Below are 287194 nucleotides of genomic sequence, written 5' to 3' on the forward strand. Positions count from 1 at the left end.
AAAAACAATTGTTTTGTTAAACTATGTGTATATGGCTGCACACAGGGGCGTAGCACCAAATTTTGGGCCCTGGGTACAAACCATCTTGCTGGGCCCCCGTACCAAATACCATGTGATACCAATGGGTGGGATATTTTGAAGAAAGTCAGTAACCAAACGAATGATGGACCCCATTGACTTCCATATTAGGAAAAAAAATACTATGGAAGTCAATGGGGACCAGCAACTGTTTAATTACCAACCTTCTTTAAAATATCTTCTTTTGTGTTTAGCAGAAGAAAGGAAATCATACAGGTTTGGAATAACTTGAGGGAGAGTAAATGATGACAAAATGTTCATTTTTGGGTGAACTATCCCTTTAAAGTTTAAATGGGTACAATAACAATGTACCCATGTTGCTTATTTCCTCTTAACACTTAATTACTAATTACTAAGTGTTAAAACAATTCCGCTAAAAGCTCACCTTGTCTCACTGTCACTGCTTTCACCTGGCCATGATGAGGGGCCTGCTGCTGCAGGGTCTGAAACTGAAATATATGGCTTCAAATGGTTGCTAAAATATCCTTTATTGTCACAATACCTTTTTAAAGTGTAGGCTAAGTACAAGTTAATTGCTGATTATTTGTCTGGTACACTAACCGCCAAACTAGACATTCAGTCTTTGAATTACTTTTAAAATAATTAGTTTTTAATTAGTTTTAAAATAAGTCATTTTCAATCATTAAGATGTGCATTAAACTGAGAACAATCCTGTACTTAATGTAAGAGCGTGCGCGAGCTAATTTGCATAGCAATGATGTAAAATAGGCGCTAACTATCTGTGTTTTCGCGGGTGTTAGATTTTGACAATGGAGGGAAATATACAGTGTTTTCATGTAAACTTCTGACTCTGGGGAGAACTCCTCCTAGAGTAGATATTTATGTTAAAACATATGTCAATGCTCGATGATGCACTTGGAGCTCACCTTTCTTAAAAAAAAAAAAAATAGTGAGCAACTGCTTGCCCTCATTTGCCTTTCTCTCTTTAATATTCTTTACTTTTCGTTTTTGAGCCCCTGATTTTCCTTTCTTAAAGAAAGACATGAGTCGTCCCGTGTCTTCCTAGTTCATATCACTGCTAACTCCAGCTCCTGTCTCATTAACTGATTCACCGCAGGTCCACAGCAGAAGCACCTGAACTGCGGGTCGTTCCATTTACAATGATTCGAGAGGGGTGGTGGGGCCCTGCACAGCATGAAAATGACTTTATTTTTTATACGAAACCAGTGCCTAACTACAAGTTTAGTTTTGCACAGGACCTTTTTTATTTGTACATAAATGATATACAAATGTTAGAGCATGTATATGTATGTATAGAAAACTGACTTCTAAGCCCACCCCCCACCCCTGCCTCGGGCCCTGGGTAATCGGTACCCTTTACCCCCCCCCCCCCCTCAGTTAGACGTCCCTGGCTACACACAAACTTATAAACACATATTTTATATTTTAGTTTGTGATGTTTTAATTTTTTTTAAATAACTTTGTTATGCATATTATGTTCAAAAACACATAAAAAAAGGTGGAATAATGTAAAATAGTACTGGAATTTAACTTTACTATTATTTTAAAATGTAATTTATTCCAGAATTTTTCACCATATATGATAGCAAACCAAAGAGTGAATAAAGGCCTCCTGTATTGAACCCATGCATTTTTGTAAGATAAATATCCATATTTTAAATGTAATAAACAATTTTTTCTCACTTCTGCTGACTGTGGTACGTGGAAGTTTTGCAGGCGGATGACGTAAGACGTATGCATCGCGCGCGTGCCTCTGAGAAATGCCGGAGCAAGGAAACAAAGTTTCCTTACTTTAGCAAAGGAAAACCAGTCTCCTCTTGGCTTATATCGAAATCCTCTGACATTTTTCTTTACAAATCCTCGTTTTTTGCTTCTAATTCATGACCGACATTTTGTTTTGTCTCCTCGTCGTCACTAATCTAATCTTGCAACGTCGACATCTTACGTCATCCGCCAGAACGGCTTCCGCGCATGACAGTCAGCGGAAGTGAGAAAAAAAGTGTTTATTACGTTTGAAATATGGATATTTATCTTACAAAAATGCATGGATTCGCTACAGGAGGCCTTTAATTATCTCCCGGAGCCACGAGGGGGACATTTTATTACTAATGCACACACTTTATTTTACGTCTTTTGAACTGTTGACAACCATCACCCGCTTTACCGCCATTAACAGGCTTGGATGGGCCAGTTCGGAAAAAGGCAGATTTGAACTTGGGCAGATCGTGTCAAAAACTACTACAGCATGGGATTTACCATTTACGCCACTCAAGCTCTTATTAATCCATCTTATTTTGTAGTGTTGCCTAGCCCAATCACACGTTGGTGGGTGGAGTTCATGTAAATAGTACTAGATATTCCAGTGGCTCCCAACCACGTTCCTGGAAGCCCAGGATCAAACACAGCTAAATCAAATCATCAGCTCATTAGTAGAGACTCCAAGACCTGAACTGGGTGTGTCAGACAAAGGAGAGATGCAAAATGTGTAGTGTTGGGGTCCTCCAGGAACAAGGTTGAGAACCACTGAGAAATTCTAATGCATAACATCATATTCATGTAAAGCAGGAATCGGCATGCTTCCGTAACAGTGTTATCAACACCTGTCATGCTCATTAATCCATTATTTATGCATAGTTACACATGGCCCCACTCTGCTGTACTTTTACAGGTTGCGAATACGTTTCGGTCTCTAAAACACAGAGAGCAACATTTTTTTCTCAGTCACCCTGTTTTCCACACTGACATATTTTTTCAGAACTAATTTTCTGTCTACTCTGTTTAATGCTACAATAACATTCAGAAGAGAAATGTCTCAGTCCCTGGCCATATCAAAACTTTCCTTGATGACAAATTGCTTTCCTCCATGTGGAGAGAAGAACACTGCCTTTGTGCGCGGAGGCCTGCTGGGCTCTGACGGATAATATGGATGCATGCTTGAACTGATTTTAACTACAGATCACCTCAAAATACCTTCCTTTCTCTCTACTTTTCTTTGCTCAGCACACAAGCTCTACAGGAATGCAGATCTGATTTTTTTTTTTTTACAATGTAAATTTGCACATGAGAGAATTACAATGTAGATTACAAGAAAAACTGGGTAAAAAAACATGAAAAATACAGAATTTTTTTTGAGTTTATATAATTAAATATATATCCAGAAAAAATAAGAATGATCTATCATAGGTCAGATTGTTTTGCAAGAGAAAGAGTGCATTTGTTCAGATATTACAAATGTCTTAATGTAGAAAATGATTGCAGAATTTGTTAGGGCACTAACCCCGTTTAAGCCTCGGTTTTTAATCAACATTTCATTTCCTAACAAGAATGTAAAATATTTAATGTTAAGCATTTTCATTTTATCAGCATTCAACAATTTTAAGATGTAAAAACACAACTAGTTGAGCCAAATAAGATTTCAAATTATGAACATAAATCATTGTTTCTCTCTATTATTCACACAATCATGTAAAATTGTTTATATAAAGCATTAGCCACTGAGTTTCAAAGTCGGTTGAGCAACATGAATGAGTACAATGACTTCACATACCACGACCAGCAGTCCATCAACTCCACTGGTCCTTAACCCCATTACACTTACACTATAGTGCAACAATCAGATAAACACTCATTCACAAAGAAAACAACTTGTTACATAACTGAGAGTGATTTTATAACCAAGATCATTTACACACATCTACAAACAACTCGGCTACTCTATTCTTTCAATTTGAGCCTGCTTTCTAAAGCACCATTATGAAAATTGAGTATCATCAGCCCGGGAGCAATGCAACTGTAATGACAATTGAGAGAGAAGCAAATGAGGGGGAAAACTGTTTACACTGCCTTGTCACATCCCTGCAGCAAAATCTCCCTAATACTGCAGCACCAAGATGTGACACATATATCAATGGGAACAAATGGGGGGAACTATTCTGGTGAGGTGTGTGTGTGTGTGTGTGTGTGTGTGTGAATGCACTCTCAGCAGTCTCTTGTAGGCTGCATTTGACTGGGGAAAATTAAAGGATTGCAGCAAAAGCCTTAGATATAAAGCAGAAGAGTGAAGTGAGGTTAACCCTGTCATTTTAGGCTCAAATTTAAAGTTTACATGGGCTGATGTGTCAAATAATAGACAATAGACCTCAATGACAGGACAAGAAGTGCCATGTGAATTTCAAATTCTAAGGCCAAACAAAACGATCTACTTTATCACCCAGTCGAGTAAATTGGACTTTGTCAGAAGGTATAGTCTTTACTAGTCAAATTAACTGAATCAACCCAATGCATCTAAGCACATATTTCAAAAATCTTTATATTCTAATGAGTATAGAGTGAACACATTTTATTAATAACTAATGCAACATCAATGTTGAAAACGATTCAACATATCTTTGCTAAATAAATAAATATATATATATTTTTTAATATTGATCCCAAATAAATGTATATGTAGACAAATCCCTCAACATAGCACAAAATCCATGTAAATGGCTCCAATTATTGTGATCTTTAAAAGTGCAAATTTATCAATCAGCTGACTGATCTTTAAACATTGATCAGGCTCAGGCAGTGATTCTGTCAAGGGATCAAGGATGGTTAGTTTAGTGACTACTGAAACTGCATATTCTGTGGAGAAGAATCTGTTTCTTCAATGATGATCACTGAAAAGTGTTATGACAAAACAAATTATAAAAGCAAAAAATAAAGCCTCATGATTTTGTACAAACCTTGTCAAAATAAGCTATTTTCATTGGGGGAGCGAAAATAGAGGAAAATAGAAAAAAAGTAACAAATTAAAAGACAAGCACTGAATTAACCTATGACATAAAATGCCATAATGATAACATCTTCATGTTAAACATATTTTTATAAGACTTTTTTTTCCCTCATAATTCCAGCTTTTTATCTAATAAATATGTCATCATTTCAAATGTTTTTCTGTAATGATGCTTCTTTTTTGTGTGTGGCAGAAATAGGCTTCTGTACATTATATTATTTTGAAGTCTCTTTGTAAATATGAGGGGGAAAATAGCCAAGAATAAAAATGGAGATGTCAATACCGGTGGTTTTAGAGTGCATTTAGCTTGCACATTATTTACACACTGTCTTTTTCACTGCATTTGGTAAATGTATTATCAAAAAATATCTGAACCAGAGCAGAAACACTCTGTTTACTTTTTCCTGCTAAATATAACACATCAAGCTGTGTGCAAGCATGAATGAAGCTCAAACATGGCAACTAACTCCTGAGGGGACGATCACAGGCACACACCTGGATGTTTGTGAATCTGCCAGTGCTTGGTGTCCATGTGTGTGAATGTTTGACTACACAGGAGAGTGTGTATTTGTTTGAACAGCACATGTGTAAAAGTACCTTTTGGAGATGACAGCATCCAAACATAGCCAGCATAAGGAGAGAGTAGATCGAGACGGAGATGGAGAAAACAGCACAAATTGAAGAAGGCAGGTACTTTACTAAAAAATGCAATTATTAGAAAGAAGGGAGGAGAGAAAGAGAACATGACAGATCTAATAAGAAGGAAAATGATCTTGGAATACTTGCCACAAATAATAACAAGTGTACAAAATAATACAATTTTAAGAATCAAAAAAGATTAGTGACATTTTTTGCTTGTCCATCTGGGAGGTTGACAGGACATATCCAGTTTCTACAGCATTCAGAGCATTTTTAGCATATTGCTATGCTGTTGCGGGTGTGGTTTCTCACTGGCTCAAGTCAAGTCTCTAGATAAGGCTTGGATCCCTTCATCAGTGTAAATCGGTGTGTTTTAATGCAGGTTTTATATGGAGCACCAAATGAGTCAGATCTCTTTGAACACCTCTGCATATTAAGTCACATAATTTGAGGCACTATCCATGTCTGTAGCACAAACTATTAAGTATGAATCGCATGTTTAAATACAAAATTTGGGGACATAGGTTCGTTCACATCCCTAACCCAGTCGGTGCACTCTCGCAAGCAGCACTATTGAGAAAGAGAAGGTGAAGAACAGCAAACGGAGATTGAACAGAGCATCCTCAGTGAAGACGGACGCTGCAGTTCTCAGAGCTTTATGAAGATGCTTGTTTCTAGGGAAAGCAGATGATGACAGCCGCTTAATACATGACAGAATCTTAGGCACACCCTCCTCAGGGAGATCCTCCCTCTTATACTTATCTGAAATACAGAAAAATACCATCATTAAAGACCCTTACACAAAATATAGGGTCATGCTGTCAATGAAGAGTGCCTGTTTTGAGAGTGCCTAGCAATTATGTCAGGATGACCCGCACAGACTGGTGCAATCTGCCGGGGTCTGAATGTTCAATCTCTGAGCGAGAGCACTCACTGGCATCCCACATAACACACAGATGGACCATGGTGAAGAACAGATTGCTTCATAACTCACTGTCCTCAAATCCAGCAACACAACACGTATCCCAGAGGACTGGGCATTTACACTTGGTCATTTCATGCATTTTCACTGATCAGACACTGACGGAAGTTTGAATGGAACATGAATGGAAGGAGACAAAGCTATTAATTCCATATGAGGTGACAAAAACATTCTACAGAACATTTTGTTGGTCAGTACTAGCTGCATTATGTAGGGAGCACTCGTATTTGCAGAGAAAATGTGACTGGATTTATATTCATTATGCAGAGACATTTTTGTCGAACATCTAAATGGAATGTCACCAATCAGACAGCAATCTGTTCAGTCAAGTAAATATGATAATAAGTGTAAATAATAGGGATGCATTGGTATAACAATTCTGTCTGATGCAATATGGTGATAACCAATCACTTGACAGTATTACACTACCAATTAAAAGTCCCGAGCAAGACTAAAAACAAAAACAAAGCAAAGATGCATTAAACTGATCAAATGTGACATTTACAGTGTTATAAAAGAGTGCTACTTCAAAATGTTGTTCTTTTGAACTTTCTATTAATCAAATAATCCTAAAAAAAGTATATTTTTAAAGGAGAACAATTGTTTTCAACATTGCACATAAAAATAAAAATTTCCTGAGCAGCATAATAAAGCGGAGACAATTTTACAGTTGCCACATATTAAGTATTGTTCAGATGTTGTATTTCAAGAGTTTTTATCCTCAAAACAATCTTTTAATAAAGCAATAAGGCCCAAGAAGCCATGATTTACATTGAGTTTATAACAGTTAAGGGGCGTTCTGAGGCACAACGCGGAATGCCTAAAACCCCCTTAGCTGTTATGTATATATACGGCTTCACAGAGCTTATTGCTTTTATAAAACGGTTATTCCATATATGTTATTAAGGTTTCTCAGAATAAAACAGAGCGAATAGAGTTTAATGATATAAAAACAGTATTCTTCCACTAAACAATGTAGTTCCTCAGAAACAGCTGTGGTTCCAACAAACTGGTTGCCGAGCAACACACAGAAGTAAACAAAGGTATATGTTTATAGTGTAATTGAAATCAGCTTCGAACGAGGTCAACCAATCAGAATCAAGGACCGGAAGTATCAGTTTTTTATGCATAGGTTGCTAATTCCAAAATGTAATTTTAGATTTCGTAATGTCTGAGCCTTTGATAACAGACTAATGCAATTATTAATTAATGAAGTTATTAGAGAGAGAGAGAGAGAGAGAGAGAGAGAGAGAGAGAGATTAAGCATAACGTTATATGTGAATTAATTTACCTGAGTCTGTGTGTCTCTAAACAATGTTCAGTAGCAGTTTCTCTAGCGAAACTGTAAGTTCATCTTCTTCAAGAACAGCGCTGATATAGAGTATGTGCTTTCCATAAATAATAAAATTACATTTTGTTTAAAAAAATAAATAAATTATAATTTGTATCATTTAATCTTTGCTTTGGTCAGTGTCGTTGTGGCTCTTGGTTCATTTGCTGTTGCTGTTAAGGACACTAAGGACCATTGGCTTTGAAATAACTGAAATTGTTTGGTGAAACAATATGGACATATAATGTAGTCAAGACCTGCCTGGAACTACTTTAACCTTGTGTTTACCTTAGAACGTTAATCAGCCAATCAGATTTAATCATTCAACAGCCCCATAGTATAATAAAAAATACATTTTTAAAAATTATGGTAACTAATAAAGTACCGACATTTATTATGCATATCAGATATAGGCTCAGAGTCAGCTTTAATACGCTCATGACACAGTCAGCAGCACCAGGAGTGTCATTCAGCCACAAATCTCAATTTTTCCACAGGGTTTTCTACCGATTTAGAACTCCAGTTTTTATTTTAACATTTATTTTTTAAACTCAAGTCATTTTCAATTTCCCATCATCTCTGCTTTAGCATTATGGTTCCAGCAGACACTTCTGAGATGCCAAAGAAGGGGATGTTGGGAGAGCTGCCCAGAGATATGCAGCAGGAGACTGAGAGGGATTTGTGGGATACAGATGACAGATTAATACTCCCAAATAAAAGGGAGAGTTAGGAAACATCACAAATATCTCAGGTAAGGCAGCTAAGAGGGAGCAGCGAGGCTCCTTTTCCCCTTAATCTCTTTAATGAAAGTGATTTGTATTCCAATGATGCTCCTTTAAGGGATTTGTCAGTGCACTAGGTACAAAGTCTAGAAAGAAGAGAAGAAGAAAAAGTGGGTCATGATTAGTCAAACTAAGAAAGCAAAAAATAGTTTTTTCTTCACTGGCCAGTCTACGACCTAAAATAATCATGCAAGAAAAATTCCTCCTGTACATTATTCTTAAGAAAAAGTCAAGTGTCCCCTTAATGGTAGCGCATGTCATAACTTTCAGAGATCGCACTGAAGTAACTGGGCCTGGATTCAGTATAGCTTTCCAATGCTTTCCCTTCTCACTGCCATTTATCCTGACATGTTAATAGGGGGTTTTGAATTACGGCCTTATCTCTGGGACGCTGGAGAGGACTGTAGGCGTACACACAACCCTCTCAGCCCTTTCCAATTTATATACCTTTGATTTCATCTAACTGCCCAAAGCTCTTCCATTCATCCAAAGCTCTTTTGAGCCAGTCAGCGGCGTCTACTCAATGTGTCTCCAAGGATTATCTCTTATGTTTTCTTCTCCATTTTAAAATAGTCTGCTGTTTTGTTAGTCATGGTTCTTTTTTAACAGGCAGACATCCTGTAAATGGAAGGCTATGTTCACTCATGCGGCATACGGAAATGTTGCGTTTTAACCTCAGACTTGATGACGACTGTGTGTGGCCCTTTTGCTAAGATTAGCACAAAGAAAAGGTCCACTGTCCATCTATCCATATATTTATCACACTGTGAATGAATTGACTCGTCTTCTGCTTGGTTAGTGAAGAACAAACATCAAAACCTCTGGGTTTCTAAATCTCACTCTGGTTTTGTCTAGTACATACAATCCTCAATCCTTATAAATGTGCACACAGCCAAAATGTTGACAAACATAATTTTAAAGTTTCAAAAGGAAAATAAAACCTTTCAAATTAAAAAAGGAAACTTCCTGGTGCACTGGTTAAGGTGGAAAAATAGATATACATGTTCATGGCCCCGTTACAGAATAAAGAACTGCTTAATCTTGATTAAATACTGCCACCTAGGCAAGTACTGTTGTACTACAACTGATCAGCAGCGTGAGAACAGACACCAGAACACAAGTTAGCTAAAACTATTTAAAAATGTTTCCAGTAATAGAAACCAAGCATAAACAGGATCAAATATAATTAGATGAAAAACAAACAAAAATGTGTATTAAAAATGTAGCCTTTGAATTATTTAAATTCTATAATAGTACATAAAAAAATCTGATTGCACTGCTTCTCACATGAACATTAGGCTTGATTCATGAATACTGACAAAGAACGTGATTACTGTAGATTAATCACTCAATTAAAGCAAGCAGATTTTATATATCGATTGTAGAATCTGTGTTGTAGTCATCATCAAGGTCAGCGTTTTGTGGGTCATGATGACGACTTTAAAATCGGTTTCATTATACCAGAATTTATGGTCAAATAGTTTTATTTCATCTTTTCATTGCCATGTTATAAAGCAAAACAAGAAGAAATTATTTTTATAAATTATTTTTTATTTTTATTCAATGCAAAACATAAAATCTAGCAATAAAAGTAGCAAATAAAGAAAAAGATGACAGAAAAGCTTGAGTGCATGAACACACTCATTTGCCTGAACACTTCTGAGGGACGAGGTCATAAGAGTAAATGGACTTCACAGGAGTAATGAATGGAGACACCTCTTCACAGGGTTTATTATAAGGTGTCCATCTGACAGGATTCTGAAGAAAGAAACAGAAGAGGAAGATGTTGTAAATCATTTTTAAACTCTAATAATTTTAATAAGCAATATCACACTCACACTTGTGTATTTGTACGGAGCAGTAATTTGGCTGAAGCAGCAAAGCTAAAATTTAGTACCACGGCAAGACTGCAAGTGTAATAATGCTCTTATACTACATATAAATAAAATAAAAAAACATTTGAATAAAAAGTTAGATATAAGATATAAAGTAACTTATATTTTAGATATAAAATGCACATTTTAGAGATAAAATGTGTGTTTTTGTGGCTCTGCAAATAAAAGTAGTTCCAAAAAGGCAAAGCAGGATCAGTTGTGTAATGCAACATGGAAACAGTATGTCTGCCACAAACATAGACAAGTGCTATGAAAAGCCCCAGTGCTGTTGGACTATATATATTTTCGAACACTGCTTGTCTAATCAAATAACACTAAAACAAAGTCAACTAATGTACTTTTTGTATAATGTACATCTTTAAAAATACTATTAAAGCATGTGCTTACTGGAAAAATAAAGGCATTGTAAAGATGACATATGGGCATGAAATATGATATGCTGTAAGACCCCCAGGGAATCAGGGGCATGAAAAGCAAAGATGAATCTCACGTGTTTCATTGAAGAGGAAGGAGTCCTGGTACTCTTTCATGTACTGTGAGGATCTGGACTCATCCAGGAAGAGAGAGTAGACCCTCTTAATGTCCTCCACTTGGACTTCAGTGCCCTGTGAGAAATGTACAACCACAGTCAGACCAAAAAGCCTCTTGTTGTAATTTCTAACAGCACTGGCCACGATACGTGTGTGTTGGCATTACCCGGCGTTTGCGGCACACCAGGCCTGCAGTACTGATGAGCTGAATGGCATAACGGAGTGAAGTCTCCTGCCCGATACGTGTTAAAACTGTGTGTGCCTCCTCACTCAGCTCGACATCTTCCTCCTCACAGCTGGAACACAAACACACATGAATGTACGGTGAGAAGTGACAAAAAAACCCTCACAATGCTGCACATTATTTAACGTTAAAAATGCTCTCACCGAATCTTCAGGATCTGTCTGGTCTCTTTCTCAGTGTAGGGAGAGGTTGCAATGATCAGCAGACGGTCAAGCAGGTCTATAGGAATACCATGAGGACTCTGGTAATTAGTGCCTCTAATACTGTAAAAATGAAACAACAGTGGATGAGAAAGGATCCACAGTTAAAAGTAGCTGATGCATTAAAATCCCCCTGTTAAGGATTTTTGAAAATTACCTTTCATGCAGTGTGTAACACAACTGTGAATGAAAACGTTTTAAATCTGAAAGTGCACTGTGTATAAAGTTATTGTCTCTCAAAAGAAAGTTGACTCTTTTAAACAAGTCATTTTTAAAACAAATTCATAAAGTCTTTTTATGTTGATGTCAACATGACACATTAACATATTGCCCTCCCACTTGTTGCATGCACAGACATTGGTAAACTTTAACCCCCTCCCTCAGACACTGTAGCGGATTCTTGAGGACAGCATCGTGTCAAGACGACGCAGTGCTCTGCACTGTGAGGGTAAATCCGTTTTTTTCTTGTGTCCCCGTCATCTTACTGAAGACTGCTACAGCAACAGTGTTTCCCACAGACTTATATTCTATGTACGGTGGGGCTTCCCACGTAAAATATATATAACGGTTCAGATTTGCTGCGTAAAATCATCATTCGTTTTTGGCTTTGGTCTGAATGAAAAAGCAAATTCATCCTTTGCCACTAGGTGCCACTTTTGGAGTGGTAAAAGTAGCCGTTTCCCTGGTTATGGCTGTTCACAAAGTAACACCGAGCTCATAAATGCTGCTTTATCAGGAATTACAGGCATGATAAAATGAGCAAATTGCTTGGGAATCGTTGAGCAAATATGGTAAAAAATAAATGCACATAATAAGACTATCAAATAGTTTTTTTTGACCTTGCATGAATCTCAACCTTTTTTTGTGGAGTCCCAAAACCAAAATATGAACCTTTCATAACCAGTAATGGGGCACTTTAATGTAGGGCTGGGCAATATGGAGCAAAAAATATATCTCGATATATTTTGCTATATCTCGATATACGATATATATCTCGATATCTTTATAGGAAAAATAACCCCCCAAAAACTACTGCAAAAACAAATATGCCAAATATTACATGTTTAGGGCCCTATGAAATGTTTTATTCTTTTCTTCACCATATGTTTTATTGTTACCTAATTCTGTGTTTTAGCATGTGTAATTATTTAAATGCATAAAAAAACAACTTAATTAGTTAAAAAAATCTTAAAATAGCCTTATGTGAAATGTTTTTTTCCCTTCAGAAATTCTGTGTATTTACATTTTTCTGGTTATCAAATGAAGGCATAAAACATTCATTTAATTTATCTTTTAAATATTTAAAATTAAGCAAACTTTATTTTTTGGTAAACAGGGGATTTACTATTAAAAATAAAAACAAGGAAGAAATGTTGTGTGATTATTCCTTAAAAAATTATGTTCGTTTCATTTTAATAGTAGTAGTAGTGGGCATTCTGTACATTCTGCTGAACAATAGTAATAGATTTCTGGCAAATACTTTTATTTTGACGGGTTTACCTTTATAGTTCTGTGTATGTGATACTACAGTCTATGATGTGATATGAGCTAGTTTTAATCAAATCAAACGGTCAGATGCTCATGAAGTGACTCTCAGTGCAGTTCTGGAGATGTTCCTCATGTGTTCACGTCTGTATTAGTGAGAGGAAAGACGCTGAAATCAGCGCGAGCGTCACGCGCGCTTCCGTGTGTTTAATGAATGAAGACGCGCTTCTGCGCCATCCATCAACACAGACACGCAGAACATGCAGGATTCATATTTAAATAGACTCTTCCGGGTTAATATTTGCAGATATTAGTCCATATCGCGATTTGATGTAAGTGCATGACCTACTTTTAATTAATTCATTCAAAATTTGACAAATTCCATGACATTCCACGTTAAACTGTAAATTCTGTTTTTATGACTGGATTCCGCGATTCAGTCCGCGTTTTCTGCATCGCGGAAATCATTGGGGCCTATAGTAGACATCTGCCTGCTGTTCGCTCTACGCCTTAAAACCGAAGTATCTCCATATAATGGAGCCAGTTGTCCTTTTTTTTACTTTTTTTTTAAGACTAGTTCTCTACACGCGATGGGAGGGGGGACAAAAGCAAGGAGGCGGGGGGCGAACGAGCGGGGGCGAGCACAGCACAGAGAAGGCAAACAAGCAAAGTGGTGGAATCAGAATTAAATATAAACAATATATCGATATATACAATATGTCAAAATCCGTATCGTGTTTAAAAAATATCTCGATATATTTTAAATATCGAGATATCGCCCACCCCTACTTTAATGGTAGTTGTTGATGTGGTGTTTGTGTATACCGTGTGATGCCTCGGTTAGTGGCCATGATGAGTACAGGTGATAGATCACTCTCAAGAGCTCGATTCAGAAATGAAAAGCATTCTATGTCCAACATATGGACCTCATCTATGAAGAGAACCTGCAAGAACAAAAAAGCTTAACATTTCCATTGCGGACATAAAATATATTATTTTATGCATTGTTTAATGAAATTGCACAAAAACAAGATTGCTACATAAAAACCTGGAGGCAATTCTACAGTATTATTTTATTGATTTATGTATTAGGTCGTTTACTGCTATTAAAAACATGCAGTAGAGAATTAAATGAAAGTCATTGTACTCTTACTTTTTCTGAAAGAGTCAATAGTTCAAAGGTTTTCAATAGAAAAAAAAAAGAATTGAAGTAAAACTGGTTCCTCTCCATTGAACAATTCAAAGGTCTTATTTGACTGGCCTGCTTACCCCAGGAATGATCTCAGCTTTGCCTTCCTCTCTCCATTCAGACACCTTAGCATTGATCTGCTCTCGAACCTCTGACTTAATCTCTCCAGTGTCACCTGCAGCACAGACAATCAAACATCAACATCAGCAAACACACAAACATCTACAGATGTTAATTTTAATTTTGAAAGACTAATCAAGGATTAGTTTCAGGCATGGAAATTAGCACCCGCCACCAGCCAAATACGGGTGATTTTGTGTTGTGGTGGGTAAAATCGCTTCACCTACCGGCCACCATGCTGGGTAAATAAAAATAGCATACTGTTTCACCTGGCCGGTGGACAAAAAAGTTAATTTCCATCCCTGGTGTGAGTACAACATGCAATAAAGTGTAATATCATTCGAAGCAGCTCTGTGGCGGTGTAAACCGGGCTCGAAACGGCTGGCGTTGTTCCCAGTACAGTGTTTGCAGCTGAAGTTAGTGCCGCCGGCGGAGTGATATATTTGTTGGTTATTTACAGTACATTTTAAAGCACGCGCTCATGATATACAAGATCACGTGAAGAGTTGAATTTGTTATTGCGCACAAATTTCCGCATACTCACGTCTCTGTCAAACCCCGGTAAGTTCATTCTGCGACATATTAGATTATATGGACAGTTTGTGTTTATCTTGTTGTTTTTAACGGCATACTAAGCAAACTAGCAAACAGTATTATCAGTCACGTGTCTAAATAACTGCTGTCCGGGGGGGTACATTTTATTTCCAGTCTTTAAGTACTTTTTCAGAAGTTAGCTCTGTGGCTAGTAAGCTGTCACGCTGTTCATTTTTGTTTGTAGAAACATTGTATCGCTACACATGTTTGACAGCTCTGCCGTGACGAGACGCGTAAAAATGATGTTTTAAAAAACACTGTGCATTCGTTTGTCAACGCTGTAAAAGTTTGCAAGCCGAGATTTCTTTCAGTGATACAGTGTTGAACAGGGGACTTTTCCCAACTTGTTCCCTCTACCACAAAAAAAAAACATAATACTGGTGAATCCTTTCCTTTGGAATTAAATACAACATTATTAATGCGTACAAATACGGTTTAGAATATCACAAAAATGTTTCTGTGCATTAAAAAAGTTCAGTGCAGTGTATCATCCGGTTGGGCTACGGAGTTGAGAGAATGAGCTACTTCAGCAAGAGTCGGCTGTTTCAAAACCTAGTAAGCTGCCTAGATAGGCAGCATTTTTGAGCATCACTGAAAAAGAAAATGTCAGGATTTCATTGAGACTTGAGATTAAATAAACTGCTTAAGTATTGTAGATCTTGTAGTATTAATTGTCACATGTAGTTACACATTGTCGGTTAAAAACAAGAAAGCGGCTGGTAAAAACATTGAGTGGCTGGTAGATTTTGAAACAAAAAAGTTGATTTCCATCCCTGATTAGTTTCACTGAGCATGTTATTATCCAGTTTTAAAAAGTATGAAAAACCTGAAAATAAGGCCAGAAATCCCTGAGTGCGGCTGTTAATGACATCAATTTCGTGAAGAGAGACAGTGTGAACAACCTCCTTCCGTTTCTGCAGTTCTCCCTCCGGACATTGCACAAACTGTGTCTGAAATAAACAAAAAAAAATACTCTCAGGGAAAAGTTGTCATTGACTGATGGATTCATTTCACAGAGGAAGAGAGAATGTGTACCTGTGCGCCCATGGCATCGTAATCTCTTGCTCGAGTAAATGAGCGTCCCAGCTTGCTAATCTTCCCTGTGGCTTTATCGATGGTGATCACGTCTCTGCAGAATATGAAAAATGTGTGTCATCCTTTAAGGATATAAGCAGTGGAAAACATAAATGTGGTTTGCCTTAAGCAGATTTATGACTTATATGCACTCTCATCTCATATAGCCATCTCACTGTATGTATGTGTATATGGACTATATACACACACTACAAACTTACTTATACACTTACAAACAAACTTATAAAGCAAATACATCATTCTTAATGAATAATCTTTTCTCAACATTATATGTTGAAAATTAATCATAACAATAATACAACTCAAGGGCTTATTGCTAGAGTTCATATCTCATCCAAGTTCAAGTAATTCAGTTCAGTTGTTAAAGACACTATTAACACAATTAGTGGGAGAAGCTGGGTGGCAGTCCAATCTGATTAATGCATTTTATACACAAAAGGGCATCACAAATTTCAGCTTTATTATCTACCCACCCAGCTTGTACTCTCTCTTTACTGAGGCTCTCAATCATCTTGGTCCCCAAATCATAGATGGTTTCCATCTCTGTCGTCTTCAGCGTGAGCTTTCCAACTTTTGCACCCTTAATACAAATACAGAAAGGAGAAAAAATGATTCACTTAGGGACATCTCCTAGCTTCAAACTGAGCACTATTTTGGGATCGGAGTCCTACGGTCAACTTATCAACGCAGATGATTTCTCACTTTCATAACAAAAAGTTAATTAAATTCCTACTAAAGAATGATAAATATCTTTAATAACGCCTTCCAGCCAAATAAAAGCATTGAATTAGAGCGCGTTCAGTAAAGTATTCTGTGTGATGAAATTCTCATTTACTTCAGCTTCTGAAGGTACATCAAATGTTAAAATAACAATGAAATCAAAACTGACAATTCTTATTTTTAATGGAATAAAAATATGAATTATGCTTCAACGTATTCTTTAAAGAAAAGGTTTCACATAGTCAACATTAACCTGTAAACTACAGCTACCACTACAGACAACATTATGTTAGTCTTTATTTTTTGGTGTTTAAAAAGATGATGAAAGTTATATTAATTAAAATTAACAGATGATGAGTCTGGTGCCATAAGAACAATGTTATCAAAACAGAGAAGTTAATTCAATAAATCTGGTCTATGAAGAGCAGAGACTTACAGTTCCTGTAGCAGGTCTGTCGATCTGAATCTCTACCACCTCTCCTTCAATGATCTCGGTCTCCTCTCTGCCAAACAACAAACACACAACATGTCATGCTATAATTTCTGAAATATTAAATAAACTACATCCTGGAACTCTTAAAAAAAAAAAAGTAAATGAGTAAACTATTCTTTAAAATCCATAATCAGTAAACTATTTAATATCCATTTGAAGACAGCTTACTATCCCCTTCTTTAATATGTCATACAAGGTTCTTAAACCTTTTCCAAATTCAAATTCAAGAACTATTTTTCAGCACTTTCAAGGTGCATTTTCAAGCATTTCCAGCACTTTACACTGTGGTAAATTACGTTTACACACACACTTGCGTTTTTCACTTTAAATCATATGTTATTGTGTTATTAAAAACACATACACATATACATACAGTCGTGACCAAAAGTTTTGAGAATTACATGAATATTGGAAATTGGAAAAGTTGCTGCTTAAGTTTTTATAATAGCAATTTGCATATACTGCAGAATGTTATGAAGAGTGATCAGATGAATTGCATAGTCCTTAAATTAACTTAATCCCAAAAAAACCTTTCCACTGCATTTCATTGCTGTCATTAAAGGACCTGCTGAGATCATTTCAGTAATCGTCTTATTAACTCTAGAATGTTGACAAGCACAAGGCTGGAGATCATTATGTCAGGCTGATTGGGTTAGAATGGCAGACTTGACATGTTAAAAGGAGGGTGATGCTTGAAATCATTGTTCTTCCATTGTTAACCATGGTGACCTGCAAAGAAACGTGTGCAGCCATCATTGCGTTGCATAAAAATGGCTTCACAGGCAAGGATATTGTGGCTACTAAGATTGCACCTAAATCAACAATTTATAGGATCATCAAGAACTTCAAGGAAAGAGGTTCAATTCTTGTAAAGAAGGCTTCAGAGCGTCCAAGAAAGTCCAGCAAGCGCCAGGATTAGAGCCCGACCGATATATCGGCCGGCCGATATTATCGGCCGATATAAGCTAATTGCATTTAAATCGGCATCGGCATTTATAACGGCCGATGAAACATGAGAAACAGAGTCTCATGCTTCACTCATGTTATGAGTGTTGCATAGTGTGCCCACCAGAGGGAGCTCTGCAGCTCCAGAGTTAACAACAGCGCCAGAAGTCCACTACAGAAGAAAGCGATCAACTGTTTTGACGGTGAGTCTGTCGTTCGTCATGTGAAATGATTGTAGATTTAGTTCATACCCTGTATATAAAAACTGTGTGGTAGTTCTAGCTAACGGTCCTATCATTATTACTTCTAAATATTCTGTAACATCACAGCCGCTAATGCATTGCTATATTAGATTAGCCACAAAGCTAATACCATGTTTATCAGTGGAAGAGCGCGAACGTTAATAGGAGGTCAAACTATAACGTTAGCGTTTAACTTATTCTTATTCTATTGCGGTGTTTCCCACATAATGACCGCGTAATTGGGCCTTTCACACAGTACGCGGTATGCACGGCGCTTGCCGCTGGGCTCAGCGTTGCCCTTCAGATAAAACGCGATTTGCGCTGCGCTATGGCATAGGCGGAGTTTTAAAAACGTTTAGCGGGAGCTCTTTCATAGTCTGTTCCTCCTCCTTTCGGTCAGCAGAAAACATGTATCTGTCCCGTTGTAAGAAGCGAGCGATAGCGCTAGTCCTGCTGATGAGAATTAAGAGAGAAGCAAGGAAGAAGAGGCTACCCTCAGGTCCAGAGAACAATTTGGTGAATTCAGGCTGGTTACGTTACTCTAACGCTAATAGCTTCCTTTTTAGCAGGCCCCTTAAATGCTTGCTATTAACTTGTTTGAAGGTGGTTCTTCTCAAAATTGAAAGCGGTGTGTTCATGACACTAACGTTAACCATTCAACTTCGAATTGATTCCGTAATCTTCCGGTAATAGTAGGCAAGACGATGTTTTGATTCAGACTGCACAAAGAGAAGAGGAGAAGATATACGGGTCTGTTGTGAATGTGTCTGTGAGAGCAAATATAGTGTAGTTACAGTAACTACAGTAGGTGCGTCAGAAATGATTAAACCAGAGGGGACATGTAAATAAATGTGAGCTGAACAAGCGCTTTTTTTTTTTTTTTACATATTGTTTCAAAGCAGCTTTACAGACATAACTGGAAAATGTTGAAATAATATTGTTAAATATAAGTAGGTAATACCTATTGCTTGACAAATAAAAAAATATATATATTTCTCATTTTTGCCTATGTAGGAGATCCCAGTTTATTATTATTATAATTCTAATGATGACATGAGTAATGATACATGGTGATATTATTAATACACATGCTTATTCTTTCTCCGTCTCTCTTTCTGCCTACAGATGGCTGGAAAAGGTGAATGCTGTAGCAGCAAAGTGTGGGACTACTTCTGCAAATACTTTAACTTTAGTATTATAATTTATTTACAGTAAACACACAGACTGTTAAAACCAGCTTCAACTGGAAGAAAGTAAAAGTGTTAAATGTTTAAAACCAGACTGTTTTTTGATCATTAAAAAATATATACTTTTGATGTGCAATTGTTTAGTCATTGAGACTGTAATCTAAGGCTTTTTTTTTTAACAGTCTATTCTGGAAAATGGTTTATACAGCCCACATACATAGAACAGGCAGATATTTTGCTATTGAATGTTGTGTAAATGCAGTTTATAGGAAATGGGTCTAATATCCAGATTATTTTTAAAATCAAAATATCGGCTTATAAATCGGCTCTTTTCGAGTTAATATCGGCATTGGCCCCCAAAAATCCATATCGGTCGGGCTCTAGCCAGGATCGTCTCCTAAAGAGGATTCAGCTGCGGGATCGGAGTGCCACCAGTGCAGAGCTTGCTCAGGAATGGCAGCAGGCAGGTGTGAGCGCATCTGCACGCACAGTGAGGCCAAGACTTTTGGAAGATGGCCTGGTGTCAAGAAGGGCCGCAAAGAAGCCACTTCTCTCCAAAAAAAACATCAGGGACAGATTGATCTTCTGCAGAAAGTATAGTGAATGGACTGCTGAGGACTGGGGCAAAGTCATATTCTCCGATGAAGCCCCTTTCCGATTGTTTGGGGCATCTGGAAAAAGGCTTGTCGGGAGAAGAAAAGATGAGCGCTACCATCAGTCCTGTGTCATGCCAACAGTAAAGCATCCTGACACCATTCATGTGTGGGGTTGCTTCTCATCCAAGGGAGTGGGCTCACTCACAATTCTGCCCAAAAACACAGCCATGAATAAAGAAAGGTACCAAAACACCCTCCAACAGCAACTTCTTCCAACAATCCAACAACAGTTTGGTGAAGAACAATGCATTTTTCAGCACGATGAAGCACCGTGCCATAAGGCAACAGTGATAACCAAGTGGCTCGGGGACCAGAATGTTGAAATTTTGGGTCCATGGCCTGGAAACTCCCCAGATCTTAATCCCATTGAGAACTTGTGGTCAATCCTCAAGAGGCGGGTGGACAAACAAAAACCCACTAATTCTGACAAACTCCAAGAAGTGATTCTGAAAGAATGGGTTGCTATCAGTCAGGATTTGGCCCAGAAGTTGATTGAGAGCATGCCCAGTCGAATTGCAGAGGTCCTGAAAAAGAAGGGCCAACACTGCAAATACTGACTCTTTTCATAAATGTCATGTAATTGTCGATAAAAGCCTTTAAAACGTATGAAGTGCTTGTAATTATATTTCAGTACATCACAGAAACAACTGAAACAAAGATCTAAAAGCAATTTAGCAGCAAACTTTTTGAAAACTAATATTTATGTAATTCTCAAAACTTTTTGCCACGACTGTCTTATATATATATATATATATATATATATATATACATACACACAGTACAGACCAAAAGTTTGGACACACCCTCTCAATCAAAGAGTTTTCTTTATTTTCATGACTATGAAAATTGTAGAGTCACACTGAAGGCATCGTGGGCTATTTGACCAAGAAGGAGAGTGATGGGGTGCTGCGCCAGATGACCTGGCCTCCACAGTCACCGGACCTGAACCCAATCGAGATGGTTTAGGGGTGAGCTGGACCGCAGACAGAAGGCAAAAGGGCCAACAAGTGCTAAGTATCTCTCGGGGAACTCCTTCAAGACGGTTGGAAGACCATTTCAGGTGACTACCTCATGAAGCTCATCAAGAGAAGTGTTCCTGTAGCTCAATTGGTAGAGCATTGCGTTCTCAAGCGCAAGGTTGGGGGTTTGATTCCCCGGGAACACATGATAGGTAAAAATTGATAGCCTGAATGCACTGTAGGTCGCTTTGGATAAAAGCGTCTGCCAAATGCATAAATTTAATTTTAAATTTTTAATTTAAGAGAATGCCAAGAGTGTACAAAGCAGTAATCAAAGCCAAAGGTGGCTACTTTGAAGAACCTAGAATATGACATTTTCAGTTGTTTCACACTTTTTTGTTATGTATATAATTCCACATGTGTTAATTCATAGTTTTGATGCCTTCAGTGTGAATCTACAATTTTCAATATATAGAAAATAAAGAAAACTCTTTGAATGAGAAGGCGTGTCCAAACTTTTGGTCTGTACTATATATATATATATATATATGAACAAAATTTAAAAAAGAATTAAATTGAGTCGTCGTCAGTGGCTCAATTCATAAAGACCTGTTTCTCCATTAGAATCTTTTGAATGAACATTCAATAAATACTTTTTTAAAACGGGCAGTTGTCGCCACCTCGTGGCGGAAGAGGATGTTGCGTTCCAATACATACTCCCGTTAAGCTACTTTGGCTTTGATCGCTACTGTAGAGAGAATAAATGTTTATACCCATACTGTAAACTTTTATCCGAGACAGTACTTCTGTTATCTAAATGTCTGTAACACAGAAATAATGATGTGTGGTGGAAAAGACTGCGTGTGTTGCTTTTTCTGTATCAGCTTGAATGATTCATTAACATGGGCAGTAACAAAACGTGCTTCTCACTCTTCACTGACACTCGCGATGTGAAACAGTCATAATAGACATAGCTGAATCGTTGTCATTCAGGAATAAAATCATGTGGGTATTTGAATAGACATCGCCATCTTTAATCTTGCAGCCCTTATGTAAACACTGCAAATAGTTTTGCAAGGATTATAAAGTGAAGTGAAGTGACATTCAGCCAAGTATGGTGACCCATACTCAGAATTTGTGCTCTGCATTTAACCCATCCGAAGTGCACACACACAGAGCAGTGAACACACACACACTGTGAACACACACCCGGAGCAGTGGGCAGCCATTTATGCTGCGGCGCCCGGGGAGCAGTTGGGGGTTCGGTGCCTTGCTCAAGGGCACCTCAGTCGTGGTATTGAGGGTGGTGAGAGAACTGTACATGCACTCCCCCCACCCACAATTCCTGCCAGCCCGGGACTCGAACCCACAACCCTTCGATTGGGAGTCCGATTCTCTAACCACCAGGCCACGACTTCCCCCGTCACATTCTCGAGAGACCAGTCGGAAAACCATGAACTCTCGGTTGATTAACCCCAAACCTTGCTTACTCTAGGTATGTGGTTCCAAAACGCGTCCGGGAGTAAGTTCATTCAACTCAGAGTATGTTCCTGGTTAAGACGTTCTCAACAGAGCGACGAATCGACGAGTCACTATAGAAACGAACGCTAAGAAAAAGTGCGCCAAGCTGTTTCTTTCTTTTTCTTTTGTTCATTCGTTGTTTACAGGCTTAGTGCATATTGCCATAGAAAGTGAATTATATTGTTTGCTTTAAGATAATTATACATTAAGTCATATCAGATGTTTTTTGATTAAGAATTTAGACATTATAGAAAATGCCACTCCATGTGTGAGATATAACATGTAATAAATAAAATATATAAGTTAAACATTACCTTGTCATAGTGTTTTATAATTTATACATACCTCTTAATACATAATTTATAGATAAATCATATATGAGAAGATGCACAAATAAACGCTGAAAATGAAGTGGATTTGCACATCTTCTCAGTTAACAATGGCTCCGTGTAGTAACAGCTGCTCTATGTGAAATCACACACCTGATGGAATTTACCGCTGATTAGAGAACCGGCTTTACTGATGAGATGCGCATAACGATCGGCCGATCATGATCGGAGCAGCCCTACCTGAAAGTTACCTCCGTTTTTTTGGAACCGAAATTTGAGGTTATCCACTTACTTACTCTTAAACATTCCCAGGTATGTCAGATAACCTGCTTTCTGGAATACCCCCCTGGTCATAATGCCAAAGTGACAACATGCACATTACATGTTTGAAGGTTGTTCTTTTTCTTAATGAAGACTTTAAGCAGCTTCAAACTTCAGTCGGCCTCACTCACTTTATCCTGACTCCTATGGCTTTGCGGAAGGCCTGGCTCAGAGCTTCAGTCTTGCTCATCTCCAGAGAGAAAATCTCACTCCCAGCCAGAGCAGTGAAAGGTGTGTCAGGGCCAAGAGACTGGGCAATACCTGTACAATAAACACAACACACTGGTTATTTTACAACATCTTTGCAATTTTGATACATATATATTTTTGACACATTCCATTTCTGTGCCTCAAGTGCATTTATTAAACCTTGTAAATTAACTCTACGTTTGAAATGTGATTAATCATGATAAATATATGCAAAAACTCACCCATAGCAATAGCAGTCTTGCCCGTCCCAGGTTGGCCAGCGATGAGGACTGCACGACCAGCAATCTGACCATCTTTGATCATTTCAAGGATCAGGCCGGCTGCCCTTCGAGGCGCCAGCTGACCCACCATCCCCTGAGACACCTGGTGAGACAGAGGTTCATCATTCGTTTTGTTGTAAACATGCTGTGAACATTATTTGAGCCAAAGACAAGTGTGTTGTCACTGGTAAATCAATCATAAACATGGAACATTACCTGCCGTGGCTCCAAGGCATCATTCAACCCAAGGCCACGAATGTGAGAGTGTGCACCTATGAGAGAAATCCAGATTTATGTTACTTATCACCATATTTACTTGTTCTTGCACAGTCCGTCTGTGAATAAACAGAACTGGCTTGATCAAAAAGCTATTCTGGTAACAAAACTTTATTAATTCTTGCTTTTTATAGTTATTATGGGTTATTTCGTTTCTCACCAATCCTCTCAATTCGAGTGATGTCTCGCACCTCCGGAACCTTGGTGGTTGCCACCTTTCATAAATTAAAAAGGTACATATAATGCAAGTGCACAATTATGTACAATGTAAGTGTGAAAATATAATATTAAGCTGCGTTTTAATGTCATCTTTATGTCATTTGATCAGTAAACAGTCGTTAATCGCGTGCGTTGCCATAGAGACACAAAAGCCAGTTAGCAGAACTTTTTGCAATGGCGCAGAAATGTGTAAAGAGTAAAATACGAGAGCGTAACTTTACTACCATAATGACAATTTGTGGCAAATGCGCTAATAATGCAGTTTACATGTGGGAGTTTCAAATTTACATTAAAAATATTGACACGCATTGATAAAACAAACACAAGCCATTGCTTCAGGCTATTAAAGAACCATTTACGTTGCTAGGAAAATTCTGGATAATAGACATTTTAATGAATGGACCTCAAAATCTGAAATAAAACTGAATTACTGTTGTGATAAATTGAAGCACATGTGCTAAAAGCGGCAAGCCCACCGACGTATTTACGTATTTATTCACAAAACATTTCAAGGCTCTACAAGCAGCACACAATAGTGGCAAAAAATATATACTTCTTCGTAAACACCATGCAATAATGGTATAGGTGTCGACAATCAAAAACTAAACGTTGAATATAGTATTTACCTGCGCCGCCATGTTCTCTTGTGAGGCGGTTGTATGGGTGCGCAGTGGAAATCCGTCCGTGTGGAACACGTGACCTCGATCCGGCGTTCTGGATCGACACTCTAGCTGTGTACGAAATCGCTCTATATTAGAAAGGAGTGAACGAAATTAAGCCTGCCTCCCAATGTGCATACTATCCATCCTAAATTCTATGTGATATTAGTAATTTTCAATACTATTTAGGGCAGATAGGGTGTATTGGTCTATGATTAATAAACGTAATATCTGACCAATATATATATATATATATATATATATATATATATATATATATACATATTTAATGGGTCAGATCTGATTGCAACCAGCAGAGGTCACTCTTGTAATATGTCTTAAATTGTCATTAGGACAAAATCTTTACATAACCTTAAACTTTACTAGTCTACAGTATGAAGGCATCTTCTGTGTGTCATAAATTCGAAATGATCCAATATGTCAAATAAATGATTCAACAAAAATTTTGAAAGAGACTTTTATTATGTCATTATTAATGCAGATAAAATGACCCACATAAATCAAGACAGACTGTAAAAAGATTCTTACCTGATTAAACTTCATATTAATTAAAAGGATAATCACACAGATGGACACAACATGACATTAAAGTTATCAGAAATGAGCTTCACAATATTAAAAACTTATTTAAATAATTCTAATAGTTCTTTGCAACTTTTGTTGTTTTGTTTGCAAAATTTTTTGTAGATTTGTAAAAAAAAAAAAAAAAAAAAAAAAAAGAATTAAATAAACACATTACCTTATATTATAGATTAAAACCTTCAGTTTAAATACACTAACTGTAGTCAGCTTCACATTGTACAGGCTTTCATAAAAAAAAAAAAAAAATATATATATATATATATATATATATTTTTTTTTTTACAAATTTTTTAAAAGCTGGTAGAAATGCCCACTTATCCCTCATTTATAACTGACAAATAGTAATAGCAGACTCATACCACACCCAGAAGCCAGGATATACCGGCTCACTGAATGAGGCTTTAAATTGATGAATAAGTGACATAGACTCAGACACGGTGTAGAACGAAAGAGTGCCTCCTGCGCAGTCCAGAAACACCCCGATACGGGAAGAGTAGGGTGCGTTAATCTCAACCTGGTCTTTGTTGTGTCGAGCTGAGTAGCTGGAGTCAGAGCAGAAGAGACTCCAGGACTTGCGGTTGTAGCCAATACGAGCTGAGTCTCCGTGACCTGTTCTCTTGATGCCTTTAAAAGCCACACCAATGGAGGCTCCCTCTCCACTCCACTCCACCTCCCAGTAGTAGGCACCTCCTGAAAGGGGCTCTTTGCACAAGACCTGGGGAAGGCAGTCAAATCTCTGGTTGCTGTCATTGTAAGACTGAGGGTCTTTTTTTAGTGTTGCTTTCCTATTGTTTCTGGAGAGGTAGAGCTGTCTGTATGCTGTGTTGGGGTCCAGAGTTAGCTGGCAGGCATCTTGAAAATAAACAAGATAGACAAGAGCTGATTAGGATTGGTGAATTAAAGCTTGTACATGAATGTGTGAAGACAAACAGGGAGGTGAAGGTATGAAGACAATGAATCTCTGCCCACTTTGCATGCAAGTATCTTGATTCATGTACATATATCCTGCTTTTGGTGCTTTAAAAGCTTCTTTTTTTTTCTTTGAGGCCTCATATAGTAAGTCCCACAATTGATTTTGTATGCATTAAAATGCCAATGTGCATGGGTCAAGTTAAGACACATAAGACCACAGTTTTTTTATGTCTATTATTAATTGAGAGTTGAGAGCTAAAAGAGTTGAGCTCTCTCGACCACTGTACAAATCTGATCCTAGGTCAGAATTCCTGATGTAAGGTGCAGCATGCATGTGGATAAATCACCTGCCTATGGTTGAGTCTGCACATTGGCTCTCAGAGCTGGTTGGACTTTTGGAGGTGCTTTCTGCCAGAGGTGCGTGAACGTCTCTCATCTAGAGGGCCGAGAGTGTCGATACACATTTAAGACACTCTCTATAATATTCTATATTCTATCAAACAACCTATCTTAACATAATTATTAGTTGACTCACACTACCATTCAGAAGTTTCAGGTAGGCAAGATGTTTTTGAATGAAGTCACTTAAGCTGTAAAAACAGCAATACTGTGATATATTATTACAAATGAAAATTTTCCACTTTAAAAAATATATTTTTTTAATTTAACTTATTCCTGATGACAAAGCTGAATTATTTGCAGCTATTACTCCATTCTTCAGTGTCAGATGATCCTTCATAGATCATACTAATATGCTGATTTTGGTGCTCAAGAAATATTTATTATAAATAGAAAGTTTTATTATTGTTATTATTAGGTTGATAACTTTGTGGAAACCATGATCCCTTTTTTTTTTTAAGGATTCTTTGATTAAGAGAATGTTCATGTTTTGTTTTTTAAATGGAAATTTTATTTCCTTTACTGTTACTTTTGATCTCTTGAATAAAATCATTTATTTCTAAATAATAATAATAATAATAATATCTCTTTGACACCAAAATGTTGAACAGTAGCATATGTAGAGTGTTTTTGTCGTCTAAAAGATTACACTGCTCTTAGAAGAGAAGACAAAATGTTTGAGGGATGGCAGTTATCATGATTTTCCCATACACCCACTCACTAAGCAGTCTACGCTTATTCTTACAATATGCTTGGACGCAAACTCAGTATGTAAGGATTGATTTTAGACTACTCTCACTAAAGTTTTACAGGATGAATGCCAGCATGCTTTCTGAGGACTTTCTGCAAGCTTCCAAAACATATAAAAATTGATATACTATTTTAATTAATCATCAGCAGAGGTGAGAATTCTGCTGACCTTGAACTCTATGTCCTGTGCATGTTTTCTCTACAACAACGCCCTCTGGTCTTGGGCAAAAAGGAAATTCTTGTATGAAAACAAACTTACACTGGAGGAACTCGTCCCTTGTCCGGAGAGTGTTGCTGGGACTCTTGTACATGTCAATTTCATCGGCTAGAAACACAATAAAGAGAGGTTTTAAGCATGCAATGATGTCAAACTTTAATCTGATCTTTCAAAACAAACACATTATGTTTCTGACAAAAAAAGGAAGGACCATTAGGTACTTTCTGGATAGTACTTTAGGTACTTTCACATTAGAGGTGAAAATATATACACCACTGTTCAAAAGTTTCTTTCTTTCTTTTTTTTTTTTTTAAATAATACTTCTATTCAGCAAGGATGCTGTAAATTGAACAAAATTGACAGCAAAGGCTTTCTACTCATTAAAGAATACATACAAAAAAATACATCACAGCTACCACAAAAATATTCAGCAGCACAACTGTTTTCAAGATTAATATTAAATGTTTCTTTAGCACCAAATCAGCATATTAGGATAATTTCTAAAGGATCATGTACTGAAGACTTAAGTAATGGCGGCTAAAAAAAATCACATTTGTCATCACAGGACTAAATTTATAGGACAAAGTTATTTTAAATAATAATTCAGAATTCTGAAAGGTACCATAACTTCTGAATGGTGGTGTATGTTTAACTGAAGGCCAAAATAAAACATCCACGATGTGTGTGCTGTTCATAGAAGAGATCAGCTCATAAATATGTATTTTAATGTGATGTCGGTCTTAAGAACGTCGCTTAGCAACAGGCCAACAATTCCTTGGAGCTTGCTTTGACAAATACCATTCCAAAATTCCAGCTATTTTGAACAAAGCAAACAGCAGGGCAGCTAGAGTTTCCTATTTTCATTAACTTACACTTCGCAGACCTTTTCTTCTTACGGTCCTCTAGCTGGCAGAATGGCATTTTGTTCACTGGAAGAGAATTGAGAGTTATGAAGGAAGTCAGTTTACTGGTTAAGAAGAACCACAGTAAACACAAGAGAGTGTGATATATTTCCACGTTCTCATGGAACAAAAATAGCATTTCAAAAAGGGTATGAGACAGTGGCTAATAAATACAATACTGTATCTGTCATACTGGACCATACCTGTCTTTGCCACCTTGACCAGCTCTTCATTGCTGAACTCACTTAGATGTTGTTTCATCTCAGAGACGGTTTTGGTAACAGCGCCAAAGGAGAAGTAAGGGTTCACAGTAACAGAGGGCAGCTCCTCGGCATCAGTTTGGGCAATCAGCATATGGTAACTCTGCGATAAAATACAGAACAAATCTTAGTCTAATTCTTTTAATGATAGATTGCTCTGCACGCTTATTTTTTCACATGCTAATGGCTCTAGTAGTAACAAAATATTTTGCAAGTTTTTTCATCACCTGTGAAATAGTAGAAAAACCAACAATACATCCTGTGTTGAGTGCCACTAAAATCTACCCACATGTTTATTTCAACACTGCTGGTGCAGAGTGGATGTGTATTTTGTGCAGCAGACTGTTTCTCAGTCACCTGGATGAAATGAATGTGGTCCTCAGTGCGAGAGAGTTGTGTCAGCTCATTGTCTCTTCTCTTCAGGTCAGTAATTTCTTGGCCCAGACGCTCCATGTGGCCTTCAGCAGTGTTAAGTGCAGCCTTCTTATTGGTCGAGATGAGTTTGGTCATTTCCTGTTGCATTCTTTCAATGGAATGAAGCATGTCACCAAACAGCTTTTCACTCTCCTGCAAAGCCCGTTGTGCTGAACTCTGAAAGAGCAATTGTAATCAGTATTCTATTTTCAACTCTGCTTCATTTTCTTTCTTGGAAATGCAGAACTTATATTTTATACACACATCTATTCAGAAAACATTCCTGCTTCGTTCCAAGTAAGAATTGGTCACATCAGAGCATATGTAAATGCAACATATTCTTGCTTACCGGAGAATTAATGTTGATCTTGTATTATTTTCTCATTTAATTTACTATTTTCTTTTATTGTTAATGTATTGTTTTATTATTACATGACATATTTAACATCCAGACATACCTTGAGTGCATCCACAGCTTGTTTTAATTCTTCCATTTGCTTCACTCTATCATGAATCTTTTCCTGGATCTCAGCTTGGGTGGCGCCCAACCGTTGCTTTGAACAATAAAAAAAGAACAAATTCATGACAAAGGAAATGTTGTAAGTACAGCATCCTTCCACACCGCAACCACTTACACATGATGACCAATACTATAGCTTAGATTGTTTTCTCATCTCCTTTTGGGTGGAGAGCACTCACTGGCCATGTTTGTTTTAGAGGGGTTGGCTACTTTTATACTCAATCTAGCATATTCAGCATACAGAGAATGTCATTTTTTGCATGAATAGGTGCACTATTGCATAGAGGAGGTGAAAGGTTGTTATTTATGCTGGTCATTATCACCATTTAATCTGTTGCCATAACAGATTCACCAGTGTAATATTTCCATTGTTAAATATATGATCACAACTGCACTTTTTGTAGTCTTACCTGCATTTCAGCCCTTTCCTGTTCAGCAGACACCATGTCGTGGCCCTTGTGCTCTTTCACAGTACACAACACGCAGATACACATCTGGTCCGTCCGACAATAAAGCTCCAGACCTTTCTGGTGCTGTGGGCAGATCTGACGATCAAGGTGTCCGATCTCATCGACCAACTTGTGTCGTTTGAAGGTGGATGATTCATAATGGGGCTTCAAGTGCTTCTCGCAGTAGGAAGCAAGACACATCAGACAAGACTTGACAGCTTTGAGCTTCTTCCCGATGCAGATGTCACATCCCACGTCCTGGGGTCCCGCATAGTTGTAGTCAGGGGCCGGAGGGTCCGGTGGGAGAGAGTCAGAGTTTCTGAGGGATGAAGATGAATGGCGTGAGGACTGAAGGCGGCGTGGATTGGGCCTCTTGTTGTAGGCGACCCTGCACTGGGGACACAGGTACTGTCCAGTGTTGTCTGCATGATCCCAGTAGGTCTTGATACAGACAGAGCAGAAAATGTGACCACATGGGATGGAAACAGGGTCCCTGAGATCTTCCTTGCAGAGGTAACAGAGGTCCTGGTCAAGCGACATGGTTAAATCCCAAAAGATCTGACAAAAGGAAACGTGCGTTCGTGTGCAAGACAGGAAAAGTGAGTCTAAAGTGCCACCACAGAATGTTATATAGAGTAAACAGGGAGGGAGGCTAAACTGGTTATGCAGAAACCAGTAAATGAATGGGGAGTGGCTGAGGCATAGGTGAGGACAGCGATCGAGAGAAAAAAAAGAAACATGTATCATCAGATGTCAATGGAAATGATAACAGGGAAGAAGAGAAGCATGAGTGAAATGTAGGACATAAAGTTGTTTTGAGAGTTGTGGGACTCTAGAAAAAGCACTCTTCAATTCAAGTTTATTTGTATAGCGCTTTTTAGGATACAAATCATTACAAAGCAACTTTACAGAAAATTACATTTCTACAATATTTAGTAGTAGCTTTTAAATGGTAACTGTCAGTTTGTGTGCATATGACAGGATTTTTCAGAAAAATTCATACAAGATGTAGTTAACCAGATGATGAACATTATTAAGAGCAATTATTATATGATGCAATCACACTTCTATCAATATTTGTTAGTTCTGTTTGCTGATTCAGGGTTAGCATCATCTGAGGTCCTCTGAGGGGTCAGCATCATCTCTTCTCAGGTGTTCTGGATCCAGACTGGAGCTTGTGTAAAGGATAGTTACATTTCATGGTAAAACAGAGAAACAAATAGAGACATAATTAGCGTAGCTGCTGTTCCAAACAGAGATGCGTTTTCAATCTAGATTTAAACAGAGAGAGTGTGTCTGAACCCCGAACATTATCAGGAAGGCTATTCCAGAGTTTGGGAGCCAAATGTGAAAAAGCTCTTCCTCCTTTAGTGGACTTTGCTATCTTAGGAACTACCAAAAGCCCAGCGTTTTGAGACCTTAGGGTGCGTGATGGATTGTAACATGGTATAAAGCTAGTTAGGTACGCAGGAGCTAAACCATTTAGGGCCTTCTAGGTAAGCAATGATAATTTGTAACTGATATGGAACTTAATAGGTAGCCAATGCAGAGACTGTATAATTGGGGTAATATAGTCATATTTTCTTGACCTGGTAAGGACTCTAACCGCTGCATTTTGGAATACCTGTAGATTGTTTATTGAAGATGCAGGACAACCACCTAGAAGTGCGTTAAAATAGTCAAGTCTAGAGGTCATGAATGCATGAATTAGCTTTTCTGCATCAGAAACAGATAACATGTTTCGTAGCTTGGCAATGTTTCTAAGATGGAAGAATGCAGTTTATGTAACATGGGAAATATGGTTTTCAAAAGACAAGTTGCTGTCTAATATAACACCCAGATTTTTGACTGTAGAAGAAGGTACAGTACATCTGTCTAGTTGTAAATTGTAATCTACAAGATTCTGTGTACTGTTTTTTGGTCCAATAATTAATATCTCTGTCTTATCCGAATTTAATAGGAGAAACTTATTGGTCATACAATCTTTTACATTTTTAACACACTCTGTTAGCTTAGATAATTTAGAAGTTTCATCTGGTCTTGTTGAGATGTATCATCAGCATAACAGTGGAAACTAATCCCGTATTTTCTAACAATATTACCAAGGGGCAACATGTATATTGAAAATAGAAGGGGGCCTTGGACAGATCCTTGTGGCACTCCATACTGTGCCACATATTTTACTGATGATAAATGAGATGACTCCCCATTTAAATAAACAAAATGTCAGCGATCAGACAGGTAGGATCTAAACCATCTTAGAGTCTGCCCTTGAATACCTGTATAGTTTTGTAATCTATCTATGAGTATGTCATGATCTATGGTGTCGAACGCAGCACTAAGATCAAGTAAAACTAGCAATGAGATGCAGCCTTGATCTGACGCAAGAAGCAGGTAATTTGTACAGGATCTAATAAACATGTTGTTGGTTTAGATACAGTGATAAGTTTATTTAGTCTTTTTCATTTCGTCCAGTTCATGTGTATTTTTGGGTACAAATAGCAGTTGAGATAAATCAGGCAGGTTATTTGCGAATCTGTCTTTGGTGGCTGGAACAATAGTTCTGCCCAGATGGTAATGCTGAGCCATATAGTTAATATCAGTGATACACAGCATGCACGATACAAGGAAATGGTCTGTAACATCATCACTTTGAGGTACGATATTTATATCAGTAGATCGATTCCATGTGATTTAATTAAATCTAGTGTAGTATTTTGGTGGAGTAGACTCATTTAGACCAATATAATAATTTTGTTTTAGCCAGGTTTCAGTCAAGCAGAGTATATCAAAACTATTATCTGTGACCATTTCATTTACAATAACTGCTTTGGGTGTGAGTGATCTAATATTTATGAGCCCAAACTTTAAGATTGTTTTTGTTCATTTACTTTACATTTTTCTGGTTTAATCACATTACGATTTTCTCTAGATCCTACATTACATTTATATTTTGACCTCACTATTCGGGGAACAGACACAGTCTTAATAGATTGTACAGCGCAAGTACTTCTATCATTTGAGTGTGTAGAACAAAATTCATCATAATAGTTATTTGAGAATTGGCTTACTAGTCATATGGAGCGAAGTGTCCTGGAGATGTTGTCAAAGAGCAGCTCTGCTCCGACTCTGCTTGGGTGCAGGCCATCAGCGTCGAAACAGCCTAGGACGCTCCCAGAAAAGATTCCAATTATTAACAAATAACAGTTTCTGTTCTTTACACCATGACAACAACCATTCATTTAAAGCAACAAGTCTACTGAACCTTTCATGTCCTCATCGATACGTGGGCAGTGGTCCTGCCACGATGATCGTCGCTGCATCATTTGCACATGCATTTCTTTTATCTTTAATAAAAAGGCTTGTCTTATGACTACTACGCCTGGTGGCAAGCCATGATCTCATTGTTAGAGTGTTTCTGAATGGTGCTAGGGGCTCCATGCTTGGGTATAGTGCTCCTCTGCGTAGGAGCTACCATGATGGATGAGTGCTTAGAGACTATTGACCTTTGGCACACGCCATCAAAACTGGAGTGCAATTTATTTGGAGGGAGGATGAGTGTACTTTGTATGTTTTCCTCCTTGAAAGACTTTTGAGTTATAAGAAAGTATGTTTTATAGTAAGAGCCTTTCAACCTCCAAATATCTGAATTGTGCGTCTAAGTACTGTGAGACTGAGATGATTGGAGCATGAAGAGAGCTGTTACATTGTCGGTTTAACCACAGACATTGGGTACAGGGTGAAATTGCTATCATATATGACCAAATTCAACTGAAGTGAGTCTCTCTATACAGACATAAAGAGACAAATAAAATTTTAAAAAGAATATATTACAATAATTTGCTTTGCAATTGATCAGGTGAGGACTGGTTAAACCACTGAATTCATACCATCTCATTTACAGCAAATTATCTACAAAACATTTTCACTAAATTTTCTGTATTTTCTTATGACACTGAAAAAGTGACCAACATGCACAAACACACTTTCTGTTATATTATTTGAATTGCTAGCCTATGTTGTTGTACAGTATGTTATCTTTTAAATTAAAAGCTGAACACAACACTGGGTGAAGTTGAGGGTGATGGTGGAAATACTAAAAATAACTCTGAGCAAGAAATTTGATTAACAAAATAAAAACGTGTAGAACATGTTACTTTCCCGTACAGGGATGGTTGTATCAGTAGATTAAAAACAAACTAAATTTGTATATTATATCAAAGTTTGAGACAGAATTGCAATGAAAAATTCTTTGGGACCAAAAATAACATTGTACAGCAATAAACAAACATCTAGCCATTCCCAGTCTGGCAGTGAAAGCCAACTACCATTTCAAATGTTTTTGATAGTTTACAGCAGAAAAAAAGCGCACAAAATTGAGCACATTTTTAAATTTACAGCAGCAACTTTAAATGAAACAGCAGCTGCTGCGTCTTCCAGCAATGCCAGACCCATTTTCCAAAGAAAAGGCATTTATTCCTGTTTCTCAAAGATGATGGAAATAATTGTTTGTTTTAGATTAGCCTCTCTCATCTCTCTGGAGCATACATCCTCTGTACGGCACAGTCCACAAAGCTCCAGGAATCTCTGTTGCAAAACAGGAAGTGGAAGTGAGTTTGCAGTGGCTCACATTCAGTGTGGTGAAAAGCTAATTAGAACATTTCTACTGGGACTGCAAATCCACCCCCATATCCCTCAACAGATCTGAGTCATGCCTTTTATTTGACCAAAGCCGATTGTTTTTTAACAATTATTTCACTCTAACTTCCATTTTATGTGTTGTTTTTGTTTGGAAATTGTACATAATTGGATAGTATCCAAAATCAAGTAATCAATTGGACATTTATTGTATGCCCATCTCAAACTAACACTCAAGATTGTTCTTACTTAAGATGGCTGTCAGCTTGTTAGTTTCAACAGCGTGAGTAAAAATGTTGGCAGGAATGCACCCAGACGTGATAAGGGAGATAACAGCAAGTCAAGATAGGCCTGCAAAGGTGAAAGTTTCCACTGTTGGAGAGAATTTCCAGACTTCAGCAGGACATTTGGCCTGTCAGTGCATGAGAGTATGCAGCCAATCTAATGATGTGTCTGACTCTGGATCATCTGTGTCAGTGGCCATATTGTGGTGTTAAGTCATAGTTCTAAAGGTGCCAACAAAACCCTAAATGGTCTCATGTAGCCAGACCTTCAGACTGATGGCTGAAGATCTGGAATTCATGGCAGCTTTTTTAACTGGAATTCATGAGGCCATTTGACAGACATGTCAAACAACCAATCACAGTTCATTTCATTCAGTGTCACGTTTCGGGGTGTGGAAATGTCGCCACAATAACAGACCAGTGTGTAAAACTCTCTGACATATTTGAAAGATTCTATGTCGCGAACTTTAAATATTTCACATACTTTTGAAACTCTAGTGTTTAGCTGATCCTGATAAACGCTCGTCATCACAGTTGTAAACACTATGACTTTCTTCTTTCGTGAGGGGGTTTGGTGCCATAGCAGTTATGTTTCCAGGTGGACCGTTAAAGAACGCGACACACACGTCTCCCAGAAATCCTGTATAATTCAACCAATCCAATGACTTCGACACTCCTGAAGTGTTTCCACTTTTGTGTCCCATATGCATCAGATGTTTATCCAGTGGTCCGTGGGCATGACGTTTGAGGCTGAGACTACTACTACTAAGGTAAATGGTATGTAGTGTTATCAGTGTGTACTGTACTGCATGTAGAGTATTTATGATCTGGTCTTTCCTGATCTTTCTATCAGAAACTGCCTGTCATGCCACAGTGACACATTTTTAAAGAAACACGTAGATGTAAGTGTATCGCAATAATAGAGTGACTGACAATTTATCTTTTGTCTTTCATTTGTTGATAAAGAGCTGTACATTCAGCCTACTCAGACTATTTCACAAAACTTGAGTACATTAGCATAGTGATAAGAATTTTACAGCAAGCAAAAGAAGAAAAGCAATATTTCGGCTTTAGACATCATTTTAGTTATCATGTGCTAATATACATTCATTTATCCAGACATTCCTTCGAGTCAAGTTAAACTTCTAAATTATTAAGTGAGCTGACATAAGCTAAATTAATATTGCTTTTAATGCATTTAAATGGTATTGAAGCTCTCTGCATGCTTTCCTTTGAGTGCTGGTCTTCCTTTGTGCTCTTTGAGAATTTCGTTCTGCACAGTTTGTTTAATTTTATTTGGCAATAAGCCAGGTGAATAGCCAAACAATCCCCCCCCCCCCACACACACACAAACATGCAGTTCACTCTGCCTTTCAGCCACCAAGACTCACAAAGGTGACCATTGTTCATAGGAAGCGCTAGTAAATACCTTGTTTCCACGCACTCCATGCACTGACCAATCAGAGGGACAGAGGCAACCCCTTGGTTTTTACAATAACAACATGCACCTATGAACACGCACTCTCTGGACTTACTCTGTCACCCTCCAATGGCCACACACCCCTCAATCAGGTAGTTTAATGAGACTTGTCCTTTGACCCTTAATATACACAAGGAAACACGAAACCTCTGGCAGGCTTAGTCAAGTATGCAGCTCCTCCAATTAGAAAAAGCTCCCTTGTGAACCAGTGTGAACTCGGCCGGGTCAGCATGAGGGTGTGGAGAACAATAAAGGTTGTGTTAAAGGAAATGATTTATTTTGTACGGTTTACAACATTTCCTCTCTAAGAACTAAGAAGACCATGAGAAGAATATGAGGGCCGACAGTCCATGAATAGGCCTGTTCCTTCATTTTAAAATCATTACTTCATGCTGCAGCTGGAGAAAACGGCAAAAACTTAAATCATATCTTCAATAAGGGGCCTAAACTAGCATGACAGCTTTTTGAGTCAATGAGTAATCACAGCCTATACCTTGCAGTGTAACTTCTGGAATCTATTCAACTCTGGGAAAAAGGGGAAGATAAACTAGTTTATCAGAGAGCAGACCATTTAAGGAGAGAGGTGAAACTATTTATGAAGTGATGCAAGATTTGTGCCTGGTTCTGATGGCAGGACTTGTAACCAATGAACTTGTAATAGGTGTTGGTTTCTTTCAGTGTGGTGTCATCTGGGCTCTGGGTGGACCAATGGCTATAGCAGAAATACACAACAATATGTCAATAATTAAAAATAAATTAGCCACATTTCATGGGTTTTGCTTTCAACCACAAGTTTAATTTCTCCCACAAAACCCAAAACACTTCCAGGAAAAAAAGTCAGAAAAAGCTTCACAGTCACAGAAGGAACCTCTCTGGCATGAGCTAATACGTTGCTGGTTGCATAACATCAGTACTGCAGGTGAGTCTGCAGGTGGTGACAGAAGTCACATGGCATTTCACATCCTACGAAGACTTAGCTGAAGTTCACTCATGCCCTGCCCTCTACACATTCACAGGATATTTAGTAGAAAAATAGGTGAAACTAACTCTGAGACTCTTAATGTATACAGCACTTGAGACCAAGGTGTAAATCATTAGGTTGTGTTGGGTGGGGGTCTTCAACCATCTTCAATCAAACCCTACTAAAGGAAAACAAAGAAAATTTTACAGATATGTTTAAAAACTTCTGACAAAATGTCCAGTATCCCTAAAATGGGTAAGTTTAAAGGTATCGTTTGCCAAAAATAGTAAAACATTTTTAAAAAAGTGTTTTGAAAAATGTCAACATACAAGTCAAAGGTCACCAAAACTCTTATTGGTTACCAACATTATTCAAAATGTCTACTTTTTTGTTTCACAGAACACAGAAGTCTGTCCGGTTTGAAACAACATAAGTGTGAGTCAATGATGACAGAATTTTAATTTTTGGGTTAACTATCCTTTTAAATCATCAAAGTTTTATATGAATTTTAATTGCAGTTAATTACATAACTTTTAATTTTGTGTCTTCATATTTAATGTACTGGAACTATTTGTATTGCTTCTGGGACATACAAGGTTGCTTGTATTGTTAGTAACAATTAACAATGCAAATAAATCTAGTAGTATGACAAGACAATGCCAAAGTAATAACAGTGTACAAACTATATTCAGAAAATTTGAAATTTGTAAATTCTACACGTTTGAAATATGCCAAAAAAAGAAATACTGTTCGTTCTTTTTTTTCTGCCGCACCCATCGAAAAACAAACTGATGACATATTTTCAAGTCTGCAGCACCCAATCCAGTTCAACTGGCCTTAGTTCATACATTCAGATCAACTCACCTCACACAGTAACTGTTACTATTGTTTGTTTAATGCAGTGAGTGGAGTACCACATGCCCTGGTATGGTAAAAAAGGCAGTTTCAATGCAATACATTTTACAGTAAGAACTTAATATGTCATATAATATACACCAAATAGATGTGCTACAGAAGGAAATGTCTAAAAGAAATATTGTAATATTAAATCTAAAAATTGTAATATCAAAAGAATCATTAGTTAACTAAACTCAGCTACAGTAAGCATTGAACCCAATAATGTTTAAAGAATAAAAGCAAGATGGTAAGCAAGCATGAAAAAACAAGCTTTGCAACATATCAAAGCCAAACAAGAAAGGCCAATTATTAACTGACTGGGGTTTTAAAGTAACTGATGGAAATGTCCTTCAGCTAATGGATAAGCAGTTTATGTGTGTGAAACAGAGCTTTTCATGTTAAGTTTCATCCTTGATGGCCCTGCTCATTCATTCTCAACTGTACCTTTTTCTTTAATGTCTTTCACTCCACTCCTGGCCCCTCCCTCACCACCCCCCCCCCCCCTCTCTCTCTCAAGACTCCTGGCTCAACCTGTTTATCAGACCTGGGTAGTGCTCTAACCTCTCTCTCTCTCTGTCTGTCTTCCTCCCTTCCTGTCTCTCGCCAACACACTCCCTCAGTACAAAGAGGAGGGTTTTGCTTCCTTTAATTAATAACCTGTGGAATTCAGAAACCCAAAGCTGTCTGTAGTAAAAAACCAGCCAGGCAGCGTTTTACTCTTTTTCTCTCTATTGGAAACATTTCAGACGCTTGGTTATTGAATAAGGTGAGAAAATATGACTGAGCAAATGTCTCCAGACGACTTCAGCTGCCCTCTATGTACGGAGTTCCTGAGGGACCCCGTGGCGATCCCGTGTGGTCACAGCTTCTGCATGGACTGTATCAGTGGCTACTGGAACGAGGCTGATTACACTGGCATCTACATCTGTCCCCAGTGCCGGATCACGTTCACCCAGAGACCTGTGCTGAGGCCAAACGCCACTCTCACCAAAGTTGCAGAGAAGATCAAGAAGACCGGTTTGGACTTAACACCTCCAACGAATGGAAGCTATGCTGGCCCTAGCGATGTTCCTTGTGACTTCTGCGCTGGAAAAAAGCTCAAGGCTGTCAAGTCCTGCCTCAACTGCCTCGCCTCTTACTGCGAAAAGCACCTGAAGCCCCACTATGAGTCTGCCACCTTCAAGAGGCACAAACTGGTGGATGAGCTGGGGAACCTGGACCGTAAGATCTGCCCTCAGCACCAGAAGAGCCTGGAGTTGTTCTGTCGTACCGACCAGATGTGTATTTGCGCTCTCTGTACTGTCAGCGAGCATAAGGGGCACGACATAGCCTCAGCCGAAGCAGAAAGGGGTGAAAAACAGGTAAGAAAAACGCAATGCTTGAGTTAACTTTACTAGGAGTGGCTGTGGGGTTACAAGTTGAATTTTTTTATGAATATGATTATATTACTTAACAAGAAATGTATAAGAGAGGTTTTCTTCAAAATAAGCTGCCAAGAAGCCATGAAGATACACTGTATAACCGGTTCTGTGTTATCACAAACACGCTGGTCCAGATCATTACATAAAAACTGATGAGGAAATATGGAAAAGAAAGGGAGGAGATGATGATTAAACAGATAGAAAGGTTGTGAGGTTAGTGAAACTTTCATCCAGATATAGTTTTCCATTACAACTCCCAAACTATAGGAGTCACAAAAAGGGTGTGTTCCCTTACAATGGACAACTCAGAGGTTACTTGATTTAATCACTGTCCTGAACTGGCCACTTTCTGGGAAGATTTGTTTTTGTGAGAGAAAATAAAAAAAACTGTTATGAGCAACAGGAGATGAGAAACAGGGCAGGTCTGGATTCTGGTGTAGGGAGAGGCAAGGAATGTGAACTTAAGAAAATCAGGAGGGAGCTTAAGGACCATCCTCAACCTCCCCCCGTACTACGAGTGAGAAAACTAGCACACTGCTTTTTGTACCTTGACCCAAAGTCATCATAAAACTCAGCAGATGTGTATAGCTGAAAGAAATGTTAACAACCACCTCTTCAAACTTCACATGAAAAATGGCTCAAGTCACTGTATGAAACAACTATTAGGACAGTTATAACAAACATCTCACCAAAACTATTTATAGATACTGGTCAGATGTTTACTGATCCATACTCTGGAGCTCTGAATAGAAGGAAGACCTTCAAAGGTTTAAGATTTCAAAGCTTTTCCTTCAATTCATCAGTACTGAACAAGCTTAAAGGGGTCATCAGATGCCCATTTGATTTAAGTTGATATAATACTTTAGGGTCTTAATTAAAAGTCTATGACATACTTTGGTTAAAATTTTTCAGTGATAGTGTAAAAAACACCTTTTTTTACCCTGTCAAAATGAGCTGTGTTTTTAGCAGCGATTCTAGTCCATGTTGCTTTAAATGCTAATGAGCTCTGCTGACCCCGCCCCTCTCTTCTTTTGGGTGACGAGCAGTACTGTTTACTTTAGCCACAAAATTCGCTTACTAGCACATTTTAGGAAAGGCGATTTGTAAAGATTTATACAAAAAACATGTATACTCACTTCTTCTGTAGATGAAGCTGGATCATGAGCGATTCGCGCGAACAAAGACGCAGGGTCGAATGAAAGATGGCCTTGTCAATAAAAAAAAAACAGTGGTGGACTTTTACCATAATAGGATGGATGTTTAAACACACTTCCAACACACATTTATGTTCAAACAACATCAAAAATGAATTTTGCCTCTGATGACCCCTTTAATAACAGGAAGCACAGCAGTTTATGTTTTTTTTCTTATTGTTTTGACTGAACTGTCACGGGTGCTGTTTATATACAGTAATTATATCTGTAATCTAATACTTATCGCAGGCACTAATTGCAAATGGTTTGTTTGTTCGGTTAAATGTAGGGAATCCCAGATTTAAGCCCTCATGTCCAATGGCACAAACACTACACACACAAACACACACAGACATTTTATTCATCCCCTCCCCAGATTCTCCACATTCCTTCAAGCTTATCTTGAAGAATGGTTCGGTGAGCTTTGCAAGGGGTTGCTCTGAAGCCCCCCTTCTCTAACCCTAAAGAATCGAGCGTGTGCACCTTGAAATGTCTCTCTGGTGAACAGACCCAGCTAGTTTTCATTCCTGGCGTGATTAACATTCCCCTCTCTTTTCAACAATAAAGGCATCCATGTGAAGGAGGTTCTTCAATTTCTAGGTAAAAGCATAACATAGAATTAACATACATGAAGATCTGTGACAAGAGAGGAAGTGTCATATAGCTGTACATCCACTGAATTATCAAATTTAGCAATCAGTAACAAAAAATGTTTAAATTCTAAATTAATCTGTCAATAGAGACTAAGGTATGTTTTATTATTTCATGGACAGAAACTTCTTGGAGTGTCCCAGGCAGAGATCAAACAAAAATGCCAGCAGAGGACCAAAGAACTGGAGGAACTGAAGACAGCGGTGGATTCTCTCAAAGTATGTTTTAGATTCAACTGTAATTTGTAACAGTTAATTTTATCATCACTGCTCATATTAAAGTCACACCAAAATATATTAGACCAAATAAGAACAACCGAATACACTGCTTTATCTGGGCAAAGGTGAAATGGCACAATAACTTTTATCTGTTAAATCAGTGTGCAAATGTTTCAGTCTGGGAATGCAAACAGTCCTTGAAAGTGGCCATAATTGTTCTTTTGTTCGTTAAGAGATAATCCAATGCCAGTCTTCTAGATACATGCTGATACATGTTTTTTTTTTGGTTAACTGCAGTTGTAAAGCTTATCCAGGAGTTATTCTTGCAAAAGTGAAGCACTAAAACGAAGAGACACAAACAGTTTCCTACTGAATGAATGTACAATGAACTGACACTCTAAAATTTGACTCATTTTTACCGCAGAGCTCTGCACAAAGGGCAATGGCTGAAAGCAAGAAGATGTTTGATGAGATGATCAGCTCCATTGAGAGGATGAGGTCAGAGGTCACCAAACTGATCAACATCAATGAGAGGGCTGCATTCAGTCAGGCGGAGGGGCTGATGGAGCGACTGGAGCAGGAGATAGATGAACTGAAGAAGAAAGAGACTGGACTTAAACAGCTTTACAGCACTGATGATCACATCCACTTCTTACAGGTACTTTAGCACAGGAGTTTTCAAAATAGAATCTGTGAGTGTGAACCCCAGGTGGACTAAGACAATTCAAGGGGGTCTGTAAACAAATTGGAGATAAAAAAAGGGACCTTATATACTATATTATACATTAGGAAGGGGGTCCCACACAAGGCATCAAAATGGATTTTTAAACTTTTTGGCATCAAAACAAAAAAAAAACTGCTGTAAGATTCTCCTTATCACATGAAAGTTTAAAAGACATTTAGATTCACAGAGTTACCCTTTAGTAATCGAGGCTTGCAATATTATACTTTACATTTTATGCATTGAGATTTCTCTCTTTTTAAACAGAACTTCAATTATCTTTGCACTCCGACTGATGACGGCTTCATGCCCAGAGTGTCTCTGAACCCAGACTTCTCCTTCAGTGCAGCCAGGAAAGCTGTGGCTGAGATCAAAGAGAGGCTAGAGGAGCTGGGCAGAGACGAACTGCGAAAGATCTCAAAATCAGGTCAGAGCACACAACGCACCGTACATCAGATACAGGCATAGTTGTCGGGGGAATTTGCCCTGGCTTGCTGTTCTGAACACACTGCCCTCTATTTTAAATGAACTTGGACAGTAAAGTGGACAGTTAGTTTCTCTCTAAAGAACCACATTGTGCACATTTGTTACAGTATATCAAAATGTACTGTATAATTTCAGGGCCAGCTGTAATATAATTTGAAGTCCTAATGTAATAACCAACAATTAAACAGATCAGTCTTTATCTCTGAGAAACGTCAAGAATTTTAGTACCGAGTGCACTTTACAGTACATTCTCAAGTTAGCAAGGAAGTCATGTGATTGCATGTAGAGTCTAAACGGAGCTTAGAGTTCCTCCACTTCATTTCTAATTCACTGAGCAAAGTTCAGATGATAAACAAAAGAGTTATTCTCATTGGATTTAGTTATATTAATATAATTTGAAACAACAGGATTTAGTGCCTTACTTAGATCTGCTGGAACAAATCTAGCATTTCTTGTTTAAAATATGTATTGTAAATAAAGTTTTCCTGATGTGTGCTTTTTATAACAGTGAATGAAGTACCAGTATACACTGTGGAGAATCGTACCAAAGAGAAAACTACCAGAGGTAACACAAATTTACTTACACTGTATATTCATTTACACTGATCAAATGTGGATGGTGCAAATTAAGAAACTGTATAAACGTAGTCTAAAAATTGCAATATGTAAAAAACATACAAGACAAAACTAACAACTGTTTAAAAGTTTGCGGTCTGTATAAAATTTCTCTTATTATCAACAAAGCTGCATTTCTTTGATCAAAATGAACAATAGTAATATTGTAAAATATCATTAAAAAGTAAATGAATGGTATCTATTTGAATATATTTAAAAATTTACATTTAATTCCTTCCTGTGTTAAGTTAAAGAAGTTCATACAGTGGACAGTGCACCTCCTGCAGAACCCAGGAGCAGATCTGAATTTCTGAAATGTAAGTATTTAGAAGTCCTGATATTTAAACACTCCAATATTGGTCATCGGTAGATTTTTAAAAAATATACTGGACATTTATCGCTCATGCTCATTTTCTCCATTTTTAGATTTAACACCTAAAATGAATCTTAAAAACACTAATAATTGAATTATATATTATCTTTATTTTTCATTTTTGATGCCTTGTGATGCCTAAATTGACTGGCATTTATAACTTGACTGATCATAGTTGTCAGCTGTATTCATCAGCTTATTTGTATAAGAATTTAAAGGTATACAGGTATATAAAGATGTGTTAAAAGTAACTTTTACCTTTTGTGTTTCCAGACTACTGTCAGCTGAGACTAGACCCACACACGGCTCATAAGGAGCTGTACTTATCTGAAGGAAATAGAAAGGTGACTAGAACCAAAGACCCGCAGCCATACTCTGACAACCAAGATCGCTTTGATAGCTTTGCCCAGGTGCTGTGTCGTGAAGCTCTGTCAGGTGGCCGCTTCTACTGGGAAATTGATTGGAGTGGGGAATTCTCGATCGGAGTGGCCTATCGGGGCATAAACCGTAAGGGTAAAGGCTCCCTGTGCTTGCTAGGCTACAATGATAAGTCCTGGAGCCTCCTCTGCTCTGACACAGGGTACTCAGCCTGGCATAACAGGGTAGACAAGGCTGTTAGCGGCCCTCACTCTTCGAGAATAGGGGTCTTTCTGGACCACTCAGCGGGGGTGCTAGCCTTCTATAGTATTGGTGAGACCATGACACGTCTGTATCGTTTTGAGACCACATTTACTGAGCCCCTCTATCCTGGGTTTGGGGTAGGAACATCAGTCAAGATCTGCCAATTAAAATGAACACTACATGAAATGTATGCCATGAAGAATCTGAAGTGAAGGACAGACATTTTTTATGCTCTTTTATGCTGAATGCCATTTGTCAGCTGTTGTCTCAGTTTTTACAGGTTCTGGAAGAATCAAATAACTTTTTAATAATGATTCTATGTCCAAACAATATAAATGTTCTAAAGGCTTAAATATTTTTTTCCTATCAGTTAATATTATACGGAATAGTATCTCAACATGTATATCCAATAGACATCATAAAGCAACATTATTCATCCATGGCTTCTTCATATTTCAATAAACTTTTAAAGTTGTTATGCATACTGGCCTCTCATTAAATAAGTGTGATCAAATCTTTTAGTGAATATAGTCTTGTGTTTTTGCTGCTGAACAAAAAAAAAAGTTAACACTATAACATTATAAAGAACAGAAATAAAAAAATGCATTTTTGTTGTTCTGTTGTTTGTAATGGGTGTTTCTACAACTGGATGCTCAAATCTTATTGGTAAGAAAGTGAGAAAGAAAATCTTATTACATATGACAAATATATCTCACATTGTTGCCTACTGAGCTAACACGTAGGAATGGGGATTGAAGTGGGCGTTCCGTTCCGGGACCCATGGTGGATCAGGCAGTTCAGGGAGCCATGGTGGAGCAGGGAACTCAGGAGGCCATGGCGGAGCAGACAGTCCAGGAGGCACTCGGCAATCGGCCTGACCTATAAGTACATCCCCCCCCCACCCCCCAAAAAATCTTTGGGTAGAATATCTGTATCCGAGGCCCTCCATGGTCCCGACAAAAGAGCAGGAGCCTTCTCTGGGCTGAAAATGGGAACAGGAGCCCTCCTAGGGCTGTGAAAGCAGGAACCCTCCTTGGGCTGGACATGGGAATTGGAGCCCATTCAGGAGCGGACTCAGGAGCTGGAGCCAACACTGGAGTGGAATCAGTGGCTAGAGCAGACACTGGAGAGGGCTCAGGGGCAAGATGCGACACTGGAGCAGAATCAGGGGCTAGAGCAGACCCTGGAGAGGGATCAGGGGCGAGAGTTGACAGTGGAGCGGACTCAGGGGCTAGAGCAGACCCTGGAGAAGGCTCAGGGGCGAGAGTTGACACTGGAGCGGACTCAGGGGCTAGAACAGACCCTGGAGAGGGCTCAGGGGCTAGAGCAGACCCTGGAGACGGCTCAGGGGCGAGAGTTGACACTGGAGAGGGCTCAGGGGCAGGAGCAGGTTCAAGGGCTGGAGCCAAAACTGGAGCGGGCTTAGGGGCTGGAGCTGACACTAGGTTAAACTCAGGGACTGGAGCTCTCCCTGGGCTATACTCTGGGACAGGAGCCCTCACTTGGAAACTTTGGGACTGGAGTCCCCTCTAGGCTAAACTGAGGAGCTGTAGCCCATTCTGGGCTAAATTTGGGGACAGGGAGCCCTCACTGGGCTAAAATCAGGGACAGGAGCCCTCACTGGGCAAAACTCTGGGACTGGAGTCCTCTCTGGGCTAAACTCAGGAGCTGAAAGCCCTCCATGGGCCAGACGTCAGAGCGGCCGGCGTATTTGACAACGGAGTGGCCGGCGGGCTTAACAACAGAGAAAGCAGAAAAAAAACCACTTTCAAAAAAGAAAACAAAAACACAGGGAGAAGGGGCGCCGCTCCCTGTTTAGGTGCTGTCTTCTGTCACATTGTTGCCTACTGCATCGGAGGGAGGAGCGAAGGAGACATAGGAGAATTCACCATGAACAGTCTATAATAACCAAATATGAACAAAGGACACACATGTAGGAACAGGGATCAACGTTCAGATAGCATGCCTCAGAACTCAGACTCAGAAAACACAGGGCTTAAATGGGCAATCAAGGAAATTTTATACCTGAAAATCAATTTCACACTCAGACATGAGGGAAGAACTAGGATGGGAAACACAGTCCATGGGCATGACACAATATTGGCAGGAAAAATAAGTCATTTATTTTGACAATAAGTTTTTTATGTTGCTTAAATAAACATTCTGGGGTGAAAGTGTTTGTGTGTAAACTGCAGGAGTTAAGCAGGCTTAATGCACCATACCATGAACAAATATGAATGAATCAAACACATGAAAGTTTATGAATGAAAAAGAAGAACTCGCTCAGAATGGTACGATTTCTGACACACTTTCTAAAGCGTCACTTTTTTAATTTATAATTTTTGTGTTAACTAGGGTGAAGTCAGCTAAAATGGGCTATCAGGTAAAATGGGCCAAATAAGGTTGTAGCGTCATATCTCTTAAAATTTTTATATTCATTCACAATAACTGATCTTCCATTGTTGCTTCAACACTTGTTGACATGTAACAACAATTTTGATTAGTCTGAGTTTCTTAAGCCAGGCAGGGCAGAGTGTTACATTAAGCTTGTCAGAGAAATTGTTAGGTAAGTGAGCCTGACATAGTCAATTTAATTCATCACCAATAAGGGTACTGAAGCAATTACAGTAGAAATATCCTTAACAACAAAGCAAAGGTTAATGAACAATTTTTTGACATGCTCTTTCAAATAAAAAAGTTTTATTTAAAAAAAGAATCTTCGGTTTATGTGAAAAAAGGAATTTTAGGTAGATATGTCTGGTTAAGCTAAAATGGGCCACAATTTTCAGCTAAAATGGGCTGCATACACACACTAATTAATACACAGAAATTGAGACTGAGAAAAGGTTTATAGGCCGAGATATGCATATAAAATCTAGTCTTAAAAAAATACAAACACCAGTCAAAAGTTTTTGAACAGTGAGATTTTAAATTTTTTAAATGTGAAATATTTTTGCTATTTAAAATAACTGTTTTCTATTTATATTTTAAAAGTAATATATTCCTGTGATCAAATATCAATTTCTGATTTGCTGTTCAAGAAACTTTTTTTTTTAAATTCAGTTGAGTACATTTATTCAGGATTCTTTGATGAATAGAAAGATCCAAAGATCAGCATTTATATGAAATAAAAAGCTTTTGTAACATTATACACTCTACCATTCAAAAGACTGGAATAGATATTAAATAGTAAAAATATTTCAGAATTTTACTGTTTTGCTATGGCACAATAGTGTCAGTTTAATGTTTTGGAATAAAATGATTTCAGCCTAAATTGCCTGTGTTGGTTTCTTTTTATATTGGCCCATTTTACCTGAATGTTGTGCTGTATCTCAAGAAGGTACCTGCTGATACTCTAACTCTCATAATTTGAAAACAGTTATACTTATATATAAATATTTAAGAGACCCATGCTAATTTATAAAAAAATATATAATAATAATATAATCTTATGCATAGCTTATTTGATGGTATTATAAGTAATTTACCAAAAAAAGGCCCATTTTACCTGACTACACCCTATACATGAAAATGTAAGTGGTGTTGTTATGTTTACTAACAAACCCTGAAAGCTTTTAGTGCAGTTAAGTTGGTTTTTCATTTGACATTCGTTAGATATTCGATCTCTACTTCAGCATTAATTTATTTGATATCTTGATATAATAGTCAGTGACGATGTATCTTGTTCAGATCACATTTATAAGTATAATATCAAAATTAATAATAATATGACTCAATGATGTAATTGTTTTAAACCCCTTAAGTGAAAAGTTTGTGCACCTCAAGTTAGGGAGTGTCTCAATAGTGAAAATCCACAATAAATAGTCAAATATGTGCAAGAAATTTTATGATTCTCCAAAAACAAAAACTTCATTCACTTTATTTATTCAATTTTTCAGAAATGTTACTACAAAGTAAGTGCAAAATACTGCATCCCAGCACACATGACACGATAATGCACTGTGTCTCTCAGTATCTGGTTGACATGACTGTGCATGATTTGTGGTATAATGTTTGTGTCCATGGTTAAAAGAAGATGTTCATGCATTGAGTAGTTGCCCATATGTATTCCATGAAATTTGAGGCATGGCGTACTGGAGTGTTCACTGCACTCATTGGGATGACTGAGAGCAAACGTGAGAGGTCAAGGGCCCACAGCAGATTATGGCCAGGTAAAAAAAATAAGAATCTCCAAACCATCGCTAGTTTATTTGAATATAGCGAAAATAGCTCCTTGTCACAATAAAAAAAAGAAAGAAAAAAAAGTCACAGCCACAATGACAAAGTAGCTAAATTTGGTGACAAAATTCACAAATTGACAACTCTTGTCAGTTTGCTTCTATCATGGCGGATATTAGCCGCGGATGACTCGTGTCCTCGTGTGGATATAAGAGGAAATACAACTTTTTTTAGAAATCCCTTTTAGGAACCTCAAATACTTGTTTTCATAAACCAAAATGACTTAAATTAGATTCTTTGAATTTCGTCCAATAATTATATTGTTTGGCCTTTATATTTATGCTATTTCATTAATGTTCATAAATTTAACCGTTTCTAATAGTCGGGTTTAATAGCAGGTTCTCATCGTGTGAGAATTAATTCTCATCGTGTGAGAATTAATAGGCTAATTTGTGTGGACAAGAGAATTGTTCAACTGCCCAAAAGTATTACTTTTCTTGAAAGTTTGGATTGTAAGGGGTTGTTTAAAAAAGTTATTTATATAGCCTTAAAACTAAACGAATTTAACACATTGTTCTACCGTTCTCGGTATTAATTATTTATGTATTTTTATTATTTATTTTTAATTCACGCAAGATAAATTATGAAGGTTAGCGAATCTGCGACCCGTGTTTTACCTTCTGCATAATCGCCTTGGAAACGAGTTGTTTATTACGTTAGCCTTGAGCTAACCTTTCCGTGCCCTTCATCTAGCTGCCTTTCTATGTCTCTCGGTTGACCGCTTTGACACGTTAAGCAAACGAATTATTTTTTTTTTTTTTTCATTTATCACAGTAGAAATGTCAAATTGTTGTTTAAGTTGCTAGCTCACTAGCTAGGTTTGGAAAAAATAGGCCTCTAGTCAAAAATCTCTCCCTTGCCTTTTTCTCTCTATAACGTTACTTCAGTACGTTCAAGATGAAAGTATTATTAATTGGACCTAGCGAAGTAAGTCGTTTGATAGTATGTATGTGTATTTATTTATTTGTGCAGATCACTGATTTTCACATTTCGTATTGATAGTGTGGGAAAACAGCATTGGCCAATTTTCTATCTGACACAACAGAGACAATCGGAGCGGACTACAGCCCTACACAAGGTGTAAGGTGGGTCGATTAAAAATAAAACGTTGCAACATGCATTTACTCCCTGTCCAAAACTTTTATATTTGTCTATTCAAATATAAAATGTTTCCGTCTTTAGGATACTTGAGTTTGAATCACACAATTTATCTAATGGCAACAAAAATTTAGCATGTGAAGTGGAACTATGGGATTGTGCGGGAGATTTCAAGTAAGTTGACCAAATGTAGACCCTTTTTCTGAACCAGACTTGTCAAACAATTCCTATACTTCCTGAGTAAATTCATTCAGAATTGTATGTGCACAGATTTGAATCATGCTGGCCAGCTTTGATGAAAGACTCCAATGGAGTAGTTATTGTGTTTAACCCAGATGTGCCCAGTCATCTCAAGGAAATAGAGACCTGGTACTCTACATTCATCTTCTCTCAGGGTCTACAAGAGGCCCAGTGTCTGCTCATAGCACATCATAAACCAGGGAGCGGAGCTGACACTACCCGTCCACCATTAGGTAACTTACCCTCTCTCACTATAGCATTAACTGCATCAGATCATTGTAAGGTGCTTTTATTTGCATTTTGGTTTGAAACTGAATGAAAAGGAAAATTACACTGAACAAAATTATAAATGCAACAATTTTGTTTTTGCACCCATTTTTCATGAGCTGAACGTAAAGATCTAAGACTTTTTCCTATGTAGACAACAGGCCTATTTCTCTCAAATAGTTCACAAAGCTGTCTAAATCTGTGTTAGTGAGCACTTCTCATTTGCCGAGATAATCCATCCACCTCACAGGTGTGGCTTATCAAGATGCTGATTAGACAGCATGATTATTGCACAGGTGTGCCTTAGGCTGGCCACAATAAGAGGTCACTCTAAAATGTGCAGTTTTACTGTATTGGGGGGTCCAGTCAGTATCTGTTGTGACCACTATTTGCCGCACGCAGTGCAACACATCTCCTTCACACAGAGTTGTTCAAGTTGTTGATTGTGGCCTGTGGAATGTTGGTCCACTCCTCTTCAATGGCTGAGCATAGTTGCTGGATATTGGCAGGAACTGGAACACGCTGTTGTATACGCCGATCCAGAGCATCCCAAACATGCTCAATGGGTGACATGTCCGGTGACTATGCTGGCCATGAAAGAACTGGGATGTTTTCAGCTTCCAGGAATTGTGTACAGATCCTTGCAACATGGGGCCGGGCATTACCATTCTGCAGCATGAGGTGATGGTCGTGGATGAATGGCACCACAATGGGCCTCAGGATCTCTGTGCATTCAAAATGGCATCAATAAAACGCACCGGTGTTCGCCGTCCATAACATATGCCTGCCCCTGCCATAACCCCACCGCCACCATGGGCCACTCGATTCACAACATTGACATCAGCAAACCGCTCACCCACACAACGTCATACCCACTGTCTGCCATCTAACCTGTGCAGTGATAACCAGGATACATCCATGAAGAGAACACCTCTCCAAAGAGCCAGACAGACACCATCTAATGTGAGCACTTGCCCACTCAAGTCGGTTACGACGACGAACTGCAGTTAGGTCGAGACCCCCATGAGGATGACAGGCATGCAGATGAGCTTCCCTGAGATGGTTTCTGACAGTTTGTGCAGAAATTCTTTGTTTATGCAAACCGATTGTTGAAGCAGCTGTCCAGGTGGCTGGTCTCAGACTATTTTGGAGGTGAAGATGCTGGATGTGGAGGTACTGGGCTGGTGTGGCTACACATGGTCTGCGGTTGTGAGGCCAGTTGGATGTACTATCAAAAATTCTGATACGCCTTATGGAAGAGAAATTAAATTCACGGGCAACAGCTCTGGTGGACATTCCTGCAGTCAGCATGCCAATTGCACGCTCCCTCAAAACTTGCCACATCTGTGGCATTGTGCTGTGTGATAAAGATGCACATTTTAGAGTGGCCTTTTATTGTGGCCAGCCTAAGGCACACCTGTGCAGTAATCATGCTGTCTAATCAGCATCTTGATAAGCCACACCTGTGAGGTGGATGGATTATTTCGGCGAAGAAGTGCTCACTAACACAGATTTAGACAGATTTGTGAACAATTTTGAGAAAAATAGGCCTTTTGTGTACATAGAAAAATTCTTAGATCTTTTGAGTTCAGCTCATGAAAAATGGGGGCAAAAACAAAAGTATTGCATTCATAATTTTGTTCAGTGTAATTTTTTTGAACACCCCTTCAAAAAAAGTTTAAAGTTACATATAACTAGTTATTTTTAAACCTAATTAACTTATCCTCTTGTGTAGCCCCACAGTTAAACAAGTTGCCGCTCATTCACTCAAACCTCGAGGAAGAGCCTGAAGATGTCCGAGAGGAGTTCCACAAATACTTGGGAAATGTTATGCGGGTGCTATCAGAAAAACAGGAGCGAGAAGAAATGTCAATTATTACATAATTTTTTATATAAACCAAGATAAATCTATAATCACACATAATATATCCACATGCATTTTTCTTTGAAATTTTGTTTTCCCCCCACAACTGCATTAAAATCACTTTGACCTGGTAAAATACATTTTTCCAGATGCTTTTACTCATTAACACAAATTAAAGATTTTAAAAGGACATCGTTTATGTTGTGTATATCCATGAACTCCACCATCTATCAGACTAATATTTCACAATATTGTGTCATTCTCCTAGTTACACTCACTGACAAGCATTAAACCCACTGGAATTAAAGAAGCTGTTCTTTCTTTAATAATATTTATTTAGTTCCTGGATTCCAAGAATGTGATAAAGAAAAGAAAGCTCAGCAAAAAGAACAAGCAAACAGGACAGTCCACATTTATACATCATAGCCAATAAGGCCTCCCTTCCCAAAGATCTCGCCGATGTAGAACCACATCAGAACCTCTGTGGCAACAAGTCCATTCCTCAGAGCATCCTGTGGCAAATAAATAAAAGTGATGAGAGACATTACATAAATATTCTTGGAAATACTAATAATCAGGTTTGCCAAACTATAATTAAATGTACAAATTTAATCACACTGTGACAAAGAAGGGCATCTTCAGTTCAATAAATGAACAGACACAATATATGATACAAGAGCTTAAATCAAGCTTATATTTACTAGAAAATATTATTAGAAAAAATGCTATGCTTGAACTGCAGTAAGTGTACTGGCTTCCAAGTGTTCAAAGGAAAAGGTTTAGAGCACTTTCTCCCCAAAATATTTACATGTTGCAATTTAGTTCAAAAGTCAAAGGGATAGTTCACCCAAAAATTACTCATTTACTTTTATGACAAATACTTATTTGAAATATGACATGAGAGCAGTGTTGGGGAGTAACTAGTTACATGTAACAGAATTACACAATTTAATTACAAAATGTAACTAATCTGTTAAAAAATAAATAAAAATGTATTTCCCAAATTGCATTGGCTGCTCTAAAATGAGACACTAATGTTTCAGGAGTTTTGAACACAGAATACGATCACGAAAAAGATCACTCTTTTATTTCCAATTTGTGTTCATGCTTTATTAAGATGAAATGTTAGATGCCTGTGTTTCCTGTCATGCAAAGATTTGAGTTCAAAAACAGTATCATACGACTCATTTAACTATTACTTATGGTTTTAAATCTATATTTAACCTCAGAACGAACTCAAAGTAAAAAGAGGTGCTAAAGTCTAATTTTGTGGTGGCTGTGCTTTAAAAATAAATGATAATATTAACTCAACTGATGAAGAATTCTGAATGTCTGTGACAGTAATCATGCAGCCTTGAGTGCTACTGTAAGGTTAACCCTGCCCGTTTTAAATGTTTGAAAATGATTATCAGTTAAAAATATTTGTTAGAAATTAAAAAAAAAGTGATCAAACTTTGATAAAGTAATTTAAAAAGTTACACTTCTTATTACATTTTAAATAGGGTAACGTGTAACCTATTACATTTTCAAAGTAACCTTCCTATTCCCAATACTGCATAATAGATGTGCCTCTTCCAAAGCAGATGTTTTGTTTTTGTTTTTTTGGATACTACATGCAAGGAATCAGTTTGTGTCACCACTGTCGGATCTAATAATAATTTTAAAAAAGTTCAATTTGAAATGACAAACCAGAATTTAAAGAACCAGTACTAACCCTCACTGTGGTCTGACCGAGCCGTCCAGACTGGAAGCCCTTGAGGAGATCCTGGACGCCGCTGATGGCCTTGGGGATCTCGGCAGGGGTTGGAGGAACCAGCTCCACACGGGCGTAATACCAGAAAGTTGCTAGGCGTGGCTTGGAGTAGTTCACAGCGGCTGCATATGATTATAAACGTTAATCACGGGAACATACAAAACATATAACTAACCTTCCAATTTGGACAACTGAGATGTTTGAGCTGAATGTATCTTGACACGCTGACATTAGTCGACTGTTGTGCTCCGTCAACTTCAACATATACAACGCTGCTGTAGTGCGCGTTCAGAATGATTTGTGACGGATTTAAACGGAGTAAAGCACCAGATCATTATTTGCTTGCGCGAAAATCAGCATGTTACCACAATTACTGTCTGTATAGTAACGGTTTAATCTATCTAATGCATGTTTTGCTCATTTTCGCGGCATGTTCTAACAGCTGTGGAGACCAGAAGCATACAACTCAAAAATAAATCTTTCGAAGAATGAAATTTTCTATAGCTAAGTAAAATGTGATTATTCTTACCACCGACCAACGTTGGGACTTTAGCCACAAGTTTCTGTACCGCCTGGGCCATGATTTCTGTGAACGTGAAGGTTTATTTATCCGCTTCTCTTCACAAACCGGGGCCCTTCAATGAATGTCACCTCCAGTGAAGGACCCTTCAATTGAGGCGGCGGATTATACGCCTGAATGAAATTTCGAGGATGTCGTAAAAATATAGCCTCTGTTTTGCCACCGTGTTATAACGTTGGGGAAAAAATGCTGTTTATACAAATAAATACTGATTTATCCTCATTTTTTCCTAATGATTAAATAGCGTATTGAATACATTTCATATAAAAAAGGACGGCATTACACGACCGGCTAATTGGTCCTGGTAAGTGACTGTATAAAGCATGTCTATGGTATAAAGGACTATACAATTTTCATGTTTTAGCCTTTTAAAGGCAAATAGTGTAATTATTTATTTATTATTAAATATTTTCCTGAAATATCATTCATGATGAACCAGAGACATTTATATTCCACAGATTGTTTTTGATGTATTTTATTATTGGTTGACCCCATTTAAAATATGCATTTAGGATCAAAATGCCACAATGGTGAAATGTTATGTATAGGTCAAGACGCATGGTGAACACAAGAATGTAAAAATATTTCAGACAGAAATTAACATTGTTAATACCATCCTGCTATGCATACTGTATTTCGACATCCAGAAACATATCTTAAACATTTACTTTATTCACAGCATTCTGAATGATTATGAATATGTGCAAAGGATTGTGTCCAAAATTTAGGCAATTTCATACAAAAAAAAAATAAAAAATATTGTACAGGTCAGAGATATTAGCTACCCATTGAAACTCTGTTTAAGCATCATTCTCCGGGCACTGATCTCATTGACATGATCAGGAATGTTTAATGGCCATCCACACTATTACTATACGTGGACTAAGTGCTGTCATCAGACAAGTCAACAGTCTTCACTGCTGGTGGTTCAGCAGCACTTGAAACATTTTCCTCCACCTGTAACAAATACATGAACTTATATAAATAAAGTGCATGTGATGAATAATGTTTTTGCTTATGAGTTGTGAAAACATTTAGTGTTTGTGGTTTAATCACACTTAATGCAATTAATCAGCACTAGGTTAGTTATATAAATATGTTATTGCATACCTCAGAGATAGGTACTAGTTTGTTCACAGTGATTGGCTTCCCATTTTTCTTTAGCAAGTCATAACCTTTCTGATCTACTACTAGTAAAGAAAGAGCATCTCCTCCTCTCTTCACATTTAAGATCACATCTTCCACAGACTCTTTCTCCACATTCTGTCCATTCACTTCCACCACCACATCACCCTGAAGGAGCCCTGACATCTCTCCTGGGCCTCCTGCTGCTACCTAAAGTGTAAATATAATAAAAACAGAAAAGTTTGTTAGTCAAATTTACTTTAAATTATGTATTTTAAACTTATAGTGTATCAAAGCATTTACAATAGTGTTCTATAATTTCTAACAGATGACCCCCTGCATATTAGGCTATATACAGTTCACTGTGTGGCCTAGAGCTGATTTTCCAAGCATATAGTTCTGTGAAGAATCCCCATCAATGAGTGAGTCTGGAACATTTCTATTCAGTCCTAACCTCTGAAGTCAGTATCGTCTAAAGACTGATTTGGCAGTGAATAGGCTTCATTGTACCTGGCTGATGAAGGTGCCAGGTTTCTGTTGGACACAGCCCAAATGGAACCCAAAACCAGCAGAGCCTCTCTCCAGAATACAGCGTCTAACATTAGGGTTGATCTGCACATCCTCCTGAGGCTCAACAGGGGGCAATGCAGGCTTCACAGTCACTGGGATTTCCTTTTTCTCCTCAGGGTTACCAGATGTAACATCCACAAAGAACACCAAGGGAGAGAGTCCCAACTGAGGATAAATAATATATGACATTTAACAGTAGACAAACAGGCATAAGGAAAATTTGTTCTTAAATTCTTCCTTTTATTGTATTATAATGGTCTAATTGTGATTTTTCAGATAGGGGAACTTTTAAAAAAAGTTTAATTAGTATAGGATAGATTTTATTATCTTTAAAAGTTTCATAGTATCATAAGTTCAAATCATAAGGATTTTTAATAATTTTTTTAATTAAAAAAAGTATTTTCATTGCGTACGTATTTGTATACAATTTGAGTTTTCTATAACAATGAGCTGCTGTAACCAATACTGCTGTCGCGAACATACTGTAACACCAAGCATCTCAAAGAACAATTTTGTTTTTATAAAATAAAATAAAATATTTGGTTTTGATGGAAATGAGAAGAAACACATGTACACATGCACATATCTACATTTCATATTTGTTTTTAAAGTGTTATTACCAAATGCATTAGAATTTGAGAACTTTTTTCTTTTCAAAGGAAAGTTGCATTGACTGCTTAGTTGTTGTTTTAGAAAATCCAGTCTTTTTTTTTTCAAAAGCTGAAATATAGGTACCATCACACTCAATATCACATATACAAATCACCACACACTATATTAATATTCAGTTTGGTTGATCAAGTCCATAATCAGATCTGCATTCAAGTGACAATTTTCTTCTTGCCATGAGAAATGAATTTCAAGAAGTGCCCTTAACTGAAGAATCATCCCCATATTAGTATTACTGTTCTCACTCTGTATATTTACCTTAGTGTAGAAGTCCTGGCCCTGAGGTGGCATAGTCGTGAGGGTGACCTGCTGTCCACTCTGTCTGATTTTGCTGACAACTTGATTATGACTCAGTGACTCTGTGGACTCTCCATTCACTTCAAGAAGCATCTCTCCTTCTTTAACACTTCCAAGTTCAGCAGGGCTGCCCTTATCCACCTCTGTCACCATGTGGACTGTATAAACCAAACATAAATATACAGTCTGCAATTCGTCTGTGTGGATGTATGCCAAAGTATGAGTGCATGTCAAAGTGTGTCTGCCTCTCACCACTGCGTCCCGTTCCAGTCTTTTCCTGCCTGAGCAGGAAGCCGTACCCTTCTGGCCCCAGCACCAGATGCAGTCTGCGAGGTCGATATGGCATGTTCTCTGCATCAGCCATGGCTGGGAGAATAGGCATTTTCCTGCGGGCATAACTCTTCTCATTGTCACTGTCAATCACCAACATTGTCATGTGATTGTTGCACTTCTTCACCTGTAAATAGCATCACTTGAGATGAAAGTACACCATAACACCATAAAAGATCTAAATGTTACTCATGACAAGACATTTAATTAGTTAATTGTGAGTGAAAAACTGTAAATGATTTAACATTGTATTATGTAATTTTACTGTAAAATAATGTAAAATGTAGTAAAAGTGCATTCCCTGAGGTCACGGCGTAACACAGCACATGATAATAATTTTAATGTTTTAATATTGTTATTTTTGTAAACAGTAACATACATTATGGCTTTTGTTGTTACATTTTCTTTTATTTAGGTAATGTTTATTGTACATTTACATTTAAGTCATTTGATAAGTGACTTACAAATAAGGATGATGGAAGCAATGAAAATCAGCGAAAGAGCAATAATATGCAAGTGCTAAAACAAGTCTCAGTTAGCTTAATACAGTACTTGTAGCAAGTTTTTTTTAAATCATATAATAAATAAAGAGAAAACAGAATAGAAAAAGAATAGAGTGAGCAAGTGTTAAAGGCCTTTTTTTCTATTGTTAATTGTATAATAAATAATAAGAAACAGATAGAATACAAAAAGATTAGAGAAGTTACTGTTAGTTAGTTTTTTTTTGTTTTTTTTTAAGAAAACAAGCAATTAATAAATAAATAGAGTGCAAGTCTAAAAGGAACAACATAAATTTTAAAGGTTTGATAGAACTGGCTTGAAGACCTGGCAAGAGAGCATTATAATAGTCTAGTCTAGACAGAACAAGAGCTTGAACAAGGAGTTATGAAGCATGTTCCGAAAGAAAGGGCCTAATTTTCCAGAGTTTTGTTCAGCAATGTTGCCTGAGAAAGTCAGCTGATCATCAATCATAATTCCAAGATTTCTGACTGTTTTTATAGGAGTTATGGTTGATGTGCCTAATTGTATGGTGCAATTGTAATGAAACGATTGGTTTGAAGGAACCATAAGCAGTTCTGTCTTGGCAAGGTTGAGTTGAAGGTGATGGTCTTTCATCCAGCAAGAAATGTCTGTTAGACAAGCTGAGATTTAAGTAGCTATCGCCGGATCATCAGGATGGAATGAGAGATAGAGTTGAGTGTCATCAGCATAGCAGTGGTATGAAAAGCCATGTTTCTGAATGACAGAACCTAGTGATGCCATGTAGACAGAGAAGAGAAGTGGTCCAAGATTTGAGCCCTGAGGCACCCCAGTAGTTAGATGTGACACCTCACCTCACCAAGATAGGTGAAGGACCTATCTGAGAGGTAAGACTTAAACCACTGGAGTGCGGTTCCTGATATGCCCTTTGAGAATAGGGTTGACAGGAGGATCTGAAGGTAGCGGACAGACCAGCAAGATAAGTATTGAAGATTTGGAATCCGCTTTTGCCATTCTTAGGGCTTCAACAACTGAGAGCAAGGCAGTCTCGGTTGAATGTCCACTTCTGAAACCAGACTAGTATTATAGTACAGTATAGTACTTGATGAAATATGTGGTTAAGCTGTGGAACATAGACGTAACAATATGCCACCCAGTAATATCTGAAGCATTCTGGCAAACACTGCTAACAAATCTTTACCATATATTTTACATTTTTACATTTATCTAAAGCAAGTCCATATTTACCATTCTGCTGATGGCAGAGTGTGTTAGTTCAGAGACCATGGCACCATCTATCCAAATCAGACGTTCCCCTTTCTTCACTCCTGCTTTCTCTGCAGAACCTCCTTTCACTGAGCTTACTGTAAATTTCCCTTTCTCGCCTATACATCAGAGATGAGAGAGTATTTCTATAACAACACTACAGAAAGGTCTGATTTTTAATTTTTTTATATGTATATATGTTCTACCTTCCACTGGCTGTATGTTTAGGCCCAGGCCAGGTGCATCTCTCGTGATGTGGCAGAGACGAGGAGGCCTCCATCCTTCCCCACGGCTAGCTTTAGCCAGCTCTCTAAGGTCACGACCCTCAGACACAGCCTGCTCGTACGCCTTTTCATCTAACACCAGGAAGCATAAGTGTGATCCACTCACCTGAATCCTGTGTGCCACCTGGGAGCGAAACAAACAAAACTAAAACACTCTGTTACAAAGCCTGACACAAAAAAACAGATGCTTATAGTTATGATAAACTTCATACAGCAATTCCAAAATAAAGGTCATGACCTCTCACCTCCATGTGTTCCACATTGTCAACAAACATCTCATTGACTTCAAGCAGGCGGTCCCCATCCTTGAGCCCACTCCTCTCTGCCACTCCCAGTGAATCCAGCTGTCTAATTATGTGACCCTGCTTCCCTTTTTCCACACGCAGACGGAAGCCAAAAGTTTCTCCTTCTTCCTTCTTCAGCACACACACACGTGGCGAGGGCTTTGATGCAGTCTCTGTCAGCCAAGAAATGATATAGTAAATTTTAAACTATTTGTTACTAATAATCCTGTGCTATAGATTAAGGATTCCCAAACATTTTTGTTAGCCAAATCTATTTGATCTAATTTATAAACCCCCTGCAGTTCCCTCATGAAATCCAGCTTGGGAAACCCTGGTATAAAAACCTTCCTTTGTGGTATGAGTAAAAAATGAATATAAATCCAAATAAATGATAAATTATACAATAAAATGCATGAAATGTTCATTCATATGTAGAAGCTAACAATATTAATAATAATAATAACAACACACTAACCTGTATCATCTGAAGTCACCATGGCTGGATTGTCTATTCCCTCCTTGGGATTGAAGGTAAACCTCCTTAGTGAACATAAGAACAGGTTAAGGATTTAGTTTATGCCCACTGATAAGTTCTGTACACAACAGCCAATGAGATCCAGTGCACCACCATAAACAAGTCAATAATCCCTCCACACAGGTACTTCAACAATAGTTTTTTAGATAGTACACTTAGATGAAGCCATAAGGCGAGGCGAGGTGTGTCTGTCCATGTGCATGCTTATCAAAGCAGAAAGCACAAAGTCAAAAGCTACAGTCGATGTGGATGTGTGTCTCTGAAGGGACACGAGTCATAAAATCATTACTTACTCTGTCAGCTCCATGCTGTCCCATAGCACTGCAACTAAAATAATGAGTGATAGAGGAACATGAAATGTTTATGACCTCACAGCAAGGCCAAACACACCTCGAATTCCTGGATAAAAAACATTCCTAGTTCTGAGTCAAGATCAGTCATTTTGCTTTAAAGATTACATTTAACCTCGGGATTTCTCAAACAGATCTTGACTCAGAAAATGTGGCTATAGCTCATCTGCTCTGACTTCCCTTTATACATTAGATTGGTCATCCATAGTGAAAACGTGATGTTTGTTAGCCAGAAATAATAAAAATAGTGTTAAAAATATGCTTTGGATGCTTGCATTGTTGGCAATACTGAGGCTGCTATCTATTGCCAGTCAACTAGGGATTTTTTATTGTTGACAATAACAGCTTTATATTGAGGTACAGCACATGTCAAGAATGAATCATCATGAACGTCACCACATTCTGAACATTACTTAATTCTTAAGTCAGATTTACTCATTACTTCGGTAAATTTAAAAAACTAGAAATGTAATAATTATGAAGAATTTATATCATAGAGACTGGCTGTATTTTGTCCTTAACAACGATAAATGAACAGAGCCCATGGCCTTGAGTTCACACAAACACTCAACCGCTGATGGAGTGACCATGATTTACTAATAGCCATGATTTAACCTAATAGTCAAATATTTTCTTTTTTTCAATTCAAAATAAAATAAAATAAAAGTAATTTAGGATTATCCATGATCATGCATATACAACATTTTTGCATAAATTCCACTCAAATAACTGCAGGCCTGTTTTGATTTAACAGCGAGCATCAACATGCAGTGTACAAATGAAATAAATAAAAAAATAGATGGAAAAAAAAAATTAAATGGTGTAAAGCATATTTGCATAATTGAGCCAAAGGTACCTGAGCTGTTTCTTTGTCTCATAGTCGGTGGAAGATGTAAGTTTCAGGAACATATTGAACTGATATACTTCTCTCATGTGTTCTTTGTCCTGCTCCACTTTTAATGGTTAATCTGACTGTGTGCTCACAAAGAGGGGCATTTTGTTCTTGACCCCTGGGTGTAAAACCCACACACAGTCATTCTCTGTAAATTGCACACCAGCAGTGAACAAAACATCTCTCCCTGAACTTTACTGCATGGTTCTATTGCAAGGACTATTCATTGGCTTATACAATTGCTTAAAAACAGCAAATTGTGAATACATTTTTGTCTAGGTATAAGAGATGGAAGGCCTATAAGGGGAAGCAAATTGGAAGGTGGGCAGGACAGAAGACTCGTCCAGAACTGTCAATATGTTTCCTCTTAAGGACACAGTGGTAACCTGCCAACTGCAAATGTGCCATGAAACGAAAGGCTCAGCTAAGATTAAAGTTTTTAGTATAATCAGGATAATTAGAAGGACAGTGAAACCAGTGTAATCTTCAAGGTTCAAGGACATTCTGAGACCATCCTAACACAATTCAGAGGTCCTGATGGTATCAATGACAGCAAGCATTTAGATAAGACTTATGCTACCATATTATTTATCTGTACAAATTGGATTCATAACAACATACATTAGAAAAAAAGTTGAATTTATACACTAAATATTAAATAAAAATCTTTGTAATGGATAATCCAAAAATCTAATTCTGTCATAATTTACTCACTCTCATTTTGCTCCAAACCTTTATGTATTTTTACAGCCTGGTCTCATTGGTTATATGTAGGTATTAATATGTTACATTTACAAGCACAAAACATACATTTTTGTACATTGTTATTGAGTCTAAAACTTACAAATTAGACATATTTTAATGTTTAAAATGTACAAATCGCTATGTATTTTTTAGCTAAAAAAAACATAAAATATTTAAGTATATTTTATTAAGATATTCGGAATCTTATCAATGCATTTTTATAATTTTATCAATTAGCGATTTAGATTTTTAGACCCTTTAAAGGGTTAGTTCACCCAAAAATGAAAATTAGGCTGCATTTTACCATAGACAGTTTATAAGTGACATGCCACTTCCTCAAGCCTCAATTCAACTATATAAGGAAAACCTGTAACGGCAAAGATGGCGGTTGTGTGCACATGTCCCGCCCCTCCCACTGGAATGTCAATCATCTGCTTTTAACAGTCAAGCCGGGAAACGTTTAAGCCTATCGTCTGGTTCCACTGACATATGCGCACAGTTGAGGAACCCTTGCGCATGCGTAGTAAAGGTATAACTTGTGGGGAAAAAGGTGTTTTAAACCTTATTTTGGGGCAAAGTCATCAAAACTTTTCAGCGATTTTTATCATATTTCACTGCTGTTTCTATACATGCTGTTTTTATGTCCCGATGACCAGTGAAAGTGCAACTCTGACTCTCTGCCCATTCATTTAGGTAGGACCAGGTCTTTTTAGTCTGAAATAGCTGCCCAGAGTCATAGCCAAGATGGTGGCACGACTTGCCTGAAAGGACTTTGATTTTACTCACCCTTGATTCATTCTAGGTGTATATAGCTTTCTTCTTTCAGACGATTTAAGTCAGAGTTATATTAAAAATTTTCTTTGATCTTTCAAGCTGTTTCATGGCACTCAGTGGGTGTTGCATTGCTTCAATCCAAAAGACGTGAAATAAAAAGCACCCGTCCATAAAAAAAAAGTGTCTCACATGGCTCCGGGTGCTGAACAAAGGCTTCTTGTAGCGAATCGATGCATTTTTGTAAGAAAAATATCCATATTCAAAACTTAGTAATCACTTGTATCTAGCTTGAGCTCACTTTTGTAAAGGAAGCAGTTCCGGGTGAATTACATATGAGGTCAGTTTTGCGCAATGTGCCGCTCAGAAGTGACACACGCAGAAACGCAGCGGAGAGATCAAAACAAAACAACAGTCACCAATTAGAAGTACAAAACGAGGATTTATAAATGTTGGTTCCCTCTCGAGGCGGGAACGAGACATTACGTCAGCTAAGACGTATATGGGAACTCCTCCCTTCTCCACTTTCACTGAAATCTTATTGGCTAACGCCAGCTGAGGACAGCTGGCCAATTGACGCGAAGCATGCAAATACTGACAGGTCAGCGGGCAGTATAAAATGCATGGGCGCGAAAATTACGTCAGAATCTCTTTCTTCACGCTAGAAGTCTTATCTAAGTCATCGTGGAAGTTGCAATAGAGGACTACTCACCCTGTTTTTCCTCTCCGCATCCGATGGCTGATACTGCTAGATTCGGACCTTCACCAGTTCTGTGTGACCTGCCGGGGAGCCTCACACGGACCACACGTGCGCCCACTGTGCCGAGCTGCCAGTGCGCGCCCTCAGAGCCAGAGTGGCTCAGAAAACAGCGGGAATGGGGCCCACTGCCACCAGCGAGCCACTGGTGGGTCCTCCCACACCTGAAGACGAGTTTGACGTCGGCTTGGTGGACGATAGCTTCCGCCCCGCGAACTTCGTCCTCTTCGGAGCTGGCGAGGAAAACGACTCCATGTCGCTTTCGACGTCGAAAAAGGTTTGGGCGTCTCAGTCGAACCGCCCCGACCAAGAGGGCCCTGCAGACCTCCAGGAGGAGCTCGTCAGGGTCTTCGGGAAGGCCGTCACGGAGCTGGGTCTCGCTTGCAATGCACCTGACAAGCCTGTGAAAGGTAGTTGGACTCGTGGCTCTTCCAGTCGAGCTGCTGCCAGATGGCATTGAGGCATGCAAGAGCTCGTGGTGAAGTCGTGGGCTGCACCCCAATCGGCGCGCACCCAAGCAGGCCATGTTCACGCACGTGGACGGGGCGGAAACCCTCCCCCCCATCGAGGAGACTGTTACCGCGCACCTGTGCCCGTCTCCCTCTGCATTGGGTTCGGACCACAGCCTGCCTTCCAAGCCATGCTGTCCACTGCCCATAGATGGACAAAGCTTCTGCTCTTCATGCCAGGGCAATACTCAAGGTGTTTCAGGCAGATGGCGGCACAGTAGCACTGACGTCATCAGGGATCTGCGCGCGGCAACTGATCTCGCGCTGATGGCTACTAAGCGCTCTCCTCAGCCGTTTCATGGGGCTCATGATCGTCCTTACAGGCACCTATGGCTTACCCTAGCTGACCTGGAAGACGCGGACCGTAGGACGCTCCTAAACGTTCCAGTTGCTCCCTCTGGCCTCTTTGGTGACGCCATGGAGTGTTTCTCAGAGACGCAGAAAGCGCACCAAGGCGATGAGCCACGTGATGCCCCGTCGCTCACTCCAGTCATCATCTGCGAGGTTCCGCTCTTCTGCACCTTGTCAGGCTCTAAGACCAGCTAAAACAGCCCGCCGTGGCACCCCGCTCCAAACCGGACACTCGTTTCGGCCGAAACCAGCAGTGGTAAGAGCCTGGGAGGAAACGTCAGGGTCAGTTGTGGACCCCGCGAGACCACCACAAAAACACATGCATCATGTCCCCCACGTCACTACCGGTGACGATTGCTATATGTGTTTAAATGCTGTTTGTGTGAGTAAAATTTTACAATAGAAGCATGTATCCAAATTCTTGCACCCAACACTGTGTCACTCGCCCTGTCTCAAACAGCGCAGAGCCACAACCCATGATTGTAATGGCCTCTCGAGAGTGCAAGAGTGCCACACCATTAAATAGTCGCAGCGAACCGCCCTCCCGCCAGTGCTTCTAGCCTCGCGGGGGTGGGGCCCTGGTCAAAACAAGCCATCAGTGGCTGTAGAGCTAATGCGTCCGCGGTGTCATTTCATGGACGGTAGGAGGGCTCTGACATCGCGTTGGCCGGAAGCCAGGCTTACAAGTTCCCTCCAGTGAAGATTCTGCCTGTGTTGTGCAAAATCAGGGAGGAGAGAGCATCAGTTATACTCGTGGCCCCTAACTGGCCGAATCAGCCCTGGTTCGCGGACCTGAGAGAGCTAGTGATGGCTCCCCCATGGCGAATCCCCCTCAGGAAGGACCTGCTGTCTTAGGCGAACTGCACAATATGGCACCCCAGCCCCGAGCTGTGGAACCTTCATGTGTGGCCACTGCGGGGACCCTAATGAGTGGGACGCTCTGCACTCACGAGTGCTAAACACACTTACGAAGACACGCGCACCATCCACCAGTCGCTGCTACGCTCTGAAGTGAGGAGTTTTCACAAAATGGTGCGAGGACATTTATATTGACCCGGGGACCTGTTCCGTGTCGGATGTTTTGCGCTTTCTACAGCACAGTATGGATAACGGGAGTTTGCCATCCACGCTGAAGGTGTATGTGACCGCTATTGCCGCTTTTCGTTCCCCGGTTGACAGGCAAACGATCGGTAAGCACACTCTGGTAATCAGTTTTCTCAGGGGAGCAAGGAGATTGTATACTTCATTTAGCTCTAGTTTTGAGGGCTCTATCTCCACCACCGTTCGAGCCCTTAGCTTCGATTGCGGTTAAGGAGCTTCCCTGAAGTCTGATTTGCTTCTTGCTCTCGCCTCGGGGAAGCGCCTTGGAGACTTTCATGAGTTTTTGGTGAACGATATTGCATCTGTTTCGGACCTGGCGACTGTAATGTCACTCTCCGGCCGAGACCGGGTTTCGTTCCGAAGTCACTCAATACACCGTTTTGTTTCCCTGCCCGCCTTATCTGCTGAGCCATCAGCCTCGCGTGACGCTGATGCTCAGAGCGCCGGGACCCTGTTAGTGTTTTACGGATGTATATGGATCGCTCGGCCGCCTTTCGTCAGTCGGACCAGCTGTTCGTGTGCTTGGTGGATGTAATAAGGGACGTGCTGTTTCTAAACAGAGACTTTCTCACTGGATTGTGGACGCTATCAAATGCCAGGGGAAGGATTATCCCCTCAACATCAGAGCTCATTCTGCGAGGACAATATAAATGCTTCCTCAGGGGCCTGGTCTAGAGGTATGTCTATCCAGTATTTATGTTTTGCTGCTGGCTGGTCTTCCCAGAACACATTCGCCAGGTTTTACAAGCTGGATGTACCCTCTGTAGCGTCACATGTACTTTCGGTGAGTTGAGTTTTGTTCATTCTGTTATAACCAGCTATACAGTAGTTACCATAGCTGCTAACTCTGTGTTATGGTTTATATGGTTTATGCAGTTGTCACCGCAAACGCCGTCGAATCTGTTTAACTCTCATGCTTGAGTGCTTATTTCGTTGTGTCTGCCCTGGTTAATGCAGACTTCGATTTATTGCTTGAAGTTATGCAAATTTTGTTAGGGTCGGAGCAGATGTCTCATTGGTCTAGTTCCGACTATTAGATGCAAGCACTCTTAGTGACACGGCCATTGGCTAGAACTGTCCTGCTTATGTGTGGGGGTGATTGACTCGGTTCAGGGCTTATCTTCACTGCTTTCACGGCGGGATTTTATACAGTTCCCATATACGTCTTAGCTGACGTAATGTTGAGGTCCCGCTTTGAGAGGGAACGTCTCCGGTTACTATCGTAACCTCCGTTCCCTGAGAGGCGGGAACGAGACATTACGTTAGCCGCCATGGTTGCTGTTTGATCAGCTGTGCTAGCATTCAGTCGTGATTCTGACGTAATTTCTGCGCCCGTGCATTTTATACTGCCCGCTGACCTGTCAGTATTTGCATGCTTCGCGTCAATTGGCCAGCTGGCCCCAGCTGGCGTTAGCCAATAAGATTTCAGCGAAAGTGGAGAAGGGCGGAGTTCCCATATACATCTTAGTTGACGTAATCTCGTTCCCGCCTCTCAGGGAACGGAGGTTACGCTAGTAACCGGAGACGTTTTCTTGCAAAAACTTATTGAGTTGCTACAGGAGGCCTTTGTTCTCAAATCCAAAGATATATTCATCAAAGTTAAGACTCTGCCACGCCCCCCTAAAATGGCTCATTCAAACACGCCCCCACATGTCTACGTCCCTATGTGGAAATATATGCGTAATGCCACCCAAATGTTCATGCAAAGAAAGAAGGCATGGTTTCAGTAACCGCAGTTAGTATTGAATCAGCCATGTCAGGGAGATGCTGTGTGTATCTAAGCGAAAGCAAAAGCAAAAGCACTTTATTCAGCCTTCCGAAAGTAGATGCATTTAGGAATCTTTAAGATTACTTACAACAGCAACGTATTTTATGGATGAACGTTTCGTGAACCTAGGAGAGGAGGTAATTCTGACTTTGCTACGACAATGTGGTGCTTCTGAATCAGCTATTTGTAAGTATGTTTTGTTATTAGTTTAAGTATTTGCTATTGAATATTCAAATACAGAGTTGCAAAAACAGATGCAAAGGTTTCCTGAGCCTTCAAAATGGTCTCTCAGTTTGGTTCACTGGGCTACACAATCATGGGGAAGACTGCTGATCTGACAGTTGTCCAGAAGACAATCATTGACACCCTTCACAAGGAGGGTAAGCCACAAACATTCATTGCCAAAAGCTGGCTGTTCACAGAGTGCTATATCCAAGCATGTTAACAGAAAGTTGAATGGAAGGAAAAAGTGTGGAAGAAAAAGATGCACAAATCAAAATCAATTCAAGAATTTGAGTGAACTTCACAAGGAATGGACTGAGGCTGGGGTCAAGGCATCAAGAGCCACCACACACAGATGTGTCAAGGATTTTGCTGAACCACAGACAAAGTCAGAGGTGTCTTACCTGGGCTAAGGAGAAGAAGAACTGGAGTGTTGCCCAGTGGTCCAAAGTGCTCTTTTCAGATGACAGCAAGTTTTGTTTTTCATTTGGAATCCAAGGTCCTAGAGTCTGGAGGAAGGGTGGAGAAGCTCATAGCCCAAGTTGTTTGAAGTCCAGTGTTAAGTTTCCACAGTCTGTGATGATTTGGGGTGCAATGTCATCTGCTGGTGTTGGTCCATTGTGTTTTTTGAAAAACAAAGTCACTGCACTCATTTACCAAGAACTTTTGGAATACTTCATGCTGACCAGCTTTATGAAGATGCTGATTTCATTTTCCAGCAGGATTTGGCACCTGCCCACACTGCCAAAAGCACCAAAAGTTGGTTAAAAGACCATGGTGTTGGTGTGCTTGACTGGCCAGCAAACTCACCAGACCTGTGTTGTCAAGAGGAAAATAAGAAACAAGAGACCAAAAAATGCAGATGAGCTGAAGGCCACTGACAAAGAAACTTGGGCTTCCATACCACCTCAGCAGTACTACAAACTGATCACCTCCATGCCACACTGAAATTGAGGCAGTAAGTAAAGCAAAAGGAGCCCCTACCTAGTACTGAGTACATGAACATACATTCCAGAAGGCCAACAATTCACAAAAAAGTTTTTTTATTTTTTTTTTTATTGTTCTTATGAAGTATTCTAATTTGTTGAGATAGTGAATTGGTGCGTTTTTGTTAAATATGAGCCAAAATTATCACAATTAAAAGAACCAAAGACTTAAATTACTTCAGTCTATGTGCATTTAATTGATTTAATACACAATTTTCACAATTTGAGTTGAATTACTGAAATAAAATAACTTTTCCACAACATTCTAATTTATTGAGATGCACCTGTATATCTACCAAGGTGAAAATATCTTATTCTGTTTAAGAATTATAGCCCCACCTAGTTCAAACATTTTAGCTCACCTATGCGACCAAGAGTTAAAAGTTCTACTTTTTCTCCAAAGAATAGGCAAAAATCCTAGGACTAGTTTGCAAAAGTAGTTTTCGAAACAAAATTGTCGCCAATCACCATTCTGTTTGTCTTGAGTCAAGGATTCCAATTATAAGACACTTGAGTTTATGACAAATGGTAGGGGATATGAGCAGTTTCGCGTTTTTGATCGCTATAGTTCCCTTTATTGGCCGACTGGTGTGATTCTTTGCCAAGTTCTCCCCAAATTGAGCTCTATCTATAATTGAGGTCTAACGGTTTGGTCTGCACAATCAGTTTTACATCAGAAAGATAATAATAATACAAATCTTAACATACTATGTGCTTGAACCTCTAATAACAAAACTAAGCAATTTCAATATATTCATAAGGATTCATTTTTAGGTGTCGTCAATACATCAGTTTTGTATTTTAAAATGATGAAAATACTTGCACGTTTTAGTGCCTGTAAAAACGTAAGTAAATGTATGTTTTATAGAACCAGATTTTATGTATACGAATTATCATGAGATCACATTGATTTTTAAGAATGCTGATAACAGTTCTTATTGACTTCCAGTTTAATGGAAATCAGTTGCATATCAAAACTGTATGGTTACCAATATTCTTCAAAATATCTTCTTTTGTGTTCCAGAAAAGAAAGAAAGTGAACATTACAAGGGTAAGTAAATGATGTTTAAGGATTTTATCTTTTGGTTGGACAATCGCTTCAAGAGCAGGTTGTCCAAATTAAACTGAATGTAGGGTTAGAAAATCAAAGTTACTAAAATAGTGTTCTCTTGGGAAAAAAAGAAAGAAAAAAAAAAACATAAAAAGTTACAGAGTATTTGAAATATGTGTAGCCCGGACCACTATAGAGACAGAAATCATCATCAATAGGTGTAGGTAATATATAAATGCATTTATTTTAATAATTTGAACAAGATTTAGCACGCATTTCTGATGAGGTGAACATTTATGCAGCAAACCTGGGAAGCAAACTGCATTAACTCTCATTGTTGTGCAAGCCAAAACCTCGCAAAATGTTTTCATACACAAAACCAAATCAACAAAAGTTTTTTTTCCAATATCTCCAAAATGAATTTGCACTCTACCTGCTTATGTTCTTATTTTCAAATCTGAGAGAAAACCATCAAATGCTTCTTATTTGTTAAGTCATGCATTCTGACTAACAAAAAACCTGATTTTGCTTAAAGGAAAAAGAAATATAATTAAATATAAGTGTGTGAAATATGATCTAATCCGGTTGTCTCTCAACATCTTTCAGCTGAGACTCAGCATACAGAAACCCATATCGACACATACTAATGACAGACATGCAAAATGATTTTACACAATAGAGATTTGACAGATGGCCACTGGAAATATGTTGAATGTTCAAGGATTAGATAAGAAATATCACTCAATAGGCACAGAACAATACTATTGCTATTAGAAACAGGTATTACCCAACTCTCTACGCTACATGTCTGTGTACTATCAGAAGACAGGTTCTTGATGGTGAACATTTCCTTATTCATTGGGGAAGTCGTGGCCTAATGGTTAGAGAGTCGGACTCCCAATCGAAAGGTTGTGGGTTCGAGTCCCGGGCCGGCAGGAATTGTGGGTGGGGAGAGTGCATGTACAGTTCTCTCTCCACCTTCAATACCACGACTTAGATGCCCTTGAGCAAGGCATCGAACCCCCAACTGCTCCCCGGGCGCCGCAGCATAAATGGCTGCCCACTGCTCCGGGTGTGTGCTCACAGTGTGTGTGTGTGTGTTCACTGCTCTGTGTGTGTGCATTTCGGATGGGTTAAATGCAGAGCACAAATTCTGAGTATGGGTCACCATACTTGGCTGAATGTCACTTCACTTCTCACTTCTCATTCTAACCTCTCCAAATACTCAAAAGGAAATAGAACACATAACATTGTTAAGCAATATTGAAAACTGGATTGTTGACTGTTGAGCAGCTAATAGCTTCATTGATCTCTTGCTCTCTAAAGCAACTTTTTTGAAAATGGAGCCTGTGCTCCTGCAAAAACATCTACAACGAGGAGTTGGCCTAGTTTTTCCCTGGGTATACCATATGGCAAAAAAGCAAAAATGATTTTACAGCAGCAATTCTTCATTTGCAGAATGACCAAAAGATCAACTTTAAAACTGTGTGCAATGTTTCAGCAGACATATTGTTCTAGAAAAAGAGCAATCATACCTTACAGTACTATGTGATAGAACTAAATGCTACTAAATGCACTTTCTGGAGGCCGTCTTCCTACATGGCTCAAAACGGAGTCAGCTTGCCCAGTGGTGAAATTCTAAAACAATACAAAGATGTCTTAAAATAAATCCACTGCAGATTTGTCAGTAATTTAGGGAGTATTTTTTGGATTACAACACATGTACATCATAAATTCCTGTCACAGTGTCTTGTGTTTTGATTTTTTTAAATTCGTCTTGCATTTTCCAGTCACAATACTCCCTTTTCCAGAATTGCATGTCATATTTACGGATATAAAAATAAAATTAATTATAAACAAATGTCCAGAAAAGTTCCAATAAAACAATGTCAAAAAAGTGCATACATGTATTTACAATCTCGATTAAAGCATAACACATTTACTTTTCATTGTGTATATATTCAGATTATTAGTAGTCTTTATTATATAAGGAGACATAACACATAGCAGGACTCAAAAAGATTTCCAGAGTTACACGGAGTCATTTGAAAAGATGTTTGCATTGCATTGCAGTATTAAATAGCCTGGATGCTAGAAGGGAGAAGCAGGGAAGAGAAAGTGTACATACAGGTCCAAACAAGATATTTATCCATGGCATGGCATAAAGTGTTCATCCAGCATCTCTATACAGATATATGATTGTGTCACTTGCAACTAACTGCACATGTCCTGACATCCTCAACAATGCAGATTAAGTGTCCAGGCAACTGTTGCAAAAAGAAGTCAAAAGAAACAGGCCAGCAAGTGGTGTTTGTACAGGAATGGATGTTCGCATAAGATGTTTTATAGGATTAGAGCTGCAAATGATTTTCTGACATTTGATATTTGCTGCTTTTGGCTAAATGCAGTCAGTTCAGTGGTGCTTTGTGATTAGCTGATTGACATATTTTTGGGCACTGTAGGTTAGTTTTTGTACTATACAAGTTAAAGGTTTGATCCCTCCTGATGAAAACGAGAGAGCAAAGGCCCAAAAACTATTGTATGTTTCTCTCACAGGAAACCACAGAGGCATTTGAAAGAGAATTCAAGGTAACAGGACATATTAATACTGACAAAATGCCAAAATGTTTCTCCAGCAAGGTATTCCAGTTCCCCTTAGAAAAAAAAATTATAGGCAGTTCACATCAAGGGCACTTGCTGCAACATTCCTCAAACGGTTAGATTCAGGTTGACATTGATGCTTTGTCCAGAATTGCCTTGGGAGATCATGAAAGTCTTAATATTCAGCAGAAGGTGTTATTCTCCTCAAATTCAGTGGATTGTGGGAAGACAAAAATGGAATTGAAGATACGCTGGTTGGACGAATATTTCTCTTAGTTTGTAATATCCCAAATGCTCCATGCACACTTCTTGCTTCTTCTGCTTGCATGTCCTCAAGTGCCCCAGGCATGCAGTGCACTCTCTCCCAAAAACACATTTTGATGACGTTCTTCAGTCGGAATTAAATACATTAACAGAAAGACAATGTGATGATCCTTTAATATGGTATAAAGACACTCGCATGTTGGCTGTTGGCTAATCCACATGCTATTGGGAGCTGTCATGGGATTGTCATTACAAATACATCCAGTCCTGTCAATAGAGACTCATGCTTCAAAGTTCAGTAATGGGTAAAATGCATTTACAATGTTACTGCATGGAATACATTCAAAAATTTTGATGAAATAAAATAAAAAAATTTATTTTAATTTACTATTATTTACTTAGAAAATTAAAAATATATTTCAAGTAACAAAAACTGAGGATAAATTTTGCATGGCCAAACAATGGCCCTGTAATCAATGTGCATTGGCTTCTGTGTCCATTGCAAAAAGATCATTATGTGCATTTATGAGAGTTTATAATGTGAAATTAAATGCATATCTTATGATGAGTTTGGCCCTAACGTTCTGACTTGACTTTATAACGCAGAACTAGGTAAGTGGCAAGTCTCAGAATTAAGAAGAAGACCCCCAGAACAATAAAATCCACATAGAGCTTAGCATCCTCCACATCCAGGAGCTGCAGCACCTCCTCCGGTTTCTGGAACTTGCACACCAAGCCAGGACAGTCCAGCTCTGAGCGGTTCATGCCATAGATGGAGAGGATCACACCCTCAAAACCATACCTGTACAGGGAAAGATTTTTTTTTATTAGGATTGCCTGCTTTGGATTGTTATTGTCATGGCTCTTGACCTACCTGACATATGACACATAGGAGCTCCATTGAAGGTATTTGGGGATAGTGTCAAAGTTGACAAAGAAGCCAGAGAACAGAAGGACTGGGATGGCAGAGACCGGACCTACGAATGTGGCAACCTGAAATTGCAAAAGACATTGATGTGAGTTAAAGCAGTGGATTTCAATTTAGAGGTTATTTTTGATAATTTGATGGAATTTTACTTAATGTATTTTTAAGGCTGTAAAAATTAGAATATTAATTGTGCTTAATGCAGTAACAATACATTTAAACTGAATGTTATTACAGTCTAATTGTGTTGTCTAAAGGCTGTTTGGAGTTATAAAAATACTCATTAAACCGATTAATTATTTGATTTCCATTTGAAACCCCTGTGCTATATATACAGGTCAGGTACATTTTCATCTTTGAATAATTAAACATTTATAGGGTACAGCAGATTAAACTATACACTTTTTTAACTACAAGCCTTTTATATATATATATATATATATATATTGAGTATGTGAGTAAGATTTATTTTTTATTTTTTAATTCACACTTCTTTCAGCATGGATACTGAAAAATGTATTTCAGTTTTTATTAAAATATTTCACAAAAAATGCAATTCAACAAGAATATATATATATATATATATATATATACAGTACAGACCAAAAGTTTGGAAACATTACTATTTTTAATGTTTTTGAAAGAAGTTTCTTCTGCTCATCAAGCCTGCATTTATTTTATCAAAAATACAGAAAAAAACATTAATATTGTGAAATATTATTACAACTTAAAATAATAGTTTTCTATTTGAATATACTTAAAAAAAAATATATATATTCCTTTGATGCAAAGCTGAATTTTCAGCATCATCACTCCAGCCTTCAGTGTCACATGTAACATCCAGTCTATCACATGATCATTTAGAAATCATTCTAATATTCTGATTTATTATGAGTGTTGGAAACAGTTCTGCTGTCTAATATATTTGATAAATAAAAGGTTAAAAAAAATTGCATTTATTCAAAAAAAAAAAAAAAAAATTCTAATAATATATATTCTAATAATATATTTTCTTTACTATCACTTTTTTATCAATTTAACACATCCTTGCTGAATAAAAGTATTGATTTTATAAAAAAAAAGAAAGAAAAAAATTTACTGACCCCAAATTACTGACCAGTAGTGTATATTGTTATTACAAAATATTTATATTTTAAAAACATAGCTTCTTTTTTTTTTTTTTTTTTTTTTTTTACTTTTTATTCATCAAAGTATCCAAAAAAAGTATCACATGTTCTGAAAAAATATTAAGCACCAGAACTGTTTCCAACTTTGATAAAGAATCATCATATTAGAATGATTTCTAAAGGATCAGGTGATAATGATCCTAAAAATTCAGATTTGCATCACAGAAATAAATGATCATTTAAAGTATAATAAATTTAAAAACAATTATTTTAAATTGTAATAATATATCACAATATTAAATTTTTTTCTGTATTTTTGATCAAATAAATGCAGGCTTGATGAGCAGAAGAAACTTCTTTCAAAAACATTAAAAATAGTAATGTTTCCACACTTTTGGTCTGTACTGTATATATATATATTGTTGGGGGGGATCTACATTGCTGATAAAAAGAAATATATATTGTGCACCAAATCAGCATATCAGAATGAATTCTCAAGGACAATGTTACACTTTAGACTGGAGTAATAAAATAAAAAAATTCAGCTTTGCCATCATAGGAATAAATTACACTCAAAATATTAAAATAGATAACTGTTATTTTAAATTGCAATATTATTTCACAACATTACTATTACAGTATTATTGATCAAATCAATACAGCCTTGGTGAGCATAAGCAATAAAATAAAAAAAAGCATGAAAAATCTTACTGACACCAAACTATTGAATGTTACCACCAGTGTTTGAAGTATACCTGTAGGGAGGTGGATGCAGCTCCAATGAGAAGCCCCAGAGACTGAGCCACTAGGGCAGTGGAGGTGGACAGGGCCATAAAGAGCACATATCTGCCTGCCTCTGGAGGCTGCTCTGTCATCCAGTACACTATACTGCAGTACATTATCGGACAAATTACCTGGCAGAGACAGAGGAGAACTCGTGTTCTGATATTTGGATTCTACCTGGGGCACATGGAATGATTTGAAAAGTGGGACAGTCACAGTAAAGCATTGGCTGACATGTCCCTACTACATTTAGAAATGTTCGTCCCCATATATGCCAACTTTTTAAGTCTTTCCAATCCTCCCTTAGATTTAACATTATAACATGTAAAGACACAGAAACAGAAGTACCTGGAATGGAATGTCAGCCATGGTCTTGGCCAGGTAATATGCCTTTAGACTGTACCAATAATTAAGATGCTCCCTTATAAACACAGACATCTCCAGTGGAACTGCAAGATAAAAACATAATTTCATCAGTGCTTAATTCAATCCACTCCACCGATTCTGTAAAGACCATAAGTCTCAGTCAAGCCAATACAAGCACTTCTAATCCATCACAAAGCAAAAAAGATTTATTAATCACTCATATCAAATCTATTTTCCATACTCATAAAGAATCAAGTACACACAACCAAACACACAGATTGGCTTACATGTCAGGATGGTGGGCATGAGTGCAGCAAACATGAGAAACAGCATGGAGAAGAACAGGAAGCCAGTGTTGTTGAACACTTTACTGGCATCATTCCCAATGTTTAGGTACAGCAGACCAATCAGCACACCAATACACAGGTGTGACATCACCCTTAGGTGGGTTAATACCTGAACACACACATTTCTTTAGCATTTCATATATTAGGCACACCCAATAACAATAGAGGACAATTCTTACCATGTCCCTGCATATAGTGATGAAGGTTCTCTTGAAGAGGATGCAGAACTGTGTGAGAGTACTGGTGGCAAAAGTGTGTTTCTCAATGTAGCCTGAATCCTGTATGAATGCAGAGTTGAGTGGGTCAGAGATTGATAGACAGATGGATTTTGTAGGTGAGAGTTTGTGTCCATTGCTCACATTATAACACTGGGAGGGACATGATGTGGTGGCGTCATTCTTGTCACTGGAATTCTTCTTGCTTCCTCCTGAACATAGGCCTCCCTGAACGGCCTCAAAGAGCACCGGGTTAAGATCACCATACTCTCCTGAGGCGACCTCGATTACTTCCAGCAGAGAGACAAAATAACTCATACACATGCTGAATGATTGACTAATAAACAAGTGGAGCCAAAAATAATAAAGAAATCTTTGAAAGCCCTGAGAGGATACAATATACTAATATTACATTATAATCAGTGAATCAATCAATAACAATTATGAATAAAACTAAATTGGAAGACTGTACTCTTCAAAAGTTTGGGTTGGTATGATTTCTACATATTTCTGACAGAAATCTCTTATGCCCAACAAGGCCGCATTTATGTGATCAAAATACAGTAAAAACAATAATGTTCTGAAATACCTGCCGGAGCCCACCAGAATTGGGGTTGGGGGCATCTGGCTATATAAGCAGGCATTTCGCCATAGGATCTCAGATCAATTCTCCTACAATGACAATGATCTTCCCCTCACCGTTGACATGCCTCGCTGCAGACAAGAAGCTGATTTGCCTATTCTAAACTAAAAAAAAATTGTAAAGAGCAAGAGGCATTGTTGCAAATGCGGTGCTGTCATTGCAGCTCATGCAGGACTTTTCCTGTCTGGGAAAGTCCTAAGCAGAAGCCGCTCTGATCGATATGGATTGTTCACATTGGGTGAACATGAGTCTCGACTCTCTGCGTGCTTGGATATCTTTCATTTCAGAGAGTGACTCTGCCCCTTGCGCTCTCCCGTATTCTTCCTCCCATGGACCTGTGAGGAAAAAACAGTGGGACAGAGGGACTCAGGGCACAATCAGGCCCCTCGTCAGTGAGCCTCACCATTCTTTTTGGAAGTCCATGATGAGCTTATGAAATCATGGCACACTCCCTTCTTGGCTTCCTATTCAGCTGCACTCTTCTCAGTCGACAGTGCTGAAGAAAATGAAAGAGCTATTAAAAGCTGCCCCCTCTGGATGAGCCAGTGGCCATACACCTCTTTTTGCCCAATGCCATCGGATGGAAAGAGAAGGTCGCTCACCCCTCCAAGCAGTGCAGGACAATCTCTGAACTCTCACTGCCTTATTTATTTTTCAAAGAGCGATGATGCATTGGCCTATGACTGGCTCAACCTCCTCCTATAGACCTTTCCTCCGATCGCTCTGATCCCTCAGGTAATCAGGCGAATCAGGGAACACAACACCTTCCCCTGAAGCAGGGCCTTCTCTCTCAGGCGAACAGGAAGATTTGGCAGCCCCAGCCTGAGCTGTGGGCTCTGCACCTCTGGGCTCTTGATGGGAATCAGCAGATCTTCCCAAAAGTGTCCTGAATACTATATCATAGGCTACAGCCCTGTTCATGAGACACCTCTATGACCCTAAATGGTTAGTCTTCTCCGCCTGGTGCACATGTTAAAAAGCACATGTTATTATTCTCTGTGCTTCCTTCTTCGGTGTTGGAACAAGAGCTTAACCTTCTCTGCCCTGTTAGGGCACTGAAAATTTATATTGAGCATTCCGCCCTATTCAGGCAGTCAGAACAACTCTTTTTATGCTTTGGCACCCTCACCAAAGGGTATCCAGTCACAAAGCAGAGAATTTTTCGATGGTTAGCTGAGATGATATCTCTGATGTATATAAACATTTGTTATGTGAAAAGTCGTGGTCTAATGGTTATAGACTTGTAACCCAAAGGTTGTGGGTTCGAGTCACAGGACCAGCAGGAATTGTCAGTGGGGGGAGTGAAAAACCAGCGCTCTCTCCCACCCTCAATACCACGACTGAGGTGAGACCCTTGATAAAGCCACTGAATCCCCCAACTGCTCCCTAAGCAGTGCAGCAATATGGCTCCCCACTGTTCTGGGTTTGTGTACACGGTGTATGTCTGTGCACTTGGATGGCTTAGTACAAATTCAGAGTATGGGTCACCATACTTTGCCTCACTTCACTTCATTGAATTTTATTTCAATTATTACAATTTTGCACTTTCTGCAAGGGGTATGGAAACTTATAAGCACAACTGTATATATATATATATATATATATATATATAAAAGGGTTAACAAATGAATGTAGAATGATTTTAACATGAGGGGGAAGAGAAATCATACATTTAACATAAACATATCGAACATATTCTACAGTGTGTAACTGTATGCTTACACATACATATCAATACATATACACAAATATAAATAAACACACGTGTATATACATATGCATATATACACACATGCACACATATTTGTACATACATCCACATTCATATGTACCATGCCCCCAGTGTGTGTGTGTATATATATATATATATATATATATATATATATAGTATATACAGTCAACCTACTAAAGTCTGCAGGATTGTGGTACGTAGGACAGTGGAGTCCAAGGTTTTTCAGGTAGGGAATAAGGTACGGTACTGTTCCTTTATATATACACTGACCTTGACTCAGGATATAAAGCTACAAAGAAGAACAGACCAACTATTAAACAAGAACATAAACACATTAACATCCTCACACACTTAATATGTCCTTCAACCCAGAAATACATTTTCACAATACAGTATCATTTTAAAATACAGCAGTTACCTTGTCAAACATTTCAAATAGTTTAGCACTTGGCTGGTGGATGGTACAGATGATGGTTCTACCTCCTTGAGCCAGAGATTTCATTAAGGACACTACCTGGAAACAGGATGCACTGTCTAGGCCACTAACACACAGAGACAAACACACATGCACGTTTAGTGATATTAAACGAAAATGTTTTGCAAAGGAGCAATATTACTGCAAACATCAAATTTTGAAAGGATTATGGTTAATTAATGGTTACCTGGTGGGTTCATCAAAAAACATGACAGGTGGGTTATTGACCAGCTCCTGAGCAATAGCCAACCGTTTACACTGGCCACCAGACAGAGAAATGGTGCGAGTGTGAGCGCACTCCTGCAGTCCTAATGCTGTGAGGATCTCATTCACCTGTCACACATTATATCATTATTTGGCTGAAAAACGCATAAATACATTTTCCCCGTATAACAACAGTTTTTAAAATTTCCTATCAGAAAAAATATTTTCTGCACATGCAGTAAAGTAATACTTAAAAAAAACTTACCAGTTCTTTTTTCACTTCCATGGTTTCGTTAAGTTTAAGGTTAGCTGAAACCTAAACAAAAATGAAAGGTTACGGTAAATAAGGGACATTGTAAAATCAACTAGTCATTTTCATAAAAAATGTCACCCTGGAGGAGATTAGGTTGTGATAATGACCAAATGAGTGTCCATAAAATATTGATTTGAGTTGAAGTTACAGAATTATCTGAGAGAAGGAGAGTTTAGTGATTATTTAACAAATGTTTGTCCACAGATGGCAGCGACTGACCAATCAGAATCAAGTATAGAGCGCTGCCAACTGATCATTAACATATGATAGAAAACTTCTCGTGTTAACACGCAGACACATACCATCATTGCCTCTCGTGTAGTTAGATGTGGCAGTAGCATGTCATCTTGCATGATGTAACACGACATTTTTCTGAAGGTGCGGAGGTCACGGGGTCGCCCGTTTACCAGGATTTGACCTTTCATGCCTGTCTCTCTGCCGAAAGAAAGGAGGCGGGACAGATAAATTGATGAGTATAAAAAGAAAGGCAAATTCTGGAACATTTCTTTATTTATGCATACATGCACGCTTACCTGTAGCCGGCAAGAATGTTCATGAGAGTGGACTTGCCGGCCCCCGAGGGTCCCATGATTCCGATGAGCTCCCGACTGCAGAATTTTCCAGAAAGACATTTCAGGAGGGCCTTAAATCCTGCACACATTATTTTGGGTACATCATGTTCATTAGAGTTAGAGCTACCAGCTGCCAAATTAGATGCATGACAGAGTTAGCTGGCATCATACTCGTATAGGCTTGATAAAACACTGCAGTATAATGATAAACATATAATTCTAACATAACATTTGAGCTATTTGATGGAACTCCAATGAAGTACTTTGCACTCAAAGAACTTTTATTATGCAGTCTAGAAAAATAGTAACCCTCAAGTTATGTCCCATAAAATTATTTAAACAACACAATAAAATAATTACAAGTTAAACCATCATCCAACTGTGCTGCTAATTATAACTATTTACATTGGGGGAAAAATGGCATTGATTCATTTCATGTCAAAACCATAATGTGTTATCATATAATAATGAATCATGCAATTACTTACACCAATAACCAGATCAAACACCGCAGAGTAAAAAACATCAATGAATGGAATTTATCTTTTGTAGTACAGTATAATACACTAAAATTGTTACTTGATGTAGGTAACAAAAGAATAAGTAAATATAAATAAATACATTAATAAATATATCTTAAATATTATTTACTTTGAAATACATTAAAATAGAAAACAGTTATTTTTAAACTGTAAACATATTTCTTATTATTTAAGAAAGGCAGCTTTTGTGACCATAAGAGACTCCTTTAAAAAAATCTTACTGACCCCAAATTTTACCTGATATTTAAATGTTACTGCTGAAGTTTTATGTAGCTTTAACCTTTTCAGCTTTACTTGAATTCAACTTAATACTGTATTTATGTTCAATTAGTAGTTTTATTTTTATTTGAAAAAAATCCAGCACATTAAAAAATAAATAAATAGTTTGAGATTAAACAGGAGCCATTACAGTAAATGCCCAGACCCTCACAGGACTACAAATGTCCATGAAGATCCCTAGTATATATTATATGTGTTGTCTTCCAAATTATCTGCATCAATATATTTCAGTCACATCCTCGAGTCATTAGTGAAGTGCTCCAATTGCTCTCTATCTTCCTCCTTGCATTTTTCCATCCTTTTTTCTATGTTTGCATCATGGAAGAAATTATGCAAAAGTAAAAAGAAAGTATTGAAAAAAAGAAAACAAAAGCGAATGACAGGGCCAACACCCCACATCGCCCTATAATTTCCTGTACGCATCTCTGCATATCAATGATCTGTGGCATGCATGAGTATTAAATGCCGATAACCCATCCACAAATTATATGCCCTGCATCCTGTAACTAATAATTCTTCTTTAGATTTTGCTACATGTGTGCATGCTACATGACAATGTGTAACCTGAGCATCAATCTACTCATGCATTCACCCTCTTCTCCATCTAAGGCATTGGTTACTACATCCCTATTCCTACCCAATACCTAAACTTAACAACTACCTTACTATCTATTAATAAGCAGCAAATTAGGAGTTTATCGAGGCAAAAGTCGTAGTTAATGGTTTGTTAAAAGCGAGAATTGGATCTTAAAATAAAGTGGAACCAACATTTTTTAAAACATACAATTCTACATGGAGCAGGTAACTATGGAGCCTCACACATGATGTGCAGAAAAAAATATCTTGTTTTTTATTTCTCCACACATCATGTGTGGGCCTCCTTAAATTGACCTAAAACCTACAAAAAATTACTCATATGGAAATTACTCATATGGTTAATCCGCTTGTGTGAGAATAATTGAGACAATTGTCCAAGTAAAATAAAATGCATGACAAATACTCACTTTTAAATATGAATAATTTGCTCTGATTTTGCGAAAGATGTAACATTGATATATAAACTGCAGGCTTTGAGTGCCAATAACTGAGACACTGAATCAACTGAACATGATAGAATATGATAGAATTCTTCTATATAATTTACACCCTCAAGCAAACGTACAAAATCACATATTCTGCATTAGAACAAACAAGTAAAAAGTCTGAAGGTGGTATATGTTTAAAATAGATGCATTGATCTCAAACTGAATAAAATATCTTGTGGGCTACAAGAATGTCTTTGGGTTATTAGCTGCTAAAGTACAAGGACAGTCTCTCTGGAGATCCATGAGATCAGTGTTGAAAAGCACAATAGTCACAGAGCAGATTGTTAGCAGCCCTGTGCATTACCCGTAACTCTAACTTTACCACTCTAACTCTACCACTGAGCTTTTTGCATATGCACTGGTATTGCATAACATCTGTGCAAGCCATATATGCTACTCCCCACAGGTTCAGAACAAGGCAACCATCCAAAATGCAGAATATTTATGACTCGACAGGTTTCAAAAGCAGTAAGAGAGGAGGAACAGAACAAGGGATAAGAAATTGCAGGAAGATAGGGCAGATAAAATATGACAGGTGACAGGCATCCAGAGGGAGAGACAAAGTGGAGAAAGAGGGGCCAAATGTTATACAGAAAATCAACAACAACAGAGACGGATCAATACAGATGAGAGGCTGGGAGAGGGAAAACAGAGACGAAGAGGCACTATGACATCTAAGGAGGAGGGTTAAATGGCAGGAAAGCCACACACAGCTTATATTCATCCATCAAAAACAAAACCATCAGCCTGAACATAACTTAAGCTATCTGCTCTGCTTGTACTCACATACATTATCATGCAGAGCTTAGAGCATTACTTAAAGAGGAACAATACGTCCTTTACAATGAAATCTCCTACATGCCTAGACTGCACAGCAATGAAATGTAGCAAAACAAAATAGTAACTATGGATCATCAATTAGATCTAGCATTCAAGTAAATGCATTTCAGTTCATATAAATATCAATGCCAGTTCAAGCTGGTTTATACTGGTCTCAGATTGAAATCATCCATGTATAACTGCTAATACATAAATTGCACATGAAAAAGCTTGTTTCTTAAAAAATTGAAAAGCAAAGGGACTGTATGATGAAGTATGAGGTAATGATAAAAGAATGGCATACTAATATATGAAGTGCTAACTCACAGCGTAATGAGGTACACCATTTAAACATAAGGAGCATATACAATTCTCAGGAGAGAGATCTCCACTGCATGATTCGCCTTCTTCCATTTAGTAAGGGCACATGTGTGCACCTGCAAGACTTTATAATACATCTGTCTTGTGTGTGCTTGGTTTGTGCCACGTGTGTGCATATGTGGGTATGTGTTGGTGGAGCTCAGCATGCTGGAGGATATGAAGCTATAGGAACTGCTGTGCATGCAATAGTCATCATTCACCAGCATTAACACAGCACTGCACCAGCTTTTCCATGCTGCTTACTGGATAAAATACATGGAGCAGAAAGAGAAAGAGAAAGACAGGAGAAGACAAAGACGTTGCAAGATTTCTCTGGTATGCACTGAAGTTCCATGAGCTGGTAAAATAGGTAGCAATAATAATTCTATAGATAAACAATAAGTACTGTGAAAATAATTTAAAGATAATTTGAATAACTTCCATGAGCCTATTTCCAGACCATTGAGCATTTAAACACAAAACATTTCTCCTGCAATCATAAACTGCTCCTCAACTTGTCCTTAGCTATGTTAAAATTCTGCATAGTTCTCAATGTAGCTCCCCAAGGTGTGTCAATCAAGCATTTGTATGACATTAATGGATATTCTATTGCTGATAGCCAGTTCTCTCTCTTATCTTATCTTGTGTGATACATAGAAAAACCTATCTAGTCTTATACGGCAATCAAATACCAGCCTATGCTGCAGTGCAAAAACCCCATGTACCATGAATCACTGAAGCCAGAGGGGAAAAAGAGTGTCCTTATCAATAAAGTGTGTTTTAGCATATGTGTGTGGGCTGATTTCATCCTGGGCAGGTTTAGATAGGCTAGGCAGCAGACAGCTGAGCGGCATGCTGTCTGGGGAAGTGAATTATTTACTATATCTTAAGTCTGCTGAGGACAGCACTCTACAGTCCAGGACACAGGATGGAGTGTGTGAGGTTCTAATAGTATTACTCCCGAGTATATGTGTGTTTGTGTGTAGTGAGTTTGGAGTGCTAAGAAATTACATATAGCTATCTGGTCGATATTGCAAAATAAACCCTTGGCAGGGTTATTATGACACTGATGCGCCAACTCACCAAGCAAACAAAAAAAGAGGGTATAAAATATTAATCTGAGTTTCAATTATTTTATAACCTTACCTGTAAATTATATAAACGCTTCCTCTTGTCCAGTACAATCCACAAACTAGCAACTAGATGAACAGTGTAACGATATTACAATAAACTCCTTAAAGGCATACTTCACCCAAAAATGAAAATTCTGTCATTATTACTGTAATGAATTAAAACCTTCGTAATCATCCGGAAGAAGGAGGCGGGAACCGGCGGACAATCAAATAACATTTTAATTACAAAAATAAACACAAAACAGCGCACCAGCCCCTCACGGACGACTGGTGCGCTCAAATAAAAACCAAAACACAACTAAAAGCCCAGGCCTGGTCCTCTCTCGTCCTTCACTGTCGTCGCTCCAGTTTTATATCCTTCCATATCCTACGTGGGACTCGAGACCGGCGGTGGGTCGCAGGTGTCACTGATTTGCCCGATCATTGCCGGCCTCACTCCTTGTTCCCACGTCCCTCGGCCCCGCCCCACTCACCACAATTACTCACCCTCATGTCATTGCAAACCCATAAGACCTTCGCTCATCTTCAGAAAACAAATGAAGATTTTTTGATAAAATCTGAAAGCTTTCTGATCCTGCATAGACAGCCACGCAAATGACATGTTTAAAAGTAGTAAGGATATCATTAAAATATTCCATGTGACATCAGTTGTTCATAATAATGCTATAATGCTAAAATCTGTAATGCTATGAAGCTACAAGAAAACTTGTTTGAGTACAAAGAAAACAGAAATAATGTTTTTTTCCAACAATGCATCGTGGTACTCTCGTTTTCTTTGTGCATAAAAAGTATTATCGTAGCTTCATAACATTATGACTGAATCACTGATTTTGGTTTAATGATGTCCCTACTATCCTTCTGGGCCTTCCATGTGTCAGTTGCACTGCTGTCTAAGGTCAGAAAGCTCACAGATTTCATCAAAAATTGAGGATGAGTAATTAATGACAGAATTTTTGGGTGAACTAGGTCATTTTACAATTGCAGTTGAGATACAGCTGAGATAACTGAGATAGCAAAGTAGCATTTGTATGAAACAAAAATGTGCAAATCCACAGTGTGAAAGTAGCATGGTTTTATTACCCGGATGAGCTGGCATTGCCATGGACCAATCAGCCAATCAGATTTAAGTATCCCAGAGAGCCGTGAATATATTTATTTAAAAGTATCTTGATATCTGACATTATAAATGTTTAGCAACAGACAACCACATAAATAAGTTGTCAGAACAGTATTTTATGTTTGATTTCTTGCAGAATTTTAGCTCCGTTTTATTTTATTTTTTTGTAGTTTATCATCTCTGGAAAGGGTTGGAAGTGATAAATACAGTAAATCACTGGATCACTTTTGCACTTAAAGCCAGTACAAGGAAATTATTTGTCAATACTGATTTCCAACTCAATAGAAATCTCATATTGTATTAAACTGAATAAGTTACGACTTGGCAAAGATAAAAAATTATATCAATTCTACAATCACTTACTTTCAGCTATGCTTCCAAGTTTAAGCTTCACTTTACTGTAATCATCACATAAGCTTCATCATGAGGATTCATGTATTACCTCTCCTCCTCCAACAGGGGCCCTCACAGATGGTGTAGGAGAGCTCTGTAAACTCCAAGTCCACTGCTGAACGTTGAGGCAGGTGAGAAAACCTCTGTGCCTCTGTGATATGGTTCTCCACCTTCTTCAGGTGGGTCAGCATGGCAGCATCTGGAGGAGCTCCTCCCGCGTGCTTGGTCTCCTCCATGGGAATGGAAACAGACCCCGGCTCTAAGGACTTCGCAGCCATACCAAGAGCCTGGGAGATGTGGGAGGATTCAGTGAAAGAAAATGAGAAAATTGTTATGATTTGTAATAATGGCACATTTGTACAGAATAATAAGAATAAAAACTAAACTATCTGCAATCAAATCTACCTAAAATGCAATCTGTTCACACATATACTTGCAGGGGAGAATATATATTTGATGAGTGGTGTGTAATTTCCCGCTTTGAGTTTGTGATACACATGTAAGGTTGAGCTGGAGCTCAGAGAAAAGGAGGAAAAGAAAGGTAGCTAAATTATTCTGCCTCTTGAATGGAAACATTCAGGGTGGTCATCATTCTGTATGAACATTCACTCATTCTTCTCACCACATTACATTCTGTTTTAATGAAGCGTTTTAAATTAGGCCAGTTGAATGGCATAAGGACACTAACAATATTACCCCCAGACCATCTAGAAAGATGTTATTTTGAGCGTACAATCAGTGACAGAGAAAGCATCTGCTCAGACATAATAGTTATGCACTTGGAGACAGTTTCAGATAGTGGTGGAGTAATTACTCTTGAAGCCTATGAAATTTGATGCCAGGGTTTGAAGCTTTGATGGAAAACTTTTTTCACTTTTCTGGGGGAAGCTCTCAACATTTCAACTGGAATGCAAAGCTTTCCTGAGTACAATATGTCCTTTTTTTTATTTAGATAATCTTATGATTCTTATAGAATTATCCTCCAATTTAGATTTAGTTGGATTCTCACATTTTCCTGCTGGATGTGGGAAGGCTGAGGTTGTAATTCCAGAAATTCTGTGAGGAGTAAGGATCCGATTACAACCTGACAACAGTATAGTTCTGATTCACATGAACTTTCTAAATGACATAGAATACGAAAATACCACACACACACACACACACACACACACACACACACAGTGTACACAAATATAATAAAATTATATCTTTAAAGAATCAGTTTATCAAGATCTTTTAATAGCCTAAATAAACTATAAATAACCTTTTTGTGCAATGGAAAGGTATAGAGGTTCTTCATAGAAACAAAGATGCCAATAAAGAATCTGCAACAGAGTGCAACAGTAATTTTATAAGTCTACATCATACAAGAATTGCATTACACAAAATGCAGAACACAAATGCATTTCTGCAAGAATAATAGTTAATAATTTAAAATCACCACTCAGATTCAATGACAGATACTGGAAAACATTGCACCGAGCAACAGAGGTACTAACAGCACTGACAGCAATGCTGTCATAAAAGTTATTGTATTTCACGTCAATGAGAATGCACTTAGGCTGCAGAAGCTTCTAAACCAGTTCGGGTGCTGTGCTTGATAGAACCCTGCCTTTCTAAAAAAACAATGTTTTCACTGTTGCCAGCTAGCCATTTATAAGGTTAAAGCGCTTGTATGTCAGTATGGTATATTCCATTAAGTATTTCTCAGTTTATTGTCCATTATGATTCAAGGCACAACAGTACACCAATATAGTGGACCAAAAATTCATTGAATCAATCATACTGGGTGATCATTTTGATTGATGGACCTGCACTTAATCCTCAGTGGCCCCATTCATATTCAAGTGATTCATCTTCAAGACAGCTGTCCTGAAAACTGTATTTACAAATATTTAAGCTAGACTGCTGGTCTTAACTGGTTTAAGATGGTCTCCTACTTTGGCCAAACTGCTCAAGTACCCAAAGCACCTCTTAAACCAGACAACGGTATGACCAGGTTGGGATTTATACATTTCTATAAAGGGATATAGAACTACAAGATTGAGGCATGTTACTGATTAAGATAAATTATACTGCTCTCTTGACCACAGGTAATGAAACACTTGTCTTTTCTGATCAGTCTAAGAAAGGCTATGTTTTCTGAGCAGTGGATTTCCATCCTAGTTCTAATATACCTCAAGGACACATTTGTAATGTCTCCCTCATCTGACACACCCAATGTAGGTATCAGAGCCTCTGCTAATAATGAGCTGATGATATCAAGCAGTTGTGTTAAATGAGAAAAATATACAAAAAACTGCAACATTGAGGGTTTAGAACCAGTAATGAAAACCCTTTAAAACCCAGTCTGGCTGCTCTATGATCTGTCAGAGAAAGGTCATAGTATCCCTTCACTTACTCCACTTCCCAGCACAGATATTAGACAGAATACACAATGGGCACTTATGAGGCAACAATATTTTCATAAATACAGAATAGAGATTGAAGATGAAAATGTAACCTTTCACATTCATCACCGGTGCGTTATACCTTGTTATTTTATGTTTAGAATACATGCCCTGTCAATTACATCACAAGCATGCAAACCACAAGCTAGTGTGTTTATACTGGATACTAATATATCTGCACCCAGACTCAGGATGACATGACACCTACTTTTTTTTTTCTTTTTGACGCGTCGAGTCTCTCTGGCTTTGTGTTTCCTTATAAAAATATCCAATTCATTACTTTGAGCTCAAGAGCATGATATGTACACATACAGTGTTCTGCAACAGGAGTCCAGCTGAGAAAAAAGATGCTCCGTTACACGCCCGATCCCGCTCACCGGTGACGGAGAGGATGCTCTTCTCCTTCAGAAAGCCGCTACACCTCACATTCATAGCGTCCCTTTGAAAGATACTATGACGATTCCTATCCAATACAAACATAACAGTTGTGCATAATTAAAAATATGCAGCATCCGTGTTAAACCAGAAGTTTCATTTCGGACAGCTGACGGAAGGGCAAACCGTGAGTCGATCACTGCGCGTTAACAGTCATCCAGTAGGCGCATGGAGCCGTGTTGAGAGGAGCTGTGCTCATCCTGCCGGTCCTCCGGATGCTGCACCGCAGTGTGAAACAGAGGACCCCTTGCACGCCCGGCGATCTGTGGCACTGGGCGTAACTGCTCTTGTCCGAGATAAAAAGCCCGTTTTACACTGGAGGTCGATTAAAGTAGTTGCGATATATTGAACGTGATGCTTTGCTTGTGTTTAAGGGTTAGCCTACATGTAAAAAAAATAATAATAATAACAGCAAGATTCTGCGCTGTAAATTGTTTGGGGGATACATTTGTGGTTAATTCTTGCAACTGTGGTTGCAATAACTAATATAGCCAACAAATAAGAATTGCAAATCAGCGTTGGTCACATAAACACACAAGAGACTAAAATAATGACATAAACAATAAACACCATAAAACACTTAAAAGTATCTACACAACTGACAACAAAAACAAAAGAAAAAGAGAATAAGCCTTTCCTAAATAAAACGTAGTCTAAATGTTGTGGTTCGCGCAAGAAGTTTTGGGAATGCCCATTTCCCGCCAAAAATAAGATTTATAAATTCAATTACTGATTAATCAATTACTGTGTTTGGTTTATTTGTGATGGTGGACGCGCAAGGCTTACTGGGTTGTGTGTTGTTTCCATTATATTACAAAGCCCTCTGCAGGAAGTGAGGGCAGGGCTGGCCTGATGCCATGTTATGGTCACGGGACAGGTGGAGATCTCAGGTTTCCCATGATCCAAGAGAAAATTCAACCAGGTGCAACAGTGTCTTTAATTGCCTGCTCGGAGATCTCCGTATTCTGTATGTCCATATATAGATATCAGAATTTTTCGTGCAGGTCAAATAGCAAACCTTTTCTGATAATAGTCTGTTTTCAAAAGGATCAAAGCGTATGTTAAAACTAAATTTAGAACCCATTTCCTGTGAGACTGCTTTGGAGGGAAGCAAAGAAACGGGTGGGGATGGAGATAACGGAGACAAAAAACTTAAACAAAGGGAAATTACAGCCTACCCAGCAGGACGGGAAACTCGAGTGCGCGGTCTCTTTAAAGGCGGCACCTGCGCATCGGCTGCTGCTGATGCTGCAGTGCTCGGGTTATTTTCGGTGAAACCAACGGGGTAACTCGCGTTCAAACGACGCCCTACATCATCTATGGCGAGTACACATACTGTTGTGATAACCTCAATATCATATTCACTTTTTCTACGTTAGACTAATCTGGTGTTGGGAATGGAGAGGGAAATGTACCCTAATACTTCCCTTGCAGCATGTGTGATTGCTTTGAATAATCTTTTCAATAGTTTTTTTTTCTTTTTGTTTTTTGTTTTTGATTAAAGGAATAATACAGCTTAATGTAGAAGACATACAGATAACCCACAAATTCTAAACTTCTAAAAAATATTCTTACAATATTTTACAGCACTTTTATTGTCCTGTTAAATGGAATCAAATTTGGTGAGATAAAATTAAGACAGACAGACAGATAGACAGAGATAGATGGATGTCTATCCCTCACTTGCCCCTGACCTTGTGCCTGAATTACCCTCTGGACTGATGTTTTCTTTGGACTGCTTTCTGGCTTTGACCCCTGCCTGTTTAATCTCCCCTTTTGCCTGGCTCATGGTTAGTTAGCTAGTTATGGAACTGTTGATTTGAGTTCTCTATTTCTTTGACTCCTCTTGCAGGAACTTCTTGTGCCCCAACTCAATCTTCAAGATTCAGCTAAAAACACATATCTTCCATCTTTATTTGACCCTCTAACTCTAGCAATCTCTAACTGCTTGTCTTCTTGAAAAAAAAGAAAAAAACTAACTAGCTCCTCTCATCTTTTTGTATTCTATCCGTTTTCTTTTTATTTATTATACAATTAACTAAAGCAAAGGTCTCTAATGTTAGCTTGCTCTTTTCTTTTTCTATTCTATCGGTTTTCTTATTATATAATTAAAAAATAAAAATAAAAACCTTGCTATGTGTTGTGCGTTAGGCTAAATGAGACGTGTTCCAGCACTTGCATATCATTGCTCTTTTGTTGATTTTGATTGTTTCCCTTGTCCTCATGTGTAAGTCACTTTGGATAAAACATCTCCTAAATGACTAAATGGAAATGGAAATAATACAGTCATAGGGTCCATGCTAAATAATTACTTCTCTACTTTCAATTTATCAGAGATTGCACTCAATGGTTCTCAGAAAGAATCAGTTAATCCATGGCAAAATCCTTTAGTAGTCCACACCTTTCTAAAGTAAGAGACAAGGCCTCGCATAAAACTAGAATGGCTCTGACAGCGATTAGTCTTCTGTGCTTTGCAGGCAGCTTTGCTGTCTTTCCCAGGGCAGGGACTGCCTGCAGACTCAGGCCAGGATTGAATTTAAGTCCTTGCATCTCTAGGATCCTAATGACATATATTTAAAGAATGAAATCTGATATACTGATGCTGGCTTTTCTGGAGACACTATTATCCACAGAAACTGAATAAGGGCCAAAAGCAGTTAATTCATCACAGATTACCTCATTATGTGTTATAAAATTTAATAACACTCTGAATGATTACAGCATGCATTTAAACTAAACAATGTTGTTGTTTTTCTCTTTCTCTCTCCCGAATAGGCAAGCTGGAACAGGTACCCATAAGAATGACTATCATTAACGAGATCACTCTGATTCGGATCAACTATATTAATGCCACATCTTGTATCAATTACAAGATAAAATTTTTTTAATTAAACTAATAATTTCATTAGATCTACAATAGTTTAATACTGGAACAGAAATGTTTCTCTGATCTTTCCACAGCGACTAACTTACTTCAAAATCAAATATACATTAAACATCTGTGCTACTTAACACAGATAAGGGAAAACAGTAACATTTCCGAACATCTGGGGTTATGTAGTCAGTGATTAAAATAAAGGTCTCCAACTGTGAAGATATTTAGAATCTAGAGATGCATAAAATGCTTTTAGTTTGACAAGTTCTGTTATGGTTACATGTCAAGCCTCTCTCTTTACATTCAAATAAAAATTAATTCTGTTGTTTCCAGAGGATAATGAATACAGATTCACTGTCTTCTATCCTGTAAAGCTGAGGGAAGAAACAAAAACATTGATTTTGAAATATTGTTACTGCAGTTACAGTATTTGCCACTATGTTTTAAGTAGTTCCAGTTTAAATGACTTACCACAGGGAGTGAAGCAGTCACAGTCGCATTAATTGCAGCATGTAAACCAGTGCTTCCAGCCTGATTCTTTAGTTCTGCAGTTCTCAATACGGCTGCATTTGTGGTTCAGAGGGACTGCATAGCTTTTAGCATCAGGACAGGTAGACGAACATGTCCCGTCGATGTCCTTCTCATTGATCTCAACCCGGCCACGATAACACACTCCTAATGTCACATACAGGAGGAGAGAGAATTGTACTTAACTTGTATTTAATTTAGCCAATGATATTCATTTCAGTGTAAAATGTTACATTTTTAATCTCCACAACTCATACTTTGACCTTAAGTAATACATTTTAATAAATAAAATGTTATAAAATATCAAATGAGCTTGATACATCTACTGTATACACTTTTTCTGAAAATATATTATGTATCAGTAGATATTTCATGTTATGTTCAATAACTATTTACTCCGTAAAATATTCATATTTTAATATGAAGAGAGTTTTCCTATAACAACTTCAATAAGCATTCAGTCTCTCATATATTCAATAAACTTAAGAATGATTAGGTCTCAGTTTTGTGTGCACTTTCTGGGTATTTCTGTAAATTGTGTGCAACGTCCAGGCAGGCCAAGACTTACTAAGACAGGATGGTTTGGGCGTCCATATCCCATTGGACTGACAGGCTCGAGCAGGATCTCCCACCAACACGAACCCTGGTCTGCAGTCGTACCGCACTACAGAACCCACCCACCAATCACTCCCATACACCATCCCATTAAAGTCCACATCAGGCTTTCCACAATTAACTAGGGCAAAGAAAACAACAAGATTAAACAGGAAACAAAACTCAGGAAACATATAGAAAGTCCTAGTTCACACACACAAATCAACAGCATAATCTGTGGTTTTGTTGTTAAAAGTCTGTATTGATGGCAATAAAAATGGAGCACATTACATTAAAGGGATAGTTCACCCCATGTATCAAACCTAACTTTCTTCTGCTGAACACAAAAGAATGCTGGCAACTAAATCATTTTGATTACCAATGGATTCCATTGAGAAAAAAAAAGACACTGATACATTTGAGACATGTTCCACAAAAGAAAGTAATAAAGGTTACAAGGGTGGGTAAATGATGACAGAATGTGTGTGAACGGTCCCTTTAAGATGACGATCAGGTGTACCTCTACACAGGGATTTAAATCCCACCCAGCAGCAGTCAGAATCTCCACAGTTGTCTCTTTTCAGCTCCCTCTGTCTGCCTTTACAACCTCCGAAACAAAGGGGGGCTGTCCCAGACCAGTACGTCTCTGCTAGTTCATACTCCTGTTCCACCTCTTACAGACCTAAATAACACAGTGCATTCTTCAGAGCTCAAATTCATGCATCTTTTACCAATTTTCAATGTACAACATGTCTAACATTTTGTAAAAGCAATCTTGCTGCTTTGTTTAGATATTTTGTTCAATCATAAAAGAATCAAGTGCTTCGCTTACCACTTCCTAGACCTTCCTTCACAGCTGTTCTTTCAGTAAATGCAGGCATAGCCACTTGAGTGAACACCGCTTGCAAGGACCCCAGAAGCAGCAGCAGCAGAACTAGTTTCATGTCGTTTTAATGGCAGGAATTCTTCTCCAGTACAGAGTTAGTCTATATCCCTTCAGTTCTCCTCTTTTGAATGCCTTACACTCATTTTCTAAACAGCAATTCCTTGTTCTGTTGTCTCATATTGTAGAACTCATAATTATGTGAATAATGTAGAAAAACTATTTCATTAGGAACTGTATTCTTTAAAGGCTTTTTTCAAGAACCTGGTATCCAGCAGAGAGACGGAGCGAGACAAATGGAAAGAAAGGTGAAGTGTTGCATCTAAGCTTACTCTAAGCTCTTAACTCAAACTAATCTCTTAAATTCGGCTAACATACCGGCTAATATCACCGGAGCAGAGAGAAAGAGATTACAGAAAAAGGCAGAGAGCCATGGGAAGTCCGATTTGCAGTTTAGCTTAATTTTCAGGTGCACAGATTGTAAATTTCATGTTTCTCACATTTAACAATGTTAGAGATTAATCTTGTCTGATTCGCTTTCCTAAGCAGAGTGCCTAGTGCCTGAGACCTACAGTGCGTGTAATTACTGTAAAGACACAGATCTGTGAAAAGCGTTCAAACACTGACCTCTGACTGCTGCAGTAATGCATAAACTTCTGCCTAACCCAGCACAACCTGCCTGCTGACTTACAAATACTGTTCTTACAGTCACACACAGGATCACAGAACAAAGTGTATTATTCCCAGAACACACAAGCTTTCATTTTTCATAAACAGAGGAGTATATACAGTATATATGCACACTAATGATTGAAGTCTGGGGTTAAGATTCTTTTGTATGTTTTTAAGTGAACAAGAGCCTCCTTTCAAGGCTGCATTTATTTGATTCAAAACAGTATTGTGAAATAGTTACAATTTAAAGTAACTATTTTAATAGATTTTAAAATGTAATTCATTCATCTTATGGCACACAAAAAAACAACAACAACAAAAAAAACATTCTGACATTGAATGGTAAGAAATTATTTCAGTTTACACGCAAAATATTTTAATTAGAGAAGAACAAAACAAAAAGAACAAAAATGTACTGATTACTACCATTGTTTATTTAAAGCAAAATTATTTCAATTTGTATAGTCAGTATGCCCTAAATTAATTCTTTCTTCAATAAGATTATGAATAATTAGGACACAATGGCAAAAAATAGTCCTAAGGAAAAGGTGTATATAAAAAATGATATATAAATAAAACAAACAACAATTTAAACTACTTTTTACTTTGATTCAACAGCAGTAGGAATTGGAAAGGGCCTTTCTGCACAACAGAACTGATCTCAATTTAAAGTAGAAAAATAAATTAACGGGAATGGTGGTTTAAAATTCAGAAGCACTTCCAATTAAACTTTAAAACAGAAGCACACCGTATAAAACTATACAATGTAAAGAGCTCTCCACAGAGATCTGTCTATCTTCCTTAAGTCTGAACCTGTCAAAGAAAGCTGATTAAACTGTTCAGTAGGATTAAACGTTTCTGTTCCCCATTACCCTCTTCTCTCTCTCTCTCTCTCTCGCTCACTCACTCACACACACACACATGCAAAAAGTCAAATTTAAAAGAATAGTTCAGCACTCAATCTTATCATCTAACCCTGCAGTATCCTTCTTTGAAGAAACACAATATAGAGATCCTGAATGTGTGTGCTTGTGCTTTCCCTACAAGGGAACTGACTTCCAAACAGGGGAAAAAAAATCTTATAACATACAAGTCTATATTTAATATAGTTTCTTGGTGTTTTTTTATCTGTTTTGGAGCTTGGCAATATAAATTATTATTGATGTTTGTTGAATAGAAAAAGGCAACTCACACTGTGTTAGACATCTCATTTTGCATTTTGTGACAAACAAAATAATCAGTCAGAAAGACATGAGGGTGAGGAAATTATAACAAAAAAAGCTCCTTTCTGAAGGAACTATTCATTTAAGCACATCCTCAGAGCTAACTTGTGATTCAGCTTTCTCTGTTCTGTTCAGTGCGGTGTTTGATGATGACAATTCTCACACACACTCTATTCCTGTTTTGGTCCCCTGTTAGTCTCATAGTACTTTTTGTCACGGAGTTAATTGGAATGTCCTAATGTACCTTCTTATTGCCTGACACAGCAATTAAGGTATTCCAGAAATCAGAGGTGCAGTTAAACCACCTCCATGCCCAGCTGTTGGGCAGTGTCCTGTAGCTGACGCATTACGGCTCCCTCCCTTGTAGAGTCTGTTTCTGCGGAGGTGCCGGCTGTCAACACCAAGAACACACTTTCTGTATTTTCCTGTGTCCTACAGACATCTACTCCCTCTTTTCTTATTCCTGCCTCTGTATTTCCACTCGTGGTGCTGAGGGGCCCCGTCTCCTCCAGTTCTTCACCGGGCTGAACGTTCTGCTGGCTGGACTCACTGCTGTCCCCTTCTCCCTGCCGCTCCCGCATCAGCTGCTCTGTCAGCTCCACGCTCTCATAGCGGATCAGCTGCAGGCGCATGAACCCATCTTCATGCTCTTTATACCTGAAAAAGATTGGTGAAAACCACAGTCAGGTTAGATGGGTCAGGTATAATGTCCACATCAAAATAATTTAATTCAGTAAGGACACATTTCAGATAAATTGTTCTATCAAATAATCCTGCAAAAGTAATGTTTTCCACAACAACAAAGTAAAATAAAACATTAAGCAGCACAAATGCATTCAAGCATATTAGAACGATTACTGAAGGATCATGTAACACTAAAAAGTCTTTAAATGTATTAAAGCTGAAACAGTTGTTTTAAACGGCATATTACAAAAATGACTGTTTTTGAATAGATATTTAAACATCAAACAAAACAAAAAAACCTCTTTCAAATCTGAAATATTTGAACGGTAGTGTCGGTTTCCACATACACCATCTACCAGGAGCTTTCTGAAATCCAAAGCAAAGTCAAAGAGAAAGTCTTTATACCTAAATCTCGGGTGTCCTGAAGGCCATTTGAACTGATGTTTCTTGCGTAAATGGGCAGTGAGGTTGTTCCCCCGGGTGAAGCACTGCTCACACACGTGACACTTATAGCGAGGAGTGTCATCTCCCTAAATGCAAAACACCACATTAACGTTTTAGCTATTCTGAAGCTATGAGCTGAATATGAGTGCAAATGTAATGATGCAGAATTGTATTCACTTTCTGACGAACATTCAGGTTTTTTTTTAATTGCTCACACTCTTCCAGACAATGCATTCTGCCTTTTATTTTATACATTTATTGTGGATTTATTGTGTTGATGGCTGTATGAGAGAAGTTACATCTATAGAAGTACCTTGATTAATTATCTCTAGATTAGATAGATCATTTTTATAGATCAAACCTTGGACCTTAGTACTTTATTTCTTGTAATGACAAACAATTCTCACTTGAATTACAGGCTATAAAACAATTCACAAAAATTCCAATTTCCTGTTTACATTTGAAATAAGGAAAAAAAGTAACAATGTACTAATTTTATACATTACCATTTGCTTGACCCCATTTTTATTGGCCATATTCATGTCCAAAAATAAAATAAAATAAAGTAAAATATGCTATATGTCTTACCAAACCTGACTTACTTTATTCTGTGGTGCACAAAAGAAGAGATTTCATTATTTTATATTGATGTCTTCTTATTGGCTCTGACTGGCTCACCTCATGAACACGTTTGTAGTGGTTCTTGATTGAGTAAAGCGAGCGAGTGGAGTAGTCACAATCTGCAAAGTCACATCGATACGCTGGCTCACTGCTGTGCGTGTCTAAATGCTTCCTCAGATCTATCAGGTTTTTACAGCTGAAAACCAGACAAACACAAACCAACTGACAGATCATGTTCTGACAAACAGGTTTTAAATGGCAGACTAAAAAGATTAGAAATATTCAGGCCAGGGGTAACGACTCACTGGCAATGAAGTGACCTCACCTGTACTCGCAGTAGTCACAGCTGTAAGGCTTCTCGTTGGAATGACGAAATTTGATGTGGTTTCTCAGCGAGGACGGAGATGGACAGGTCATATCACAAAGTGGACATTTATAATGGTTGACTTTGATCCGAGAACAGAGAAGAACATCATAAGGAAATAAAGTCCTGTGAGGTTCAATACAGCAGAACAAAGTACAACCATAATGACACTCAGCATACAAAAAGACCCATACCATGGTTCCTCATGTGGTCTCTCAGCAGCCTCTCAGTGGCAAAACGTTTAGAGCAGTGAGAACACTGAAATCTTTGACCTACAGACACAATCGCACACAAACAAATGGTTGTAATGAGCCATACTAATCAGTCTACTCATTATCTTTTGGTATGTTCAATGCAAGAATTCAAAGTGTCAAATTTGTTCAATACAGAAGGTTTTCAGATTCTGTTAATGCTGTACAAACTCAAACACAACCCCCTCACCTTCTATGGAGGTTTGCCGTCGAATGTGGTCAAAGAACTTTGTGTTGTTGGCAAACATCCCTCCACAGGTCGGACATGCCACCAGCTTTTCCTGTGTGTGGCTACGCATGTGCTCTCGCAACTTAAACCTGCCCTTGAAAGAGGCCTCGCAGTCTAGAAATAAGAAAAATTTAACATCCAAAAAATTTGCACATCTTAAAAAAATCTTTAAGGGCAAAGAAAGAGAAATAAATTCTTATATGTTGTACAAATATGGTCCAGAACAGACAAAACTGACAAATATTCCATTTTCAATGTAGCAGTCTGGACATTATGAAGCATAATAACTGATTATTCCATTCTTCATTATTCTGTGTTTATTTCATAACTGACTTGCTGCATCTAATAAATGAAGTGGTTCTTAACCAGGTGCCAAAAACAACTAGGGTGCCATTTTTAAAAAACATTAACATCTAATAATAGCTGGCGTTCCCAGTGAATATATGAGCTAGGCTATTTTTAAATGTGTGATCTTTGGATTTGGAAAAGTCATATTATAACGAACATACATTAAGCTCTAAGTTAAGCTCTAACATTTACATTACATTTAGTAAACAGAACACATTTAACAACTAAAACTAGAACTAGAATTCTAACCCATTTCATATTTTTTATCCTTACCAATAATGCTTATCCACTTTATTACAAATAACTAGAAAAAGTATAGGGCTTTCAAATATTGTTGTGGACAATGGAGGGGCCCTGAAGTTGTTTGTTACCTTTCCATCCACAGAACAACACATTCTCTTCATTAGCCTCGAGACAATGGGCATGCATCTCCACATGTCTGTAGAACCACTCCGGATTATCCATAGACATCTGAATACAAACACGCTCATCAGCTGAGCACTTGCCAAATTCTTCCCACAATAAACTTGATTTGACAAGCCACATAATCTAAAAAAGGAAAACACTTGGGATTGCTTCCATACCTCACAGTGCTCCCAAAGACAAAGGAAGTTCTCTTGGACCTCGGGCACAATGTTGCGGTTATGGAGGCCAACCGAACAGGCACCCATGTCACTATGGTCGTTGAGTATAGCAAGACCCCATTGCTTCAACTTGGTGTGGTAGCAGTGAAAGAACATGTGTCTAAGAATCTCTGCATTTCCTTCCACTGAGCAGAAGCCACAGTCTCTCCACAGACAGTTATGCTCCTCTTCTGTAAAACATGCAGGCAAGCCAAGTATTGATTATGGACTAGAGCAATGGAGTCTGTGCCTCAGGGACTCTTACTGCCAGAAACCTTGAGCTGAGACGTCTACTATGACTCAAAGTCAACACTCAACAATCCTCCACTGATGTAACATTTATACAGACAGAGGAACAGTGCATAAAAATGTGCCATTGACTGTTGGTGCAATGTAGAACACATGAAGAAATGTTATGTGTTACTAGCAAAACCTCAGGACTAATAGTCCTCTTTAAAACACATAATACCAGAACTGATAAGCTATTGTTTATATTGTTTTTTTTTGTTTATTCTTAAAATGTAATCTTTACCCATTTTTACACAATAACTTTACAGCACACAATTACAACAAACGGAGGCTTTTAATATAAAGTATTATTTCTATTGAGAATTTTTATAAATATTTTGAATCAGCTTTTATAATCAGTATTTATTTTAGTTTCATCATACAAGTTTTTATTTACAAAATCATTATAATTAGTGCATATGACTCATACTCTATGTTCCAAGTCAGTGTGAGACATCCATAGTCACCTTTCATTTTCAGTGCAAGCCGCAGATATTCTTCAAAAAAAAATTCCTATTGCGTTCCATAAAATTTTTTTGAACAATATGATGTTAAATAAATGATGAGAATGTTCATTTTTGGGTGAACTATCCCTTTAAGACAAGAAAGATAAGTAAATAAATGCTTCCATTACAAGACACTTCAATCAACACGGACACCTGACACTTTCAAGGGTTGGACGAACCTGGTAAGTCTGTCTCACTGTCCACGATAGCTTTATAATGTTTCTCCACGTGCTGGCAAAACTCCTGCATCCTGTCAAACGTCTCCTGACACGAGCCCCACTCACACGCCAGCTCCAGCTGCAGCTCCTCTCTGCGCGGGGCGCGTTTACCCGACGGTGCCATCCTGCTGCAGAGTGTAAAGCACAATGTGTGGTCCTCCCGTCTTCTGAAACACATGCGAGATCTAACATGACTGTAACGTTACGTTTGTTCTGAACACCGCAACTCGAGCTATCTATCCATAGCGGCCAGTTTGTTTTTAAAGGCGATAAACAACCACATTTACAATACAAACTGTGGCAAAATGATTACCTCCAACATATTAAAGCTACTTAATTACCAAATGTATAGCTAGTAGTTTTATTAAATCATAGTCGAAGTTGCTACCTTTGCTTGTATGACACATAGCTAGTTAGCAAAACAAAAAGATAAGTTAACATTCTGCCTCCATTTTTGTTGACTAGCTTCAGTTGTGAGTAATTGAATGTGTTTTCATTCAAGGATAATTCGCGAGGAAAGGCGTCTGCAGTTGTTTACAAACATTGATCAATAACTCACCTTTTGCAAATACTTCTAGCATTTCCTTACTCTTTTCCCATGAAACAACCAAACCAATCAGAATTCACCTTTGCTGCGTCGCGTTCAAATCTCAGCCAATCAAATTGCAGTCAAGCAGTACATCACAATTATCATTCCCTCCAACACTCAAACGCATTCAAGTGTTCCACAGCTCGACTTGCACTTTATATTCAGTGGAGGTAATAATACCAGTCTTACAACCCTAAAAAGTGTTTACTTGCTGTATGGCACTACTTTATGTAAATCTGCTTTGGAATTGTAGCGAAAATATTGTGCTATACTAATAAATCTCAAGAAAGCGAAACATATTTTTCTAATATATCTAATGTAATATCAAGTAATTTTTTTCTTAAACAATATTTTAACAATTTGCTATCATTTTAGAATAATAACAAAAAAAGATTTTTTTGCAAACAATGTTCTTATTAAAACACTACACTTACTATGGTCACATTATAAAAGGGTTGTTATATATTAAACTTAACAGCTGGCTTTGTATTTAAGGAAAGGGAGAGTCCTTGGCATATAAAAACCTGAAAAACCTCACGTTAAATAACTGAAAATTAGTATTTGTATTGCTTTGTATTAGTATTAATGTTTGGGTTATGTTTGATTTTTGGTCTGAAAACTGCATGAGAACAAAATAAATAAAACGTATAAAAAATACAATAATTGATCTATAAAACAGTATAAATATAGAGCACTTTTTCCTTTCTGGAAGCTAGTTTGGTCCATTGTCACACTGGTTTATTTAAATCAGTCAAAAGGCATAATATTAGATAAAATAAAAAAAATACAACTGCATATATCAAATAATCTTTCAGAATAGAACCTTCTTTTCAGGTCAGCCAAAATAATTGGATATCCTTATGCAGACATTGTTCATTATCTACAGAGCTTTCATGCCCCAATGACAGTTAAGGGCATATGTGTACACTGTCCCATCGCATGCAGATATACAGACAGAGAAGCTGGAATACAGTGTGTAGTATCAAGATCCCATAGAGGACAAACAGTATAGTAATCATTCTTACAACAATCAGTTTTGTGTCAGTTTTGTTTGTTCTTCAAATAAAGGTAGCAGGTTGTAAAGTCTCTCAGGAGCTTGAGTGGTCTAGACGTCGTAGAACAGACGCACAAGATGATACCGGATTCCAAATGCCAAGACACTCCCCAAGACCTGAGAAAGACATCAAATATTATTTAAAACCACCAAAACACCAGCTTCTTTTGAAAAATGTACACAGTTTTTGAAAACCTGCATACATGAGGTAGCCTGATTTTGAAAATGTGATTTCTATACTTGGAAAAGTCATGTAAATTAATCAAATCTTGCCTTTGAATATTGTTGTGACTAAAGGGGGGCTTATGATAATGAATAAATTAATGGGGTTCACCTGTATTAAAAGCATGATTGTAGTCAGGTTTCTCTCATGGGTAGGTCCCAGTACTTTTAGTACCAGGTTGATAAGGGTCATGTTGTTACACTCTATAAACTCATCATCTCCTTCCTGCCCTCTACACACATCCAGTAGCCATAACGTTTCTGCCACCTGCAGGATAAAAGAGGAAATCACATTCAAAGATACAGGGAATACCATATAAATCTTCAGTCCATACTTTTTGGCGCTCTAGCGGTTAATAAACAGAACTGCGTGCATCTGGCGAAAGAACAAAGTAGCCGGAGCTACTTCTCTCTGTTAATGTTTATGGCGAATCACGCAGGTACTGGTCTCCTCCGCAGCGGTACCTACCAGAACCAGTCTAAATAGTCAGAATATAAACGCTTATTATAGGTGTACCGTATTGATTCAGAACCAGCCAAAAACACAGTTTGGAAAATGGATTCATGGTGTACTCGCTTATAATATAAATTCTGACCACACAAAAAAGTTACGGACTGCAGCTTTAAGCTCCTGGATCTTTAATTGCTTTTAAACAAACATTCCTAAACCTTTTCATAATGATAAATACTGACAGTGGCATTAGTGTGTTTACCTTCAGAATAAGTTGCCCTAATTTTCCCAGGTCCTTATGTTTGAACTTGGAATAGCTCATGCCAAGCTTTCCCGTGTCAGATTGTAACCTGCATCAATCAGTTTCAGAGGTCAAGCTCTCATAACCATTTCACTTTGCCTTATCTATGGTGTAAATGTTTAGGGAACACTGCATGTATAAAACTTACAAATAAATCAGAAGTAAAAAAGTTACTTAAAGAGTTTAACACTTCAAATGTCCACATATTCAAATAACTTTCAATGACTGTCAAAATAAATTCTACTGTAAGTAAAAAGTAATCTGTTATAGCTGGATTTGAAAATGTTAGTTTAATAACCCACCTAGGCAGGCGATGTCTGGGACAGGGAATAATGTGAAACAGCTGAGGCAGAGAATATATGAAGTTGATGACTTGGGGGATGAAGAAAAGCAGCATGGTCTTACTGAAGTGGCCGAGTATCCCAACCACTGCAAACGTCATTCCAGCAAAGTAACAGAAAGTGTCTCCCACAAACACAGAGGAAGGGTACCTAATAAAAGATATTCAAATGTATATTAAAGGTTCAAAAATAGAAGTGGTTGAGGTTAAGATCATTATCATTATTATCAGTGGGCAAACTACAGATCAGTATTTTAATGGGTTTTCTTAAAGTTTCTTAAAGTAAGTAAAGATGATCAAAAAGCAATATATTTTAACAAACCAGTTGTGGTAGAAGAGGGCTAATGTGGTGAAAAAAAAGGGAATCATGAAGTACAAAGAGAAAACATGGTCATCCCTGTAGTCTCCTGAAAGAGAAACATTAATCAAAGATCAATTGAACAATATAAATTAGAGAATATATCTACAGACTTATTCAAATAAAAATCTAGCAATGTCAGAGAGGTTTAAACAAATCAAGTATAATGTGACACTAAAGAACGGAGTAATGACTCCTGGGAGTTGAGTTTTGCCATAACGGGAATAAATTACATTCAAAATATATTAACCAAAAATAAAACAACAACAGTTATTTCACAACAGGAGTTTTACTGTTTTTAACTAATCAAATAAATACACCCTTTTGGACCATAACAGACTTGTTTCAAAAACATACAAATATTATTTTAAACTTTTGAACAGTAGTGTATATATAAATGGCATATATATATAATATAAATTATGCATGTGGAAAGCAGGTGGAAAATTAGATAAAACCGGTTGAATAGAAACCCTCCCCTCACCATTGAGTTCCAGTATATTAAAGAGGATAATGGAGCCAGATATGAAGAGAGCTTGCCCAGACTCAATGCCATTGATACCAGCCAAGATGTTGATGGCATTTGTGCAGAATACAGCCAGCATTCCCATATATACATAATACAGAATGCCTGAAACACATTGTAGAATAATTCTGAGAATATGGACAATCATACTTTACATATCAAACAAGAGGGCAAATACAATCAAATCTAGAGCACCAGACATTTAAGCAGACTTTCAAACTCACCCAAGTCCAGATGCATCCCCAGCAGCACACGGAAAGGTTTGGGCACGACAATGAGAGTGTTGCCAAAGTTAGTGAAGTAGACCATGAGTAGAGGCAGGGAGGCCATAGTAGGCAGCAGCAGCTTGTGTCTCCATCGCAGATTCAGAACATCATCAGCAAAGCCCAGGAATATCATGCAGCAGATGGCCAACAGAGCACCGATCAGCTGCACAAACTACATGGACATATGCACAAAGCCATAGTTATGACAGCCACTTCAAATTTATGTGTATTATATGTATATATGTATGGCAGTAAAGGTTCTCAGTAACAATGGTCATTAAAAGCTAATGGTAAACTAGTTTTTGTCTTAAAACATACACTATTTTTCAAAAGTTTTTTGTCTGTAAGTTTTTTTTTATTTACTTTTTAGAGTCTCTTATACTAACTTTTATTTTGGATGCAATTAATCATTGCCCAGCACGACTTAAAATATAATTTAGTCCTGTGATCAGTGACAGTCTTGAGTGTCACATGATCCTTCAGAAATCATAATATACTTGTTTGCTGCTCAAGAAACATTTCTCATTATCATTGTTAAAAACAGTTTAATGCCACTTTAATTTAATTTCCTTAAAGAAACTGAACCCAAACACAACAGTAGTGTAAGTGGTGAATTTTTGACAGGTGTTTACTATTCTGTAATTAAGGGATGATTAACTCACCTCGTTGTGAGGGAACTTTTGGCACTGCTCCCCCATAAAGCACTGGAGGAAAGGGACAGGGATGAAGAGGAAGAGGATGATAAGGAAGACTGTGCCACTGATTACACCTTGAGATTCAGGCCTGGTGAATAAGAAAGAGAAAGCATTAAATTCAGGTTCCAAGCATCAAATTGCCATTCATACATTTGATGTAAAAATCAACTACTTACACCTCTTTCTTTATGGTTTTATTTAGGTCCAAGCCATAGAGTCTGGCAGATATGAAATGATCCTTAAAAGCAGGAATCAGTTTGACTGTTGCAATGCACCCAAGTGCAGACATACAACAGTTGATGATAAGAGGAATTGCAGGAATTGGAGACATCTTCTCCATGGACTATTTCGACATAAAAATACAATATACTGGATCTACGATACTATCTATCAGTGGATAAATCTAGTTGAAAACAGAGTTCGATTCCTGTCAGCAACATTCAAACCTTTTATGTTGCCTATCCATAGTGGAGCGGTCATTGGCTTAAGTTTCTTCGATGCGCGCATAAATGACAATCAGCTTGTTTTCAAATCGACCGAACCGTTTTATACAAAAGTACTGAATCAATGAACGGCAGTTCATTGGCTTTATGATGACAGCTAGATTTTCATAAACACTGGTAAATTACAGTCAAGCGATAAAAAGAATCCTGACCAAATAAGCACCTGTTCAGGTTATGAGTTACTAGTTACACGTAAGCTTCTTTGACGTCAAAATGTGACAGATGTATCAGTTTTCTGTAAAGGTTGGCTCTGATCGCATCACAAAATCCACGTCTACTTCCGTCAACATAATCCGTCCGCCGACTGGGTACATTGAAACAACTTGCTTATTATACTCTAATAAACTGTTGGTACGACAATAAAAGCTTCAGAGCACAATACTGCTAAACACACAGTCATTTATCAGAGAAATACATAAATATATTTGTTATTATCTTGTTTTCAGTCGAACCTTTGCAGAGGTAACACAACCGGAAACAAAATGAATAGTACGTTAAAGGTCTCATTTTTGGTGTAGAATCATTCTGATTCGGTCGCTTGAATCAACAATTATGTTTTGTGACATGACTCTAATTTTTTAGAAATACCAAATAAGAACATCAACAACATTACGTCGTATGCTTCTTCTTTTTCTTTTTGTATATTCTATTTAATATAGCCATACATTTAAATATTTAAAAATATTTAAAAATTTATTAAATTCATACATCTTAATTAAGGGAAAAGGCTGAAAAAGCAATGGTGTAATCTTATATTGGATTAAACGTATTACAAGAATTTGGGATATGACAGTCATTAAAGGTTATGCTCACTCTATTATAATATCATATAATAACCCTATGTTTTTTACAACAGTGAACACAACATTTACAAGCATAAAGACTACACAAAATATTATAAGATGGTTACAAAACATGAAAATGAATACATTACAATACATTGAAATGAATGAAAGCATATTAAAACAATAATATGTGTATATATAATATATATTTTATGATTGTGGTTAAGTATTTTATAAAATTATATATTTTAATAAAATTTTATAAGTATTACATATAGAAGATTATTACAAGCTGACTTCTTGAAAATATAAATATTTTAATATATTTTATATATTTATCAAATGTATTTACATTCATATTATCTTTGTAAATGTACATTATGAATGTAAAATGTTCCTAGAATAGTAATAAAATACTTATAAATGTAAAATGAAGGGAGTAACCAAAAAAAAAAAATTGGTAAATACAGAACTTGGCTAATATAGAATTAGAAAAATTAGCCCAAAACACAAAATAAATGGATACTTGTATCATAAAAGTGATGACAAAAGGAACATATCATTATTATGTTTGTGACATATTGTAAATCTTCATAAACATCAGCGACAGCGAATGCGCTTGTGGCGCGCAGGCAGGGAATGTGCGCACTGCGCATGCGCAGTTTTGATAGATCAAGCGGGTGTGGGTGTCTCTTTAAATACGTGTAGTGCTTGCGCCGTGTGAGTTTGTGTTGCTACACTATTTGACAGCTCGACTGTTCTGTTCCTGCGCATTACCATTACAGACCATCCAACACCGACGGTGGGAGGGGGCACATTTTCTCTTGAGTTGACAGCGCAGGATATTATAAATGTGTGGTTTTATGTAGCACTCTAAAGATTCACGAAACGGAGGCCATGTACCGATCAATTCAGGTTTGATCGTAGAAGATGCTCGGACCTGAAGACTGGTGCTGAAATTACGAAGACATGATGTAGCCATTGAGCTGGCGATCTGTAGCTAGTCAGCGTCCAAAGACGGTGTTTCTCATCTGATCGGTAATTTTTCCTTTCTGTCTTTTGTTTTTTAATACTAGATATGCACTCGGCGTCATATATGCGCGTCCCGCATTTTTGTTCATCGTAGGCTTGTTCCGAGTCAGCTGGACTGACTGATCTGAGTCAGTTGTCCAAAAATGCTGTCTAGTTAGGCAGCTTACTAAGCTTTGAAACACAGCTTGGTGAGCAGTGAGGGGGCCGTAAACATGCATAATTTGATATGAACACCATTATTGCATACAATCTTAGATTAGCTGTCAAGACGAAGGGAATTTAAAGGAATCGCTAGATGGGTCATGTTTAGCTATTTCGACTTTGCAGTGCTGCACTGACCCAGAAAACCCTGGACTGTCAGTAATGTGACAGAATCGGAACGGGTTCGTATGAGACAGTCTTCACACAGGACTAGATTCTGCGACCGATCTGAGTTTTCTGGAAGAAGTTGCGCACTTCTCCGGTTTCAGGACAGGCATTGAATGTCACACTTTCACCGAAATGCTTAGTCAGTTTGCTTAACTGCTAAAACTTTTAAACACAGTTTGTAATACTAACACGAAACATTGTAAATATCTTTGATAAGAACACGTCTTTGCAACCTTTGCAAAAAGGTTACTATGGTAACCATAATTTGGGCGCAAATGGTTAAAGTTGTAACTACAGTCAGATTAGGCCACTGTCGTGTGTGTGTGTGTGTGTACATATATATAGTATACATACGTTTATTACGATTTTACAGCACAATAAGCAAATACAGCAGCAGTAAGTGTGGTGTTGTGAAATAAATACTATATTTTTTAGGTAAGCTGGCTTTACTTCTTGTTTGGTAGGAAAACATTGGCCAATAATACAATATATATGTAAATAGAAAAGAAACCATAGCTGATTTTCATGAATTTAACCTTTTATTTAAAAGTACAGTTCACAAAAAAGAATTATCATAATTTTTTTACCCTTAAGTTGTTCCAAACACATATGACTTTCTTTTTTCCTTGGAACATAAAAATAGAACAGCAATCAAGAAAGGTACCATTCACACAGAATACGTTTTTGCGTTCAACTGCACTGTTTTCAGTTGTTTTTCTATTTAATCATGCACTGGATGCACAAATTTGACAATAGCGAGAGGTGCTCAAGTTAAAAAAAAAGTTCACATTTTTTTCTTGAGACCTTGCCTTTTTTTCTTTCCACTGCTCTGTGTAGTGTGAACCATCCCTGCTATCAGTGACTCCCAAACATGCTGTCTAACAGCTCTTTTTTTGAAAGAAAAAAGATCTTCGGGGCTGTTCACAAACACATTTTTGCATTCCACTGTGTTTTCCTTTTCGGTTGTTTTTCTGCATTAACATGCTAAACGGATGTGCATGATAAAAACACATCTCTGGACCTTGTGTTTTTATTGTCTCCCCTGTCTCACATCTCTCATTTTTAAAAGCAAGATGCATTCTGTATGAATGGCCCCTTACGGGTTGAGTAAATGATGACAGAATTTAGATTTTTGAGTCAACCGTCCCTTTAAGATGTTGTTAACATATTTTGTCTTTGCTGCATGGCTATTCCATTCCACTTACTCTCTGTTTCTCTCGCCCTTTCCCCAGAGTTCCAACCTTCGTGACTCAAGATTTTCAACCTTTCACAAACATGAGACTTAAGTGAACAGTGATTAGGGAGATGACGACTTTTCAGGACTTTAGCTGGCTGGTTCAGGTGGCGCTCTTCTGCGCCTCGCTGCTGGTTGTATTAGCCTGGCTCATTCAGTTCTCACTGCCGTTGCATCGCCTTAGGTGGTGCACGAGGGTCCAAGGCAAGAGGGAGACCCCATGGCAGCTGCCCTTGAGTCTCACCCACCAGACACTGACGGGCGGCGTGTGGGGTTCCCTCCTCAGGCTGAGGCTGGGGCGAGACGGAGCAGGGAGTGACACTGAAGCGGGTGTCAAAGGTCTTTTGTCCTCGCTTTTTGCATTCAAGTCATTCAGAGAGCACTGGCAGAGAGCCTGGGTCAGGGCGCTCAACGAACAGGCCTGCAGGCAAGGGGTGAGTACAATCTGGAGCAAAATTCAATTTGTTTTGAGACAATACGATGTAGAAACATATGTAGGAGGGTTTGTATATACAAACACGTGTTTTCAGAGCTCTATGGATGTTTATACATGTGAAAGAGTATTTTTAGGCAATGCGAGTGTGTGTGGGCATAATATCATGGCCTGGCTACTTGTTAGTGAACATGTGGGAGTGAGAGTGTCAGGGGACACAGGTTCTTGTGTAACAACCACACACTTTCTCTCTCCTCCCAGAAAATCTGCTCTGCAGTGAGTATTACACACTGCAGGCTTCAGTCTATTGTCTCTTCTGGGGTTTCTCTCATGGAACCAAATTTGCACTTCTTTTTTCTTAGCTAATCAGTGTAAATGAGAGTATTTTTTAAAGGGCTGTCTTAAACGGCAAGATTTTTGCTGAAAATGTGACTCACTTATTGCCTATCTGCACTGATTTTATATTTAAGAGGCACCTTGATACCTGTTAAATTGACAGATTACTTTTTCCGGCAACTGTCTGTTATTCTCACATGCATTAGCTGTATGAATGTTTTTATCCATATTGCTAACATTAAAGGGTTAGTTCACCCAAAAATGAAAATTAGCCCATGTTTTACTCACCCCCAAGGCAACCTAGGTGACTTTCTTCTTACAGACAAATCCAATATGAGTTAAATAATAAATTGTCCTTGCTCTTCCAAGCTTTATAATGGCATGGGCGTTTGTTTTTGTTCAGCAGTCCAAAAGTAGTCAAATAAAGCGCATCCATCCATATTAAAACATGCCTCACACGGCTCCAGGGGGGGTGAATAAATGCCTTCTGCAGCAAATCAATGCATAAAAAAAATTAAATGCCAAAATGAAAGAGCTTCTTTCTATCGGAGCAGATGAAGAAATCAGTCAACAAATTACCCTGTAGATATTAACTCTTTCCCAACGAGTTATAAATGAATATAAATGAAATCTGCATAATGTCACGGGGTAACATATTGGTCCAGGAAGTGCAGGTATATGTCTGTGCAAGCTTTGGAGGTATTGATGGAAGCAATTTACTGGATTTATGCTTTGATAATTGTACTGAATATTATCCAGATGTAGTTTTTGATAAAAAAAAATGGCTCAGAATTATGCATTTTTCTGAAACCTACCTATATTAAAGGGTTGATTTAAAAAGAGAGTGCTTTAAGCTAGGCAAGGCAAGGCAAGTTTATTTATATAGCACATTTCGTAGACAATGGTAATTCAAAGTGCTTTACATAAAAGAAAGGAAAATAATAATGAAGAAAAATAATAACAAGAATAAAACAAGCAATTTTAAAACTTTTAAAATTATTAAAAAATATTACTTATTTAAAATGAATTTAAAACAGAAAATGATTTTACATAAAATAAAATAAAAAAACAGTGAAAATATAGTGCAATCAGTTCGGACATTGCACAGTGCTCATTCAATAAATGCACAGCTAAACAGATGAGTTTCAGTCTAGATTAAATGTGACTAGTATTTTAGCACTTCTGATCTCTTCTGGAAGCTGATTCCAACTGCAGGCGGCATAGTAACTAAAGGCGGACTCCCCTTGTTTTGTGTGAACCCTTGGTATTTCTAACTGACTTGATCCTAATGATCTGAGTGGTCTGTTAGGTTCTGTTATTCAGTGAACATATCTGAAATATATTTCGGTCCTAGGTCATTTAGTGACTTATATACGAGTAAAAGTACTTTAAAATCAATCCTAAATGTAACTGGAAGCCAGTATAAGGACCTGGGGACTGGTGTGATATGCTCCGATTTTCTGGTTCTAGTCAGAATCCTTGCAGCAGCGTTCTGGATGAGCTGCAGCGGTCTAATGGTCTTTTTGGGAAGGCCAGTGAGGAGCCCATTACAGTAATCCACCCTGCTGGTGATAAATGCATGAACTAGTTTCTCCAAGTCTTGACTTGAAACAAAACATCTAATTCTTGCAATGTTTTTGAGATGATAGTATGCTGATTTAGTTACTGCTTTGACATGACTACTGAAACTAAGGTCTGTCTCCAGAATCACACCAAGATTCCTGACTTGATTTTTTCAAAAGCAGAAGCTCTGATCTTTATTTTGGTGTATTGCCTATTCAAATATTCATACAGCAAAATATACTGTATTTTGAGGCCATCAAATTTGAGTGAAAATCATCAAAATCACTGGCGGTCGCTGGCAACTTTTTGCAAAAATTCTGGTGGTGAAAGAATTAATGTGTGGAAAAAATGTCTTAAGTCCCTCGTACAAGGAAAAGACTTTCCACAGTAAACACTAACAAGATCAGTAAGGTTTTTAAAATACATTTATTCAGCAAAGACTAATTAAATTGATCAGGTGACATCAAAAACTTTTACATTAAGAAAAATTCTATGTCAAATAAATGCTGTTCATTTAAACATACTATTCATAAAAGAATCCTGAAGAAAGAGCAGCTTCCTCAAAAATATAAAGCATAACAAATGTGTTTAACATTAATAATCGTCAACGCCAGTAGCCTTGTGGTTATTGCTCTGAGGTATAATTATATAATTATATTATATTATTATTATATAGGTATAATAATTTTTAATTAAACTTTTCTGGCAATATTACTAAATGTTATATTTTGTCCACTGGTCCTGACCCCTGACCAAAAATATTAATATTGTTACATTACTTAAACGATTAACTGTAGTACAGCATATTTATGTTGATTATTGTTTGTGGTCAGCTCATTATCTCATGGGCATAAAGATATTCTGCAGTTCCATGATCAATATGAGACATGTATATTACTCTAATTCCATAAAAAAAAACACACAGATCACACAACTAGTTTAAAGGTCTCTTTAACAACTGGTTCCCTCTGTAGCCCTTCATCTGTTTAAGAGTATGTTTGAGGACTGGTGAGTTGTGTAAAGGTCTCCACTCCTATATTTAACTCTAACTGTATTTGATCTGTGTCTGTATCAAAGCTCAGTCTGCCCTGTAGGTGTACTTCGAAAAAATGAGCGATGTCCTTCCATCCCCTCTCTAGACACTTTTCTCAGTGAGGTCAGGCTGAATTGTGAAAAAAATGCTTTTCCTTGAAGTCTTTGAAGAACAGTCCATCAGCGGACTCACCGTCATTTTAAGTGATGGCTATCTGCATATTTAGTCTGATGAGATATGAGTAGAATGTAGAAATGGCATTTCCACCCAACCGGCAGTTCCAGTTGGGGTTTACAGCAAATGCAAGCTTTCAAGGGATTTAAACTTCAATACAGTGAACTTTGATCCAACACCTGAGCTATATAGAAAGTCAGTGTGAGGAGAGAAAATCCTTCCATCTCATTTCCTTACCGAGGTCTCCTGCCGATAGTTGTGCCAGTTCAGCAACCTAGTTGCTCTCCCTTTATCTTAAATGTCTTCACAGTCAGTTGGCTTCTCTGGGAAAAGAGAGGAGGACGAGGCTAATAAATAGCCATTTATTAGTTAGCTGTTTAATTGAAGTGCATTTTGGCTGTGTGCCATAACTGCAGCGGTGATTGTAATGCGGTCAGCTGATCCAAAAATGCTGCGAAGTGCAACGATTCTGCAGACTCTGTACCAGGGAGTCCTGAAGTAAGGACTTTTCCTAATGGATGTCTTTACCGTTTAGAATCCCCATGTGGGAGTGAGTCACAGGAGTTGATGTAATGTGTCACCGTGTGTGGTTTTTAGATTTCAAGAATAAATTCACACCATTTTTTCAATGGAACTGGCACAGGTTATGACTAGCATGGTTCAGTTCTTGTTTTTTAAGTTTATGCAAAACGTTTATTTGAGGTTTCATGATCATGGTATAGAAAGTGCAGCCTCCATTATAAACGCTTAGGGAATTATAGTTTCATAAGTGTGGGATGATAGTTTCAGGCATGTAAACATACAGGTTATATTGGTGCGTTGTGTGTGGTTGTGTGAATCAAGCTAATTAAAAATAGGGGTGTAATGTTTTTGTCATTCAGTTCTTCTCAAAGTTTGTCAGACTACATTGTAGATTCTTGATACTGTAGGTGTGGTCACATTTACAGTTGTTCGGCTTAATTTCACAGGCTAAATCCATTCATTTCAATAGGAATCTGTGCAGTCTGGAATTTCATGTAAGGGTGAAACAGTATGCTGCTTTGTTTTGAAGCAGTGCTTCATGCATTCCTACACTACTGACAATGGAAAAGGGACCTTTTTTGCTTGCAAAATTTGTGACCTTGTACCTTTTAATACAGAATATTTACCAGATGTCTTTCCAAACCCTCCATCTGTTTCTAAATTGCATCAGTTTTCAGTATCTGTTCATCTCCCAAAACCTTTCTCACAGTAGCACACTGTTGAGTTCAGTTCAACTCCTGTACATTTTCTTTCAATTATACAAAGCAGTAGACCGTAAAGGAAGCTGTATCGAAAAGACAGCCATGCTTTATCTGTTCTTCTCTGTTTTAATGATTTTACCTTTTATGAAAAGAAACTGATTCTCTGTTCATCTGATAGTTTTAACGTCTTTGATTATAATGTAGGAAGAGAGAGGGTTGGCTGACAGAGGGGAGACAGTTAACTGGCTCCAAAGAAAAGTGGTCAGGGAATGGAACGACTCTGAATTTAAAGACCTTTTGGATTAGCAAAAAAAAAAAACGTAGGTGTCAGTATTCAACTAGGCATTTCAATTTAATCTGCAATAACTGGATCTTCTGTGGGAATTTATAGAGCTGTGAAATGTTAGTCACGTGACTCTCCCTTAGAGGTGACCTCTATGTGCTAGTTAAATATTCCTGTGTTAGATTGGGCTTTGGGGAGAAGTTCCCATTTTGGAAGCTTTGATCTAGAATCTTGTCTCCAAGCAGACCGGGTATTTGCTCTTTCAGCATGCCAGGTCATTGACATCCCAATCCACTCATATCAAGTTCCTCTGACCTGAAAAACTGGCCAGAGGGGTTATTCCAGTGCTTGTGAGGTGTTTTTGTGTGTGTGTGTGTGTGTGTGTGTGTGCTTTAGACTGGATCTAGAGCAAAAGAGATTGAGCAACTTTCGCTCTGCCCATCTGAAGCACTGAAGCCATCTGTTGACACAGCAACATGAAAACAAACGCCATGGTTCCAGCCCTAGCCATGGCAACCACCTCTCAGGTTGGAGATGAAGGAAAAGAGAGACAAAGTCTATCATTCTGTATTTCTATCTGTTAAACATTCCAACTGTTTATGCTTATGAATCTAAAAATGAATGCAGTTCATAACCAATTATTAGGTAACACTTTAGTGTGGGGACCAGTTTTCACTATTAAAGGAAGACGCCACTATTTTTGAGAATAGGCTAATTTTCCCACTCCCCTAGAGCTAAACTGAGGAATTTTACCATTTTCAAATCCATTCGGCCGATCTCCGGGGCTGGCGGAAGCACATTTAGCTTAGCTTAGCATAGATCATTGAATCTGATTACCGTTGATGACCGTTAGCATCTCGATCAAACATGACCAAAGAGTTACAATATTTTTTCTGTTTCTGTTGTTACATCATGCACTAAGACCGACTGAAAATGAAATGTTTTTCTATACTCTCTTTCTGGTGTAATAATCAAGGAACTTTGCTGCCGAACCATGGGTGCAGCAGTCGCAGTGATATTACGCAGCTCCTGAAATAGTCCAAAGCTATTTTGTGTAGTTGCAGCTAGTGTTGTCACGGTAACAAAATTTCAGTATTCGGTACTAATACCAATGAAAATCCACGGTTCTCTGTACCAGTTTCGATACCAAAGCAAAACCAAAAAACACGCTTATTAAAAAATGCCTTGCACTCTATTTGTGTCTGCATATGTGCAAATTCATTCTCTGCCAGCAGGAGGCGCTTGTAGAGCGGATGAGAGAGGTTACTCCGGTAACGGCTGTAATCAAATAAGCACTAAGCCAGCGCTCACAAATGCTGCTCAGGTGTTACAGGCAAAATTAAATAAAAATTACATCCATAATTTTCTGAAGACAGCCAGTTTCCTTCAGAAAGCTGTGGCCTAATGGTTAGAGACTTGGACTAGTTACCCGAAGGTCGCCAGTTTGAGTCTTGGTTCTGGGAGGAGTTGGGGGGGGGGGGGGTGAATGAACAGTGCTTTCTTCCACCCTCAATACCCATGGCTGAAGTGCCCTTGAGAAAGGCACTGAACCCCCAGTTGCTCCCCTGGAGCTGGATATAGCTGCCCTCTGCTCCGGGTGTGTGTTCACGGTGTATACACTTCTCTCTGCTGTGTGTGTGCACTAGGATGGGTTAAATGCAGAGCACCAATTCCGAGTATGGGTTAACATACTTGGCAAATGTCACGACTTTCACTTTTTCACTTTCATATAAAAACACCCACACTGGGTTTCGACTTTGACACACGTAGTGCTCATGTCTATTCAACGAAGTCAAAGCCTTTTGGAAAATCTATTTGTGGCGGTCAGTTTTGATATTGTGGCAGGCCGCCACAAATAAATCAGTGTATGGGAAACACAATGAAACTTACTTGCTTGAACTCTTTGATTTGATCTGGGTGTCTGTCTTTAAAGTGTTTTGTTAGTTTTTTCCTCCTTTTGATGTCGTCATGTCTCTTTTATGAAGAGAGTGCATCTGCTCACCTTTTGGATAGCGCATCAAGAACCAGGTTGACCGGTACTCAGTACCACCGGTACTTTAAAAAACCTGGTACCGTAGCATTTTCTTTTTTTAGTACCGACTTGGTACCGAGGTCCCGGGTCTTTTGACAGCACTAGTTGCAGCAATTGCGAGTTGTTGGAGACTATTTTCAGGCGCTGCTTAATATCACTGCGCCTGCTGCACCCATTGTACGGCAGCAATGTTTCCTGATTATTACAAAGGATTTATAATATAATTCCTAGCCATATCGGCCCAGAAAATCACAACTTTTCATTTTCCGTCGGTCTTAGGACATGATGTAACTACAGAAGAGTCGAGTTTTAAAATGGAAAAAAATATTGAAACTCTTTGGTCATTTTTGAGCAAGATGCTTGCTTCAGTGATCTATTCTAAGCTAAGCTAAAAGTGCTACCACCAGACTCGGAGATCTGCTGAATGGATTCGATAATGGTCAAATTCAACTGTTTAACTCTAGGGGAGTTGGAAAATGAGCATGTTTTCAAAAATAGTGGAGTGTTCCTTTAACCTGTTGCTTATTAGCATACCAATTATGAACACATTGGCTGTTTTTTAGTTCTTTAAATCACATTTTCTTTATAACCATATTCTACATCCCTACTCAATGCCTAAACTTAACTTAAGGATGAGGAGCGACAGAGACGAGAGAGGGGCGACAGGAAAAAAAACCCAAAAGAATCCGGTTCCCAGACTCACTACCGCTCGGCTCTACACCAGCTGGGTGATCTCTTCCGTGGTGCCTGGCGGTGGCACTGGACCGCCCTCGGTGGACGGCACGACACTCCTCCGCCGCCCGGTGGACGTCGACGGCTCCTCCGGTTTTGGGCAGCCGGCAGAAGTCCCCCGTCCCCTGCTCCTCCTGAATCCATCAAGGATGGCAGCAGGCTCCAGCCCCCTGGCAAACGGCTGCGACTCCTCCACCCCCTCACGGACGGCAGCCGCCCCTCCACATCACGGGCAGCCGGCAGCGAGCTCGTTCGTCCCCGGCAACTCACTCCAGCCCACCGCCTCGAGCATCCCTGGCGCCCGACTGCTATGCCTGCTCGATGGCACTGGGGGTTCACCTCAGCAGCGAGGGATCTTCGGCAGCGCGTCCCTCCTTCCTCCCGGGTTTCGGCACCAATGTAACACAGTTCTTTCTTGGGAAGAAGGAGGCGGGAACTGGCGGACAATAAAAATGACTTTAATAATAAAATAAAGACAAAACAGTGCGACTGACCCTCACGGACGACTGCCGTCCAAACCAAAACATAAAGTAAAGCCCAGGCCTGGTCCTCTCTCGTCCTTCACTGTCGTCGCTCCGGTTTTATATCCTTCCATCTCCTCCGTGGGACGCGAGACCGGTGAGTGGTGCAGGTGTCGCTCATTTCTCAATCACTCCACCAGCCTCGCCCCGTTCCCACGGTTCTCGGCCCCGCCCCACTCGTCACAAATATATTTTAAAAAATAGATCAGTTTATTTAACCTTTAGAAAACACATTTTTTAAAATCTGAAGAAAAGGCAAAAAGGTTTGGATACGCATACTTTATGGCTAATTGAAAAGAAAATGGAGCTCATACTCAAGGTGAAAAAAAAGCACCTCCGTTTTATTCAGAGTCGCATTTGGTGCAGTTGCTGATATTTGTATGGCAATAAAAAATACGATGAGATTTTGATAGCTAGTAATGTAATTCAGCGAGATCTTCATAACAGTATAGTAGCTGCTCAAGGAAGGGGGAAATGTGTTTCGGGCTAAGTGCATATGTGTTTGTGGTTGCCTGAGGGAAGAGGGAAGTGCATGAATACCACTGCACCAATGAGAGTTTTATTCATCCAGATGGAACTTTGCATCTTTTTAATTATGATCGTTAATATGAAGGTCTCCAGAAAACTTCCTACTATGATGATTTACCAGCCATTGACCACTGGTTAATCTTCTCTACATAATTTCACATGCGGTGGGATTTTAATCTGATTATTGGTTTGCTGTCTGTTACAGAGAAAGTGGGGTTGCTGTTGGACTGCATTTAAGGGAAGGATTATAGGGAAGATGAAGTATAAAGGGTTTGATCATGATGATCAGTTTTGACACTCCACACAATATGTGAATCTTGTGTTGTGTGTATCTGTTTCTATACGAATCAACCTAGGTGGCAGAGGCCTAAAATAAGTAAACAAATGAATTGATATGACTCTACCAGCACCCCAGAGAAACCTTGATGTCAGTGAGATTTTGCTTACTCAGCTGCAGTGGGAATAAAGAGTTGCTTGCTGCAATTCTGGTCATATTTGGTTAGTTTCAGTCTGCATTTCTATGATGTGTGAGGACTGCTAAGAGGCTTTATCCTTCGTTCGTTCTTTACTTTTTCTTTCTCACCCAACACACACACACACACACACACACTCACACAAACTCCCTCTAGTAATCCAGGGATTTGGCAGGGGGGGATCTGCACAGCTGGTTATATGTGGCAATAACAATAGAAGAACGTCCTCTGAGATTGTACACACATACATACACACAATTAAGTAAACTACTTGCTAATAAACATGGTATAAAAAAAGCACACAGCTCTTTGACCTAGAATGACTTGGATAACTTGTCAAATTTATCAGTTTAATTTGTCACTCTGACAGGATTTACAGTGATTTCACCAGTTGTGTGTGAATGTATGCCCTCATCATTGTACCAAATTACATATAAATGTGGTTCTCTCTGGTTGATTTTAAAATATAAAACAATGACTGAGTTTATTTTCTTTTTTTCACATGAATTTTAAGTTTTATGGACATTTTTGGGAAAAAGAAATCAAAGAACAAAATGTATTTATTATTGACCAAAATTATACATGTAATAAATTAATAAATATTTATTAAAATATTGTCTTAATATAATAAGACATATACAGACCTATACAGCTACCTTAAGGCCAGAGGTCAAAGTTTATTGTGTCTTAATTTACAACTGTGCACTAATCCTAATACTAAAGTTTGGGGTCAGTAGGATTTTTCTTTTTATGGAGTTCAGACTATACCATTTTTTTTTAAGTATGACAGTTACTGCGTCAGATTATGTGATTACTTTTATCCAAAGAGACAGAACTATTTGCACTGTATTTATCAGTGGGACAATATTCATACAATACTACAACCTAGAAATAATTTGCAGGTCTCAGCAGCACGAATTATGTGCCCAGCTACATCTGATTCAAATATTATGCTAATTAACAGTGAGCGGTGGTTTCAGACATTACAGTGTCACACTCGCACTGACTCTTATTCTGCCTGAAAGAATGAAAAGACCGAGTTGAAGGTGGAGCGATTCGACCAATCAGACGAAAGTAGCGTTTCAGCTCCGCCCACAAGGGCGAATGAAATATTGAAGCCATAAACCGAAATGATCAAAACGTACACAGACCAACTGTCTTGTCCATGTTCTCTCACTTGAATCGTCTTCTTGAGTCTTGAGTCTCTTGACCTTCTGCAAGCCCCGCCTTGTTCACGCAGTGATTGACATGGCACGAGGGGGCGGACACGTGATCGGCTCGGAATGCATTTTCAATGTGCACATTGAATTTTGCTACATTCATTGCGGGACATTGAATGAAAATGCAATCATAAGTGTCTTGACTGTGAGTGTTAATGCAATTAAGAAAAATAGCATTTGAATGATAATTTTGCCACAGTTTTTGCTTGAACATGTTATACATATCTAATCATTTCTGTAATACATTTTAATTTTAATTTTGCAACTTATAAAGCGTTAAAATTAGTATTCATTTTACATATTAAAACTAGTGTGTGAAATGGCAAATGAAAATTATGTAATTTAATTTTCATTTTGCACCAAACGTTGCACAAATGTATTGGAAATGTAAATGTAAATACAGAAATGCATTGCCATTTTACATATTGCATTGTCATTTTGCATATTACATTCCAAATTGAATATTGCTACCCATATGCTTCCATATGAATCAGACTTTAAAGAAATGTATTCTTTTTTTTCAGCATAGATGCATACTGACCAAAAGTGAGAGTAAGCACTTTCTATTCAGCAAAGAATCCTGAATAAATAATTTCAGCAAAATACTAAGCATCATAACTGTAATCTAATAGTCTTAAAAAAAATGACAGAGCCCAAACTTTTGAATGTTGGTGTACCTGTATGCCTCCACATAGCATTGCAGTTGTCCATTTCATTGTCATGTACAAATGGTCATCACGTGGCCACTAAAGAAGGGCATTTGCCATGGGCACATATAATCATATGGTCATATGGGCACATATGAGATTGAGTTTTTTCATGTCTCTTGCTCTCCCAGCTGGTCTGTCTAATATTGTCAATGTTGTGAGAGTTTATCGCTTGCCAATATGGTACAGGCTTCCAGGCATGTGTGTCAGTGTCAGCATCATCTGTGTTAAAAAGAGTGTGTGTGTGTGTGTGTGTGTGTGTGTGTGTGTGTGTGTGTGTGTGTGTGTGTGTGTGTGTGTGGCATCTGTGCATATGATGGAATGGTATGATGGCACATTATCATGCCTGCAGTGCGCAGAATAGCACATTGTCTGCACATGCACAAACAGGGTTCAAGGTCAAACTAGTTAGCTTATTTTAGTCTTGCTATCATCCTTCTCTTTTCTTTTTTTCTGGTGGACCAAGAACAAAAAAATAAGCAACTGAATTTAATTACCATTGTTGGTTTTTCCATGACTCAGAATGAAAATAAAACAAGTGCTCTTTTTTGTGCTGGTTTTCTCATTAATTCTGAAGAATATTAGGATTAAGTAAGTCTTACCTTGCTTCATATTGGCTTACAGAGCAGCAAAATACCGATATGGCGCTGACATCTTGGACTTGCGCCTGCGCAGATAGCGATCTAGGGACCAGTTCTGCGCAGTAGCTATGCGCAGTAGCAAGCAGGAAGTAAAGCCTTAAAGCCGCGAAATCAACGGCCCCGCCCCTGTGCCCCGCCCTCACTCTCCCTCGCAGAATGCACATACCGTAATCTGCACTGTTTTGGAAGTGGAGTCCTGCTCCTGTGAACTCTGTCTGCTCCGTCAGTGCCTCCTCGGCTCAGAGAGCTGTCAATCACAGCTGTCAATCACGACGTCACACCACCGTTTTTAGAGCATTAAATAACTATCTAAAAAACAACTTATTTTAAAAACGAACACTTGAATTTACATTAGCGTGATACAAACTACAGTAAATGACAAAAAACAGCTTCGGAAAAAAGATATTTGAAGGGTAATTTAATTGTTTAGTTGGTCTCGCGTCCCATTGAATAACATGGGGAGGCGGGGTTTATGACCTATACTAGGACCACTCACCAGGGGGCGATCGAGACGTTTTGGCTTCACTTTTCAGGGCTTGTGCGGCATGCTTGATATATACCAATAAAATGTTACGATCAACACTAAAGGACTATTACAAGGCTTACAGGGAAGTTTGTGCATGACAGTGTCCCTCTATTGTCCTTTATTTTGAAACAGCATTGCACTGCCTTAAGTTGTTAGGAGCCAGTGATTTAGATTTGCCTCAAGGAATCTTTGGATCCTTAGTTTTGTCATCAAGCTGCATCATGGTGCCTTAAAGAAGGATATTTTTGGTTTTTTCAAATGGTTGTTGTGGTACATTTGAAGAGTCCAACAGGGGATTCAAGACAGGGTGGCTCAAACTCAAAGTGACATTATACTAATGTGTCTAGGAACACTCTCTGTCTTCCACATACAGTTGCACACATACCCTCTTTTTGTGACGAGCACACACATCAATGAAGTATTAAGGGTCTGACTGAGATTAGCACACTACAATGTTAAAAGAACATCTTAATTTACGAGAATGAGAGGAGGAACATACATATAATATTGTCATGATACGTGCTGGATGAACATAAGCGCACAACAAAGATGATTAATTGAAAAAGTAGTTTATTCCAAATCCACAGGGGAAGAGGTCATCTAAGAGAGGTAACATCCAACACAATCTTCCAAGGAAAAAGGAAAAATAGAACAGACTAGAACTTAAGTACAAACGCAAACGAGGATAATTAATAGAACACTGGTGAACAGAATGACACAATCAGACACGAGGGAAAACTAGGTCACGCTGAACACATGGGGAATTAAAACACGCAAAACAGTTTATGGGTGTGACATATATATTCTATAAAGTACATTCCATTATAATCAATGAAGTTCTCTCAATGCACATTGGATCTCTTATTTACATCACCATTACATGATTACATTGCCGCTGACAGATACTCTACTGGTGATAAAGTTATGATATTGTCGCAAGGTTTTTTTTATTGATATAATTTCCTAGATAAAATCGAACATTGCCCAACACTCCACTGAACACAGTTAAGGCATATCAGTTATTTCTGTTATGTCAGTTATTTGAAACATGCATTCTGCATTAGCTTTATAGGTTTGACTTATGTTGAAAATGCAAACTGACATGGCCAAAAAGTAATGTGTGGTGATTTTGTTTAAATGCTTGACTGTGCCCTATGGGGTAGGACAGGTCTTGTTTTTTCTCATCAGGGATGCTGATTTCACTGATGAAATCTGAGCAAACTGCTGATGCACAGAACAAGCTTTTTTCCTCTGTTATGTAGTTGGATGTGCAGTTTTCCCCCTATAAACTAATTTTCTGGGGTCATGCAGTTGTGTAAAAACATTTAATGTGCAAACGAAAGGTGTATTCCCAATTTAACAGAGCACTAATATTGTTATTCTGGCCCTCCATGGTCTCAGTGCACGTGTCTGTTTGTAGTGGGTAAAAGCCATTGTCAAATGTGTGGATCACAGCATGATGTTGTGGAAGATCACAGATGATCATGCAAATGTGTGATGTAAATGACAAGGACTTGTCTCTGTATGCAAATGACATGTATTGTGGTGATTCTTTGCCGAGGAGAGAATTAGAAATACGTGTTGTCATGTAAAACCAACCTCAACTTCTACATCAGCACACATTTGAATCAGATTACTTTTGCGGTTCTTCTTAGTGTCACGCTCCGTAAAAATGTATCATGTTGGCCAACATTTAAGCATGCAATATTAAGAAAATTCAAAACTGAACTAATAGTTGTTATAAGTTATATTGCACTTACTTTGAATATAAAATGATTGTGAAAGAATATGTTTTCACATATCTTCTTGCATGGCAGAAACTGAAGCCCTATTCTTTAATAATCATATATAAACAATTCACATACATACTCGTTTCTGACCATTCTAATCAAGTGGTATTAAGTATAATCATACTCTTCATTCATTCACAGTTTTGTCCATAGCTGGCTGATGTTAATATTGCGTCCAGTCAACCTATTGGCATTTAAATGACCAAGTGTTGCCTGTATGAACAAACTAACACACACATCGTCATGCTTGTGTATCTGTGTAGGGTGGAAAGATGTGTATGAAAGAACACATGCCAGTACGGTAGGGGATTTGTGTTTTCTCTTCCTCTTCTCCAAGAGCTCAGGGGCTGAGCCAGTAAGTGCTACCTAGTCAAACATGTCCTCTCATCCCATTGGCTGAGCTACAAAGAGACAGAGAAAACCTAAGTCAATTATGCTGAGCTCCTCTAATTTTAAAGCTCTGAGGTACTAACTTAATCTTACTCTCTGAGATATACATTTGAGTTTTACTCTGTGAGTATTTACACATTGTTCATTTTGCATTTAAATGAGCTGTGACCCTTTAACTCAATTTTTTTTAAAGTGGTACTTCAAGATATGATTTTATGGTAATTGTAGAGTAACCTGGATATCTGTTTACTTCAGCTTCTGGATGACGTTTCTCTCATGCATCAGGCTTATCATCTTCAGCCTCAATTATATATTCTCTTGATGTGACAGATTCATTATGGCATCTTCTAGTCAGAGCATCATTTGTGTCAGTTGGGATGATGAAAAACATAATTACTTACACACACTCACCTTGTCTCACAGTACATTAAATCATTTTAAAATAAAGCTACAGCAATAGTTTCCCTTGTTATGTCCAATGACGGCAACAGCCACAGCACCATAAGTCAGTGTTCTCCACACAGTGCTGTGGTTATGCAGTCTTTTCCATTACCACACTTCTCTATTGCCAATCACACTTTGCCAAGGTTTCAGCCGTCCTGCAATATCCTGTCACTTGCAGAGGTTTTCTTTTAGTGTGATCAGAGGCCTTTATTTGGGTCTTTTACAAGCTTATATTAGATCCGTGTGTTTCTACCTGGAGTTCTGACATGCAATGTTTGTTGCTTGATCTCCATTTGTGAACTGTGGAAGTCTGGCTCAAATAGGTACATTGGCAGCTTGTCGTCATGGCAGTCTGCCATGTTCGCCTGGACAGAATGATGTCATATCCTGAGTATGATATTCGCTGACCATTGTTTTTGGCTAGAGATAGTTGTGAATGTGTGTGCTTAGGTATATACCGTGTGTGTGTGCGTGATTGAAGAGGGACAGAATGTATGTTGTTTGTAATAAAGGGGTCTTAAGACGATGATAAAAATAACAGTAATTTGTGTATTTGGTGTAATGAGATGTTTAAGGTTAAAAAAGGTATAAAACAAATATAAAAGAAACTTTTTTTCCACATCATTGTTACATTATTGTAAATTATTGTTGCTCCTCTATGGCCCACCTTTCTGAAACGTGTAGATTTTTACATAGCTCATCATTTTGAAAAGCAAGGTGCATGTTGATTGGCCAGCTATCCAGTGCATTGTGATTGGCTGAATACATCAAGAGTGTAATGGAAATTTTACACCCCATACCATACTATGATCCCGTGTCCAGGCGTGATGAGACAAAACCAATAAAACCCATTACAAACAAGGCATTTGTTGCATCCAGTGGGGACATAATTACTGATTATAATGACTTATACTGTGTTATTACACGTTGTGTTGCATATCACAGCATTTAAACACAAAACCATGTCGGCATTTGTGATCAAAGAAACTTGCATTTAAATTAACAGTGTAGATTCTTTACATATGAAAATTTACTTACAGGCTGTGTGTCTGAAGCGCCAGACTGTCCTTGCAAAGTTGGATTTGCCCCACTTTATAGTAGGGCTGTCCCGATCAGGCTGTCCCGATCAGGTTTTTTTTTTCAGGTTCATTTGATTTTGAGTATCTGCCGATACCGAGTCCTGATCTGATATTCACACCATCTCTTGAAAACAAAATGATGTCATGCCGCACGCGTTGCTGTTTCTGTTTGGAGTCAAAATGTTTCTGTTTGTTCCAAACCTGTATGAGTTTCTTTCTTCTGTTGAACACAAAAGAAGATATTTAGAAAAATGATGGTATCTGAACAGTTGATTGGCACCATTGACTTCCATAGTAGGAAAAAAAATACTATGGAAGTCAATGGTGCCCATCAGCTGTTAGGAGACCAACATTTTTCAAAATATCTCCATGACATGGTGGCAGCGGCAACAATACTACAGCGACAATAAAAGTTACGCCTTCTGTCTTTGCGTGAACATTTGGGCGGTGTTATGCAAATCTTCCCACACAGTGAAGTAGACATGTGGGGGGGTGTTTAAGCATTTTATGATGGCGTGGACGAGTCTTATTAAGTTTTATGAAGAATATCTCTTTGGATTTTAAACTTTAGTCTTTGCAACTTTACAGATCTTATCTATGCACCAACAGCTTGTAACACTCCAAAGAGAAAGGAACACTTTAAATTGCATCATACGACCCCCTCAATCTCGGTAATTAGTACGTAATTGCCCAAATGTGAGCAAAATCTTTAAGAAGTTAAAATATAGAGGAACCTGTTTTCTTTCAAGCTCAGCTGGAATGATGAGTGTTTTATATTTCTATTCCGTTTTTACTGCTTATTGATTTATGGTATTTCTTAATTAAAAGTGGTGTTTTTTTCTATGTCTTTTTTTTTCCTGCAGTTGCACTTTGCATAATTGCAAGAGATGCATTGTGGGGAAAGTAAAGCAGATGATATTGCAGTGCTTCCTTTGCCTGTTTATCATGCTAATTTATCTCTAGGTGGCTGGGATTTCTGTTTTGAAGCTTTGTGAAGATTTATGGATGCATCATCTAGCTGCTTGATATAAACATGCAAATAGACATTTAGACCAGGAGACATATCTGAATAGTGATTGCACCCAGAAATGGCTTTTCTTCACTGATTGATGTGCAGAGGAACTAACTGACAATCTCCATTTCTTCCCAGAGCTCCATTCAAATCACCTTTGATGACAGTCATCAGCTCCCCACTTCTGCATCCATTGACCGTGTGACTTGCACTGACCAATCAGTACGCAGCATGGTAAGCAGTCAAAGCTTTGACACCAAAAAGACGCCAAATAAAGGTTACTAATTTGTTTGGCCAATCTAAAAAAAAAAAAGTGCAAATATCTAAGCAAAGAAAGAAAGACATTTATAATGTTCCTAAAGATGCTGTTATTTTGAACTAAATCCTGAAGATAATGTATTTAAAAAATATAAAGAAACATGATTGCTTTTAACATTGATAATAAGGAATTTTTCATGGGCATCAAATCAGCATATATAAATGATTTCTGAAAGGTCATGCGACACTGAGGCCTAGAGTAAAGGCTACTAAAAATGTCGCTTTGCTATCACAGGAATTACATGTTTAAAAAAAAAAATATTTTGATTGTAATATTACTTTATTAAGTGAAAAATAGATATACTAAAATGTATTTCATGCTAAGTACACTACACATACATTTACATATTTATCTACTTAATAAAAATAACCTGCAAGTAAGCTTTTAGTATACTAAATTGGTATACTTAAAATCTGCTAAATTGAAACAACTAATTTTGTACTTAATGCACTTTAAATGTCTTGCATTTAAAGACTGATATTATTCAAAGATCATACAATCCTCATCAGTAGTGACATTGAAACACATTTTAGGCTTAATATAAAAAAATGTGCATGGTGCACTAGTGCTCCAAATATAGTTTAATTATATATTTTTTTATATCAGTAATCCTCAAGCAATATGTAATTAAATATGTATAGGTAATAAGTAAACATTAATAGATTTGAACTATTCTTAGTATGAAATAAATGTATTTTAAATATATATACTTTTTTGTACTAGGGAATACAGACTTGAGACTTTTTTCAAAGATGTTTAAAAATCTTACAACCCCAAACTTTTGAACAGCATATTTAAAAAAGTATGTATGTATGTGTAAATATGATTTATTTATACTTTTGTGTTCTAAATATAATTGCAGGTAATTACAATAATTACAATACATGTTTACAATTTTTACAATAATACATACAATAATGGAGTGTCAGCATTTCAGCATCATTGTGTTCATCTGCATATTCTCTCTCCTCTCAGTGTAAATGAATGAGAGCAGTAATAGTGCACACATCCTTTGCAGTAGTATTTATTTGCACGTGCAGTTATCATATCCAAAATGATTAAAGCTTGTTTAATATATTTACATTGACACCGTACCTTTATATTTGCATATGTATGGAGGTAGATTACGTATCCATTAAGAGAAACATGCACCTGAAAAGCAATTTTTTTGATTCATTTGTTAGACACAATCTTCATACAACTACAAGAGTAGTTCAGCTCAGACATTATGTGTGCATGCTCTTAATATTTTTTGGATCAATGTTTTGAACTCTTAAATCAGGGCTAATGTGTCCACCCTACTGAATTGCATTCAGTAGATATTTTGTCTGATTTTTAGATAGCATGTTGTGTCCAACTCAGTCATTATTTGTCGATCATACCCTCAACCTCTTCCAGGTCCTGCAGTGCAATTGTTCAGTCGGCACCGTAACATTCCCTGTGACTGTCACTCAGCAGTCACCTGCAGCCGTTTCCATGGATACCTACCAGATCACAATGAAGCCCATGCAGGCCCAGGTAAAATACAAATGAAATGGATTTGCATCAGCGAGTTTGCATCAGTCTGCATAGCTGCACACTCAGCTTTCATTAGTCTGACGTCTCCTGCCTCTGCTCACATGAATGAGCCTCTCAGTTTGCCCATTTGTTCCCCCATCTCAATAGCTTGATGTAGATTGTGAGGTTTAGTGGCTATGAATATTGCATGCGATACTCATCTCAAACAAATGACACCACTTTTGCCAAAGTTAAATGTTACATCTCTAGGTTGGAAATAAAATGTAGCAGCCATCGATGAATATATTACTTTTGCAAATTCAGCGTGAAATATGAGTTAATATGTTCTGTATGGACTTCTGTAGTTGCAGGTGTGTCTTGAGGAAGTGGAAGAAGAGGGTCTCCTTGTGTCCTGGACTTTTTCCAAGCAACCTCATCTCTCTTTAACCGTAACACCATGCCAAAGAGTCCAGAAAGAGGTAAGGGAGTCGTTTTGGTCAAGTAGGTCTTGTTCCTTTCAGCTTGTGATGTATTAGAAATTGTTGCAAACTGCTTTTGCAACTATGCATATAATGTGAAATCTTTGTTTGTTTTTGTCTTTAGGACTCTGATGTGGAAGTGGACAGTGAAATGATTGCGGCGCTGGTGGAGGATACACTGTACACAACACACCCTGCCATGATCCTCAACCTGAGAGCCTGTGTATCAAGCCCTGCGGTAAAAATACCAGTATCGATTGCTATATCACACAGTAGGGGTTATGACCGTGTATTGGGTCACTGTGGTAACCATTTGAAACACTATGACCAAGGTTGATACAAAACTTAACCCTTATGCGTTGTTGGGGATGTTTTCGTCCACTAGGGAGTAAAGTTGAGACTTATTTTGGCCACAACTTTCTCTGTGTTTAAGCTAATGGAATGATTTTTGGTGACAAATCTTATTTTGACCCATATTTTGGGAAAATGATTTGAAATTTTTCAAAAACTCAACGGTACACTCTGGGCAAATTCACTACCGTTTCGGTATGTTCGTGGATGAAAAAAAAATGCTGTAAAAATGTATCAGATAAATATTTTTTTTAATTTTTTTGCATAAATCTATTAATCAACCTCAGTCCTGATCAAAACTACCAAATGTTTAAAAAAATTCCAAGATTTTAAGTCTTTAATTACCAAGTTCATAAATGATGATTGGGGGAAAAAAACACACACAAAATTACATATTTTCAATATAAAAAGTGATTGTGGACTGGATATTTTTTTACCTTTTATCACAGTCTTGGGCATGTCAAAGATTAGTAAAAAGATTGGCTTTGATGCATTGTTAGTTTTTGTGCAGCATTAAATTTGAAATTTTTCTCCCTCATTTGTTGTTGGTGGCTGTTTTTGCCCCATTGACTTCCATTATAACGACATTTTTTGATTGCAAAGCCATGACACCATATAATCATGCATTCTTGATTGTTTGTGGTTTTCCCTTTTGGGAAGAGGCAAAAAAAAATATTTTTACAGTTGATCACTGGAGTATAACAGCAAATTATAGTGTTTGTGTGTGTGTGTGAGATTCTTGATTGTTGGTGGTTTTCTGTTCAGGCCTATCTAAAGGGTTAATGGTCCCACCTAGTGATCAACTGTAAAAATAACATTTTTTACCTCTTCCCAAAAGGGAAACCAATGTTGCTACTAATCTTTGACATGCCCAAGACTGTTATAAAAAGTAAAAAAAAAATCCAGCCACAATTACTTTTATATTGAAAATAAGTCATTTTGTGTGTTTTTCCCCCAAATCAGTGACATCATTTATGAACTTGGCAATTAAAGAGTTAAAATCTTGGATTTTTTAAAAAAACATTTGGTAGTTTTGATCAGGATTGAAGTTGAAAAAAATATGAATCTTATACATTTTTACAGCAGTTTAATTGAGTGGATGTTTTCATCCCAAATGAATGAGTTTGTCTGGTACAAGAACAAATATGTGTCATCCTAGGTCCACTGGAAGATATTTATTCTTTTTACTCAAAACTTCATTTTTATCAAATTTCACAGAAAAGAAGATTCATGTCATTTTTCTTTTATAGTGTATCTCGATTAGATGTATGCATTGGGAAACAAGGCAAATATACTGTGGAATAACAAAGCTTTTTTGCAATGTTGTTAAAGGTATTTTCATATTCTATTTGTTGGGAGCAAAATGATTTAAGCCTTTTAAATCTTATTTTTTTTTTTGTAAAATTAATTAAGAATTAGTGAAGATTAGTGAGAAATTGTATTTTCAATTGTTTCTAATGCTACATATTGTCCCCCTTTACACTTTTTTTGTTACATTTTCTTTACTTGGTATTAAAAAGGCCTTTAAAAAGTCTTGCATTTACTTTAAAAATCCTGTAGAAACCCTGTGTGACAGATCTGTGTGGATACTGTATATTTTGGTTGAGAGTATTTCACGTATGACATACAGCAGGGGTGCCCATGCTTTTCTGAATGGTGATCTACCTTTTAAGTGACTGGGTCAGAATGATCTACTACTCACATTACGTGTCTTTTTTAATGTACCAAAACGAACACACAATGTCATATTGGCTGCTATTTTGCTTTAATGTTTCACACTTAAATCATTAGTAATTTCTGATTGAGTTTAATTTCTTTACCAATACTAAAAATACAGTAGCAGTCCACAATAGAAGCTACTAATCAACATGCATGTGATTTCATACACAGTGGCACTTACATTACATTTCCCATACAATTCAGTACATTTACATCAAAATCCACACATTGAAATGTAACTTTACGCATTCAGGTAGCACACACACACACACACAAGCGCAGTCGCGCACGCACGCACGCACGCACACACACAAATTGAAATGTAACTTTTTTTCAACACTAGGATTTTCTTTTAACAAACATAGCCTACATATACAGTGGCATTTGGCCTACATCACACACTATATCACACTACAATTCACTGTTCAAACATTGAAACTTTCAGGCAGTGAATGAACTTTATATACAATAAGTTGCATGTAGTCATTTTCTTGCATACACATCAGAGCATATGAGCGGAGTGGAGCGGTGAGAATCTCCGCTCATCGCTCACGGAACCGTTCACCCCTCCGCTCCCCCGCTCAAAGTTACATCAGGCCGCTCTGCTCATTATCGCTCAGCGCTCAACGCAGTTTGCTTCGCGCTCCACTCAAATCGCCCCCGCTCGCTCCAAAAAAGGAAAAAAATCTACATGTAGGCTATATCACTTTAAGCTTAGACCACAGCCTTACCTCCTAAAGAACTAATGAGCAACAACAACATTTTTCAAATAGAAATGTTTTATTTCAAATTACAAATTAGGCTAGTCACAAAAAGTCCTGTAAAATTAAACGAATAAATCGGCCTAATAATATAAATAAAAATGATATAAACAAAAATATACAAAGTTTTAAAAGTAAATTAACTATTAGGCCAGAATTTTAAATACTGAACTTCTGCGCAACGTGCACGATTACAATTTAAATGGGCTTATAGGCCTATCCATTCATTGTACACAAACTTCTGTAAAATTAAAATAATAAATGGGCCTAATAATATAAATAAAATGTAGGCTATATAAACAAAAATATACAAAATCCACAAACGTTTTAAAAGTAAATTAGGCTCACTATTAGGCCAACATTCTCGTAGCTGATTTTTTGCGCAGCGCGCAGGATTAATTTAAATTTAAATTGGAATGTCAATTGTAAAAAAATAAAATGCTGTAAAATTAAACGAATTAATGGGTCTAATTATATAAATAAAAATATACAGGCTATAGCCCTACATCAAATTTTTTTAAATTAACTATTAGGCCAAAATCTTTACTGATCTTTTGCGCAGAGTGCAAAAAAAAAAAAAAAAAAAAATTAATTTCTACAGTTCTTTTGAGTTCACCTTCAAGAACACAAGTTTGGACAATGTCTGAGGCTTCAGACTCATGCGGTGGTTTCTTGAGAGCAGGCCAGCAGCGGAGAAAACCCTCTCTGCGCTCGCCGACCCGCTTGGGATGCTGAACACAATGCGAGCCACTTTAGCCAGGCAGGGAAAAGACGTTGAGCTTTCTTTCCAAAATCGAATGACATCTGCGTCCGGGTTCTGTCTCGGGGATGAGAGGTAATTTTCAACTTCACCTTTGGCGTCTCCGGTAATGCGTTGCTTCTCGCTGAAGTATGACCCGAACAGGCGAGCTCTTTTTAGTTCAGGCTCGGGATTCAGGTCAGCGGCGGGTGGTGTGTCGGTCTCGGATGTCCCGGGACCGTTCATTTCCTCCGCTTCTTTTATGAGGAGGTCACGGATCTCCCCGAGTTTGTTGCATACAGACTCATCTCGGATTATCCATTCTGTCTTGAAACGGGGATCTAACACTGATGCTAAAATGAGATGTTTATCAGTATAGTATATTCCATAGCGAGTTGACATGTTGTTTGCCAGTGTTTCTGCAAAAGCAGCGATGCCCATTGGAAGTGCAGCGTGAGTGTCATCGGTGAGCAGGGATTTGATTTCTGTGACAGCAGGGAGGATCATCCCCAGGTTCCCCAGCTCCTTCTGCATTTTTTCTGTGAGGTCTGCCAGAGGTGTCAGCACACTGACAAGGTGCGTCAGCTGGCGTACTTGATTCAGGGTGATGTTAGCAACATTAGACTTGAGTTTGTTTTGCCACAACGGGTCTTTTTGGAACAACCGGATGACCGACTGAATCATCCGAAGCTGGCTGCTCCATCGAGTGGTGCAGGCATTTGTGGGGCGGACCCCTAATTGGTCGGTTTCCTCTGTGTTCAGGGTGCTCTTGCGTACACTTTTCACAAGCTTGCCGACTTTCACTAACAGCCTATTAATGTTGTCGTGCTCGTTAACGGCATCTTTGATCGCTAGCTGAAGCATGTGAATGGGGCATCTCAGATGTAAATTTGACACAATAAAGTACTGATTTATCATAGTTTCTACATTGGTTGTTATCACTTCCACACTGACTTGCAAGGGCGGCGGTGGTTCCTCATCCTCCTCTTCATGTTCAGCGCTGCTGCTGGCATCCGCGGTCACTTCACCCTCCGCCTCCTCTTCAGTGCCAGGGAGGAGGTTAAACGCCTTAATCATGTTGCTGGCACTGTCAGTGACGACACGAATCACACGTCGTTGCACGTTCCAATATTTCAGTACACTTTCATACTTTTGGTAAATGCGATCTGCAGTGTGGTGCCCTTGTATGTGCTCACAGCTCAACAAAACCGTGTGCCCCCGGAACGTCCCATCAATGAAACTGGCCACGATGCCAAGGAAGCTGTGCCCTCTTCTACTGGTCCAAATGTCCGCTGACAGAACGAGCCCATCACCATTTTGCAGTAGGTCTCGCAGTTTGGCCTCCATCTCTTCCAGAGCATGTGGCATGAGTGTGTCGCGTACGGTATTGTAGCATGGGGGTGTGTAGCCCGGTTGAGCTGCGCTGGCGAAGAGTTGCATCCCTTCGCGTTCTCCTTTACTCAGCGGTTCATAGTCCATGTAAATCATTTTAAAAAATGCTACATCTAGCTCTCTTTTTCTCTCCCTTGTTATGGTTGGGCCTTTGCGTGCAGTGAAGAAACTTTTGAATTCCTCAACCGTTTTCTCTTGTTGCTGCTTTTCCTCCTCTCGCTCTATCAAATATAAGTTCACGGACGACACAAATTAAATAAAACGAACCATTAGGCCTACTGTGACAACAAAACAAATTTGTTTGAATATTACACTATATTTAATTTACACTTTGTTACAAGTTCATTTGGCTAACCTTTTGCTTTCTTCCCTGCGTGTTCACGTAGCACACTTTCATGCTTTCGGGAGATGTGCCTTTTCAGATTCCAAAAGGAATCTTTACTTACTGAAACGATGTCTCCACATTCGTTTTCTTGTACCCCATTATCACTGTTAGTTAGTTTTTTAATAGTACACCTGTATGATTTCTCATTTTCTTTCTTGAAGTACTTTTTGAACTCCATCATGAGCAGTAATGTGAGCCGAGGTTTGAATGAAAATAGTCTGTTGATGAAAGTGAAAGACAGATGGATTCTGGGTCAGGCTTGACTGAGCATGCTTCAGACTCGTGGTGTGAGCGGAGCGAAATTGGAGCGGGAAACCAGCGCTCCGTCCTTTTAAAAATGCCGCTCTGCGTTCTGTGCAAGACTCGCCCGCTCACGCTCCCCGATCGCTCGCGCTCCACTCCGCTCACATGCTCTGATACACATGGCATGTTCACATCAGTCAGTACCTTATTCAGATGATGACTTGCATTGGATGGAGTCCACTAGGGTTGCATAGTCCGGGCAATAGCTACTGATGGCCAGTCTAAGACAGGCCTCCAAATGATCGTCGGTCAGGGTGGAGCGGTACTTGGATTTGATAATTTTCATATGTGAAAAGGTCGATTCGCACAAGTAAGTAGACCCAAACATTGTAGTCAGTGATGTTGCACATTTTCTCATGTTGGGATACTTTTCTTCTGTGAGTAAACTCCAGAATTGTTCATGGGCCCTAGACTTCAAGTTAATATCTGCTTGCAGTGTCAAGATCTCATCCTCAACTTCAGCAGAACTGAGCTGAAACATTGTTGCAATTTTGGAAGCGAGGACATCGACCTCAGCATTCTCCCGAAAAGGGAAGCACATGAACATGGCAACTGGCTCGAGTAGAGCGAAGTCTTGAAATCTCCTGTCAAAGTCTGACAGGACAGTGTCAATCTGTTCTGCATAACATGCACTGTCAATCTCCGTTAAGTCCTTCCCTTGATTATTCAGCTCAGATGCAAGGTTTTTAAAGTTCCCCAGATCATGGCGTTGGATCTTTGAAGAAAGCAGTTTAAGTTTTCCCTTGAAGGCGTTCACTGAGCTTATCATATTGATCACGGTATTCTCTTTGCCCTGTAATTCCATGTTCAGCTCATTGAGCAAGTTCGCCAGATCAGTTAAAAACGCCAAATCAAGCAGCCAACGATCGTCATTAAGTTGCGTGTATTCCGCATGTTTTTTTTCATGTAGGAACTGCTTTACCTCGGGAAGGAGATTGCGGAATCGTTGCAGGAATTTCCCCCTGCTCAACCACCTTACCTCCGTGTGAAGCAGTAGGTCTGAGTGGTCGCTGCCAGCCTCCTCAAGATGCAAACGGAACAGTCGTCTTTGAAGAGATCTAGCACGGATAGAGCAGGCTACTTTGTTTGCTACGTCCATGATCTCTTTCATGTTCAACATTTTCGCACACAACGCTTGTTGGTGTATGATACAATGGTAACTTAAAAAGTCAGGAAACGCTTCATCCTCTCGGCATTTGGCAACAAATGCGTTAGAGGGGCCGATCATGGAAGGCGCACCGTCAGTGGTGATTGACACCAATTTGCACACTGGAATCTTATTCTTGTCGATAAAGTTTTTGAATATCTCAAATATGTCATCCCCTCGTGTGTGTGCGTTCATATGCAGAACTGCTAAAAGTTCCTCTTTTGCAGTCATGTCGTGGAAGACCATTCGAATAAAAATGCACAATTGGGCTTTGTCTGTGATGTCTGTAGGCTCGTCCATCTGTAGCGAGAAGCACTCGCAACAGTCAATGTCCTTAGCAAGCTGCTGCACTAAGTTGTCGCCCATCATTTCGCATCGCCTGGTCACTGTATTTCTTGTCAACTGAACAGCTTTGACTGCAGACATTATTTCTGTTTTGTTCGTAAAGTCTTTAAACAAAGAATCAGCTGCCTCAATGAAGGCTTCCTTCACCATAACTCCATCCTGGAAAGACTTTTTGTGCCTAACGATTGTCCGACTCACCCGGAACGATGCCTCTGTTGCGGCCTTCGCTTTCGTTGTTGGCCGAGTGAAAAGAGACTGCTGTCCAAGAAGCTGAGACTTCAACTCCCTCACCTTTCTCTTTCTCAATTCACTGCTTGGAGGAAAGTCTGTATCAAAGGTTCGATGAATCATTCTAAAGTGTCTCTCTACATTCCCCTTCTTTGGAAGTGCAATGCTGGATTGACAGATCAGACAGACACACTTTGAGTATGACATCGTGAATAAGAAGTCATCTTCCCATTCCTGATGAAAATGGTAAGTCTTTGCTTTTTTGATTTCTTTCACTCCCTTATTCATTGTGGCATAATTTTTGTTTGTCTATACAGATATTAAACGAGCAATAGCGAAAATGAAAAGCAACGGTAAAACGAAAGCAATGGCGCTTTTCTGTAGTGTTGACTGCCGAGATCAGCTCGGTAGAGTTTATGGTTGTTATGGTAACGTAGTGTAAAAAAACTTTTTAGCAACCAGCAGACTGGCCTGTCTACACGTCAATCAGCGGGCACATGGTAATATAATGACATGATAGGGTGGATTGCTTTTCTTAAAAGGCGCGTTTTTTTTTCTGAGTTCTGTGAGCTACCGTCATTGGCTCTGACGATCGACGTATTGGGCAGGCACGACATACAGAGTATCTGTACTAAACTTACAAGACATGTAATTAAAGTCAACAACGAGGAAGGAAAACTCAAAACATGCTACTTTCATGTTATAAAACATACATTTTCTACTGTTACAGTTTCCCAGGGAGAAGCAGATCGGTGGTCTGAACTGTCCATCTCAGAGCACGCCTGTCAGACGGATTTTGGTGCACCAACTCAAAGCAACCAATATAAAAAAAGGTATAAAATGATCATGATTCTTAAAAACATTGTGTTAGAATTAAAAATGTGCCTACATATTTGCACAATCAGTTACTCGGTGATTTGGCTAGTTTACTGTTTTGTAAGGAAGTCTTATTAGGCTAGTTTCATATTCATTTGACCCCAGATGGATGTATTTTTAGGGCACTTTACATAACAAGAGTTATTATTTTTTGCAGTGGGTAATATTTTTATATAATAAGTTTTTGAATTATCTTATGTTAACTCAGAAACTCTGAATGTGAGCATCTTATGATGTAGGTTATGTTAATTGCTTTTCCAGGATGTCAGACTCATGTAGGAGAGCTTTGTTGTGTGCTGAATCTGGACACTCCTTCCATTGAATGGAGAACCGGATTCCGTACTCCTTCCCCCAGTCCTGGAGCAGCCCTGCACTGGACTGACGACTTCAAACTGTAAGCATACTATTCTGCCATCATTACTGTAAAGCAGATACAGAACAACATGAGACTAAATGAATGGGTTGAAATTTTCTGAGTGAGGTGTTGACATGTCTGACTCATTGGAAAGGTTACAAAGAAATGTTTCTTATACGGTCATATTCTATTAGACAGGGTCCTTTTTGTTCATGCAAGTAATTTAACTCTGGGCTGCAGGACTAGATTGATAATCCAGTGGGATTTTCTAACACCTTTCATTTAAAGGTCAATTTCACCCCTCCGGTTTGACACAATGGAGTGTTTTCATCAAAGTCTGTTTTATAATGGTAGCCCTTCGGTCATGAATGAAGGTGTGAAGCTGTGAACAGCTCCACCAATGGCTCTGTGAATATATGCAGCAGCCAACTCCCATAGAAACAAAGAGCTGTTTCGCACATTTAATTACAGCCATTCCCAACACATCACTACTTCCTGTGATGCCAATTTAATTCTCATAGCCAGATTGCTGCTGTGTGGTCAAAGGGGGATATTTAGTCTACCACAATACCGATAGTATACGACAGTTTTAACATAAAATCCAGATTCAACTGTTAAAGTCAATTCAGTAATTTAATGATACAAAGAGACATCTTCAATGTTCAGTATTACAAAATAAAAGATTTATGTGTGTGCATTTTATATGATAAATCAAAGTCTGTTTTTTATCAATTAGGGAAGTAGGACCAGAAACCAAAGAACTCAAAGTAAGACTTGTTGAGAAGAACAGCAAAGGAGAACGTGAGTCAATTTTCAGTGCCTATCATTCAATAGTTCATCCAGCACAACAAGAATTTATTGATTTCAGATGATCTGGTGAATGACTAAAGACTGATATTCTCAATTTTCCTGTCTGTCTGTTGATTAATTTGTTTTCTGTTTCTGTTTGACAGAATTTCTGCCTGGTTGTGCTTCCTTACAACTGGATCTCTCTAAAAGAATTCCTAATGGACATCATAAACTATCCATCGCACCAGGTCATGGTCTGGCTCCAACTGCAACTATAACGTTAGAAGTAAGGACAGCATAGTATAGAATACAGATTAAAAATTTGATATGCACTACTTTTCAAAAGTTTGGGGATGGTAAGACTAATATTTTGGTTATAAGTCTTTTATGCTCACCAAACGTGCATCTATTTGATAAAAATAGAGTAAACTGTAAATTTCTGAAATATTATTACAATTTAAAATAAATATTTTCGATTTAATATATTTTAAAATGTTATTTATGCATGTGATGGTATAGCTAAATTTTTAGCAGACATTAGCCAGTCACCAGTCTCGCATGATTCTTCAGAAGCCATTCTGTATATTTATATTAATTATAAATGTCTTTTACTATAAATGTAACTTTTGATTAATTTAGTGTTTCCTTGCTAAATAAAAGTAATATGTTTTGAAAAAATATATGTAAAAAAGTGCACAGACAGATAATTGTATGAAGTATACATATGGATAGCATTATTTCCATGATAACACGGCAGTCAGAACTTACAAGGCTTTCAGCAACCTTGTGTTCTCTTTCCAAACACTCTGATAAGTCCCTTCTAAATGTCAATGAATTATTTAATAGAAAACATATCTTATTACAGTGGCCTGCCTTGTGAATCGAATGCTCACCTTATCTCTGATTAACCCTGTAACTGAATTATTTCTTTATTTAACCTAGTACTTGTTACACACATGTGCTTACAGGTACAAACTTAAATGCTCTGAATAATAGTTGTGTTTGTGAACACATAGGCAAAGTCAGCTCAGAATGATTTAGGAAGATATCATTGGCTGTCTAAACCCCATTTCTAATTTCTTTAAAAAAATGAGAGTATATTGATCTTATGTTCCCGCCTCCATAGCTGTTGTATTTGGAGTCCAGTGATTTGCGTGCATGTCAGAATGCCACTCCTGTGCGATCCTCAGTCACCCCCTCAAAGAAGGTGGATGTGGATCGGACCATCATGCCCGATGGCACCATAGTCACCACAGTAACCACCATCCAGTCACGACTAAAACTGGACCACAAACTAGGTAAAGCTCACTCAGCGATACTACCATTCTGTCTGCATCATCCAGTACCATCGAAATGACTTGGCGGTTTTACCCTATCCTATTTCTTCCTCTGTAACTGCAGGAGACTCTCCGTGTAGGTCTCCCTCGAAGGTGGAGGTGACTGAAAAGACTCCCACCGTGCTCACTAACAGCTTGCAGAGCACCAGTGCCAGTCCTACCCCCAGCAGTGAGCTCCACATTAACATTTCTTTTTTGATGCATTAAATTGATTAAAAGTAAGAGTAAAGACATGTTTACAAAAGATTTCTATTTCTAACAAATGATGGGCTTTACATTTTTTATTAACCAAGGTATCCTGAAAACAAATGTATCATGGTTCCTAGAAAAATATTGAGCAGCACAGGTGTTTTCAACACAGATAAACACCAAACCAGCATATCAGAATGAATTCTGAGGGATCATGTGACTGGAGTAATGGCGGCTGAATATTCAGCTTTGCCATTACAGAAATAAATTACATTCTAAAAAAAATGTGCAATTTGAATGAATAACTAGAAAGTTTTTGATTCTGTTGTTTTTGTGTCTGTGTGCTATTTCCAACCAGAAGGCACCCTCCCAAATGGGCTGGATCCCGTAGCAGAAACGGCCATTCGGCAGCTAACCGAGTCAGCCAGTAAGGTACCCAAGAAGACACCTACTAAACGCAGCACTCTCATCATATCTGGGGTGTCAAAGGTCAGAGCCTGAACATCAAGTAAACAGACATGTCTAATCAGTGTCATAAAAACATCTTGGTTACAGTGAGGCAAGCGTCTAGAGAAATGATCACGACGAGAACAGTCTCTTTAGAGCTTCCCCAGGGTAATTTGTTTGTTTAGTAATCTCTTTCCCTCACATAATTGTTGATGTACCTCTCATCAGGACACTTTTTGGGTGGGAAATTGTCTCTTTTAGGCTGGTATAACACAAAAACGTTACATTTAACTGATTTTGACTTCCTTTTAAACATTGTAATCTATACGTTTGTCAATCTAAATTTCATCACAAGCTCACTCGTCTCATATAACATCTCAAAAATCATCACAACATACTGATCCGTTTGCCGTTTCGAATCCCCTGTCTGACCTGACAGTGGAGCAACTTCTGCAAAGACACAGCCAACATGTTGTCTTCCTCAGCTGTGCCTGCACATGTACATGAGGAACACTGTGTTGAAACTAATTTTCTGTCCTTCCCTCAGGTCCCCATTACTGAAGATGACTCAGCCTTATCAGTGGGCTACGCTGCAGCAATGGACGCAGCCCTACAGGGGGCGCATTCTCCCAGTGGAGCCCCAAACCACCATGGAGCATCCGCACATCAGGAAACAGATGAGACCACTCCATCTGATGTGTCCGAGCGACCATCTGTGGATGACGTGGAGTCAGAGACGGGATCAACCGGAGCACTGGAAACACGTAGCCTCAAAGACCACAAAGGTGTGAACTTCTTTGGAATGTATTTTTGATGTATTCATCATAAAATGTATTTTTATGGTTTCATTTAAGTGCATGAATGTTCTGTTCTAGTGGGATTCCTCCGCAGTGGCACCAAGCTACTATTCCGCAGGAAACACAAAGAGAAAGACCCCAGTTTCAGTCAGTCCCATGAGGACGTCTCAAACCTGGACAATGACTCCTCCACAGCCTCCTGCTCCTCCACCAGCCGTAAAAAGTCTGGAAGCTTCTCCCGTCGCCTAATCAAACGCTTTTCGTTCCGCTCGTCCAAGACAAAAGGCAAATCCAGCACAGCCAACGGAGGGTCCAGCACTACAGATAACTAAAGGAGAAACACAGAGAAAGGACGAGTAAGAGAGACACGGTGCCGGCACCAGTCAAATGAGTGTGGAACTGGCTTCAAATTTCTCTAGAACTTGTTATTTATGATATATACTGATTGTCAACAACCTCGAGGGGTGTAATGTGTAAGACTTCAGACCACATTGCAACCTGGAAGCCAGCCTTGTTTTGGTGTTTGTTTCTTTTTTGACTGGAACATCATCATTAACCTAATATTAAGCAATTCAGAATGGAAAGAGCCAAATGTGGAATATCAAAGGTTTTGACTATTTCTGAATGCATCGCTTACCTAATTAATTTGACGAAACGTATAAAAGGCTGCTTTTGTGGGTGATCATGAGCGAACAAACTCGAGAAACTCAAAATGGACGGGTGTCATGCGGTTGATTAGCACAAGGGGGCGACAAAGATCAATGATGCCTCCAACACTGACGCTATGTGTAGTTTTTCTTATTTATTTTAGTCCATCAGTTGCACTTTGGTTCTTAATCTGATTGTTTACAATGCTGGGGAGCTCTTTTTCTGTCATTTTTATCATGTTTGCATATAGTTTACTGTTATCAGCACTGATTCTTTTCTCCTGAGCTCAATAGGAGTAATGTATTTCCAGAGTTACTTGCTAAGACATGCTGTGAGATTTGTTCTCGTTTTACTGTTGCTATAGCATTTAGATCAAGGGATGGTTTGACCTGTTTTCAAATAGTGGTACTTCATTGTGGCTTAATAATATTTTATAATGATGTTTCTATTTGTTTAAGAAAACTGAAACGTTCATGACATACTGTAGGCATATCTCACTAAATTGCGTTCGTGTTTTTGGTTGTAAAGTGTAACTCTTCATATGACTAAAGGGATACAGTACATTTGTGTATATTTATAAATTATAACACATATTATTTTAAATCAACAACCTCGTGACCTACATCAATCTGAATCTGCAGCGGGAAAAGGTGCTGTTTTCAGGGTCTACGTGAAAACAAACCTCAGGGGATAACCGTCACTATGAAAAGGAAAAATGTTTAATCACGTTATCTAACTTATCGCATTATTTCTTTCAGAGATGGCTTTTTTCAACAAAACAGGCCTTACACCAGTAACATGCAACCCATTTAACTTAACATTAGTTGCAATAAACTTATCCAGAAGAGCGGCATCCCGCGTGGTTTACTTAAACACGTAACGTAACGTTAGATGCTGTTTATTATACCATAGATCGCTTTTATTATAGTATTGAGCGTTAAAAGTATAGTTCACAAAAATCTAGCATTATTCACCTCGGTTTACTTTCTGTGGACCATATGCATCATGCAGTGTTAACCGAGGCTGTTCAAATATATTTTTTTTATTGCACGACAGAAGGTCATAGAGGTTTGAAACAACATCAGAGTGGGTAAGTTAACGTTAAATGACCACAAATCTCATTTTGGGTGAAATAAGTTATCCCTTTAAGGAATCTCTTTTGCGTTATACCTCCCCATCCCATATGATCGGTGCATATTTCAGTATTTGGTTCTACCAAATATTTGAAATAATCATAATCAGAAAAAAAAGACAACTGGTTGTCAAAATCTAATTACTACAGGAACACATTTTACCGTTGACTTGCAGTTCATGAATCAACGAGAGCGCTTGTTTGTTATAGTTAGTGTAGCATACTCCTGGAGCATAAAGCCTGAAATGTTATATGACCAGAATGTTATGATAACAGCGAAAAATCTCAAACGAAGGCCGTGGACCTTTCAATTATTGTGGTTCGTTTGATGTTTAATTTATTCTGAATAAATTATTTTTGAAAATCCATTCCTCTTCATTTTCCTTTTTCCCTCTTAAAAATGTTTTAGTTAACTTCTATGACTTTAAAAGGAGAAAAAGCCCAAGGGAATGTGGCGAGTTGAAAAAGTGTGGTGATTAAACCACCAACAAGATGTATTTCTTTAAACTAAACACAGTGGATTGAGTAATCTAATAATATGGAATATATAACGTTATATTACATATCACCCCTAAACAGAATTGTGGGGGTTTAAATATAATGCGCCAAACTGTTAAAATTCAGAGGGAATGTGTTCAATTGGTTTGAATTTACCGCCCAAATGTGATTGACATAGTAAAAGACCACTGGCGTCACAGACGAAGCGTACGAATCAATCAGATCGCGCACATTTAGATGCCCTCGGATTGGTTCGTTAGTTTGCGCTGTTTATGCACTATAAGTTTAAGCCAATAGGAGAATACATCCGCTCTATGGTTAGCTCTAACAGCCAATCAGGGCCGTGCTAGCTGCGCGTATCCAATCGCGACAATGGGCGGGATCATACAGCTCTCGTTCAGTCAGTCCTTAAATACTGCACCAACTCTACAGATCACTTCACTGATTTCTTCTATACTCTGAGGAGAGAAGTTTCTCGATAAAACATGTCTGGAAGAGGCAAAACCGGAGGAAAAGCCCGCGCTAAGGCTAAGACTCGCAGCTCCCGTGCTGGTCTGCAGTTCCCCGTCGGCCGTGTGCATCGTCTCCTGCGTAAAGGCAACTACGCTGAGCGGGTAGGTGCTGGTGCTCCCGTCTATCTAGCTGCAGTTCTAGAGTACCTCACAGCTGAGATTCTCGAGTTGGCGGGAAACGCTGCAAGAGACAACAAGAAGACTCGTATCATTCCTCGCCATCTTCAGTTGGCCGTCCGTAACGATGAGGAGCTGAACAAACTGCTCGGTGGAGTGACCATCGCCCAGGGAGGTGTTCTCCCCAACATCCAGGCCGTGTTGCTGCCTAAGAAAACTGGCCAGGCTGTCCAAAGCACTGGCAAATCGGGAAAGAAGGGTTCTTCCCAGTCACAGGAGTATTAAAAACTACGATGAACTGAGTTAACTTAACTACCCAAAGGCCCTTTTAAGGGCCACCCAATTACTCGGAAAAGAGCTAATGTTAGTTCCTTGTGTTTTGAATTCTGGTCGAAGTCTGTATAGAGACCTTTTGCATATTAAACTGTCTTTTTTTTTTTATTAAAACCGTTTCTCTATTTTTATGTTATGAGTTCGGGGCAATTTTACACGTGATCAACGGAGAGGAAAAAATTAATAACGGTGATAAGTTTTACAGTTAATTTTTTTTATTGATATATAATAGCGGAAATTAACATTTGTAGGCCAAACAATTTGCTGGTTAATTTAATTCCATCTTCAAAAGGCACATTGTTGGATCAAAGAATATAACACATATTCTAAACCTAAAACTGTTAAACATTTTTCTTTAAATTTCCCAGTCAAAAAAATCTTGTATGGAACCCAAGTTCTTAAGAAAATACATCTTAGCACCTCATTATTGTTATTTAATGTATATTCTGCATTACTAAAATGCATTGTATGTTTAAAAAAATGAGGATATGCTGTTAAATAAAAATGCCATAATTTGTGAGAGGTACACAAGGATCAAATGTACTCTATTCTAAATTAAACATCATGTACAGATATAAAAGGTAGCTATTCTGACCACCTCATTTTCAAACGGTTCATAGATAAAGGCGGCAGTCTGACATTAGAAGTGGAAGTGCCTGAGAAGAGATGATGGTAGTCACAACAGTAGAAAACAACAGTGTCTTTTGTATGAACCAGCAGCTGAGATGAATCACATTGTTAAACTGAGGCATAGTATCTGAAATGATTTGTTGGTTGTTTTTACATACAGATTTATACAGCCAATCAAGTTTGTATTTAAGCCCTGGAGATTCGGCTGTAGAGCATACAGTTGAGAGTATTGTTTATCCAAGTTAACAGCATGTCAAAAGTTCCAAAACGAAGTAATATTCCAGTGCACAAAATTTAAAAAGCCAGCTATCGAGCATCATTTAGTTTCCTGGCTGTTGTGAGAATGTCTTTGGCTCCCTTATTAAGGAGAGCATTTGCCAGATCCATTCCAAGTTTCTCAGCAGCTTCGAGGGCTGATGATGATACACTGTTGGCAGTGACTCCAACGTGTACACACTCCTGTGCACTCTCCACCTGAAAGAAACAAGTTGGAATAAAATTTATAATACTGTAAATAATACAGAATGCTGTAAAATTGTGAATACATTGACATTCAAGAGTTTGGGGTTGGTAAGATTTGTTTCTGAAAGAATCCACATGCTCACAAAGGCTGCATTTATTTAATCGAAATACAGTAAAAAAAATAGTTAAATATTAAATTTTAAAAATTTCTATTTTTATATATTTTAGGAGCTGAATTTTCAGCATCATTACTCCTGTTTTCAGTGTTACATGGTCCTTCAGAAATCATTCTGATATGTTGATATGTTTCGAAGAGTAAGCTGCTTCATTTTTTTGTGGAAACCATGAAACATTTTTTTCCATGATAGTGTGATGAATAGAAAGTTCAAAAATGTTTTTTTTTTGTAACAACCTCTTGTCACTGATCAATTTAATGCATTCTTGCTTATAAAAAAAAATAATACTGACCCCAAACCATGCATGTATATTTAATACTTACTTTGTTGTCAATTTCCACAACCGTCTGCATAGTGTCTTTCAAGCAATCAGCTCCATCCAAACTATAAACTGCTCCAGTCAAATACAGCTGAAACCAGAAACAAGATCATTCAGTCTATGCTATACAAACAAAACATCAACATTTATTCAGATTGGCATTGTGTGAAGTAGCATAATAACATTCCACTGAAGGTCTGTAAATACAGTTCTAATTTTGCCTCTTTACCATGGACCCTTTCACTTCTGTATGAACAGCAACAGGAACACTGCAGCCTCCTTCCTGAAAGTGGAAAAAGGGAATGAAGAGCAGTATTAAAACCATTAAACTATCGGGTCCAACTGATATAAACCAAATGTAATGAGAGCTGAGTTCATGTTCATGTGTGTAAAGAAACCCACCAGCTGCTTGAGAAAAGCTCTCTCTGAGATGCACTGCAGCACTGTGTCTGGATGACACAAGACAGACACCATTTCCAGAATGTCTTTATCTTGTGCTCTGACTTCCACTGCCAGTGCTCCCTGATGAGAAGGCACATTTCTGTTTATTTACAGACTGACATTTACTAAGGACACTTTCTGCAGGTTAAAGTTACAGTATTTATGTATACAGAGCAGTCTGATCAAAAATAAAGCATTATGTTTTATGTATTATATGTATTTTATTCCATTCAATGCACTTACTAAATTGTCTTTACTTGGTCTAAAAACTCTTAAATTTACTATCATAAATCCCTCAGAAGCCCTGCATGTAACATATACCATATAACTGCACTATCATGGCTTCGACCGTTAACATAATTTGTTACACAGGTGTTTCCTTTAGTGTTAACAGTTAAGCTTGCAGCTGCAGGTGCTTATTTTCTCGCATGAACAACAGTATGAACAATACAATAATAAGTACATACCATGACGGATATAAACTCTGACAAATATTTGCTACTAAATTTAGTGCATGAAAACCTAATGTAATTCGTCAGTTACTTACCTGGCCAACAGCATACATGCAATCTTCAGGGCCCAGAATCTGCAATTCATACAACGGATACTATAAATACACTATAAATAAATCTATAAACACTACTGTAGTCAACAGAAACTTCTATATTCAAAATAGTGGTTAGTACACCCTTATCACGTCTCTCATGAAATCTATTAGAAGAATTAGATATGAGGTCATAATTTTTAATATATATTTTTTTAATATCAACATTTTCTTTTCTTTTTTTGGTTTTCGTTAAGAAAACTACAATTGTGATTTTATTATACCTGACTGATTCTGCTGTCCCAGCCCATACGTTTAAGGCCTGCTGCGGCCAGAATAATGGCAGAATAGTCATCCTTTTCATCCAGCTTCTTCAGACGGGTGTTTAGGTTCCCTCTCTATAGCAGTAAGGTCAAGGTGGAAGACTCTAGTACCATTTAAATGCTATATACAGTATAGGGAGACTGGCTGGTGTAACAAATATCCAGGAAATATGTGCTTGCGTTGGCAGTCCATCAAAATCAATGATAAAGCTCCTGCCATTAATAATATATAAACATCCACCGACGCAAAAGGAAAGGAAGGGGCAGGATACAATATTTTCAAACTCCAGTTGAGGGAATCGTTTCTTCAGCTGAGCTGCTCTGCGAAGTGAACTTGTGCCAATCACGCTGAAAAAAAAAAAAGAGAGTTAGAGGTTTCAAAACGTCTTTGACAACTTTGGTTACATAACTGCACATAGCTGTCGAAACATGACATCTATGGGAGAATGTAGATTTTGAATTAAATTCAAACACCATAAAAACCACTGATCTTCCTTGATTATTGGGTCATCGATCAAATTCTGGAGGATAGATGCTGGCACTTTTTATTTGGCATGACAAGATTGTTAAAAAATACAGAGCTCACCTCTTCTCTGGCAAGCTGTCAAGGGTAAGTCCAGCATTCTTTGGATGAAGGACCACTGCATCATGGGGATTTTCCCTCCTTCACAAAAACAATACAAAACAAATCACTCACCACTCAAACAGCTTTTTAAACTACCTACTACAGTGCCTTTTGGTAATAAGTCATAAATATGCAATTAAAAAATTTACTTTAAAAATGAAATAAGATTAAAAACTATTAATGAGACCAATAATTAAATAGATATTTACACTACCGGTCAAATTTATGGATTAAGTAGTTTTTTTTTTGTTTTTAAGTTTCTCATAATCATTTATTTGCATTTATTTTTATAAAAAAACTGTGAAATATTTGAACAATTTAAAGTTAATGTTCTATTTACAACAGATTTTAAAATGTAATTTATTCAATTAGTAATGCTGCTGCAAAATTCCTTTTAATGAAATATATTACAACAGTAAAGAGTTATTAATTTTACATTACTATAATATGTCACAATACACAGATCAGATCGGGGGCACAAAAATCCAGATCGGCAAATCCCTATATTTTACATTATTATAATATGTTAAAATATTAGTGTTTCACTGTATTTTCCAGCAAATATATGCAGCCTTGATGAGCATAAGAGAATTCTTTTCAAAAACATTTAAATACAGTAATTATTCAAAAACTTTTGACTGGTGGTGTAAATTAATAAACCAATTGATTCACTTAAATTAAATTAAGAATTAATCGGAAAACAAAACAAATATTTGTTAGATGTTGAGGTTGTGGTGCTTACTGAAGAATGGCTCCAATAGTGAATCCAGGGGGCAATGAGGTAGGTAAATCCTTAAGAGAGTGCACCACAATATCCACTCTAGTGAGTAAATAAATAAAAATAAGACAAATCACCAACCCACACACTAGAGGAAAAGTATTGTTCTACAATGTAACATGCTTAAATAAGTTTATTTCACAAAACATCAACAGGTAGAATCAAGTCTACGAGTCCTGCGTTCACATCCTCTGATGGAGAATGTTGGAAACCAGTAGAACAGGGATTGAACAGAAATACAAGCAAAATGTCCAAGAGAAAATAAGACTAAGGTATATGTAATATGTAATATCAGTAATACTGAAAGTCCATCTAAAGCACTTTACAGCATAATCAACCGAAGAAGTCCATTTTTTGTTTTTCTAATGAGGGTTTAGAGAGGGAAGACCTTCATATAAACTGCCATGAGAACATACTTAGCATCAGTGTCCTAACAGAAGCACAGTTTTGAATCCTCAAACTTACTCATTTCTCTCGAGGGCATTCTCCAGCTCTTTGGTAAACAGGCTCTTTTCGCCAATCTAGGAAAGTACAGGTTTAAAACATGGTCAGTCTGACACATTTGATAATTGATTTGTACTTGTTGGGCAGCACACGAAAGTTCAAGGGCATTTCATCTGACCAAAACCTGACATAATGGCACATGAAATTGAGCATGGAATTCTACCTTTGATAATGCAGTGTCCAGGATTTTGTCCCCAATTGTAGACATGGCAACTGAAAAGCACGCAGACAAAAAGGTTGAGGGCTGAATAGTTGTGCACTGGCTCCTATTCTGACATCATCATTCATGTCTTTTGACACAGACAGTAGGATTCAGCAGTGAAGCAAGTCGTATAGATTACACATTCTCAGCAAAACACAATCGCTCTCTGTTCTTAGACAAGCAGTGAGTGCATGAGGACAAGAAAATGTGTGTGTGTGTGTGTGTGTGGACAATACAGATTAAAATCTATGCATCTGATTAAAAGATACAACTAATACAAAACAATTAATGTAGAAGGAATTCATGCAAATTATAGCAGGCAAACTGTCCTCACCTATTTCTAGATGAATGTCTGGATAAAGCTCTTTCAGTCTGCCGGCCACACTGTCGGTTTGAATGCGAGCCAGCTGAGAGACACACACAACCTCATGATTGAAGATACAAAAATTTAATTTCATCAATGTCCTAAAGTTCCAGTGCAATATATAATGTAAAAGCATGAACAGATTTACTCTGAGAGTGGCTCACTCATAAGGTGCTTTTGAAGATCCTCTTTGTCATAACTTTCATGATAAAATGTTAGCAGTCACTCCCAGCAATCAATATGGTGACACTCAGGGGCTGTTTCTATCTGATTAAAAGCACACGTATTTCACACCCATTTCCCTTTTGTTATCTACCCTCAATTTTTAACGATTCCCTAGAGCATAAAATCTAATTCTATATACTCTTAATTCAATTTAAACAGCATTTATTCACTATTTTAGACTTAACTGACTCCTTTTATCATTTCATTTGAGCTTGCAATAAAGAAAATCAAAAATAATGGTCCGTGCCAAGGGCTTTCAGCCTGTACAGTGTGTGGGAGCATTATGTCATTAAAAATTCATATTTTATTAAACTAAAATTACTTTATAAAATCAGATTATTAGGTAATGTACTATATAAACCAACATTTCTAAATACATTTTATATCTAAAAAATTGTGCACGCTTTATGTTGTTTTCAAAGTGGAAAAATGGTTATAGTTCATTATAATCTATTCAAACAATAAACGTTAAATATTAAATACAGTGTTAAAGTTAAGTGCTGAAAATACTCTCACTGGAAGAGGAATGAATTTATAAATACATTTTAAAACAGCATATCTGCATGCCTCAAGAAACATTACCTGGCTCTTCCTTGTTCCCATGCGAATAACTCTGCTGACTTTCCCATTTCCTTCCTGAAAGATAGAAAATATCACTAAATTTCATAATAATGCTCACCTCAACTCTTACAGCAAAAGTGGTTTCATCATACGCTCACTTTCATATACTTGAATGGCCCTTCCATATTATTTGTAGACACTTTTTACAGCTCAGGCTCCAGAAGAAGATGTGTCAGGTCCAAGGCCTGATGAATGACTGAATGAATGAGCAATGAATGAGCAACTGGTGGAGTGTCCTTGCATTGCCCACACCCTGTGTTTCTGGGCAGAGCTGATAATGCATCTAGTTGCGGGTCAGATATATGCTGACCGCAGTTTGACCAGTTGTTTCACAACAATGCTATTTTTTATTCGGACGTTCATGTTCAGAAAACATTTTGACAGAAGAGGCTAGAACAGACAAGCTGTATAGAGGCTGCTTAAAATTTAATTAAATTTTTTATCACATAATGTGAAATTTCAATTTCTCTTTTTAAAAGGCTTCGCTATCGGACCTGTGCATTGAGAGAACTAGCATCTAACTACACTGAAGAAAATAAGAGATAATCTTGTTTAAGATATCGTGCATTTATGCTTAATCAATCGCTACATCATCGACGCACTTGTCGACTCCCTAAAATAAAGTGGATCATTTTTCAAACATAAATATCAAATACATTCAACGTTTTTTACATCAGTCCTAAATGCAAAATTCCATATTTGCTCAATGGATCCACATGGTTTCAACACCCGCCTATTTCTCTCTCCATCCTCCAATAGACAGACAGAACGTTTGAAATGGCAGTTCACCGAGCCAATAAAATATCACTAATGTGCCAGTTGCGTTAAATTATGTAACGTTAGTAGTTGCACTTACTTGAGAAATACTACCGTTCCCTGACATTTCCGCTGTGAAAGTGGAACGATGTGTTCCCCGAACTGTATTGTCAAGATTTTTCACTCATTGGCACAGTTGTTTTGGTAAGATTCCTGGTTTCGAGAATTCCCAACTGCTACCTCAAACTCGTGACCAGATTCCTGCGTGACCTAGACGGGAACGATCATAGACATTATATACGTAGACGCCTCATAGACTGACGCTGCCTATTGGAGCAAACGTATCAGCGCGGCGCCATCTTGGATGGGTCCCCAATGCGCCGCCCGCCGCATTTATTTCTACTGAGGAAGGTGTATCCTCAACTACAATGATCATAACTCCCCGAGTTTTTACCGGATTTTCACACGGTTTGGTTTGTTACAAACGACAGAGACTTAGTTATGATACAGGACGCTGTCACACATTGAAAAATTCTGCTTTCATGTTGAAAGACTTTGTATTACGCTCTTTAACAAAGACATATGGTAGACTATGGCACATTGATAAATGTATAAATGAATGAATTTTATATTTTAATAAAGAAAAAAGTTTGATTGTTCATTTGAATTTATTTCTCTCTCACACACACAAACAATGGCATATTGATAAATGTATAAATTAATGAATTTCATATTTTAAAGTTTGATTGTTATTTTGAATTTATTTCTCCCTCACACACTCACACAGGAATATTGATAAATGTATAAATGAATGAATTTTATATTTTAATAAAGAAACAAGTTTGATTTTTCATTTGAATTTATTTCTCTCTCACACACACACATATACACTCTCACACACTCTCTCTCACACACACACACACACACGCACACACTATCACACTCTCACACACACACACACACACACACACACACACTCACTCACTCACTCACTCACTCACTTTCTGTAACACATATACGTACAAGCTTCCCATATATACTGTACCAGCTCAGATTTTTTTTTAGATTAGATTAGATTCAACTTTATTGTCATTATGCAGAGTACAAGTACAGAGCTAATGAAATACAGTTAGCATCTAACCAGAAGTGCAAGAATATAGTGTTTTATATACATAAAAGTGCAGAGTAGGGGTGGGCGATATCTCGATATTTAAAATATATCGAGATATTTTTTAAACACGATATGGATTTTGACATATCGTAAATATCGATATATTGTTTATATTTAATTCTGATTCCGCCACTTTCCTTGTTTGCCTTCTCTGTGCTGTGCTCGCCCCCGCTCGCTCGCCCCCCGCCTCCTTGCTTTTGTCCCCCCTCCCCTCGCGTGTATAGAACTAGTCTCAAAAAAAAGGACAACTGGCTCCATTATATGGAGATACTTCGGTTTTCGGAATCGGGCGAACAGCAGGCAGATGTCTACTGTATGGCCCAATGATTTCCACGATGCAGAAAACGCGAAGGGAATCGCAGAATCCAGTCATAAAAACAGAATTTACAGTTTAACGCGGAATGGCACGGCATTTGTCAAATTTTGAATTAATTAATCAAAAGTAGGTCATTGCACTTATATCATATCACGATATGGACTAATATATGCAAATATTAAGCTGTAAAGGTCGATTTAAATATGAATCCTGCATGTCTGTGTTGGCGCAGAAGCGCGTCTTCATTCATTAAACACACAGAAGCGTGCGTGACGCTCGCGGTGATTTCAGCTTCTGTCATCTCACTAAATCAGGACGTAAACACATCCAGAACTGCTCTGACAGTCACTTCATGAGCATCTGACCGTTTGATTTGAGTAAAACTAGCGTCATATATCACATCATAGACTGTAGTATCACATACACAGAACTGTAACGGTTCGTCAAAATAAAAGTATTTGCCAGAAGTCTAGTACTATTGTTCAGCAGAATGTACATAGCCCACTACTATTACTATTAAAAAGAAACGAACATAATTTTTAAAGGAATAATCACACAACATTTCTTCCATGTTTTATTTTTAATAGTAAATCCCCTTTGTTTACCAAAAAATAAAGTTTGCTTAATTTTAAATAATTAAAAGATAAATTAAATTAATGTTTTATGCCTTCATTTGATAACCAGAAAAATGTAAATACACAGAATTTCTGAAGGGAAAAAACATTTCACATAAGGCTATTGTAAGAATTAGTGTAGAATTTTTTAAGAACTAATGAAGTTGTTTTTATGCATTTAAATAATTACACATGCTAAAACACAGAATTAGGTAACAATAAAACATATGGTGAAGAAAAAATAAAAAGTTTCATAGGGCCCTAAACATGTAATATTTGGCATATTTGTTTTTGCAGTAGTTTTTGGGGGGTTATTTTTCCTGTAAAGATATCGAGATATATATCGTATATCGAGATATAGCAAAATATATCGAGATATATTTTTTGCTCCATATCGCCCAGCCCTAGTGCAGAGTAAGTGAAGCTATGATATACAGAATGTACAGTGGAGTTGCTATATACAGTATTGAGCAGAGTATGTACAGAATATAAATAGGAATGCAAATGTAGAGATTGTATGTACATTATGAACAGAGCAATGTAGGATTATATATGCATTATGAACAGCAGCAATGTGAGAACAGTGATAATAAATACAGTTGGATGAGTGTGTAAAAGTATTGTTAAACAATGTATTACAGTATATACAGAATAACAGTAGTGCAATGATGTTTTTTTAGAAATAGTTTACTGTGCTTTGTACAGTAACAGCTTTAGACAGTTTACAGTAATAGCTAGAACAGTGTGCAGTTTGTGCAAAATATGATTAGTGCAAATGCATGTGTGTAAAGTACTGTGACCAGTGCAGTAAAAGAGCAGGTGCAGGTTAGATTGGTGGTGTGGCGTTTAAAGGCCTAAAGTAAACGTTATAATTCCAGGTCATTCCAGCATTTTACATTACCCTGTCAGGCTTGCAACTGGGACTGGGGAGCTAAAATCCTTTAAAAAGAACTGTTTTGCACAGCTTCTTGCGTATGCTTGCACTCTGTAACTCCAGGATAGTTAATTTTGCGATGTGGTGCAGCCTTACTTTGTGAAATACAGACACCACAAATGACACAAGCATAAAATGATGGTTCTCAATTCCAAATGAATGTCAGTGAAAGAAGGTGTGTATTTGTTCATGTGTGTATTTATTTAATTATAACATATACTCATACACATATAAGTGTATGAGTATTTCTAAAAAGAGTTGCAGAAAGCAAGGGAGAGATTTTGATATGATGCTCACAGCTGTATGGGACATATCAAATAGCTTACAAATACTCACATCATTGGGCTGAGGTTCACTTTCAGGAAAATGCTGAGAAAGACCCACTGGTAGGCTCTCTTCAGCTTTCCTTGAAGTTTTTGTTTTCCTCGTTACTACAGGCTAAAATATAATAAACATAATACTTAAAAACATGTATTGTGTATTTGAATACACAATACATCACTAATACATGCAGAAATATCTAACGGTTTTACCGTTTTTGTTTTACATATGAATCATAGACATCTCTGTTAGCATGTAGAGTAAAACACACCTACTCTTTGGAGATGACATGGGAAGTTGAAGACAGATGGGGTCACACCATCTCGAAGCCTGACAATCTGACCCGTCCTGTCAAAATCATCAGGCTTGAAGTGTTCACTGCAGAGCTTTGACGACTCAGTCACAACAAAACCCTCCCGTCTTAAAGCAACTTCCCATTGCCTCCTCAAGCCTGTATCACTGGGAAACCTTGTGTGTGAAGAGAGAAAAAAAAACAGCAAGAGATAATGAGAGAAAGTTACCAGTTCCTGCTGAACGTTACACGTAAGTAACGTTAGTTACGATGACATAATTGTATAAATGGTAAAATAACCTAAATTATTATTCAATCTTACTTGTGAAATGTAATCCCCATGCGATCTGGTATCAATAATGCGTCGGTTATTGCAACCATAAACTGCACAAAATACGGGCATAATTGCTCGCTCTCCGTTGACTCCGATTGACTCTGGTGCTAGCGTTGACTGGAGAGACCCAACCAATATGGCGGCGACGCTGGATCACGCTCCAGCACGTCATGAGGCGTCTACGTATATTATGTCTATGGGAACGATACTTAACTTCCGTCTGCCAAGAAAGAACACGCTGGTCGGCGAGTGTGTTCATGCGCGTCATGCAGCGCCACACAGCGCATACTTAAACCCAACGACACTCATGTCTCCAAATATTGTTTTAAATTGAGTTATAATGACTTCAAATAAAATGTACAAAGCAGTTTAATGCAAGACAGACAGAAAACGTAGACCGATAGATAGACAGACATATATTTTTATTGTTGTTAGCATAACTGTTGCTGATAAACATACATTTTATATTTTAAACGATTTTTAAAATATGCTATATAATATATGGAAACTAATATTTAAAACGTTTAAAAATATAAATGTATATTTTTTATGCCGACGGACACTGTGCTGCGTTGTCACGGGAACATTCCAAACTGCTACATAATGGCACGCACGTGACACTTCAAGGGCTCTGCCGTTCAATGGCACAGGCATGATCACTTCCATTTGGCAGTTGCCCCGTGAACCGTACGGCACGAATATGTGTAGATACATAGGCCAAGATATTGGTAGCACCTCTATTTAAGATGTGTAGTAGCCTTTTGTTTTCCTCGTTTGGATAAAAGAGTCTGTTACATGAATACATGTAAAAACAAGAAAACAATGTACGAAACGCAGTTTATAAGGGTACATAAAAAGATAAAAAGGATTTAATGACAAATTATATTGCAGAGAATATAAAAAACAACCACATAGGCTACATGCCATGATAATTTATTTATAATTAATACTGTATCTAAAATTCCAATATAATATAATATAATATAATATAATATAATATAATATAATATAATATAATATAATATAATATAATATAATATAATATAATATAATATAATATAATATAATATAATGCCCTTTTACCTCGCTGACGAGCCACTTCCGGTTGGAGACGTGGCTTACATTTCTGCCATATTGAATCGCGGAGCAGCGCACTGCACACAAATAACAGTTTTATTTTTCTCCACATATCATTTATACAGCCACACAAACGGCGTTTATAAGATTAAACGCAGAAAACATATCAGACACTGAAAATGGTAAGTATCTTTATTCGTTCATGTACAAACAGCTGATTTCGACGACGGGTTCCGGTGTTTCATGAGAGATTGCTGCTAGCTAGCGAAATGAACCGCAGACTTGATTTATTGCTAGATATGCTTACTAAATCAAGAGAAACTTCAAATTTAGTGTACTGTGAAATTGTTAATTAGCTCGGTGATAATGTCTGTGTATAACGTTGCTTCTTGAGCTGTTAAAACTCGCTAGTAGTGTTTGTTGTCAGTTTGAAGAGCAGTGAGCTAGACATCAGTGTCAGATACTCGCTAGACTGCAGGCCTGTAACTTTCGGTATCAGCTTCTCATTAAACGTGTCTGTGATAACAAATCAGTTATGAAGTCCGTGATTAATAACAGTGTGGACAAATGACTATATCTAACCAAGTAGCCCATTTGTGACATCCGTTGACGTGGTCAGATTGTGTTAGCCGTGAAGCTGCTGGCTTAATTAAAGTTTTAAAATATTGCAAAATTATCATGAAAATAACCATTTGGATCAAGTCAAACGTTTTCTCTTATTTTTATCTAATTTGGTAAAGCTGCAACTAGTAGCCTATGTGTGCTTATGCAAATTGATTTGACAAAATGTCGCTTCATATCTGTCAAATGATTTGGAACCGGATGGATTGATACAATTGAAGTGAACTGTAATATTTTATTTTCCCAAGAATAGAGAGCTTTAGAAAGAAATAAACCACTCGGGTTTTCATGCAGAAAATAAGAGTAGATGGATAGAAGATGCATTGTGTGAGTCATCATACTTTCATTTATTATCTGAGTTATGTACAATTGTTTTATGGAAATGTTAGGTTGATATCCTACTTGCATGATCTTTACTGTACTTTTCTGCCATATGGACATCCCCTGACATAGTCATCACCGATAAACTTCTAGTAGATGTAATGTAGAAACTTTCCTGTGAAGCTGCTTTGCTGCAATCTGTATTGTGAAAAGCGCTATACAAATAAATGTGAATTGAATTAATTCTGTACAAAGTGTTTGCTCAGTGTTTTGTAATAGTTGCTAGCTTGTCTCATAGAGTGATGCACTGTAGTATTTTGTAGCAGCTATTCAAACATGTAGTCAATGAGTGCATCGAAGTTTGAACAATTTAATATCTTGCTTAACCGACCACAAAACTCTTCATCCCATCAGTGTCTTGGTAATGATGAATGGACCCCTTTCGTTCTGTCACTTACTTTGACCAGTTTTGCTGTCTCATGTTGAGGGTTTCCATGGTCTTTGAAAACCTTGAAGTAATAATTAATTACAAAAGTATTATTTCCAGACTGGAGAAGTCATTGAAATAAATTAAATTAGTTAAAGTCTTGGAATTTTCTGTAGTCAATATCATCTTTTTTTTTCCTATTGCTCAATACTAACCTAATTATTTGGCTAGAGATAACACCTTGTGTATAATGTGTTGTTGTTGTTGTTTTCTAGTTCATATTTATTATATTTATTTATAAGAAATGAATGGAAGAAGCATGGAAATCCATTGGTCATAAAGTGTGGGAAGCCTGCTTGATATGTAATCACATTGTTGGTTTTATAAGGCATTTCTTTGATTTGCTTCAGATTGCTTTCGTAACACACAAAAGTAAGTTGATTATGTGAAACTAAACAACTTTCTCTTGGGAGATTGGTTCCATCTTTGCAGTTAAGAAGGGCTTTATTCTCAAGTTAAACACATTATGAATGAAGTATGGTAAACGTGAGAGCCAAGTAAAGTTGTGTCAGTTTTGCTCTTGGAAGGAATGTTAATATTGAATCTTAGTGGCCTCTTTCCATCAATGCGCCCAAGTAGTGTGGTGCGTTCTGCACATTCCTCTCTGAAGATTACTTCTGCATTTTTGTAAACGCTCCTTAAAATTATTGTTGAATAACTCTTCTCCAGGTGCTGTTGGCGGCAGCAGTCTGCACCAAGGCAGGTAAGGCCCTGGTGTCACGGCAGTTTGTGGAGATGACAAGGACGCGAGTGGAAGGTCTGCTGGCTGCTTTCCCCAAACTGATGAACACGGGCAAACAACACACATTTGTGGAGACTGAGAGTGTTCGCTATGTCTACCAGCCTCTGGAGAAGCTCTACATGGTGCTGGTCACCACCAAGAACAGTAACATACTGGAGGACCTGGAGACACTGCGTCTCTTCTCACGTGTGGTATGATAAAAATAGCATACATGATAAAATAACAGGGATGCAAACTTGTCACCTTTCGGAGCTTAAAATGTTACAGGCCTACATTAATTGGAAATGCTAAATCCTCTTAATATTGTTAATATTTGAAGCTTTTGACAATATCCCTGGGAATAGTGGACACATGATACGCAGCAACTCAGCACTGGGAGGTTATCGCAGCTTTATTATTAAATATGGTGGGGGGGGGTACTTGTCTGTCACCGTTTTCAGCCATGATGAGTTTGCTTCCCTGAAAAAAAAAAAAAAAAAAAATTATGGAAAAATTAATTGGTTTGTTTTTTTCTTGATGAATCTCAGTGTTCACGTTTGGGGGAAAAATTATTTAATAATATATAATTATAAATACTAATTATAATTATATGTGATGTATCATACAGGGGAAATGTGTACCTTAAAGCTGCAGTCGGTAACTTTTGACGCTCTAGCGGTTATTAAACAGAACTGCTTGCGTCTTGCGGAAGAACATTGTAGCCGGAGCTACTTCTCTCTGTTTATGTCTATGAAGAATCACAAAGGTACTGGGTTACTCCGCCGCGGTACCCCCGAGGCAATCTAAAATAGTCTGAATATAAACACTTATTATAGATGTACCCTAGTGATTCAGGACAGGCTAAAAACACGGTTTGGAAAATGGATTCATGGTGTACTCGCTTATTATATACAATTTGTAAATCTTGAACACAAAAAAAGTTACGGACCGCAGCTCTGATTGGTTGTTTCTTACCGGGAGCGGATGAATTTCTGCAAATGGCAATAGGACCACTGGGAGAAGCCAGAGGAGCTTGATTTTTTTCACAGATTATCTGTCTCATATTCTACTGTCAGGACATAATGACAGGTTTCACAAATACATTTTTACAAAAGTTACCTACCTCAGCTTTAAATAGTAAGGAAAGTTTTTTTTTATTTTTTTATGTAGGTTGTTGTTTTTTTTTGTAAAATAGAAACTTGTCCGTGTTCATTGTAGGTTGTTCTGTTAATATCAGAGTTCTCAGAGGAGGCTGACTGATGTGTTCAATTTTCGTATCTTTTGGTAGATTCCTGAATATTGTCGTGTCCTGGAGGAGAGTGAGATTTCTGAGCACTGCTTTGACCTCATCTTCGCCTTCGATGAGATTGTTGCCCTCGGTTATAGAGAAAATGTCAACTTGGCCCAGATCCGGACATTTACAGAGATGGACTCTCATGAGGAAAAGGTGTTCCGTGCCGTCAGAGAGGTAGGAAAGACATTTCTTAAGGGGTAGCAATGCACTCTTTTGATTTGTTATTGTGTATTCAAAGGCTAAAAGCATGCTGCCATCTTTTCTAATTAACAAATCTGGCAATTCCCCAGAGGTCTTCAGCATAAAATGACATTCTAGAAAATTCTCCTGTCTGCTAGACTTGTTTAGCTGAGGTATAAGCACTGATGCAAAGGAGGAGGATCAATAAGTTCCTAGAGTGAAACAAGGTGCTGTGTGTGGACTTCATAACTAAACATCCCTGATCCCAGCCATGTGTTTGTAGTTTATAAATAACATGCTGGCAAGGGCTCTCAGATAAAACTCAATAAATTACATGCTTTATTTGGAATGTAATTTACTATCAATCATATTTTCTCCACTCTAAACTGCACAATTAATTGTTCATCAGACTCAGGAGCGTGAGGCTAAGGCAGAGATGAGACGGAAGGCTAAAGAGCTTCAGCAGATAAGGCGTGATGTTGAGCGTGGAAAGAAGGGACCAGGCTTTGGTGGTTTTGGCAGCTCGGGCATGAGCAGCAGCAACTCAGCCATCATCACAGACACACTTATCGAGCCTGAGAAACCCAGACCTACCCCTGTAACTGTCAGGTACTGTCATACTCTTAACAGACTTCAGCAATATGTAAAAAAGAAAAAACAGCAGGCTGCAGCTTAATGCCTTTTTGTTTTAGGTCTAGTGGTCCAAGTAAAGCACTTAAATTGGTTGGCAAAGGAAAGGAGGTGGATGACTTTGTGGACAAACTAAAGTCAGAGGGAGAGAATATCATCTTGCCCAGCACAGGCAAAAGACCATCAGAGGCATCCAAATCACTGCCGCCTCCAACCCACACAGAGAGGTAAGGATATCTCAATGCTTTTATGCAAGAATCATACTGAGTATAGTCAGTAGGACGAGTGGCATTTGTGATCTTAATCAATGAAAATATTATTTAATGCTATTCATTTAATGCACAAAATCTTTTTTTTTTAATCTTTGTGAGTCTTTTCAAATAGACATAGATTTAAAATCTTTGTTTACTAATTGCTTAAGTTGGTTTCAAATTAAGACATCTCACATCTCATGTTATATATATGTTAGCAGCATGTAAGCAGTATATAGTCTTTTCATCGCCCATGTTAACAGTAGCAGCATTTTTTGAGCATTGTGTCAAGTACAGTTTCAGCACTAAGGCTGTTTTTGCTGCTGCTTGCATGCTAAACTCAGCAGACCATATGGTGAAAATTTACTTATTCATCAACACAATGAAGACCCATAAGCACTACTTTCTAAGTGTAACTGAATCTGGATTTAAGCAGTGGTCCTCTTCTCATGTAAATCAGATTGCAAGTTTGACAATCAAATAGTTCGCAGTGACCCACTCGTGATCCTTTTTTTGTGTTATTAAATGACATAGTGCAATAATCCAGAAATCACTTTATTTTGCTGTATAGACCACAACTATGTAATGCATTATTAGGCACAATCTAAGATTTACCTTAGGATAGGATGATTTAAATCTAAAAAAAAAATTTTTTGTCTAATTTTCAGTGTGCATATGCGAGTGGAGGAGAAGATCACCCTCACGTGTGGGCGTGATGGTGGCCTTCAAAACATGGAAGTGATTGGTATGATTACTCTCAGAGTTTCTGATGAAAAAAATGGGCGAATTAGGCTGAAAGTCAACAATAATGACAAGAGAGGTGTGCAGTTGCAGGTAAATTTTTTTGCTTGTTTTTTTTTTTTTCTAAATGTAGCAGCATTGGCTAATTGTAAGAAAACCCCAAATTATCCCAATCTGGAATTATTCTGAATATGATGCATCTTTAAAAATTATTAAATGTACTGCTATATGTAATTTGTAGTATGAAAACAAGTACTGAAACTAATAAAAAAACAATAGTAAATTGTAAAAACTAAACCACTATATATAATAGTGCTGTGCAAAAAGTCTAATGCGATTTTCATGTGCATCTCATTAATAAAGACGCTCCTGTAATTAGAAGTATATCTCCAGCACGTGCGTTCAGATCAGGGTTACCAGGTTTTCACAACAAATCCTGCCCAGTTGCTTCTCAAAACTAGTCCAAAACTAGCCCAATCGCGTTTCCAGGAGGTTCCCCGATAAAAATTGCTTCCTGGGGTTAAAATATACATTTTTGGCAGGGTTGCCTTGGTAAAATTTGCATTTTAGGGGCTAAATATCAAGTTATTGGTATTGGGGTCGCTTCGACCAGCGGACATGAAAAACAACCACAGACTTGGCAACACTGGTTGGCATTTACTACACAAAGCCGTAATTCACTGACAATCTACACAAAATCGATTTTAAAATCGCAGGCGATTCTTTGTCGATTTTGTGTTAGTTGTCGGTAGACTACGGCTCTGTGTAGTAACTGCCGCTCCACCTGAACCAGTGTTGCCAAGTCTGCGGTTGTTTCTGGGCTAGTTTTGGACTAGTTTTGAGAAGCAACTGGGCAGGATTTGTTGTGAAAACCTGGCAACCCTGATCTGAACGCACGTGCTGGAGATATACTTCTGATTACAGGAGCGTCTTTATTGATGAGATGCACATGCAAATCGCATTCGATTTTTTTTTTGCACAGCCCTAATATATAAACAAAAATAGAAAACTAATAAAAATGTCTTTCTGTATTTTCTAAAACAAAAATACAAAAGAGAAAACAACAAGAAACCTTTAGAAAATGTTCTATGTTAGTAACACACTTCTAACCTTATCCTTGTAGACCCATCCAAATGTGGATAAAAAACTTTTCACAGCAGAGTCCGTGATTGGTCTGAAAAACCCAGACAAATCCTTCCCTCTGAAAAGTGATGTGGGTGTGCTGAAGTGGAGGCTACAGACCACAGATGAAGCTCTTATTCCACTAACAAGTCAGTCCTAAACATCTGGTTTAGTGTTACCAGTACATTGTAACAGCTTACGTCTCCCCACTAGTGTCACCTGACTTATGCTTATTTAATTTCTGTTTGTGCAGTAAACTGCTGGCCCTCTGAGAGTGGTAGTGGCTGTGATGTTAATATTGAGTATGAGCTGCAGGATGAAGCTCTGGAACTCAATGATTTAGTCATTTCTATCCCTGTACCGTGAGTACAAATTCATAGGCTTCAGTTCAGGCCCTAATTCACACACATTATACACATTTATTAGCATATTAAAGCACCTTGTTTCCCTGTGTGTAATGAAGCATCTTTAAATCGTTAGACTTGTTAGTGACATTTGTCTATTGCAACAATTTCATCACAGCTCAGGGGTAGGAGCTCCTGTGATTGGTGATCTAGATGGAGAATATCGCCATGACAGCAGACGGAATGTCCTGGAGTGGTGTCTGCCTGTGATTGATGTGAAGAATAAGACTGGTAGCCTGGAATTCAGCATACCTGGTCAACCCAATGACTTTTTCCCTGTCAATGTCTCCTTTGTCTCTAAGGGCAGCTACTGTGACATTCAGGTAAGAAATTAGATTAATTATAGATTAGGGCAGAACTGGAGTTCTTAAGGGAACTGCAGGAAGTTCAGGAATTGATGAGTTGATGAGTTGAAGTTAAATTGAGTTAAATGGATTGAGTTAAAGGTTTAGTTCAACCAAAAATAATGTTTTTGTCATTCATGACTCATCGTCAAGTTGTTCCTAACCCATAAAACCTTTGTTTATCTTCAGAAGACAAATTAAGATATTTTTGATGAAATCCAAGAGCTTTATGACCCTCCATAGACAGCAACACAACAGACACTTGTGGTCAGCATTCTGACCAAGCAGAGGAAGATGCACGCTGAACATTTCTGAACATTTTGACAGAGAGGATGACTTTAATTTTTTTTTGCCTAGCCTTACATGCAGTTCACAGTCTGTCTCACCATTGTTTTCCCTTCATGACAATCTGGAGTAGCATTCAGTTGCTGCAGTGTTCACATTGCACAATGGATAGTTGACGGGAGGTTTCACACTGCATGGCTTTACAATAGGAAGATTCATCGACAACTGTCTCTGGTCTGCAGACCCAATTTCACAACAATACACTCGTGAATGTGCATCAAAGACCGACACAGAAGAGAAGAAATTGTTGAATAAAGTCATGATATTTGTTTTCTTTGCATACAAAGTATTCTCATAGCTTCAAAAAATTACGGTTTGAGCCATATTTTACCAATGTCCTTACTACCCTTTTGGGCCTTGAACATGATAGTTGCATTACTGTCTATGAAGAATCAGAAAGCTCTTGGATTTCATCAAATATCCTAATTTGTCTTCCAAAGATGAATGAAGGTCTTACAGGTTTGGAACGACATAAGGTTGAGTAATTGATATTTCATTTTTAGATAACTAACCCTTTAATAATCATTTAAATAATAAAAAATGTCAATTAAAAAAAATAAATTAAAAACACTGCATATTCTTGTTTCTCTTGACTTACATCAGAGAGCCATGAACATGTGAACATATTGTTAAATAATTTAAATGTTACCTTTAAATCATAGGGGGTACTAAAAGTAAGTTATTTGACCTCAAAGGGGTTAAGCTGACAAAAGTTGTTAAATCCTGAGTTAAGGTGTTGTTCGATACAGAGAACTGAAATTAGTTAATAGATTAGGATGTCGTGTGGACAATAGAATCTACATTCTGTTCATGTTCTCTTCTCTCAGGTCACTAAGGTGTCTCAGGTGGATGGGGACAGCCCGGTTCGGTTCTCCACAGAAACGTCATTTGTGGTCGACAAATATGAAATATTGTAAAAGGAAACTTCACTAATAAAATTACACCCAACTTGACAGAGGAGTGGATAAATGGACTGAAAACATTCATATAAAAAAAAGAAGGGAGAGACATATAAAAGGAGGGACAATGCAATCTTTATCATCTTCAGACCTTCAGCAGTACATTAACTTTTATAAAAGTTTTTTTCCCCCTGTAAAAGAAAGCAAAGTCAGTTTAGTCTTTGCTCAGAATATTGGCTCCAACTGTACCCAATTTGGTTCACAAAGCAACCCTCTTTTTAATGGCCGAACCAGTCAGTGAGGGTTAGGGCTAAAATGGAGACTGTATCAGGAAGGAGTGGGCTGGTGTAGCTTTATTTATAATATATTTTTGAATTGATGGTTTATACAGTATACCTCCTCTGTAAGGGTACAGTCATGTTGCTATCTATCACTTTGTGTTGTTTTCAATGTGCTAACTTTTTTGAAACACTAGAAGATTGTTGTACCTTGCTTTTAATAGCCCTTTCTTCCATTCCATAGTCTGTTTTGTCTCTTTCTTTGTCACTCAGACTCCTTGTTTTGTCTAAACTATATATCTTATCTCCTGTTTCCATCTGCTGTTAACATCTGACATGCTTAAGAAGTTTGTGCTTGGATCTTTGTCTAACTCTTGACTGCCTCTCTGGTCTCCTGGTTTCCCCCCTTTTTTTCTTTTTATAAGTGGAGTAATGCTAGCCTTTAAGGGAATTAAGTCTGTAGTGCAATTTTTTTTTTCAGTTTATCATGGACATCTGAGAGTATTTTGACCACCAATTCAAATGGAAAAACATTAACATCATTAAAGCTATTAACAAATGTGTAATACAGAGAGATGATTTCATTCAAGATGAAATTGCAGTCAGAAAAACGTATTGCTTCAAAAATGAGTGCTCAGTCTGTTTGCTTTATATCATGTTTTCTATTGAAAGCAAAAAACGTCAGGCTTTGACTTTCTTACTTACTAGAAGGCAACCTGCTACCCATCTGAAATGAGTTGTTAGTGCCCTTCAGTGGAGGATCGGGATCATGTCTGTCTCTTTGACTGTCAGTGATTGTGAGTAGGTTTTTCAGGGAGGGACCTCTGGTCTCCTATCAGCATTATGAGTGGTACCCAGCCTGCTGAGCCATCATCCCAAACTTCAGTCTCAACCCCAAATGGCCCCCGCTGTAGAAAATAGGTCTCCCTTGCTGTCTTGGTTCCCAGTGATGCCTTGAATGTCTCTACATATTTTGATTAGTGGAAGGGCGTATTCAAATGTTTTTGTTGATCTTTTCCCATTGTTTTTTGTTTGGTTTTCATGGAATCATAATGTGGATTGGGGAATGGTATAAAGATATCAGAGATTTTTTTTTTTTGTAATCTTGTAAAATAACAAATTAGAGATTCATGACAAAGAACATTCCAGTGTAAACTTAAAAAAAAATCATTAAAGAGTTTTAAAAGGAAAAGATCTTTTGTTATATGTCCTTTTTTTCGACAATGGGCATCACCATGTAAACAATTGTTACAGTTTAAATCATATATGGTTTGGATTACATGTTTTAAGTTTACCGGATTTTAGAATAACACATCTATATATAAAATAAGCCAATATTACATAACTACTGTATTCAACCAGTCACATACTACGCAGTATTTGAATTACCATACTGAATGAATCATGCCTCTGGGTTTTTTTTATTTTTTTTTTACCATACAACCAGGGGTGGAGAGTTGATGAAACAGATATATTTGATGTGCTCTTCACATATGTGATGCAAGAGTTAGAAGGACTGGAAGAGAACTGAGGGCCTGTATGATCAAGAGATTATTCTTATCTGGATGTCTATATGCTCATTTGGAAATGAAAATTTTGATCTATCATGTTCAGGAATTAGTTATTTTTCATCCCTCCTTTCTTGGATGAAATACAATGGATCAGAAAAGTTTCAGAAAGAGCTGCAGAAGTATTCATCTTGACCATTTCCAAGGATTTTCCTTTTGTTTACAAACCAAGGACCACAATGGCCCCTAAAAGGGTTCGCTTTCAAGTAAGTTTCCTTTTGATGTGTAATTGAGGAATAGTCCTTATTCTCAAAATTTTGCTAAAAAGCTGTATATATGAAAAGTCTATAGACTATCTAATTTTCTGTTTCATTGTGACAACTTACTTTATGTAATGTGTTCAAATGCATGCTAAATTATATATTTTCTAATAACTGGGGGGGAAACGAGCCACGTTGTCATTACCAGAGCTTGGTTAGATTTACTATTTAGATTTAAACGAAATACCTTTGCACATCCACCAGAGGTCATCATTTGTTCCATAAACTTCTCCACATGATGGCTTGTGTCTTGAGTAAATGGAAACCTTCACCCCAACTGACGCCACCGTACATCTTTGGAAGTAAAGTTGTAGTTGTTTATTTCTTTTGCAATGATTTCTATCCTATTTACTGTATCTCAGGTCATATGATTTGGTTGTGGATTTCAGATGTATAAAAAGGGAGCAAATCCTTGAGAAAGAAATATGAAAAGAAACGAGGCAAATGGGCGTTTAACCACGAAATTACATTCCGTGGCTGGTCTAAATATTGATTCCTTAGACAACACAGTAACGAATGGAAAATAAGTCTTATTTTAACAATATTCGAACTTGGAAAACCAAATATTTGATAACTCACAATGAGTATATTCCTACCCTGCCTTATACACTTACAGTACTGTTTTCAAAATATCCCAGTGACCCTTTATTCACAGTAGTTTTATGACTTGTCCAATCATATCCCATTTCAATCAGTATTTTAAGACAGATTTGTTTATTGGGATTTTGAGTCCACAAGCTGTTCTTTGCAACTTTACAGCCTTGAAAACTTCCCCAAAGTTTCCTTCCCTCTTCCATCCCACACAACGTCCTCTCCAGACATGCGTTGGTGGAATGTCTCATGGGCTTGTTTGGGTTGGGATTGGGTTGAGGGGAAAGCCATTATTGCATATGTATGTGTATTTAGGCTTTTAAACATTTGGACACTAAATTAAGACATTATGCAGAATATTACAACAGCCATTTCTTTTCTTAAAAGAGGAAATGTAATATTACCATATCCACAAACCCTTGTGATCTATTCTTGCCTTTCTTTATTTGCATTTTTTCTCTCTTCCGTTTGTTGTCATAAGACATTTTACAGAGGGCAATTTAATGTATTTAGAAGGCAGCTTTATTGGCTTATTTTAATTTAATTTAATTTCACATTTTGCTTATCTGGCTTGGCCAGAGTTCAACTATGCTGTGGGAATTAGATTTCTTTATTCAGAGAATGAAATGGATCAGTGGCGTGAGGGAGAGAGAACCAAAAAAAGACTTGCTTCCATATACCAATATGCTGATATTACAAATCTAATTTTACGAGACACCATTTCTGAAATCTCTTCATCAGTATTTGGCCATAAGTCACCCCTATTGTACTCCTCTCTCTCTCTCTCTCTCTCTCTCTCTCTCTCTCTCTCTCTCTGCCTCTCTCTCTGCCTCTCTCTCTGCCTCTGCCTCTCTGCCTCTGCCTCTCCTGATCTGGGCTCAGGGTGGGTGTCTTGTTCCAGAGGCTGAACAAGTGAGGAGCTCTTCAGCTGTGAGAATAAAAGACTGCCTTGTGGCATTAGAATGAAAAAAAGAAAGAAGGGAAGAAGTGTGTGAGAGACTATAAGGGCTGGAAAAAGAGAAAGTGGTGGAGAGAGCGAACATGTAGGTGGGGGAATAGTGCAGGACAGAGAGGGAAGATATTTCTAGTACTGAATGTAATTTGTCCATCCTGCTCTGGTGCTCCACAGAGTTTAAGGTGTCTTAAAGTCAGCTTGAGTTAGAAAGACAGCTTTTTTCAGCACTCAGGATTACACATGGGACCCTGTTAGGCTCTGAACTCATAGGTAAGGCTTTGATTGACAGCTGGGTTTGTGTGATGAAGTTTTCTGAATACATTTAGAATAATGCTGTACTAATTAAAAAAAAGGTACTAATTAGGTACTAAAATGTATATTTAGGTAATAACATGTACCTTTTCCCTAAAAAGTGAAGTAAACAGAACCAGAGGTGGATTTGTTGACGTTTTAAAGTATTTATTATTGTTGTTGTTGTTGTTATTTATTTATTTACTCGTTTTTTTTTTATTAGAGGTTTTACTTGTATTAATTTAAAACACTTTAAATTTGTAAAATGCAACCAATTTAATTATATATATTTAAAAAATTCGATGTCGACTAGTCGCTGATGACGTCATTGATCAAATAAGCCTGAACCTGGAGCTGAAACTTGGACACCTTGTGAACAGCTATGGCATATGACACAGTGCTGCCCACATGGCTATTGCTGCTGTACAGCTCATTTTTATCAGTTCTTTTGTCTTTGGGTTGTTATGTTTCTCACAGATTTCTGCTCGTTCTAAATCAGAAAAAGAAAATGCAGCACAGTAAAGATTATATTTACAGTATATGAATGCATTAGTTAGAGAGCGATTGCTTGTGTGAATTTATTCTACCTGGCAGCGTCTCTCTACTAATAGTGAAGCTGTGGGTTTTAGCTACTAAGAAATATATATGCTAGAACTTTTCAGTTTCTAATCCTTTTTTTAGTTTCTATGTAAGTACTGGTACTTCTGAATGGTTTGAGGCTTGGATATAGTAAATTCGATGTGAAAGTACTTGATGAACATATACAATGTGTGGAGAGCATTCACTCAGTATCAATATCTCATTTTTGACCAAGATGGCTTTTAGAGGCTTTTGCATTGGAACTCTTCATATATATATATATATATATATATATATATATATATATATATATATATATATATATATATATATATATATATATATATATATTGTACCACATGTCTATTTGAATCATTGAAAGAGGAACTGAAAGAGACAAAGAGATTTCCAATGAAAATGACAAACTTTCAAAATATCATAGGGAAGCTGTCTTTAAAAAGTAACAGTGCAAATGTCACTATGGATATGATGTATTATGAGTTAAGAATAACCTCATACATGAATGCAGTTCTTCATTTTAGTTATGGTATATGTGAGTAATGGAGAATTCTGGTCTTACATGGCAAATATGATTTGGCTGCACTGGACCAGCATGGGAATAATGGCCCTGACCTAAAGCATGGACAATGAGACTATTGTCTCAGTGGAGACAGCACTGTGCCCACCAGTGTATGAGAAGCCTGTGTTTGCAGGAGGGCTGTGCTGGGTCTGCTGACACATTTTTGCACCAGCAAAGCTTCTTTCACTAAAAGAGGCTGACTAAAAGATGGTTTTAAAAATTCCTCACTGGTCAGTCAAATGAATTAATCTGGTGATGAGATGTGGAAACACATTCAATATTATTTCTGGACACCTGTGTTCTGTGCGACACATTGAAACACGTGCTTCAGTTTTCCCCTTGTTTAATGCATTGCTTTGCTGGAATGATGAAAGATGTAATGAGACAGTAAAAATATTAGTAAAAAGTTGTTGAGAGTTTGATACTGTATATTAATGTATTCAAGATTGCAGGAAGTGTATAAAAGTTTACTTGAACATTGAGCATGAGGGAAGGAGAAAAAGAAACAGGGAGTGGATGAAAACAACAAAAAAAGAAGAAAGTTAAGACGTTTGGATTAAACATTAAATAAAAATAAATAAATATGAAATGCATACATAGATGAAGCATTTACAATAGGATTCATAACATGCAATTACAAAATAGACAGGGTTCATTTTCATTTTATACTGACTTTAATAAGTGGTATGAGTGCAGGTGCAGTGGAGAATGTGGATGTAATGCTCCGTTCTGACATATCTGTGTGGTGTACAGGAAAGTGTGAAATATTTGACAGAAATAGGCAGGCTAAGACGGGAAATGCTTGCTTGAATGTGGATATTTTGTGTCCAGTGGTTGCTAATGGAACAAAAAAAGTGCATAATGCAAGAACTTGGACAGCTCTGAGGAACATGAAGACATTTTTTTCATGCTACTGCGCCAGTGAAACAATCCCAGTCTTTCTTCTCGTAAGTCTCACAAACACATTCTGATTTAAACCGTGTTCTGATCTCAAGCATTTCTGCCACGCAAGCACTGTGACTGTTTTTTGGTCTGAGATCTGTGGTCAATCTTTCTGACGCCTTGTTGCTTTACTCTGATACTATAATAAGTGACTAGACTGTTGGAAAATGCTGCAAGAGATTAATGCCGCATGTTCCTGCCGTCAAAGAATTTATGAGTGAGACCAAAATGATTAGCTTTGATATCACATGTGTTATTCCAAGATAGCAGTCCAGCGTGGAAATATGGAAAGTTATCTAGCAGTGAACTTGTGTGCTTGCCATGTGTTGACCATGTGAGTCACTCTATAATAATATAATAATCATTTTCTCACATAAAATCATTGGAATTTTTACTCCAAGAGGACGACGAACACATAAATAACTTAAATTTGGCTCTATAATAAGGCACTGATGGCTCAAAGCATAGGACTGCTTTAGATTATCAGTCCTGTTGACATTTTTTCTCAGTTGTGGGTGAAAAGGGGGCAGCTGGAGACTGTTTATTCCCAGAGAGTAGCTAGATCATAGGGTCAACCGACAGGAAGAATCCCACTTAGGAGCCCACACCGGAAGAGTCCGCTCCTCTTCCAGCTGTGGTTGCCTAGTTGCTGCTCAGATTTGTTTGTGTTCATTTTTTTTATGTGTTTGGACACTTTTCACATCTGTCTTACTCACTGGCAGTGGCCGTGGAAAAAAAGCCTTTCTTTCTCGTTCTCCACCAGACAGATATTTTCCTTTCTTCCTCTCATGTCTTTCCCATGGTTTATTTAGGATTGTTACCAATCAGTCTGGCTCAGTGTATGATGGATTGCTCGGTTGTATGTTCATTAAGAGACGAATGTTTGCTTCGGAGTTCCATGACAACTTCACTGACTATTTTAGTTTTTTGTTCTCAGCATCTTCTTTCCACAAATGAATCTAATTATGTAACAAATACTCGTAAAGTGACTCACATCAGCAGTTTTGCAGCTGTTAATCATCAAATGGAAAACACCATTTTTGTTTTGCCTCTGTGGAGGAGGGAAGAACAGGAAGTGAGTAGGGGACTCCACCTGGAATATCGAGGTCTTTTCCGTTCTCCACAACAGCATGTAAACACACATCTGTTCGAAATAAGTCCATCTGCTGCACTGATGGTGATTTTACATTTTTTATACCATTCCAGCAATTCTTTAACAATAGAAACTAAAGATACATCCCATGTTTCTTACTACCTAACCATCTTCTAAAGGCTTTAAAATAAAAACATGGTATTAGCATCTTGTATTTCTTAAAGGGATAGTTCAGCCAAACATGAAAGTTCGGTCATCACATATTCATCTTTATGTCATTCCAAACTTCTGTGAAACGCTTTTATGTTCCACAGAAAATGAAAGGGTTAGCATGAGGGTTAGAAAATGCTAATAGAATTTTCAATCTTGGATTGAATATGCTCTTAATAATTCAGTTATTTTTAGTAATACGTTTAGCATGTTTTTGAGCAGTTAGCTGAGCATGCAAGTAGTAAGTTTACAGATGATGATTTCTGTGTGACGTTGTAGATATATGTCCCTCGTGATTCAGCTTTTTCAATTTAGACATGAACTTGATGATTATTCATGGTTGTTTGGAAAGACGGACCGCACACCTGGATTCTGACAGAGACTTTTTTTATGATGAGATTCCTTCTCTCTCTCACTCACTCTCTCACTCTGTCCCAGCTTTGATGGTACTATGTAATTCTGTCCTGCCAAATTTCAGAGCATTCAGTAAGAGACATGAGCGAGCAGCAGAGACAAACAAACAGCGAGAGCTGGTCTGTAGATGGTCAGCCAAAATCTCAAAGGTGTAAACACAGGACATAGCACTGAGATTGTAAGTAAACAAGGCCATGCAGCAACAGTGTGGATCTTTCTTGGGCTAAAAAAGATGGTGAGTGGGCTTGAAATTGCTTATGGGGTTTTAATAACTTAGTATTTGGTATTTCTAAACACTCTAATTAGGAATTTTGGTTCATTTAAGTACTACTTTGATTTGGGCTGCTGTATAAGTGAATGAAGAAATGTATAATTCTGCACTAAATTATTGTATATTGATTTATGCAGAGAACACAAGTGCTCAAATTAATTCAAATTTATTATACACAATACTTAGTATATATGTTTTTAGTTTGATTTTGAATATAGTTCAATAAATTAATTTTGTTATTTAATATTACAATTATTGCAATTATAAGTATTTTTATATTCATTTTAAGCACATGTTTATTTACATTTTAATGTGCATTTTGTAGTATTTATTTAACTGCTGCCTGTCTAGTTAGTGATTTATTCATAAAATACATTTAAAATCTCAGTTTAATTTAACATCGTCATGGTATTAACATAGGAAAAAAACATCAGGCCTTCGTGTTTCCAGTCTTTGGTTTCTATTTACCAGATTCACCTACTGTTCGTGCTAAATTTAGTTGTACTGTTATATTAGCTGTATGTTCCTGCTGTTTCCTCTCTTCTCCCTGTAACTTCTACATACTGCCATGTGTCTATATAAGTGTGTGTGTGTTTGTATGTTTAGCCTGTATGATTATAGCCCCTGTAAGAGGATCTTTGTGGTTTGTGCTATGTGGTTGAGTCTATTTTCTGCTGCAGAGGGCAGGACACAGTGGCATAACTGCAGACTTAATGACACGTTTCAGAGGCAAGCCACTTACCGGCATACAAAATTCCAGTTGAACAACTATTAGGTGTATATTTATTAGTGTGTACAGGTATCTTTGAATCAAGGCATCAGTATATGCCTGTGTGTGCATTAATGTCAGTATCTCTGTGTTGTCCAGCTGTGTGTGTGTGTGTGTGTGACAGTGAGAGCAGTGACCATATTCAGTATAGGGACAGAGGCTTTTTGTTCTCTCCTCCCTCTGTGTCATACACTGGACGTGATTGTGAGAGGCGGACTGCAGGACTTGCCAGCTGCACTTGCAAACATGACATCAGTAATGAAGGGAGAGAGAGGCTAGCTAGGGGAAGGAGCGAAAGAAGAGGAAGTTTGGTTTTGTACCAGCTGTTGAGTTAAAAACCATAAATGTCCATCATCATCCAAATCAATATTCATTCACAGTACCTAACCTGTCTTTGCTTGTTTGGAGAAGCAAAGCGTCTCATTCCAGTCATTTCCCTGACTGAACATGCCAGCAGAGGAAAGAGATTTCCTTGCATTAATCTCACAAAGCTTTGGGTTTCAAACCTCTGAACAATTTAAGATGTCCTTTTAGATACATTTCAAGGAAACAGTTGACTCATTATACAGCTGGCAGATTAAGGTAATCTGTTATATATATTATTTTATATTATTATGCCATATTATACTATGTTATATTAGTTTGCATTTTAGAATAAATATCGTAAATGCAGGTCTGTTTTTTACAATTAAAACAAGAGATTCTAATTCAGAAAATCAATTTATGTGAAATCAGATATGCTTGTTCTGATTCTAAACAGCTGTTTTTATTGTTAATATGTGGTCAAGAAAAAATGATATTGAAAAATTAAATTATTTACCTTTTTGGACAAATATTTCCACAGTAAAGGTGTGTTTATATTATTTTCTGTTAGCTGTTTAGAATTAGAACAAGTTATTTTGGGATAAATTACTCTTTTGAATCGGAATCACATGTTTTGATTGTAATCAGCCAAAATGCTACTGAGAAATGCAGTTGTTTAGCTAAGCTACAGACTACTCTATAGTTACTCTAAAATGAAATTAGCTAAACTAAGCTAAAAGCTTCTCTTTAGATATAACTGATAACTTGTGACCCAGACTGATTGAAAAGAACCAATTCAAAAGAGTCATTCTGAATCACTTGGGATTTTTACAGTGTTACATGTTCTGTTGGTTGTTTAGAATCAGTATCAGTATCAGAGTTATTCTGATTCAGAATAAATGGCTCTTTTGACTCTTTTGAATCAAGTGTTCTGATTGTAAACAGCTGCTACTTACACAGTAATATTACTTTGCAAAGTAACATGATTTTAAGTTACAATACCAAATGTAATTTAACAAATATATTTACTACTTTTAGTGATGTTACTGCCCTTCACTGATTATCAATGGACGTCCGTGATTTTGCCAAGTAAGACATGTTCATTATTGTCCAAAAATATAGATTTAATCCAATCCCTACCCCCTAGTAGGAAATGTTAGCTGATTAAAAATGATGTAAAAGCACCTAACCTTGATAGTAAGTCTAAAACAGATATTTTCTGAAAAGTTATATCTTAATTCTGATTGGTTGATTGGAATGTTGTTCCAGGATCAACAAGGATGTTGATCCAGGAACATATTGTACTTGGTGAAATCACGCTCCCTGTACACACATAGACCCTGATGCTCAGTTTGTCTTGCGGGTCTGTTTCTCTTTGCTTTCCAGTGTGTTTTGTCTGAGAGACAGTGGTATGATTCAGAGATGGGGGAGAGGCGAGGGAAGGAGAGATAGGGGGATTTCAGGTTAGGGATGTTCCAAAATGACTGATCTGCTGTGATGTGTGTACTGACCTGAGGTCTACTCTACTTTGTTCGCGCTAATATGCCTGTGTCTTTACCATAGATAATTGGCTGCATCTGTTTACTGTGAGTCTGGGAGTGCATGTGTTTGTGTGTGAGATGAGTCACACTGACTCATGCTGTGTATTTCGACTAAGATGCAGACTCCAGTCTGTTCACGACAGTTGGTTAATCACAGTATGCATTTATTAGATCATTGCATGACTCTATTTTGTCTATAAAAAGGAAACACCTGATGTGTTTTATAGTTCACTGTTAAGATCAAAGACACAAGCTTTAAATATTGTAACTGCGCTAGATCCACATATTTATTCTAATAGTCTGTTAATGATGTATAAATAAAACAAATATAAGTTGTGATTTTGACTCATTACATGTAAGTTCAATCACATTTTATGAGGTATAACCTAATCACTCCTTCAACTATGGCCATTTTAGGACTTGGACTTAAACATCTTGCTGTTTATCTTTATGTAATTCCAGGATCTTAACAAATGTCATGAAGAGATCGATAACTCCATAGATATGGACAGGCTGAACCGGAATGTTCCAGAACACGGCCGTCAGACTCATCAGGTCCTGCAGGTGAGTGTGTGAGCTGAGAGGGTTATTCTCACACTTCAGAATTTTACACACACACACAAACATTGGGTTTCTGTGTTTTATGGGGACATTCCATAGGTGTAATTTTATACAGTACAAACTGTATTTTCTATCACCCTACACCTAGACCTAAACTTAATTCTGCATTATTTATCAACTTGTTTCCTTATGGGGACCAAAAAATGTCCCCACAAGGACAAGGATTTTCAATATTGCCATCTTTGTGGGGACATTTTGTCCCCATAATGTGGGGTTTACCAGGACCACACACACACATTGGGTTTCCATGTTTTATGGGGACGTTTCAACTGTCTGATATTTTAGCCTCTTAGTACCAGAGAAAAGGCTTTTAGGAATAAATTTAGAGCATTAAAAATAATATGAAAAAATAAATTAAAAGATATTTCATTCATAAGTTATGCTATGTCCTCAGTAGAGGACATCGGGACTCAATTTCTTCAAAAAAATAAAAAGACATATAGGCAAAAACAATAGATTTTTTAAATCACCAATATATTTTTAGTTTTTCTTTTTTACCAGACTTTGTATAAAGATGATTCTCAAGTATGTTATAACAGAATGATTCAATATATCAATATATGTCAATATATCAACATATATTGAATATATCAATATATATCATTTTTCTTTCGGCAAAATGTGTGTAAAATGACCATAAACGGGTTTTCTCATTATATACAATGTATCTATAAACTAAATCTTATTTGCATATTTATGTGTTTTCAGGGGGCAATATTTAATGAAAAAAATAAGTGTAATAATGGGAGTAATAATTGACAAGATTTTCATAATAATATATAATATTTCATAGAATATAATTTATTTCCCTATTCATTTATTGTGTCTCCCAAAATGCGTAATAAACTTGCTTTTAGTCCTGGTGTCCTCATATGAGGACATGTATGAAATCAATTTTGATTTGAAACCCCATAACACTTTCCTGAGATGTTGATTTATGACACACAATTTAAAAATGAGATGTATATGATAATTACAAAATATTATTATAAATATTACATTTCACTAATTAATTTAAAACATTTACGTCATGTACAGGCTCAGAGAAATTCGCAAAAATATAATGTCCTCATATGAGGCCGCATAAAGAGGTTAGATTTTCATTTGAAAAAAAAATTTCTGTATGACTTATAAGCTGTTTTTATCATGGAGACCAAAAATGTTCCCACAAGGACAAGGATTCAGGAAACAGCCAACCCACCTGACAAATCTTAGGTTTTGTCACCAAAATATGGAATCTGCAGCTCTCCACAGGAAGTGGAAATGAAGAGGTGAACTGTTCCCTAATTATAGGCTTAATCTTCATCACTGTTGCTTCAAGAGGCTGAGGTCAGCCTTTCTGTCTGCATTTAATCTTGCTCAAACACTGCACTGTATTCAACCAATCAATCATTAGGGTTTCATAAACATCAAGCCGTTAGTTCAGCGCACCTGTTAAAACTTCACTAGTAAAGTTGAGTACACACACTCACAGAAACAAACAACTGAGCCATATATGGAAAAAATGTCAGAGGACAATGGAAACTGTGGAGCAGTTTTATATGTACTGTTATCTGGAGATGACAGGATAAGATATGAAAGCTAAAGCAAACTACAGTGACATTTAATCACTTTAGAAATAATTCATACATTGTTATTAGAAGCCTTATTGCTGTTCAGTTTTAAATGTTATTTCTTTGGACGCTGGTACTAGAAAAGTAAAAAAAAAGATGGTGAAGACACGTTAAAGATGTGAAAATCTTTATTTATCTGGTGAATGGCGTGAAAATTAGAGGGGTAAAGTCCATTCATACCACGGATATGGGACTAAAAAACAGCCAAGCATAAAAACAGCTATGACAATCACAACCCATGTAATAGATAATTCCCTACTATATGTATAACATGCATTCAGTGCAACTTTTGCCTGATGTATTGTTGATTAAACTGTATTTTACTTCATGAAGTAGCGGTTTTCACATTCGGCTACTGTAACTTAACCTGGGCCATCCTTGTGATGTCAGATCATTCTTCCGTTATTCCAAAAGAAAATAAACGTCTTCAAATTTTTTGTATGTTTATTTTGTATATACATTTTTTTCATCCGGACCACTGGATAATCCCAATGGTCTGTCTATTCCTAGTAAATTCAGAGTTTTACATCCCAGAAGGGTAAAAGAGACTGATGGTAAATTTCCATTGGTTGCTCTTCAGTTACCAAAATCCTTTCTAGTGCAACAAAGCCTGTGTGATTTCTAACATCATCTTAAGACACAAAATAAATGAAATATGCCATTTCCTTTTTAAAAACATTAATTATACCATTTGTTTCTATGTAGAACAGCACTCCCTCAAACATCAAAGTGCGACTTACAAGCAAATGATCCCCATGCTGCCCTTGAGAGCCTCCATCTGTGACATGCTGAGACCAAATATGTTCCTCCTTTGGTCATTTATCGGTCTGGGCCCTTGTCTTTCATCTAACAGCTAAATCCTGTTAGCCTCTTAGCCTGCATGGTGGTACCTGATGGAGCTAAACCCGTTTAGTCTAGTTAGCCTCTTACCCTGTCGCTGCAGTACTCAATGGCCCTAACTGAATTACACTAATCCTGTTTTAGGAACCCTGAGCAGTACAGATCATTTTAACGGTGATCAAAAGTTGTAATAAATGATCCATTATTAAAAGGTTTACTGTTGTATTTCCCTCATATGTTCACAGAGCACACCACTAGACCTGATTGAAACTGGCAAGACTCTCAAAGTCCAGGCAGAACGACCCCATCTCGTCAGCTTGGGAAGTGGCCGTCTGAGTACAGCTATAACGCTGCTGCCCCTGTCAGAGGGTAAGTTTAGTCTGAATGCAATACACACCCTCATGAAGTATCCACAGCAGATTCTGTCTACTAAATTAGATGACTAAGGATGTGGTTTGCTTTGGAATGTGTGCTTGATGGCAATGCTTTCAGATTCTGAGACCTAATTATATGATCGTACAAACAGAAGAGAATACCAACTGTAAAACTGGAGACTACAAATAAAGATGAGTATTTGTGCGTGTTTGTGCAGTGATGGGCAGGAAGTTCATGAGAGAGGACAAACCTCACTGTACTGTCCTCATAACTTGGCTATGCTTTGTCTCATGAAGAATGACAAATAGAGGACTTCTCCTCCAATGACATTGAGGAAAATTAGAGCAAGCATGCAAGTATAAATCCCAGAGGAAGTGGATGTAGTTCACTGAATTGTTTCATGGATTGAATACAATTTTCTGTGCTCATGTCAGTAGCTGTATAGATACATAGAGAATCCATTATAATTAATAAATTAAATGTATTAGTGGGATCTACCCATATGAAAGATTAATATTGATTAAGTTTTAAATTTAGGACTGAGTATTGAGTTTTCAGCTGTTTCTTGTAAATTGCATTCACACTGGAAGTGGCTTTAGAACAAGAGACAGAATTATGAGGCTATGACCTGACTTTGACACAACCCCCCGTTACTTCACAGTGTGACTGAGCTTGCTCGAGTGAGAGCACATTTGTCTTGGGGAATGTGTATTACTGCCTAGAAATGTCTTCTTTTAAAGAATGAATTATGTTCATCTTCAATCTAAAATGCAGCATGCACCACCCCTGTCACTTTCTTCCTACCACTGTCTTTGTCACGTCTGCTCTCACAATAGGCTTGGGTGATGGCTCTTTTACTCACATCTGCTTCATAGACACTTTGAATGAAATAACTCAGACAGGGCCGGTCACTTTAAGGGGGAGTGGGGGTTTGTCTGTCTTTTCTTTGTTAAAGAAGCAGAAATTAACCTGTTATTTTGCTGTGTAATTAATTAATTTTTATCTTTACAAAACATCCTTTTTTAAACATTTTTTTTTGTTACACCTTATGTCTAATCAGTGTAGTTTTATGCAGCAATACTCAACTGAATCTCTATCACATGTTGCAGGAAAGACTACTCTCGGGCATGGGAACACAGATATTAATATTCAGGGTCCGGGTGTCACTGCTCTACATTGCTACATTGAAAATGTGGGGGGAGCCATCACCCTGTACCCCTGTGGAAATCAGTGCTCAATGGATGGCTTAGCAGTTACCAAACCTGTCAGACTCACACAAGGTAAGCAATGGCTCATTTACAGTTGGTCTTTTAAGGTTGTTCTTATGCTCATTCAACTAGTTTTAGTTCAATATATGTTGATTAGGTTACAAAATTAGCATTATTCTTAATGTGAAATTTGAAATGGAAAAAAACGGCGCATTGCGTCTTAATGGTTTATTAATGTTAGCATTTCATTAGATTTTTTTTTAACTGGTTGCCTTTAACCTTTTTGACAGTTAATCAATAGATTAAGCCAGCTCATCAGTAAAATGCATTTCTGAATACCATTCCACTTATCAAGAGAATTAGTCATCGAGTGGCTCCAATGGACAAATGTTTCATATATAATCAGACTGGATGGACTGCTTGGTTCTAAAGTTAGATGAAGGCATATATAGTAAATTAGTGTTAAGGCCTTTGCTTAAATGCTGTGAATCTTCTATATAATGCAATAGCTGACTCTGCGTCAGATATTTACCATTTCACAGATACGATTGCATTTCTAAAACTAAAATAACCATGTGTAACCATTTTGTGTTAACAATGATAAAGGTTTGTTTGAACATCCCTTTAAAAAAACTTGACCTTACACTACTTTTGAGCTATTTCAGACTGTCGACTTTGGAATCAGTGTGTATTTGTGTTATACATGGGGCCAGGAAATTGCACCATGATAATGATAAGGGCTTGTTTGAACTTCCATTTGAAGAACTTGACCTTGCCCTGCTCTGTTGGACTATTTCAGGCACTCCAGAATCGCATTGCTCTTTATTAGTTGTATACATTTGGAACGTGTAATACATAAATGTGATGTTTTGTTGGATTCTCTTATTTTATCTTATAAACAGCAGCTGTAACTATTTAAAAAAATGTTTTAAGCCAACAGATTTCAAGCCTGGTGCACCTAAGCATATATTTTATAGTGATCATGTTGATTCAGATGAGCTTATTTGCAGTCCACCACCCTGTTCGCAATCTGTGCATGACAATAACATGAGACAGCCGGCGAGAGGACAGCTGTCCAACGTGCCACCCACGCGACTTCCAATACATTTGTCTTAATGAGGCGTCAGTAGTGCCCAACAGATTAATGCTCCTAAAGTATACCTTAAATTAACTTAAACATTCGGGTTGCATTAAAATAAAAGCAACTTCCTAGTGTCTGAACATCCGCGAAGTCCAGAGTTTCACAGAGAAGAAAACTGTAACGTTATCTGTTTTAAATTCCCCGGATGTCTTATTAAGCAGTATTAACTGCTTCTTTTTTGTCTTGTCCGTTTTCTTTGGACTTGCGATGACAGTCGGGCAGGTGACATCTGTGCTGTTTTGTGTTGTAGCAGAAGTCAGTGAGTGAACGCGTTGTCGTAGTGCTTGACATTTACATAACAAAAGCTGCGGACAGACACGCGCTCAGCGCTCTTTACCCCACGCGACACACGAGAGCTCCACACACAAACACAGTGTCCGTCGTTTCCCAGCGTTTCCAGTCGATTGGATATAAGTTTGTGTCTTATTTTCCAAACCTGGTAGGTGAAACTGCTTTATCCTAAATATTTTACCAATGAATCACCTGTTACGTTGTAGAGTTTTTGCGTTTTTGAACTCCGAAGACTCATAGACCATTGAACGCAGTTTACTAATTCCGTTGTGCTGGTTAATGTGTTTTAAGAAAAATTATAAATTCATATGTTAGAATAAAGCAATTTGACTTTTTATCTCAAAAATCTAAACTATAGCTGACTACATTAAATATATTATAGCCAAACTTTACTGTAATTTAGCTCTGTTGTAAATGTTTGTAAGTTAGTATCGTTGACCGCAAAGGGGTTAAGATACGGGTATTAACATGACCCCCCCCCCCCCCGCCATAACTTAAATACTATTAAATTTAAGCTACTTCATACACTAAAATGTAAAGTAGCCTACTGTTAATGCTCTCATGAACTCAAAATACATTAAGGCTTCATAGAATAAAGCAGCACTGCAATATATTTTCTCAGATTTTTAACCTTTCTAATGAATTACTACGAACCCTTTTCTGACCTCATTATGCCCAGCCTGACCCCTCTGATGCCCTCTTGTGCCATATGCCTTTTTGATTTAGTCTTTAGTTGTGTAAATAGAGGTTATAGTCCGTCATCAGTGATTTGACCTTATTCATTCTGTCTGTACCACATTTTTAGGAACTATACAAACTGAATGTTTTCTTTTAATACTTTTCTGAGTTAATTCTTTGACTGGCCCACAACCATTACAGATGGTCCCCTTTAGATTATTTCTGAAATGAAGAATGTGTTTGATTTGTAAAATATTACAGTCTGTTTCTTATTTTGTCTCAAATATGTGGCTACATCCATGTTCTTGGTTGTGTTTATAATTTAGTTTTGCCACATATATGTACAGTACTTGGACACTTTATGAGGTTCAGTTTTGACATAGCCATAATAGAGAAAGTGGTTTAATTTAGAAAATACCACAACAATGACAGTAATATATGCACAGAGCCGAACCAGTGTTATAAAGAATGTTTTATATTATAGTGTTGCATGTCATCTCCTGTCCTCTACTGTACTGTAAGTCATCAATGAGTCATACTGATCTTATGTGCCAATGTTCATTATGAAATGGAAGTCTGGGTCATAATTCTCTGTCATTTTGACAGATTCTGCATTGATCCACATTATCACTTTGTCCCTCTGCCCTTATGAAAGTGCTGTGATTAATAGGACAGAGGGACAAAGTGTCATATAGGATGTATGTGTACATTTTCTACTAATAGACAATCTTAGTTTAATCTCATTGTTTGACTTGTTCAACTCTATGGTATGGCAGGAAAAGCTGTGATATGAGTTGCAATAAAACATGTTAATAAGGACACAGATTCAGGCCAGACAAATGCTGTGTGACTTGTACTGATTACTTTTGTTTGGCTTTATTATGTTTCATCCACACCCCTGTTTTGTTTCATTTGGATGCTTTAAAATGACCTTGAATGAATAAAGTCAAGTTTATGAAGATTTAATTACACTTTCAACAGATGACTTTTCTTGAAGTAAACCTCTGCTCCATTCAGGGTTGCTGGGTATAGCACCAGCTACTCCACCCAATAAAATTGTTGGAAAAGGTCACAGAAAATGTCAGCTGACTTATAAACACTGCTTATTTCACAAATCCTATGACAGTTTTCTTATTCTGGTAAAAATGGCTTTACTGGTATAACTTAATGTAATAAGGTGCAGTCTTGAATTTAGTCTTTTTTATTAATAATATTGTTTACTTAAAATAATTTCATTTAGAAGTTCCATCATAAACCACTGTATAATTTCATTTTTTTTAATCATAATACAGTAAACTTTCTTTTCTTTTGGTATTTTACTGATGTTGTTCTGCTTGCGTATGCTATTTTCTCAGGGTGTATGCTGTGTTTTGGTCAGTCATCCTTTTTCCGCTTTAACCACCCAGAGGAGGCCCTCAGGATGAAGAGTTTGATGCCAGGTGGAAGCCCTGGATTTACCAGTACCTACAAAAACCATTCAGGTATATATGCAGAAGCAAAATTACACTGACCTGGAATCTGGTAGTGTAAGACAGCTGCTCTGGATGCAATAGGGAGTTAAAGTTGCTGAAGGCACTCAGAAAAAGGGAGAGAGAGAGGGAGAGAGCGCACTACATTTGCGAATAATGGTGCACATTATGATGATTTAATTACTAAACGTAATAGCAAACGGGTCACAGAGAGGCATTGTACCCTAGATAATTATAACAAGTTCCAGACACTGTTCAGGTGACACAAATCTGCCTAAAATAACTCGGCCTAATCCTCCCTCTTTAGTATCCATGTTATTGGAGAAAACTCCAGCTGTATCTTTGCCCATTTTAAACACTGTTCTCACTCATTTAGCATTGACTGGTTTCAAAGAGTCTAGAATCCAGGAAGTGAGATCCTTGAGAAATCGCTTTGAAAAGAATGGGAATTTGAATGGCCACAACAAGCACTCTGTCAACTGCTGGAAGTCCCCTGTTGGGTGACCTTGGCTTTGACCCTGTTAGTTTAGAATCCTTGAACGCCAGATTGGACATTTTAAAAGAACATGGCACCACGACAGTGATAAATATAACATTGTTGTTATGCCATTGTGGGTGTTAACTGCAGAGTACATTGCTTTTTTTCTTTAATTAGTTAAAAAAAACATTGAAATGGATCTTTGGTTTGATTATAGTTGCCTGCACTTGGAAAACAAACCTTAACTAATTATGCATTTTGATAATAATTAAAGGAGGGGGGGGGGTTTACTGTTTTTTTTTTCTAGGCTTGATTGTGTTTATGGGGTGCAGTCTAGCATGTTCATGCTTCGTTTTTTCAAAAACGATTTTTTCCTGTTATTTGAAGCCCCTCCCTCAGAAATACACGATAGGCTGAGAATGGTCAGCTGGCTAAAGTGTGTTGTGATTCGCTAAACCGCCTCGAGCGCGTCTGAACATCTCGCCCCTCTCAAGCTCAGAATGTGCTCCAGTTGTATTCTTGATATTGCTTATCAATTTGAGCCCGATTGAGACACAGAGAAAATTAACGAAAAGGATCGCGCAGAACCTGTGCAAGCACGGCTCTTAATGGTTTGTTTTTTTGTCGTTGTCTCATACTTTTTAGATACACTGTTGTTTGAAAATGCTACTGCATCTGTTATCTTTTAATATACAGTTTTATTCTGATTAAAGCTTAAATAGAACACAGCAGCCATGTATAACGCTCATTGCTTTGTGAAAATGTGTATAAATGGAACCGTTTGTTGGGGCTGATCTGACGATCTGAATGAGAGAGAGAGAGAGAGAGAGAGAGATGCAGAGCAGGGCGACGCGAGGAACAGGATTGAGAACCGCTGCTTTAGAACATTGGTTTTGAAACTTGTGAATCCATTAGAATCGTTAGAAGAGAGAATCGCGATTCATATTTGTACAGATTTTTACATGCACCACTTGTTTTCTCTTCCTCTTCTCTTAAGCAGCAGAACATGATCTCGCCCCTTTTGTTGCATGTTCCCGGTGCGGGGTTTATCTGGGATCGTGATGTAACAGACCCAGGAAGAAGCTCGTTGTAGTCCCTTACCAGCCATTTTCGTAGGCATTAAACTGCCAGAATTTTAAAAGATAATATCTCCGTTTGCATTGAACTTTCAACGCTGCAACATTGCAGATATTGTTTATGCTAAAACAGCAACATTACAAACTAACTAACGTTAAAAAACGTGAAATCGCAATCAACCACCCCTTTAAAATGCATTATATTTAACAATATGGAAGACACTTGCAATTTGCAAATTGGTTGTACAAATAAAATTATTTTACGCCTCAACGAGCTGTTTCTTATGACAATTTTTTTTTTGTATTATAATTAAAGAAAGGTAATTAAATGTATTTTTTCAGTTCAGTGAACATACCAAATGTTTTCAGTTATTTTGTTTATTAATTAATAAAAAAAAATTTGTTATACCACATCTATCTCTATATCTGTCGTTCAGGCATCGTCCAGCAGTTTCAGTTGCTCATTTCTTATACATTTTTTAATTCTTATGAATTCTTAGCCACTTTTTTCAATGGATTCAAGTAAAAAACAACTTTGGATGGTTGTGGTGCAGCTTCTGCTCTGACTGCTGCACATTAGTAACATAATATTCCAGAAATCTCAAGAACTACTTTGTTTGGTAAAATGACAGTAACATTTTTTAATATGTTAATTTAAAAATACTATATTTGTGGAGTCACTTCCCGTATGTGTTGTGCACTCATGTTCTCCCCACTGTGCCACAGCTCTGACTAAAATAACGTGTTTATTGCATGGTTAGTGCACCGGTGGCCCTGGCTGCAGAGAGCGAACAGAACTGAGTGCGTTCAGCTGGTCTTGAGTGTGCAGAATGAGTCATGCCATAATTCAAGCTCCATTCTCCTCTGTCTGCTCTGACCTTTGGGCTGAGGGTGGGATTCTTGCCATCCACAGTGTGTAGGCTGAGAGACACACCCAGAGTGTGTAAAAATAGGGGGATGTGTGTGTTTGTATGCATTTTACCCAGCTCTGTCCTGCATGGATTTAGAGCACATGTGGTATGAGTGAAATATGGCCCTGACAGTTTTAAATATAGAATTTCATATCCATGTGATCACCAGATTTGAGAGATAGATGTCTGATTTTGGATGTTGTTCAGTTTTTTATATAATGGGTCATCATAGTTCAATATAAAAAGTTTGGTTCTGGGTAAAATACAAAAAAAAGGATATAAATTAATATATTAAAGAAATCCGAAAGGGAATTAAAACATAGTAAAATGTTTTAAAGTCAGTTTTAACCTTCATAAAAAAAAATATATTGAATGTATTTTTTTTATTTATGTTTGAAGAAGCCCTCACATATGTTTGGGGTCTGAATTTTAAAAATGTTTGGGGTTTGAAGAAGTCTCTTATATTCACCAAGGCTGCATTCATTTAATTACGAATGCAGTAAAACTGTTATATTGTGAAAAATCTTTATAATTTAAAATAAAAATTTTCTACATTCATATATTTTAAAATGTTAAATTTATTAGTAGCAAATCTCCAGCACATGCTTTCAGATGGAACAGCATTTACTACACAGAGCTATGCAATATTATTATGAATTATGAACGCGATATTACGTAGGTGTCAGTGAACTATGCCTCTGTGTTTTAAATGCCACTCCATCTTAAAGCACATGCTGGAGATTTGCTACTAATCACAGAACCAGCTTTACTGACGAGATGTGCATGAAAATCGCATTCGATTATTTGCCTGGAACCTACCTGGAACATATGTTGTATAAGTCTGCTACATTTGAAATCTAATCAAATTTAGGATCATCAAGGGATGTTGTTTATTCTCCACAGAAACCCATGGGCAGCTCAATGGAAACCACCTTGCTTTGCAAGAGCGACCTCGTCCTGGACAAGGCACTCTTGTGCGCTCTATTGACAAGGATCTTCATGACATTATGAATTCTCTGACTATGGATGAAGGCCAGACTTACTCATCTGAGCAATGTAAAAATGCCCGCCACCCCATTCCAAAGTCTGCTCAACGGGAGCTCATGCTCAACGGGAGTGGCCACAGTCTTGTTTCCCATCCAGCTAGTCCTGGTACTTTGTCTGTAAGCTCCAGCTATGAAAATACCAGTCCTCCTTTCTCCCCCCTCTCCACCCCTTCTGTGGTTAGCAGTACAGGGTCTTGTTCGAACTCCACTAATACCCGTTCCACCAGCTACACCCATATTGTCCAGGCCCCAGTGCCACAGCCACGCACTTTTGCATCCAAAGGCAGCAGTTCCAATGGAGGGCTAAAGGATCAAGAAAGTTCCAGGCTTCAAAAAGCCTTAACTGAAACCCCCTCAAGTCCAGTGACGAACCGCAGAGGTGAGAGTCCATATCTGGCCCATGGTTCCTCTTCTGGGTCTGTCTCATTTGCATCTGGAGTTTTAGGCAGACAGGTCAATGCTAGACTCATCTCTTTGTCCTCAACAGGATCTTCTAGCCCTAGATCCAGTGTTGGCTCATCAGTCCAAGAGACTTCTTCCAGTCTTCAGTCCCATTCACGTGCACTCCTTCCTCCAGACAGTCCCCAGTCATCCCGTCGTAGTGTAGAACCATCCAGCATGCGTGAACTTCCTCCTCTCAGCCCGTCCACAGCACGCAGAGGTGTCCTTGGGGTACCAGTTCTCCCTGGAGCTCTGCCCGGCATTCCTTCGACCTCTCGTGGCCGGACTGTACCAGAGAGTCCTTGTCTTCAACGAAGAGCCACAGCTGAGGAAGAAGTAGGAAATACGAAACTGCATGCCAGAAGTCCATCTCCTGTATCTGCTCTTTTGAAGGACCAGTCGTGCGGTAAGCAGAAGGGGGGTCTCACCCCAGCTCTTGGCTCTCAGGCAGGTGTCTCTCCCCTCACTAGTCCCCGTAACCAGAGAAAGAACTCCAGGGAGCCTCGGCAGGTTCAGCCGCGCACACGGGAACGTAAGAACAGCATTTCAGAGGTCAGCGACAAAGAGGAAGACCTTCTGGAGTACCATCGCTGGCAAAGAGAAGAAAGGATGCGTGAGCAGGAAATGGAGAGGCTGGTATGTCTGATCATGTGTATATTTACAGTATTTATAAAAGGTTTGGACACACTAACTCATTAAGTACTAGTTTTACCATTAAACTATGAAATAATAAAATTGAGGTAAAATACCATTTAAAAGTGTGGGGTCAGGAATTTTTTAAAAATAAATTAATACATTTATTTAGGAAGAATGCATTTAATTGATCAAATGTGACAATGAAGACATTTATCATTTATAATGATACAAAAGATTTCTATTTCAAATTGATGTTTTTCTGAACTTCCCATTCATCACAGAATCCAGAAAAAAATGCATTATGGTTTACACAAAAATATTAATACTGAAGTAATGACTTCTGATTCCTGCCATTACAGGAATTAATTGCATTTAAAAATTATATGAAAATGAAAAAGTTATTTAAAATGGTAATAACACTTGACAATAACACTGTTATACTTATTTTGATCAATTAATTGGTTATATACTGTAGGTTATTCCATGTTAAATCAAAATTATATTTTGCCATTTTATTTGAAGGTTTTTGCATTTTTTCTGTTAAAACTCACACATTTAAATATAAGTTTTGTAAATTATTTATCTTCAAATTAATTTAAATCATTTAAGCAAAAGTCAAAAGATCAAAAGTTTAAGATCATGAGACATAAATTGAGTCCATTGTGTCCAAATACTTAACTTGTTTTATATTAGAAGAATATGATTCAGAGGCCCAAATGCTGATGTAGGCTATGCTGAAGTGTTTTTTTACTTTTCAAATTTAATCTAAATATGAGTTCTGGTACTAATAAAGTCATAACTTGTCTAAGTGAATGCAGTAGAATGGATATTGGTTGCTGTAGAGGACTGATGAGAGTATTTGTTGATGAGGCTTAGAGTGTCATTGGCTTTTGGAGTGGACTTAGAAGTCAGTGGGTGGAGTCTGTGTTTTTGTTTTTTGTTTTTTTTGGTAAAGACATAGAGCAGTCAGGAATAACACGTGATTTAAGGAATTTTAAATGCTCATGTGCAGAACGTGTGGCTGCCCAGAGACTATATTTACCCGACACAATCTCAGTGCTTTGAGCTGCCCTCCTCCTCATATGCACACACATACTGTCCTCCTTTAACAGTCTAAACTTCCGTCTCCACCATAGGCCCCTAAATTAACCACACATAGACCTCATCTCTCATTTAAACCTATTAAAAACCCCAGACGCTCCATGGGTGCATCTCAAATTCCCACATGGAATTGCCATTCATCATCTTTGTTCCTCGCCACCTTATTTATCCTTGAAATTTTATAAATCTTCAGTGCCTCTAACCAACTCTTTAATGGCATTTTTATGATGAAGTACTGTAACCTTTCTTAAAAATACAATACTCACATAATTATAATTATATAATTAATTATATGTGGCAGCGACAGTTCTTGTTATTCCCTCGAGAAAAACTATTTTAGGACATTTACTATGAGACTGATCTGAATTAATACAGGGTAAGAAGTCGTTTTCCATACTAAGTCTCCGGTCAGCGTTTCGAGACAATGGCAGGAACATTAGGTGTATTATGAACATGCTTTCACTCTGTTTGGGTTAAACTTTGTCCTGTGGTCTCTGGTCTGTCTGGCACTGTTGTCATGGTTACAGCACAGCTCTGTCCAATAGTGTGGCAACTTGCTAGTTTTTGTCCAAAAGGAGCTGAATGCTCTTTTTTTTTAGCTGCTCTCAGGTTAATATCACCTTTTGAAAGGACTTGTGCCACATTTAAGCACAGCTGAGCTGTAATTAGTGCTAATCTGCATGCACAACATGCACAGACATTGATTGCTAGCTTCAAAAATGGAGATTTCAGAGGTGTGACCTCACAGCATGCTAGTGTTAAGACGTATGATCACACATTTTGAGATTACAGATGGAGCAGAAGTTAAATACGCTGTGATTTCAACTGGTGCTTAACCAGTAAAGCATTTAAGAGAAAAAAAAACAAGGCAAGAAGTGAATTACAAGAGAAAAAGCATAAGGCATCTGATCTTTTCATTTAAGCCTGACGAGAGATAATATTGCTTGTGGGGTAATGCCATACAGTATGTACTCTTAAATCCCCTCACGTGTCTGTGTTTACTCCGTTCTAGGTCATGGCCCAGTTGGCTTGAAAATATTTCTTCTGTTCTGCTGTAGTATTTATGTGCTCCGCCTACCTTTTATCTCTCTTACACACACAGTCACACATACATTTTCTAGACCGCTGTATCCTTAACAACAGTGGTTCCCAGCTGGTGTCCTTTAGGAACCAGATATTACATTTAAAATTAAGTGTAAACCCAGCACTTACTTAGCAAAGGTATTGAAAATGGTATTCAAAATTTAGGGTTTGAAAGTCTCTTATGCTCACCAAGACTGCATTTAATACTAATAGTAATACTGTGAAAAGTTATTACTATTTAAAATAACCATTTTCTATTGTGATTTATTTTAAAATGTAATTTATTCCTGTCATGGCAATGCTAAATTTTCTGCATTATTCTAGTCCTCAGGTTAACAATCTTTTATAAATCAGTCTGATACTGTTCAAGAGTAGACTACTGCTCTAAGAAAAAAATTCTTATCATTATCAATGTTGAAAAAAAGCAGTGCTGCTTATTTTATGCAATTTCTTCAGGATTCTTTGATGTATAGAACATTAAAAAAAAAACATAATTTATTTGAAATTTCAATCTTTTATAGCATTACAAATCTTTTTTTACCTTCACTTTTGATCAGTTTGATGTCTTTATACTAAATAAAAGTATACATTTATTTTCTTGGCCCAAACTTTTGAACATTTTATGTGTTAATATTATCGCGAACTTTTTTTTTCACAGGATGATTAGGACAAATACAATTACACAAGCATGAACAATAACAGAAAAGTATGATTTAAAAAATATATAAATAAAAAATTCAGCCTAACACATGGAACAAATATTTGGCCTAATCATTTTTATGAACCAGATCATCAAGTGACAAATTTAATTGGACACATAGACTTTGATGTCAGTGAGTATTAGAGAGTATTTTCATTTTCCCTTTTAAACCTCAGTTCAATGTGGCTAATTGCATTTATTATTTTAGGGTCACGATGCTCAAGTAGAGAACTTGTTTTGCACCACACACGAACACAAAGACGAATCTTTGTCTTCAAAGTATATCTAGATGTGTCTCTTCTGGCTCACTGAAGATTTGGAGGTCATTTTGCCTTTTGTTCCTGTCTTGTGTTTGTGGAATCTAGAGAACTAGAGCATTTCATACTATAAACCACATGAGGGCGATATGGCACAAAATTTTGAATGAGAGATTCGTTTTCATTTTTCTTTGTTTACCAGATTTAAAACATCTAAAAATCAGCCTTAGCAATAAACACACTTTGTTTTCCATTGTGATTAATGAATACTTGAAATACAGAAGTTTTAGGTAAGGTTAATAATGTGTTTAAGTCCCTTTTCTCCCTCTTCACATAAGTCATATTTACATTTATGCATTTAGCAGACACTTTTATCCAAAGCGAATTACAATGCATTCAGGCTAACATTTTTTACCTAACATGTGCTCCCTGGGAATCGAACCCACAACCCTGCGCTGCTAAAGCAATGCTCTACCACTTGAGCCACAGGAACTACAGATAAACAAAAAATTTATAATTGACTTTGTTTATGGAAGAGTGAGTAATAAAGACAAAATGTTAGAAAGACTCCAATTTTTTTATCTGTTATTTAATTAACACAAAAATCCACACAGCAAATTCTAGCTTACACTTAAGTAGATTTTCAGGCTCCTAAGAATGAAGTAAATTCACCATTTTGGCTGCTGTGCCCAAAAAGAAAACAGTCGTGTCATAAAGTAGCATCTGCACACAGAGGTTTAGCGCACTGTGCTTTGTGTTGGTCTGTGTTGTGGCATCTTCAGCATGCATACTAGCTGAGCTGACACCCTTTTGTTGGAGAAGAATGCTGTTGCTACGTTACCCATCAGTTAGCGTTTACTTGTTCCAGTGCTCTGTCTGCACTCTCCTGACAGGGGAGACCTCGTTAAAAGGGAAGAGCATATGTTTCGAGACATTTTATTGGCTGGTCTGGTGAAATAATGGCTCTGTGATAAAGACTTTACAGCACTGAACACCTAGTGCACTAAACTCAGTATTTTGTAGTTAATAAAATACTGTATTCGTCTCGTACTCTGTTGAGTCTCAGGCCTGTCCTATTGTTAATTATATTTGTATAAATAATCCCCTACTTCATCAAAATCGAATCTGATTAGCTGAAATGGATGGCTGTGCTCTTATGAGAGCACTGTCCCCTGCCATGCTATTTTAGTAATGCCACTGGTGTCATCTAGCCAAGCAGAGATGGGTATTGTCCATGTAAAATATAATGAGCCCCAATGCCCCAAATGCCACTAGTTAGTCCGGCTAGATCTAAGAGAGAACATCAGAACTCTGGCAGCCTGTACGTGTATAGTGTACACACACACACACACACATACGAAATGTAAGTAGAGTGATGGCAGCAGCTGACTATCATAGCCGGGTGAGAGGTCGTTTGAGTGTGCTCAGAGGTTTGGGGTCAGTAACTGGGTTGAAGGAAGGTTTTTGTGAATTTGAAGTCTTTTTCGCAGATTTTCAGGATTATCACTTCTTTAACATATTAGGTACTGAAAGAATCCAGTAGGATTTTAAAGGTCGGCTCACACAGTGTCATAAGTGGAAATCAATATGTTCTGTTGGTGTCAAGTTGCAGTTAATTTAGAAAGTACCAAATTAAGCTCCTAATAGAGCGAGTGAGAGTGTTAACTGTGTGTTTACATTATTTCAGAGCGTTGCATGAGTTTTTGTGATGTGTGCACAGCTGAAACCTTTTTTTTTGTGTGTGTGTTTGTTTATAGGAGAGACAGAGACTTGAGACCATCCTGAATTTGTGTGCCGAGTATAATAAGAGTGACCCTCTGGTGGGCGTGGACACAGGGAGGGCGTGTCAATTTCCAGGGATGGAGGAGGTCTCTGTTCGGCGACCCGGCCCTGACCCTGCAAGTGGGTTAGCCCAGAGCTCTCACAGGCAGAGAGAGAGTGAGGAGGAGAACCTGAAAGAGGAGTGTAGCAGCACTGAGAGCCAGCACCAGGAGGTACAACACACACATACTATTGCACACAAACTATTGGAGATACTCCCACTATACAGAGAGAGAAATACAGTAAGCTCCAAAGATCTGAGATCACATTGAGCTTCAAAACCTAATTTAAATACACAGGATTTGGATTTGGATCATTTTTAAACAAAGAAAAACACAAAATGATTAAGAAATATTAAGATTCTGGACCATTTCTAGGTCACTAATCAAATAAGTACATTTGTGACATTGATAATTTGGGAAAGCATGATTATTAGGTTATTAGAGTTCATGCTTTAATAAAAAATTGCACATATTACTGTAAGTTAATAATGTACTGTTTAAAGGGACAGTCCACCAAAAAAAAAAATTAAATTCTGTCATTATTTATTCAATTAATGTTTCTCCAAATCTGTATGACTTTCATTCTGTGGAACATAATAAAAGATATTTTAAATGTTTGTAATCAAGCAGTTTCAGTTCATATACAATAAACAACATGAGAAAATGAAAACAGAATTTTCATTTCTGGGTAAACTGTTTATTGGTTTAACAAGTGCAGATTCAAGATATAGATGTTGTTGCTGAATTTTTTAAAGATCTTTTTTATTTTATCTTATTTTTATTTATTTTTATGTCTGTAAAATCTATCATAATATTTGTTTTATAGTTGTTTAATAATACTATTAATGTTAACATCATTTAGTCACTCGATACATTATTTGTACATCAACTTTAGTTTACAGTTATCTAAATCAGAAAATGCAAGAAAAACACATTTACACAAAATTGTGAAACTGTTACACTTTACTTGATGCCACTATGTATAATGCATTATAAGTATTAATAATTTATACTGTAATGAATTATATATATTTTCATAAGTAGTTGTAAGCAAATTATTATGGGGGAATTATAATACTTGCAGATTCCTTGTTACATCTGAAATACAAAAAAATGCCAACTTTTCTTTCATTAATTTCACTCAAATTGTAACACTAATAATATAATTTACCATTAAAATGTGTATCAAAATGCAAAATAGTGGTCTCAGAATTTTGGAAAACACCAAAACTGATTGAATGAGCACACAAACATATTTGCACACACATTATGGTGTATGGGAACATGCAAGGTTTGGCTAAAACACTCAAAGGTGTACTTGTAGAAGTTGTACTGTAAGTGGAAAAGTAAACATACATTTAACTCTTGTGGTCTGCTGGTAGTCCCTTTTGAATCCACCTACTTTTTCATATTTCTTCTGCTCTGTCTGTAAACACCAGTGATGCGCGGGTCAATGTATTAATAACCCGCACCCGACCAACGTTTTCAACTATCCTGCCCGCAACTCGGACCGCAAAAAAATAAAAATATAATATTGTACCCGACCCACTTCCTGACCCGCATTTTTAAAAAGCAGTAAATGCTCATCGTAGCGTCATTAGGCCATAGAAAAGTAGGCAAAACTAACTAGGCCAAAAAAAACAAAAAAAAAAAAAAAAACAACAATAAAACTTAATATATTCTAATTTTGTCAAGAATTATAAAAAATCATCAGTAAGCTCATAATTTGTACTAAAATAGTCTAGTCTGGCTATGTCTATTTGTATGTTTCTGCAAGGTCAGCAGACATTGAGGCTCGGGTTTGTTCAGATCAGAGCTCGTGAGCGGAGAGCGCATTTCTGAATATCCCGATCCGCTCGCTCATTCCGTGGGGTCTCGCTCAACCCAGAATGGCCTGCTTGTTCGAAAATATGCAAGGAGTCATTTAATTGTTTAGTAATAAACTGGTGTTTTCTGTGTTGCTGCAAAGATGAAGTTGACAATGCAGACTCGCCATGAACGCCAGAGAGAAATGCACAATTCATATGTATTACATCATCAGAGAGTAACCCATTTATTTTGGTTTGAATATTTTCGTTTAAAAGAAGACATTTCAAGCTTTCTGTAATATATATCCTATATTTCTCCAACCTGTGAGGCACACGCTGAGTTTAGTTCACATGCAATGCAAGTGATCCTGCCGGCGCCTTATTACATTGTCTGCTAGGCTATATATTTGCTTCTTATTTATTAATACGGGCAATTGATTGATAAAACATTGATCAAAATTAAGATACAATTTATACAAAACGAAAATCTTTTAAAAAGAGTTTTGTATAAAACAAAACTTAATGAAGTCGTCAAAATTATGTTTTACCAAAAACAGCGACGTTGCTCCACATGCAGTCTTCTTTGCCGCCTCCATCTCTACCTGCAGACTGAGCTCGTTCGTCATCTTCATGCCAGTTATTCAGCCAATAAAGTGTAGGCCTATGTATTTCAAAAATGTGTCTAGTACTATATAAATTACAATGGTTTAATTGGCATTTTGTATTTCAAACGACCTGACCGACCGCAACCCGAATATCATTAAAAATATTTTTGAATGACTCGTAACCGCGGGTGACCGCAGGCACCCGCTCATTTTGGATCAACCCACGCATCACTGGTAAACACACAGCTTTCTCAGCCTTTCTCTCTCCCTTTCTTTAGAAAAAAATGGTATTCGTTCACTGTTAGAATACCAGGTAGAGTTTATTTGTTGTAACCATTGTCTGAGTGGCCTCACCACACACAAACATGCAGCACAAGTTGTAATTGACAAATGCTTTCTCAGCATGAAGATTCTTCAGTGCTTGGGCAGCAGGAGAGAGCTTATCTGGAGGAAGAGCGGCTCAGGGTTATGGCTCGAGTGGACGAACTGAAGACTCGTGTCACTGACATGGAACAGCAGATTCAGGAGTCTAGACAAGAGGTTAGACTGAATCTTACACCTACTGTACAGTCCATAGTCTGTGTGAGGTTTCTACAAAGTGAACATAACTTCCTTCAGTTCCATCAAAACTGCGTGAGAGTGAGAGATTTAGATTTTCACATAAGAACTTGTAAAATCTGTTCATCTGCATCAGTGCATCACCATCTGCCATGCATAGAAACATCTTTGGTGTTGCATATTAAAATCGATGTGAATACAGGATTGTGCCTGATCAGCAGATCTGCCCTATTCATGAAACAGAACTGTAACATATGGAAGTGAACAGACTGTTGAATGTGTCGTTTTATTGGCAGGCAGAGATGGAGAGGGCATTACTGCAGGGGGAACGGAGGGCGGAGCTTGATCAAGTGGAGGCAGAGCTGGAGATCATCAATCAACTTCAGCTGAAACTGAATGAAGTGGAAAATTCAACTCAGAGGGAGAAAGAGAAGGTACCAACAACAAACACAAGCTATGAAGCATGCTTCCCTGTTTCCTGTTTGTTTTTCCTGACAAGTTTTGTGGCTCTGTTTTTACTACCATGCTAATTTCTAACAGCCTGACATCTAACTCTTCATTAATCTAAATGACACTGACTACACTACATGTAGTTTGAATGGACATTTTTTGATCAGTCTTTCGATAAAACTCAATTTATTTATTTTTTTACAATTTTCACCTTATTTTTAATGAAAGAGTGGGTGTGGCCATTTGGAACTTAAATGTACAAGGCTTCTGGCGTTATCCTCATCCGGTTATTTTACCTATACAAAAACAGCCGTTATGCTGCTTGATATCGCAAACTTGTATTTGTTTTTATATAATTTTAATGCATTATCGTAATCATAAACACACTGGTTTGTCTTATAAGTAGTTTAACCGTTTACAAATGGATTGTAAATCTTGCACATTCACAATAAATCGCAAATAAATCTCTGTTCTAGATAGCAATATAAAGATGAGTCAGTGTAATGTATTTATAATAAAAAAAATTATATATAAGTAAATTCACAAATCAACAAAAGTGTGAAAATGTGTGCAAATGTCATAAAGGCAACAGATATCGCAAAACAGTCAATCCTGAGGCTAAATGAAGATATTTAGAAATAATACAACATTATTTATGAATAGATGTATTGAGTGGAATGGAGTTCTGTATAAATATTTATTCTGCTCAGATTTAGTCTGCGGCAATATGGGCTCTGATTGCCATGGCAACCCCATATTTAAATCTCTGTTTTAACACAGCATGGTGACTTTATCTAAGCAGTTTCCTGTTTGTTTTCTCCCCTCTCCACCATTACTGGCTCGCCGCGTGTGTATTTGACCAGTGTGTATGTTACGTGTGTGTAATGTTTTTGTAGGAGAGAGCAAAAGTCTCAGCTGAGCGGGATGTCCTGGCCAGGCTGAGGGATTCGTACAGTGAGCTGAAGGGCCAGCTTCATAATTGCCCCGAATCACTGAGGGAGCACTTACAGGAACAGCTGACCAGGGTCAGTGTGTGCTTTGAGACTGCCCGAGAGAGTCACAATGAATATCGAATGTATACAACCACTTCACTTCAGAGAGAAGCAGGAGAAAAGAAAGAAAACAGTAGGATTGTCAGTAGATTCAAATAACTATTAGCGATTGATCCCCTGATTAATTATTTTTTTTATTAGTTCACGTAATTAGTGTTGAATTTTCAATTTGCCTTTTTTATTTTAAAATTTTGCATCCAGTGTTTACAGTAGCATAAATGAGACCTCTGCTACTGGATTATTGTGTATGTATGAAACAGAGATGCTTGTGGTGGTTCGCTTATTCTAGCCAGTATTTAAAAATAAGCCAGAACACCATAAAACAGTTATACTTTCAAATAGACAGTCAAATAAATAAAACTGAATGCACCAATATTATAATTTGGACTCATACCACAAACTGATATTACAGTTATTTGTCTAAATAAATTAGAAATAAGTTTCAAGTTGTTTTAAATGCTCAGTTAATTTATATATTTAAACTAATATTTAAATATGTATTCACAGTATGGAAATGGATATTTTAAATTACATGTACTAAAATATTAAATGATGTGTTAGGAAGGGTAATCCAAATATAAAGGAAATTAACACGTGGAAATTGAATATCAATATCTATATATAAAAAAATCTCTAATGTTGTGCAAAAACATAAATGATACTAATATATTGTCCTTCTTTAAATAAAAGCAAAGCAAATAGCAAACAATCTATTAATAAGACATTAACAAAGAAGACTGATGTATTTACTCTTATTTAATCACATTTGTACACAAGATACACTATGAAAATAACTATTGGAGTATATCACCTTTCAGTATCACTAGCAATTAATGGGTAAAACACATGACATGATACAACAGCCTTAACTGGGCAGCTTGTTAGAAACTGGATCTGTACAAGCTGCACAAATATCCTATGGCTGTGTGTGTTGGCTGTGTGTCTGCACTCCCTCTCGAGCCACAATATGCTCATGGCAATAAAGGGTTTACACATTCACTGAACAACCATGATCATTATGATGCACCTCTGCTCTTAGGCAAAGAAAATGCATGGAATTCATTTATTTGTATGCCTGCCTTTCGCTTTCCAATCTTGCTTAAGTGCTTTTTTTTTTACTAAATCTCCTCACTAATTCACTGATATGGTAATGAACTGAGCGAATCCTCTCATTGTTTTGTATCTTTGTACACTTTATAACCAATAAGCACCAAACAAAGGATGTGTATGAAATGTTTTTTCAGGAAATGCATTGAAAAAAATAAAAGGTTGTTCCATACAGCAAACATTGTTTGGCAGACAGAGTGATCTTCTTCGGCATGTCATTGAGGAACATTTGTCTGTCTGCTTGTTTGTTTCCCCCATCTGTTCGTCTGCCTCTGTCTTTCCCTCTCTGTCTCTGTCCATCTGTGCGTGTGTGTCTGTAGAAGGTGGAGGCACTGGAGTCGGCCACTAAGCGCTTTGAGGATTTGGAGTTCCGCCAGTTGGAGCGAGAGAGTGGCATAGAAGAGGAGAAGGAGACGGTCAGTAGGCAGCTGTTGCAAGAGAAGGCAGAGTATTTCCGGACTGTGGTCAAAAGGAAGGTAATGACACTCCTCTCAAGACAGTTCTAGGACTCAAAAGTCAGTACTGAGCTGCTGATCCTGTATTAAACTGGAATGACATGCATACCACGGCCTCTATTTAAACATTTCTCTTGGTTATGTAGGAGAAAATGGCAGCTCTGGAGATCCAGGCTAATCAACTTGGAATTCAGTCAGCGCAGGATTGTGAAAGGATGGCCCTACAGATGCTTCAGAAGGTTGAGATTTTTTTTTCATTTAAATTAAACTTAAGAAAGAAAGTCACAAACATCTTGGATAACATGGGAGTTAGCAAATTATCAGGAAATTTTCATTCTTTTGTATGTGAACTGCTCATTTAAGTTCAATTGACATCATTTGTGGCATATTGTTGAAAGCCACAATAAATGTACATATTTTTTATTTACAATTGGTGTCCAAGTTGTTAACATTAAAGTTGGCATTAAATTAATATTCACACTATATAATTTGTAAATATTGTTGTTGATCTTATTGTGAATAATTATCCCATGTAAACATTTCCTTTTTTTATTTTATTTTTTTTACTTTGTAATGTTTAATCAAAATGTCAATCTTCCTGTGAAGTGACAGACTTCTCTCTGGTGACGTGTATATATATGTACACACACACACACTCACTGGCCACTTTATTAGGTACACCTTGCTAGTACCGGATTGGACCCCCTTTTACCTTCAGAACTGCCTTAATTCTTTGTGGCATAGATTCAACAAGATGTTGGAAACATTCTTCAGAGATTTTGGTCCATATTGACATGATAGCATCATGCATTTGCTACAGATTTGTTGGCTGCACATCCATGATGCGAATCTCCTGTTCCACCACATCTCAAAGCTGCTCTATTGGATTGAGATCTGGTGACTGTGGAGGCCATTTGAGTAAAGTGAACTCATTGTCATGTTCAAGAAACCAGTCTAAGATGATTTGAGCTTTGTGACATGATGCATTACTCTGCTGGAAGTAGCCATCAGAAGATGGGTACACTGTAGTCATAAAAGGATGGACAGCAACAATACTCAGGTAAGCTGTGGTGTTTAAATGACGCTCAGTTGGTACTAAGGGGCCTAAAGTGTTTCAAGAAAATATCCCCCACACCATTACACCACCACCGCCAGCCTGAACCATTGAGACAAGGCAGGATGGATCCATGCTTTCATGTTCTTTACGCCAAATTCTGACCCTACCATCTGAATGTTGCAACAGAAATCGAGACTCATCAGACCAGCAACGTTTTTCCAATCTTCTATTGTCCAATTTTGGTGAGCCTGTGCAAATTGTATCCTCCGTTTCCTGTTCTTAGCTGACAGGAGTGTCACCCGGTGTGGTCTTCTGCTCCTGTAGCCCATCTGCTTCAGGGTTCAATGTGTTGTGTGTTCAGATGGTATTCTGCATACCTTGGTTGTAACGAGAGGTTATTTGAGTGACTGTTGCCTTTCTGTCATCTCTAACCAGTCTGCCCATTCTCTTCTGACCTCTGACATCAACAAGGATCACTGGATATTTTCTCTTTTTCGGACCATTCTCTATAAACCCTAGAGATGGTTGTGTGTGAAAATCACAGTAGATCAGCAGTTTTTGAAATACAGCCCGCCTGGTACCAACAACCATTCCATGTTCAAAGTCACTTAAATCCCCTTTCTTCCCCATTCTGTTGCTCGGTTTGAACTTCAGCAAGTTGTCTTGGGGTATTCCTTTAATAGGGATATTCCTGGGATATTCCTTTAATGGTAAATTTGACTTTGTATACTTTTCTCTTTAAGGAAAAGGAGAGACTGTCTGCCCTGGAGAAGAGATACCAGAGCCTGACCGGTGGAAAGACTTCCTCCAAGCCTGCCAACTCTAAGGAGGTAAGAGCATTCAACAGCCATGACTTGAATTCACCAAATGGTAATTGACATGTTTTTGGTTGGCAAACAAACTACTTTGTATAAGCTGGTAAACAGAAGCCTTGTGATCTAAACTCGTAGAATCATTATAAATCGTGATATATCTGTGCTATTTCTCAGTATTTAGTGCATTAGTTTGAAATAAACGTATCATTGTGTACATCCTGATGGTGGTGGTGTCCGTGGGGATATACTCGTCTCCCGCTTAGCAGTGATGAGCACGTTTTTTCTGGTTTATCACCATCGGCGATAAGCTTCATGTCGATGCCTCTTTGATCAGACATAAAATATGTAGAGGGAGTCTGAAGAAGTTTGATAAGACAAAAAATGGTATAAAAATGTTCTTTGGCATGGTTTGTGCAACACTGTCTGTTCAGTGCTGTCTGACTTTGGTGTTTATATTCAAAACAGGAAGTGCTTTACATCAGTGAACCTGACCTTTTAAATGAACTCCCAACCCAGAATTCTCTGCTCCCCTCATCATGTTTTCAAAGATCTACCCCTCAGATATATTCTAACAGGCCACAGGAGGTAAAAGCATGATCCCAGGACAGCTGTGAGGGATTTACAAACTAACAATACCATTATGTCATTTGCACTTATGCGCTTGTGCAGTTTAGTCATTTCACCCTTCATAAGGAACATGTGTCTGTGTGGCTGATGAGTAGAGATGGGAATTGTAAAGAATTTAATGATAATGGTTCCTTAATGGTTCCACTAATGATTTTGTTAGTACTAAAAGATATGCAATTTCATTATCAAGTGATAAGATGGTTTCAGTAACAACCACTGTACTGAACAAATTTCATTCATTTATTTTTATGGAATACTACAGACAAAACGCACAGTCATATGAATAACCAGTCAGTCACTACACTGATTTGTAATGTGCTAGACTTCATTCAAATTAATGACTTGGAGTCCAATATTTGGCGCTTTCAAATAAGTAGTAGTGATGTGCGATAATTGAATAAATATTGCAGTAAATGTATTCCACCCACATGCATGTGTAAGAACCATCTGTGAAACATAATGACTTATGTATATATATATATATATATATATATATATATATATATATATAAGATGCTGGTCATATAATTAGAATATCATAAAAAAGTTTATTTATTTTACCAATTCCATTCAAAAAGGGAAACTTGTATATTATATTCATTCATTACACACAGACTGATATATTTCAAATGTTTATTTCTTTTAATTTTGATGATTATAACTGACAACTAAGGAAAATCCCAAATTCAGTATCTCAGAAAATTAGAATATAACTTAAGACCAATACAAAGAAAGGATTTTTAGAAATCTTGGCCAACTTAAAAGTATGAAAATGAAAAGTATGAGCATGTACAGCACTCAATACTTAGTTGGGGCTCCTTTTGCCTGAATTACTGCAGCAATGCAGCATGGCATGGAGTCGATCAGTCTGTGGGACTGCTCAGGTGTTATGAGAGCCCAGGATGCTATGATAGTGGCCTTCAGCTCTTCTGCATTCTGGGGACTGGCCATTTAAAGGCTTTGCAGGTGTTTTGAGTTAATAAGCTGATTAAAGTGTGGCACCAGGTGTCTTTGATATTGAACCTTTTCACAATATTCAAATTTTCTGAGATACTGAATTTGGTTTTTTCCTTAGTTGTCAGTTATAATCATCAAAATTAAAAAGAAATACAAATTTGAAATATATCAGTCTGTGTGTAATGAATGAATATAATATACAAGTCTCACTTTTTGAATGGAATTAGTGAAATAAATCAATTTTTGATGATATTCTAATTATATGACCAGCACCTGTATGTATGTATGTGTGTGTGTATATATATATATATATATATATTAGTGGTGGGCATAGATAAATTTTTTAATCTATATTAATCTCACTTTAATCTTGAAATTAATCTACATTAATCTAGATTAAAATGGCTCATTCGAATTCTGCCGACGGCATTCAGAATATGTGTGTTACCCAAATAAAATTGACAAACAGTAAGTCTTTGAGAAGGGGTTCATCAAGCTAGGTGGTGCATTAGAAAAGGGGCTCATCTCCTGTTTCCAAAATGCATCACAAAGTGCTTGAAAAAGCTGTAAACTAATTCCACATTGCACAAGGTGCAAACAACGTTACGCCTGTTTCACACATACTCCGTCTGCAGTGCGTATGCGTTGCATATTTTTTTATGCACCCCTGTTAACGGATTCCAGGAGCGTTGCGTCTGCAGCAGTGCAGCGATCGTTTACGTCCCGAATAGCGAACTGCAAACGCGTCCTGTGTGAAAGCACATCGAGTCCGTGCTGCACCACATACGTAACGCACACGGACTGCATACGCACTGCAGACGGAGTATGTGTGAAACAGGCGTGAGCAGGGCCGTAGCTGGGGTCAGCGGGTCAGAAATTGTTTATTTTTATTTATTTGTGTTATTTACACAATGTTTAAGTTTTTTTCAAGTTTGTAGGTGTCAAGGTACAGAACCCAAATAATTAAATGTAAAGTAGCACTGGATAGTCTTCAATGTAAAAATGAAATATACAATCAAACCTACATTTATTCAGACACCTTCAACATTTCTCACATTATTACAGTTTTGCTATATATATCAAAAATTATATCTGATGTCTGAAAATATTTTTGTTTTACTGTTAAAACTACAAAGTAATTCAGTCAAGAGCAGTGAGTGATTTTCCTTTTCATTTTCTTGGCTCTCGATCTCTCTCGTGCGCACCGAACACAGCGCGCGAGTAACCAGCTACTCTGTTCAGCTTTTCCGCATCTTGTTTTTGGATGCTTTAATGTTTCAATCGACAAGCGGTAAGGCTTAAAAACACGTGAAAAAGATAAGCTTTCGTGACGATGCGCAGCAGTGGCCCGTCAACTGTCCTGAGCATCTTTTTAGGCTGGCCTCAGCCAGTCGGTTATATAAAATATCAAGGTGAAAGTCATCATAGCTTGCTTAGTATAGACCCAGCTCCCAACCCAACTTTGAGAATAGATTAACGGCGATATTTTTTTTACCGCCCGATAAGAGTCTCACGTTAATGCAGCACGTTAACGCCGATAACGGCCCACCACTAATATATATATATATATATATATATATATATAAAACCCACTCTAAATAGGAATCATTTTTTGGTTCCCAACCCTACTGATGTGTATAAATATTATAACACATTACCAACAGTTTGGGGTCTGTAAGATTATTTTAATGTTTTTGAAAGAAGTCTTTTGTGCTCAAGGTTCTGCATTTATTGTTCAAAGATACAGTATGAATATACAATAATAGAAATATTGTTAAATATTATTATAATTCAAAATAACAATTTCTCCCTTTTTAGTGTCGCATTATCTTTTAGAAATATTACAAATATGCTAATTTGGTTCTCAAATTTCTTATCAATGTTGCAATGTTGTTCAAAAGAACAGCATTTATTTGAAATTTACATTTTTGTAGTATTGTAAATGTCTTGACTGCCACTTTAAATAAATGTAAGGCATCCTTGCTGAATAAAAGTTAATATCTTTCTTTCTTTCAATTAATCATTAAGATAAATAAAAACTGACCTTAAACTTTTGGTAGTGTAAACACGTGTTGTGTAGTGTCAAGACCTGGAATGCTTGCAGACGTTTCTTGAGTTGAAGGGTATTTGTGAATTTTTTTTTTTTAGCATTCATCAATTGAACTATTACAAACAGGTTTTCATTTTGTGTGAGACTTTAATATGCACATTGTGAGTGTTGTTTGCCTTAATCTAGCATGTCGTCTGTTATGTTCAGGCCATTTATGAATGGTATGGTCACATATCATGGGACTGTGATATGGTGGACATTGACATTCTGTGTCACACATGCTGTATATGTGTACACTGGAGATGTTGAAGTGCGTGCCATGTTTGTAATGTGTTGGGCACAAGCATGCCTTTTCCAGTGGGTGCATGAAGATTTCTGGTGCAGTTCTTCTAGTGTCATTTGAGATATGAACTGATATCCTTTGTGGATGTGTGTATGGATGGATGAATGTGTATGCTCAGGAGTACCTCAGACTCTCTGATGTATATAAGATGTATGGGAACGGATGTATCCCCGCCCAGACTGCCTTCCCTAATGCTCTTTGTCTACCGCTGGCTGTAACATCAGACACACCTCGTGAGGTATGACTCCTCCACTCACTCTTTCATCCATGACAGAACCTTTTTCTTTGCCTCACCACCTCCTGTTTCCCTTTCCAATGCCATTTATTCCTAGTTTGTGACTTTTTTTTATGATGCTGTCAGAATAACCCCCTGGCTGTCTTCTCTTGGAACTCTTATTTTTCATTTCTTCCTGTCTCTTTCTCTTTCCAGCTGTCTTTGTCGTTGTTATATCTTCTGCCTTTGCTATGCCAGCTTAATGCTTTCGTATACCTAAAGTGCCCTCATTACATTTTGTGTTGGTGTGTGATGGTTTGATTGTATAAAGGAGTATGTGACAGTCAGTCAGTTAAACCAGCTGTTCGGGATGCCCAAAGTTGACCCCTCCCCCACATCTCCAGTCCAATCATTCCAAGCTATTGTCGCTGACCCTGTCAACTCCAGCCACACATACCAGTGTGGCTCCTCCCAGTCACTTCCTGTTGAGGTGTGTGTTATTTCCTGGTGTTGATGTGTTTGTAGTTATTTACCATAGCTTGTGTCAATCTGGCTTGTTCTTGTGGAAGAGAGAGTTGAATGAAGTAGGATTTCAAGGTTATGTCGTTTTATGAGAGATACTTTTTATTTACGACTCCATACTTTCAATGCATGTATCTCTTCTTTCCTTTCTGTATCAAATTTTCCTCTTTTTCCCATCCATCCTCCCTTTACCTGGACTGCACTTCAGACCCAGCCTGCATGGACTAGGCCCTCAATCCCCAGGCTAGATTCAGAGCGCTGGTACCAGGAGATTATGGCAGCAGGGGAGCCCAGTCATGCCTGTCCTCCCCCTCTGCCAGCTAAGTGTATCTCCTCACGTAAACCTATGCAGGTAAACTTTCTTCATTAATCTGTCTTCTCTTCTGCTTGCATCCTTATCCTTTTTCTGCCCTTAAGTTATATGTCCTTAGTTTACCTTTCGTTTTGAATCTCGTCAGATATAACGGCCAAATTAATTTCAGTACTTTTATGTAAAGTGCTTGAGGTTTGGTCTTTGTTGCCGGGTTTGGTTGCTTTGGTGTGGTCTTCTTCCTTGGTGTGGGGGCAAGTTGCCATAGTTGTCATTTTGGATGGAGAATATGAATAAATGAGGGATGAATAACACTGAGATATTTTGCTGTCAGATCTATAAGCAGGACAGTGAGCTGGGACAGAACAACGGCACCTTTACACCCCCGCCTTCCAGTATGAGCACATCAGGCAGAAACACTCCCACCAAAGTAAGACGGTTTAAACCATAACCTCTGACTGTTGTAAAGAGACCACAATATAAGGTCTGCATTTTTTTAAACAACTTTTAGGGTTAATTCACCCAGAAATTTTAATTCTGTCATCAATTACTCACCATCATATCATTTCAAACCTGTAAGAACTTTGCTCAGCTTCGGAAAACACAAATTGTGATATTTTTGATGAAATCCAAGAGCTTTCTGACCCTGGATGGATGGATATATGGACGGACAGACAGACAGACAGAGAGACAGATAGATAGGGTTTTTACTTCCAGAATCTGACTATTGCACTCTATTATTACTTATTATAGGTATTACTCCTTTATGTTTACCCAATATCAATAGTTTCTATTCACCTTAAAAGTTTAATTTCAGTTGGACTAAAACAATAATTCTTCTTACTTCAGAGACAAAGCTGATGCGTAATGTGTATTTAATCCTTCAAATATTAGGTTGAGCAATGTGTCATGTTCTTAGCCAGACAGATAAAGGCTGTGGTTTGACTACAAAAACCCTCACTGTTGCTCCATTATAACTGTATAAATATCTTCAAATGTGTCACTTTCTATTTATCTCTTCTTTTTTTATCTTCAGAGTCTCCCAGATCTGTCTCCTGCTTATTTGGACTTAGACTCCAAGAGACAATTGGATCTACATGGCAGAGGTAGCCATCACTCATATTAGTTTGTAAATGGTGTGTGTTGAATAATTTAAGTTGCTGCGCCGTATAACATAAAGGTGGTTGTAGAAATACTGTACAGTTCTGTGTTTTTATTGATCATCTCTGGATGTATTTTTCTAGGGCTCTATACTTGTGATGATTCCAGAATCAGGCCTATGGATCCTAAACAGAACCACTGGGGGGCACCACAGGACTCTCACTCCCCTTTCCCACCTTCAGGTGCTCCCATGGTACACCACTCCATTCTACACCACCAAGCACCCCCAGCTGGAGAGTCAGCATATGACACTCTGAGTTTGGAGAGCTCTGACAGTGTGGAGACCAGCGTATCTACTGGCAACAACTCCACCTGTTCACCTGAAAGGTGAGACACAGTTGTCAAGGGAACCCTTGTTCTGCCTCCTTTCCCCTGACAACGGGTCACGCTGCCCAATTTCCCCATAAATGTTTTTTTTTTTATCCTTTTACCAGAATAGTTCCTGGGTTGTTTCCATGACAACACATACATTGACACAAAGAGACGTGCTATTCTTCTCGTCTTCAAAGTTTGGTCTTGTCCCGAGGCAGAACGAGCACAGAATGTCATTTTAAAGTATGTGCTCCTTGGAGCCAGGGAGGCTTCAGGTGTTTCGTCAGATGTTGAAGTCATGAAAAGACATTCTCTTGATGTTGCCCTACTTTTCAGCATCGATAGTCTGGATGAGAATCTTTGACCATGCATTCTTACATTTCTGTTAGATGTTTCAGCAGTTTTAAACTCTTATAACCCTGCCCACCCTCGATCAACCTTTTTCCTTTGAGCTGGTAAAGGAGGCCCATCAAAAAAGCATGTAGGTCCTTACTTAAAAGTGAAGTAGAAAAAAATCACATACTCTTGAACCAGCAGGAAGGAGCATGATGTACATGATTTTGTATTTTTTAACCTGTGGCGAAAACGTGGTTGCCTAGGGCTTAGAAAAGATAAGACAATGCCGAGAGTTGAAAAAAAAAGAAAAGTAAAAAAGCATTTTTAAATCTATCTATCTACTTTATCAAGTGGTATTTAGACATTTTAACAAATGCAATTTTAACCAAACTAACTGTGCTACATTATTGAATGCACACTGCTGTTCAAAAGGGACAGGAAACACTTTTAAATAGTAAAATACCATCTAATAAATGATTTTCTTCTGTACTTTCTGTTTATCAAAAAACCCTGTAACACCGTTTCCACAAAAATGTTAAGCAGCACCGTTTTCAACCCTGATAATAATAAGATGTCTTACTTAAACATGTTGGAAAGAAGGATCATGTGAAAATAACTACTGAATAAATAACATTTGAAAACATATATAAAATAGAAAACAGTTATTTTAAATTATTATATTTCAGGAATCTACTGTTTTTACTTTACTTAAATTACTTTTTGATTAAATAAATGCAGCCTTGGTAAGTATAAGATAATTTTTAAAAACTTAAAAAGCATACCAACCACTAACTTTCTAAATGGTAAGAGTATATAATGCTTAACAATTATATTTAAGAGATATATAATAATTGAATAATAATTTTTCAGCCATAGTTTGTATTAGATAACTGAAATTGTTTATTTTACTGTAATCTGTTTTTTATTTTTATTTTTATGACACTTCTGTAATATTCAGTAGAATTTGAATGAAGGCTCTGAGGCCGGCAGTGTCGTCTTCTGCCACTGGACGCACCGCAGCAACAGTAACCGTGTGTTTCTTTCTTGGCAGCAATGGGCTGGCCGGACTGAGGCTGGAGGAGATGGAGAAGATGTTGAAGGAGGCCCAGCAGGAGAAAGCCAGACTGGTGGAGAGTCGAGTGAGTACCATTAATCTTTAATTGTCTGTGAAATAAAATCTATCCCTCTCCCTGTCTCTCATATAAAAGATATCTTTTTCATGAATTTAAAAAGGAAGCCCCTGGTCCCTTTGGCATTACTGCATTAAAGATTGTTTCTTACCTACAAAGAGTGATAGACATGAAAGGCTGGATCTTAACAAGCTCTCCGACAGTAATACTCACTCAGACAATCTCTTGCTGAATTATTTTTTCATGTATCCCCAGTCACCCCGCACCGCACTGTGTATTTTATGTATTTGTATGTTTTTTTTTTCCTATTGCCTATTAAATGTTCTCACAGTAGATTTGAAGCCCCTCTGTGTCTTAATCTGTCTGTCTGTCTTTTTTCCTTTCTTTTCTTTTTCTTTTTTGTCAGGAGAGGGAAGTCCAGGCACGAAAGCAGCTGCTGGAGGCTGAGAGAAGGCGGCGAGAGGAGGTGGAGAGGAGGCTCCAGGATGAGACTGCACACAGACAGAGACTTGTGGAGGAAGAGGTCAAGCTGAGAGAGAAACAATGTTCCCAGGTCAGTACGTCTGGTGAACACCTCAATGAACTGCTCTCAGATAGTCGCCCAGTCTTTTATTAGGCAGACATAAAATACTCACATTTCCCAGAGAGATAAAAGGGACAGTACATGAGGCTTGCATTAATAAGTCATAAATAAATATTAATATTTATAATCATAATGCTTTATAGATCACTAGTTCATGTACATTCATATGTATATATGAATTACTGTATACTTGGGTCAGTGATTTGGCACTAAGGTTATAAAAAAAAACATGAGAAAAAATTTAATTATATTTTTTATATTTTTGTTTATTTAATTGTATTATTTTGTCATTTTATTATTTTTTCTACATACATTTATTTAATTATTTTATATATATATATATATATATATATATATATATATTAAAAGGCTTCATGTGAAATGTTGGCATAATTCAAAATAAAAAATTGTGAAGCGATTTTGATTTAGTAGTATTTAAAGAAGTTCCTGTCAAATCAAAGTCAGTGTGACATCAACAACATGCAGAAACCTAGAAAATAGAGGACCCTTTTAGCTTATTACATTTCTAACTAGTTGAATAAGCATTAACTGAATGTTTAGTGTAATGTAATGTGTATATAAAACATAACACCATGTTAGTGTTGAAAATAGAAGTGTTTGAAACGCACACAGTAGAGTAGCGCCTACACACACTCAAACTGACAGTCTTACTGTCTCCGTACAACTCTAAACCCAGCAGTGAGCTTCGCTGGTGCCGCTCCGAGGTCAGTGAATGTTTTGAGTTGCTCTTTAAAAGTCTTTATGAGGTCACTGGCTCAGCTTGACTGGGCCAGACGGAAGGCATGAATGCACATAGAGCAGCTCCGCACAGCAGGTGGATGAGAGGAGACACGCAGACAGATGGTGAGAGGGACACAGCAGAAAGAAGATAAGATGGGAGGAAGAGGAGGGGTATATATATAGACAGAGGCAAGGCAGGGCAGGGCAGTAGGACACCAATGTTTCAAACACAGACAATTGACATAACCAAAACAATGAACTCAACCTGGGATTTTCACTACTGTATGAATTGACATTTTTCTGACACTTCTTAAATGTAGTGATCAATACATCAAAATTATCATAAAATATTTCCATGAAATATATTGTTTTTATGTGTACCTGAGCAAGTCAGTTTTATGGAAATATTTGAGACAGTAGCTAATCCCAGCTCTGCCCTTCTCAGGCTCGGCCAATGACGCGCTACCTGCCTATTCGAAAAGAGGAGTTTGACCTGCGTTCTCATGTGGAGTCATCAGGCCACTGCGTGGACACATGTGCATATGTCATTGTTACAGAGAAAATGTGCAAGGGCCATCTTGTGAAGATGGGAGGCAAGATCAAATCTTGGAAAAAACGCTGGTTTGTCTTTGATCGACTTAAAAGGACCTTCTCTTATTACGTAGGTAAGGTAATTGTTGTATTTATTCCTAAATAAATTGTCAGCAAATAGTTTTCTATTATTTTTTAAGTTTGAAATTTATATTTTTTAATCTTCAGTACAGCTTTTTTTTAACTATATTTTATTTATTTTGACAAATTGGTAGTGTGTTGAATTTAAGTCTAAAAGAAAGCACATCAGTTGTCTGTTCTTGCTTGGTATAATTCAAAATATGTAATTTGAAAAAAAGAAAAAGAGAAGAAATAACAAGGTTAAACAAACAAACAAAACCAATCCGATGGCATTGACAAAGTGGCATATTCTGGTGAAATGTTATATCTGGGTTCGCTCAATTTCCGATCATCCTGTCTTTCTTTTAGATGTTCTCTCTCTTTCTCAGACATGCTTTGCTCATGTGTGTAGCCTTTTCACCCCCTCACTCCCCATGTTAGTAGTGATGATGATGATGATGATGATGATGAAATAAACTGCAATACTTTCTCTAGCCCAGCGTTTGTGAGGGATGGGGGTGTAGATTTACCCCTGGCTCAGTTCTAAGTAACAATACTGCACTTACAACTCTTCAAAAACATGAAACAAAAACAATTTATCCCATTACTAAGCAGATCTGTGTAACGAATAGAGGCGAGACAAAAAAAAAATTCAAAAGGGAAAGTAATAAATCTTAAGCGTCGACAGGTGCGAGGGTGGCTCACTGGAGGCTGACAAGCCTAAAACAGTGGTTTCAAATCATCTACCAGATAGAATCAATCTGAAGAGAGGTGTTAATTTGCACTAAGTAGCGCAAAGCAAAGTCTGTCAGAGAAGCTGCAGTGGGTGGCAGACAGTGTTAAATTGAGACAGACAATGCTTTAAGGTGAATCGCTCTGTGCGCTAGAATTCACTTCTACCACATGCATGTTCAATCCCTGAGGCAAAGCTTTTAAAAAGTGTTTCCGTTTTTTTTATTTATTTTTTTTATTCTATCTAGGAATAAAAGATATTTAAAAAGATATTACTGAAATGCAAAACAAATGACAATGGATTTATTGTGTAATGCAAATAAAACGCAAATGGAAACGCAAATCTCTCCTTAATAAATAACAATGCTGATATGTGAGAAAAAAATTCAATTAACAGAATTTGTATTTTCCTCATGGTTTTTGCTTCTCAGATAAACATGAGACCAAACTAAAGGGTGTCATCTACTTCCAAGCTATAGAAGAGGTGTATTACGATCACCTGCGCAGCGCAACTAAGGTAATGAGTGCTTTTCCAACACCTCCTGTTTACTGTCAACATCGACAGATCAAGCTCCATACCACTCACACTACAGCACCAACTTTGGTGAGCACACAGTGAAAGTTTAAACAGACAGGCGTCTTTTTATAAAGAGAATTTCTTACAGCAGAAGGCAAAAGAGATCAAAGGCGGCTTCATGTTCATGTACATTTCGTCATGCTTGCTTTTTTTTTTACTCTTCAGCGACATGCCTTTTTTTCCTGCCCTGCTGTTCTCCGTCTTCTCAGACTTTAACACACACATTGTCTTTTTTTCCTGTCCTTACAGAGTCCGAATCCTTCGCTAACCTTTTGTGTGAAGACTCATGATCGACTTTATTTCATGGTGGCACCGTCCCCAGAGGCCATGCGCATTTGGATGGATGTCATAGTAACGGGAGCCGAGGGCTACACGCAGTTTATGACCTGAGGGAGAGCGGATGCAATTGTGCCTGCAGTGATGTGAGAGCAGGCAGGACTCATTTAAAAGGACGTGTAACATATGCAATATAATGTTTAAAAACTTCAGCCAGCACTGACATTGTGACAAGAGAAAAACTGGAAAGCAGGCTGGCCTGATGACGACGTATTATTGTGCAACTGATGGTCAGATTTTATGTTACTAAAAACAGAAACTGAAAATATATATATATAGATGGAAAGAGTGGAAGCAAAGAATGTTTTTCTCTGTATTGTTGTAATATAGAGAAAGGAGACAGTTACAGAGCTTGCAGTATTTTATGGCATTTCAAATCAATCATATTGCATTTTTTTAATCTACAGTTTTATGGTGCCAAGTATTCAGGGGTACATACATCAATGTATTAACTTTTTACTTGTAGTTATTTAGGTGCAGTTATATACAATGAGATTAAATTTAATAGTACATGATAGCAGTCATAATCTCTTTTAGGTAGAAAATCAGCATTCACATTTTAAATAGCTATGAAATATATTTTACTGCATTTCAGGTGCTGTATTTGTCAGATATATATAATGTTCTTTGCTGCAAAGTTTATAAAAAAAATGGTTCAGGTGCTCATATATGTAACTAAAAACTGTAGCCCTGCTACCTGATTTGTAAATTTATCATACAAGATAATTTGGTGGGGGACCATTGCAGTAAATATTTTTGGTTTCAAGACCTTTGTACCGACAGGTTTTGCCTTGCCAAAGCTTCACCCGTATTGATATATGTACTCTGACTTGCACATCTTTTATTTCAGGGTTTAAAAAAATATGTGGATGTGCCACTATGATTTATAATCCGATATTGTGCTGTTCAGATTATTGATATCACCTTTAATGAGAAGAACAGTGTAAACTTTTGATAATTCAGTGTTACAACACTAACAATGTATTTCTAAATATTAACTTTTTTAAAACAAGTAGCATATACTCTTAAGCAAATAAAAAGTCTAACGAATTATAACGTTTTCTTGTGCTCATATAGGGGAGAGCTGAGCTAGTTGTCACACCTTTTACTCTAATGAATATTTCTCAGTCTTGGTTTATTTTTAAAAGTCAATTTCTGCATAGAGACAAATGCTGATGTCTTGACTGCAAAATATGTGGTCATTTCCACTATTATTGCTCAGGTGGAAAAAAAAGCAGTGGGACAAAATTTTTTAAACTAAAACGATTATTACAGAACAATCCATGACAATGCATAGAGGAAGTGTAACATACAAAAAAGAACTACTTTAAACAAAAAATCTCAGTGTTGTTTTATTTTGTTCACTTTTTTACAGAAACAGATGTAACTAAAGTATGATTCTTAACATTTAAAAAATTAGTTGGGAAGAAAAATAGTTGAGAAATTACACTCTTTAATTGAACACTTAACTCCAAACGTTATAGTTATTGAGAAATAACTTTTGTGACAACTTCCCTGAGTTATAACGAGCCCTGACAAATCATGTATATAAAATTCCTTGATAAAAACTGTGTATAATCATATTGGTATAACCAACTTAATCCATGCTTTTAAATAATCCACAAAATAGGATCCTCTCACAATATTTTATACCTAAAATATTATCATTCACATTGCACAAACCACTGTCATAGCCAGTCCTATATTTGCCTATCAGTTATAAAAGAGTCCTCACTCTAAACCGCCCAACACACATTTCTGCAGTTACAACTGTATCTGTTAATGGACAGGGAATTTCCCCACAGTATAAACAATAAAGTTTAAAAGTGAATTTTTTCTTTTTATTTTGACAAAGAAACAATTGAACCCCTTCAGACCTGAATTATTTTCTCCTTTTCTCCTGTTTATAAGGCTCCCATAAATGAGACCACATAATAATAATAATAAAAGTAAACACTCTTTAATTGTATTTTTTTTTTCCATTTCAGTGGACATCAGGTCTTAACAGTTGTACTTCACAAACAATATACACTTTATTTAAAACTCTTTTTGCATTTCTCTATGAGGGATTAGAGCAAACCGAGCGCTCGCTCGTGAAGCGGTTGGCTTTCCCCGTGCGCCCGGTAGAGGGCGCAACTCGTCACGTCTCACCGCTTCAGAGCGTGTTTTCATGCTGCAGATGCGAGGGCTGGATCTGCTGAGGCCCCGGGGCCCTGATCTTGTTTTCTTCTCTGCCTCGCACTCAGTCATTACCATAACAGTTTAATGCAAGTACAAATGTCATCAGCGTTATAATGATGCCATCTGTCTACACCAGCAGAAGCTCACCAATTAATTTATCACTTGATGGTAATTCATCTCACTTTAAAATTAAGCAACATAAAAGCAAAAGGAACCAACCTAAGAAAGCTAATAAATGCAAAGAACGGCATGCTAATTTTAAACAACAAATTGAAATAAGGATGTAGCTTTTAGTTCAAAAATGTAATGTGTAAACAAACAACAAAGACTCTAATTAAACCTACAAGATCTTTGAGTTTCAATAAGATCTTCAATAAGATCAAGATCTTAGAGTCTCATATATCAAAGCAAGAAGGGAAGGTTTGTGCCTTAAAATCACTAGGGACTGAGTTGACTTGATCAACTGTTGAGCCGGTGGTGAAGATCAACTCGGAGACATTGGAGGGGAGCCACTCGGGAATCGAGAGCCCTCCACTTTGAAGCCGTGATCAACCGACCTAATCCAACAATGAGAAGCGCGAGCATCTTCACACAGAAGGGGCGAGCGCGCGCGTTCAGACGCACTGGAGCGTTTGCGGTTTACAAATGTAAATTCGCATAAACGTAAATAATAACCATTCAGAAAAACAATAATACACCAGGGGTGGGGGGAATACCAACGCGAAAAACTCCTTGAGTTTGTCCTTGAGTGGCTCGTGTTTTAGTTGGAGATGCGACGCACCCCAAACACAGCGACGGCGTCCCGCGGGAAACGCCAGACAAATGCACTTTCTCAAAATCAAACAACTTTAACGCTGCCTCGCGTTCCCGAAGGAACAGTCAATGAAATAACTGCGGTTAGTTCACGCCATGCAACACGGGTTATTAGCACATTATCTTTATCTTGCAAGTTTGTTATTCTAAATGGGGCACGTTTGGGGGAAGGCGGCCGTCAAACCTCTTGAAACCTGTTGAAAGGTTATCCCGATTCCCACGATACGGCACTACGGTGGGAAATGAAATAAGAATCATTTTGCTGAGATGATTCCTGTTGGATGTTATAAAACTAAAAAAAGAAAAAAGAAAGTTATAGCAAGTGATCGAAACTTGAAGCGATTTGATCGCTCGTGCAGGGGAATGAAAAAAAGACAACAATGAATTCAGAAGGAGATGGTGATGAAATTGTGATGTAACTGTTACTAATGTGTGCTATACATGAACTTGGCATGGTGCGTTTGCTCTCTCACCCACTCGTTACTTATTTTCTGACTAACATACAGAGTGCCAGAGAGGGACTAAAAAGTCAAAACAAAGTAAATGAAACAAACAAACAAAAATAAAATCATAAGATTTGCTTTTAATATTATTTATCGATTTAGAAACGTGCACCCTAAAAACTGCATCTCATGTTTGAATGAGCTTAGTTTAATTGTTCCACATTTGGACTGCTGGATTTTGGGAGGGGAACAGATTTATCACTCCAACCAGGGTTTTTAATCCTCAAAAGCTGTGATTAATTAACGTCTCCACGGCCTGGACCTACATCTCTATTTGCAACATCAGCCATTTAGCAAGTGGAAAATCTCAATACAAACAGAAACACAAGTATGATGGCCCAACAGCACTGGGGTGTCTGAGGTGTGTGTGTGTGTGTGTGTGTGTGTGTATTGCTGACTTTCTCTCACGCTTTGCGCAAACAGGGCGCCCCCACGGACCAATTAAGACACGGCGAGTTGGGAGAGTCAGCGCTTTCCTGGGAGAGATCCCACACTTCAACAACCATTATTATCTCCATCTCTTCAACGTTACGACTGCGGTCACGAAGATTGCATCAGGCCTCACTTCTACAACTGCGAGGCTGAGCCGACTCACAAGAGGAATTACAGTATCACAGTACCTTCGGAAGCCCCTATTTGATCCTGTCGCTCTCTGACTGCTCCTCGAGAAACCAGGTGTCACCTTGGTTCACGCAGGGCTATTAAGTGTAAATAAAATCAATTTCTCGTCAGTCGAGGAAGACGTTAGCTCCTGCTGAAATCTAAGCAATATTCCACCTGACTGTTTTAAACTTTTCTCTGTTTGTTGGCCTTTTCCATGTTTTGCGAGATGCTTAGCACTTCTCGGATTCATTACATACCCCCTTATAAACAAACAAAACATTTGTGAGGACTGCGGACTGTGAGGTCTAAAGGGCGTGTCGATACAATATAGCAGAAAAGTAATTTCAATGAAACCGATTATTTAAAAACACTTGTTGCAGTTCTGTTTGTTTAACACTAAAGTAACTTTTCGGTGAATGTCAAATGTAATTCAACAGAGACAAAACTGAAAAACACGGGCCGAAAGAGAGAGCGAGAGCGCTCGTTGCAAATCCCATGGCAACAGCAACCAGAAAACATGTCTAAAATAGGGGGCAGTGTTCGCTATTACTATAGCAACAGGAAGACATAGCTCCTTCAATCAGCTTTAGGATTTGCTGAGGGGGGAAAACAAAGCTTGATTCTTTGAAAAAACGTTATTAACGGGAATTAAACGAGATGTACTTTGAGTTTGAGGGTAATTTGTCTCATCTCACTTTGACCGCGCATGACTTGAGGAGCTCAGCATGATGTGGCGCCGAAGTTCAGATGGAATTATCAAACTATAGCAAACAATAGCTAAAAGACTATCCCTTTTTGTTTCTCCAGCTAGACAGTGTTTGTGAATTTAACATCCTCTTCTCTCAGGGGCAGTTGTAGAAATGCTGATGTTGAAATGAAAAATAATGAGGCTACATTAAAGACGCCACCTGTTACACGCGCTACATTCGAATACTATATTTATATAAACCGAGTTAATGTTAACCATTATAGACGCTTTTACAGCTCTTCTGAGTAGCTGCAGTGTCAGTTAATTAAGCGAACATGTAAATATGTTATTAAATAAAATATAAAAAATAAACCTACGTATAAGTCTGCTTATCAAATTTAAAAGTATTTTCAAAGTTTAGATTACACAACTGAATCACCCTACAGTCTAAATGAAAAAAAAAAATGATATACAGAACTTAGTACAGAACCGCTAAGGACAGCGTTTTAAGAGGGAGACGTCTAAAACGCGTACCTATCAGCAAATGCCACAACTAATGCTACAATGTTTTGTCGGTAAAGTTCCGTAAACTGCCCTTCCGCGACATGAAAGTTTAACCGCTTTCAGAATTTGCTCTCGGGATGTTTACGTGAGACATGTGCACGGAGAGTGGAAAACCGTAGACCACTGGGAAGCAACGTCTCTCTGGCGGCAGCCAATGAGAGAACACAACAGTTCCTCTCCAGCCAATCGCTGCACGACAGGTTCGGTCCGTTCGGCGAATCTGCTAGCAGCTTGAAGCGCTGATGCAACTAACCTGCAACAACAGCCACGTATCTCCTGGGTAGCAAAAAGTGTTCTTCCTCGCTAGATGAAATGAAGTAGTCCCTGTGAAACAATACATATTTGAACGGGAGAGTATGCTATGCTTGTTATGATGTAAATATTTTATGCATAACCAGTTAACGCAACTGTATGACAATCATCCAAACTCTCGCTAACAGCCGCGTTCATTAAACATTCTTCTCTCAGAGCCTCAAACTCGTTGTAGTTTTAAGTTAGGGGAGGTTGCGCCAGAGGGATTTTGTGTTTTCTCGTAAGTCGTTGAGAAAGTGAGTGCTAATTCTTGTGGGCGTTTTCGCCAGCCCGAAGTGTGAATTTTATCTCGACAATACATCCATAGGGCGGAGGAATCTATAGCATTGGGGGCTGACCGTGTGACGCAGCTGGTTGCTAGGTGTGGGTGACCTGATGCATTGACTCAATTAGCCGATTCTCAGTCATCAACTCCATCACAACAAAGCAAGACCAACAGCACTTCAGTCCTAGACACTCCGAAGAAGACATGGCTTTTTAATTTAGTAGTCTTCGATCCTAAAGAAACGCCGTGCTTTGCTCTTGCAACGCACCCCAAGCTCAAAACATTTAAGCAAGAATGGAGTAAGTACAACTTCTTACTTTTTGTGCCTTTGTTTGGGCTTTTGTTGTTTTGTCTCTTGGTTTTGTACTTTTTAGGTGTATTGCTTTTGTTGAAGTGTTGTTCAGAGTGTTGACACTTGTAACAGTGCTTCAAGCACTGTTTTATACACACTGCTTTCTTGCTTATTGGAAAAAGTTTCAGAAACTCCTTTCAGCTCGATGCTATGTAGTTTTTCAACTTTAGGAATGATCCCACAATAATCAGTCTGACCTAGTTAATGGGCATTTTCTCGTGTTCAGTTTATTTTGACACACTATTCTTTTACGCACTTTAAAGTGAGACTTGCTTGTTTAACAACTTTTTATAGAGAGATTATCTTTGTTAAACCGATGCATTGCCTGTCTGTTTAAACAATAGTGCTGAGACTACAAAGGTTCCTCTGTCATTATTTCTTGGCAAATGTTTTCTTTGTGCCAATTTTTACAGCAATATCTGACACATGAATGTATAGTTGCATGCTGCATGCAGCGGATGCTGTTTGTTGTCTTTAAAAAAGTGCCACTTTGCGAATAAGCATGTGTCGTTTTTAAAGCTTCTACGAAAAATAGCTTCCTTTGGTTTCGCATTACGTCATAGATTGTAACCCACGTGCTGGCCAAGTTCAGACATCCAGTTCAGAGACGTCTGCACTCTACGCACCTGCCATGCTGCTAGAAATGACTTATATTGCTTGATTGCAAAAGCAGAAGAGAGGAAAGCTTTTTATTTCTGCTATTTGCGTGTTTTTGTCTCGGATGACTCTGTCAGCATAAAATATTCTCCAGTGTCAGACCTTAGACTGTAAACAAACTGGACATCAGTTCAGGTGCAGAGGTAACTAGAGCATTTGAAGGCACCTTACATTGCATCAAACAAAAGATAGTCCAGAAATCAGCACTAAATACATTCAAATGAAATTTTTTTTTTTTTTTTTAATTCTTGATATTGTGATTTATTATTGGCATGCTCCAAAATATGATCTCAAAAAGCTTTAAATTTGTATGTGTCTTGTATTTTTAGGCTGCTAATAAATTTCCTACAAGTAGAGCATTTGCCTGGTTCTCTAGGATCTCAGTAGAACTCCCCTAAGTGGGCACAAGGGACTTTGATGGATGGAAGAGTGATAGTTTTCTAAATTGGTCCCCCGCTAATCACCAGTGTGTCTCAGCTGATGCTGTAACGAAATGGGGGGTTATAGTAATTTACTCCATTTGCACTGCATCTCACATGGTTAACACTATATAAAAAAATATGGATTTTTAGATATTTTAGGAGAGCCAGGATAAGTTTAGAATGGAAAGTCCCACCAACTAGGACATGATGATTTTTTTTCCCCCTTCATTTTTCCTTTCCTCCATCCTACTTTAGCAACTGAAGAATCACAGTTGGTGTGATAGTGTCGTCTCGATGCCAGATACACTGAAGCCTCCATAGGCAATGTTTTAACGCATCGTCCCTGATCATAATTTCCCCTTTTTTTATTTTTTTTTTAGGTTTCATAATGCACACCAAGCCCTGTTTTCTGTGGCTCAACTCTCAAACTTCACTATTGTGCACTGTAAGCTCGGACGTTTGAATCGTAGGATCAACGGACAGGATGATGACAATGTCAGCACCCATTTGGAAGACTCTACTCGTCTGCCCGGCAGACCCCCTCACTCTCTCTCACCCACAGGCTAACCACAGCCAATCGGAGGGGCGCAGAGGGGAGGGGCCAGAGGAGAACCAGCACTTAATTGGTGAGTTGCAGTGAAAACAGTTTTTTATTTTTCCCAGTTTCAGGTGGGCACCGCACTGCAGCACATTTCGTTCTCCTTGAACAGTGAGTAAAACTACCAACGTGGATCTATTTTATATTATTGGTAGATAACATGCTAGTTTAATGCTACCATTCGCATTTCGGATTTAGTAAGCAAGATAATATGCAATTTATTTATTTATTTATTGTTTGCTTGTTTTTAACGGGTTGTTAAAATTCTACTGGTATAGTTGTTTATTTGGTTTAAATAATTGTGCTAAAATGGATCTCTAGGCCAGTGATTAACATGTTGACCTCTGTTTTCCCCGTAGGTAATGGTCTTAGTGACTGGATGACGGAAGAAGTAGATTTCTCCTCTTACCTCCCAACCCCTCACTCCTCTCCCTCCCCCAATGCATCCCTTCCCCCCTCGCCCCTCCAGCATGACATCCAGGTGCCCTCAGATTTGGAGGTCATGACCTCTCTGCTGCAAGAGGAGCTTGCTCAGCTGGAGGATTACTTCCTGTCTGACCCACTCCCAGAAAAAGCCTCCAAACTGGGCAAATGCGACAAGGGTCCAACGGCAGTTGGTCCACCGTCGTATTACCAGTTGCCCTACGCATCATATTCTACTTCCAACCAATCTGAAACCAGCCCTCTACTTGTTACCCTGGCAACTGGAGAACTTGACTTGCTGAGCTTTTGTGGGGGTCCCATTGGCCGTACCAAGATTCCTAGACATGCCCCTTACAGTTGCAGCCGCCCCAACAGCAACATCTGCAGCCGCAAGAGAGTTTCCGATGGGGTAAGGGTGGGTGACAGCTACGAAAGTAGCATCTGGAGTTCCAAAGGAAATTCCTCAGGTAACTCAGCTGTTGCACCTGGTGGGAGCTACAGCTGTGCTGAAGATGAGCGTGTGGTAGGCAAAGGGTACTGCCTCGGCAGTGCAGTGGAAATCAGGAGGTGTGCCGTTTTACCCAAAGAAGATAAGAACTGCCGCTACACGGAAGAGGCTGTTGGTGCGAGCAAAGGCGGCGGTGGTGGGTACAACTTTAACGGATCCATTCAAATTCCCCACAAGAAAGATGAAATGATGATGTACGGCACCAGAGAAGTCCATTTAAGTGGCATAGGAGCAAGTGCGGAGATGGAGATGATGGGCGAAGCCAAGAATGGTGCTAGCGACGCGAAGGCGAACATCCCCTGGAAGACGGAACCCAATGAAAGCTGTTTCCTCCAAGGTACATCCCAAGAAGAGGCCTACCACAGCTTCCTTGGGGCCATCAATGACCCAGTCAAGGCAGAGAGCGAAGAGATCCACCGGCAACATAACTTCCACTGTGGCTTTCTCGAAGACCAAAGCCCCGAATGCCTGAGCGGTGACCGCCATGGACCTGAAATGGGGTCCCCGTGTGCCAGAGGAGTCTGTGTGCTGAAAGAAGACCCCTGCATTGTGAAACCAGACCTTGAGGTGCCACTAATCGAAGTGAACCATGGTGAACGGAAACAGAAGAAGAGAGACCAGAACAAGACTGCAGCTCACAGGTAGATTACTTTCAAAATCACAATGGTGTCAATTTTATTCTTGACAAATATGCATAGAAAATTTGGTTTGGTTATGAAGTTACACTTAGTCATGAAAGTACAAAATATTATGCTTCAGACTACAGTGCCTGTGGGCATTAAGAAAGAAGCTGCTTGTGGAATTTAAAAGACCACACCTTCTGTAAGTACAACTGAATATCCTGTGTATTAATAATTTTTAACAGGTATCGCCAAAGGAAGCGAGCGGAGTTGGATACGTTGGAGGAACAGCTTCATGGTCTGGAAGGCAGAAACCGTGAGCTACGGGACAAGGCAGAATCGGTGGAACGAGAAATCCAGTACGTGAAAGACCTCCTGATTGAGGTGTACAAGGCCCGCAGCCAACGTCTCAAACAGGAAACCAGCGCCTGACCAAAAGCTCGACCACCTGACGATGGTCCTGCAAGTAGAATTGTTAGCAGTCTGAAAGGCAATGGAGATTTGAATTGGAATGTTTTCTGACTGAATGTGTTTTTTTTTTTTTTTAAGATGTGGTGGAGGTTGTACTATTGCACGTTACTCAATCATTTGATTTTTGTTACAAACTGACAAAGTCCATCAACAGCTGCAGCACAGACATCCACTTTCTCAGATATAATTCCAAATCAGTCAATATGCACTGTGATTATGTCTTTGACTGTAACGACAGCCGGTTTTGATTGTTTTCTCTTACTTTTCTCAAGAGTGGCTAGACGGCTCATCTTCTGGTTTCCATAAATGAGCTTTAACAACAGATCGTTTACTGTTCAGGATGAACAGAAATCAACCCTGAATAAGGCAAGATCGAATGAAACGCATTTTCATTTATTTAGAAAAGGCTGTAAGGTAATATCACAAGTTCCGCATATGACCTGCACTGATTTCAGTTTATACAGAGGCTGTTTTTTTATTATTATTTATTTCTTAGGAGTTTCAACATTTGTGGTACTAATACTAATGATGCACAATCAGTACAACATTGGTAGTTCCTTTTTTCCTTCCATTTATTAACTAAGGAATGAGCACTGATATTTAAAGCAATCTGTTTCTTGTATATTGAGTTTCAGGGGAAGCACTTCTCGAAATAAATTTCCCTCAGGAATAACGAACCTGATGATGTGTTTTTACATCCCCAATTTTAGATTAGTCCTGCAGCTCAGGTATACGATTTATGTCCAAAGTCATGGAGGTATGTCAGTTTGTAACTCGATGCTGAAGATGTGGCACTGCCTAATAATGTTATGTGTGTTGATTCCCTGTATTTTTGTTCTTGCATGCTGAAGATTTCATGGCTCTTTATAAAGAATGTTTGTTTTTCTTTCGTCTGAATGACATGTTACTTCAAAAGTCTTTCTTGCTTAAGAAGTCCTGTTTTATATACTCTTGGCAAACATGTTTCATTAGAGGTGAATGAGTGGCATTTGATTCACAAACTGCTGTTTGGCCCAATGTCTCTGCTGTTAATGCGACTACAATCAGGGTTTGTGATTTTATAAAGCTTGTTTGCTCTAATGTACAAGTGTGTGTTGGGGGACAGAAAGTAAAATCTTTGTAGTGATATGGCTTTTTTTTATAATCACTGAAATGATTGTGGTGGCTTTAGAATTGCAGACTTCCCAGCTTCTTAGCAATATTTCTCAACGATGTAAATGAAGTTACATAAGTAATAATTTTTGCATTCGTGACCATACACAGTCTTTGACAAATGTTATGATTTTCCTGTTTACAACTTAGTCAATTTCAGGATTTTATTCTGGTTACTTGTCTAGTGACTGATTTTCTACTTGCTCAAATAGGAGACATGCATTAATCACAATTACAATAACATCAAAGAAATCAGCTGCAAATCAGGCTTTAATTTAGTTCCTCTTTATTCTTCCTTTATATGGCATTTTTTACATAAGTGTGTTGTGCACATTACTACGTAGCAATATTACAAATATAATTGAATCCCTCTAAATAAGCAACCTAGATACTGAGAGAGCTTAGCATATCGACTTGAAATATGCTTTCCTGGGCGGTATACAATCATGTTTATGAAATCTAGCTAATAATGCGCTATGTTGTACGGTCATTTTGTGAAGTTGAGAATTTATTTATTTCTTTTATATTTTTAATAACCCAAAACGAAAGCACACGATTTCCAAGAGTTTACACCAGCTATAATACTAAGATTAGTCATTTTGTACGAGGCATTTCGATGTAGCCTATCGTCTCCGATTAAGTACTTTTGTGTTTCCTGTTATTCCATTGAATTCAAATAAAGTGATTTGTGTCAGCAGCAGTGCATTTAGCAATGATGGCTTCATGTGAGATTTTTAGAGCTTAATCGGTAGACCTTGAGTTTAACGGATAAACAGAGTTTATCCCTTGTTTGGCCGGAAAATCGTTTACAGCTTTGAAAGCCAAATATATGGAGCAGAACTATTCCCTGTCCTCACTAAAGCCCGATGTGGAAGAAAAGGAAACCCAAATGATTCCACACACTGTCAGTTACGCGCGTGTGTGTGTGAAGGACGAAAGAAAAAAATAATAATATCCCACACTACAATTAGCAATACAAATGCAGGGTGTTTAAATCTGTGTTTTATTATTAACTATAATTTTCATTACTGCCTTTTGTGTCATGACAGTAGCTTTGGATTAGTAAACTTTAACGTGTTTTAATTTAATAAAGAACCCAGGCAGAACCAAATGTACAAGGAAACAGAATAGGGGAAAATAAGACTATTTTTACGCTTGTCAAATGTCTTATATGTATAGTGGTTAATTCTGGGCTATTTTAACAGGTCCGGTTATTTATAGTTTCTGAACACCGATCAGCCCTGATGTTTATTGTTCAATAGGCCTACTTATCTTACTTATCACCAAACAGTATTTAAATACAGTCTTGATTTCCCTTTTTCACACACAAAGTAAGGCGAAAACATACGATCACAAATCATTAAACAGCTCGTATAGGCCACTGAATTAACCAATAAATATGTCTGTGCTTGAGTGTCAAGCGAGTGTCATTTTAGAGGACATTTCTGAATAATCAGCTTATAAACACTAGAATTAATTTAATTTACACGCTAAAGTTTACTTTCCCCTTTCGTTCATGATTTTGTTAATTATCAGTCTAAGTATGTTTAAAATAAAGTTTTTAAGTGTTTTTACAACAATGAATTAATCAAACAAATCTCCGCATTTACTTTTCGCGCTTAAGTTCTATAATGATTCACAGTGTTCGTCTAGTAGCCTAGGCTAGTTCACGTCTGTCAAAAAATCTGTTTTTTTTCACTGGAAGGTTTCTTTTAAATGTCTCTAAAATTATAATAATTTAAGATTAATTCGTCTTTCATAAAAGCAAACGTTGGTCGAATTAAAGGTTGCTACTTCGGATACACGTCAAAATGCTTTTTCTTGTGACAAACACGTTTGAAAAGTAAAAAGGTTTGGACGTTAGGTCGTTCAATCCCAGATAAAATAGGCATTTTAGAAACAAAACATAAACATGCAGGGAAAGTCGATCTATCAAGTAAAAAAAAAAGCGCAAAAAAAAAAATCACACGTAAGACAGCCAGGACAGACACATTTTTAAATGAAATTCTGTTTATTCATTTAAGGATTTGTATAATGGAAACAACAAAATAAAAATCTGACTAATGAAATCCGAATATCACAAGTGTATCCCCCGTAAAGACTTTAATTTACGTCATTACAATATATGCTTTAGGATTTTTTTCGATACATAGATACCATGTATTTTTTGAGCTGGACTAAATTTATTTAAAATAGGAGGATATAATAAATACAAACAATTAAGTCTGCAAAATAGTCACAACATAAAAAAAAAAAAAGTGCAGTTTTGTTTTTATATACAGAAAAAAACGAGCAAACACATCTTAACAGTCTTAAATATACGTGTGTGAATCAAAAATGCAAACATTCGCTGAATAATAATAAAAAAACATTACATGTGAAATATATATAAATGTAAATTTAAATGTAAGATATAATGTTTATTTTTGGGGGATGTTTGAGTTAATGCCATTTTCTCAGAATCCGTATTCAAACTCTTTTGATCACAGATCAAATAAATACAGGCAAAAAAAAAGCTTTTCCAGCCACAGACGCAGCAATCTATTCATATTTGAATAATGTGAAATTACATCCGCTCTCTTACACACAAACTATGAGGCTGATGTTTATGTTTTTCCTTCAGTCGACCTGTCCAACTTGCTGACAAGCCATTGATAATCTCTCTGAAATAAAGAGCTTTGGGATGTGTGACTGAGTTTTCTTCCTGCATCTAGAGACCTCAGAGCCTTGAGGAAAGGAAGGGGAAAATATGAAAATGACAGTAAGTATTTTTTTTTACCAGCTTTGTCTGTCTTTCAGTTTTTTTTTTGCACAATTGTCAAAATGATGCAATACAGCACAAAAGCAGCTCTACATTCATTTTCCTTCAGTGTTTAAATACAATCCACCAAGAACTGCACTCTTTGCACAACCATATACTTTATGAAAATGTAACGTACACCACGACTACCCAAACCTCTAAACTGATTCACACTGCTCTTACCTGAAGTAATGTGTTTTGTTGGCTAAACACACGCAGAGTGGCCACAGCTACCCGTCGCACTGCATGATGGGAATCATTACAGGCAGTTTGGAGGATCATGCCTGGAGCATCTGCATTGAGAAGTGCTCCATCCCCTCCGCCAAAAGCAGCCAGGTTAGCCAGAGCCCCACAGCAATGCTGTCTAATGACATTATCAGCATCTGACAGCAGAGAAACGAGGGGACTGGCAGCTCCTATGGCAAGCTCCATCCATATCTCTCTCTCACTATGTCTGACACCTTCCATTGCTGGTGTCCTCCTCATTTTGTCTTGTACTGACAAGGCATTAACGTCAGTCGTATTCTTGAAACCTTTATTAGAAAGAGTTTGATTGGTTTTTCCCATTACACTCAGCCAGTTTCCCACTGCCTTGCAGGCTGTCCTACGAACGGACGGAGCAGGATCACATAAGCAACCTAACAGATCTTGGAATAAGTCAAATTTTGATTTACCAATGACCTGCCTGACAGCTGAGCCGAGGAAGCCACAGCAGGCCGCTCGGATTCCATCATCGTGGTGGTGCAATGCAAACTGCAGTTGGGTGGTTTCGACTGGAAGAACGAAGGAAGTCTGATGGGTGAGATGATGTGTTAGTTGGGAGAGAAGGATAAGGAGTTCCACTGCACACCCACTGAGAAGTTCACTTTGTAGCAGAAAAGCCAATAGAGAACCTGCCGTTCTGACCTCTTCTGGTGAAGATCGAATTGTAGCCGTGGAGATCTTGGGGTGATCACAACTTCTTAATTCCTCCAGACTGTCTATGAGCCAGCTGATGCTGCACCCTGGCTGAGGCGAGAGGTCTTGGAAACGTCCTGCAGAACTGCCATGGATCTCCAAACTGTCCATGAGCTCCTCTATACAACTATGCTGCTCTGTTTTGGCTCTTAGTTGTTCCATGGTGTTCTGTGGATATATTTTTTTATAGGTTTTTGGTTGGACCTCTCTGATTTTCTCAGTCTTGTTTCTGGATGGCTGGTATTGCGTCTTTATGGAATCATCTATGTTGCCTTTGAGGCGCTCTAACCTCTTCTTTGATTTGATGTCACTTTTGATATGATCTATCTTGGTTTTCTTTGCGATTCCATTGCTCTTAATTCGCTCCACACCATTCCCGAAGTGGTTAAGTTGATTCTGAGTGTGGTCTGCTCCATTGTCTGAGCCTTCTGTGCTGTAAGGGAGGAAAGCGGAGGCCTGGGCTGCAGTGATAAGGCATGGAGCAGTGTGCTGCGGGTCAGATACCAGCAGACGATTAAGAAGACACAACGGAAGCTCCACCAGGGCAACGGGAAGAGTTTGAATCATCTGAACGAGAAGACAAGTCAGCAAAAAAATAAATAAACACAATAATTACATTTCTGATATTCCAATGGAAAGACACATCAGCCATCTGAAATACTTTTGTAGTATTTCATAAAACCATACCTTAAGTAGACCGGCCACAATATTTGAGCTTTGATAAGATTGGAGAACAGAAAGAAGTTTTTCTAGGGGTAACTCCAGAGAGAAGGGGATGCAGAGAAGATGACAGCTCATCACTGATAAGCTGTTTATTTCTGAGTCACCCCAGAAAAGACCACACTCAAGCAATGAAGCGCTGCTGTGAAGTATTAAATGAGAAATACACTGTAAATGCACTTCAAATAAACACTAATATACAAACAAACTCTATTTGACACCATTAGTAAGTTATAAAGGCAATGTTTGCAGCTCACCAATTGGTGGTGAGAAGGTGGCCGAGGGCAGAGGAGCAGTTTGAGGAGTTATCTGACAGGAGAGCCACACAGTAATACGGATCACTGGAGAAAACCAATAAAGCGAGAGAAAGGAACACATACAGACCTGCACGAAAAAACAGATACAAATGTATGTTATTACATTACTGGTATATTAAAGCTGCAATACAGAAATAAGTGAATATTCTGGATGTTCAGTACCATTAGGAGAGAAATGGCAACTCTGGGATGTTGTGTTTTCCAGAGAGGCATTCACTTTAGCCCACAAGCAGAGCCAAAGCTCCGAGTCCTTAAAGTCAAGCAGTAGGCGGCTTTCACTCTTTCATCAGCGAAAAGAAAATTTATAATTAGAAAGCATATTAAAGTCAGCACGAAAAGAAAAATCATCTATTTTGTAAATTCATATTATTGATTGTGAAAGACTGATTCATGCATGAGCATATAATTTTCAATCAAATTTTCATAACTTAATTTTGAAGCTACAGTCAAGCTCTCATTCAGTTTTTGTGCAATGTCCACATCTCAAAATTCAATCAACAGCCAATAAATAGGAAAAAAATCTCCTCTTACATTTTATTTTTTTCTATAATTAATTAATCTGTGATTTATGGCACAAAACAGAATAAAGGTCAGTTTCTATTTTATTGCGACTTTAACACTATAGATACAACTTTTTTTTTTTGAGTGATATAGATTATGTTTTATGTTTAAGTGTCCCATAAGCAATATAGCAAACTGATTTTAGTTGCCGATTTATTTATGAATTAACCAAATTCATAATAACAATTAAATGATAATTATATTACAGCAATATTTATATCTGACTAATAATAATCACATTTTGTAATATATTTGCATATTATATAATGTAAGTATATAAGACTCATTGTTAAACTCAACATCTTCCAACAGAAGAATGGACAGCTGTTAATAAAAAAGTTAAGTAACACATTTTTTCCCTCTATCTGTAAATAGCATTGTTGGATGCTAATCAGTTGAGGCTTCAACTGGTGTCGTTATTTGTAGATTTAATATGAAACATTCAAAAATCAATTAATGAGACAAACTGATCATTGAAACAACAATGCACAGATTTGAAGCAAATTAATCTGAGGGGAATTACCTCAGATAGTCTGTGGAGAATCAGTGACAGAAGGCCATCACACATGCCCCAACCTGCAGGTAAGGGGTTATGTGCCTATACGAACGGGAGAGAGAGCAGACAGATGGTGGGAGGGGGAGAGGAAAAGACAGAGAGAGAAAGAGAGTAGAGAATGACTACACTGGATTTCATCACATCAGTGACATTAATTACTCCAAACAGAGTTAACCCTTATTCACTGTATAAATAATGAAACTGTACCTCTGCTGTGTCTGTCAAAATATTCCCCAAAAAGGCAGTAAGCCTTTCCACACTGACATTCACAGATATACCCCGGCGAGTGAACAAGGTTAAGACTGCTGTTGCCAAAATCTGTAGGAGAGACCACAAAATCACAACTGTAATGCAAATGAAACTAGACTTCCTACAATTGTTGTACTTCATTTTTCCAGTTTAAAAGTGCATTTGCACAAACTAGAGAGAGAATCGTTCAGCTAGAGACACTTACCGCTGAACGTTTTGGCTCTCGACAGAGAAATACCAATATAAATAGCTGACAGAGATCCTCAGATCTGATGAGAGAAAATATTTTTCATAAAATAACAGTAAGATTCAAATTTCACTACAAGCCCAGCAGCAGTTGGGATAACAACAGCCAAATAAAGAGTTCTCTAATTAACACTTAAATATTCTTTCATTTTAAATAAGGGAACAACAGATTTACTGAAGTAATGAAAGTAAAAACAATTTCAGTGTGGGAGGGAAATGTATTTGAAGTGTACATTAAAAACAATTCATAAATCCATACCTTCTTGCCTTTATCTCCCAGCCTGGGCTCTTTTCCAGGTACATTATGAGCACATTCATCAGATCTCCCAATACAGTCTCACCCTGAGACTCCTTGAGCAAAAAAACAACCAGTCAGAAATCAAGAATGAGGTCCCATAGATTAAATTATGAAAAGAAAACAAATTTTATTTCACAATCAATCCCTAATATCGCAAACATATACAATGTATAGATTCATTTTAGTGCCCTCTAAAGATATACGGTGTGTGCATTTTTCTGACCTGCATTAGATCTGGATTGTTCAGGATGTCTTCAGTCAGACTGAACAGTAGATGAGGTAGTTCCAACTCCTTGCCCAGTGTTTCAACATCACCAGACTGACAGCTCTGAACAATGTTCCTGAGGATCTGTAGTGGCTGTAGAGTTAAAGACGCCTCTTCACCCTTCCTGACCAACAGCTGGACAGATCAGTGAGTCTTTAAACACTAATTCACATTCACTTACCACTTTCAAATGACTTGTGACATTTAATAGAACGTTACCTGGTTTTTGGTTACAAGCAGCTTGGTCTTTAACCTCTGAAGAATGGAAGTGTTTACAGGGCCCTGATAACTTAATTCAATAAATCGTTGCCACTCAGAGTCACTATCGATATCTTTTTCCTGCATGATGAACAGTGTTATATTATTTTATTGTATATACATTGTATTAATAATTGGTTAGTTATTAAAAAAAACAACCTCACTGTCCATCCTGACAGAAGCCAGACTGGTCCGTGCGTGTCCAGGGTGCTTCAGAACCTGCCTTGGTCCCACCTCAACCGAAGGGAACTCCCTCTCATAGTCTCTACTGATCTGGCCTTTATGTGGAGCTGAGCACACTCTAAAAACAAAAAAGGAACATGGGGATGTTGTATTACAGTATTTATTGCCATATCAACATCACAGGGTATTACATGGCAGATACAGAGCCAACATTCTACAGACAATAAAAAAAACATATATTTTGTATAATTAATTTAGGAAACAAAACACTAAACAAATTTGTATTCACAAAACTCACAAAGAAAAAGAAGTTTTTTTCTGGTTTATCTTACAAAGCAAAGAACAAGGGGAAGAGGGCAATTAAGAATTATTTTATGTTGGCTAGTTCTATGACATACATTCACGTTTAATAATGCATTCGCCATGCGTTTATCATTTTTAGAAATAGGATTCTAAACAATATATTTTATCCTTGGTTTAAACAGGTTTTGGACTATTTTAGTTCCCTACATTTGGTTTTACAATATATTCATTCCTTCACTCTGGTCAAAACATTATTTTCACTGTCACAGCAGCATTGTTAATATGCCCATTTTAAGTTGAGGTTTTCAAATTCAAATTCTAGTTGGAAATACTACCTGGTAACACTGTTGTCATTTGCTTGATGCTGATTGGTTGCTGGCTGAGATGAATTTTGATGCACTGAAAAGGTGCTGCCCAATGAATGGCCAGTGGTGGGGGCTCCTCCAGCAGAAGCTGTCTTACAGCGTGTCTGACTGGCACGCACAGCACTTCCACTCACAATCTCCTAGTAAACCAAGACCCAACACAGTTTTATTATATCACTTCCACAGAAACAGATACATTCAAAGCACCTCTCAGGCACATTTTCTCCATACGCTGTAATATAGTAAACAGTCAAATTTGCACAAATGTCACCAACAATAGCATTGATTTCATTTACATAAAGTTAATTTGACTGCAAAAATTTAAGAAATTAGAAAGGAATCACAGAGGGAGCCGCAACCCTTTAACAGAGAAAACTAACAAAGACAAACTTCTTTGTTTATGCGTGCTGTCGTTCCCAGATGGAGTATGAGTTTACCCGTCTGTTAATCTTTTCTTTCTCCCGAAGCTCTCTAGCTTTGCGCAGTAGTTTGCCCTCTCTGCTGCGTGCCGTTGTCTTCTCAGCAGCCTGCTGGTGTTTCAGGGCCTGTAGGTCGGGGCTGGGTGGGATTGTCAGGGGGTTGCTTGAACCCTCATCTGACACCACTACCAGAGCACACAACATGACAGAATAAGTTAGATAGATTCCAATTGTCTCCTTCTGAGATATACTGATGTAGATCATGTAAAATGTATGATTTAAATTGTATCATATTTTATTAGTTTTATTAGTTACATTTTAAGAGGACTGCATCATAAATCACATAGATCAGTGTATTTATTGTTAACTAAAACTACTTAAATGTTGTTAATTGAAAAAAAAAGCTTACATTAAATCAAATTTAAATGTGACCCTGGAAAACAAAACCTGTCTTTAGGGATACATCAAGCTGAATAAATAAGCTTTCCATTGATGTATGGTTTGTTAGGATCGGACAATATTTGGCAGATATATAACTATTTGAAAATCTGGAATCTGAGGGTGTAAAAAAAATCTAAAAACTGAGAAAATCACCTTTTAAAGTTGTCCAAATGAATTCTTAGCAATGCATATAAGTGATAAAAATTAAGTTTTGATATGTTTATGGTAGGAAATTTACAAAATATCTTCATGGAACATGATCTCTACTTAATATCCTAATATCCTAATGATTTTTGGCATGAAAGAAAAAGTGATAAGTTTGACCCACACAATGTTTTTTTTTATTTTGGCTATTCATAAGCATATTCCCCTGCGACTTAAGACTGGATTTCTATTTAATTAGGTCCCAAAGTAACATTTCTAGTTTTTTTGTTTAGTTTTTTCTAGCACTAAAATTACTAACTGGGGAAAAAAAAATATGTTTATATATATATATATATATATATATATATATATATATATATATATATATATATATATATATATATATATATATATATATATATATATATATATATATATATATATATATATATATATATATATATATATATATATATATATATATATATATATATATATATATATATATATATATATATATATATATATATATATATATATATATATATATATATATATATATATATATATATATATATATATATATATATATATATATATATATATATATATATATATATATATATATATATATATATTTATAAAAATGACAAAAGCACAAATATTCAAACTAATAATTTAAATAAAATAAAAATGAAAACTGAAAGTATAAAAATAAAAGCAAATTCACACACACACACACACAAAACTATATATAAGTTTTGTATGAGTGTGAGTGTGTGTGTTTGAATTTGCTTTTATTGTTATACTTTAAGTTAAATTATTATTTATATAAGCTATATATATATATGTGTGTGTGTGTGTGTGTGTGTGTGTGTACACAGGAAAATACTATTTTTTAGAAGGATAAAACACTAAATAGTCCTCACTTAAAACTCCATCTGCAACAAAAGGGTGAATAAGCAGGTCAGGCCATGACAACCTCTTCTCTGGGTCTTTCATTAGCAATCCCTTCAGAAAACTCTACATTAAGAGAACCCACAGACAGAAAATTAAAGTATTTGAAATTCTGTACTATATTATACATCACTTAACGTAACCAAAACCAGGACATACTGACATAAAGTAACACTTAAACTTTTTATCCTATCTGTGCCAACACAAAATCAAGCTAATTTGGTGTAAAACCGAGTCAAAAGGTGTTCATGTGAAAAGTCAACTACTCCATACCAAGCAGTCTTGGCTCATGTTCTCTGGCCATTTCACTGGATCTCTCACTATAAGCTGCACCAGCTGAAAGATGGAGTTGGTGTAGAACGGAGGCGCCCCCGTGTGGAGCTCATAGAGGATGCAGCCCAGAGACCAAAGGTCAGCTGAGTGGTCATAGGGTTTCTCTTCCACTAATTCCGGAGACATGTATAGAGGCGTCCCCTTAATAGAGGTCAACACCAAGGTGGACACACTCATGGCACGTGCAAATCTGTGAAGAGTCAAGAAATGTGACACCACTGTGCTATCATTTGAGATGTAATTTAGATTAATTTCAGAGATGCCCAACATTAGCTTCCTCGAAAACTAGCAGCCATTGCTATTTTAGCTGTTGAAAAATAAATTTAAGTTTGAACTTATATTTGCACCAAATGGTAACACCAACCCAAAGTCACAGAGCTTTACTACTCCTCCTTTTCCCAGCAGGATGTTCTGTGGTTTCATGTCACGGTGCAAAATGCGATGGGAGTGCAGATAATACAGGGCAGAAACAAGCTGGCACGCTATTTCACGCACCTACAATAAAATAACAGGTTAGCAGGTGAGGGTGTCCCAGTTAAGAGGTCTAAGCAGCAAAAAAAATATATTTTATATATATATATATATATATAAAATATATTTTATATATACATATATATATATATATATATATATATATATATATATATATATATATATATATATATATACATATACATACATATATATATATACATATACATACATATATATATATACATATACATACATATATATATATACATATACATACATATATATATATACATATACATACATATATATATATGCATATACATACATATATATATATGCATATACATACATATATATATATGCATATACATACATATATATATATGCATATACATACATATATATATATGCATATACATACATATATATATATACACATATATACATATACACATATATATATATATACACATATATATATATATACACATATATATATATATACACATATATATATATATACACATATATATATATATACACATATATATATATATATATATATGTATATATATATATATATATATATATACAGCAAGTTATGAACTATATGCATTTTTCAAAAAGGCTAAATGTGAGGATGTTTATTCTAATTTGTATGGCATATTTTAACTTTCATATGCATCATTGATTATATTATTAGCTTTTAAAGTCTATTAAGTTATCAAATGTAAACCAGGTCTTAGATAGTTGTAACACCACCATGAATAAATCTAATTGAATAAATTGGGCTGTCAGTTACTGTGTGACTGACCACAGATGTACCTGATTCTCAGGTAAACTCCCATCATCCTCCAGAATCTGAAACAGCTCACCCTCTGCGTACTCAGTCACCACCACAACCTGCCAGAGGAATACATACTCTAATTATCCCTCTGACACCAATTCAAGGTTTTTTTTTTTTACTGATATTTTTTCAGTTACACATTTTATGGGACGATCACAAGTTTACTGCATTTGTACCGATGCCAATATCCTAACGTCTACACATAAACTACATTTTGCCAACGAGAATTATTCCTTAGAGATTTGAATGTGAAAACTGTGAACCCTGGGAGCTATGTTTCATTTCAACAAGCCGTTATACCAGAAGCACCGGATCATGGAACAGAGATGCAACAGTGGAAAGTGTAACATGACTTGGGAGTAGATCGTGGCAATCATACCTCCCTCTCCGTCTCAAAGCTGTCTAAAAGCAGCACTATGTTGGGATGTTTAAGCCCCCTCATGATGTCAATCTCTCTTTTCAAACTGCGCAGGTCCTTCTCTGAGCGGCCAACTTTGGGAATGAACTTCAGAGCCACAACCTAGAAAATAAAAAGGGTTGTATTAGACAGAGAGAGAGAGAGAGAGAGAGAGAGAGAGAGAGAGAGAGAGAGAGAGAGAGAGAGAGAGAGAGAGACTGTCTTTAATAAAGTCAGTTATTATTATTATATCTATTATTTGTTTTGTATTCAGTTTCATGGAGCCATGTTTTTAAATGTGTAGCTAAAGGAAAAAAAATAGCCTTGAATGTAGAGAAAACAAATCCAAAACCTGAAGTCTAGTTTACATTTATTGTAAAAAAACTAAAACAATCTAACGAAGTGACCAGCAAATTGTTACATTTTTTTGACTTATATGGAGGGAATGCTGTTGTGTCACACATTTAGACACACACGCACACAGAGAGAGAAAAAAATGAAGTCCAAACAAACAAAGCTAATTTCTGCCATCGTGGCGCACATGCAGTGCTCACCTGGCCGCTGAACTTCCTGCGGCCTTTGTACACTCGGCCAAAAGACCCTTCCCCGATAACCTCCAAAATATGGTACTGATCCATCATCAGCGAGGAAGCCTTGACCAGAGGAACAGTCCGGTGTCTTTTCAGGTAAAAAGCTAGTACAAGTCAGTATAAAGTGGACACATACGCATCTCACTTATGCAGTTTTCTCCCCATGGCTTGTTTCGCAATTGAATAATATAAAGAAAGCATGGCAAACTAGGCTAAACTAGCTAGTGTATGTTTTTTCTAAAACTGACTTAATGTGAGGCGTACGACAACTGCAGAACAACGTCTATTTAACGAACGATACTCCCGAAGCTAAAATCGGATATAGTACTAGTACAAGAGTACTAGTACAAGTAACTTTCATCAAAAACAACCTGTGTCTGAACAGCAATTCGATTATACAGTAAATGTAGAACAAACTTCAGAAACTTTGACGTGCGCTGCTGTCCAGACGAACAAAAACAAAAAGCGCCTAGCAACGTGCGGGCTTACAAGCAGAAGCCCTTACAAAAGTTACAACAAAATTCAATAACGTACTTTAACTTGTATATTTTTAAGTATACATTCATTTATTATTATTAATTTGAAATATTAATTGCTTGATAGATGTATGACTTATAAGAGATAAGTTGCCCGAATAAGATCAATTTGAACAGGCGATGCGTTTATGTCCTCATTCACTCATGTCACTAAGGGGGCCTTAACTTAACAACTCATTGGCGTCCTAACAACAGCACTTGTTCACACAGAAGTTTGTTCACTACAACGCCTATTCCGTTCTGTTTTATAAAGATAACACACTTCTTCAAGCCAAAACATGCTTTATTTTTTTTATATTGGCATTCGTGACAAAAGTCTAACATACTTGTTGTTGTTTTTTTTAATTTGCTAGTTATATATTGGTGACCAATCATTGAGGGCTTATGTTACAAGTGGAAATATAAGAAAGGAAAAAAGTTAGCATTGCCTTCTAATTCACTCTAGAGCGACTGGGCATGTAAAATGCATAATTAAACCTCGAATTAACTAAACTATCAGCACATACTTTGCTGTTTTCTTAAACAGTACAAACAGTTTAAAATGGTATATTGTGACCAGCATTTCTTGAGGTCATTTTTATGATGAACCTATATAATCTCCTTCTCTATAAGAATAAAGATGCTGTGTCATTGCAAAAGATTAGTCCACAGTCTTTGTATTGTCATTTAAGCCTCTTAAAAAGCCCTCCTAGTCTCATATGACAACCAGGGGCCAGTTCCATCATCTTTAGCCCAGGGTGTAGTGTCACTGAGAGACACCACTCCACCACTAGCCTCCTCTGAGGTGACGGGTGTCATCTTCACCACAGCCAGGTCTCCAGGTGTTGTCATGTACGGCGGGCAGGAGTAGCTGGAAGCAGAGGTGTATGATGCTGCCGGGTATGGGACATCTTCCAGGGGTTGTAGAGTATAAGCCTGAGAGCTGGATGGGATTGAGCTCCCGCTGCGCCCCGAGGATAGACGGTATGGAGAAGTACTGCCAGAGTCAGGCCCTCCCAGGGACGGCGAGTCTTCCACAGGGGCTGAACCCTCAGGACATATAACTTCTGACTGACCGACTGGTTCCTCCGATGGCTGATCCCAAGGGTCTCTCTGTAGTATAGAGAAACACCATTGCTTATTAATAATTTCATTAATATCGAAAGAAAACAGGTCAATAATGTGACGCTATTAATTTATTCAAAAAATGAATTGTGATATGTATTTTTGGGGCAAAATGTAAAAAATGTCAGAGTTATACAACTGAAGAAAAAGAAGAAGAGAAGTCTAATTTTAAAAAGAAAAAATTTATTAAGTAGTCTGACATAATCTTTTTATTATTATTCTTTGGAACAAAAAAATTTCAAATTCTGTGCTAATATATAAAAAAACTGTCTACAAAAACATGTGGCGTGACCCTTTTTATGTCATGGTTATGTCAGGTTGTACAATACTGTTCAAAAGCTTGGAGTCGGTAGGGTTTTTTAAAGTTTTGAAGGAAGCCTCTTTTGCTCATCAATGCAGTATTTATTTGACCAAAGATACAGCAAAAAGAGTAATATTGTGAAATAGTATGAAATTTTTTTTTTAAATGTATTTATATATTTAATATATACATGTAATTTATCTCTGTGATACAAAGCTACATTTTCACCATCATTATCAGCATCCTTCAGAAATCATTCTAATCGATCTGATTTGGTGCTCAAGAAGCATTTTTTTATCATTAATAATGTTGAAAAAGGTTTTGCTGCTTGGCATTTTTGTGGAAGCTGTGATACACTTTCTTCTGAATTATTTGATGAATGTAAAGTTTAAAAGAACACCATTTATTTGGAATGGAAATCTTATGAATATCCTTAATGTCACTTTGATCAATTGAATGTGTCCTAGAAATTAAAGTATTACAATAAAAGTAATAATTTCTGACCCCAAATTTTTGAATGGTAATGTTAAAAAAAACATGATATTCATGATTAATATTTACAAATTCAATAATATGTATGATACAATAATTTTTTTAAATGTACTTGAAAACAATGTTTAAGATGTGTACACACACATATATCCAAGGGTTAAGGACTTTTTTCCCCTTTTATTTATTTATTTTGGAGCTATTGAATTGAAACGGTTTCTGTTTTCATTACCATATGAAACCTACATGAACACAAACAGAACTTAAAAGATGAGTTTTGGAGATTTTTATTTTTCATGGAAACTCTTCATCTTCATCTTTGACCCCAAAAATATCAGTTGTAGGAAGTGTAAATACCAAGTGCAAGTGTGAAGATGTATCTCCAGACAGACTTGGTAGTAGTGTTGGTAGTGCAGATGGTGGAAACAGTGACCCTCCGCTGGTGGTATAAGATGTTGGCCCTCTGTAATCTCCATATGAATCAGGAGTGTAGTAGCTGTCGATGAAGGAAGGATAAGTGGAGGGATGGTCGTACGAGAAGGCCTTGCTTCCCAGCGCCGAAGAGTAAGTGTCTGGGGAGTACTGCTTCATGGGATGGCAGAGCTCTGAGTCTGGGAGGAAGGATCTTCTCATACTGTAGTAACCAGGAAGCATATGCGACCCTGCAAGAGAAAGCAGGAAATTCTGTTAACTCCCTGATTCAAGATGAATTAGCCTCTCACTGAGCACACCTGACTATCTAATTAGATCTAGGACTGTATAAGCATTACCAGACGGACTCACCAGGCATTGGCACAAAAGCTGGCTGAGAGGAACTGCTGCTCGTCTGAAAACCAAAAACGTTAGAGCGTCAGTTGACACTAACACAGGCTGTCTATGTATGTGTGTTTCTCATAAACTTCACTTAGGAAGACAGCGTGTAATGAATCTCCCCACAATGTAAAGGCAAAGAGAAACACAGAACCCCCTTTGGGCTGCTTTCTATTTGCCTGATTTACAGCCAGTGAGAATATGGAGAAAAAGAGAGGAAGGCGCAAGTTTTAGTGCTTGTTCTGTTGAAAGCCAGGCAAATCATGTGGGAGGATATTTGAATATGATTTGCCAGTGTCACAACAGCGTTCCCCCCTCGCTCTGAATGTACACTTCCCTCCGGTGGAGTGTGTACTCTTCTCATGAGATTTTGCCACAAGGATCTAAAGAAATCATTGGATGACTGGGAACATATCCCAGTTGAGTCTGCAACGTGCCGGAGAAGAACGCAGTGGAATTAAGTTAATTTGTTTAGTAGATATCATTCTTTGTTAGAGACTCACAGTCAATTCATGCCGCATTCTGTAAAGGGAATTCTTATCATAGGTAACTATTTATTTCTATAAAGAACTAGTGCTTTTTATTAATCATGTAGAATATGTAATGTGTATCTCTATGCTAGACTGTTGTTCAGATATATATTGAGGCCAACCACCTCGTCTGAGGCATTTGCATGAACCAACTGGCCCATTAGTTTCAATAAGGACAGAAAACAAAACAACAGCAGACAACAACCTGCAGCCAGAGTTCACTTGAGCACAAGGACTGTCTGTTCTTTTGTATTTTGTCGCAAATCCCTCAGTGATAACCTCGGTTAAGGCTTGGGTTTAACCGTCTACTGGTAACAATACCTGTCTGTGCCCTTTCAGGAAGGTAGATCTGATTTTGGCAGGTGTGCCTGATATTTATCACAAAAAAAAGTAACAAGGACATGACTAGCTTGGATGCGCTAAACCGTGTGGCTGTGTGAGAGATATCTTACACTTTATACTTAAATTTGTTTGTATGTTATATTCAGATACTGTCTGTTGTATAAAGACAGAGTAAATAACTTATGGTTATGGGATTATCAAGATAATATGCGAGAAAATCAGACCAGGTGGTTAGAATAATGGCTAACTTACACTGAATCGGGGTGCATTTGTCTGTCGTAATCGCTTCTCTGCAAGAAGATCTTTGACCGTATGCTTGACTCTGACACCTTGGTATACTCTCTTGGAATACTCTGTGGGGAGAAAGAAATGTATTTACAAATGTTTATGGCATTAAGAAATAAAGTATAACAAAGCACTACAAAGATCATGTTTATATAATCATAGATCATGTATAAAATAGTGCAAAGTAAAAATGCCATGCTTTCACGAACCTTCTGGTTAATCTAATTTTCTTTGAATAACCAGGAATAAATGTTCAAAATGACTATGTATTTATGTAAATACAACTGTTCCAAAAGCTTTCCACATTGATGGAAGTCTTTTTTGTGATAAAAAGAATATCACAAGGGCATATCTCTTTTGATAAAATTAAAATAATTTCACAGTAAGGCTGTTTTAAGTATCTTTTACATAATTTCACACAAAGAATGCTGAGTATTAACTACTAGTTTCATAGTCATAATGTAATATTTTTGAAGTCATTGTAAATAGTTATTAGTTTTATTTTATATCGTTTAAATCAATGATGAATCATGAATTGTTATACCTAAACATATGCAACCATGCTGATAGTTTGGCTTTATTGAAGATTTTTTGTTTGTCTTGATTTTCAATGTGATTATACTCAATATATAGGTAACCCCAGAAACTCTTATTCAAGGGGTTTTGAATCTGCACTGAAAAACTAAAAATCATGTAGAAACAATTTATTACTCAGAAATTGTTAGTAAATTCAACAATTACCTACCAAGAAATTGCGATTAATAGATTGAATAAAAATTATGAATTACAAAGACTGAAAAATCTACTCTAATAATTGTTTTATTTACAACTTCAATAACAAAACTTCAAAACTTATCACAGTGCTTTCTTCTGACCTTTATATTAATATCCAGTAATACAGACATAAGCAAACTGAATTACTGTCGATTGAAACTTTTTGTTTTGATTAAAACTTTATAATTATTAAACAATTTTTTTTTTACACTATAAAATATTTTAAGGTTATTGTAATTAGACTGTGAATGAAATTTCTTAGACCATGTACAACAGAGGTTCTTGAAATAAAGTCTTCATGCAAATAGGATCTATAAAATGTGTTAAATATAAACATATATGTGTTTTAAACAGTTTGTATTTCTTATAAGTCCATACGTTTATACCACTCAAGAAATTGATTCATGGTCTTAAGTTTTCTTTTGTTGAGAGCATTGTTTAGGGCTGTAAACTGTGAGTAAAGCAGGTGTAATGCACTGTAAGTGCTCTTGATTAACCACTGTGCATGGAGTTTAATCATTTACATGGAATATAAACATTGTTAGAGTTAATTTCTTCATCTACTTAGTGGAGATTACATTCCTGTAGAGCAGTACAACTCTGTTCAAACATTACCCACTCAGGGGCTTATACATTTCAATAGAAAAAAACACAAGTAAAATGTGTATCTCTAGATTCAGAATTCCTGCTGTAAATCTTTCAATGTAAAGTAACTGGGAGCACACACTTATGTTCACACCCAAGCCTGAGGAAAAATCATTGCAAAACATTTAGTGTTAAACACACAACATTATAGCTTATGTAGTATTGACATAGTTTTAGATCTTAAGGTTTCAAATTCAGATCCTTAGGCAAACAGAAGTTCTCAGCGATAGACTAATATCTTTCTCAGACACACACCTGTGGTTTAAGGTGTGCACACACAGTCGTTTAGCCCGATGTCATAATCCACCCCTTAACAGCCATAAATGACAGTACTTGACATATAGAAAGAGACAAGAGAGGACTTGAAATGCTAACTGTTGTGGGATAGATGGCAGAAAACGACTACATTTAATCATATATTTAATACACACTTCGGTCTCTAAGAAGACTGTTATAATCACCTGACTCAAAACAAATTCTTAGAAAACAAAAGAGTGTCAAAAACAATGATGTACACACATAATTATTATTAATTTTTGTTTATTTACCATTCCTGTTAGCCTTTAACAAGAAATTACGTTTATCACAACTTAGTTTATGAAAACCCCCATTTCCAAAGCACTTATTTGCACGTGTCAGTTGTTATACAGATTGTAAAAATGTATTTAAAGTTTCTTTTAATTTCTTTATTTTTTATGTTTTACGTCTTTAAAAGATAGATTTAGGCTTTATGTTTTATATATAGCCCACATTTAGATGAAAACAGCGAAGAAATATGGTATTAGGTTATATACAAATATATAGCCTACAAATATGCTTTTGTCGACATATACTTTTAAAACAAATTTAATCATAATTTACGAATAGCCTACCTACGTGAGCACATTTAATGTAAATGTAGCTACTTCTCCAACAGTAACGCGTTACAAATTAAACATCGAAACAAAATTTAATATAGGCTAGTATATGAAAAAAAAAATCACGTACAATCTCAATAACTCTCACCTGTCTCCATCATAATTTTAGCGGAGCGCTGTGAGGTTTCTCAGGTCTTCAGTTTTGTTTTCTGTTCCAGCAGAACTCATACACCACGTTCATTATATAAAAGGAAGAAAGAAGATTTAAAAAGCTAAGTAGACATATATGTATGATCAATCTCACGCACCTCTATTCATACCCTTCACATGGCTTCGCTTGTGAAGCCTTCATCATTTGGTTAAATGCAAATAAATGGCTTGGAGACGTTTCTTAATAATTTGCATCTACTGTAGACCAGGGTACACTATTGAAGCTGCACTGTTGAAAAAAATATGGAGAGTGTGACTGCGAGGAAAATGAGGAAGAAAAAAGAGGAAGGTCATTTTTCCTACAGTACCACATTAGGATGAAGACAAGTGAAAATATCTAAAAATCCAAAATCTCTGCTCTCGGGGGATTTTTTTTTTCTTAAACAAGGAGGCCCCGTGTCAAAAACTTTCCTTTCGGAGGAAATAAGGAGGGATATGGGGTACCCTGGTGGATATGCTATGTAAAGACTGGTTTAAAACCCAGGAATGGATTATTCTGCTTGTCACCACTGGATAATAATAGCTAAATAAAATAAAGGATATAGCAAAAAAAAATTTAAGAACGAAGTTAGTTTCATTAACATTTTACGTTAAACCAAAGTTATAGTCTAAAGGAAGGGTTAATTAAATCAAATGAAGTTTCAGAAAGGCAAAGATGTCCCAGAGGGACTTTAGCCTATCTGTAAGAATTTACTTTATATGGCTTAATTTAAAGTTGTCATGAGGATGTTAAACATTGTGGTTCATTTAGAAATGTAATGATAACCAAGAGCCACTTTTTATAAAACATCTAGGTCTAGAAAACATCCTTGGTGTTTAATGGTATTTAGGATAGCAAAAGGAAACCTAGAATTTTTTTCTTTCTTTTCTTATGCAACGAAATCGAAAGTAGAACGTTACCGGTGGCAAAGAAGATCCTGAAGGAGGTGAGCAAATATGAGTAGATTTTAAAAATAAAACATCGTTTTAGTGGGTGTAGGCTATATATTAATTTAATCTTCGTATTCAATCTTAGAATGGAGAGAGGGGTGTCTTTCTTTGGATGGAAAGCTTTTAAAGACGGCACTAAATCTCTGTCCGAGAACCAGGAACCGGAGTCAGGCCGTGTATATCCCTCTGGGCTTCTTCGTAAATGGGTCACACTTAGCTTCCTCCCGCCCGAAAACGGGCGAAGCCTTAAAATTGTACTTTACTTTTTCCCAGGATAACCAATCATATATATTTTTGTTCTATAATGTTTTCTGATTATTATTTAGAATTTTTAGAATTTTTTATGATACTTTGCATTAATTATATAATTTTTATGAGCTATTTTTTCCATTAGAATTAATATATCATTTTTTATTTTATATTTATTTAAAAAAAATTTCAATAAATGCAGCATTTCACATCAAAATAGAGTGCCAGCCTAAAAAAAAAAAAATGTTCCAGGAGAAGAACTTCATCTAGTGGCTTTAAAAAATAGCCACTTTTGTGTAATGTCCTGTACCAGCCTGTAGGCTGCTATAGCTTCCTATATATCCTATATAGAAAGGCTTTTTGATTCCTTTTGTTGTTTTAGACATGATATCTCTATCTTATTCGTTTTTTTTTTAATTTAGATATACATTTAGATATTCTAAAAGATGATTACTTTATTTTTTTAACAAAAATGTTTAGATAAGTATCAGGTTTTGCATTATGATTACAATCAAAGTATAGCATTTGGTTAGAAAGGGAACACAATGCAAACATTTTTGTTACTCAGTATTTGATTATTCAAATAATTGAACAAAATAAGGGATGGTTAGTGATAATTCAAAACACGTTATACAGACATTTAGCAAAAAATTTGTATTTTTTATTAATTTTAATTCAATAAGTAATAACTTCATAAGGGAACAGCAATTATGATCGAACAGAAATAAACATAAAATAACAACAGCAAACAATCATTATCAAACTCTAGGTTAAAAAATGAAATGTTAATAATAATAATAATAATATTAATAAACATTACAAACATTTTAACTATATACATACAAACTGTATTTATTTTATTTATTGTTGAATATGGAATATATATCAGGAACTCATATACTAAAATAAAAACAAACAATAATTATCAAACCGTAAATTTAATAAAAAAAATAAATATGGTAATAATAATAATGCTACATATTATTTGAAATATATACATACAAATTGTAGCCTAATTGTTTTACTAATTACTGCAGAAGTCACAGATAGTGACAAAGTGCTTCTTGCAGACTGGAAGTTTGCATTTTTTGCAAATAGTGCTGGTTTTAACATCTTCCGGCCAGCACATTTGGCACCTTTTTCTTTTGTCCGCTTGTCGATGTACCAGTCTGCACGCACCGGCAGACGAGGCAGCTGTAGGTGGACCGGATGATGAGGAAGACGAGGCAGCTGTAGGTGGACCGGCCGACGAGGCAGCTGTAGGTGGACCGGCCGACGAGGCAGCTGTAGGTGGACCGGCCGACGAGGCAGCTGTAGGTGGACCGGCCGATGAGGCAGCTGTAGGTGGACCGGCCGATGAGGCAGCTGTAGGTGGACCGGCCGATGAGGCAGCTGTAGGTGGACCGGCCGATGAGGAAGATGAGGCAGCTGTAGGTGGACCGGCCGATGAGGCAGCTGTAGGTGGACCGGCCGACGAGGCAGCTGTAGGTGGACCGGCCGATGAGGCAGCTGTAGGTGGACCGGCCGACGAGGCAGCTGTAGGTGGACCGGCCGACGAGGCAGCTGTAGGTGGACCGGCCGACGAGGCAGCTGTAGGTGGACCGGCCGATGAGGCAGCTGTAGGTGGACCGGCCGACGAGGCAGCTGTAGGTGGACCGGCCGATGAGGCAGCTGTAGGTGGACCGGCCGATGAGGCAGCTGTAGGTGGACCGGCCGACGAGGCAGCTGTAGGTGGACCGGCCGATGAGGCAGCTGTAGGTGGACCGGCCGACGAGGCAGCTGTAGGTGGACCGGCCGACGAGGCAGCTGTAGGTGGACCGGCCGACGAGGCAGCTGTAGGTGGACCGGCCGACGAGGCAGCTGTAGGTGGACCGGCCGAAGAGGCAGCTGTAGGTGGACCGGCCGACGAGGCAGCTGTAGGTGGACCGGCCGACGAGGCAGCTGTAGGTGGACCGGCCGGCGAGGCAGCTGTAGGTGGACCGGCCGACGAGGCAGCTGTAGGTGGACCGGCCGATGAGGCAGCTGTAGGTGGACCGGCCGACGAGGCAGCTGTAGGTGGACCGGCCGACGAGGCAGCTGTAGGTGGACCGGCCGACGAGGCAGCTGTAGGTGGACCGGCCGATGAGGCAGCTGTAGGTGGACCGGCCGACGAGGCAGCTGTAGGTGGACCGGCCGACGAGGCAGCTGTAGGTGGACCGGCCGGCGAGGCAGCTGTAGGTGGACCGGCCGATGAGGCAGCTGTAGGTGGACCGGCCGACGAGGCAGCTGTAGGTGGAACGGCCGACGAGGCAGCTGTAGGTGGACCGGCCGACGAGGCAGCAGTAGGTGGACCGGCCGACGAGGCAGCTGTAGGTGGACCGGCCGATGAGGCAGCTGTAGGTGGACCGGCCGACGAGGCAGCTGTAGGTGGACCGGCCGACGAGGCAGCTGTAGGTGGACCGGCCGACGAGGCAGCTGTAGGTGGACCGGCCGACGAGGCAGCTGTAGGTGGACCGGCCGATGAGGAAGATGAGGCAGCTGTAGGTGGACCGGCCGATGAGGAAGATGAGGCAGCTGTAGGTGGACCGGCCGATGAGGCAGCTGTAGGTGGACCGGCCGATGAGGCAGCTGTAGGTGGACCGGCCGATGAGGCAGCTGTAGGTGGACCGGCCGACGAGGCAGCTGTAGGTGGACCGGCCGATGAGGCAGCTGTAGGTGGACCGGCCGACGAGGCAGCTGTAGGTGGACCGGCCGACGAGGCAGCTGTAGGTGGACCGGCCGACGAGGCAGCTGTAGGTGGACCGGCCGATGAGGCAGCTGTAGGTGGACCGGCCGACGAGGCAGCTGTAGGTGGACCGGCCGATGAGGCAGCTGTAGGTGGACCGGCCGATGAGGCAGCTGTAGGTGGACCGGCCGACGAGGCAGCTGTAGGTGGACCGGCCGACGAGGCAGCTGTAGGTGGACCGGCCGATGAGGAAGATGAGGCAGCTGTAGGTGGACCGGCCGATGAGGAAGATGAGGCAGCTGTAGGTGGACCGGCCGATGAGGCAGCTGTAGGTGGACCGGCCGATGAGGCAGACAAGGAAGACGAGGGACCAGCTTCCTCATCTCTAGAGTCCTTTACGCTTTTTAGGATGCTCACAGAGGCCGGTGTTCGAGGAATGTGCGGACGCCTTTTCATGAATGGGTAGACCAGCGCTTTCCCCAGCTCCTGGAGAAAAATCCGCCTCTTGTAGCTTTTCTGCTGCCCCCAGGTTGGATTAATCTCCCTCCATAGAACAAAGGAGTTGTAGGCCGAGACATCCAGGATGTTAAAAAAGATAGCCATGGGCCAACGAGCTGTTTTTCGGGCACAGGTGTATGTTGCAACAATCTGTAATATTACACAAACATGTACAACATTTTAGTAAATCTATTTTATAATGCAATTTACTTTTTTCTCAATACATTTCAAGTTCAATTTATCATTTATCTTAGAATATAAGTAATTATTGTACAATTATTTTTAGCATTGAACAAATACCACATACCTTGTCTAGATTATCGACTCCTCCTTTGGTGGCATTGTAATCTAGAATCATCATGGGCTTTCTGTCTTCGCGGTCACTCACTCCTGCATTATTATGCATGGTGCTCATCAGAATCACATTCTTCTTTTTTTTGGGGGAGTACGACACGATGGTGTGTGTCTCAGTGAATCCAAAAAGTGAAGAATGAAGTGGCCTGTTTTGCATTGTGACCAATGCACTTGGGAGCTCCGCTCTGTTCTTCCTTACAGTGCCCAGCATCCTTATTTTTCTTTGCAGGAGCTCTGTACCAAGTGCATAAGACGTGAAAAAATTGTCACACATGACAATGTGCCCCTTCAGATCGTGTACCAGGTCAAGCACCACACGTTTGCCCAGATGTTGTTCCCTTTGTGCTCCTTCCGGTTTACCCGTGTAGACCTGCATGTTGTGGCTGTAGCTGGATTTTGCGTCGCAGGCTGCCCATATTTTCAGGCCATATTTAGCCGGTTTGCTTGGCATATATTGTTTAAATTGGCACCGGCCTCTGAATCCAATCAAACATTCATCCACTGTGACATACATGCCTGGATTATACATCAGGGGAAGCCTTTCCACCCATTTGTCCCACAGTTCACGGATGGGTGCCAGCTTGTCGGTTTCTTTTCTTTGCCTTCTGGTTGTTTTGTCATCAAAACGAATAACACCAGACAATTTGATAAAATCTTTGAGAGGCATGGTGGCCCGAAAAATAGCTCTCCCCATCTCACCCATCCCACAGGCTTCGTGTTGATTCTCCGTTTGATTTCATAACACCAGCAAGAATCAAAAGACCCATGAAAGCTTCTAATTCAGCCCAGTCAAGCTTTTTCCACTGATCGCCATAAACTCTGTTCCCCTCCATATTTGTCATGGTAACTAAGATGGTCTGAATAGAGCGTGGGAAAAACAATTCAAAAGTTGACTTGATATCCTCAGCTCTTGAAATCGCATACCTTGTGGGCCCAGGTCTCTTTCTGATGATCTCCTCTGATCGTGCTCTTCCTGGAGTTTGTAGTGGAGGAGAAGAACTCCAAATTATTTCCCCATTTTTAGATTGGAATGATGGATCTCCCTGAGGGCCTTCCTCCTCTGAATCATCCTCTGATGGCTGATCATCTGTCACCTGAAACTCTGGGTCAACCTCTAAAGCATCCTCTGTGCCTGAAGAGTCATCATCTTCACTAAAGGCTTCATTGTCACTTGCCTGAAGCAAGAATTGCAGGGTCTCTTCAGCTGTATATCTCCTTGACATTTTTGCTGAAGAATGAATTGTGCTGTGGTAGCAGGTTGAGGGGAAAGTGACTGTTTTATAAACATATACTCTGATTGGTGTGGTGGTTACCGGTGGGGGGGGGGCAATCTTGATTCTTTGATCTAACCAGTAGCCACGGTAGCAGGCAGGGGAGGAAATGTTGTTTTATAAACAAATACTGTGATTAGCCTGGAGAGAGTGAGAGAGTGTGTGTGTGTGTGTGTGTGTGTGTGTGTGTGTGTGTGTCTGTATGTCTGTGTCTGTAAGAGAGAGGATAAGAATATCTTTTGGATTTTAAATTATTTATGATTTATTTATGATTATTTATGTGTATGCGAGCGTTTCATTTATTGATTTTATTTTACATTCTCAAAATTTGTTCTGTTGCAGTCTAACAGTACATTTTCTCTCTCTCTCTCTCTCTCTCTCTCTCTCTCTCTCTCTGTGTGTGTGTGTGTATTTGAGCAAGATTTGTTTTCATTTATTGATTTTATTTTCCATATTCTATAAATTTGCTGTTGCGGTCTTGCCTTATCTCTCTCTCTCTCTCTCTCTGTGTGTGTGTGTGTGTGTGTGTGTGTATTTGCATTTGAGCGAGATGTTTTTTTTTATTTATTGATTTTATTTTGCATATTCAAAAAAATTTGCTGTTGCAGTCAGTTAATCTCTCTATCTCTCTCTCTCTCTCTGTGTGTGTGTGTGTGTGTATGTGTGAGTGAATGTGTGTGTGTGTGTGTGTGTGTGTTGCATTTGAGCGAGAGTCTTTTGTATTTTTTATTTATTTATTTTTGCATATTCTCAAAATTTGCTGTTGCAGTCTTACCAGTCTCTCTCTCTCTCTCTCTCTCTCTCTCTCTCTGTGTGTGTGTGTGTGTGTGTGTGTGTGTGTGTGTGCATTTGAGCAAGTTTTTTTTTTTCATTTATTGATTTTATGTGGAATATTCTACAAATTTGCTGTTGCAGTCGCCAGTTTATCTGTGTATGTGTGTGTGTGTTTGTGTGCGTGGGTGTGTGTGTGTGTGTGTGTGGGGGGGGGTCTTATTTGCACTCTTGATGTTCTAGAGTGTCACCCCTTCATTGCTGTACACTTTTTTTCAGCACAGTTGCTGATCTGTAGCTTGTACCACCAAAAGTTTCTCTGAGTTTTCCTATTTTTTCGTATTTCCCATTCATTTCCTATGTCGCCCGTTTTCGGGCGGGAGGAAGCTAAGTGTGACTTTTTTTTTTACGACCCTTTAACATATCAGAATCATCTCCTTGATTGTTTTGTGTGTTCATATAGGTAATACAACAAAAGTCACCAAGTTTCATCCCCATCCGATGAAGCAAAAAAATTAAACATTTCAAAACGTTCAAGTTTTCGCCCGTTTTCGGGCGAAGAAGCCCAGAGGGATATACAATGTTCCACGGCACACATTTGACAAAAGCCAAAACCATCATTGATAAAGGATTTAAACCATCCAAAGATGGAATGCTGGGCCCCGGGGTTTATGTCAGTCGTAACATTGAGAAAGCCAAATGTTACCCGCATAATACTGACAAGAAGGACAAAGTCGTTTTCAAACTGAGGGTTCGTGTGGGGAAAGTGAAGAAAATAGACTGTAACAATCATCCTCTCCAGAAATCGTGGCACCTCAACGGGTACGACTGCGCGTGGGTTCCACCAGACAGCAACATCTCCTTCATCAAGTCTGGTCGCGAGGAGGACTGCGTGTGGGACCCCAAGCGCATCAGCGTGGTTGACGTGGCGTGCTGTGTGGATGACGCTAAACGCTGGGAGCTTCGACGGATGATTCGCAAAAAGACGAAAACCGAAGGCTGCGATCTGTGCAAACTCGACGCTTGTGATGGCCATGATATTAAGCCGTGCTGGGAGTGCCAGGAAGACATCTGCCCTTTTCAGGGAGAACACATGTGCAAAGGCAGAAGGTTTAGAGAAAGAGACACAATGTAACTCTGTATCTGTTAGATTATGAACATGAAAAGGTCCCCAGACCTCCGTATTTCTGACATCTGTGTTAATGTGTATATTTTTGTAGCCTATTTAATTTATGTAGACTAAATACTTGTGCCATTTATCTCTCTGTGGTTTGTAATCGTGTAAATTGCAAGTTTAAATATCAATTAAAAAATAGTTGTTTCACATTATGTAATTAGGCTAATGTTATTATGATGAACTGATCTGTTGAATTGTTGAATTTATTGTCTCTGGTGTTTATTTATTAATTAATTTTTTTTCTCTGATATCACTTTAATCACTCAAAATCTCAAATTTATACTTTGTTGCCCATTAAAAAAGAAAGGAGAAAAAACTGACTTATAGGCAGGAAAGGAATAGCCCAATTCAAACTACATTTTATTCTTAAAACTACATACAGTAGGCTACATTAGGCCTGCATGTTTTATTTTTATTGTATTTAGGATTTTAAACATTTTTAATAATCTTACATTCTTGTTATTATACTTAACAGTTAAAATGGTTTTATCCGGTTCCGGCAATGAAATAAGATATCAATAATACTAGCAATTTGTCTACAGATATTTAGTAGGCTATTTCAAATTTAAAATGGCTTTTTTAGGCCAACCTTAAATTTTAAGTTTAAATTAACGAAATGTTGTCCCTTTTTGAAGGAGATTTGAATATATATATATATATATATATATATATATATATATATATATATATATATAGGCTATAAAACTCCTCACTAACTGTTTTAATTGATTGCCATTTATCACCTATAGAACAGGGGGGAAAAGCATGGTTTGTTTTTGGCCTTGGAACTTCAGAAAGGACTATTGTTGTTGAACTTCACAGCGGCTGCAGTAGAGGGCGTTGTTCAGTCGGGGTTTAAAACGAATCAAATCTTGTCTGTTGTGGACAGTTTGTTAGATCATAATCTGATTAGAGTTAAATAGATTAGACAGACTACAAACGTCGAGAGAAACGACACGAGATGCAAACACCATTTAAATGATAATATTGGTATACTGACCATCTCATAGACAGCTTTTAGGGCTCGTCTATCTCACGATGTGAAGTGAAGAATATCGTTTTAGTCATGGATGGTGTAATGCTCGTCAGGAACTGTGACTTCTCATTTGCTCACTTACTACCTCACTGAAACAGTAAGTTTTCTTTCAAAACAAATTTTCTTTTCTATTGGTGATTATATCAGACTTAAATATGATAATACTGTAGTTCATGGCAAAACAAGGAATTTAAATTATTCAATATTAGGCTATTTAATTATTTTGAATGATTATATTTAATACAGATTACGATCTGCCACATGAGATATGCAATAAAGAGATTAAAACAAAACATAAATGATAACCTGATCTTGCCTGTCCTTCGTGTTGAAATTTTAACATTTTGAATCTTATTTTGTAATACATTTTACGTGCTCCCATGTTACATTTAATTGAATTATTATAATTGATTTATTCGACAGTCCACCCCTTTCCAATTTAAGATCTCAGATGTGACAAAATGCCTGGTGCTGTCAGTCCAAATCCTTGGAGTTTCTCTGAGTTACTGGGGCAGAGGAGCATTCTTGGAGTTGTAGTTTTGATTGCATGGTTAGTCCTGTTCCATTTTCTGGTGAATGTGCTGGGTGGATGGCTGGGATCTCGTGTCGCTTTGGATGCCAACAGCCTCCTTCATTTGGAGCACTTTCTGCCGCTGCGTCAGTCCCCTGAAGTTCACACTACCTCAGAGAGTGAACAAAGACTGGATTGGGAGATTCAGAGTGCTGTTGACAAGGCTGTGCGGGACTTTGTGTCATCCTGGTACTGCAGTTCTGTTTCTAAAGGAGGGAATGAGTTTGAATGGGAGGTGAGGGATGCCATGCTGGAGGCGGCCGCTGAACTGAAGAGGAGGGCGAAGCAGGTGGACCGGAAAGCGCTGGCACAGAGGGTTCTAGAGCTTTGCGGATGCCATCTGCAGAGCTTTAGCCAAGCCAAGGAACTCCAACGCACACTGCAAGAAGAATCTGACCAAACCTTTTCAAGCTCACAAAAACTATGGAGATTGTACAGTAGAGCTGATTTGCCTCACCCAGCCCTGACTGGCCCAGCTAACCAGCTCTGCTACACCAGAGCACTGGTAGATCTCCTCATGCACGTCCTTATTCCCAAATCTCACTTGGAAACAAGAACAGGCCAGTACATGGTGGGAGAGCTCATCACCTGCAATGTTGTTCTGCCCCTCGTGGCAAGAATATCCAATCCAGATTGGTTAAACCAGGCCATTGTAGATGTGTTCACTCAATCTACTGACAAAGAAGCACCAAGCCCACAGCAAACACCTCCAGAAGATGAAGAAGAATCTGTTGGCAGCTTCTGGGATTGTGACTGCCCAGTTACTGTCAACTGTCCTGAAACCTCCAGCATGCAGACAGCTTGGTCTGAATCCACAGCCCCACTTCATGATTCATCTGAAACAAGTTTCCAGAGTCAGTGGTCCTCTGATGAAAATGTACAAGGGACGAGAAGTTCCACCATTCTTTTTCCAGAAAGAATGACCCAAAGTACAGCCGAACTGCTCAGATCTCCTTACCGCACCAGCCGCCTCTATAGACACAGTGACTACGACCTGGATTCCCCCTCTTCAGATGAGAGAAAGATATCTAGTGAGTCTTTGAAACGAACAGACTCAGATGATGAGAACTTTTGCGACTGCATGTCTCCTTCAGACTGTTGTGGCTGGGTTTGTCTGGAGGAAGACACGTTGGGTCTTTTGGGGAAGTGTTTCAGGCAAAATGTGTTCATTTCAGAGCCTCCATCACAGGAGAGTACAGTGGAAGAGTGTCCAGTCCAACCCCTGACTTGCACACCGAACTCAATCCCCAGAAGCCTTGGTCTGGACTCATTAGTTTTCGGTAACTTGGGAAATCTTGAGGGACTGGTAACTATTCAGAACTTGCAAATCACTGGGACCAGCACAGCCAAAGAGCAAAGAAGCAACAGCACTAATCCTTATACTCTTTACACTATAAAGGTAAGATTCTCAGAAACGTAAGAAATTACAGGAAGACTTTTCCTTTATTGTATTTAATCAGTGCATTACATGAAAAGGAATTTTCGGGGGCATTTTCTTTACCCGTTTTAATAATTCATTATTGATTCATTGTGTTTTGTGTGTGTTCGTAGTATGAAACTGCTGGAGATTCAGTGAGTTCAAAGACTGATCAGCCTGTTGTATATCATATGGTGAACCGGCGCTACAGTGAATTCCTCAATCTGCAGACCCGTTTGGAGGAAAGGCTGGATCTCAGGAAGGTGATCAAAAGTAAGACATTTTTAAATAACAATAACATAAGCTATTGAGTCACATAATATTAAACATTTATATATAATATAATGCATTTTATATTGGTCTATATAGTTTTAGACCTAGTTAGTATATGTTGTCAGAATTGCATAGTAAAAAGTAATATACACTTCCTTTCAAACCTTTGGGGTCATTAATATTTTTTTGCTGTTGTTTTGAAATTACTTTTCATTAAAGAATCCTGTAAGAAATTGAATGTAAAATGGTTTCCACAAATATATTAAGCAGCACAGCTGTTATTAACTTAAGAATTATTTCCTAAAAATTGTTTCCTCAGCATATGAGAATCATGATTTCTGAAAGATCATGTGACTCTGAAGTAATTGCTGCTTTGCCATCACATGAACGAATTACATTGTAATATATTCAAATATAAAAATATATTTGAAGAGTTCAGATGCAAAAGTCTTTAAGTGCCATTTGAAATTTTGTTCTAAAATGAGCAATTTTATCAGGCTCCTCAGTAATTTCACTTTAATGGTAATTGATAGTTTATTTTCTTTCCCATTAAAGTAAAATAAACTGAAAATAAAATTTGTGCTCACATTTAAGATGTCAAAGGTCCAAGGAAACTCTTCCCAGACCTTCCCTTCAGCAACCTAGACACAGACAAAGTGGAAGCCAGAAGAAGCCAACTGGAATCATTCCTCAGGGTAAGAGATTTTCTTTTACTGATAAAACTTTGGGCAGATGAATTGTGACTTTTATGAAAAACCTTAGACTTATTCTCTCTCAAACTTCCTTTTCCACTCCTGCAGAAACTGTGCACCATCCCAGAGGCAGCTAACAGCGAGGAGGTGCGTGAATTTCTTGCCCTCAACACTGATGCCACAGCAGCTTTCCAGAAAAAGCCGTCAAGTTCACGCATAGACAAGGTCGCTCTATCATGGGACATGACATACTGTACTTTTATTGAGACTTTTTAGTGTGAAATTTCTGTATGTTTTTCCCATTTGTCTGTACGACATGTTTCCCATATAAACAGATGGTGGAGAACATAGTGGACACTCTGAAGACTGCATTTCCGCGCTCAGAACCCCAGAGCCCCACAGATGAAGGAGACCCACAAAGAAAGTTAGAATATATGCAACTTAGATGACATAAGTCAAGACAGTATTTCTATTGTTTTTAATTTCATAAACTGTCCTTTCATGTTTCAGACCCCGTCTGAGATTCTCCAGTAAAATAGCTATTAATGTTCCAAGCCTGCAACCTAAAGTGATGTACTCTTTCAGTGAACGCTGCTCAGTGAGTCTTTCATATCATTCAAAAGCAACATAAATAGGAATTTGCAATCTTCCAATGCAAGCTGAACATGAACAGATTTAATTAATAAAATATTGATGCATTGTTTAGAGAATGACAGGGTTTTTACTTATTGCTCAAAATATCAAACATGTGTGATGTCCACCCATTGAGGCTACAAAGAAATTAGAGCTTGTGTTCATCATTACACTTTGTGCTTTTCTGTGAAACCTGTCAACTTTGAAAGGACAAGGCCACTTGCTCTGACTTTCTGCTGTGAAGCAGCTGAGGCAAGACAATAGTGTCATTATTCAGCTCCAGTCATTGAAGTACTATTGAAGCCTGATTAAGTACTCCCAGTATAACTGGCTCTTATTGGATTCTCTGTGTTAATGGCAAACCCATCTCTTTTCATCTCTTTCTGTAGGTTCTTCAAGGTTTCTCCCTGTCAGATCTGGAGGGGTTTGTGGAGGAACAGGAGAAGCAGGTGGACGGGGGTGTCAAGAGTCAGTATGCAGGAGGAAGACCCTTGAGAGAACAGAGATCTCTAGAAAAAAGAGGAAGAGGAGCAGGTACTGTAGATCAACTAAGAACTTTAAAAGCTAGAGCTTGAAACTCTTTTTTTAAATACTCAAATGCACATTGGAATTGTGCCGGATAAAGTGACAAGGAACTTGTTTTACACTCGATCATACTAGAGAGGGCAGTATAGTGTTGATGAACTACAACCTGTTATAGTTGTAATTATTTTATATGAAATCAAAGCATTTATCTGATACAGTCTAACCCAAACTGATACAATCTATACAGCCGAATTTTGATGTTTCAAACTGCTGTGTGTTTGTGATGGTGCAGACACTACCCTGGCAGATATCGCGCTGAATATCTTGTGTTTGCTGATGAAGGGCCAGTGGAGCTGGCTGTGTACAGAAAACATCCAGAAAACCATCAGACTCCTCTTTGGCACTTTTATTGAAAGGTGAGGTACAGTCCTCATAGTCCTCTCTGTGTGTAAATGCACTGATCAAACTAATCAATACTAATTAATGGCCTGTAATCACTTTGCTTGCCATGTTGTTCAGATTTAAAGGGGCAGTCTATCCTGTCATCATTTCCCCATGTTGTTCCAATGGTTTTGGGTTCATTGTACATGAACTGTTTGGTTACAAACATTCTTTAAAATAGCTTCTGTTATATTCTGTTATATAAGTAGGACATTTTGTGCATTAAAATGCATTAGAGTTTTTACATGGCTCAAAGCAAAATCAAGACATTGAATGTTGTAATGTTATAAACCTGACATTATCCCATCATGCTTGCTTTAGAGACAAGTCTGTTTAAGTGACATTGTGGTGACCTAGTATGAAATGAATGATCCTTCTTTCAAGGATATAATCCCTTTTCAAGCTGAAATTTATTTCACAAGACCCTTGCTGAACCATTCTATGAGAAAAAAAAAGAACAACAGCAGGTTCATGTTAAAATTCTGTTTAATATTATGCTAATCAGCATGTAATTATGTTCAAAAAGGAACACTTGTTTTGGGTGAGGCTGGTCATTAATGGTTGTCCATTCATTCCTCTTCACAAGTCTACATCAGACTTTAAAGGAAAATAATATTTTAGATGCACGGAAAGCAGAGCTTCTCGTGCATGTGCTGCGTTCCACCCAATTAGAAGTAAATGAGCGGCGAAGTGCAGGAAGGTGATTGGACCACAGCAGGGCTGGCTGATAATCGGCCAGTGAGCTATTCAACAGGATTGCATCTGGTTCAAGAGGCTTGCGTCATTTGTGTGGGCCAGACATATGTAAGCTGTCATAAGCAGTTAGAGAAGTGACGGTGAAAAAATAGCAGCATGTTGTGAAAAGACCTCACAGGCCGTTGTCCCAGGTTTGCTGTTTGGTCCCAAGATTATTGAGTCCTTTAGTTTAATGATTGTTATTTATTGTGGGTAATGCAACAATCTCAGCCCTCTACAAGCTGTCTCATGTACGGTAACAGATTGTTATCTGGTCTACACAAGTAAAAAAAAAAAAAAAAGTACACAGGTGGTTATGTTTGATAAATGGGCGTTAACTTTAAAATAGTCTTTTTGTACTCAGTTGCCTAGAGAGAATAGGCAAGTACATTTCCTGAGACTGTAACGCTGCCAGCTGGTAATCTGTATTATCTGATCACCTGTTGAACTTGATGGTGTTTCTTACTCCAAAAGGAAGAATCATAACAATGCATGTGGGTGTGTTCACACTTCCTGTGAGCTCATGTCTTCCTCACGAGGATTACAGCATTTTTACAGCATGTGCTGTCGATTCCCCAGAGTACCTCACTCCTCATGCCAGTGTTAATATTTGTTGCACGCACAGTGAAATAATCCTCCATCAGTGCTTTCAGCAGGCCTGTGTTTTCCAACACAACTTCAGCTACAATAGATCAAAATGATGTTTTATTTGTTTCTCTGAGTGGTCAGAGAAAGCTTGTTTATTGGTTTGACAAGTACAGAATCAAAATATAGACGTACTGCTGATTTATTTTTTATTTTATTTTTATCTTTAACATCTTTCACAAGATTTATTTTTTGGTGTTTAATGATACTATAAATGTTAACATCATGAAGTCAATACATTATGCATGCACAACAAAAAAACTATAACTTTCAAAAATGAGTGTACAATTATCCAAATCTGACAATGCAAGAAAACCACATTTACACAAGTTCGTGAAATTGTTAGGTTACGCTTTACTTGATGCCCTTATGTATAATACATTGTAAAGGTATTCATAATATATACTCTGATGAGTTAGATATATTTTCATAAATAGTTGTAAACAAAGTTAAAAGGAATTATACTATCTTTAGATTCCTTGTTACATCTGAAATTGGTTTAAATGCATTATAATTTTGAAAGGTGTAACAATGAATAGATAAGTATTATAATGTATTACAAATATTCATGAGATCATACAGTGGATTATAAGGTGCAGTACAGGCATTGATAATTCTCAGTACATTAATAATCCATTTTAAGGCTTCAAGTAAAGTGTTTTTTGTCATCAAAATTTTCTCATGCAAATACCTTCTGCTGTTTGGTTTTTGCTACAGATCAAAAGCGAACTATATTCATTATGTATAAATGACCTAAGACATGCATGTGAACACACTCCATTACTTTGTCCTTTTATATGATTAAATACAAGTAGTGGGTTCAGCTCCTAGAAATTGCATGATCTGAGAAAAATGTATATCTCATTGAATGCAATATTTGAATAAAAGTGCCCAGCGAATGCATAAATAGAAATGCAGTAATCTCAAACAGAAGCAGAAAAACACACACACACAAAAAAGAATGCAGATTAGCTAGCCAATCCTTGGTTTTGTAAGCTAATATATGCTCAGATTTGAGTGCTTCATTAAATAAGTAGACCATGTGTCTGCAATTCTCCTTGAGATCTTGTCTGGTCACTTTGAGCATGTGTTTCTCGCATTGCCATATTTAGGTTTGGGATAAAGTTAGAGTTTTGGCCTCGCCCTTATTAAAACGCGATACACATAAGCCAAACTTGTTTTTCTGGAAGGTTATATTAGGATGGGTCTTATGTCTGTTAAGTGATGTGACAGTTGATGCTGCCCTTGTCTGTATGACATCACCAGAACAGGACAGGTGTTAATTAGTGTGGCCAAAATCAGCATCTTATGTCAGCTGAATCTAAAGCTATTTTTTTACGCATGACATCATCTTAGCTATTCCATGTGCAATTACTCTGGCATGTTTTTCCCATGTGATTTGGGGTCAGTACAACAAATGGTACTAAGTATAATTAGGATTGCTGCAGTTTTAGAGAAACACTTCCTATGAAAGAGGTTCACAGAATGTTCTGGTGCTGGATTTGGGGTGAGAGGTAGTTGAAGTGTTGATGCAGAGGTCAGTTGCTCAGATTGCTTGACTTGGCCATTGAGTTCTGTTTTTTTTGTGTGTGTATAGGAACACCTGCACACTATAATGTATTGACAGGATTTGAATATTAAGAGATGCAGTCTCCTGAATTCTGTTTTTGTGTAATTCATGACTCGAACTACTCAAACTGGTAGCTTTTCTTTTTGAACTATTCATTAAAAGGACTAGCCCTTCTCCATATAAAGATACTTCTTGCCATTTTTTGCAATACATCATCTTTTTATTGCATCACATTCAGTATCCATCAAATTCATGTTCAGGTAAAATGTGATTTCTTTTGCTATAGTGCTGAAGATTGACAGGGAAGTGCTCTTTGAAACTCTGAATATATAACAATGTTGCATTTGTTTCTGAAAAAATGCAATTCCTTAGAGCTCCAGGGCATTCTTTCACTTTAATTTACCCCAATATAAAATTATTATAAGCAGCAATCATTTAAATATTTTATTAATTTTTTTTTTTTTTAGAACTTATGTTCTTTCCATAACACATAAAATGTCCATATTTATTAGTTATAAAAAAATGTACTAGGTGACCCATCTTACTCATGTCTTCAAAAACTCCTGACTCCATCTGGTAAACATTTGACTGTCAAGTACAAACTTCAGCACAGCATGTCATTGGGACCTGGAGTTCCGGAAATTTCTAATAATATGGAAACAGGCAACACATTTTCAAGCCTCACTGACCTTCCCTCTCCATCCTGTCTCCTTGAAAGCCAAGACAGAGTTGGCCAGACATATGGTAATGCTCGCCTTTTCTCTAACAGTCATTTTAGGAGCTTTGCCGTGATGGATTTTGACTTAAAAAGTGTGACTGGGATTATAGACTGAGGTCCTCTTTAGTCTCATCTTTATGTCAGCATCTTGGCCTTGTAAAATAGCCATAGCTGTTTTATATCTCCAGACTTATCGCCAGCTCACAGGCGCTTCAGGACAGTCTGTTCATGTGCCTGCTTCACATAGTATATCATGTGAGAAGACCAATTTCACCATTTGCCAGTAATGTGTTTGTTTAGTTTGGCTAACCATTTTCAAACTGTTAGCGAGTGTGTCTTATCTGTCTGGTTTCAAACTGAATCATTGCTCCCTCAACAGCTATTCGTTCAAGTGGATCAACTTGCACAGAATAATCATGAAAGCTTTCTGTTGGCTGTTCCAGAACTGGGGAGTTTCTCTGGTGCTTAGCTGGACAGTAATCTTGGAATATCTTATGGCTCTCTGTGGTTCAAAGCATGTACTGTATTGACATCACTGGGGATGGAACATCTTCAAACAGGGTTATTTTGTAATGGTTTTGGTTCATTTGCTTCCTTCTATGTGCTGTGTGTGTGGTGTGCCTTGGATTCAGCACACACTCTCCATGTTTTGCACATGTACTGTAGCAGAGTGCTGATACACAAAAAAGACACTGGTCATAGTCTCTGACTTGCTGGAATGGTAGATTAATACAGGTACATACATGCTAATTAAAATGTAATAATTTGAACCACTTCTTTCTTACAATTGACTGTGAGCTTGCATTCAGCCAGCCTGCTGCCATCTAATCAACAACTGATTCTTGCCCTACATTTTCTTCCTTTTTTATTCATATCTTTGTCACAATACGGAAGACAAGATTTGTTTCTGAAATCAGAATGTTTCAAAGTTTTTCATATATGACTTTACATCTCCCAGTAAGGCTCTGTATGTGACAGCTGGGCTTCATATCTTGCAATTGTGGATTTTTATCACCAGCCTAGTGGTTTTGGCCAGTGCACAACCCCAAAAAGGTAAAGGCTTGTACTTCCAGTTGAAATTCTATGTTTTGTAGTGCAGTTTACTGGCCTACAAACAAATGCCCACACAGGACACATTTGAACTTGCAAACCAGCATTAATGCCCTAGACGAATAAACTGCTCCAGTCTTTTGTCAGCGGGGTGCTGCTGTCCGAGAATAAAATGTCCCATTGGAAATGCAAACCAAACGTGGGCCGGGAATGTTCTTGCTGTGTCCACTGACATTACTATGAAGTCACTGGGTTAGGATGCGTTGGCCTTTTTGATTTCAGTGCTGACTAGATCCTGTTTCGTCCAGTCGCTGGATTTGGAGATGCCCATTAAATGTGGTGGCATAAACACCACAGTGGGTTGTATATTTCTGCAGCAGACCTCATGTCACCATTAGAGCATCTTGGCTGAATACTGTTTGGTCCTCATGGTCTGTGTGTGTGGAAATCATCTGCTCTGATGTTTTCATTCTGTTTTCATGTTGCATTATGCCAATTAATTAAATCTAATTCCGAGAACTCCATTGTGTGTGTGTCTAGTAGTATAAATCATCGATTCATTTGTTAAGAGAAGATCTGACTGTATTTGGGGTTCCTGAGAGCTTGTGTTGTACTGAAATTGATGTTCCTCTCTAAACAATTTGCATTAAAAAAAAAACAAGATTTCTTCACTTAATAGTATTAGACCACTGTTGGCTGACCTTTCTTAGCTGACACTTTCCAGATTTGCTGGAAATAATTTTTAACAGATGTGGATGACTTACTGCATGAACTCACTTACACAGTAACTGTAATTCCCAGGTCAAATGAGCAGGTCCTGGTAGATTCACACGTTCCCAAGAAAATGAAGATCATTCTGTGATCTGATGCTGATCATTCTGCAAAGGTATAAATGTCAAAAATACATTCACTTAAACCCTACTCCAAAAAAAAAAATACCTAGATAGTCCTCAGCCTAGTGTTGTGAATTTTTCTGCTGTATTTTTTATCAAATATGTCAGGAGACATCAAACAGCAGAAACATGGACATTCATATGCACTCATAACGTGGTTGACCATCAGCATATTGCTTTAGTTTGTGCCACAAGGGGGCAGAACACACCATTAAGGTCTACGTCTTAACATGAGTGCTTATATAGTTGATGTCTTTGGTACAGACTACTACTTTCTTTCTTCCCAAAATAAATAATAACTTAGCATAGAGTTTGCCATTTTCAGACAGCTGTCTTTTTATTTTTGCCAGACTTTTGCCTTTTTGTTAGGTGATCTGAAAAATCGGCTGATTGAGTGTGACAGGTAGCCAAATCAAATTAGATCTGTGGCTTTGTCAGCTGTCTTTACTCTTCAGTCAGTGGAGAAGTAAAAACATTGCACAGGATATTACAAAATACACCTGAATAATGTGACATTTGTTTCATTTATGCTATTGTCGTTTGCACAAGTGTGTGATCTGGTATTGTTTGCTGACTGTACTGATTGTATTTATTTTATTTCAGTAGAACTGTTTTTTTTTAATCTAAATTAATCTTGTGATGGCAAAGCTGAATTTTTAGCAGCCATTATTCCTTACTCCAGTTCTCAGTGTCACATGACCCTTCAGAAATCAGTGTTCTTATATATTGATGTGCTGCTCAAGAAATACTTTTTATATGTTTTGTGCTGCTTAGAATCTTGTGGAAACTGTAATATATTTGGCCTTGAACTGAATGAGATAAACTTCAGTAAGGTTGCTGAAGTGTGTGCAGTGCTTTTAAAGTGATTGGTTGGGACAGAGCTTCTCTTTTGAACCTGTGTGTTTTTGTTTTCTCTTTTCCTTTTTCCCTTTCTCATTCTGTCTGTTTCTTGTACGCACGCACACATACACTTGGACACAGAGATTGTTAGATAAAAACCTTTCTTTCAAGGAGTCAGATTTGATTATTTTTCTATGTATACTTGTACTTGTTGTATAACCCGATGCTTTTATGGTTTTCGTGGTATCTGAACTAATGCCTCGCCATATTTTCTTTTATGTCTTGGCAGAAGACTGTGTGATGAGAATCAAAATCAATAAAACATAGCTTTTTAAGTGAGATGAGGTTAAAGAATGCAATGTGGATAAAGTACACAATGTGGGAATGAGAGAAAGTCATGCATAATGTCATATTTTGCAACTTGTGTGGAAGAACAGTACTTTTTCATTGTGAAAGAAGTGATCATTTGGAGCTGTTAGATGTGCAGATGTTATGTCACATCTCAAAATTTGTTATTCAATATGATTCGGTGCAGAAACACTGTCAGTCAGGTATTAGAAGAAATTCTGAAATGTCCACAAACATTTATAACATTTTTATACATAAACAGCTGGTTTCTGTAATTGTCTCCTAGTTTAAATTCTGGTTAGCAAAAACTTTCACGGCTTCATTGTCTTGTGTGTGTGTGTCTATATATATATATATATATATATATATATATATATATTAGTGGTGGGCCGTTATCGGCGTTAACGTGCTTGCGTTAACGTGAGACTCTTATCGGGCGATAAAAAAAAATATCGCCGTTAATCTATTCTCAAAGTTGGGTTGGGAGCTGGGTCTATACTAAGCAAGCTATGATGACTTTCACCTTGATATTTTATATAACCGACTGGCTGAGGCCAGCCTAAAAAGATGCTCAGGACAGTTGACGGGCCACTGCTGCGCATCGTAATGAAATCTTATCTCTTTCACGTGTTTTTAAGCCTTACCGCTTGTCGATTGAAACATTAAAGCATCCAAACACAAGACGCGTAAAAGCTGAACAGAGTAGCTGGTTACTCGCGCGCTGTGTTCGGTGCGCACGAGAGAGATCGAGAGCCGCGTATCACGGACAGCGACACTGAACCGAGCTCTCTTCTGCGAAGTTCTCCTCGAAGTCCCTCCTGCACCTGAACGAACAAAACGCAGTGTTCAGGCTCATGCAGAGAAAGGCGTCTCAAAACACTTGAACATTGAATTTGCTTATTTTTGCTCTTGTGCCGACAATTACATACAAAATGTGTCAAAATATCCACCTTGGAAATTATTCTCGAAAAAACTGTCAGTTGTTTCTTAAGTGAAAGTAAACAGTTGAGGAAAAAAATGGGATGTGTATTATATTGGATGCATTCATCTTCTCTTAAAGTGACCGCGCCTAATTTAGCTACTGGCTGCTGTAATGTTAATCCAAGAAAATGAAAATCACGGACTGCTCTTGACTGAATTACTTTGTAGTTTTAACAGTCAAACCAAAATTTATTCAGACACCAGATATATTTTTATATATATATATATATATATATATCAAAACTGTAATAATGTGAGAAATGTTGAGGTGTCTGAATAAATGTAAGTTTGATTGTATATTAAATTTTTACATTGAAGACTATCCAGTGCTATTTTACATTTAATTATTTGGTTTCTGTACCTTGACACCTACAAAGTTGAAAAAAACTTAAAACATCAACATACAAAACAAACATACAAATTAAACAATTTCAAACAGGGCCCACTGGTACAACCTTAACGGGACTCCGCTGACCCCAGCTACGGCCCTGCTCACGCCTGTTTCACACATACTCCGTCTGCAGTGCGTATGCGTTGCATATTTTTTTACGCAGTATGTGTGAAACAGGCGTAAGGTTGTTTGCACCTTGTGCAATGTGGAATTAGTTTACAGCTTTTTCAAGCACTTTGTGATGCATTTTGGAAACCAGAGATGAGCCTCTTTTGTAATGCACCACCTAGCTTGATAAACCCCTTCTCAAAGACTTACTGTTTGTCAATTTTATTTGGGTAACACACATATTCTGAATGCCTTCAGCAGAATTCGAATGAGCCATTTTAATCTAGATTAATTTCAAGATCACAGTGAGATTAATCTAGATAAAAAAAATTAATCTATGCCCACCACTAATATATATACTGTATATATATAATTAGGGATTCAATGTATCACAAATCTTGGATCACATTACGGTTTTTGTCCCGCGGATCAGATCATTTTTCGGATCAGCAAGAAAAGAAAAACATTTAAATTTAACTTGCTTTCCATTTATTACTTAAAGTGAAGTACTTCTTTGATTGCACAGTTACTAATAAGTTTAAAAATGATTAAAGAGACAAGAGAACAGCCAGTAAAATTGCTGCACACATAGAGAACAGCCTGCGAGTAACCAATAGTGATGGGTCATTCTTGAACTCATTTTTGACTAAAAATGTATCTTGCTGCTGCATTCTGGATTAATTGTAAAGGTTTGATAGAAATGGCTGGAAGACCTGCCAAGAGTGCATTGCGATAGTCCAGCCTGGAAAAGAACAAGAGCTTGACCAAGGAGTTGTGAAGCATGTTCCGAAAGAAAGGGCCTGATCTTCTTGATTTTAAATAAAGCAAATCTGCAGGACTGGGCAGTTTTAGCAATGTGGCCTGAGAAAGTCAGCTGATCATCAATCATAACTCCAAGGTTTCTGGTTGTTTTCAAAGGAGTTATGGTTGATGTGCCTAATTGTATTGTGAAATTGTGGTGAAATGATAGGTTTGATGGAACCAGAAGCAGTTCTGTCTTGGCAAGGTTGAGTTGAAGGTGATGGTCCTTCATCTAGCAATAAATGTCTGTTAGACAAGCTGCGATGTGTCAGGATGGATACATCCTGATATATATATTATACAGTACACACACATATATATATATATATATGTATATATATGTGTGTGTGTGTGTGTGTATATATACATACACTCACCCACCACTTTATTAGGTACATCCATTCAATTGCTTGGTAACACAAATTGCTAATCAGCCAATCACATGGCAGCAACTCAGTGCACGAAAAGTTATCACGAAAAGTGCGACAGCTGCAAACCACGTCGTTATTGCGCTGTTCGAGTTATGCATATTTATGGAGTCAAATGTATTTTTTGTTTTGTTTATCACACTAATTAGATCATGAAGTGAAGTGATTTGTTGATCTTGTTTTCCCTTTAATACATGCCTTCCGCAATATATTTTTCAATCACTTTCAAAAAGTGTTAGGGACAGTCACCCTCAAATTACGCCTATGCATGGATCCATCCTGCCTTCTCTCAGTGGTTCAGGCTGGTGGTGGTGGTGTAATGGTGTGGGGATATTTTCTTGGGACCCCTTACCAACTGAGCATCGTTTAAACACCACAGCCTATCTGAGTATTGTTTCTGAACATGTCCATCCCTTTATGACTACAATGTACCCATCTTCTGATGGCAGGATAATGCACCATGTCACAAAGCTCAAATCATCTTAGACTGGTTTCTTGAACATGACAATGAGTTCACTTTACTCAAATGGCCTCCACAGTCACCAGATCTCAATCCAATAGAGCATCTTTGAGATGTGGTGGAACAGGAGATTCGCATCATGGATGTGCAGCCAACAAATCTGTAGCAACTGCATGATGCTATCATGTCAATATGGACCAAAATCTCTGAGGAATGTTTCTAACATCTTGTTGAATCTATGCCACAAAGAATTAAGGCAGTTCTGAAGGTAAAAGGGGGTCCAATCCGGTACTAGCAAGGTATACCTAATAAAGTGGCCAGTGAGTGTGTGAGTGTGTGTGTGTATTCACAGTCATGTCTTATTCATAGTTATCCTTAATTTTATAGCTTACCATAATGCAATAAAATGTAGGCCTACACATACGAAGTAACAATATGACAAGGGAAGAAAATGTTATTTGTTTCCTCATATTTTACTGGAAGGATTTTGTGGTCTTTACATTGATTACCTATTTCCACCGTGCAGCATGCCTGTTTGTTTAGTCTGTGTCTATGCATGCACAAGTGTGTGTTTGACTGAAGAGACGAGGATACGAGGATGTGGTAGTTTCCACAAAAAAGTATTTTGAGTAATGTATCAATTGTATTTAGTTCAGAATTACAGTTTCCTACACTATGTTTGTGTGCGTATGTTTGTCTTAGTGTTCCTTTGTGAATGTTTGTGTGTAGTGTAAACACATCATTCTAGCCTCTATTTCTGGAGAGGAGGCATGCAACCCTGGAGACCGGTTTAGCTCCCCACTGTCAATCACTCAGATGACATGCAAAGAGCTCAAGGGACACGTGCACCACATGGCAGAGGAATGGAAAAATAATGTTCGGCCAGCTGTTAGTAGAACATTGGCCCCCCTGACCTAATGCTTTCTAAGGCTCATGCACTTGTGGAGTTTATTTTATTTCCTTTGCCTGATTTTCAAGTGTGCAGATCTGTTTTAGTTGTGAGGCTTGATGAGCATAATATTAGCCTTGAGATTTCAAAGAAAGTAACAGAGGGATAAAGACAGAGGTAATGACAGGGCCCCGCTGGAGTGACAATTAATAGGTTATAATCCAGAGCAGTTGACATTCGAGACACATGTATCACATTTTCAGACAGGAGGAGTGTAGGTGCTGAAGTCTTTGTAAAGACTTTGACTTAAACTGCATATGTGATTTCATAACAGATTTTACATAAGATTTTTTTTTTTAGTCATGGCCACACGGCTGTCAATTGAAACAGATTTCCTTATCAGATTGCGATTTACAAGCTCTAATTTTGGTTCAATGTTTTGATTTGATTCCCATACATTTTGGTATTCAGTTATTATGTCAATTTTGAGAATTTCACTCTTTACTAATGCTTATTCATTAAAAAGAACCAGCTTATGAGAGTAATTTCTTTCATGGCTATACTGTCATGCTATATTATTTTGATTCACTGCTTCTGGAATCAGGTTACTCTGGTCATGCTTAATGTTTTTAATTCTCTAAAAAGAAGCGGCTTATAAGAGTCACTTGATTTGGGAATCGGGGTACACTGGTCATGCTGTATGTTTTTCATTCACTTAAAATAACTGGCTCACAAGAGTTTTTTTGTTGTTGGGAATCAGGCTACACTGGTCACACTGTATGTTTTTGATCATAAGAGTCATTTAAAGTTGAGTGAGTTAAACTTTTACATAATTTTATACACGAATCACTTGAAACTACTAATGCTTCCTTAGAATGTTACTGTATGCTTCATCAATAAGTTTTTTTGAAAACTCAAAATCCTAAGGTCTCTTCTCTCTCTCTTTTTTTTTTGACTCCTTGAGGTGGTTAGACATAGGTATAGCCCACCTAACCAGCGCCCCATGCTGGGTGATCTACCTGCGTGTTCTCCAGGATGCAGTGTGGCCCGGGGGTGATCTGCCTGTGGTGCCTAGGACAGAGAGGAGCCCAGAGCAGAGAGAGAAGATGAGACTCCAGTGCCTGCAATGCCTCATGCGGCTGTTCCCAGGTCAGTTCACACAGAAACATTACAGCTGCTTGAATGGAAGATCTTCAGAATGAATGAGCTTGATTGACTTCATTCCAATTTAGACATATTTGACAGTCACATTGTACCTACCATTTAACTGGTACTTCAAGAGCTTTCATTGCAACCACTGACATACAATTGTTGTTTGTGTTTTTGTGAATTGTAGAGTTAATTACAGACATACTTGGCACTGAGAAATGCAGGCTGGTGTGGGAGCATGTGCTAGAATCTCTACAGGACCCCAGTATTAACAGGTTATATATTCTAAATCCATAAAATAATCTTCAATGATCTCTTGTTGCTATACTGTATAAATTACTGTATTGACAATTAACACTTGTGTTGCTTTGTATGGGGCCATTCAGGCACTTGGTTTACTGTGTTTTTGACCTGCTGCTGGAGTTCCTTGTTCCAGAATTTTCTGAGGAGACGTTCCAGAAGTCTTTACTTCAGAGTCTCCCTGGGGATGAAGAGAGAACACTATCATCCGCCTAAAGACACTATGTTTCTTTTCTTCCCTCTTTCAAAACTAGTGCAGTGGTTTTGAGATGAGGATATTTGGATCTGTTTTTATCAGAATAGCTTATCAGTTTGGCTGGCTTTGTAGACAGCTGTTCTTGTCTCTCAGTTTCTTTCTGACTTTCTAAGTCGCTGTCTCTTTCAAATGGGTTTAGAGAAGAAGTTCAAAATAAGGTTTAAGGCACCATTTTGAACTTTAAATTACCCACAATGTGTAGTCTTCAAATACTGAATATTTTCTATTCAGACTAACTTGCAAGTGAACTTCATTTCACATCAAAGTCCTTGGAGACCACTCAGATAAGCTCTTGAATGTATTGATGGTACATTCATAAAGTATGCACTTAATATGCAACTTATTCAGGACTATTGTCTAACTGTACAAGTATTGTCAAATTGTACAAGTTATTTTCTATCATCAGCTGAACAATGGGTATGTTGTCAGGATAATCAATTGAATGCACTGTATTAATATCTCTCACAGCCTCGATTTTATTACTGTCAAAAATGAAATACAATGCTACCCTGACTAAGGTCAATGTAAATAGGATAAAGGAAAGTAATATTCAGTTTCAATTTGGATTTTTTTTTTTTTACATTTTAAATGCATAAAGAAATGTATTTATTTAAAATGGTAAGAAAAACTAAACGCACCTCCTAATTTCTTTTTTTTTTATCTTGTATTCTTTCTCTGAGCCTTATTCTTTGTCCAAACCTCATGCTCCAGTTGAATCTTTATAGATCATACAATTTTTATTCATATTTAGCAGATACACATCAGCACACATTTTCAAATATTTCCTGTCTGAGAAACCACAGACGGCTCAAATTCTTCATGGACATTAGCATTTGTCAAATAAAAGACTTATCATTGCTGGGAATAGACCTATTTTTAATTGTTTAATTTGTAGTCTCTGCTCTGTGTGGTTCTAGACAAAACATTAAGAGGGATCAGTGAAAATCCCTTCTTGGCAATCTGGTTGTTTAGGTATTTTTTTCCTAACTGTGACTCTTTGAAGTGAACAAAAAGTCTAAAAGTCTTAGTATTGAAAGTATTCACTTGCATGGAATAATAATTAAGCATTTTTGGTATACGTTGCCATTCAAAAGTTTGAGAAAGGCCATTTTATTTGTGTGTTTGATAATTTGTTATTTTAAGAAATGAATACCTTTATTCAGCAAGGGCACATTAAACTGATCAATTGACAGTAAATACTTATAAATTAACTTTATATTAATCCAAGAATCGTGAAAAAAAATTAATCGCAGGTCACAGAATATATTAAACTCCATAAACATTTTTTACATTGATAATGGTAAGAAATGTTTCTTGAGCACCTAATCATTAAAGGGATACTCCAACCCAAAATGAACATTTTGTCATTAATCACTTTCCCCCATGTCGTTCCAAACCCATAAAAGCTTTGTTCGTCTTTGGAACACAATTTAAGATATTTTGGATGAAAACAGGGAGACTTATGACTGCCCCATAGACTGCCAAGTAAATTACACTGTCAAGGTACAGAAAAGTATGAAAGACATCATCAGAATATCCAGCCTATCTGCCATCAGTAGTTCAACTGTAACGTTACTGAGAATACTGTTTGTAAGCAAAGAAAACAAAAATATTTTTGTTTTTGTTTTCTTCGCTTAAAAAACAGTATTCTAGTCATTTCATAACGTTATGGTTGAACCACTGATGGCAGATTGACTGTTCTGACTTTGCTTTTCATACTTTTATGGACTCTGACAGTGTACTTTTCTTGGCAGTCTATAGGGGACAGTCACAAGCTTCCTGGTTTTCATCCAAAATATCTTACATTTTGTTCCAAAGACGAACAAAGCTTTTACGGGTTTGGAACGACATGGGGGTAAGTGATTAATGACGAAGTGTTCATTTTGTGGTGGAGTGTCCCTTTAAATTGAAATTATTTCTGAATGATTGTGTGAAGACATGTGTAAAACTTCAGCTTTGCAATGACAGAATGACAAAAGAGTTTTTTACTGTTTTTGATCAAATACATACAACCTTGATGAGAATAAGAGACTTCTTTCAGAAACATTTGAAAATATCTTAACGATCCAAAACTTTTGAACAGTAATTTATGCCTTATAGTAAGTTTTATGTATAAAGATTTCAGGAATGTTTCATTCGTTATCTTTGAACTCCATCACCATAAAGATTATAGTGCAGTCATGTCTTTAACTTAATCTGAGAGTGAACAGAGCCCAGCAAGACTGTCAATAGAGGAACACAAGTGAGTCCAGGATTAGACTTAATCTGGTTTCTGTAACAGTGAAGTCCCTACCTGTAAAATGGCCAGACTGCTATTTCCACGTCACCTGGCCTTGCAAGTCTAGCTTTAGAGTTGGAAAGTGTTGTTTTAAACATCTGTGACCAAGGCCAGCTTATTAAGGAAGCCAGTGAAGCTGAATTAGATACAATTTCTTGTTATTTTCATTCTTGCATGCATAGCCATCGGATGTCTGGGGGCTATAATAAAATCCACGTGTTATTATTTGGAGGTTTGTTAAACACACATCAACACTTTCTAGAAGCACTTTGTGTACTTGTCTTAGACGCTGGTTTTGAAACCTAGCTGGAATTGTGTATTAGATGTACGAGTGTGATGACTGCATGATAGCAACAGGTGTACAGAGACTTGAGATTCAAACACCAGATGTAATGGTTTCAACACTCTTTTTTTTTGTTTTTTTTTTACAAATAGCCAGAACTAAACCGTGGACAACACAAGAATTCAAACAGCTGTCTGGAAAATAAATTATTTATATGTGTTTCTTGTATTTGCTCATATTTGTGAATAAACGCATCCTACTGAGCTATGGGGACTGAAAAAAATACATTAAATATACATCAATATAATGTACAATGACATTTCATACATATATTTTCATGGTTTATTCTTGTGTCTCAGCATATAAGAAAATAGGCTACACATTTATCAATTTAAAGTAGCTGCACAACAAATATACATTTTCTTATATTGTTAATGCTTGTGGACCTACATTTATCTTTTTGACAGGTTATTACCAAAATAATGTTTGCAATGTGTGAGGGGCATTTACCAGAGCAGGTTGTTAAGATGAACTTACATCATTCTAATAAAGGGCCAAGAAAAAAAAGTGATTGCAAGGAACAATAATGGAGCTACCAGTTATGTAAAGAAGAGTTCACTGACAGAGGCTTCATTGAGAAAGTGGCAAGACTGTGGGTGAAGGAACGTAGCAAAAGCAATCATGATGTGGTCACTGAATTTCCATTTTCAATGTTTAAAGAAAAATTAAGGTTTGATGAACATTGACTCATCTTCAGGCCAACCAAGATGTAGGTGACTTATTTTCTTCATTGGAACAAATTTGGAGAAGTTAAGCATCACATCATTTGCTCACCAATGGATCTTTTTCAGGGAATGGGTGCCGACAAAATGATAGATCAAAGAGCTAATAAAAAACATCACAATAATATACGAGTAATCCATACAACTCCAGCCCAACATTTAATGTCTTGTAAAGTGATGAGCTGTGTTTCTAAGATACAAATAATAATGTGTTCAATAATGAATGTGTTTATAACAAACATTGCAGCTTTTTGCATCATTGATGGACTAAAGTCATGTGGAATTCTTATGGATTATTGTGAAATTTTTATCAGTTGTTTGGATGTGATGGCACCCATTCACTGTAGAGGATCAATCAATTCTGATGAATAAACAATCCATGATCCCTTAATTTATCACAATTATAGTTCTTCATTTGTCGTAATTTATAATAATTTGATTAAATGGATAAGTCCTTCAATTTCATGCCTGAATATTAAAAATACTTTTAAATGAATAGTATTTTGTTGTGGCATTGACCTAAGACTCATAAGCATATTGTTACCTTGAGCCAAGACACGTAAACCCAAGTTGTTCCATGGGGACCATCCCTGTAGTAGGCTAAGTGTGCTGTTATTTGCTTTGGTTAATAAAACATCTGCAAAAAATTTACTCTGACCTGAACTGAAAACTGCAAAATTTTATGGACTCATCTTAACCACATCTCTGCAGCAGTCATTATGTCTAGTGATTTCACAGTCCTGCATGTCAGAAAGTATTTAGAGAATCAGACCACTCGTAATCAAAATGATGAAGCAGAGAGCTTTGTGGCAAAAGCGAGAAGATGGGATGTTTCAATCTCCTTACCATAATATCAAAATTTCCCAGATTCTGTAGATGGATGTAGCAGAAGCTGAAGTGTTTGTCATTTATGATGACAACTGTAATTGAAAACAGTGTCAGTTTTACTGCCCATCAGTGCAAGGTCAGTGACTTCAGCTGCTCAGTTATGGCAGCAATAATAATGTGAACGTTTCATTATGTTTTTATGGCAGATTGAATGGTGAATTTAGCATGCTAACTGTGTAAAAGCTCAGGTAAAGATGTGAGCAGGATATGCCATGAAGGTCTGAGAGGTGTGTAAAAAGATTCATAATGGTGTAAATCAGTAATATGTTCTTTATTTGAAGTAGGGGTCTCCAAAGTCTTTGTTAAAGATGATAAATTAATCTGTCTTTATCTTTTTCCATTCTGGCTTCAGTTCAGTTTCTCTCTGGTAACATAGATTGACATGTTTACTCGCTTAATGCGCATCTGTTTATGAAATAGGCCTCATTTGCGTCTGCAAATTTTGTGTTGTTCCTTTGCTGTCTTACGTTGAGTTGTCTGTTTACTATGAGAAAATGTTTGTCTTGTTTGCTGGCTTTGGAAACCTGAACTGACAGATGATGTTCATGGTTTTGACTCTGAACCTTTGACCAGGATAAGCCAATTCAGTCCTGAAAATCTAAAAATCTTTAACAGACACTTACATGCAGTTGTTTTGAGCGATATGAAATATGAGAGATAGGAAAGCTACACAGTGTAGCCTACTAAGATTGTTTCCAAACTTCAGTATGGTTAATTTTCCCAAAAGCTCAGATTTGCCATAATCAAGATCAGATCGGAGCAAATATACGACCCTTAATCTTATTAAATGACAGAGGACTGTGGGTTTTCAAGATGATGGCTGTTAATAACAGCCAATAAAAGAATTGCGCACTGATCCAAAAAGGGCGAAAATCTATCCAGTGTGCAATTACCCATTGTCGTCATGATTCGAGAGAAACGGAATGGAGGATTATGTAAAATGCAGGTGGTAGCAGCCGCAAGGCTTGACCTTTGCCTGGGCCTTACGTAAGGGCATGGTATGTTTTTTTAATCACTGTCAGATGAAAAGACAATCTGAGGTATTTCACTTATGTGCACGGTTTATTGACATACAGAAAAAAATTATTGAACAATTTGTTGTAACCCACTCTTGACCAAAATTTAATTATTAAAACTTTTAAAAACTAAAAAAAAAAAAGAATTACAAAATTTTTCATTATTTCAGTATTAGAAACAACTAATTTTCTCTATGGAATAGGCCTATACAAAAAAAAAAAAAAAAAAAAAAAAAAAAAAAGCCTGAAAGTAGCCTAGTTCCTAAAGTAGTCGTAGTCTTAAAATACGATCGCAATAGCCGGCCCGTCACGTCTTTTTAGCCAATCGAAAGCTTTTGAGGAGCATTGACAAATTTGAGCGTTCACAAAGCTGCAGGTAACGTTAATCCATCCATATATGGCAAGCCGGATGTTAAGAAAGCGCTAGAAGAACTTCAAGCGGTTTTTATGAGTTTGGAGGGTGCAACATTTTATACAGCAATTCAAACAACATCATTAACGGCAGGTAAACATCTTAAGGGGACAATAAGACCGAGGAAAATGGAGAAACCAAAAATGGAACGACATAAGATACTTAGAGAATCTGCTGAGAGTTTCCACGTGCTTCAAATCAAATGCTTGCTTTGCTGCTGTACCTGACAGTTAAATAGGTGTGAAAAGCATGATATACTGTACTGTGGTCAAGACTGAAGTAAATTCTATAATGACCAACGGCAACTTTAATAACCTTCAAACCACTATCTGTTTTGTCATTTTCATTGGCTTTATCTATATAACAGTGGTGCAAACAAAGGCACTGAGATGTTATAGCCCGTCTTTAACCATTCCCTACAGTCAGCTAGCCTATACTTAATTAACCATATGAACGTTTACAACTACTATAGGTATCCTGAAATGTTGGCTTACACAATATTTTATTTTAGATTGCACATATTATGCACTGTTGAGTTATAGCATGCATTAGACATTGATTTTATTTTACTCTTATTTTCTAAAGGAAAGAAAGGGACATGACGTGTGGCCAAGCATTGTGTCCCATACTTGGAATTTGTGCTCTGCATTTAATCCATCCAAGTGCACACATACAGCAGTGAGTAATGAACAAACACACACATACTGTGAGCAGTGGACAGCCATTTTTGCTGTGGTGCCTGGGGAGCAGTTGGGGGTTTGGTGTCTTGCTTAAGGGTCTCACCTTGTGGTATTGAAGGTGGAAGAGAGTGCTGGTATTTTCCCCACCAACAATTCCCACCGGATCTGAAACTCAAACCCACAACCTTCAGGTTACAAGTCTGATTCTCTAACCACTGTCCTTTAACGGCCCCTTGGCCTTTTGCCACTTTAAATTATACAGGAAAAAGTGTGGAGAAGCCAGTAAATGACAGGACGAGAAAAGTGTTTCAGTGCCTGGTTGTATGCCAGTGGCATTTTCTTTAGTATGCAATTCTCATTTTCTTCTTTTGTCTATTCAGTTAAATAAATGAGGTCTTTTCATTAAAGATGAGTGAACCCACAACCACCCATAGCTACCCTTCAGAACCGGTCATCAGAAATGAACCCACATGCCAGGCTGACAAGTGAGGACTGGCGTGTGAGAAAAGGCCTTTGTACTTGAGTTGTCATGGACACTTGTCTTATCAGACCGAAACTGAGAATTAATTGTGTTTAGCCCAGCAGGCAATAATGACCGTAAAGAATGAGGAAATAACCTCATAAAGGGTGACCACACAGACTCTTTTCTGTGGCCCTGACAGCCTTGCAGGTGGCTGTGATGTCATGGGATGTATACTGACCATTTCCAGTAACATGGCATTGCTTATTTTGCATATTGTCAATGAAATGCTCACTGAGAGCTTTCTTCTTTAAAGGTCTTTAGATAGAAGTTTGACATTAAACAATGCAGAGGTTAAAAGGATTGACCGGATTAGTGTGAAATGTTAGGACGTGCTTACGCACTTGCTTCTGTTGCACACTTGTGAGGCTTTGTGGGAAATGAAAGGCTGGCGACTCGTTCCAATAACCATGTACTACCAGAAGCCAAGAGAAAGCGGTCTCCTGGTGTATTAAAGGCAATGCAGATGTCGGTACCTCGCAAATGAAAAGAGATGCAGTTTAATATTTTCATCAGAATTTAATAATAACTAATATTAGTTTGTGTAGATGGACATTTTGGCTTGGCTTAGCTGTCTATTCTTGCTGTCTAAACAGATCCCTGATGCTTGGCTGTTGGAGTCACAGTTGGCTACAGTGGCTTTGGCAGCATTTCCTGGTTTGAGACATTTGGATGACAAGTTGTGACTGTAATTTCATAAGAGGCCACCCAGGATAGACTTATTGGTGAGAGGAAATATCTTCCAGCCATCCAGATCTTTGTAGTCCCTCACCAGCAGGTTTTCCAGTTGATGGAAAATCCGTGTCTCTTTTTCCTTCATGTAAACAAAGGACTTTACCTCAGTTGCCATTTTCATATGTTATTGGTCCCTATAGCAGTAGTAAATTAGATTGTTGCAATTTATCTTTCTTGTGTTGCTTTTCTTACTGTTGCTCCTTGCAAAATCACAAAAACAAAACTGTTGTGATTTTTGGGCAAACAGCATGATTTAATGCAACAGTCAAATAAACAAGTTAATATTGAGTCACTTACATTTTACATACAATGTTGACGAATAAAATTTTCCACATCTCCAAGCAACACTATTCCTAAATGTGCGGTTTTGAACAAATCAGATTAAATGATTCAGTGTCTCATTTAAAAAGGCAATTGTTTTGCCCCTGACTGAATCAGTTTATTAATGAATTGGTTCATTAAATGATTTAATGACTTGCTCATTATCACCCACTGGTGTAACTATGTATGACTTGCCGAAAGATATGGTGAAAAATCTCTGGGGACTGATGTTCTTTCAGAGTGTAAAACAGTACGATATATGATTTAGACCTATCATGATCTATTAACTTGTTCCCTCATTTTAGTTAGATCATGGCCACAATTTAACTAAGTACATATGAGAAAACTAATAGTACAGTGTGGCACTGATTTAACTAAAACAAGGGAACAAATTATTAAATTAATGTAAAAATATTAGGATTTTTGTTTAATTTGTGGCCAAGATATCTACATTCTCTTCCACATTATATAACTCCATGGAAGTCTTTTCCTTTAATGTTTCCCTGTATGTCATTTTCTAACTCTAACACGAAGCTAAGGGGAAACACTTAAACACTGGAGCTATCATACAGTATTTATTGTAATATAGATCAAAAAAGGAAATTCTTAGTCTGAATCCTCCACATTGATTCCAGTGTGACTGATGTGTTATAAAGATAAATGGAAGAATAGAAAGAAAGAGCAAGAGTGACTGAGGGACTCGAGGCTGATGTTATGATTCAGTTCCTCCAGTCTCACATCCAGCATCGGTCGCACCATTGATCCCACACACACATCAATAACTCCGACCTGCCAATAAACACATGCTTCTTGTCCATTAAAAAACAAGTGCTTTTGTGTTTGTTCCATTGAGCTGTGTTCTCATGGGTTCTTTACTCTGGCCCTGTGGCTGAGGCTGTGGAGAGTTAGTGGTGGTTTGAGGAAGGCAAGCGGTGGGTCAGGAACAGGTCGGGCTGGATTTATGAGCTGATGCTTCGTGCCTTTCTATGACCCAGACTCCAAAACATCACAGAGAGACTCATGGGAACGCTACACACAGACTGATGTTCTTGTTTGGTCACAGATTTAGACCAGTTTAGTACAGCTAAGAATTGATTTGCACTAAATGAGCCTAGAATTATCTGGGAGGGTTTTCCTCAAATGAATTACTCGTTTAACAAATGAAGAATGAAACTGATTTAGGGCTTGCTGATTCAGATGAACTTTGGTGTTTCATAACCTGAATCCTGTTCGAGAATAATTGCTGTTCACTAGCACATACCAGTTCATTTCAGAATTAATGACTGATAAAATAGTGATGATAATTTCATTATCAGTTGCTTATAAAACACACCATTACGTCATTATACCGGTTTTGTACATTAATTAATTTAATATGCAGCAGAAAATGCAACTAAAACAAGCCGTTGCTGTAGAATAAGCAATAGACCTCTAACCCCTGCAATATTGCTTTTCATGGGACAGATGGCGCTACTGTGTTATTTTTCTCCACTGATGAGTGAGTTTGCTGGACTATGGTTTGTAAGGATGGTGGCAGTATGAGACTAGAATTGAAAAGACCTGGTGCTATAGATTAGAATATGTTACAAGAATGCTATGAGATATTAGATGCTTGTAATAGTTTAATTTTTTTTCAGAACACCCTGCAGTCACTTCAAACAAGCTTTTAAGAGAATTTGACCCATTTTCTTCAATTAAGTTTAAGTGAATTTTCAGAACAATTTTGTTAGTCTAACAAAATAATCTCCATATGGTGTATGTTTTCATTCCAGCATGTTTTTAATAAACCTTAGCTACAGCTACATATGTTTCAGCAATAAAGACACTATGATTTTGTAAAAAATACTTAGGTATATGTAGAAAATAAGTGATATTGATATCTGCTTATTTCTTTTTTTATTGAAAGTTTTACCCCTGATATGTTTGTACATTTGAATGCATTATAATGTGTCTGATGTTAGGCTGAAAATAAATAAGAGGCTTAATTTCCTCTGACAGGGCATTATCATATGTTGTTTTAAAAGACCAGAATTTAAGAATGTTATGGTTGTTGTTGGGTTTTGGGTTATAAATTGATGAAGTTAGTCTAATAATTAAGCAATACAACACCAAGTTGTACCCTAAAGTATCAGTATGGCTGTGATTCGGCACTGCACGCACTGACATGTTGATATTGTGAAGTGAAGTGAGTGAAGTGAAGTGACATTCAGCCAAGTATGGTGACCCATACTCAGAATTTGTGCTCTGCATTTAACCCATCCGAAGTGCACACACACAGAGCAGTGAACACACACACACACTGTGAGCACACACCCGGAGCAGTGGGCAGCCATTTATGCTGCGGCGCCCGGGGAGCAGTCGGGGGTTCGATGCCTTGCTCAAGGGCACCTAAGTCGTGGTATTGAGGGTGGAGAGAGAACTGTACATGCACTCCCCCCACCCACAATTCCTGCCGGCCCAGGACTCGAACTCACAACCTTTCGATTGGGAGTCCGACTCTCTAACCATTAGGCCACGACTTCCCTGCTATTATATTCACTGCTGCAGTGTTTTGAGATTGATTATTATATATTTGTTCATAATGAGTAACTTACATTTCAGAAGCAATATGGACAGTTATTCTATGTCTGCAGAGTCAGCTGTATATCAGCACAGTTGAATGCTGCTTGTCCAATCAGATTACAGAACCAGAACTCACTGTTGTATATTATCTTGCATTCCATTCAATTGTTATGAATTTTTCTGCACAAAATGGTTGTAAATGTGTCCAAGTATTACTTAAAAGAATAACTTTTATTTCTTTTAAATTCTGTTCTGATCACTTGTTGCATTGTATTTGTAACTCCAGATGTTGCAAAATACAGTAAATAAAAATGTGACCAGTGTTCTCACCTTTGCATCTGGATCTTTACATGCACTGATCTAGCTCCACTCTCTCAGCTCCTATAAAAACCAAAATGTTTCTCTCATGGCCATTGCCAAGACTATAGTCCAACATCAGCCAAGCCTGATTAGTAACGGACAGTTTTAAAAAAGAGTCTGTGAGACAAGAGAGAACATAATGTTTTGCGATCCCTGTCAATTACGGCAAACGTAACTTAAACAGCCCTCACAGCCTGGTCTCAATGATTATCTAATTCCAGACACTTCTTTCTTTGATCACATGGATGTTTGTAGAAGTTGTGGCATCTATGGCTAATTGATATGCAACATTCTGGCATACAATGTGGGAAATGCAAGGGGAGTGAGTGTGATATCATTTACATGCTAACATTGAAATAAAATTTGCATTGTGACTAATGTTGAGTCGGTTCCAGAAAGTGATGTTTAATATCACACTCCATGCTGCTTATCTGAGTGGCGTCTGTTTATGTGTGTTCTCTTGTTCTTGTAAAAAAGAAAACTCATGTCCCTCCATGCTCAGAAATGTTGTTATTATTGTGATAATTGTTGGAAAGGCAACTTGAATTTGATTTTATAAACTTTAAATCCCCATGTTCATTAATTGGCATTGTACCGCTTTTCCACGAGTCTGTTTTTTCTCATGCCATAGCTGTCTATCTGTCGCAAGTTTGGTGGAACTTTCTTTTTCTATTGTCTTTAACCAAATCTGTTTTTCTTTGTTTTGATGTCATTGCCAAGTTTCAGGTTTCTATTTTATTGGCTCTGCTCTTTCTCCCTCTGTCCCTCTTTCACTTTCTCCCTTTCTCTACATATGCTCTAAACCAATGCCATATGATGCTGAGCATGCAAACTCGCCTGATTTTTAATTTGAGTTTTGAGATTTAAAAATGTTCCTCATCTTGGCCTTCCATCAAAAGGACATTCTCCTTCCAAAAAAAGGCCTGTGTTTGGACATTGGATAAGAGAGGACTATGTTGGGCCTCTACAAATGGAGGGCAGAGGTCAGGGAACTGCAGTGTAAATTCTTGACAAGTGAGAGTGTCCTTGCTGTGCTTTAAACTCTCACAAATGTTTTCCTTCCCAGTTTTTCCTCTTTATTCTTCTTTTTACTTTATGCTTCTCTCCTCTTTGTGTTTTTAAAAAGTTTTCTGTCTTTTCCAGGCATCACACTCACTAAAGTAGGAATGATTTGAATGTAGTGTGAAACTTCATTACTGTAAGTGCCCTTTCCGGGAAGAGATGGTGTTGTCATACTCATTTGTTAGTGTCACAGCTGACAGATCAAATACATTCCCATCACAGCTGAGGATGTGGTGAGACCCGTAACAGGCTGTAATCACAAAGAGTCACCATTAGGGGAAAAACACAGAGGGATACAGACTGAATGAAAGAGTGGAACCAAGCATTCTGTATCTCAAAACTGCATGTTTAAGCAGTTCTATATGTAATATCAACCCCACATTTCTCCCAAGGCAGCTGATTCTTGCTGCTTTCAGCTCTTTTTTTCTCTTTCAACTTATCTTAGATCAGATTTATCTGTTTCATCGCTGTCTTGTTTTGGCTGCCAAGTCACTGTAAGAAGGCCAGCATGAGATGAAGGCAATGTGGAGGTTATGTCTCTTTTTTTTTCATCCAGAGTGGATATTCTTTGAGATAGATCAGTTTATGTCGAGTTCATACTGCATGATTTTCAAAATCATTGGATCACTGTTGTTTTCATACTCACGATTATCTGAGGTAGCATTCAGTTGCTGCTTTGTTTACATTGCACGATGGATCGGCAACAGGGGCCTGTACCATGAAACTGGATTAGCTGGCTGGCCAGGTAAGTTTCAGGTTAGTTTGCACCAATCCTGGGTTTTAGGTTCCACATAAGTGGCTTGGCTTTAAGCGGCATTCATTGCCATAGTAACTTACACTCCACGGCTAACTTGCTCCGGGGCAGGTTATGTTCTGGGTTAGAGATCTCAAACTGAAGGTGGACCAATCAGATGTGACAGAAGTGACACGTCTGACACAAAGTCACTCCAGTTTATCTTGCTCCAAATTAAAGGTCACTAATGCTTAAAAAAAAAAAACATCAAAAAGTCTGGCTTTAATGATAATTACGGAGTCCTTTTATGATTTATATAATAATTATGATTCATATTATTATTATTATTATTTATCTATTACTCAAGCAATTTTAGTTTAACAGTTATTATAAATCATTTATTTTAAATAATGTATACAGATATACACATGTAATATAAATAAGCTGTAATATCAATAGATTGCACTATTTAAAAAAAAAACAAATTATAATCTGACCGTACATGTTTAAGTCTATATCACTATATTTTTTCAAATGTATAAACTAACTTAACAAGTTTCACTTGTGACTGCACTGATAGAGCAAGATAATTTATTTTATTTGACCTCCTTCATATTACGTTTAAATTTGTCATATTCTTCAATCTCTTAACCTTTAGTAAAACCTTTAACCTTTAGTTTTGAATCTCGCTGGGTTTCTCACGAGAAGTAAACCAAACTTGCTTTGTGTTGCAAGGCTCGTGATTGGCTGTTCATCAGTTATGTCACACATTCATGTGCACACGCTCCACAAACTCAGGATCAAAGCCTGAGTTGACAAAGAAGGTTGATGATCAGCATCATGGTACCAACAAACCTGGATTGGAGAGGTTTGGTTTTTGTAGACTCAAAACTAATCCTGTAACTCTGAATTTGTTCAGCTACCATCATGGTACAGGCCCCAGGAGTTTACACACAGAATGACTTTACAATAGGAAGAATCGCAGACAGCGGGTCCACAAACTACGTTTCATATAAGTCCTCCCCAAACTTCCCGCTGCCCTGTATCCTGCTCTTTCATTGGCTGCAGGTCCAGATATTTAACATGCCAAATATTTTGCACCAATTTTGCCTCTGATTTTGGGAATTTGTCTGCGATTTTTACAAAATCTGTTGGCGAGTGAAAATCGGGACTACAATTGTGCAGAAATGTACAGAATTATTATTATTTTTTTATCTGTGCCCACATCTCAAAATTCAATTAACAGCTGATGTATAAAACCAAGTTCCCGTACTACTATTTTTTTTCTTCATTAATGTTACACTCTGATGTACGTCACAATACAGAAGAAAAGATTCAGCTTCATTGTGACTTACTAAAATGAGTGAGACACTATTCAAAACTATTCCATGCTTACCATGAATTGCTATTAAAGCTTATTAATGATTTACACATTTTATTACTGACATAATAGTAGTTCTGCAAGTTACTTTAATGTTTTTACCACAAACGCGATAGAGTGGCCACATCTCCATGATGCATGTTTAAACAAATGTGAAGTTTTAGTTTTGTGTTGCCACGTTAATTTTATAGAGGTCTTTGAATGGAAAGATAATGTCCTATCCTAACAAACCATACATCAATGGAAAGTTGATTTATAAATCTCAACTTCAAAAAATTACCCTTATAATTGGTTTTGTGGTCCAGGGTCACAAATCAGCACATTTCTACTGATTTCTGCAGGAATAATGGCTGCTGAGAATTCAGATTTGCTTTCACAGAAATACATTGTTTTTAAATAAGTGCATAACGAATTTCATTTTCTGCATATCACTGTGATTAGGCAAAATGTACAATACAACGATACAGGCATCTTGGCCTTCGATATTCCCTCCTTATTTGGGTAATGTCTGGACATGAATATAGCAGAGTGTTTGGTAAAATGGCTCAGTTTGCCAAGTGTCTAGAAAGGCCGAGTATATGGACACGGTCTGGTCTCTGTGGCTCCTAATCACACAGTTAATCTGGAGCCTATCCAGATATATTACATATTAGCTCAATGAGCCCCTCTATGAGATTACACAGAACACATCCATCAAAACTTCTTTCAGTCCAAATCACTGATTATGGAAGAAAAGGGAGAAAGAGAGTGCTCAGCTAGTCTAGATATTCAAAGCAAAACATGCTTTACTCAATACATAAACATTCTGAAGAGCCACACACACACACAATGTGACTAACACGACCCAACTGTATGTGGATGCAGATTCTAATGGGGCCCATTTTAATGAGTCTAATAGTTCAGTAATCTTACAGTACATAGCTTTTTTAAAGTATGCTGATTCTGGGTGGCAGTGCTGGTGCAATATGGAAGGTAATTTGTAGCTTGTGCGACCAAGCCCGAGTTTATCATTTGACAGTTTTCCTGTTGTCAGAGAATATCTCTGTTCTGGAGCATTAGTGTCATTGCTGTGTCTAATTAGTACAGCTGTGTTGTGTGCTAGTTAGTCATAAATTGAAGCCATTTGATGTTGTCAGGCTGTTTGTGAAGGGTGTATAGGCTAAGACATTGAGTCCTGTACATCCAGTGTGTTTATGGAAATCCCCTTCACTTCACTGTTAGATCATCAGTCACTTTGCTGCCCAGCTGCAACTCCAAACTCTCTCTCTCTCTCTGTGTGCATAAAACATCTGCAAGTTGTGCTTTCTCTTGGGATGTAACGGGAAGCCAAAATATGCATTGAAGCATCAATTGTGAAGGATATTTTGTTTTAAGAGTTTGTGTTTGTGTATATATGCAGCTGTGTACTTAACATTAATTTTTGTCATTGTATATGTGGGTATGTACACACATTTGTGTAACTCTCGCAGCTGTGACCTGACTACATGCCTCCAGCACTCTTGGGTCAGATCCACTCACCACAATACTTGTCAGTTAGGCATCACTGAGTTTGTGTGGGCTTACGTTTCAGTTTGTGGACCTTAACGCACCTTAGTGAGTATTAGGTCAGTGTGCATCTGCGTGTGTTTGTTTCTGCAAGTGTATTTATGCTTTCTCATTTTTGGGTGGCGCTTTGCTCTTGAGTGCTCTCAACTAACATTAGAATTTTTCCAAGTAATGGAAATTCCTATTAGGATATGTATTTAGCATACATAAAATGCACTTTGGGTCATAGTATTCAGTTTGGCTGAATGGTAAAGTCCGGATGTGAAGTTAATTTTGCTGGCCCAGATGGCTTGTATTTATAGCTATGTCCAGGTTGTGTTGACTTGGCTTGGTTTACAGGATGCAGCTGCACTATATTCTTATATAGGAACAACAACATATGTGTGATTCACTGTAAGTGCACAGGACAGACACGCTGTTCTTAACAGTAGTGTACTTTCAAACTTTGATGAAATGATGACAAAAGTGAACAAAAAGTGAAGGAAAACACAGCAGCTTGTAAAAGAAAGAAAGTATGAAAAGCATTTCAGACAGAGGAATTCACTTTAAAGTATTTGTAGAATGTGCAGTTTTTGGAATGGTCCAGAGACATAACATTAGTATTTTGGTCAAGTCTTTTGGTTTCTGTTGTTTAATGTGGTCTCTAAGACAATTACCAGTTGCAAGTCTAAAAATGCTGCTTTCCTTTTTACAAAGTGTAATTGCAGGTTTAATTGTACTTTTTCTTAGTCCTGAATAAAACCATTTATATTCAGCATTGTTATATTCACTCGTTTTTAATAAGAAGAGAAGCATAACCTGTGTATTGTGGTTTTAAGTCTGAGAAGTGTTTACTTACAGGAAGCACAACCTGTTTCTAGTGACCTCTCTTCCCCAGTGTATCTCATAGCGAGGGATATGGGTGAAAGAGGATGAGGAGAGCCAGCCTAGAAAAGCCCATGCTATCATGGGAAAGGAAAAAGGCCATACAAATAATAATGCAGCCATCTATTTAATGGAGTTTTTAGATTGAATTTTCACTGATAAATGTGGTAGGAATGGAGTAATGACAGTGAAAGGACAAACCGTAACAAGAAACAGTTGATGAAATAACTGATATAACAGTTTATATCTTTTATTAGTTTTTATATTCACTCACAGTTACACACAACACTTGAGCAGATCACTATCACAACTTTCTTTTCCCTTTTTAAAAATGGATTTGAAGTTCGTACCTCGTCAAATGTAGTACCTCCAACAGTCTGCAGTTTCTTACCGACCTTAAATGTGTTTATTAATAACTGGAATGCATGCTCTATTAAAACAGTATATGGCCTACGGTGCAGTTAGTATTTCATTCGGGACACAGCCTAACCATACACCCTAACATAACAGTTATGAGGAGGCGGCATCTTGCTTCTTGGAGATCTGGATTTCAGGGAAATGTTTTAGTTGTTTATAGGACTATCAATGAAGCTTATTCTCTTGTTCCGCTGCACATCTTGTTTATGGAATGTTGTTGCCTCTAGCAAATGCTACAGTGGCCCAGCATGAACTATAAATGCATGTGTGCAAATGTCTGTGGACGAGTATGTGACGCCTGTGACGTATGCCTGTTGGCAAACATTAAAGTGTCTCTAATTGTGCGAATGCCTTCACGTGTGTGTGTGGGCCACTGTGGAAACATGCGCATGTGTATGTGTGCTGTTTTAGAAGGGATCATGGCATAAGTTTAAACACAAAAGCAATGGGGCGTTCTCCATTTATCATATTCTCATCCCGCCATGGATGGATCAAAGTTTGGAGAGTTACACAGGAAAAGTTGCTGACGCAGCATGTGGTCTGACTAATGAATAAGCACTCAGGTGTAGCGGAAATTGTTTAGATTATGTTACAAGCCTTGCAGCATGTTGGCATGCTGCCTGTCAGAAGATTCTAACAAGCTGGAAGTGTGTCAGACTTGTGCAAAGCATTATGAATAGATTTGGTTTATCCATTAACTACACAACAAGGGGAAAAATGGGATGGTTTAAACAGGTGTGTGTTTGATTATAATATGTTGTGTTTTGGCTCTTTGTACTGGCACAAGCTTCACAAATACAGTTTGTGCCCTTTTTAGCAACTGCCAGCTCAATGATATCACTGGCTCAATGACAACAATCAAACTGTCCA

General features: G+C 37.8%; 19 protein-coding genes and 2 long non-coding RNA genes across 53 annotated transcripts; 9 read left to right on the plus strand and 12 right to left on the minus strand.

Moving 5' to 3' along the window:
• Positions 1-9919: 9919 nt before the first annotated feature.
• Positions 9920-24975, minus strand: LOC132141312 (ruvB-like 2). The gene is made up of 15 exons (XM_059550718.1): positions 24884-24975; positions 24199-24253; positions 23979-24034; positions 23724-23865; positions 23424-23553; positions 17076-17142; positions 16393-16499; positions 15860-15953; positions 15651-15774; positions 14191-14285; positions 13747-13865; positions 11380-11499; positions 11159-11288; positions 10953-11067; positions 9920-10325 (listed from the first exon to the last, which is right to left on the minus strand). Exons 1-15 carry the CDS (start codon positions 24893-24895, stop codon positions 10300-10302), a joined length of 1392 nt encoding a protein of 463 aa, XP_059406701.1. The 5' UTR covers positions 24896-24975; the 3' UTR covers positions 9920-10299.
• An 816-nt stretch (positions 24976-25791) lies between these two features.
• LOC132141313 (tripartite motif-containing protein 16-like) lies at positions 25792-30971 on the minus strand. 2 transcript variants are annotated; one of them, XM_059550719.1, is made up of 7 exons: positions 30304-30966; positions 29832-29927; positions 29317-29550; positions 28903-29062; positions 28670-28726; positions 27840-27905; positions 25792-26371 (listed from the first exon to the last, which is right to left on the minus strand). In XM_059550719.1, the coding sequence occupies exons 1-7, from the start codon at positions 30880-30882 to the stop codon at positions 25845-25847; spliced, it is 1719 nt and encodes a 572-aa protein (XP_059406702.1). In that variant the 5' UTR covers positions 30883-30966; the 3' UTR covers positions 25792-25844. The 2 variants fall into 2 exon arrangements, with proteins under 2 accessions (XP_059406702.1, XP_059406703.1); XM_059550720.1 differs by lacking the exon at positions 25792-26371 and adding an exon at positions 26712-26867 and having other exon boundaries at positions 30304-30971.
• Positions 30972-39158: 8187 nt separating this feature from the next.
• On the plus strand, positions 39159-45254 carry LOC132141316 (tripartite motif-containing protein 16-like). Its single transcript, XM_059550721.1, has 7 exons — positions 39159-39963; positions 41990-42085; positions 42510-42743; positions 43074-43233; positions 43801-43857; positions 44156-44224; positions 44554-45254. Exons 1-7 carry the CDS (start codon positions 39379-39381, stop codon positions 45072-45074), a joined length of 1722 nt encoding a protein of 573 aa, XP_059406704.1. The 5' UTR covers positions 39159-39378; the 3' UTR covers positions 45075-45254.
• Positions 45255-49598: 4344 nt separating this feature from the next.
• LOC132140416 (intraflagellar transport protein 22 homolog) lies at positions 49599-52745 on the plus strand. The gene is made up of 5 exons (XM_059549199.1): positions 49599-50067; positions 50143-50225; positions 50323-50412; positions 50509-50711; positions 52481-52745. The coding sequence occupies exons 1-5, from the start codon at positions 50038-50040 to the stop codon at positions 52627-52629; spliced, it is 555 nt and encodes a 184-aa protein (XP_059405182.1). The 5' UTR covers positions 49599-50037; the 3' UTR covers positions 52630-52745.
• Positions 52746-52923: 178 nt separating this feature from the next.
• LOC132140417 (ATP synthase subunit g, mitochondrial-like) lies at positions 52924-55052 on the minus strand. The gene is made up of 3 exons (XM_059549200.1): positions 54892-55052; positions 54324-54484; positions 52924-53121 (listed from the first exon to the last, which is right to left on the minus strand). Exons 1-3 carry the CDS (start codon positions 54941-54943, stop codon positions 53023-53025), a joined length of 312 nt encoding a protein of 103 aa, XP_059405183.1. The 5' UTR covers positions 54944-55052; the 3' UTR covers positions 52924-53022.
• A 380-nt stretch (positions 55053-55432) lies between these two features.
• nherf4b (NHERF family PDZ scaffold protein 4b) lies at positions 55433-62085 on the minus strand. 2 transcript variants are annotated; one of them, XM_059550723.1, is made up of 11 exons: positions 61989-62049; positions 61076-61109; positions 60723-60787; positions 60209-60420; positions 59886-60087; positions 59662-59798; positions 57856-58060; positions 57565-57761; positions 56578-56802; positions 56053-56277; positions 55433-55899 (listed from the first exon to the last, which is right to left on the minus strand). In XM_059550723.1, exons 1-11 carry the CDS (start codon positions 62008-62010, stop codon positions 55825-55827), a joined length of 1599 nt encoding a protein of 532 aa, XP_059406706.1. In that variant the 5' UTR covers positions 62011-62049; the 3' UTR covers positions 55433-55824. The 2 variants fall into 2 exon arrangements, with proteins under 2 accessions (XP_059406706.1, XP_059406705.1); XM_059550722.1 differs by lacking the exon at positions 61076-61109 and having other exon boundaries at positions 61989-62085.
• Positions 62086-73304: 11219 nt separating this feature from the next.
• LOC132141318 (ATP-binding cassette sub-family G member 4-like) lies at positions 73305-90150 on the minus strand. 4 transcript variants are annotated; one of them, XM_059550726.1, is made up of 17 exons: positions 89591-90150; positions 88038-89492; positions 86985-87516; positions 86629-86866; positions 80813-80930; positions 80582-80714; positions 80232-80282; positions 79950-80095; positions 79706-79829; positions 79462-79576; positions 77057-77202; positions 76877-76975; positions 76638-76806; positions 76333-76433; positions 75957-76115; positions 74024-74142; positions 73305-73951 (listed from the first exon to the last, which is right to left on the minus strand). In XM_059550726.1, the coding sequence occupies exons 4-17, from the start codon at positions 86855-86857 to the stop codon at positions 73726-73728; spliced, it is 1935 nt and encodes a 644-aa protein (XP_059406709.1). In that variant the 5' UTR covers positions 86858-86866; positions 86985-87516; positions 88038-89492; positions 89591-90150; the 3' UTR covers positions 73305-73725. The 4 variants fall into 4 exon arrangements, with proteins under 4 accessions (XP_059406709.1, XP_059406711.1, XP_059406708.1 ...); XM_059550728.1 differs by lacking the exon at positions 86985-87516 and having other exon boundaries at positions 89407-89492; XM_059550725.1 differs by having other exon boundaries at positions 88038-90150.
• Positions 90151-92353: 2203 nt separating this feature from the next.
• On the minus strand, positions 92354-94813 carry LOC132141324 (uncharacterized). The gene is made up of 5 exons (XR_009433887.1): positions 94294-94813; positions 93982-94143; positions 93436-93603; positions 92811-93014; positions 92354-92713 (listed from the first exon to the last, which is right to left on the minus strand). It is a non-coding gene; the product is annotated as an uncharacterized LOC132141324 (long non-coding RNA).
• Positions 94814-95429: 616 nt separating this feature from the next.
• hinfp (histone H4 transcription factor) lies at positions 95430-101540 on the minus strand. 4 transcript variants are annotated; one of them, XM_059550740.1, is made up of 10 exons: positions 101443-101540; positions 100777-100982; positions 99765-99994; positions 99552-99651; positions 98794-98946; positions 98547-98624; positions 98314-98434; positions 98046-98184; positions 97329-97453; positions 95430-96896 (listed from the first exon to the last, which is right to left on the minus strand). In XM_059550740.1, exons 2-10 carry the CDS (start codon positions 100937-100939, stop codon positions 96536-96538), a joined length of 1470 nt encoding a protein of 489 aa, XP_059406723.1. In that variant the 5' UTR covers positions 100940-100982; positions 101443-101540; the 3' UTR covers positions 95430-96535. The 4 variants fall into 4 exon arrangements, with proteins under 4 accessions (XP_059406723.1, XP_059406720.1, XP_059406721.1 ...); XM_059550737.1 differs by having other exon boundaries at positions 101375-101514; XM_059550738.1 differs by having other exon boundaries at positions 100777-100979; positions 101375-101501.
• Positions 101541-102117: 577 nt separating this feature from the next.
• On the minus strand, positions 102118-106534 carry LOC132141319 (UDP-N-acetylglucosamine--dolichyl-phosphate N-acetylglucosaminephosphotransferase-like). The gene is made up of 9 exons (XM_059550729.1): positions 105794-106534; positions 105585-105705; positions 104881-105094; positions 104615-104761; positions 104095-104179; positions 103735-103923; positions 103394-103481; positions 102793-102948; positions 102118-102575 (listed from the first exon to the last, which is right to left on the minus strand). The coding sequence occupies exons 1-9, from the start codon at positions 105955-105957 to the stop codon at positions 102510-102512; spliced, it is 1230 nt and encodes a 409-aa protein (XP_059406712.1). The 5' UTR covers positions 105958-106534; the 3' UTR covers positions 102118-102509.
• A 1083-nt stretch (positions 106535-107617) lies between these two features.
• Positions 107618-141727, plus strand: c2cd2l (c2cd2 like). Of its 6 annotated transcripts, none has more exons than XM_059550730.1 (15): positions 107618-107943; positions 109539-109974; positions 126819-126914; positions 128398-128517; positions 128862-128975; positions 129100-129213; positions 137076-137178; positions 137483-137615; positions 138313-138377; positions 138530-138651; positions 139492-139663; positions 139767-139871; positions 140250-140380; positions 140886-141123; positions 141193-141727. In XM_059550730.1, exons 2-15 carry the CDS (start codon positions 109612-109614, stop codon positions 141465-141467), a joined length of 2151 nt encoding a protein of 716 aa, XP_059406713.1. In that variant the 5' UTR covers positions 107618-107943; positions 109539-109611; the 3' UTR covers positions 141468-141727. The 6 variants fall into 6 exon arrangements, with proteins under 6 accessions (XP_059406713.1, XP_059406715.1, XP_059406717.1 ...); XM_059550732.1 differs by having other exon boundaries at positions 141214-141727; XM_059550734.1 differs by having other exon boundaries at positions 140250-140323.
• Positions 141127-143057, minus strand: LOC132141325 (uncharacterized). Its single transcript, XR_009433888.1, has 2 exons — positions 141773-143057; positions 141127-141463 (listed from the first exon to the last, which is right to left on the minus strand). It is a non-coding gene; the product is annotated as an uncharacterized LOC132141325 (long non-coding RNA).
• Positions 143058-143834: 777 nt separating this feature from the next.
• On the plus strand, positions 143835-144480 carry LOC132141323 (histone H2AX). Its single transcript, XM_059550741.1, has one exon. It carries the CDS (start codon positions 143899-143901, stop codon positions 144325-144327), a length of 429 nt encoding a protein of 142 aa, XP_059406724.1. The 5' UTR covers positions 143835-143898; the 3' UTR covers positions 144328-144480.
• Positions 144481-145117: 637 nt separating this feature from the next.
• hmbsa (hydroxymethylbilane synthase a) lies at positions 145118-151626 on the minus strand. Of its 2 annotated transcripts, none has more exons than XM_059550743.1 (14): positions 151446-151626; positions 150551-150604; positions 149714-149786; positions 149341-149390; positions 149139-149194; positions 148638-148715; positions 147857-147934; positions 147543-147618; positions 147232-147345; positions 146951-146989; positions 146365-146484; positions 146192-146245; positions 145967-146053; positions 145118-145479 (listed from the first exon to the last, which is right to left on the minus strand). In XM_059550743.1, exons 1-14 carry the CDS (start codon positions 151470-151472, stop codon positions 145312-145314), a joined length of 1074 nt encoding a protein of 357 aa, XP_059406726.1. In that variant the 5' UTR covers positions 151473-151626; the 3' UTR covers positions 145118-145311. The 2 variants fall into 2 exon arrangements, with proteins under 2 accessions (XP_059406726.1, XP_059406725.1); XM_059550742.1 differs by lacking the exon at positions 151446-151626 and adding an exon at positions 150688-150810.
• Positions 151627-156426: 4800 nt separating this feature from the next.
• Positions 156427-166234, plus strand: arcn1a (archain 1a). Its single transcript, XM_059550744.1, has 10 exons — positions 156427-156586; positions 158503-158766; positions 159843-160022; positions 160438-160637; positions 160721-160885; positions 161578-161743; positions 162774-162921; positions 163026-163134; positions 163295-163499; positions 164693-166234. Exons 1-10 carry the CDS (start codon positions 156584-156586, stop codon positions 164780-164782), a joined length of 1530 nt encoding a protein of 509 aa, XP_059406727.1. The 5' UTR covers positions 156427-156583; the 3' UTR covers positions 164783-166234.
• Positions 166235-168382: 2148 nt separating this feature from the next.
• Positions 168383-213736, plus strand: phldb1a (pleckstrin homology-like domain, family B, member 1a). Of its 10 annotated transcripts, none has more exons than XM_059550746.1 (26): positions 168383-168686; positions 175872-175973; positions 178729-178852; positions 179968-180138; positions 183532-183657; positions 187014-187535; positions 187644-188233; positions 193132-193368; positions 196013-196150; positions 196465-196602; positions 197515-197643; positions 199098-199253; positions 199379-199471; positions 201033-201119; positions 201570-201689; positions 205200-205319; positions 205627-205785; positions 206026-206169; positions 206462-206557; positions 207164-207233; positions 207372-207615; positions 208988-209075; positions 209473-209619; positions 210836-211055; positions 212205-212290; positions 212600-213736. In XM_059550746.1, exons 2-26 carry the CDS (start codon positions 175914-175916, stop codon positions 212738-212740), a joined length of 4206 nt encoding a protein of 1401 aa, XP_059406729.1. In that variant the 5' UTR covers positions 168383-168686; positions 175872-175913; the 3' UTR covers positions 212741-213736. The 10 variants fall into 10 exon arrangements, with proteins under 10 accessions (XP_059406729.1, XP_059406728.1, XP_059406730.1 ...); XM_059550745.1 differs by having other exon boundaries at positions 207372-207614; positions 208984-209075; XM_059550747.1 differs by lacking the exon at positions 201570-201689 and having other exon boundaries at positions 207372-207614; positions 208984-209075.
• A 4457-nt stretch (positions 213737-218193) lies between these two features.
• LOC132141330 (uncharacterized) lies at positions 218194-224515 on the plus strand. The gene is made up of 4 exons (XM_059550756.1): positions 218194-218914; positions 220427-220672; positions 221004-222216; positions 222441-224515. Exons 2-4 carry the CDS (start codon positions 220531-220533, stop codon positions 222625-222627), a joined length of 1542 nt encoding a protein of 513 aa, XP_059406739.1. The 5' UTR covers positions 218194-218914; positions 220427-220530; the 3' UTR covers positions 222628-224515.
• Positions 224516-225621: 1106 nt separating this feature from the next.
• On the minus strand, positions 225622-236942 carry LOC132141331 (serine/threonine-protein kinase 36-like). Of its 5 annotated transcripts, XM_059550760.1 has the most exons (21): positions 236463-236942; positions 235891-236031; positions 235490-235567; positions 234555-234685; positions 234131-234380; positions 233830-233923; positions 232334-232500; positions 231867-232036; positions 231205-231346; positions 231007-231126; positions 230746-230922; positions 230484-230575; positions 230184-230247; positions 229937-230047; positions 229697-229771; positions 228775-228892; positions 228553-228679; positions 228263-228437; positions 227525-228142; positions 226802-227410; positions 225622-226544 (listed from the first exon to the last, which is right to left on the minus strand). In XM_059550760.1, the coding sequence occupies exons 1-21, from the start codon at positions 236547-236549 to the stop codon at positions 226425-226427; spliced, it is 3666 nt and encodes a 1221-aa protein (XP_059406743.1). In that variant the 5' UTR covers positions 236550-236942; the 3' UTR covers positions 225622-226424. The 5 variants fall into 5 exon arrangements, with proteins under 5 accessions (XP_059406743.1, XP_059406742.1, XP_059406741.1 ...); XM_059550759.1 differs by having other exon boundaries at positions 226802-228142; positions 228553-228604; XM_059550758.1 differs by having other exon boundaries at positions 225623-226544; positions 226802-228142; positions 230746-230880; positions 236463-236941.
• A 167-nt stretch (positions 236943-237109) lies between these two features.
• pou2af2 (POU class 2 homeobox associating factor 2) lies at positions 237110-251590 on the minus strand. 4 transcript variants are annotated; one of them, XM_059550764.1, is made up of 5 exons: positions 251295-251590; positions 240863-240963; positions 239712-239754; positions 239286-239590; positions 237110-238126 (listed from the first exon to the last, which is right to left on the minus strand). In XM_059550764.1, the coding sequence occupies exons 3-5, from the start codon at positions 239716-239718 to the stop codon at positions 237710-237712; spliced, it is 729 nt and encodes a 242-aa protein (XP_059406747.1). In that variant the 5' UTR covers positions 239719-239754; positions 240863-240963; positions 251295-251590; the 3' UTR covers positions 237110-237709. The 4 variants fall into 4 exon arrangements, with proteins under 4 accessions (XP_059406747.1, XP_059406746.1, XP_059406745.1 ...); XM_059550763.1 differs by lacking the exon at positions 251295-251590 and adding an exon at positions 243480-243611; XM_059550762.1 differs by lacking the exon at positions 251295-251590 and adding an exon at positions 243320-243457.
• gig2o (grass carp reovirus (GCRV)-induced gene 2o) lies at positions 244183-251441 on the plus strand. The gene is made up of 3 exons (XM_059550768.1): positions 244183-244307; positions 244397-244487; positions 250730-251441. The coding sequence occupies exons 2-3, from the start codon at positions 244398-244400 to the stop codon at positions 251291-251293; spliced, it is 654 nt and encodes a 217-aa protein (XP_059406751.1). The 5' UTR covers positions 244183-244307; position 244397; the 3' UTR covers positions 251294-251441.
• A 644-nt stretch (positions 251591-252234) lies between the features above and the next one.
• On the plus strand, positions 252235-269840 carry snx19a (sorting nexin 19a). 3 transcript variants are annotated; one of them, XM_059550770.1, is made up of 12 exons: positions 252235-252505; positions 252795-254341; positions 254494-254632; positions 255227-255327; positions 255433-255549; positions 255660-255748; positions 255835-255922; positions 256347-256491; positions 256775-256898; positions 268745-268929; positions 269117-269204; positions 269316-269840. In XM_059550770.1, exons 2-12 carry the CDS (start codon positions 252833-252835, stop codon positions 269443-269445), a joined length of 2715 nt encoding a protein of 904 aa, XP_059406753.1. In that variant the 5' UTR covers positions 252235-252505; positions 252795-252832; the 3' UTR covers positions 269446-269840. The 3 variants fall into 3 exon arrangements, 2 of the variants coding, with proteins under 2 accessions (XP_059406753.1, XP_059406752.1); XM_059550769.1 differs by having other exon boundaries at positions 252235-252468; XR_009433889.1 differs by lacking the exon at positions 269316-269840 and having other exon boundaries at positions 252235-252468; positions 268753-268929.
• The last annotated feature ends 17354 nt before the right edge of the window (positions 269841-287194 follow it).

This window comes from Carassius carassius, chromosome 5 (genome assembly GCF_963082965.1).
Source record: "Carassius carassius chromosome 5, fCarCar2.1, whole genome shotgun sequence".
NCBI classification, from domain to species: domain Eukaryota; kingdom Metazoa; phylum Chordata; class Actinopteri; order Cypriniformes; family Cyprinidae; genus Carassius; species Carassius carassius.

What these genes read in the sequence shown, in the direction of transcription:
- LOC132140417 (XM_059549200.1), bottom strand. Translation starts at nt 54,943, where the DNA reads ATGGCCCAGGCGGTACAGAAACTTGTGGCTAAAGTCCCAACGTTGGTC. An exon ending in AGTCCCAACGTTGGTCGGTG is followed by an intron (nt 54,485 to 54,891) that starts GTAAGAATAATC and finishes AATCATATGCAG; the next exon opens with CCGCTGTGAACTACTCCAAG. An exon ending in TCGGTCAGACCACAGTGAGG is followed by an intron (nt 53,122 to 54,323) that starts GTTAGTACTGGT and finishes TATTTGCCACAG; the next exon opens with GATGCTCTGAGGAATGGACT.
- gig2o (XM_059550768.1), top strand. Translation starts at nt 244,398, where the DNA reads ATGGAGAGAGGGGTGTCTTTCTTTGGATGGAAAGCTTTTAAAGACGGC. An exon ending in AGGAACCGGAGTCAGGCCGT is followed by an intron (nt 244,488 to 250,729) that starts GTATATCCCTCT and finishes AGAAGCCCAGAG; the next exon opens with GGATATACAATGTTCCACGG.
- snx19a (XM_059550770.1), top strand. Translation starts at nt 252,833, where the DNA reads ATGCCTGGTGCTGTCAGTCCAAATCCTTGGAGTTTCTCTGAGTTACTG. An exon ending in ATACTCTTTACACTATAAAG is followed by an intron (nt 254,342 to 254,493) that starts GTAAGATTCTCA and finishes GTGTGTTCGTAG; the next exon opens with TATGAAACTGCTGGAGATTC. An exon ending in TTTGGCACTTTTATTGAAAG is followed by an intron (nt 256,899 to 268,744) that starts GTGAGGTACAGT and finishes TGACTCCTTGAG; the next exon opens with GTGGTTAGACATAGGTATAG.
- hinfp (XM_059550736.1), bottom strand. Translation starts at nt 101,256, where the DNA reads ATGTTAACTTATCTTTTTGTTTTGCTAACTAGCTATGTGTCATACAAG. An exon ending in TGTGACTACTGCGAGTACAG is followed by an intron (nt 98,185 to 98,313) that starts GTGAGGTCACTT and finishes TCTGGTTTTCAG; the next exon opens with CTGTAAAAACCTGATAGATC. An exon ending in ACTACAAACGTGTTCATGAG is followed by an intron (nt 97,454 to 98,045) that starts GTGAGCCAGTCA and finishes TTTTGCATTTAG; the next exon opens with GGAGATGACACTCCTCGCTA.
- LOC132141318 (XM_059550728.1), bottom strand. Translation starts at nt 86,857, where the DNA reads ATGGCTGCGAAGTCCTTAGAGCCGGGGTCTGTTTCCATTCCCATGGAG. An exon ending in TATTTGAAATGTTTGACAAG is followed by an intron (nt 79,577 to 79,705) that starts GTAACTGCTGTA and finishes TCTTCTTTGTAG; the next exon opens with CTTTATATCCTGAGTCAAGG. An exon ending in CCACAATCCTGCAGACTTTA is followed by an intron (nt 77,203 to 79,461) that starts GTAGGTTGACTG and finishes CTCTGCTGGAAG; the next exon opens with TAATCGAGGTCGCCTCAGGA.
- LOC132141316 (XM_059550721.1), top strand. Translation starts at nt 39,379, where the DNA reads ATGACTGAGCAAATGTCTCCAGACGACTTCAGCTGCCCTCTATGTACG. An exon ending in CAGAAAGGGGTGAAAAACAG is followed by an intron (nt 39,964 to 41,989) that starts GTAAGAAAAACG and finishes TTTCATGGACAG; the next exon opens with AAACTTCTTGGAGTGTCCCA. An exon ending in ATCACATCCACTTCTTACAG is followed by an intron (nt 42,744 to 43,073) that starts GTACTTTAGCAC and finishes CTTTTTAAACAG; the next exon opens with AACTTCAATTATCTTTGCAC.
- LOC132141312 (XM_059550718.1), bottom strand. An exon ending in AAAGAGAGAGTACAAGCTGG is followed by an intron (nt 15,954 to 16,392) that starts GTGGGTAGATAA and finishes CATATTCTGCAG; the next exon opens with AGACGTGATCACCATCGATA. An exon ending in TGGTGTGCCGCAAACGCCGG is followed by an intron (nt 11,068 to 11,158) that starts GTAATGCCAACA and finishes CATTTCTCACAG; the next exon opens with GGCACTGAAGTCCAAGTGGA.
- nherf4b (XM_059550722.1), bottom strand. Translation starts at nt 62,065, where the DNA reads ATGAGAGAAGTATATCAGTTCAATATGTTCCTGAAACTTACATCTTCC. An exon ending in GCCAGGACTTCTACACTAAG is followed by an intron (nt 56,803 to 57,564) that starts GTAAATATACAG and finishes ATTTATCCTCAG; the next exon opens with TTGGGACTCTCTCCCTTGGT. An exon ending in CTGGCACCTTCATCAGCCAG is followed by an intron (nt 56,278 to 56,577) that starts GTACAATGAAGC and finishes TTTACACTTTAG; the next exon opens with GTAGCAGCAGGAGGCCCAGG.
- LOC132141323 (XM_059550741.1), top strand. Translation starts at nt 143,899, where the DNA reads ATGTCTGGAAGAGGCAAAACCGGAGGAAAAGCCCGCGCTAAGGCTAAG.
- arcn1a (XM_059550744.1), top strand. An exon ending in TGTTCCGTGCCGTCAGAGAG is followed by an intron (nt 160,023 to 160,437) that starts GTAGGAAAGACA and finishes ATTGTTCATCAG; the next exon opens with ACTCAGGAGCGTGAGGCTAA. An exon ending in AGCTCTTATTCCACTAACAA is followed by an intron (nt 162,922 to 163,025) that starts GTCAGTCCTAAA and finishes CTGTTTGTGCAG; the next exon opens with TAAACTGCTGGCCCTCTGAG.
- LOC132141313 (XM_059550719.1), bottom strand. Translation starts at nt 30,882, where the DNA reads ATGTCGCTTGACCAGGACCTCTGTTACCTCTGCAAGGAAGATCTCAGG. An exon ending in ACCACATTCATTTCATCCAG is followed by an intron (nt 29,063 to 29,316) that starts GTGACTGAGAAA and finishes ATTTTATCGCAG; the next exon opens with AGTTACCATATGCTGATTGC. An exon ending in GAAGAAAAGGTCTGCGAAGT is followed by an intron (nt 27,906 to 28,669) that starts GTAAGTTAATGA and finishes TTGTGTTTCTAG; the next exon opens with CCGATGAAATTGACATGTAC.
- c2cd2l (XM_059550730.1), top strand. Translation starts at nt 109,612, where the DNA reads ATGACGACTTTTCAGGACTTTAGCTGGCTGGTTCAGGTGGCGCTCTTC. An exon ending in ACCAATCAGTACGCAGCATG is followed by an intron (nt 126,915 to 128,397) that starts GTAAGCAGTCAA and finishes AACCTCTTCCAG; the next exon opens with GTCCTGCAGTGCAATTGTTC. An exon ending in AGCAACCAATATAAAAAAAG is followed by an intron (nt 137,179 to 137,482) that starts GTATAAAATGAT and finishes TTGCTTTTCCAG; the next exon opens with GATGTCAGACTCATGTAGGA.
- LOC132141319 (XM_059550729.1), bottom strand. Translation starts at nt 105,957, where the DNA reads ATGGAGAAGATGTCTCCAATTCCTGCAATTCCTCTTATCATCAACTGT. An exon ending in GGGGATGCATCTGGACTTGG is followed by an intron (nt 104,762 to 104,880) that starts GTGAGTTTGAAA and finishes AATGTGTTTCAG; the next exon opens with GCATTCTGTATTATGTATAT. An exon ending in GCCCTCTTCTACCACAACTG is followed by an intron (nt 103,924 to 104,094) that starts GTTTGTTAAAAT and finishes ATCTTTTATTAG; the next exon opens with GTACCCTTCCTCTGTGTTTG.
- LOC132141330 (XM_059550756.1), top strand. Translation starts at nt 220,531, where the DNA reads ATGATGACAATGTCAGCACCCATTTGGAAGACTCTACTCGTCTGCCCG. An exon ending in GGAGAACCAGCACTTAATTG is followed by an intron (nt 220,673 to 221,003) that starts GTGAGTTGCAGT and finishes TTTTCCCCGTAG; the next exon opens with GTAATGGTCTTAGTGACTGG. An exon ending in AACAAGACTGCAGCTCACAG is followed by an intron (nt 222,217 to 222,440) that starts GTAGATTACTTT and finishes AATTTTTAACAG; the next exon opens with GTATCGCCAAAGGAAGCGAG.
- LOC132140416 (XM_059549199.1), top strand. Translation starts at nt 50,038, where the DNA reads ATGAAAGTATTATTAATTGGACCTAGCGAA. An exon ending in GATTGTGCGGGAGATTTCAA is followed by an intron (nt 50,413 to 50,508) that starts GTAAGTTGACCA and finishes GTATGTGCACAG; the next exon opens with ATTTGAATCATGCTGGCCAG. An exon ending in CACTACCCGTCCACCATTAG is followed by an intron (nt 50,712 to 52,480) that starts GTAACTTACCCT and finishes CCTCTTGTGTAG; the next exon opens with CCCCACAGTTAAACAAGTTG.
- LOC132141331 (XM_059550757.1), bottom strand. Translation starts at nt 236,549, where the DNA reads ATGATGGATCAGTACCATATTTTGGAGGTTATCGGGGAAGGGTCTTTT. An exon ending in AAGAAAAGATTAACAGACGG is followed by an intron (nt 232,037 to 232,333) that starts GTAAACTCATAC and finishes TTGGTTTACTAG; the next exon opens with GAGATTGTGAGTGGAAGTGC. An exon ending in GAGAGCCAAAACGTTCAGCG is followed by an intron (nt 230,048 to 230,183) that starts GTAAGTGTCTCT and finishes TCTCTCCTACAG; the next exon opens with ATTTTGGCAACAGCAGTCTT.
- hmbsa (XM_059550743.1), bottom strand. Translation starts at nt 151,472, where the DNA reads ATGTCAGGGAACGGTAGTATTTCTCAA. An exon ending in CAGAAGTGAAAGGGTCCATG is followed by an intron (nt 146,054 to 146,191) that starts GTAAAGAGGCAA and finishes TTCTGGTTTCAG; the next exon opens with CTGTATTTGACTGGAGCAGT. An exon ending in TTGTGGAAATTGACAACAAA is followed by an intron (nt 145,480 to 145,966) that starts GTAAGTATTAAA and finishes TGTTTCTTTCAG; the next exon opens with GTGGAGAGTGCACAGGAGTG.
- pou2af2 (XM_059550762.1), bottom strand. An exon ending in CAAATGCACCCCGATTCAGT is followed by an intron (nt 239,755 to 240,862) that starts GTAAGTTAGCCA and finishes TTTGGTTTTCAG; the next exon opens with ACGAGCAGCAGTTCCTCTCA. An exon ending in CATCTTCACACTTGCACTTG is followed by an intron (nt 238,127 to 239,285) that starts GTATTTACACTT and finishes TCTATACTACAG; the next exon opens with AGAGACCCTTGGGATCAGCC.
- phldb1a (XM_059550752.1), top strand. Translation starts at nt 175,914, where the DNA reads ATGGACAGGCTGAACCGGAATGTTCCAGAACACGGCCGTCAGACTCAT. An exon ending in TTCAGGAGTCTAGACAAGAG is followed by an intron (nt 196,151 to 196,464) that starts GTTAGACTGAAT and finishes TTTTATTGGCAG; the next exon opens with GCAGAGATGGAGAGGGCATT. An exon ending in ATTGGATCTACATGGCAGAG is followed by an intron (nt 207,234 to 207,371) that starts GTAGCCATCACT and finishes GTATTTTTCTAG; the next exon opens with GGCTCTATACTTGTGATGAT.